The sequence below is a fragment of the Biomphalaria glabrata genome, chromosome 11, assembly GCF_947242115.1.
Source record: "Biomphalaria glabrata chromosome 11, xgBioGlab47.1, whole genome shotgun sequence".
In the NCBI taxonomy this organism is placed as follows: domain Eukaryota; kingdom Metazoa; phylum Mollusca; class Gastropoda; family Planorbidae; genus Biomphalaria; species Biomphalaria glabrata.
In genome coordinates, this window is record NC_074721.1 from 38813520 (window position 1) to 39056201 (window position 242682).

The 242682-nt window shown below is 38.2% G+C and overlaps 4 protein-coding genes and 1 long non-coding RNA gene across 11 annotated transcripts; 3 read left to right on the forward strand and 2 right to left on the reverse strand.

Moving 5' to 3' along the window:
• The first annotated feature begins 50443 nt into the window (after positions 1–50443).
• LOC106054975 (uncharacterized) lies at positions 50444–168399 on the forward strand. 6 transcript variants are annotated; one of them, XM_056004265.1, is made up of 23 exons: positions 50444–50625; positions 98799–105001; positions 142436–142594; positions 143487–143651; positions 147345–147557; positions 148205–148438; positions 149048–149215; positions 149878–149976; positions 150091–150354; positions 151415–151629; positions 152167–153047; positions 153477–153497; positions 155596–155827; positions 156909–157145; positions 157951–158127; positions 158971–159043; positions 160001–160258; positions 161160–161335; positions 161428–161560; positions 162277–162368; positions 163433–163579; positions 163712–163812; positions 165355–168399. In XM_056004265.1, exons 2-23 carry the CDS (start codon positions 99130–99132, stop codon positions 165581–165583), a joined length of 10146 nt encoding a protein of 3381 aa, XP_055860240.1. In that variant the 5' UTR covers positions 50444–50625; positions 98799–99129; the 3' UTR covers positions 165584–168399. The 6 variants fall into 6 exon arrangements, with proteins under 6 accessions (XP_055860240.1, XP_013066522.2, XP_055860239.1 ...); XM_013211068.2 differs by lacking the exon at positions 50444–50625 and adding an exon at positions 72230–72869; XM_056004264.1 differs by lacking the exon at positions 50444–50625 and adding an exon at positions 72230–72741.
• Positions 168400–170616: 2217 nt separating this feature from the next.
• Positions 170617–198366, reverse strand: LOC106054988 (probable methyltransferase-like protein 24). 2 transcript variants are annotated; one of them, XM_056004268.1, is made up of 10 exons: positions 198182–198366; positions 195627–195801; positions 193300–193387; positions 192821–192834; positions 192473–192570; positions 180666–180794; positions 179981–180055; positions 178934–179072; positions 178316–178465; positions 170617–176650 (listed from the first exon to the last, which is right to left on the reverse strand). In XM_056004268.1, exons 2-10 carry the CDS (start codon positions 195735–195737, stop codon positions 176465–176467), a joined length of 990 nt encoding a protein of 329 aa, XP_055860243.1. In that variant the 5' UTR covers positions 195738–195801; positions 198182–198366; the 3' UTR covers positions 170617–176464. The 2 variants fall into 2 exon arrangements, with proteins under 2 accessions (XP_055860243.1, XP_055860242.1); XM_056004267.1 differs by having other exon boundaries at positions 195627–195805.
• An 8510-nt stretch (positions 198367–206876) lies between these two features.
• Positions 206877–212227, forward strand: LOC106054986 (uncharacterized). The gene is made up of 3 exons (XR_001215488.2): positions 206877–207065; positions 210436–210548; positions 211670–212227. It is a non-coding gene; the product is annotated as an uncharacterized LOC106054986 (long non-coding RNA).
• Positions 212228–213828: 1601 nt separating this feature from the next.
• LOC106054985 (lactosylceramide 1,3-N-acetyl-beta-D-glucosaminyltransferase-like) lies at positions 213829–224610 on the reverse strand. The gene is made up of 2 exons (XM_056004687.1): positions 224190–224610; positions 213829–220577 (listed from the first exon to the last, which is right to left on the reverse strand). Exon 2 carries the CDS (start codon positions 220547–220549, stop codon positions 219443–219445), a length of 1107 nt encoding a protein of 368 aa, XP_055860662.1. The 5' UTR covers positions 220550–220577; positions 224190–224610; the 3' UTR covers positions 213829–219442.
• A 13713-nt stretch (positions 224611–238323) lies between these two features.
• LOC106054968 (G-protein coupled receptor 39-like) lies at positions 238324–239370 on the forward strand. The gene has a single exon (XM_013211056.2). It carries the CDS (start codon positions 238324–238326, stop codon positions 239368–239370), a length of 1047 nt encoding a protein of 348 aa, XP_013066510.2.
• Positions 239371–242682: the final 3312 nt, after the last annotated feature.

Genomic DNA, 242682 nt, shown 5'->3' on the forward strand with positions numbered 1-242682 from the left:
TGATAAGGCTGATTTAGGGTATATTTTCTTCTATATAATTCCAAAATTTATCTACACCTAAATTATGATTTGATAATATGTCCATTACATTAATTTAGTCCATTTCAATTGAGGTCTCCTGAGTTACCATAAAATTGAGATGTTCTACTTTTTAAAATGCATATTGCTTTAAGCTTTACCTTCTTCCACCACCACCCCCCAAAAAAAAAGATTTGTTAATTTTTCTCTGACATTCTTTCATGTGGACCTTGAAATAACAAACAAGTGGAGAACGCGATTCTGTTCAGTCTGATCATAACGTCTGGGACTGCAGGGTCATCACTGCGCATCACATATGAGCCCATGTGGCCTGGTGAGTCTTAGTTCGATACCAGTCGGCCATTCCTTTGCTGTCTCACGATGCTAACCCTCGAGTGCACCAACGAAATATTACGATCTCGTTCAAAACTTTTTGCTGACCTGGAGACTGTCCAGTCAATCTTTTTTGAAATAAAGATTGCTTTAGTTTTGAGACTTGGAGACTTGGTAAAGCGCTTGGCTTCTGAACCGGGGGTCCCGGGTTCGAATCCTGGTGAAGACTGGGATTTTTTTTAATTTCGAGATCCTTGGGCGCCTCTGAGTCTACCCAGCTCTAATGGGTACCTGACATTTGTTGGGGAAAAGTAAAGGCGGTTGGTCGTTGTGCTGGCCACATAACACCCTCGTTAACCGTAGACCAATGAATCAAGATGACCTATTTGCCCTATAGACCACAAGGTCTGATAAGGGAACTTTACTTTACTAGCTTTGAGACTTCCGAATCCCTTTTACCCCCCCCCCCCCCCTTTTCCCATCGCTCCCTCTTAAGATTCTGAGCACAAACAAAATTTGAAATTATGAAACATGTTTAAGTGCTTTCTTCCAAGCATTATACATTTTTGTTTTTGTCTGAGACTAAAATGTTAATTCGACCTGACACACACACACATACACGCTTGCATTCGAACACAGCACACACCCACTTACCTACACCCACACACAATGGTTCGATCTATTTATGACTGAAATACAGTTCTAATAGAATCGTAGATATTCCTACACACTTTATCTCATTGAGCCGCCATAGCGTGAACGCGTCACTTCCGTTTCGGAAGAGTTTGTCATTCCTGTTGTATTTGTTTACTTTTGACCCAGACACAATAACACCACAGCTTCCTTATCTGCTCACTGGTCCGGCTAGCGACACATCAGTGGTCATAAAGTAACTTATTCGACGTCCCCCCCTTGGAGATACTCACCTTTCGCTGACCTCTCGTCCAATTAGGCCCAAGTATTTTTCTTTCCGCGGTCATCTCTTTATAATAACATAGGATGACCGGATGAAGTCGGGAGAAAAGGGGGAAAAAAAAAGAGAGGAGGAGGATGAATGGACTCTATTGATTGACCCAGTCCGGTCATCCTAGTGGACCCTGCTCAAGTGTTTACATGGAAAAGAGGAGATCGACCCCATTGTTTTCCTGCGAAAAGATTATTACTCGAAAAGTCCGAAGACTCTCGACCTGTAGTTAGTTGAGGAAGGGGAGAGAAGACGTGGGTCACGAGATTTCGGTACACCGACCAGACCAGCAGTGATTTACTATGACGGCAGGAGGCTCGCAATTCATGCAATCATACTCATTGCTTGCAAGGTCTTCAAACACTCGCGAATTCCTCGCGTTTTGTTCTCACGATAAAGTGAATATATATTTAGGAAGTCATTTACTGAATCTAATGTTTAATTGTCATATCTTGCTTGAATTGGTCAAATTGGACGAGCAATCAAGAACAATGACCATGATATTAGTATGTTTGTTTTTCAACATTTTTCTTTTTGAGTCTCATAGATTATTTGTCTCTTGACTTTCGTCGTAGAGGTGATGTGACATTTCGAATAGCCAAATCCCGCCACCTTTAACGGTCAGCAGTTGTTCTTAGCAGGATATCAAGAGAGAGGCCAGTCCATTCTTTTACGTTGTCCAGCCATCTTTTCTTTGGACGACCTTTTCTTTGTACTCCCTCCACTGTTGTTGAAGAATGACTTTTGATAGTTAACTCTTTCTCTCCTAACTGACGATACCAGCGTTGACTCCACCAGAATGTGGTAAATAATTGCGGAGAGAAAGAGTTAAGTCATGTCTTACAATATGACCGAACAAGTTCAGCTTTCGTCTTTGGTTGTTTTGTTTTGATTTATAAGTTTCGGACTTTACTTTGGAAATGAAGAGCCTAGTCCTAGCGCAGGACTGCGGGGGATGGAAGCGGGTATGGTTCGAACCCTGGACCATCGAGGCGACAGTTCAGAGCAAATACCACACGACCGGTTAAATCCACGTGAAAGGTATATTTAAATGTTGTGCGGACAACTATTCTTGGACTGTTAACCACAGGAGCAGGTATTACTAAAATCAACTGACCCTTAAGTTTTGAAAGGAACACCTGTTACTTCCAATCTGTTTTCAATTACTAGTGACCGCTGACACCAATAAACATAAAGCCCGTAACTTTTGCCCCATTTACAGCTCAATAGTGAAAACCTAGGCTGTGGCTTAATAAAAAATATCACTGTCTGCAGAGGCGACCTGGCCCCTCTCAGGTTATTGTTGCATAACATCTGACACCATTTGCACGCAAAGAATACTGTGGTCACCTTCATTAATAAACTTTTATTAAACGCCACATTGTACCTTCTAGATTGAGAACCACTCAAAGACAAATCTTCAATATATATAATTATCTTCGTCGCCCAACCATGTGGGGCACCACGCAAGCACGCCGAGTCCCTAACCCTCGATGAAAAAGTCATGGAAAGATAACTATTTTATTTCTGAAAGTCTGACTAGAGTTACCCCACGTAACTTTCGCGGTGACAGAGAGTGAGGCTCAGAAAAAAAAAAGAGGGGGGGAGGTGTATGCTACGCCGCGGGTCGGCTTGTAGTGTATAATAAGTGTTTTAGTGTTCGTGTTGACTAATGTAATGCATGCAGGCCTTCTTCGACTAATGAGATATTGTATTTGCCCAATATAGAAGAGGGGAACCGCTGATGAATGGGAGACGGAGACCAAGACACAGGAGATTGATATGACGTTTTTGTGTTGTTTTTTTTCAATCAACATTATGTTTTTTTTCTCATCAACATTTAGCACTCGGAAGATCATGCTTCCTTGTCCATCTCATATAGGTCAGTGGTTTTCATACCAAAGCTTACCCCCCCCCCCCCTTCCCCCAATGTAGGCGTATGTCATGGAGCGTGAGTGACGAGTTACGAAAGCAACCAACGTTGACGCGTATGTATCTGTAAGTCTGCTAAGATGGACACTGCGTTGACCTCGTTCGAAATCTTGCGTTTGGGCCGGGTCGTTAGTCGCTAAGAAATGAGACAAGGGAGGTTACTGAGAACTTGTTCTGGTGAGAGAAATATATTTTTTTTGATGAACAATTATGTCACTGGGATTTCAGAATGAGATTATCAATACAGCTGACCAGTTACCTTCACTGGCCATTTGATCGTTTTGTTTTCCCGACCATAGATATTATTTATAAAAAGTTCTTTATAAAAAATATTAAAAATTACTAGTAAATTTATAAAATATGCGTAATTTTCCCCACCTCTGATCTTGTTAGTATGTTCCACTACGTGACCCATTTAGTTAACCTATATATATATTTCACATATCACTATGCGCTACACATTCTGAGATTCTTGCCTCTATTTGCCATGCACAACCAGCATATTGTTCACCTTTAGTTTTATCTGCAATAAGTAGCTATGCTGAAAATACTGGGGGCGCGAGCAGTGGCTAAGTGGTTAAGCGCTTGGCTTTCGAACCTGGTGTCCTGGGTTCGAATCTCGGTGAAGACTGGGATCTTTAAATTCGGGATTTTGTGGGCGCCCCTGAGTCCAGCCAGCTCTAATGGGTGCCTGACTTCAGTTGGGGAAAGTAAAGGCGGTTGGTCGTTGACAAAAGAAACGGATGACCTGAACATCATCTGCCCCATAGATCGCAAGGTCTGAAAGGGAAACTAGCCACTTAATGCCTAGAATAAACAAATATTTCAGAATGCTAAATTTAAGGATATATTAGGATTTTTTTTTTTGGGGGGGGGAAGGGTTTGGGGAGAGGTTATTAAGTTAAGCTTTTTGAGCGCAATGAATATTCATGGGATAACGCCACGTTGGGTTGAATCAAAAGGGGGGTGGACTAACGCAGTTTTAACGGCTAATTGTATTTTACCCGTTTGATTGAGATTGCTTGTTGGCTTAACTAACTGTGAATTCGTAACAATGAAAACTCGCCATTTCTCATCCAGTCACCTGGTCACATGACTCGTATTTTAACATCTCCAGTGACGTGCGCCGTATCAGAATGTCCAAATTTACTTTTTTAAAAAAAAAAAACGTCAGTTTACATTGTGAGAGTCTAATCTAGTAAACTTTGACGAGAATCACGAGTTCTGAGTCACTGATCCTCTCGGAACAACGCATTGGTTTCCAACTGAACGAATCATCATTAGCCGAGAACATGGCCGAGAACTATGTCCAAGAAAGGAGACATTCCCTTTGACTCACTGGTTGAACATGCACTAAGGAAGTGAGTGGCAGATGATACAATCTTAAGTAGGTCGCACATGCATTATATAAGAAGGAAACGTTGGCTTAAAGAACAATGAGAAGAAATAAATTATCAATCAGCAGAACATATTTTATTGTTAAAAAAAACAACACAAATTTAAAACATATTTTTTCCCTTTATTTTACACCGTTGTCTGTTACCATGGTATCAGACCAGCTTCTTTGGTGTCAACTTCTTCTCTCTTGAATTCTGACGTAATCTATTTAGTGAATCCGAATCTAAATCTATTTTGTCTACATCTAGATCTATTGAATCTACATCTGAATCTATTGAATCTCTAGATTTATTGCATAAACATCTAAATCTATTGAATCTACATCCAGATCTATTGAATCAACATCTAGTTTTAGTATAGTTTCATGGTCTAGATCTATTGAATTTACATCTAGATCTATTGAATCTACAGCTAAATATATTGAATCTACATCTAGATTTATTGAATCAACATCTAGTTTTAGTATTGTTCCATGGTCTAGATCTATTGAGTCTACAACTAGAATTTACATCCAGAAATATTAATGTAACATCCAACTCTTGAGTATATATCAAAATCTTTTTAATCAGCATCTCGATCTATTGAATCTACATCTAGATTTATTGAATCCATATCTAGATCCTTTGAATAAACATCTAGAGCTATTGAATCTACATCTTGATCTAGGTGCTTGACTACAGTGATACTCGTGTGAATGCTTGGAAGCCAGCGGTTCTCAACCTTTTAAGCTCTGCGACCACTTTTTAGAATCCCCCACTCTGCCGCTACCCCCAACTCGCCCCACGCACAGCAATAGAAGAATAGACAAAAACAGTCCATATTTTCGATGGTCTTAGGCGACCCCTGGCAAATCGTCAATCGACCCCCAAGGGGGGTCGCGACACACAGGCTGAGAACCCCTGCCCTAAACCATTTGTAAGTTCAAAGTTCACCCACGAAAACAAGAAAGACAGAGGAAGTGTTCCTCTCGAATATATGGTGAATGTGTGTGTGTGTGTGTGTTCGAGTAATAGCGATGGTGTGTATGTCTAGGTGAGTAACTGTGTGAACAAGACAGACACATGTGTACTCTCACCTTAGAGACCTGTTCATTGTTTACATTAGAAGGACTCATCAATGGGAGACCACTGACAAGCTAGGGATGACTAACACACCACGAGTCCTGCTACCTGGAGTGAGAGAAGATAGAGGGTAGCTTCCGCGAGTGAATGTATCATGCTAGACTTTTTCCCTGCCTTGAATAGAAAGAAAGGGAAAAACAAAACAATTTCGTAAATGGACAAATTAAAGTATGCCTAGATCTTTACACCGATTTTTCTCACGAAAAATGAAACATTTCAACAAAAAAAGTTGCATGATACATACTCCGTATATCCCACGCTTCCATAGGAAACAAGGACAGATCATTCCGAAAGAATCCAAATATCTTCGTTCGTCTACAACACAGGACAATGGACAACCCAGTGGTCGTCAAGTTTGGACACTTCATGAACAATGTTAACGTGAATTATTGTGTAAACCGTGAGCTTACCTATGCGGTCGCAGTGGGCCCCGCACTTTCATAGGCCCCGCTCTAATTCTAGGTGTAAATTATTAAATTAAACCATAATAACTTATAGATAATAACAGGGTTTCCTCGGCATCCTAATTTTCTCGGAAATCTACTGAACTTGCAAAATATACGAAAATACTGGAAATCTCCTGATATTATAAAAATCTCCAGAAAACTCATAAAATTCTCCTGAAAAATCATCAAAATCTCCTGAAAAATAGACAGAATTGTCATTCTGTGTGTCAATTCTACACGGGATTAAAAAAAAACCGGCGTTGTCCTCAATATTTTGTAAAAATTTATTGCAAAACGAATGTATTTTCTAATACAAAAATATTAATTTTCACATTATTCTTATCAGACTAGGCCCCTTGCAATCCATTTCGCATAGGGCCTCGCATTGGGTAGGGGCACTAAAAATTTGGACCTATTTTGTTTTTGTTTACATAATTGTAGTAAGATGATTTGCCAAAACACCGCCTTAGGATGCAGAAAGTTCTAAATTATGTTCACGTGACCTGCTGATTGCTGCACACGTCATCCATTGTCTCCACACCTGACGAAAGTAGCTATATTTTATAATAGTTTATTTGCGTTCCCTCCAGCCAACATGCGGCCCGCTGGCTGACATTTGTGCCCTCCTCTGAAGCTCAGATCCTATAAGGTCTATTAGTCACCATCAGCAAAGCACATATATCACTGGATAGTAAGCCGCCCCTCCACTGTAGCTGGTTCAAAAACGATGAGCTAATTGAGATTCCTGGCTAGCTTTCGAGAGAGATTGAGCTCCTGCACAGGGTTTTTAAAAACTTGACGAGATCGACACGTGGAAAACGGCTGCAAATGTTTATTACATCATTTTGTTCAGAAACAAAAAAAAAAGGGGGGGGGGGAGGGAAATCTCTTTTTTTCGTTCTATTTCTTTCACTCTCGGATTGTTTGTTGAAAGAAGGGGAGGTAAAGCCTAGAAGGGGGAAGTAATTGTGTGCTCCTATTAAATGTATTAAAAAAATGTGCAGATTTTAAAAAAGGCATTGACACAAAAGCTCCACAAGTTTCTCATTTTTTTTTTACCCCGTCAACTTTTTTCTTCTTCTCCTCTTCCATTTCCCCCATTGTCAGCAGCTTTCAAGCCCTCGTCCACAAGCTCGTAACATATTGTCCTGAGACTGCTGTTGTGTTTTTTCTTCTTCTTGGTATTGATTCTATTATACATCTTATGGGAAAGAGGAAAAAAAAATAGATACAGAAGAATACTGTTCTATCTTCTATATATAAATAAAACACGTATAGATGTAATTTTATATTCAAATAGTTTCTGACCTGAGATAGAAAAGGAAAAAAATATTTTTTTTTCAGAAATCAATCAATTTTTTTTTCGCCCCAAAAATGCATTAATTGGATTTCTTTCTTTGGTTTGGAAATAGCGCAAATTCTGAGGTTTCCTTTTAAAAAAAAAAAAAAAGAAATTAGGAATTCTTTTTTTTTAAAATATTATTACGAGAGAATGGAATTCTAATCTAATTATATTCTGCCATTGTCGACCACGTTCAGTCGAAAAAAAAAAAAACAACAAACTTGGACGCATCACGTAGAGCGATGGCTAGAAACTGTCATAATGAGACTAGGCTAACCCGCTAAAGGTCATAGCGATTGTTCTGCAGAGTTTTTAAGAGTCCAAAATAAGGCGGTGTCTTAAACCGTGGCTTAGGAGAGGTCACGCTTTGAGCCAGGGCCGGTCTTAGGCCATTGCAACCTATGCGGCCGCAGTGGGACCCGCACTTTCATAGGCACCGCGTTAATTCTAATTGTAAATTATTAAATTAAACCATTTTCACCTATATATAATAACAGGGTTTTCGCGCCCCTCCCCCCTTTCCAATTTTTCAGGACCTCCTGGAAATCTCCTGAAATTGCAAAATATACGAAGTCCTGGGAATCTCCTGACAAAAGGAAAAAAAATCTTATTTTGAGTTATCCCACACGCGATTAAAAAAAAAAAAACGGCATTGTCAGCTTTCCTTAAATAAAATTTTATTGCACAGACGAATGTATTTTCTAATAAAAAATGTTAATTTTGACATTATGCTTTTCCCCGCCCGGATTGGGCCCCGCAAAATCCCATTCGCATAGGGCCCCGCAATACTTAGGACCGGCCCTGCTGTGAGCCACGGTGAAGTGCGATGAGAGGCGTGACGCTGTGACATGATGTCACGTCCAGTGGGAGACAGTACAGTGGTCTCCTACATACGACATTGATGACAAGCTTATTTTCTTTGGGACCCAAGTTATCAATGACCAGTGAGACCGAAATGGCCCAACTCTCCATAATTCTGTCTCAGAAAGTACTAAAAATCGTCCCTGGGAAATCATAATTAATTTTGTTTTTCCAGAATTACGTCATCTACTGTTGTTGTGTTTTTTGTACATAGTGTTGTGGGTTAATCTTGTGGGCTATCTGACTTTACTTCTATATTACTAATTATTACTTCGCATTAGCCACAGAACATTACAAATTAGACATATACTTAAAAACTAATTTCACTTGTATACAATGAAAATTTATTTCTCACTGGGAAATACGTCCAGTCTTCCTAAAACGTCGCTATCTCTAACTACTATTTTAAAAAAGCCTACTTCTAGATCAGCGGTTCTCAACCTTTTAGTCTCGGCGACCCCTTTTTGCAATCCCCCACTCTGCCGCGACCCCCCCCCCCCGGCACACACACGCAGCAATAGAAGAATGGACAAAAACAATCCATTTTTTCGTCTTCGGCGACTCCTGGCAAATCGTCAATCGACCCCCAAAGGGGTCGCGACCCACAGGTTGAGAACCCCTGTTCTAGATAAACGCCATGTTGGTCTCTTGTTCCCCTAAGTCTGCTACGTCATTAGTCTGTCTTACTACGTCACTACTTTTACCGTCGCTAAAAACAGTACACAATATATTTGTCTAACAAAACTAACCTACTCTCTAAACTAGTACACAACAATAGGAAGTAATATTTATTTTGGAAACTGATCCAAGGACATTTCAAAGTCGGAACTTGGGGACGGTATTAAACTAAATAAATTAACGTTTTCTCTAGGCTTATCATTCTGACACATAGAGTACAGAATATATTATAAAGTGTGATAGAGATGGATAAAAAAAAATGGGGGATGGGGAAATAATTGGACATTTTGTACATCAGCCGTCAACAAAACCATTATATCGTTTAGTATTGTTTTAGAGGGCATTCATCTATAACAGATTTTGTTTACAAAGTTTTATTTTAGAAAACAGAAGGGTTCATCTTGTATGGGCTTACCAACAGAAACGCCTTTATTCTTGACAAAGCTTATAGGGCACTCGCTTTCTTTAGGGCTACAGAACCTTCTCGAAAAATTGTATCGCTTCACATATAATCAAGCGCTTGATTAGGGATCCCGGGTTCAAATCCTCGTGAAGACTGGGATTTTTTCTATTTCGTTGGACTCCATATTCTGTTGTAACATAACGGACAATAGGCTGATGTAACATTGTGGGCTATAGGCTGATGTAACAATGTGGGCTATAGGCTGATGTAACAGTGTGGGCTATAGGCTGATGTAACAGTATAAACTATCTATAGGCTGATGTAACAGTGTGGGCTATAGGCTGATGTAACAGTATAAACTATCTATAGGCTGGTGTAACAGTGTGGGCTATAGGCTGATGTAACAGTGTGGGCTATAGGCTGATGTAACAGTGTGGGCTATAGGCTGATGTAACAGTATAAACTATCTAAAGGCTGATGTAACAGTGTGGGCTATAGGCTGATGTAACAGTATAAACTATCTATAGGCTGGTGTAACAGTGTGGGCTATAGGCTGATGTAACAGTGTGGGCTATAGGCTGATGTAACAGTGTGGGCTATAGGCTGATGTAACAGTGTGGGCTATAGGCTGATGTAACAGTATAAACTATCTATAGGCTGATGTAACAGTGTGGGCTATAGGCTGATGTAACAGTATAAACTATCTATAGGCTGGTGTAACAGTGTGGACTATAGGCTGATGTAACAGTATAAACTATCTATAGCAGGGGTTCTCAACCTGTGGGTCGCGACTCCCTTGGGGGTCCATTGACGATTTGCCAGGGGTCGCCTAAGACCATCGAAAAAATGGATTGTTTTTGTCTACTCTTCTATTGCTGTATATGTGTGTGTGATGAGGGGGGGGGTCGCGGCAGAGTGGGGGATTGTAAGAAAGGGTCGCCGAGCTTAAAAGGTTGAGAACCGCTGATCTATAGGCTAAAGTAACAGTGCATGTGCATTATCTATAGGCTGATGTAAATGTATGGACCAAAGGCTGATTTAACAGTATGAACTATTGGTTGATATAAAAGTATGGACTTATGGCTGGTGTAACTGTTTGGACTATAGGCTGATGTAACATTATGGACTGAAGGCTGATGTAATTGTTTAGACTGAGTCGCTAAGATGAAAATCTTTAGAGAATGCTGAATTAATATATTTTTTTAAAAATTAAACAAAACGCGCTGAGTTTCAACAGGTAGAGAAGTCAGGTGAAAGAGGAGGCTCACGTAGTGATAAATGTCAAGGTTATTATTTAATAGTTTTGAGGAGAGCAGCTGGCAGCGGAAGGTCCTCTGGAAGAGACAACTGAAAAGCTCTCACTTAGGTCGCGAGGCACACTTTTGTGACTGAGAGAAGAGGTCGAGCAGAACCCCGAGGACAGGCGCAGAAGGCGAAAAGACAACTTGAGTAGACTCCCCGTAGACAACTGCTTTGTCTACATTAGACGTCGCAAAATATGCAGGTCGCAACTGGGTTTTTACTTGGGGATGAAATACTGCACTCATCCTTAATCTTCCGATCAATATATATATATATATATATACACATTAAGCAATGGACATGCCTGTCTATGGAGGAGACTTACATCCTGACTAAAGACATTGAGAAATGGAGAGAGTCGATTGTCGAGTCATGTGTGACGCCTCAACGCTCCACAGACAAAGGTGGAGGCGAGGCCGACATTTTAAGATTTAAAAAATTCCTTTCTCTGTCTGCTTATTGATCCATTGTTTTGTTTTGCTTCTGTTTTTTTTTTGTTTGTTGTTGTTGTTTTTTGTTTTTTTTTAGATTTTGTTTTTTGTTTTCGATTCAGTGCCGGCTCAACAGAAACGAATGAAAACCTATTTATTATTAAAGGCGCTGAAAGTGTTGGTAGCAATGCCCAGGGAGGGGAGGAAGCAACATCAAATGTTTGAAAACTACTCCAACATTTCAGGCGTGTGTGTGTTTGTGTGTGTGTTTGTGTGTGGTTTATAAATGGAAATGATACTTCAGAGAGTCTCACTCTATCAGGCGTCAATGGGCCATTCTGACTTCTAATGTTAACTTTAAGTTTTTCTGACACCATTTTTAAAGACATTTTCCCCTTTGTTACATAAATCTATGTCTATACTTTATATACATACCTCTTGGACTTTGGTTAATCAGAGAAGTGGCTTTCTCTTTTGGCCAAGTAATTCAGCTTTTACCACCACTTCAGTCAAGTACTAATTCTTTCCCTTGTTTGAGATACCAAACAAAGAAATTTATTACCAATAGAAATTTAACTAATTTGTTACATTTTTAGCTTGATCCGAGATTGGGTGTCGGAGAACTAACGTGTACAAATTGTTGCCAGACAGACAGAGTGAGTTGATAGAAGCTTTGTAAACATTTTTTTTTTTTGTGGCTAAATTCCATTAATTTATGGTTGACAAAAGTAGCCCTAACCCTAACCCTAAACCTTTCAAAAACTGAGCATCACATTGCCAGGGCATTATGGGATTACAAAGAAAGCTAAGGAAAGGACGAAAGTGCCCCCGCCCCCCCTCTCTTAGTTCTAAGCTTATCTAACTGATAATGTGCTTTTCGATGTGCCGGAAGACACACTGTGATTACAAAGTGTGCCACGACCTTGAACTTAGTCCATCTATTTACAGTAACTTTGTGTGTGTGTGTGTTTTCTTCCAAGGATCTTCCCTCTATTTCTTCCCTCCATTTCTTCCCATTTCTTCCCTCCATTTCTTCCCTCTATTTCTTCCCTCCATTTCTTACCTCCATTTTTTCCCTCTAGTTCTTCTCTCCATTTCTTCCCTCTATTTCTTCCCATTTCTTCCCTCCATTTCTTCCCTCCATTTCTTCCCTCCATTTCTTCCCTCTATTTCTTCCCATTTCTTCCCTCCATTTCTTCCCTCCATTTCTTCCCATTTCTTCCCTCCATTTCTTCCCTCCATTTCTTCCCATTTCTTCCCTCCATTTCTTCCCATTTCTTCCCTCCATTTCTTCCCTCCATTTCTTCCCTCCATTTCTTCCCTCCATTTCTTCCCTCCATTTCTTCCCTCCATTTCTTCCCTCCATTTCTTCCCATTTCTTCCCTCCATTTCTTCCCTCCATTTCTTCCCATTTCTTCCCTCCATTTCTTCCCATTTCTTCCCTCCATTTCTTCCCTCCATTTCTTCCCTCCATTTCTTCCCATTTCTTCCCTCCATTTCTTCCCTCCATGTCTTCCCTCCATTTCTTCCCATTTCTTCCCTCCATTTCTTCCCATTTCTTCCCTCCATTTCTTCCCATTTCTTCCCTCTATTTCTTCCCTCCATTTCTTCCCCCCATTTCTTCCCATTTCTTCCTATTTGTCTGCATTATTAAAACTCAACTTCAATTGCTGCTCACCTCTTTTTTTTTCGTTACATGCACACACACACACACACACACACAACTTCTTCGCTTTCCAGACTCCATTTCTATATATATATAAACGTTATGATTTCATAAAAATGTGTTGACATTTAGAAAGGTTTACAGTAAAGTACACTCACTGATGGTGGAAAATCCAAGCCATTTTCTACATTAGTTCTCAATGAGATCTGCACCTACATATCTCTATAATGGATATTATTTTTATGTATACATCTATTGTGAAAGCTTAAAGGCATTGACGTGCTCACTCACTTTGTGTTTTTTTTCTTTCTTCTCTCGGCTGAGCCTCGAGTTTTGATGCAATCTTTCTTCCCCTTCAGTTTTTTTTTCCCTCCTAAATGTTACAGACGTCTATAAATTCTGCAAACAGAACAATCCTTTTACCTTCTTCGCGGGATCTTTTTTTTTTTTTTAACTCCTTTCCGGAAGTGCCTTGTCTTTGTCTGCATCTTTGTGTAAACAATTTACATCTGTCTGCGTTATAGATTATATATTTACATCAGATTATTTTAAATCTCCCAATGTTAAACTTATGATGTTTTTTTTTCCTTTCTTTTCTCTCTCTCTCAGCATATTTGTTAGTGTTAAAATAATATATCAGACCGTTCAGTCTAGTCTCATTTGTGTAGGGGGTAGTGGCGTAGCAAGGTACCCGTTGGCCCGGGCTCCTTGAACCTCTTCGCGCCATGGATGCTACGCCCCGGGTGGGTGGCGGTTTCTTCGCAGCGTCTGTTTAGAGCCTCACACCCTGTCTTCCATCAGACTGGCCAGATTCTGGGTTTCGCTCCTAGAAAGGTCACTTTGAGGGCATATTCTCAGCATCTTGCATTCCAGTTCCACAGAGACTGTAGTTAGTGTTGGTCCGTTCTTGTACAGGCATTCCAAACGCATGCATGGCCTCAAGATAGTATTTTGTTTACATCTATTTCTAAATCCTGCTAGGTATCATTTTCAACCACGTCGTGCCGTATTTTCTAGATCTAAGAGAAACAAAAAAAGGTAAAGTTGCCCCTTCAGCCCTTGCAATCTATACCGCAGATGATGTAAAGGTCACATGTTTCTGTGGCCCATGGTTAACGAGGCCAGCACAACGACCAAACACCTTTACTTTTTCCCAATTTTTGTCAGGTACCCATTAGTGTTGGGTGTACTCAGAGGCGCACAAAGATTCCGAAATTGAAAATTCCAGTCTTCACCAGGATTCGAACCCGGGATCCCCAGCTTCGGAAACCAAGCGCTTTACCATTCAGCCCCCGCGAGTCCTAGATGTAAATTGTTGCGTCTTTTTTAGAAGTTTTTGGTGACACCATTTAGTAACCCTCTCTGACCTATGATAATCTGCTCCACCCCCCATCAGCTTTCTCCAAAAAATTCCCCATAAATACTATCGTGAATTTGTAATTTTTTGTTGAACTACGAACCAATACATTGAGCTGGTTGCCTACTTTAATTAATTGTTGCACTAATTTACAATGGGTGTCATTAACACTAGTTTCGTAATAAAAGTTTAACATTTAAAATTGGAGATGATTGTGGTCTAAGTACAGCGTCCAATTAATTATTTTTGTAACAGAAGGCTAGTACACACGAAAGACATTGTAGTGGTCACCTGTACAACTATTAACTTCATTTCATAGTCATTTTAAACATGCTTCTTTTTTTTTCTGCATTTGACTGCCAGTTAACTTCTACAAAGTTATGTATATAACATCCTCCAAAACTGCTCTCTTTACCAAGAGGCCCGTACAAGACACTGGTCCCGAAACACCTCAATTGAAAGAAAACTATATGGAGAGCTCCCTGATTTGGAAACCACTGCGCAGTTCATTTCGTATATTGGTCTAGTCATTTGAACACTCCAACATAAAAATGAGAAAGAAGAAGAAGAATTTATATAACAAAATTCCTCAGCAGTTACTTAACCAAATAAGAACGAAAGGTCATCTAGTTTATCAATTCACAGCTACATACACAATATCACTACTGACGACTCAAAACATGCAGTCACTCACTATTTGTATGCAATAAGACATTTGACTGAATGTTAGAGTGAAAATGAAAGTGGAATTTATTTCTGCAATGTATCTTTATCTAGTTTCTCTCTCTTTCTCTCTCTCTCTCTCTAACTCTCTTCCCCCCCCCCACCCCTGAAATATAAGTAATCCAACACCTAGATTGCTCCGTTTCTATTGTCTCATTACATCGGCCTTGACCACGAGGAGCAATCCGCTTAGCGCTCGCCAACTTGACTCGTTCTATCTAGTCTTAAAGGAATGCGAGTCTTGTCAACTGGGGCATTCTTGACCTCTCGCGACCTTTGACCCTATTCACTTGAGTGCTACAGCAACAAGATCATGTTGGTTCCTTATTTATGTCATACGAATGGCGGACAGTAGTGGAAACTTAGACGTAATGTGGTGTATACACATGCAGTCACCTCAAAGAACGTCTGTGTATGTTGTGTCCGCTTCTCTTTTGTAGAATGTTGGTGCTTTAAATGCTTGCCCTGGATGTGGCAAATTATGTAGGCCACAGCTGGGGCTGCGTGGCCACGGGAAACACTGCATTCCTCATTAATCTTCGGACTCGAAGACAAGCCTTAGTAATATTATTATATGCAAAATGTGTCCGTGCAATCACAAATTATTTCCAATAAGGATCAATAAAGCAGTCAAAAGTTTTATAGTTCTAAATGTGTCTCGTGTACAGAGGCGGACATAGCCGAGGCCATTCGTTATAGAGGGTCTCAACACTGATCTGCAACGTCACAACCTGTGGGCCGTTTAGACCAATAGCTCGTTGCCACGTCGTACAGACCTGTCACGTGGTAACGATTTATAGGTTTAAACTGCCCACAGGTTGTGACGTTGCAGATCAGTATTGTGGCCTTCTGTGACGAGTGGTCTCGGTGACGTTCATCTGGTCATAACGTAACATTGTCAATAGTTTCTAACGTAAAGTGCAAACCGCCCAATCCACTGCTCTGTACTATTCATGTACTCAATCCTGCCCAATCCACTGCGCTGTACTATTCATGTACTCAATCCTGTCCAATCCACTGCGCTGTACTATTCATGTACTCAATCCTGTCCAATCCACTGCGCTGTACTATTCATGTACTCAATCCTGTCCAATCCACTGCGCTGTACTATTCATGTACTCAATCCTGTCCAATCCACTGCGCTGTACTATTCATGTACTCAATCCTGTCCAATCCACTACTCGTACACGAGTAAAGTATGCATACCATTCAGTTTATTCCCCCTTTGCAACCTAAGTCTATACCGCCAAAGTTATACCCTAAGCCAGCGGTCCTCAACCTTTTAAGCTCGGCGACCCCCTTTTTTAGAATCCCTCACTCTGCCGCGATCCCCTACCCACACATACAGAAGAAGAGTAGACAAAAACAATCCATATTTTCGATGGTCTTAGGCGACCCCTGGCAAATAGTCAATCGACCCCCAAGGGGTCGCGATCCGTATGTTGAGAACCCCTGCCCTATGCTCTCTAAGTTATAAATCTGGCATTTGGTAATCGTCTTCGCGTCCTCTAATTACTATCCCCATCAGAAGTCGGTCGCGCACAGATTGACCTTTCGACCTTACAGTACCGGGTGTTACACAGCGCATGTTTATTGCAACCAGTAGGCGCTAAGTTCAAGACATGCGGACAGTTTACCGATGTCCATCTGGCGCGCGTGCAATAGCTAACCAGGTAGTTTGTTGAAATCCATCTGGTGTTAGCGGGGGTTCTTGACCGATACGATATTTGTTGATGTTAGCTGAGTCCATTAGTGGTGTCCTGGCTTGACCGTTCCACTCTTAAAGTCACTTAGAACTTTTATGGTTCTTGCAATTAGTTGATCACTGCCTGATGTCTTATGACTGCATTCTCGGGTTGTCTCAAGAGTCTTAACGGTAGTAAAAAATAAAAATTATTAAAATTATTAAAAATAAAGTCTTGCTATTACATAAAACAAAATTAATTAATAAGTACTTAATGATTAACTAATTGGTTAATTTTTGGATTCGTGTATTGTCATTGACTAGGAATAATTGTGCGAAATTTCAACTTGATCCGAGAATGGGAAGTGGGGAGGAGGGGGGGGGGGACTTGCCAAATCGTAATAAGGGGACGAAATCCACACACACACATATATACTTATATATAAAGTAGCATTTACCCCCCTTATTCCGAAATCAAACAAAATAATTAATCACCAACAACTAATTAACTAGCTGTTTCATTTTTTTAAATTTATATTGATTCCTGTCATTGATAGGATCCGAGAATGGGAAATGGGAGAAAAACATGTTCAAATTTTTACCAGCTAGACAGACAGACATAGTGAATTGATATAAGCTTTGTAATAAACCTAATACAATAATCAGACACGACGTTAAAGACATATCTCATATCCCATATGCTAGGACAATTTCGTAAAAGTGCTCCTTCTTCCTTAGTGTCATTAGAGCATGGAACGAGAGGCCTGAAATAACCAGGAAAACAATGACTTAACCTAAAGGCTCTAGCATGCACGGCTAAATAAAACTGTTATGCAGGCATAAGTTCTTTCTGTAAAGATGTCCAAAATAATCATTTAAAGTACATTGTAGCAAGAGTGACTTAAAATTGTGTTGTTGTTTTGTGTGTGTGTGTGTGTGTGTGTGTGTGTGTGTGCGCGCAGTGTTAACACGGAGCACCTCGTAGTTGGCTCGGGTGTGATGAGGGACTCGCTTTAACGAGTGTAGTGTTGGGGAGGGGGGGAGTGACAGAGGGATCTAGTCCAAAGCTGTCACAAGTTAGGTCTGTATTGACTTGTCGCAAGTCCAATGGGGAGTTGGGACGATCATAGCCAAGTCATAATATGGCAGAAAGAGAGAGTTGGTGAGAGGGAGGGGAGCAATAGAGAGAGAAATAAAGAGAAAGAACACAATGATGGAGAGACTGATAGAGAGAAACGAGAGATACTGAGAAATAGAAAAAGAGAGAGATACACAGAGAGGGTTGAAATTGAAACGAGAGTCAGATACAGAGACACAGAGAGAGACAGATTGATATTGAAAAGAGTCGGATACACAGAAATAGAGAGAGAGAGAGAGAGAGAGAGAGACAAATAGAGGAGATCAGAACTATTTGGAGAAAAGGGAGTTTAGAAAACAAATCAGTCTATACTTCAAGGAACAGAAACTTAACTCTACCATGTTGAGGACTAAATATACAGACTGAAGCCTTTCGTTTCCTCAGTTGTTCACTTTCTCGGCGCCCTCTCTGAATTCGTTTCCCCAGGCTCCCCATGTCAATTTCCACAGTGTAAAATAATCACCAGAAGAAAAAAAAAATGTCCGGCCGTAACTGCCCTTGTTCCCCAGGGCGCAGCGCCCCCACACTTTATGCTACAGTTTGGTGGTTAGAAAAAAAAAGGAAATTGAACTAATGGAATGAAGAGGGGGGGAGGGAGAGGGGAGGGGTGGTCAGTGAAGAGAAAAGAAGGGTGGGGTTGGCAATTAAAATCATAAAAAGAAGAAGTAGTTGCAAGCGTAGAGCTTTGAAATGTTAGAGAAGAGAGAAAAATGGATAAAAAGAAGGAAAGTAAGATTCAGAGTGGTATATATATTATAGCTTTTATATAGCGCTACTTTCATGCTTAAAGCATGCTCAGAGCGCTTTGGTCCAATCTCATTTGTGGAGGGGGTATCTAGGAGTTGGTTTTCCGAGCTGCCTTTAGGCGCTCAGTAAACGCAACTCCGCCCGAGTCGGGTGTCGAACCTCGAGCCCCCTTCTAGGTAGCCAAGACAAGCCAAGTTCAAGCGCACTTGGCCTCTCGACCACACTTCCCAGACGAAAAGTAAGATTCTGAGTGAAAGAGACGAAGATGGAGAAAGAAAGATTAAGAGTGAAAGGGTGTCAAGAGAGAGAGACAGAGAGAGAGACAGAGAGAGACACACAGAGACAGAGAGACACAGAGAGACAGAGAGAGAGACAGAGAGACACAGAGACACAGAGAGACAGAGAGAGAGACACACACAGAGACAGAGAGACACAGAGACACAGAGAGACAGAGAGAGACAGAGAGACACAGAGAGAGACAGAGAGAGAGAGACAGAGAGAGAGACACAGATAGACACAGAGAGACACTGAGAGAGACAGAGAGACACACACAGAGAGAGAGACACACACACAAACAGAGACACAGAGAGAGAGAGACAGAGAGACACAGAGAGAGAGAGAGAGAGAGACAGAGAAAGAGACACACACACACAGAGAGACACACAGAGAGAGAGAGAGAGAGAGACAGAGAGACACAGAGAGAGAGAGAGAGAGAGATACAGAGAGACACAGAGAGAGAGAGAGTGAGAGAGAGAGACAGAGATAGAGAGACACACAGAGAGACACAGAGAGAGAGACAGAGAGAGAGAGAGAGAGAGAGAGAGAGAGAGAGAGAGAGAGTAAAACTCGTAAAAAAGAAGGAGCGTGAAAACAAGAGACATGTATTTGACTACACACAGAGAAGAGTTAAAGAGGTTGATAAACTTGTTGTTTAGGTTGTTAAAGAGGTTGATAAACTTGTTGTTGAGGTTGTTAATGAGGCTGATAAACTTGTTGTTGAGGTTGTTAAAGAGGTTGATAAACTTGTTGTTGAGGTTGTTAAAGAGGCTGATAAACTTGTTGTTGAGGTTGTTAAAGAGGTTGATAAACTTGTTGTTTAGGTTGTTAAAGAGGTTGGTAAACTTGTTGTTGATGTTGTTAAAGAGGTTGATAAACTTGTTGTTGAGGTTGTTAAAGAGGTTGATAAACTTGTTGTTGAGGTTGTTAAAGAGGTTGATAAACTTGTTGTTGAGGTTGTTAAAGAGGTTGATAAACTTGTTGTTGAGGTTGTTAATGAGGCTGATAAACTTGTTGTTGAGGTTGTTAAAGAGGTTGATAAACTTGTTGTTGAGGTTGTTAAAGAGGTTGATAAACTTGTTGTTGAGGTTGTTAAAGAGGTTGATAAACTTGTTGTTGAGGTTGTTAAAGAGGTTGATAAACTTGTTGTTGAGGTTGTTAAAGAGGTTGATAAACTTGTTGTTGAGGTTGTTAAAGAGGTTGATAAACTTGTTGATGTTGTTAAAGAGGTTGATAAACTTGTTGTTGATGTTGTTAAAGAGGTTGATAAACTTGTTGTTGAGGTTGTTAAAGAAATTGATAAACTTGTTGTTGATGTTGTTAATGAGATGATGTCTTTAAGTTTCGTTGAGACTCCGCTACGATATCTTGCTATATATTAAACACAACTATCTTGCTAAATTAAACACAGGTATCTTGCTATATTTAACACATATTTTTATATATTAAACACATACAACTTTGTATTTTTAACATCGATGTCTTGCTATATTAACCACCGATATCTTTCTGTATTAAACGCCAGTATCATGCTATATTAACCACCGATATCTTTCTGTATTAAACGCCAGTATCATGCTATATTAACCACCGATATCTTTCTGTATTAAACGCCAGTATCATGCTATATTAACCACCGATATCTTTCTGTATTAAACGCCAGTATCATGCTATATTAACCACCGATATCTTTCTGTATTAAACGCCAGTATCATGCTATATTTAACACCGACATCTTACTATATTAAAATCGATATCCCCTGCTATTTTACTTGAACACTTAAACACCGAAATCTATCTAGATTAAACACCAATATCTAAACGTACCACTTGACAATTCAAAACTTACCTCACAGGGTTACCTTTAAATGTTAGTTACCTTACACGAGCACATGAAATGTATACCTTAAAATATTTCAATTTATAATAAGTAAGTTTTATTCAGAGTAACTAACTTGTGTATGTGTAAGTGTGCTTGTGTGAGTGTGTGTGTCGTCTTGTTACGTCTGCCACATGTCTAGAGCAATGTGTGCCTGTCATAATTCAGAAAACGCCAACTCCGCTCGATAATGTTGTCTTTATGTTTTCAGGTTGGGCGTCTTACCTGTCAGGTGCTTCCAGTGCCACGAGAGTGTTATTATGACAAAGGTGAGTGAAATGTTTTGTGACACTGACATGTGACATGATAATATAACCGTAAGCCAGCTTCTATTTTTCAACGCTCTTCTGAGTGCTAGGTTTATAGTATTAACATGATTAGTAATAGATTAGTATTAATCATAATGCAAGAATAGTCCACAGTTATAAACTATAACTCCAATGTCGAAAAAAAAAGCGATTGTAATCTATCACAACAAAATATAAAGCCAAACCTTTGTAATATGTGACATCATCGGAGCCCTGGTTATACGGGGCCTTGGTTATACGAGTCTGCCATTATTAGAAGCCCTGGTTATATGGTATCCTGGTTATACGGGGCCTTGGTTATACGAGTCTGCCATGAATAGGAGCCCTTGTTATATGGTGTCCTGGTTATACGGGGCCTTGGTTATACGAGTCTGCCATTATTAGAAGCCCTGGTTATATGGTGTCCTGGTTATACGGGGCCTTAGTTATACGAGTCTACCATTATTAGAAGCCCTTGTCCTGGTTATACGGGGCCTTGATTATATGAGTCTGCCATTATTAGAAGCCCTGGTTATATGGTGTCCTGGTTATACGGGGCCTTGGTTATACGAGTCTGCCATTTTTTGGAGCCCTGGTTATATGGTGTCCTGGTTATACGGGGCCTTGGTTATACGAGTCTGCCATTTTTTGGAGCCCTGGTTATATGGTGTCCTGGTTATACGCAATTAGAATATGTTACCTGTTAGAGGGCAGTCCTTCTATTTTGTTGTCTGAAATCTACACACATTCTAGATTTTGGCGTGTCGTTTGACTTGTTTGCTCCACACTCGTTGAATAGTCCTGTAATATTTTAAACAAGTCGACCCACGTAGCATACGCCGTTATTTTGCGGGCCGGCCTTAGGCCAATGCAACCTATGCGACCGCAGTGGGCCCCGCACTTTCATAGGACCCGCGCTAATTCTAGGTGTAAATTATTAAATTAAACCGTTTTATAACTTATAACAGATTTCCCGCGGCTGCCTGATTTACGAGGAGCTCCTGGAAATCTCCTGAAATTTCAAAATATACTAAAAAGTCATGGTAATATCCGGAAATTATTATAATCTTTTGAAAACTAATACAAATCTCCTGAAATATATAGACAAAAATTGTCATTTAGGGGCGTCATTCAATATGGAAAACACCAATCCTACGCGCTATAAATAAAAACGGCATTATGCATTACCCGTAATTGTGTAATCTGGTGAAAGGAGCTTCTCGCGCCTCAAACTAATGAAGAATTACTTGAGGTCAACAATTCTCGTAGATAGTTTGAAAATTTGGTAATTCTTGCCATTGAGCGTGATCTATCTAGGAAATAATATTTTTATTACACGCAAGGCTCGTAAAGTAATTCTGTACGTAGTGACTCATTTGGGCGCATCCATTGCCTTTCGAGACAAAAGGAGCCATATATACGTAGTAAAGAATGAATAAAATGCAAAGACGAGTTTATTTTCTAATACAAACTCTTAAATTTCACTTATTGTCCGCTTCCCTACCCAAACTTGGCCCCGCGAAATCCGTTTCGCATACGGTCCCGCAAAAAGGTTGAGTCCGGCCCTGCTATTTAGTGACGGGTGAATACAGAGTAGATAACTTGTTCTTCTCCCCCCTCTCTTTTTTTCGCCGCTAAAACTACGTGGGGTAGAAATAAAAAAAAAGAGTGATCCATGACTTCTTGGTCACAAAGGTTTAAGTCCGACCTTATTTTGTGATGGGTGACTGCTCCTTGTTCTCCCCCACCCCCTTTTTTTTTCGTTGGGTAACTCTAGTCCGTCCACTTGCAGAAATAAAAGCGTGATCTTTCCTTTACTTCTTGTCCAAACACTTGAGCCATGAAGAGAATTAAATATATATAGATATTTTTCTTTCTGTGAGATATCTTGTTTTAATTATTTCAAGTAGTCATATCTCTCTGTGGGCTTCTACGTGCAACAATATCACCAGGTAGTATCAAATCGGTGTATAATGTCTCTTGTACAATGTTTACCAAGGTAAATAGAACAACAACTGCAAATTATACTTCCATAAGTGGTAGCTCAAAAAATTAATTTAAAAAAATACGAAGGTTAACTTGCGGTATCTAGGGCCAGGTGGCTCTTACATCTAAATAATCCGATCAGTCAATGATGCATAGAGTGTACATACAATTAATAACATATCTGGATGCGTTTGTAAAGGGCTGCGCTGAGTTAATGAAATAACTCGAATTCATCGAACGAAATACATTTGGCATACATACGAAGCTAATTACCTCTTGACTCTAGATACTTCGTATGTGTTTGTTTTGAAAGGGAAATAACTGGGGTTAACTTCTAATCGGAATAAAAGTTAATGTTATCCCCCATTAATAAAACGGGAATCATTTTCGGAGAAAGAGTAGTTATTTCTACGATTGCGTCCCTTGGACTTCAAACCATTTTGGGACACAAGAACAGTTAGTTGTTGATCTTCTCGGTTTTAATCATCACATTTTACATAGATTCATGTTTGGAGAAAGACTGATATCTGTATTTGAATTTGTTGTTTTTTTAGCTCTCTAGTCACTAGATAGAACGTCCGGGTCGTTAAGTAATGAAATAGTCAAGCATCACAATGTGTGTGTGGGACTCGGTTAAACAGCTTCGTGTTCAGTTGTATACAAGAAATGAACTTCATAGAAGAATAGTCTCCTGACAAGCTGGACGTGTCCTGATACACCAGCGGTGTCTTGATACATGGGCATGTCTTGATACTTGGCCATTGTCTTGAAACGTGGACAGTGTCTTCGTGGGCTTGGTTGTATCCTGTTACGTTCTTAGTGTCTTGATACGCTCGAAGTGCCTTGATACGTGCGAAATCTCCTTTGATACGTTCGAATTGTCTTGATACGTTCTTAGTGTCTTGATACGTTTGAAGTGTCTTGATATGTGCGAAGTGTATTGATACGTTCGAAGTGTCTTGATACGTTCGAATTGTCTTGATACGTTTTAAGTATTTTAATACGTTCAAAGTGTCTTGATATGTTCGTAGTGTCTTGATACGTTCGAAGTGTCTTGATATATGGGAATTGTCTTGATACGCTGTCTTGATGCTTGGCTATTGTCTTTTTCATCGATAATTAATGTTAAAATGCGTTTTGATCGATTTTTAAAAATAAAAATCATGGTTAAATCTACTATCCCCATTTGATGCTTACAGGACACTAGAACCTATGGGTCGTGACACCACCATGGTGCATAGGTCATTCCCCGTCTCGACGCGCTTAGATAGAGTGTATGCTCCTAATCATTTCTATATAAGTCGGGTGTCACATCTGGAAGAAACACTAGAATACACAGACCACAAAGCGGTGTTAGTTACTTTGGACATAAAAAACAAAGAACTTAAAAGAAAGTCATCCCACTGGAAATTTAACAATTCTCTGTTGGAAATTCCCCTTTTCGTGGAGTTAGTTTCTACTAATCTAAATTCTTACTTACAAGATATACAAGATCCACATTTCGATTTAACACAGACATGGCCTCTCCTAAAAAGTTCTATCAAGCAGCAAAGCCAGTTAATATCTACATTAGCTCAGGGACGTAGGAGGCAAGAATATGAACAACTCAAATACACATTATTACACACAAATGATGAAATCGTTAAAACAGAAACTCTTTTAAAACTAGAGGAATTAAACAAGTATACTTATAGGGGTGCTGAGATTAGGTGTAAAAATTACTTAAGTAATGAAGGTCCTAGTAAACTATTCCTATCGTTTGAACTGAATGTACAATCAAGTAAAATAATAAGCAACATCATAGATAGTGAGGGGAATAAAGTAGATGATTATGAAGATATTAAGAATATTTTTACAAAACACTTCACTACTATATACAGTGAAGAGCCAGTATATACTGATGCTCAAGATAATTTTCTAAAATTTTGCAACCAGCTGGACAAGACAGATGAAGATCTTTTAGGGAGTGCATTTACGCTAGACGAACTCAGGACTGCCCTGGACTCGACTAAGAACAATAAATCACCCGGTCCAGATGGCTTAACATTTGAACTCTATAAAACCTTCTTCCCCCTGCTTGGTCCTCTTTTACTGCGACTATATAGCGACGCCATTAAACTTGGACAATTTCCTCCAAATTTTAACTAAGCATACATCACACTTTTACCTAAGAAATCTGAAAATAACACTTCACCTAGCGACTATAGGCCCATTTCACTTCTCAACACGGACTATAAACTTCTCACAAAAATGATTTTCCTAAGAATGAAACCACTCATAAACCAACTTATCGGACATGACCAGTACTGTTGTATCCCGGACAGAAACATTGACGGCATAACGCATTTTTTACGGGATTTTATCATGTACAGTAAGGATAAAAACCTCAATGTGTCTCTTTTATCTGTAGATCAAGAAAAAGCCTTTGACCGAGTAAGCCATAGCTTCCTGTTCAAGGTGCTTGAGAAATGTAAAATAAGTTCCCTGTTAATCAGATATATAAAGCTTGTCTATACCAATGCAACAAGTAGATTGATAATTAATCATTCTCTCAGTAGGAGTATCCTCATACAAAGGTCTGTCAGACAGGGCTGTCCCTTATCCCCCTTCTTGTATATCCTTTGCTTGGAACCCTTCTTGGAATCTGTAAGATCTGACCCATCCATTATTGGGATAAATATACCGGGTCGTTCCTTCTCAACCATCAAAGTCAAAGCCTATGCGGATGATACAACCTTTTTTCCATCTTCAGAGCAAGATATTGAGAATATACTAAAGAAATTTACACTTTTCGGAGAAGCTAGTGGTTCAAAAATAAATATAAATAAATCCTCTGTAATGGGACTAGGGAAATGGAAATTCAAAGAGAATAGCGCTTTCAGAATTGTTGATAAAATCAAGATTTGTGGTATTGTCTATACCTGTAATCCTTTGTTCTATTGTAAAGACCAGTGGGAGAATATTTTTGTCAAAGCCTCAAACTTAATTAAACGTTATCAGCACACAGGTTCTACAATATTTGGTAGAGCTGTATTGATAAATAGTTTGGTCATTCCAAAGATTGTCTATTTAGCTAACATTACAGAGCCACCTCCTAAATTCATAAACAAGCTGAACAAGTTAATTAGAAGCTTTATATTTAAAAACACTATTAGGAGCATTAAGCACACTACACTCATTCAAAACAAAGAGGATGGGGGGATAAACTTGCAAGATGTTAAAACAAAAATACAGTCGCTAAGGCTAAAATTTGTAGGTCAAGTAGTTAGAAACCCAACAAACTTTCCCTTGACAATTTACTATTATGGTTTAAGATTAAGTAGTCTTCTTCCAATACACAATGATACTCCTCACTATTTTGGTACAGTCACTCATCCATTTTACAGATCTATTTCAAGAGTTTTACCTGGTAATGAACATTTAATACACAACAAAACCAAAGAATCATACACAACACTTAAAAAGCTGTTACAGGAAAGCCTAGTGAATAGGATTAAGTGGGGGAGAGTTCTTGGGGTGACAGAATTCAAGGACACATTCATAAACCTACACAGTAAACATATCCCACCAAAAGCTAGATAGATTAGTTATAGACTTATCTTTGGGATGACCCCTATGGTTAGAAGACGGGAAATGACCGTGAATGTATATTATGCCACCTTGAAAATGCTGATAACGAAAAACACATGTATTTGGAATGTCCATTATTCCTTCAAGTTAGAAGTACTGTAATGGACCTATTGGAAGCAAACTGTGGCAATTATGTAAATGTTAACTTGTCTATTATTTTAAACAAGCTGCCAAAACTAAAAAATAAAATGATACATAACTTTAACTTGATTATTGTTTCCGAATACAGGAATCTTGTTTGGGCTACCTGGCTCAAATGTCTACATAATAATAAGGTGTTTGATCCTAATCACTTGGAATTAACATTTAGAAAAATAATGGACTTTAGGGTAGAGAATTATCTAGTTTGATTTTCATATACCTGTATAATGCTCATGTAGTTTTTCAGAAATAGGGTGTTGGGGGTCAGGGATATCTGATATTGTGTTGATTGTTCTGGAGTAGAGTATACTTGTATCATTTTTCTGTCTTTAGGGGGTTCATTGGTTAGGTAGTATGTCTTTGAGATTAAATAATATTTCTATTACTGTTATTATATTTTTAGGTTAATCACTTTTCAATTTGTGAATTATGGTAACTTACAAAAAAAGCCCACAAAAGAGGCAAGATGGCCCATAAAAGAGGCATAAAGCCCAAGGATTCCTATGATGATAAAGCTAAAACTGAATAGCGCAAATTCTGAGGTTTCCTAAAAAAAAAAAAAAAAGAAAAAAAAAAGATAATCTCCATAAACATTACTTTAACAAAATGTTGTTGTTGTTTTTTTGATACATAAATATTATATGTATTTATGTTGTCTTTAAGGGTCCAGGTGAAAAACGCCTGTTATATGCAGATCAGCATATATGAAGGATTAATATGTCAGCCAAATGCCACATGGGAACGAAATGAATATCAATTAAGTAAATATAAAACCATACGCCAATAATTTTTTTTTTGTGGTCTAACTTTTTTTGCATACCGATATTTTTTGTTTAAAGCATTTATTAAAAAAGTATGTTGGTTGATTTCATATTGTGTAAAAATGAACTAGATCAATTCATTACGTCATTTTTTTGTTCCTTATTATCCAAAACAAAATATTTTAATCGTAAAAATATAAATGAGGATTTATTAAATCACTTAAACTGTCTTAAAGCCCTTTCGATAAATTCAAATTTTGATCCCTAAGCTGGAAACGATCATTATATCAGTAAAGAATTATTGTCTCCAATCACGTGACTTACAAACCTTTATATCTATTTCTTATTTTAAATCCTATGAATGTTGAACTTAATTGGTCTTTTGGTAGAACTTTTATGTTACGAACAGTAGGTGTGTACTTATGATAGCGGGACTTAAGTGACACTGGCTGGAGGCCTGAGCTCTTTATGGGCTCCTAAAACGCCTCTGGGATGGAGGCCAGAGCCCTACATATGCTGGAGTGCCACTGGGATAAAGGCCAGAGCCCTACAAGGGCAACTTGGCAGACTGCAACAACTGAAGGGGCATTACTCTCCTCTCTGTCCCGGGCAAAGTTTTCAGCACTGTTTTGTTGAGACGGCTTCAACAGTCTGTAGATGAAAGGCTCAGAGAAGAACAAGCAGGTTTCCGAAGAGGCAGATCATGTACAGAGCAGATTTCCGTTCTACGAAATATCATAGAACAAAGTCTTGAGTACCAACAACGGCTAATACGGCATACCAGAAAAATTCGTCCAGATCCTACGACACCTTTACAGTCAGTCTAGTTGCTGCATTAAAACAGAAGAGGGAACAACATAGTTTTTTTTACAATCGAGACAGGTGTGAGACAGGGGTGCATCTTATCTCCCTTCCTTTTCCTCCTAGCCATCGACTACATAATGAGGAGAGCAATGAACCAGACTGCCTTTGGTATTCCATGGCATGAACAACTCCGATTGACGGACTTGGACTTTGCTGATGATGTTGCACCACTCGGGGCTACAAATAAATGCATTCAAGAAATGACGGAGAGCCTAGACAGAGAGGCACCCAAAATTGGCCTCCGGATAAACTTGGATAAGACTAAAATTATGCGAGTGGGATATAAGGCAAAGGGTGTCCCCGTCAGACTTGGCGAGTCAAAGCTTGAAGAGCTGGACAAGTTCACGTACCTTGGCAGCATCATAACAAATGATGGAGATGCTTACCATGATGTAGCGTGCCGAATAGGAAAGGCAGGGAGCATTTTCCAAAGGCTGCAGCCTATTTGGACTAACCAAGCCATTGGACTCGAGACAAAAATACACCTTCTCAACACAATCGTCATTCCAACTGCTACATATGCATGTGAGACGTGGAAGTCATCTGTCAAAATTGAGAAAAGACTAAATGTGGCTCAACATAGATGGCTGAGATGGATTTTGGGAGTCAGTTACACAGATTGGGTCTAAAACAAGGAAATCCTATGCCGAACTGGAAGTCGAACACTTAATGAGGTTGTGACTGAGCGTCGCATGAGGTTTGCGGGACATGTTCTACGTCAAAATGAATTACGCACATCAAGAGTTGCGATAACATGGAAGCCAAAACGAGGAAAGCGCAAACAGGGATGTCCTCGTATTACTTGACACACCTTCATGGAGGACCTCAGAACAGTGGACACCAGGTGGGAGGAGGCTTCAGACATTGCCAGTGACAGATCTTTATGGAGACAGCTTGCCGCCCAATGCTCCGAACGGCGCGGGAGGACCTAAGTCTAAGTAAGTCTAAGATACGTTTGAAGTGTCTTGATATGTGCGAAGTGTGTTGCTACATGGGAAGTGTCTTGATTCGTTCTTAGTGTCTTGATACGTTCGAAGTGTCTTGAAACGTTTTAAGTGTCTTGAAACGTTTTAAGTGTCTTGATACGTGGGAAGTGTCTTGATACGTTCGAAGTGTCTTGATATGTGGGAAGTGTCTTGATACGTTGTCTTGATGCTCGGCTATTGTCTTTTTCATCAATAATTAATGTTAAAATGCGTTTTGATATTGATCGATTTTTTAAAAAATGACAATCATGGTTAAATCTGCTATCCCCATTTTGTTCGAAATTGTATCTCGTACTCAGAATTTTTCCGAAATATACATGCTTTAAGCTTCACCCGCCCCCCCTCCCACTTTAAGAACCTGTTGCTATGACAACGTCTGTCAAGTAATTAGATCTAGCCAAAAGATAACTGTACTTGAAAGGTCATCTCAGATGATATCTGGACATGAGAACGAGAGATGGAAACATTGCAACAGTGTTCAACTCTCCCCCCCCCCCCCCCCCCACTTTTCCTTCATTCTTTTCCCGGTAATAAAAAGTGTGACGAGTTAGTCGAGAAATGCAATTACTTCCCCTCGAGAAGCCCTCGTGCTGTCGACACTCTATTAAGTCTACAGTGTGATCTACTTGCTCTGCTCCTGTGACAGACGGACACGAGATGTACGGAACAAGTCAAGGGACACGAGTCAGGTCTTATTACCTTCATAGACTTGATGTTTATGTTGTTGTTGTGTTAGCGTATGTGTAATCAGCTCAGTGGTAAAAGGGTCACTTTGACATAATTCTGAAAACCTGATTATCTTTTTTTTTTTAAAGACTAACCTAACCAGAAAGGGAATGAAATGAACTCAATGACCGCAGAAAGGGAATGGAATTTCATCTCAATGACCACAGAAAGGGAATGAAATTTCATCTCAATAACCACAGAAAGGGAATGGAGTTTCATCTCAATAACCACAGAAAGGGAATGGAATTTCAGCTCAATAACCACATAAAGGGAATGGAAATTCATCTCAATAACCACAGAAAGGGAATGGAATTTCATCTCAATAACCACAGAAAGGGAATGAAATTTCATCTCAATAACCACAGAAAGGGAATGAAATTTCATCTCAATAAACACAGAAAGGGAATGGAATTTCATCTCAAGGACCACAGAAAGGGAATGGAATTTCGTCTCAATAACCACAGAAAGGGAATATATATATATATATATATATATTGGAAACAACACACTCGCGGTGGTGCAGGAATTCACATATTAGGGAACAACAATAACCAGCAACCTACTACCTTTACTATATTAACTGTGAATAGACCTTGATTTTAATGATTTGACTGTATATAATTTGGCCCTTGTTGTGTAGAGAGAGAGTAGTCCTTAAGGGACTGCAGGCACGACATGGCCTAAATTGTGCCTAAAATCAAAATCAAATCAAATCAAATAGCCAGTAACCTAGATTTACACATTGAGCTGACGAAAAGAATAGCAAAGGATTATGCAGCAATGGCTGAACTCTCCAAGCGCATGTGGGAAAATACTAAATTGACTACGGCAACAAAAATCCTAGTCTACAATGCCTGCGTTCTGAGCACACCTCTTTATGGCAGTGAGAGCTGGGCAACTTACATGCGTCTAGAACACAGATTAAATAGCTTCCTCATACGCTGTCTGCGACACAAAATGTGCATCTCCTGGAGAGATCTTGTCACCTACCAGGACGTTCTGAAACGGGCCGATGTGCACGGCATCTATGCTCTCCTTCAACAGAGAAGACTTCGCTGGCTCGTTCGCGTCGCTCGCATACCAGATGGAAGAATCCTTAAAGACAACTTATACGCTGAGCTTGCACAGGGAGTCAGACTCAAAGGCCGCCTAAGACTAACCTACAGGGATGTCTGCAAGCGAGTCATGAGAACCACGGGCGTCGACCAAAGTATGGCCCAAGGCCGGACAGCATGGAAACAGACTGTACGTGCTGGTACGAACTTCGCCGAGTGCAAATGAAACGAAGCTGCATCAGTCAAGAGAAAGAAAAAAGAAAGCTATCCCTAGGAAGGATGCATGCTCTGATATCTTGCGTTATGGGTCATTGTAAAGAAGTTGTTGACTGCTAGTTCCGTCTTCTTCCTTGGATGTGGATCTATTGTCGTAATGAGCCTCATCACAAATATAAGAGACCGACTAGAAATCTGTGCTCATTGAGCCGAACATAAATACACTCAAAAAATCTAACCAAAAACGTGATAATCTCCATAAACATTACTTTAACAAAATGTGTTGTTGTTGTTTTTTTTTATACATAAATATTATATGTATTTATGTTGTCTTAAAGGGTCCAGGTGAAAAAAGTTAAAAAAAACGTCTGTTATATGCAGATCAACATATATGAATTTTTTTATATATATATATATATTTTTTATTTTTTTTTAAAGGAAACCTCAGAATTTGCGCTATTCAGTTTTAGCTTTATCATCATAGGAATCCTTGGGCCTTAGGCCTCTTTTCTTTGCCTCTTTTCTTTGCCTCTTTTTTGGGCTTTCTGTCCCTCTTTTATGGGCCATCTTGCCTCTTTTGTGGGCTTTTTTTTTTTTTTTTTTTTTTTTTTTTAATATGTTTTTATTTGTAAGTTATCATAATTCACAAGTATTAAATCATAAACAATTGAAAAGTGATTAACCTAAAAATATGATAACAGTAATAGAAATATTATTTAATATCAAAGACATACTACCTAACCAATGAGCCCCCTAAAGACAGAAAAATGATACAATGACGAACGAAGTTTTTAGGATTCTTTCGGAAGGATCTGTCAATATTCCCTATGTTGTTGTTTTTTAAATTCAGTACAGAAGAGATTACATTGCTAGCAACGTTTTTGACTAAATAATATATGAAGGATTGATACATTTAGCCGACGGCAACTGGGGTACAAACAAAAAACATTAATCAAGTAAATATAAAACCATACACCAATAGATTCATTTGTGGTCTAATTTTTTTTGCATACCGATAGTTTTTGTTTAAAGCATTTATGAAAAAGTATGTTGGTTGATTTCATATTGTGTAAAAATGAACTAGATCAATTCATTACGTCATTTTTTGTTCCTTATTATCCAAATCAAAATATTTTAATCGTAAAAATATAAATGAGGATTTATTAAATCAGTAAACTCTTTCTCTCCGTAATTATTTACCACATTCTGGTGGAATCAACGCTGGTATCGTTAGTTAGGAGAGAAAGAGTTAAACTGTCTTAAAACCCTTTCGATAAGTTAAAATTCGATCGAGCCGCGTATACTCAGCTGGAAACGATCATTATATCAATAAAAGTTTAATATCAGGTGACCGAGCCTCGCTCGGATGAATAATTTGTTAAGGAAGGATATATACCCGAAGTCATTTTGAGAATATTCTTATAATTACGAAAATGAACGATCGGATAAAGACTACTAATCTGAAGAGTTGTTTTAGTGTTCTGTTAGTTCTAATTGTAGGCCTAATTGAACATGTCGATTAAATTTAAAGTCTTTTAAGTCCTCCTACAGTCTAGACAAACTACAGCTCAAGTCCGTCTTAAAGTTTTGCAATCCATCTTTTGCGTAATTGTATTGTAGGCTTACTATTATTGGCTTGGAAGAAAGTCTTTGCAGTGTAACTTCTCTACGTTATAGGGTAAAACATGCACTTAGTGACAAAGTAAAATGGCTCATTTTTTCTTATTAGACTTAAATCATTGCATTAGTTTTCTAAAGAAACGTTTCCGTAGGGCACCTCTGTTACGCCGAATAATATGCTCGTTACCCATACGGCATATGTGCCCTGCCCAGCCTGACTGTCGGACTATAAGAAGTTCATACCGGCTTCATCCATCCATCCATATCAGTGGTGCTATGACCTGCTTTTACACATCCCTCCATTCAGATCTCTCCTGGGCTTTCCTAACTCCAAGCTTTTTACCGAGGTTTATAGTTAAATCAAAAGAGGCTGCAGCGTACGCAAACTCGTTGACCGCTAGATGGATATCATGTTTAGTGTGAGCAAGTAAGGCGTAGAGAAGCTGTGTTATGACCATTTCCTTTGTTTTGGTACAGGACAGTAGACACCGAAGCATGAACACAAGGTAATAATTCACCAGCAAAATAATAATAATAATAAGGCTTGTCTTAGAGTCCGAAAATTAATGAGGATTGCAGCTGTGACCTACATATCTTGCCACATCCAAGGCAAGCATAACCATTGTCCGCGGTGCTCGATTAAGATTTTCTTTTAGCGTCTGCGTCTGTCCTCGCAGCAAATTTTCTTTTGGTCTCAAATGTGTATCCGCGGCCTCTGTATAGAGGGAATTCTTTAAGTCCGACAGTTACGCTGGACAGAGCAGTATCCTGTATGGGAGACGAATCTCAGACGAACGCATGCCAAAGGCAGTCTTTTTTGGTGAGCTAAAAAGTGGTCGACGTAACACCGAAACGCTTAAAACACCAGCTTATGGCGCAAACTTGACTTAGCTGACATAGAAGAGAGCACATGGTTGCATGCAACCTCAGAACGAGACAGCTGGAGGGCACCAGCTAAATAAACAACAAAGTAAAAGGTATCTACACCGCTCTACACAATTGAAGTGTAAACAACTTATTAAGCACTTAAAACACAATAACTAATCATACATCGGCACATTTAATTTCATTACTTTTCTTTCATAGTTCTATAATAAATCAATCTACAGTAAGATGGTGCGCAAATGTTTAATTAGGTCTATTGATCCTTTAAAACTCGTTCTTGTTTGCAAAGAAATAATTTAGTGTACTGCGGTAAGCCTAGTGACGTAAGCAGCGTTTTTCCCGTTTACGTCATGGGAAATTTTCATTCATAAAACATTCTAGCCAAAATTAATTTTTCGATAATGAGGCATTTTCAAACCGATATAACGGTCGATCTCGAGTTTTCCCAATGTGGCCAATGAGTTGAGAATTTTTTTCTCACTAATATGCACATACCTTGAAATTTTAAAGAAAATCGTTAGAGCCGTTTTTGAAATAAAATTTATATATATATATATAAATATATATACATACATACAAGAATTGCTCGCTTAAGAGTATAGGATTGTCTCCAATCACGTGACTTACAAATCTTTATATCTGTTTCTAGCTATTATTTGTTCATGATCAAATTAATTGGTCTTTTTGGCAGAAATTTTATGTTACGAACAGTAGGTGCGTACTTACGGTAGCGGGACTGAAGCGCCACTGGCTGGAGGCCTGAGCTCTTTATGGGCTCCTATAACGCCTCTGGGATGGAGGCCAGAGCCCTACATGGGCTGGAGTGCCACTGGGATAAAGGCCAGAGCCCTACATGGGCTGGAGTGCCACTGGGATAAAGGCCAGAGCCCTACATGGGCTGGAGTGCCACTGGGATAAAGGCCAGAGCCCTACATGGGCTGGAGTGCCACTGGGATAAAGGCCAGAGCCCTACATGGGCTGGAGTGCCACTGGGATAAAGGCCAAAGCCCTACATGGGCTGGAGTGCCACTGGGATAAAGGCCAGAGCCCTATATGGGCTGGAGTGCCACTGAGATAGATGCCAGTAATGATGGATAATAGGTTCTGATACTCATTCCAAAACCCACATTTTGTTTAAATGTCTTTAAAAATTAAATTATTGAGGACTTGTTTAGCTGTTTATATTGTGGACCCACTTAAATGAAGATTTTTCAAGGAAAAAAAAAAGTGAAACTCGTGTGGCCCTGTGGGCAAGTTTTTCTTGTCTTAGAATCGCGATTCTGGATTTAAAAACTTCTTTCCTATGTGTTTGTATTTTGACGATACACTTGGATGACCTTAAGTATTACCTGGAAAAACGTCATTTATTGGTCGATTAAAGGTGTTTTGTACGTCATATGAAAATGTCAAGACGCCCTATTTGAACTTTTGTTTTTTCTAGGCGCGGGTGGAACCTGGCGCTACAAATTGCTCAACAAAGTCGCGCTATATTCTGGCTGGCTGCGTCCTCGGGGTCAATTGAAAACATGGCGTCTGCTGTATGGGATAGGTAAACACGAGATGTATTTCAGTGGTCCAGCAATGTGATATCTAAGTCAACATCCCGCCTGTGCGTAATGAGCTGCAAGCCAGGGGCTGTACATGTCAGCGTAACCCCCAGCAGATGTACAGTGCTATATGCGTCACCTTTGAACCTCAGCTCGCCACGTTCTGATGCTGAAGAAGCCTGTGATCCCGGGTGCGTCGCTGCTGGGGCGTTAATATTTTTTCATCATCTGTTTGCCATATTACGCTGTCATTAGGGTGCCAATTTTACGCCATCGGCTTTAACACGTCCATAATGCGCCTACGTTGAGTTACTGTTTAAAAAGCCAATATTAAGTAAGGGCGGATCCTGACCATTTTACTTGTGGGGTAAGGAGTGTTCTGTTATGTATCTTCGTTTCGTTGTTTTTATTTTGGGGGGGGGGATGAGGTGATGGTTTTAGGTTTGAATTTATATAAGGTAAGGGAACGTTTGAATATTATACAACGCCAACAAAAAAAAAATCTCCATTTTCAACCCTAACTCTCCCCTTGTAACAAATCGTAACGAAACTATTTACCCCCTCCCCCTCCCCCAGTAGCATAACAAGAAAAGTAAAATTTTCTAAAAGATTTATTTGTCAATTATCATTTTCCCAAAATTACATTTTTCATCATGGTATCGATAGAAATGATGCAAAAGGTATCGACTTCCTTCGGCGCTTCGATCTCATTATAATATTTTTTTGAGAACTCGTTCTATAGCCCGTCCGCGAAAGTCGGACCCTCGAAAATCAAGGGACCATTGTATCGGTTATAACATCTGAATATTTTTTTCCGTTTTGTTACGTAACAAATCTTCAGACACCCTCTTCCCCCCGTGTAACAAACCGTAACAAATTACCCTCTCCTCTCCCCTGACGTTACGTAATATACAAATGTTCCCTAAGACTTCGCCAGCAATCTTGAACCCCCTTTCCTTTTGGAGACACTCAACATACGTGTCACGTGACGCGTCCCCGTTAAGGAGATCTTCAGTCCAAAAGAAATAAGCAGCTTCATGAAGTTCTCTGAGCAGAAGTTTTCGAGGTGCCAGATAGGACTGCTGCACGGGCCGGAAATGGCCCGCGTTCTGTAATTTGGTAATCTGTGTAACAGAGGATGTGTAAAGGTGTAGATTTAGGGCCGAATGACCCATCAGCCTTGTCATATATCAGTTTATATAAATTATCCGTATGTATGTTTTAAGTAGCGCATCCTATGAGCACATCAATCTGATTTTCGCGTTGAGTGCCATGCCTTTGTCTTTTTTTTTTTATAAGTGCTGCTATGAATGTACAATTATTGCCAGTAGTTTAGGTATATATAGATCTATATAAATGGTCAGAATTGCACATTCACAGCACCACTTTATATCAAAGAATAAAAAAAAAAGATTTAAAAATCACTGTATATTGCTGTTGATTTATAAAAGTGAAACAATTCTTTGCTTGAAAAACAGCTTTTTTTTTTTTTCGGTAAAAAAAAAATGGAATATTTTTTTTTTGTTTTCATTGGCGGACTGGTATTTAAACCTAGTTAGTTTTTTTTTTCAGTTGGATGCAGGCGTCAATGAGGTTGTATCGGGAATCTCCGATCTGGTAAGTCTTTTATTTCTATGTCTTACACTTCCATACACACGGCATTGAAGAGCTCGCAGACAGTGTATCACGTGACTGCTCTCTTTGATTGCGTCATTTCTGTCTTGGCGCTATAAAGTCTTTGTAGTTTTATGATTAACCAAGGCGTAGCCTCCAAACGGACGGACTAGCAGGTTTGGTCCTATTGTAAGACATGACTGTCTTTAAGTCCTCCTTAAAGATACAGTGAAGGGAGCACGAAGAAAGGGTCGTCCAAATAAAAAAAAAAGCTGGCTGGACAATGTATTAGAATGTAGCTTCCTCTCTCTTGATATCCTGCTAAGAACAGCGACTGACCGGGGGAAAATTTAGTGATTTTGGTTACGCGAACTGTCACACCCCTACGACAAAAGTCAAGGGACAGATGATGATAATAATAATTATTTTAACGTTAAATGTATTTAAAATATTTAAATCTATAAACGATTGTCATTGTTTTGAAATTTTTACTTCCGGTGGAAGTACGTAGCTCTTTAAGGTCTGTTTAGCATTATACAGGCTTCTTCTAACAGTAATATAAGACAGCAGTCCCATGATGCATTGTCTTTGAGTGCACTTAATAAAACATTAAACAAAACTAAATTTACTACAAATAGCTAGCCTATATAACAAACACTTTCACAGCAAGTGTCTAGTGTAAACGTAAGATAACCTATTTATGTTCAAGAACACATTACTTTTTTTTTTCATTTACGCCATCTTTACATACTCATAATACATCAACATTTCACTCCACTATTAGTACACATTTTCATTAACATTTAATCTATCAGAAAATGCATGTTTATTGCACCGCCATTAATGCAGTTGTCATTGCTACGCATTATACTTATGTCATAACAGTACATCCCCTTGAAAGAGACATGACTGGTACACACTTACTGTTCGTAATAGAAAATTTTGCATACACTGATGTCATACTAAATCAGCAAATGTCATACTACATCAGTACAATCAACTATATATTGACACTCACCATACCCTCGTTTTTTTTTTTTACAACGTCCCTCTCGTTTCCTTCTCTGCCTATCGTTCCTTTATCTAGTTCCACGTGTATTTTTTTATATGCTAACTCCTTTTTTATTTCGGTACCGATTTCTTTGTTGATCTCGTATGGAAGTTAGGAAACCTGGGTGCTTTGATTGCATGCATTTTAAATAACATTTTGGTAAATAGGAGCTAGGCGACGTAAGCTGTAGGTCTTCGGGGCTTGCAAAGACCTTCCTTCAGGGAACAGTACCAGGAAAAAGAAGAAGAGGCAGACGCGGAAAGCGATGGGAAGACAACATGAAAGAATGGACGGGCCTGTCATTGAAAAAGGTTCTTTCCAAGGCAAAAGAGAGGAATGGAGAAAGACGGTCGACAAATCTTGTGTGGTGCCTCAACGGTCCAACAGATTAAAAGATAGGTGAAGGTGACACATAAGCTAAGGCTTAGGGCTCCAACTTTGTTGCAGCAACCCCCCCCCCCCTTTATGGTCCCATGGATATGTTCAATCATTTTGAAGACAAAGCTAGGGAAACATTGTTTTATGTTGATTACAAGGGACCCGTATCTCTGAACCCTATAACGTTATCAAATCTAAATACGGCCATGAATGGACGCTGTATAGTGAGTCACAAAATTGAGTTAGATTAACTCTTTCTGTCCGTAATTATTTACCACATTCTTGGTGGAATCAACGTTGGTATCGTCAGTCAGGAGAGAAAGAGTTAAGTACACGTGAGACAATTGAGAAAATTGAGTTAGATTAACTCTTTCTGTCCGTAATTATTTACCACATTCTTGGTGGAATCAACGTTGGTATCGTCAGTCAGGAGAGAAAGAGTTAAGTACACGTGAGACAATATATTGTTCAAAACTAAATAATGGTATAAATTGACATTAAGATTTCGTTATTATTATTATTATTAACATTCGTGTCATCCAATGCCATTGACATTTCAACGTGACGTATATGTATTTAGGGCCGGCCTTAGATAATTGGAGGCCCTAGGCGAGCTAAATTTGGTGCCCCCCCCCCACATAAAACAGAAAGCAAAATGAACAGCGAAAAAATAAAATGACGCAATTTATTTGTCACCTTTTGACTCCAACAATAACACTGAGCACAAGTCTCGATATTTCATCTCTACAAAAATTGTTCAGAGTCCTGTGCGAGGCCCCCATCAATCGGAGGCCCGAGGCGCCATGATTTGCCTATGCCTAAGGCCGGCCCTGGTGTATGAAACGGTAAATAATTTGAACCCGTGTGTGTCACATTTGTTTGTAAAGTTTACTAAGATGTGTGTGTGTGTGTGTTTTTTTATCACATTGCTCTACAAAATATACTGTAGTGTCTGTGAGTGTGTGTGTGTGTGCGCCATATGTTGTAGTAGAAGATGGGTCTGGTTAATTTCTCTCTCTCTCCTCTCTCTCTCTCAGCTACTCAGTGTTTATATTTGTCTAGGTAGACCCTGACTTCAGCTTCTGTTGTCCCCCCGAAGAGATGGATCTAATTGCAGTATTTGCAGTGTCCACTCTCTCTCTCTCTCTCTCTCTCTCTCTTCTCTCTCATGTAATCTGCTGTGGGTTACAAGGAAATAGAAGAAAATACATTCGCTTTGATCTTCTCTTCTATTATACTTAGCAGTATCTAAACAACATCTACACACTACATTTATCTATATCTGATATCACTACACTGTACAAACAATGTATTTAGAAATACTTGACGCCTATATTATCTGAAATAGCTTTGACCTAAATACATAATATCGATTTATTTATGAGGACGTATTTGTGACTAGTTTGACATACATCTAAATTTGTTTGGAAAAAAAAAAAGTAATTGACGCAAAAGAAAAGCCGCTGAAAATATGGATGGGATGACCCATGAGAAACGAGGACACTGCGAGGGTTGTTTGTTGGTGGCGGCAGATACCCCAGTGAACCCCCCCCCCCCCAAAAAAAAAAAAAAAAAAAAAAAAAGATTAACTGATGAAGTTAAATCCAAGATACAAGAAACAAACTAGAACTCACACCGAGCACTAGACTGTCAGTTACGTCTTCCCGCAAAAACCTTCCCGATTAAATCAGAACAGCGTTTCCCAAGCTGTATACCGCCGCGGAACCTTAGTGTTCCGCCAACTACTGGAATCATTAACTAGTAGGCCACCACGTGAATTAATCTCTCTAAAAAAAAAAAAGAGAGAAAAATGTTCCGCTAATTACTCAGAATATGCGAAGTGTTCCGTTAAGAACTAAGTTTGAGAAACACTGAGCTAGAGAGTAAATCAAAGTCTAAAAAAGTGCTAGACTGTTCTCTCAATTCTCTGCTACAACTATACATATTACATATATTAAGAAAGCCCTAGAGACCACGTTGAATGAAATATAACGCAATAATGGACTTCTCTGGCCAGGGCACGAACCATTGACCCTCCTATACGACAATTCCGTCTAGCAGCAAGACAATGTTAACTGAACTAACTGCAACAAGTAGTGGGTATATTATAATAAAAATCGTGCATTGAAATAAATGACTGTGTACACGTATAATAATAATTTTAAAAATTGAAAATATGTGACCAAACGACGTTTGGGCCACAAGGCCTCCATCAGCTACGAAACAAACAAACAAAAAAGACAAACAATAGATACAAAATAGGCTTAAGTGAACGTATCTGTCTGATGTTGTTCTCTGTCGAGGCAGAAAAGAAATGAGCATTTTGCATGTTTATTGTATTTTCTATACAGTCGTTCACCCCTGGAGCAGTCGATCTTTATTCTCGAGTTGTGTACACGTGTACGTAGCTCGTCTCTGGCTTTCTGAATCAACGGAACAAGCCCAAGTTTGAGAATCACTGTAAAAAGGGGAGAAATAAAAATAGGGGTAGGTAGCCAGCAAACAATGCCCGCTACAGTTTATGTTGGCTTGCATGTTTAGACTTCGTGGCTGGAGGCGTGACTTGGTTGTGAGATGCCGGGGCGGCCGGGTATAATGGTAGAGATATATCTAACAGGTGGAAGCCATTCATCATGCTGTTTAAAAATATCTCGTGCTTTCTTTGTGAATAGCGATTAGCGACGTGTCGCCTCGAGGTGTCCAGGGCCGTGTCTCGTGTCGCTGTGCGAGGTCACACTGTGAACGTGCATGTGGGGGAGACAGGGTGGGGACGTAAGGAGCCCTCATTCCAACCTGTTGCCGGGCTCAGTGTCTAGCCTGGAAAATGAGCAGGTTCAGAAAGTGAACTTGAAAAACAAAATCTGCCGACAGTGTAAACTGAGGAGCGTTTAAAATGGTGGCCACTACATTGTGTCTTTGAAACGAAAAAAACAAACAACAAAAGACTCTCTTTCTAAGAAACAAAATGTTGAAAGACCATTCCAGCTTATTGAAGAGTGAGCTCCCCTGTTGTCTAGCCAGCGTTTTAAAGTTATGTAAGTCAGTTAGTAAGTCTTAACTATCAACCAGATACGCTTATGAAACCCAGCGAACGGACCGACTGAACGCCTTATTTGAACTCTTGACAATCGAATGACATCGAAGTGTTCAGTTATAAACCAGACATCGACATATCTAATATATAAAGCAGAATGTAAAGCGTATGTAGGTATGTATGCATGTATGTCTGTCCAGCATAGTAATTAAAACTGTTTAACCAATCTTGATAAAACTTGGCATAAATGTTCCTTAGATCATGGCGGAGGCCGTAGTGTATGTTAAATGCCCCCCACCTCCTCTTAACCGGGGGGGGGGGAGGGGGAGCTAAAAAATAAAAGAAAATACCTAAATTTATCTCTATTCAAGAACTAAACTCTTTTACAAATCAGGTAAACCTGCAGGGCGCAGGTCATATTCGGCTAGTTCAGATATAAATCAGACATCCGGCATGTTCATCTTTTTTCTATAAAAATGATTTTAAAATGTTGAAAATGTGTTCTAATGTCTCAAGTGTTTGTTGGAACGTAAAACAATGAATCCTCCTGGTTTCCCTGTCAGTGTTTCCGTTCCTTTAAGTGATGTGATTAACGTTTGGAGGTAAAACATCTTCAATTTTGTAGAACGACTTTTGGTGTTAGAAACCTCGCTCTGTTGCTCGTTTTCTGAAGAAACCTCGCTCTGTTGCTCGTTTTCTGAAGGCAAAGTGACTCTCGAGATATCAAATGAATGGACGAGACATTGGCGAGCAATGCGTATGTAAAAAAAAAAAAATGAATTCAAGAATTGAAAATAGTTCCTACTGGTTCCGTCTCTATGCTGCAGACGTCTGTTTGTTGTGTGATGTGGACCCGAGGACAGGAGCTGTGTTGTCTTGTGCTTGTTGGGGGCATGTCAATAAGGAAGTCACTTTGTCTCCAGGTTTAAGATGGAGTTCTTTTTGTGACAAAACTATCAAAACTTTTTGAATCCACAGAGAGAGATAGAGAGAGAGAGAGAGAGAGAGAAACTTAAAAAGACAATAGAGAGAGAAAAAAGAGAGAAAAACACAGATAGAAAGGAAACAAAATAGAAAGACAGAGAGAAAGAGAAATAGAAACATATATAGAAAAAAGGCAGATAGAAAGAAACAGAGAGAGAGAGAGAGAGAGAGACATATAAAGAAACATATAGAAAGAGGCAGATGGAAAAAAAACAGAGAGAGAGAGAGAGAGATACAAAGAAACATATATAGAAAGAGGCACATAGAAAGAAACAGAGAGAGAGAGAGAGAGAAAGAGTCATACAAAGAAACATATATAGAAAGAGGCACATAGAAAGAAACAGAGAGAGAGAGAGAGAAAGAGAGAGAGAAAGAGACATATAAAGAAACATATATAGAAAAAGGCATATAAAAAGAAGCAGAGAGATAGAAAGAGAGAAAGAGACATATAAAAAAACATATATAGAAAAAGGCAGAGAGAGAGAGAGAGAGAAAGAGAGAGAGAGAGAAAGAGAGAGATACACATAAAGAAAGAAACAGAGAGAGAAAAAAACAGTGAGCGAAATAGACACAGAAAAAGAGACAACGAGAGAAAGAAACAGAGAAAGAAATACAGATAGAGAGAGAAAGAGAGAATAAAGAGAAAGGGCTAAGAAAGAATGCATCAAAAGAGCTCTAGATCTAGTTTCCTCACATATCGTATTCTGTTTCTTGTTGGACTAAAAGAATATTGAACAATTGATTATAATATTTCTATCCTTCTTTAATTGTACACTACTGACCAAGGCGTACCCCACTTTGGGAAACACTGATCTACATCAGGATTCCAACTCGAGCCTCCCCCCCCCCCCCCCCGGCCATTAAGGTAGCTATACTAATGTCAATGTTGTATTTGCAATGATTTGTCAGATCTTTGTCTAGTGACCTCACGCCATAGATTTAATAAAGGTGTGGGGCGAATTCGTGAATTTGAGCTTAATCTCAATTAAAATTGAGCTAAACATTGAGCTAAACTTATTGAAGTCAAACTTTTGAAAAACCAGCTGGCACGTGGAACAAGGAAAGATAACTCTTGCCATCTACCTTTTTTTTTTTTTCTCTCCCGCTGGTCGCTACCTAAAACAGCAAGCTAGTTGTTTCCCTTCGCTCCATCCCAGGGGGTCACGGTCGGGACGCTTTCTAGAATGACATGACCAGATGCTGGAGTTTGTTCTAAACTGTAAGGAGTAGGTGCTCTCGAGAATTCCCACAAGGCCACAACCTACTTATGTATTTCTCCGCGCCAGACTCTTGATTTATGTTGGTAAAAGAAGAAAAAAAAAAAAGTCCCGTCACTTCCCGTTATTATGACGTCACGTTACACTCCCCCCCCCCCCCTATTTTTTTTTCTTCCATTTTCCCAAAGGCCCTCCTTCCCGCCTCCTGTTTTAATCGTAGATAGACGAGTAAAGTTTCAAGTCTGCAGGGTGTGGGAGGGAGGGGGGGGGACGTGCGTTTCGGGAAATGAGTTGTGAATGAGGGCTCACCAATATGAAACAGTTTTTCAAACCTGAATCTAGTAGACAGGGAGGGAGAGGGAGGGGGAAAGCTAGAGGAGGGGGATGAAGAAAGAGGGGGGTTGTGATCCATAGTTGAGTGTGAAAAAAAGCTGAAAAAGGGGGGGGGGGCGATGTGGTAGCTTGGTATTGTGGGTAAAAAAAAAAAAAAGGTGAGATTATTTCAAATTCGTACAGGACAGCGAACAAGTTCGTAACATATGGCTACTTGAACGATGTGGCCTTGACTTTTGACCTTGAGAAACATCTAGATTTTAATGTACTATTTTTCCACGCGTTGTGTATGCATGAAGTACCAAATACATCAAACTTATGTCGTGGGAGAAACGCCTTTATTTTTTTGTTTTTTAATTCACAATTTCATTTTACATTATTAGTGACTTTTGTAGTCTCTGTTCTAAATACATATACACACACGCACACGCACGCACGCACGCACACACACACACACAATAAAAATAAAATACTTTAAAAAAAAAAGCGTATATTAATGTGTATCAATTAGTTTGAATCAGTCATGTGATTAAATTTGTAATAGACCTAGACTAACAATAATACATCTGTTCTCACCAATGGACCTCATTCACCAATCGTAAACAAAAAACATTTAGCCACGTGGTGCTTTATCTCTTCTATATAATTTACGATCTCATGTTCAATTCATGATGGTTGTCACGTGACAGTTTTTTTTCCATTGTTTTATCAATAAGATCACGTGAATAAATGTTGTTTGTTTACGATTGGTGAATGAGGTCCATTATATGCTTTGCATCCAACTTTAGTATTCAAATGGCAGGTACGATAGTTACTGTCCCTGACCGGACGAAGCCTCCAGAATTGTCGGTATCCTTTTCTTTGTTTGTGTTGCTTATACTTTATTTTCTTATAGACTTCTTCAAGGTGACGAAAGAAATAGATACAACAGACACGGTGCCTGCCCGGACGAAGCCCTCAGATGTCAGGGGTTCAAATTATTGTTTCGACTTGACTTGTCTTGGGTTGTTGTGTTTCTTGACTTGGCTCCTGTGGCTCACTAGGGGGGGGGGGGGGGTTCACTTATACGAACAAATATTACTTGATTCTTAAATTCTTCAATTCTTAAATATTACAACTAAGAACAATTATAGTTTGCCACATCCAACGAAAACATAATCATTGTATGCCGGTGGTCGATTTAGATCAGCGGTTCTCAACCTTTTAAGCTCGGCGACCCCTTTTTACTATCCCCCACTCTGCCGCGACCCCCCCCCCCCACCTCCCACACACAGCAATAGAAGAATACACAAAATACAATCCATATTTTCGATGGTCTTAGGCGACCCATGACAAATCGTCAATCGACCCCACAGGCTGAGAACCCCTGATTTAGATTATCTTTTCGCCGTCTACAGCTGTCCTTGACATTGGAACTTCTTTTGTGTATTCCGCGGCCTTTGTTTAAAAAAATCTCCAGCTATCTCGTTCTGAAGCCGTCTGCATTCAGATGCCCTCTTCTGTGTCAGTTAAAGCAAGTTGGTGCCTAAGCTGGTCTTTAAAGCGTTTCTATGGGGCATGTCTGCTACGTCTACCACCTTTCAGCTCACAAAAAAGACTGCCTTTTGCAAACCATCGTCCCCCAATAAGAGATAGTGCTCCGTCCAGCGTAACTGTCGGACCATAAGAAGTCCCTTTATACCAGGGGTTCTCAACCTGTGGGTCCCAACCTCCTTGGGGGTCGATTGACGATTTGCCATGGGTCGCCAAAGATAATGGAAAAAATGGATTGTTTTTGTCTATTCTCCTATTGCTGTGTTTGTGAGCGGGGAGGGGGGGGGGGGTTGCGGCAGAGTGGGGGTTGTAAAAAGGGGTCGCTGAGCTTAAAAGGTTGAGAACCACTGCTATATACTGTCCATACCGGCGTGTTCTGTATGCGGACTTAAGAGTATTGCTTTTCTAATCGCCATGCACATTGACATTTAGAACTAAAACAACACGAAAGCAACTTTTCGAATTAAAAGTTTTTATCCGATCCAAAATAAGTCAATATATTTCCTCAACAACTTATTCAAACGAGCGAGGCTCAGTCACCTAGTACTGTTGGGATAAATCTCATATACCAGGTTTCGCGCAAAACCGCTTCCAAGTCATATTTAACACTGTCGCTTCGCTTTTGTGAAACTTTGTAAATGTCGAATGTTGGACTTTACTAGTAAATAAAGACACTGACCTTCAAAACTCCGAAGATCATGCATTTCGTTTGAGATGAAAGCCCATATGGCTTGTATGTCTAGGGCTGGAAAAGGGACAAGCAAAGTAAACCGAGAACTATGAACAATTCTGAACAAAGTTCTTACATTTGTTGTTGTGATACCATAAAATTAGTTTTTTTTTATGCAATATATCTTTTGGAAAGTGAATCCAAAAAAAAAAAAAGGACAGATCCTTTGCGAAAGAATCCAAATAACTTCGTTCTTCTACAACACAGGACAATGGACAACCCAGTGGTCGTCAAGTCTGGACAGTTTATGAACAATTTTAACGTGAACTGTTGTGTAAACCTTGGACTTATGTTAGTGTCTTATGTGTTGTTGGCAATGTCATCTCTCCAGTACTGAATACAAAAAAATGATTAGAACTTCACCCCCGATGAAGTTTCAACAGATACACAGAAGAAAAGACCATCGACTGTATTATCAATACATTTGGTTGAACTAATAGCCTTAGACGTTATCTCCCGTTGTCCACGGGATGTATTCTCCAGCTCGGTAAAGCCATGTCCGGCGAGAACTTGACCCGTTTTTTTATGTTTCCCCCTTTCTCTGTTCGGATCTCCGCCTTATCTGTGGGAACCCGCGGCTCAAATTGGCGAATTAAAAAACGACTTACTCTTCTCCTATGTTGGTCACCCCCCCCCCCCCCCTGTCAGTCAACATCTGTGGAAATACAACTGACGTTCCCCCCCCCCTTTTATATTTTTTCCCACGGCATATACTCCTCTCAGACGTTTGTGTACAAACCAAACATGTTTGTGATTGTTTTCTCTCCGCCCTTGTATTAGATCTTGTCCCACTACGTTCAACGTAAAGTAAGATACGCCGATGAGTTTGCCTTTCTCTCGGCTTCCTCCGATTCTTTGTTTAAATGTCAGCGGAATTACCCGATCCCGTCATTGGGGGCGAGATGCTTGTGTTTACGTATGAGTGTGTGTGTGTGTGTGTGTCTGTGTATGTAGCGACACTATGTCATTGCGGTGTGAACTTCCAAACAAGTGTTCTTAATAATTAAAATCATCAACTTAGAGATGGTCATTTGTTAGGAGAGATGGTCATTGGTTAGCAGTGATGGTCATTGGTTAGGAGAGATGGTCATTGATTAGGAGTGATGGTCATTGGTTAGGAGTCAGACACACTTTATTATTTCAAAATGAGACGAACCGTGGAGTTGGGCGGTTAAGCCAAAGCCGCAATTTAGAGGGGTGGGTGTTGTGTACGGCTGTTGACTTGTAGCACCAAACTGCTGGTAGACAACTAAATCGCTGTAGGCGCATTATACTTTAATTTGTAAAACTATTAATAACTTGAAGAACACGTCACTTAAATCAGACGTTCTGGAGTCGTCTGACCTAGCTAAGACCGCTGACGACAATGCCGCTTATCTTTGCAGCATTCACAACAAACTACTAACATGTTCCCACTGTCACAATAGAAACACACACACACTCCATTACAGTGGAAAGAGATTCCATTATACTGACCAATTCCTGAACCACCCCCCCCCTCTTTTTTTTCTAAAATAATAATTCATGTACGCTTTCTCTTCAAATGTTTATTTCCTTGAAATTGTGATTTAAAAAAAAAAAAAAAAAAAGGGGGACACTACAACTACTGTTGGAAGTATAAGTTCTGCTATGTCAAACACAAATACAAGATCCCATCCCTATCCTATATGAAACTAAAGAGATCTTTTGTAAAAAACAACAACAAAAAAAAACAATAAACTAAGGGTTGCCATATGTCATGACTCTAGTAAAACGCGTGGAAGTTTGGGGGTTAATCGGGAATTTCCTTAGTGACGAGACGGAACATTACAAACTGAAAACGGAAATGGAGACAGACTAACTGACGAGAGAGGCCTCTTGTAGTGACGTATTTCTCTATTGCTGAAGACATTGAATGTGCCCTTATTTTTAAATAAACTATTGTGTTATTAAAAGGTCAGATTAACGTATTCTATTTATTATATTGCTGGAGTGCTTTTTTTATAGAAGTAGATTTCGCGATTACAAGAACAATATTTCAAGTCAATAGACTCACAACCTTAAGAAAAGCAACACCAAGGCCTCAACAAAGACTATATCAAACTTACATACAAGTTGACCTCCTTAAGACATATGGGCCTATATGGCATCTTATGGTTAAGGGAAAACTATTACTACTAAATATCAAATCAAAATATGAACCTCCTACCGAATCAAGATGAAATATAAGGTCCTCCAAAAGACTAAAATTTGAGATCCACTGCTCAACAATTATTATTTTTTGGTTAAAGTTTCCTAAATGATGGAGCCATGCAGACTTTATTTTTCTGCTGTTGTTATTTAAATCGGTCTCATGAGATTTTCATCTCTTCCATCGCCTTGGTCCCGTCTAGGGCATCTACCAACCAGCTTCTTCCAGGCGTCTCGTTTCTGGGCGAGTCTCTCCGACCGTAACCTCCGAAGATGCCGCTCCAACCAAGGCCGCCTCAGTCACGAGGTCACCCATCCAACTGTCTCCACGTCCAGCTACTCCGCATGCGCCTAATTGTGCCAAAGGTGGTGATGGTCCTGGTGGAAACTATGGTCGTCGGTCTGTCAGCTTCCATGCGTCAGCTTCATCGACATGCGTCGTACGCTTTCCAACTGGAGGTCCATCTTCTCCCAGATCCGCGACATCTGTTGATTTGCTGCTTGGTGCTTCCGGTGGTTTAGTCAACAGGTTAGATGTCCATCTTCTCCCAGATCCGCGACATCTGTTGATTTGCTGTTTGGTGTTTCCGGTGGTTTAATCAACAGGTTATAGTGGCTGGCCCAACGCATAACCTTCCTCCTTTTTCAACCGGGCTTGGGGCTGTCCATAGCGGGGCTATTTAAATCTATATACAATAAATATCCATTTTTGTGGCAAGTCTGTATTTGTATTGTCACATATGTAGATCTAGATCTTCGATGGATACGACTTAATACGAGACTACTAATGTCAAGTTAGCATCGTTGACATCTGTATGACAACACTTGAAAGGATTCCGCTACTCTTGTATACACTTGACATCTACATTGAACTAGTCTGTATTTGTAGTGCTCCTATCTCGTAGTGGTGTAACTCTAAACGTGACGCTCATCGTCAACTTCCGCTCTCGCTCTCCCTTTCCTACAAGCTCGTTCTTCTCCCTGACCGCGTTTTGAAATTCCCTCGTTTTTGAACAGTCACGTGATTCGACTCATTAATGCTTGGCTTACAAACTTTGTCCTTAATCAAGAATGGCTTGATGTTTACAAAAAAAAAAAAACGGCGTGCGGTTTTTTTTTTTTGGGGGGGGGGGGGGTTAGGGGGGGGGAGATTTTTTAGAGATAGTTGGCAAAAAAAAGGGGGGCGGGGGTTCGTTGCTCTAAATATTATCCCTGTAATCCTAGAATAATTACTTGGGCTAAAAAATGTCTGCCCTCGTTCCCGCCTCGCGTAGTGCGCGTGGCACATGTTTGGCCTGATTTGACTTAACAAGACAAAATAATATGATTCCTTCTTTTTCTCTCTTGTCCGACCTTGTTCTAGATCAGTGCAGTGCTTCCCAAACCTTTTCCTTAACGGAACACTTCCCACATTTGGAGAATTAAACGGAACACTGCTTTTTTTTTTCTTTATAGAGAGAGAGATTAATTCAAGTGGTGGCCTACTAGTTTATTATTCCAGTAGTTCATTTAACACCTAATCAGGCCTCACAGGACACTAGGGTTCAGCGAAACACAGTTTGGGAAACATTGGTCTAGTTGTATGCGTTTGTTTTTTTTTTGAACGGATAGGAACAGTTCTGTTACAGCAGCGTGTATAAGCCAATGGTTCTCGTGTGATTTCTCATAGACAAACTGTTCAATTCATGTAGAGGTATTTTATCTTTAATAAATCATATTTGGCCTATTACATTTGTTTATTTGTTTGTACGTGCTTGCAAATTTGTTTTTTTTTTTTTATTTTGAGGAGCATCGTCACGTGGCCAGGCCTGCAGATGATGTACCCTCCATGCATTACTTTTGAGACGCCTCGCTGTACAGCAATTACCCAACACACTTAGTACAGGCCCCGACTTGACAACAGCTTTCTCCTTGTGCGCCTCGGCGTGAGCGTGTAACGGGCGGGGCGATGGGTGGAGCAGTGTGTGTGTGTGTAGCAGTGTGTGTGCGTGCGTGTGTGTGTGAAGCAGAACGATGGTGACACAAATTCAAAATGTGAGCGCTTTCTCTTTAACGTCTGCTCACTTTCAAACGAGTTAAAAAAAACAAAAACTTAGTTGTATTCTTTGTGTGTATTGGTGATGAGTTTATCTCTTGTGTTCTAGCGGCTTTGAGGATTAAACAACGAGGCGCCGCTCGAGTGAGTAAAATAAGCTTTGTGCATTAGAGCGCCTGTGTAGCAAACAAAACAGTATAGATTGAACTTAGATGTAGTTAGTAGATGTGATCGTGATATACAAGTCTAGTCTGTGGTCGGTGCCCGCGAGTAGCGTGCAATGTGCACCAAGTCGTGGGTGTTAAAATACCCGCGCGTGGTGTGCAATGTGCACCAAGTCGTGCGTGTTAAAGTACCCGCGAGTGGCGTGCAATGTGCACCAAGTCTTGCGTGTTAAAGTACCCGCGAGTGGCGTGCAATGTGCACCAAGTCGTGCTTGTTAAAGTACCCGCGCGTGGCGTGCAATGTGCACCAAGTCGTGCTTGTCAAATTCGTACAACTGTGCACCGACTTTAAGAAAGCTTTGAGTCTCCATTTCCCCTTACTCTCTCTCTCTCTCTCTCTCTCTCTCTTACTTTCTCTCTCACACACACACGCACACATGTGCAATATGAACTAACAACTCTTTCCTATCATATTATCGAGGAAGGCGACTTCCCAGACAGCGGCTCCTTTCAACGTCGGATCCACGGTTTAGTGTTCAGGTATCCATTTTATCTGCATATTTTCTCAGATAGCACATGATGTTTATAAGTTTATATACAATAAACATATTTGTCAAAACAAACACTATTTGTATGCAAATAGGAAATACCTTTTTTTGTACTTGAATTGTTGAAAAGGCATTGAGGATTACAACGATTTTCATTAATCCCAGGTAGCGCATACATTGATTATTAAAATACCAAACAACCTAAGTTGCTTTAGTCATTGACCTAATGCTCCTTGGTTTTAAACACCAATTTGCAGATAGAAACCTTTATTTTTTTTTATTTGGGTTTATACTTGCTATAATTTGACGGTTCAAATCCTATCTCATTTACAGTAGACAAGTAGCCGTGTGTTAATCTGACAGATGTTGTCAATGGATCGATGTATATAAGCGTTGCCCTTCTGACTTGCGATTCACCGAAGCGTACCACGAGATACAAACCATGCAGAAATAATGAAAGTGTAAGAAACAAAGTGTGGGGAAGGGGTTGGCGTAGGGATTCTTTTTTTTTTTTTTTTCAATGCTTATCATTATTATTACTATTATTATTATTATTATTTTGTATTTTTTCTTTGAAGAGGGAAGAAATGTGTTTAGTCATTTTATGTTGGCAGTGACTTGTGGGGGGCTGTATATAATGAGATGGGGGGGGGCTGTACTTAAGAGATTGGGTAGAACTTGACAGCCTGGCCAGGTAAGGGGTAAAAAGTACGCTGTGAACTTGGGGAAAAATCGATATTGGCCTCGCGTGATCAATGTGTGGTGACGTAATATCAACACGTGTTGAAGGGAATATGACATGAAACAGTTCTTGCGATATAAGTGTTTGTTAATTCACACACACACACACACATTCCCACACACTTATGTTTTTCTACTTAAATCTCATAGAATTATGTTTTCTGTTGTTTGCTGAGTTCTCTATTTTTCTTTGTGTGTCTCTCTCTCTCTCTCTCTCTCTCTCTCTCTTATCATTTTACCAAAGCCCTAAAAGTGACCGTTGCGTCCAGTGTTTTTCCTAATTGCATTGGAATTCTCCATTTAGCCTCGCCTGTCGCTATATCGTTTACTTATGTATTGTTTATAGCGCCAGTGTCCCCCACCAGGGCTAGTTAGAACCGTTGGTTAATTATTAAAACACTTGAAGCACTTCCGGTGTTTCATACTTTTTTTTTTTAATTAAGGATAATTATTATAAGTCACGTGATTTTTTTTCTTCTACCAAACAAAGTTTTTGTAACTTGTTGACGGCCGTTGACTTGTAGCACCAAGCTGCTGGTAGACAACTAAACCACTGTAGGCGGTATTATATCTTAACTTATAAAACTTTTAACAACTTGAATATCTTCTTTGTGAATAATGTTATATATATATATATATATATATATATATATATATATATATATATATATATATATATATATATATATATATATAACTTTTATAACTTTAATTACACCAAAGACAGAATCTAATTCACTATTTAAAAAAAAAACACGTCTTTTCAGTCTGGCGTTCTGGAGTTCTGTCCTACCTGAGACCGCTGGAGACAGTGCCGCATATCTTGCATCATTCTTACTGCTTAGCTAACCTCTTCCCGTCGTCACCATAGAAACACACACACACTCCATAACAGTCAGTTAGATTTTGAACACAAAAAAATAATAAAGAATTCAAGATGAACATTGTTTAGACCCAGTGGCCTAGCTAGGAATTGAACCTCTTTGGGGGGCCGCTGCATTTTGCGTAATATTCAATATTTAATGTAAAAAAAAAACAAAAACACTCATTTGGGGCCCTCCCTCGCCCACCTTAGCTACGCCTCTGTTTATACCAGTGGTTCTCAACCTTATTTAACCTTGGGGTCTTCATTTCCCACATGCATATCACGACCCACATCACGGACAATGGATCCAACTGTCTGCGGCTTCATTATAGCAATGTAGGTGGACGTTACGAGTGGGTTATGTAGCTACGCATTATGGGCCTGGAATGACCCGTAGGCCGTTGTTTGGGCATCACTTGTTTAGCTTAAAGAACTGCACCAACCTATCCCCTTCCTACCATCACCGTGAATAGATATTTGTTACGCATTTACGTCTAAGATATTCTGAGCTTTAAATGGCATCTTCACCCTAGATAAATAAAAGGGTATTAGTTTACGTGACTAGAAACGCTAAATCAGTTTCTCTTATATTTTAAGAATATGCAGAAAAAAATGCAGATTACAAATATGTAATTTGATTTCCTCGGAGAATATTTTTTAAAATATATATTTTTAAGTTTTATTTCTTATTACCATATATTGTCATTGGAAATATGCCATTTTGGTTTTAAGTCCTAATACTAGACTATCTCCCTTGAATTACCTGCCAACATTTTTCTGTTGCTGTTTTGTCTTTCTTTCTAGCAGCTATAAGATCTAATATTAAAATTCATTTAAAATGATTGCATAAGAACAAAAAACTCTCTTTAAAAAAAAGTTATTGAAAAAAAGAAGAAACAACTTCAATTTATTATTAACATTTTTTTAGACCTTCATTTCAGTAAATACACTTAAAAATTCATAAGTTGACAGCATAAGAACAAAAATCTCTTTCAAAAATAGTTTAATATAAATAAGGGAGATAAATATGCTTAAAAACAACATGGTGGTCAGTAAAGGTATCTGGGTATCTAAACTATTACCAATAAAAGGTCGGTTGGTTCAAACTATCATCTAAACTGGCCGACATTGAAACAACGAAACAAAATTCAATGAATAACTTCCTCTCTATTCCGCCTCGTGTCTGAGCTTTATTTCCTGACCTCGCCCCACAGCCTCGTTTCCTAACTCTTACGTACACTCGTTATCTGATCAAGTCCTCTGCCCAATGACTCTTCCTATTAAGAAAAAAAAAAAAAAGAGGCCATTGCGTGATTTCAGATCTCGTCACTGACTCTTGTCATCATCTGACGCAAGCGCTGAGTGGTTTTCTAGCCCACACTACAAGCACCGTCTGTCCTCTCTACCACGTCGACTTCAAATCAATCTAGATTGGAGGGCACACTATCTCGAGGTTTTGGGGGCGAGTCTTTCCGAGGAAACAGTCGAGAACTAGAAATTGTTTTCAAGTGCTTCATCTACCAGCGGTCCTCTGTTTTGTTACGTCGTTAGTTTCAGGAGAACTAATATGGTGGGTTGGGGGGGGGGTTGTTTTGACTTACGCTTAAAAAGTAACATCACTTTCGCTTTGAATACAATTTTCAGGAGTTTCAGGAGAACTAATATGGTGGGTTGGGGGAGGGGGTGTTTTGACTTACGCTTAGAAAGTAACATCACTTTCGCTTTGAATAAATTTTTCAGGAGTTTCAGGAGAACTAATATGGTGGGTTGGGGAGGCTGTTTTGACTTACGCTTAAAAAGTAACATCACTTTCGCTTTGAATAAAATTTTCAGGAGTTTCAGGAGAACTAATATGGTGGATAGGGGAGGGTGTTTTGACTTACGCTTAAAAAGTAACATCACTTTCGCTTTGAATAAAATTTTCAGGAGTTTCAGGAGAACTAATATGGTGGATAGGGGGGGGGGTGTTTTGACTTACGCTTAAAAAGTAACATCACTTTCGCTTTGAATAAAATTTTCAGGAGTTTCAGGAGAACTAATATGGTGGATAGGGGGGGGGGTGTTTTGACTTACGCTTAAAAAAGTAACATCGCTTTCGCTTTGAATAAAATTTTCAGGAGTTTCAGGAGAACTAATATGGTGGGTTGGGGAGGGTGTTTTGACTTACGCATAAAAAGTAACATCACTTTCGCTTTGAATAAAATTTTCAGGAGTTTCAGGAGAACTAATATGGTGGGTTGGGGAGGGTGTTTTGACTTACGCATAAAAAGTAACATCACTTTCGCTTTGAATAAAATTTTCAGGAGTTTCAGGAGAACTAATATGGTGGGTTGGGGGAGGGGGTGTTTTGACTTACGCTTAAAAAGTAACATCACTTTCGCTTTGAATAAATTTTTACAACGCTTATATCAACTCACTCTGTCTGTCATGTTCAAAGTGTGTACACGTTATTTCTCCCACACCAAAACTTCGCAGAATTATTTATTGGCAAAGACATAAATCAATTAAAAAAAAAAAGGAACAATTAGAAAAGTATTTACTGGTAATTAATTATTTTGTTTAATACCAACAAGTGAAACAAGTACTTCAGTATTCACATTTATGGCTAAATTTGTCGGGTTTAGTCCCCTTAAATAACTGTTAACGCTTTTTCTCCCTCAAATATTCTCCGATCAAGTTGATACTTTAAAAATGTAAAGAATTATTTATTATACCTAACAAAACATGAATAAAAAATTACCAATTTGTCAATTATTTATTGGTAATTAATTATTGTTTGTAAAGTTGTTTTTTTTTAAAGGAAACCTCAGAATTTGTGCTATTCAATTTTAGCTTTATCATCATAGGAAGCCTCTTTTCTGTGCCTCTTTTGTGGGCTTTTTTAAAAGAATCTTTTGTGTTTACACTTTGAATATGCATATATTATCGAAAACAATGTATATAACAGTAAACTAAAAGTGAACTAATATTGGCAATCAATATATGCATACATTGCTTCAAATAGTAACGGTTTCTGCTGTGTGTTCAAAAATAATTAATGTATATATAATGATGATTAGGATTTGTACATCGCTTGATTTTGGTTTTGATTCGCTTGTCATCCTATAAAGGTTCTAATTATTTCTGGCTGATAACATTCATAAACTCATTGTAAAATGTGTACAGTAGTGTTGCTTACCACTCCGCTTCCTAAGTGAAAGTATTCTTCTGGGTCATATTGTGTCTGGAGGCGCGGTGGCTGAGCGGTAAAGCCCTTGGCTTCCGATCCCGGGACCCGAGTTCGAATCCTGGAGAAGATTTTTAATTTCGGGATATTCGGGCGCCTCTGAGTCCACCCAGCTCTAATGTGTACCTGACATTAGTTAGGGAAAAGTAAAGGCGGTTGGTCGTTGTGCTGGCTACATGACACCCTAGTTAACCGTAGGCCACAGAAACAGATGACCTCTACATCATCTGCCCTATAGACCACAAGGTCTGAAAGGGGAACTTTACTTTTTTTTTATATATTGTGTCTGGACTGTAGAGCCATAATACCCCCTTCCCGCGAACACAGACACACTTTTTCGTCCTGTTTTCTCGACACCACCCCCCCCCCCCTAACTCCAACTAAACCACTGCGGGTTGAAACGGGTTTTAAACACAGCGGTGTAAATGAATGCCTTGATGAAACTCATTTGAATAACGATCGGTTTCAGGGAGTGTGTGTGATCATTGGCTAAATACACCACACATGACTTAATTGGTTTATGATCAATGCTTTGTAGACACGGCCGATATTTCTATATTCGATATAATTACAGATAGGCATGGCAAAAAAAAAAAAAAAAAAAAGTCTGTAGAGCTAGTTTAATAGAACATTTTCTCACTAGCAACTCGCTTTGATAGCCATAATTAAAATATTCCTGTAATTACATTCATACTATACCCGCTAATAGCACTGTAATTATAAAGCTTAGATCAGCTCACTCCGTCTGTCTGGTACACATTGTGTACACGTTATTTCTCCCACTTCCCATTCTAGGATCAAGCTGAAACTTTGTACACTTATTCTTTGTCCCTATCAAAACACGATTCAGTCAAAAAAAAAAAAAAAAAAAAAAAGTATTTAATTAGTTAGTGGTAATTTTGTTTTTCTTATATAGAAAATGGAAAAAAATCGTAAAGTGCTAAGAGATATGACTGTAAATGTGTAGATCTTTCACTTATTATCATAATACTTCACATACACTTTTTTTTTTCCCTGAACTTTATTGCAATTCGTACCATTTAGGTTTTTGCATAATTTTGTTTCTTGTATAATATATATATTATATATATATATATACATTTATAAAAGAAGCATTTATCCAATGTGTGTTACATAGCTATGGTTTCAAATAATTTCATGCACTTGTGGCCCAATAATGCAGTGAATTGAATAAGCAGGAATTTAGAAGCAATTGGACTTTAATACTATTTCCGTTTAATCTATTTTTCTTTATTTATTTATTAAGTGAGTGTGATACATTGTCCGTTCCTTTTTACAAAGGTCATATCAACTCACCCTGTCTGTCTTGTCTGGTAAAAAGTTAGCACACGTTATTTCTCCCACAACCCAATCTCGAATCAAGCTGAAATTTGGGTCAATTATTTCTTTTACATAACAACATAAGAATCAATAAAAACAATTAAACAATTAGTTAATTAACTATTGGCAATTAATTTTTTTGTTGTTGTTTGGCTTCAAACAAGGGAAATAAATCGTACTTAACCGAAGTTGTAGTATAAGTTGAATTTATCACCTTTACGCTATGTAGAAAGACCTTTTAATTTCTTAAGCACTTCCCTAGCAACGTGGTTAGTATATTGACTTGAGTGGGCTTAAATAGGCTTGAGCCGTCGAATTCGAATTCAGGAGGTTCCAATTTTTTTGTATATAAATGCATCTAAAAAAACTTTATCCAAATATCTCATTCTTCCCCCTCCCCTCTAACCCCTTACCCAACTGGTCCAGACAAGTGTTGAGACCATGGCGTATTGAGAAAGTTAAAAGCATGAAATAGCGCTAAACAAAAACAATTAGTAATGAAAATAATAATTATAATCGCGCAAATGTATTATTGTTAGCCTAACTCTGTTACACATCTAGTTACATGACTGATCCAAACTTTTTGATACATTTATTATCAGCTTTGTTGTTTGTTTGTTTTTTAATTATTTTTTTGTATTTTGTTTGTTGTATGTCGCTACTGCTTTTTAACATAAGGGTGAAAAATTTTTAATAGCCCAGCCCCCTCCCGTTACATGAGCTGAATTAAACTTGGCAGCACCACGGGGAGCGATGTCCCCTCATCTTCGCCCAAGAAAACCTTCCTCCCGTGCGCCCATCACGCCACCCAGTCCGCTCACATTGTCCGACACCACGCACGGCACAATATTTGTAAACCTCGCCCGGCGCTCGGTGCCTGTCATGATTCCCGTCATAACCTGTCAGCAATCTGAGGAGGGATGTCCTGCGCCCGCGCACCTGGATCAACTCTGCGGTACCCAGACACCCCGTAGGCCCACACACCTCTAATGTATATTAAATGTCATAATTGTGTGGTGTCTGCTGTCGGAAAAAAAAAAGCTAAGCTTGAAATCTGACGTAAACAACTGAGCATCCATTTTGTTTTCACCTTGACCTCAATAATTTTCTACGTTTTTAATTAGGTCACTACTTAATTAAGTTTAACGAGTTCATATGGTAAAACCTCAAAGGCGACAACTTTTAAATTGTATCTTTTATTGATAAGATAGTCATCTATTTTTTTTTTCTACTTTTGGCAAAGTCGTGTAATAAGATTTTTAGCGGCCTTGCTTGGCCATATGCGCTTCGAACTGTCGGTACAATGGTCACGAGTTCGAGACCCCTGCCCGCTGTAGTTCGAGGCCATTCGTTATAGAAGGCCTTAACACTGACTTGCAACGTCACAATCTGTGGGCTGTTTAGAGTTTAGACCCATAGCTCGTTGCCACGTTTTACAGACCTGTGACTAGGCAACGAGATATTGGTCTAATCTGCCCACAGATTGTGACGTTGCAGGATTAAGTTCAGCCTTCTGTAACTATTGGTCTCGTGTCGTCCCGCTGCCGCTCTGAACGAGGCTCATGGGAGGACGTAATGATGAATAAAATAAATTGCACATACATATTTTAGACGCGTCTATTTACTTTATAATAACTCTGTCTGTCTGGTAAAAAGTTTAAACACGTTATTTCGTCCCGTTTCCCATTCTCGGCTCATGTTGAAACCTTACACAATTATTTACTGTACCTGACAAAACATGAATCAATGTAAATTAACAATTTGTCTATTAAATACTCTTAACTAATTTGTATACCAACAAGGGAAATTATTCCTCAGTATTAAGCGATATAGCTGAATATGTGGGATTTTGTCCCCTTAGTTGTATACGGATGTATGCAAACGTGACATGAAGCTCTTCAAAATCGACACTAGCAGCTGGGAAAAAGTAGCATTGGATAGATCCACATGGAGAGAGAGCATAAAGGAAGGGTCTCGGATTGCAGATGCCATACACTACAGAAGCAGAAAGAAGGGTGATAATGCAACGGCGCCTGGTGATCACATATGCCCAACCTGCGATCGCAGCTGTGTATCAAGGATTGGCCTCTTTGGTCACACAAGAAGTTGCAAAGGGAAAAGATCGTCTCTCGAGATGTAAAATGCCACAGAGTTGTATATGGTATTTCTCCAAAACCTACTCTCGGATCAAGTTAAATTGTTTAATGTACCTAACTAAACATCAATCAATTGAATTTCATCGCCAATTAATCAATCAATTATTGGTAATTAGTTATTCTGTTTGACATAGAGAAGAGGAAGTAAACTTTATATATTTGATATACATAGTTGTATGTGTAGAGTAGTTCTTAGAAGTATTATTCTTTTTTCTTTTTTTAAGTATTTTGTATTTTTTTTTTACCTTCCCATAGTCCCATTTTGTTGCCCTGAATATCATTCTGTCGTTTGCAGCGTGATGCCCATAAAACCAACACAAGAATGTTCCTACACCATTTAAGGATGTAGCTTATATTTGCACTACATTTACGCGTGCGTTGTTCAATGAAATCGGAAATTCCCGTTTGACGTTGCATAAATTGGGTGACGGGGCTGGCGTCACTTGGGATGACTTCCTCGTGAACTTTCAAACACATCGAAGACGTGGCGAGATGCCCCATGTACAGAAAGTGGCCGGGTGATAAGTGGGGGTGAACCTGTGTTTCTGTCAATAGGAAAGTTCGATAGGTTATATTGACACAAGTGGCAGTTCTGTTTCTGTACGGGAAAAGTTAGGGCGGGGGGAGTTGATTTTAGCGTCTTGAACTTTCTCATGTGTAGGTCATTTAGTGCGATACACACAATGCTAAGTATAATCCTCTTGATTCAGGGAACAACACTACGGATAAATGTCTTAGTTGTTACAAAGCTTAACTCTTTCTCTGCGTAATTATTTACCACATTCTGGTGGAATCAACGTTGGTATCGTCAGTTAGGAGAGAAAGAGTTAAATCAACTCACTCTGTCTTGTACTTTTTATTTTAACGTTATTTCTCCCACACACGATCTTGGATATAGTTGAAATTTTGGCCAAATATTTTTTTTTTATCCTGACCAAACAAGAATCAATAAGAACATTAACCATTTAGTTTATTTATTATTGGTAATTAATTATCTTATTTGGCCTCGAACAAGATTGTTTAGCTAATCGTGAAAATGTCCAATGCAGCGCAGGCAATTCACGCCCTCTCTGTAGGACCTCTGGACCAAAACTTACAAAAACAAAACAAACAAAAAATCAAATACTTAGAAAGACACAAAGTCACGTTTCTTAATTCTTATGCTAGAACGAACTCCTACTATTGCTCCTTTTCCCCTTTGCCATAAGAGTATGAAACCCAGTGGCGTAGCTAGGATGAGGGGAGGAGGGGGGGTGAGCATTTGAAAATCCCCCGGGCCCCACTTGAGGGGTGGGGGGCAAAATGAATGGTTTTTTTTTACATTAAAAATGAAATATTATTCATAATGCAGGGGCCCCCAAAGCGGTCAAGCCCCCCTCGGCCCCTAAACGATAAAAAAATTCCTAGCTACGCCCCTGGTGGAACGAGTTGCATGAATCAGCCAGGATAATTTTTAAAAAAATCTCTAATTAACATGCACGACTAGATTAACGTAATAGATACGCTTAGGACGTAATTATAATCTCATTTGTAGGAACGTCTGTAATTTATAAGATAAGTAGGCTCATTTCATCTTTCATCTTATCCCCAAAACTCAGCGTAGCAGATTTAGGTGAGAAAATAAAAAAAGGGGAACCTCTGCAACCCCCCCCCCCCCCCATACACACAGGGGCCTTTCACACACCGGTAGCCCTCGACCCTCCTTGGTGATGACGTAGGCTCCACCTGAATAAAACGTGATAAAAACATTGTGCTCGGGGTGACAAGGGAGGGGAGGGGGGGGGTGTTTCAGACCGGAAGCAGCAGGTAGTTCAAATTTGGTAACCTTTTGAATTTCAACGAAGTTTTCATAGTTGTTTGGGAAAACCGTCGCGTGTGTGTGTGTGACACACACACTCTCACTCACTCACTCACTCACTCACTCACTTAGATCTATATCCAGAACAACACACTTACTCTCAATACGCAAAGGATTGCTTTATTAATTAAATGGCTTTACTAATTTACAATTCATAGGTACCATCGCCGTTATTCATGATGGAATACGGTTGATCTAACAATAGATTCGGGAAACGAAATACATTACAGTATAATTAAAACTGTGTACCTAAAATATTTTTTTTTTGTTATTATTCAAATATAAGTAGATTGTCATATTCTCCCTTTTAATATATGACCGTTCATCGTTTTATTCGACCATCCTTGAAATACATTCATAAACTATGAAAGACCGAAGATAGCATTGTCTCCCTTCTGGTTCTACATTCTATTAATAATAACCTCTTTCTTACGTAACCCATAGAGAAATAAAAAAAGGGGGGGGGGAGGACACAATGTGTCGCTCATGTTTTCTGTTAAGTTCATTTTCTATCTTCCTAAAGCAAATATTGCCTCTGGCTGATCAGAGAGACATTCTCACATGAAACAACAAATGTCTGTTTAGAGACGGGACAAATGTATTTCGGCACGTGGCTGCAGACACCTTACTTTGGTGAAGCAGCTTTAACTAAGGTAGCTCTTTGTTAATGAAACGCTAAAAAAAAATGTTCTTTGTTATCATTAATTAGCCTGGCAATTTCCAATCAACGCAGATCTCTCCCTTACAAAAAAATTATTATGTTTCATAAATTCTTCTAGACAGCAGAATTTCGACCACAGTTCGCAGAGTCGTAGAATTCATGGACGTTATTTGTAGAATTAAAATAAATTCGACTTTTTGACAAATATTATTACGTGACATCGTGATGTACTGCAATACACATCAATACATCAATAGTTCGTATAGTTTGGCACACCGGGAATCCCTTAACGATACTTAATCAGCAGGGGCGTAGCTAGGGTGGGAGGCAGGGAAAGAAGTAGAAAATCTCCCCGGGCCTCCGCTTGAGGGGGGGGGGGCAAATGGTTTTTTTTTACATCAAATATTAAATATTGCGCAAACTGCAGGGGCCCCCAAATAGGTCAAGCCCCCCCCCCCGGGGCCCCCAAATGATGGCAAATTCCTAGCAACGCCACTGTTTATCAGTAGTGTCATAGATCCCGATTGTAATACAATGTTACTTATAGTAGAGATCTCCTGCTTGCCCGGTCCTGATGTGTAGAAGAGATGGGGGGGGGGGGGCAAAAGAACGCGTAGCTGTATGTTAACTACTTGGATGGAATGATGGTAGTTGAGCACCAAGTGGCGTTGCTGAAGACAGATGTTCGAGTGGACGACCAGCAGGTCATGTTACATTTCAGCCCTCTGACAAGGGCTCCCAAGCTGATCGTGTTGGACTCCCGCTGTGCGGAACTTACTTTACTTTCCAGCAGGCTTTACGGTATCATAATGCCAACAGCAAGATATGTGAGGATTAATTGGAATCATTGCCGTAATCTGTTTCTCAATATTTGAACTTCCAACGTGACATTTCAACATTCTTGGAATTTCTTATTTTGTGCCCCATATCTACTCTTAGCAATTGATAATATAAATTCATCTTTTTTATAGTTCACCGTAGACTATATTTATAATACAACAATTTCAATCGGTGATTATTTTACATAAAAAAACACATGTTTCTATTAGGTCATAAGGTATTTGCATAATTTGGGTAGGTTATGTAATTCTTTCTTTATGGTTTCAATGAAAAAAAAAGATAATACCCTACAAGCTTTCATTTGAGTCCTAGTGTCCTCTATAACAAAGCATGCAATGGCATTGTGTAACCAATATGCGAATAAATTATACTTTTAAGAAATCTTTACATTAATTGAGTTTTAATCCCAGAAAATGTGGTGAAGGTCATAGGAGGTCACATTTCTGGTTAACACCCCCCACCCCCGAACTGCTTTATGTTAATTAGAAAGGGGGGAGGGGGGGAGTCATACCAATGAACAATGAAGACAAAAACGGGGCGGAGTGCAGCCTTGACATGGACCCTCCTTTCCCTCTCTATCTCTCTCTCTCTCTCTCTCTCTTCTGCATTCATCCACTTTTCAGGCCCAGTGGCACGACTGGTAACGGTTTTAAAGATTTTTTTTTCTGTAAGACGTTTGACCGATCACTTCACCTGTTGCTGACGAGAGAGGAGAAAGAGAATGCCTGGACCAACTTGTTAGTCTCGTCATTGTTTAAAACACTCAGATACAATCTCACTCACACACACGCACAGAGACAAACCAGACGGGGGCTATTTCTCATTGTTTGGGTCAATTCTTTCCACCCTCGCGCGCGCTCTCTCTCTCTATCCTCGGCCTGGATAGCAAATAAAAAATCGCTTGTTCTCGTAATTATTAAATGCGAGCTCCTGCCTGGCACGCAGAGGTGGGATTTAACAAGAGGTGGGTAGGGAGGAGATGACCTTTTATGGCGTGAGGTCAGACTTTGACCGTCTTTGTTGTGCCTAGAAAGATTGGACGCTAGGGACATCATGAATCAAAACTCCTGTTGCTTGTACGTAAAGTTATAGAACGAGACTGTATATACAATACAACTTATTATTGGAAACAAAAAAAAAAGCATCGAAGATTAGCGCATATATAATATTACTGTATACTGAAGTGTGGACACAGGAGACCTCAAAGGGCTAGTGTAAACAATGTAATATCAAATGCACCTGTCATTTAGTTGACAAAGTGGCGCCCCCAGGGTGCTGGGACATCGCCATTGTGGTTTGTTTTAATGATTTTCAGTGGGGTGGTACTTTTTGCTCCTTGTCAAAATTTGCTGAACAATACATGAATTACTTAAAAAAGAACTATTAGTCAATATTAATTACTGTTAATTAATTATTTTATTAGATACCAACAATGGAAATAAATTCTTCAGTATTCCGATATGTGACTTAATATTTAGGGTTTAGATCATTGTAGAAGTTATTTCTCCCACACCCATTCTCTGATCATGTTTGAGCTTTCCGGAATGACGTAGTTAAAACTTAACTAAACATGCATCCATTTAAAAACTAACTAATTAAATCTAAATCATTGTCAATTAAATATTTTGTTTGTTTGTTTGATATTGATAAAGGGAAATAACTTCTTCATCATTGAGAATCAATTTTTAAAAAATTAACCAATTAATTGGCAATTAATTTATTTAGTTCGATACTGATTAATTTACATAAATGCTATTGTATTGACAGATATGACTACAAATGTACAGTTGTTTCCATTTTATAAAAGCTTTTTTTTTCTTTTTAAAAGAATTTTTAAAACTATTTTGTTTAATGTATCTCTTTCGTCCTATTCTCTAGCCCCGTGAGTGACGTGCACCGACCTATACATTATAACAGCGTGAATGTAGCCTGTTGTCACACAATAGTTGTCACGTCTGTCTGCGGCTCGTTCACGGCCGTCATCGCAATGTTGTCTTGTTTCTCTGGGGAAATAAACTGAGAAAACTTGGGAAGTGCGCCGGGGTAGTAAAACAAATTGTCTATTTCTAAATTTAACGAGGCAGTCAGGTGACCTAGACGTTGACGTAGGATGGATCTCAAATTTTTAGACTGGGTATCATCAGTTGTTTTTTGTTTTTTTTTAAGGCTTTTCTCAGCTCACTTTGTGTCTGTCTGGTATCACTTTTGATAACACGATTTCTCCCACACCCATTCTTGGATCAAGTTGAAACTTTGCATCATTATTCATGTGAAAAGACAATACATTAATCAACAAGAAAAGAATAATCAATCAATTAAGTACTGGTATGTGCCTAAACTCAAAACTCAAACTCATTCATTACTGGCAATTATTATCTTGTTTGATATCGACAATGGAAATTAATTATTCAATATTACGAATTATGGATAGTATTTGGGGTTTTGTCCCCTTAGATTATTGTACACGTTATTTCTCCCACACCCATGCTCGGATCAATTTGAAACTTAAGACAATTAATTAGTGAATTTTAAAACATGGACCAATTTAAAAAAAATTTAACCAATAATTTGAAATTATTGCCAATTAAATATCTTGTTGGTTTGTTTGATATCATTAAATGGAATTTCCACATCATTGAGAGGTGTATTTGTAAATGTGGAGTTCTTCTCCTCTGTTTTAATAAGCTTTTTTTTTGTTTTTAAACTTTAAAAAAAAATTTTTTTTTATATTTGTTTGTCTGATAAGATGGAACATACTTTATATGAACATATTGAGGGGGAGGGGCGAGACTGAGTGGCTTGGCTAACCTAGCTGAGAGGTACCGAGTTCGAATCTGGCCGTTTGAGTAGCTTTTAAAGTGAGTCGTTGCTCGAGCTGAATTGTTGTTTTCTGAACTCTTAAAGGTAGAACCAACACCTCTCAGATACTAGCCTATCGCTCTATCCACGTGGCCACTAAAGAGAATAGGAGAATGGCATACTGATTATTAGAAACGTCAACCTTTATTTCAAATATGTGGACTAGTGTTTCTGTTTTGTTTGTGATGTTGTTCCGGGAGACCGCTAACTTTACATTCAAACAAAAATTTGCTAACAGGGCTTAGAGCAGCGGTTCTCAACCTTTTAAGCTCGGCGATCCCCTTTTTACAATCCACCACTCTGCTGCGACCCCCCCCCCTCCTCACCCACACACACACATACAGAAATAGAAGAGTAGGCTATAAAAATCCATATTTTCGATGGTCTTAGGCGACCCCTGGCAAATCGTCAATCGACCCCCAAGCGGGTCGCGATCCACAGGTTGAGAACCCCTGGCTTAGAGAGAGAGAAAAGAAGTTTTAGAAAGGCTTTTTAAAAGTAAATTTGTTTCCGTTTTTTTTATATTTTTTTTTTTTAACTTTAATAACTCCCCCCCCCCCCCCCTAAGTTTAAGAAAAAATAAATAAAAAGAAATGTATAATTAAAACAACAATAAACTTACAACAATGTGTGTGAGTGTGTAATGTGTGTGACTCTTTGGCGGTTGTCAGTTGAGCTACCTTCCCAGTCATAGAACCACATACCTGACATGTTACAAGTATAGAATTGGACCCGTATCGATCTGACTCATGTGTAGAGAAGCTTTAGCCTATTCAGCTGGCTACCTGTAGTCACCGTACAGGTAAACCTTCATAAAAGCTCCTTCTCCTGTCATAAATAGCATGGCACTGCCTACAGTGATATTTTAATATGATTGCTGCTGGTTCAACTGCTCGACAGGTCACGACAGTAGCACCCTCGTTCACGTCTCGGGCAATACAGGCGTCAACCTATCGAGGTGTGTCTGGGTGAGAGATGTGAGAGGGCCCCGGCGGCGTGAATGTGTGTGTGTGTGTGGGGGGGGGGGTCACAGTTCATCTGACGATTTCTCGTGTCTTAATGAGTTATAAAATCCCAGAATGCAATGAAATTATTTGCACCAGAGATCTAAAAGTAAAGTTCCCCTTTCAGACCTTGTGGTCTATGGAGCAGATGATGTAAATGTCATCTGTATATGTGGCCAACGGTTTACGAGGGTGTCATGTCGCCAGCACAACGACCAAGCGCTTTTATTTTTCCCCTACTAATGTCAGGTACCCATTAAAGCTGGGTGAACTCAGAGGCGCCCGAAAATCCCGAAATTAAAAATCCCAGTCTTCACCAAGATTCGAACACGGAACTCCCCGGTTCGGAAGCCAAGCGCTTTAACACTCAGCCACCGCGACTCCATAATCATCATTGTCATCATCAAACTCCATTTGGGATTCAGAGGTTCAAATTCTCTCTTGCTAAAATCCTGGACGGAAACCCTGCTGTAGGAATAATACAAGGACTCTCATACTTTACCCACTTTCTCTTCTCGGTGTGTAGAGGAGGTAAGTTCACTTAAGAAAATTAATTTCAGACAACGTTTTAGAACGACACAAATATTTCTTATTCCAAATGCTGGGATAAATTCTTATAAGTACTCTTTCGTCAATAGTGCAATTAGAACCAGGGAAACCGATTCGCTCGAAGAGTTAACTCGTGATTAGCATTTTATTTGAAGGAACGTCTTTAGTTTATAAGATAAGAGTTAAGAGGGTGAGATGTTTCTATGGGGGGCCTGTCATCTATACTCTAAACCACTTGGCTTTCGAACCGAGAGGTCCTGGGTTTGAAACTCGGTGACGAATGGGATTAAAATTTAATTTCGGGACCTTTAGGACGCCCCTGGGCTACCCAACTCTAATAGGTACCAATTTGACCACCCCTAAAATGGAATTTAGAACGCCTTTGTTAAACATCTGTCCTTTGACCTTTTGGTCCAGAGTTCAAACATGAACGCATTTCCCCAAAAGCCAAAGATACACTCACGCATAAAAATGGCAGGTATTAATTATCTGGGGGAAAAAAATCCAACACCTTATTACTGTGTCGTGACCAGCAGACTTATGGGTATTGAACGAGGCTTAGTCGAGTCTCATTGTATCAAGTAGTTTGTATTGAAACTATTGACAGCTTCATTGTATCACGTGACTTAATCCCCGATGACTCACACCTTCCATAGAAGTTATTGTTTGTTATTTTTATAAATTAAAAAAAAACAAAAACAACAACATCAGTAGTGTGAATAACTCGTATATTAGCAGGTCTCAATTTAGCTGGAACGAGACCAGTCGATATAAAAGGCCTGAACACTGACCTGTGACGTCGCAACATGTGGGCAGTTTAGAGCAATAGCTGGTAGCCGCGTCACAGGTAGTGACGTCATATATGCTTTATGCTTAAACTGCCCACATTTGCGGGACACTATGGGAAATGGATTGCGCCGGACCCAGTCAGGGTCGGGATAAGGATAATAAGTGAAAATTAAGGTTTTCTATTAGAAAAATAAATTCGTTTTGGCATTACATTTTATTACATGAAAGCTGACAATGTCGTTTTTTTTTTAATTAAATCGCGTTTAGTATTGACGTTTACTATATTAAATGACACCACAAAAAGACAACTTTGTCTATTTTTAAGATTTTTGTGAGCTTTCATGAGATTTTTTATAATTTCAGATATCCAGGACTTTTTCGTATATTTTGCTACTTCATGAAATTTCCAAGATCTGGAAAGTCAGGAGACCGCTGGAACACTTATTTGCGGCCGCATAGGTTGTAGTGGTCTGAAGCCGGCCCTGCTCTCAGTTAGACATTAAAAATAGACAAAAGATGGCCTCTAAATCACCTGCCCTGTAGAAAACAGGTTCTGAAAGCGGCACTCGACTTATCTCTGCAACGAAATCCTGCATTACCTTTCAGATCATTAAGTCAAAGATCATGCTACTTAGACACTGACCTCAGATCAGTAACGGCCTCTCGAAACCCCTCGAACCTAACTGTCACCTTCTCTAAACTCTAAACCAATCAAATCACAAAAACTTAAAATTCCTTCTATATTTAGCCCTGATTCTACATAACTAATGCATTCATGATCACGTGAATCATCCATATAGGCCTATATCAATGTTCCATAGTGTAGTATTTTAACGATGTACTGTTCAACGGACGGACTAGTACAAAACTATATAGGATTTTAAAGAATATAGAAAATTAGGGGGGAGGCCAAAACTAAATAAGATTTTAAAGAATATAGCAAATTAGGGGGGAGGCCAAAACTATATATGATTTTAAAGAATATAGAAAATTAGGGGGGAGGCCATGAACTAATGACATTGACCTCCGGAACACATTCATGCTGCGAACATCGTAGATGGACATACTAAACTACGGATAGCTATTGATTTTCTGTGTAGTTTCAGTTCTGAAAGAGACATTTTTGGGGACATGAACTAGACAAAGATAAATCATTCAGTGAACCCAAAAGGTGAGGGCATTTTCACGAACGAGTCCCAGACAATCGGGTGAGGTTCCGGACGAATGGAAGAGAATGGCATTAAATTTCAACGAGATCTGAGGATTGAAGGTTAGACTGGCTGTGGGGGGGGGGGGGGGAGTAAGAACTCGAAAGTGTGTGTGTGTGTGATTGCATCTAAACAGTTGAAACAAATTTTGATTTCTCGAACAAAAAAAAAAAAAAGTTTTTCAAGCAATCCGTTGATCCACAAGAAATAAATTATTTATGTCCTAACCCGGGGGAGGGGGGGGGAGGGAATGATACAATACAACAGGAAACGGAAAGCTCCCCCCCCCCTACCTTCCCCAATATCTTACATACCATTCTAGTTGCGTCCTGGTGTTTATTTCGAAATGTCATGGGCGTATACTTTGGTCTAGATGTTGTTTTAACTTAACTTTGGCTATATTTGATTGACAGTTGATACGCAGATATTTTTTTTTTTATAAACAAAGATATTTTAAAACAAAAAAAAAATACACGCGTTGAAATACGAGATATAAAGTGGGTACCACTTTCTAGGATTGTGTAAGTATGTCCTCTCTACGACCCCCATTAGAATTTATGATAGTCTCCTCTATGATTGTATGACGTCTCTTCTAAATGAGTATCAGCGTGTTTTTTTTTTTTATGAATGTATGACGTCTCTTCTATGATTGTGTATCAACGTTTCCTCTATGATTGTAGAAGTCTCTTCTATGATTGTGTATTGAAATCGCTTCTATGATTGTGTATTGAAATCGCTTCTATGATTGTGTATTGAAATCGCTTCTATGATTGTGTATTGAAATCGCCTCTATGATTGTGTATTGAAATCGCTTCTATGATTGTGTATTGAAATCGCTTCTATGATTGTGTATTGAAATCGCTTCTATGATTGTGTATTGAAATCGCTTCTATGATTGTGTATTGAAATCGCTTCTATGATTGTGTATCAACGTCTCATGTATGAGTGTGTATCACAGTCTCTTCTATGATTGTGCAACGTCTCTTCTATGATTGTGTGACGTCTCTTCTATGGTTGTGTGACGTCCGTTCTATGATTGTCTGACGTCTATTCTATGATCGTATGACGTCTTTTATATGAGTGTGCAACGTTTCTTCTATGATTGTGTGACGTCTCTTATATTATTGTGTGACGTCTCTTCTATGATTGTGTGACGTCTCTTCTATGATTGTGTGACGACTCTTATATTATTGTGTGACGTCTCTTCTATGATTGTGTGACGTCTCTTCTATGATTGTGTGACGTCTCTTATATTATTGTGTGACGTCTCTTCTATGATTGTGTGGCGTCTCTTCTATGATTGTGTGACATCTCTTCTGTGTATAGTCTGACAACGCTACGTTCGTTTGACTACATTCACTTTATGATTGTATGATTTCGAACCATTTATGATTGTGTGACTATGTTGTATAAATGAGAGCGCGTGCGTGTGTGTGAAGTGACTACGTTCCTTACCTACTTACGTGGCTACGTTCTATTTATAATTATGGGACTACGTTCCCTATGAAGTTATGTGACTAGGTTTTCTCTGTGATTGTGCAGCTGCATACCATCAACGCTTGTTTGACTGCGGCGAATCTTCCATGATTGTGTTATCACATAAACTCAGAGGTGGCCGCTACCTGATATGCCCATGGTCAAGGCACAATTAAGCCAAGGGCTTGTTTTAATTGTCTAACGTAATAAAATGTCAAAGAATCATATGGCGCTGTCTTTCACTTGAAAACAAACCGAACAATCTACTGTTGATTATGAGATTTATGAGTTATAATTTTAAAAAAAATTCCCAAAAAGGAAAAATAAGATTTTCAATATCCTTCTTGGTTTTTCGATCTAACGTGACAGACCGACAGACAGATGTCACAAATTTAATAACGTCTTTTCGTATTTATGCGGCCGATAAAAACAGCACAGATTACCGGTACTTTAGATATTTGGGGAACTAACCTAACTTCATATGTACACCAAGGACACACTACTACAGGACCTTAAATAATGAATATATCCATTTCTACTAGATCCAGTGTTACAATGAATAACTTTTGGTGCTTTTAGATTTGTTTCAAATGCTTTTGTTAATTTATGCTTATAGCAATGCTCCATTTAAAAAAAAATAATTGTGTTTGGACCAGTGGGGTGAGGCGATATAATGGAGAAGGTTGAAGAAAAAAAATATTTCTGCTAATGTTAGGATTTGAACATAAAGCCCATTGACTATTATAAACAAAAATCTTCCCTGAAGTTTTTTTTTCATTTAAAACGTGTTTATGAAAAAAAAATGCATATTTAATACTTTCAGAAACAAAAACAAAACAAAAGAGTAGCACTTGTACTAGAACTTTGCAAGATTTGAAATATCATGATAACGGGTATTCAGTATCTTTGTCTACTTTCTGCTATTTAAACGGGACAGACGGAAGGACGGACAGACCACACAAAAACTAATAGCGGCTTTTCTTCTTTCGGGGAACCGCTAAAAGGGGGCAGGCGAGCAGAAGGATAGTGCCCCCCCCCTCTCATTCGTTTCTCCGACGCTGAGTTATATAGTCCACAGGATAATGATCAATAATTATGGCTTACATTAGCACAAGAAGGGGGGGGGAAACTTCTGTAAAGCTGGTAGGCTTTCCAGATCTTTCTCTCTCCCTACGCTAGAGATAAGAAATCAAGTCTCTATTGATATGCGGACGACTCGTGAGAGAACAGAACAACGTTGCAGGTGTCTACCTCCCCCTCCCCCCCCTTTTTTTTTTTCTTTCTTTCTTTTCGGTAGCAGTCTTGTTGTGGACTGAGTCGGACTGACCTTACCTGGGGGGGCTGCCTGTTCATTGTCCAGTTCGAGGTCGACGGTCGTGCACCGACGAATGCACTCTATTTGATCGTAAGGGGGGGGGGTGACAGAAAGGGAAGAGGGGAAAAAAAATGGGGGAGGGTAGGTGGACCTGTTTGGTGAGACGCGATGAGGACAAGTTGTTTATAGCTTTGGGAATACCCAAAAGCGACACTCTCTTAGTGTGTTGTGCCTGTCAATAGAGAGGGCCAGGCTAGTATAGAGTCTTAGTTTACCTTTCCTTCAGGTGTTGGACTAAATATCTGGACGCGATCTGCCTTCATGGTGACGTGCCGTTAGTAACTCGTATGATCGTTTTAATTGAGGCTGTCTTTCCAAAAGCAGCCCTCGGCTTGCGTGTTCGTGTTTTGGAGAGTTGAAGAAAAAAAAAAATTTTTTTTTTTAAACCTGTAGTTAGGCCAAGGCGTGTTCTACTGTCTCGTGTTGGACTTCGAGCTATTCCGTGTGTTGGACGCGTTCTGTGCTGCCGCGTGGTTCTTTTGTGTATACACCAGCTGTGTCTCAAGGCGAGAGCAGGCTGATGTTGACAAGTCCTGTGCTAGTTTGATATAGGTATTGTGTTTATATCACGTGGATACTAAGTGAATGTGTCGTCTTAAGGTAGAGCTAGATCTTTAAAAAAAAACTTTTTGTGTGTGTGTTCGGTTGTTTACTTACGCGATATTCTGTCATTTTGTGGATTATATGTGGATTTCATAAGTTTTGACCGTGTTATGGTCAAGTGGAAGGTCAGTTCCTCGTTTTGTATTCTTCCATTTAATTCAAAGATCTATTCACCAAACATGAGATTGCCTCGGCGATATTGAACATAGCATAATTACTTCCCTTTCAATATTAGTAAACAATATAACAACCAGTTGCTCTTGAAGGTACTTAGCACGCTAATAACCCAAACCATAACCGTCTCAAGAGAAACTTTGAACAAAATAATAAACTGGATAAAAACAGCGTAAGCAGCTTTAAAATAACACACAAAAAAAAATCCCCTACATTAGCACGTAATCATTAATCCCCTCGCTATTTCCTCGTTATTCGGTTGTTTGGTAGGTTGAGTCATGTTGTGAACAGAGTGGCGGTGTTGTGAAATCCTCTACGGGTTGCGCTATACATTCAATGCGTTACAATTTCCTTGCTGGCGACATGTGGCTTTGATAGATTTGAAAAGCCGTTGGCAAAAATGTGTGGGTAATGTATACGAATGTGTTTCTCTTTCTGTGTGAGGCCCGAATCATTTCGAATAATATAACAATGCGTATTGGATTATTTCCGTGGTAAAGGTAATTTGTGTAAACTATACCGTGTGCTGATGAGGAAATTGGCGTTATTTGTTGTCATTAAAGATTGGTTTCGAAAGGGCATCTAGAACGGGCATTTTTTTAATTTGACATTTAGTGAGTTCATTAAAGCCATGAGATTAAAGAGGCATCCCTTCCAGCCCTTGCCATCTGTGGGGGGCAGATGATGTGATATTTCTATGGCCGACGGTTAACCAGGGTGTCACGTGGCCAGCACAACTAACAAACGTTTTATTTTAGATATCTAAATGGCTAATTGATTGACTTGTCAAACTGTCGTGGGGAAATCTTTCTCTTAATCTGTCGTGTGTGGTAGGTCCAAGGTATAGTATACAATAAAAAAGCGTGTAGCCCAGTGGGTACAGGTGTTAGAATAAGGTGTGTATATCTGATCAGTGTGTTTGTATTGACTTTGTTGACAAGGAAGACCTCGTTCCGGATGGATGAACTATGCAAAGCGTTGGTAAACGTTGTACATGTAAATAGACTCCCACTGAACCAGGGCGAATGTGACATGACAATTGTTTTCATTTGACAGTTGTATTTTTAACGCTCTGTATAGGGAGCTCCAAGTTTAGGTTATGTAAAAGTACGCCTATAGTATAGGGACAGACTGAAAAGAAAAAAGGCTATCACGTTATATATGAATTATTCTTTTTTAGATGATTTCCAATAAGTTGTCAAGGATAAATGCATTTCCTGATCTCTCTGACACTAAAACAATCTAGGGTTGTTGTGTGCCCCCCACTTTAATAAACCTCATCCTGTTTGCGGGAACACTCTCTACCGCTCTCGGTGTGAGCGTTTCTCATTAACGAGTGAATTATAAGTTCGAATGTCCAGAGCCACAAATGTGCACTCGCATCCGGCTCGGTTGACGATGCGGATGAATTTGCTGGTCATCTAATTAGTACTGTTACTTTGGACACTGAAGGATGTTGTCTAGATGGGCTGGGAGAAGGGGGGGGGGATTTCTAATAATGAAGTGTTGACATTAATGTCAAATTTTAATGTCATTTGAAACGTGGCGATCGGTGTTTCTGTTTATATTCTTGTTTTTCATTTTAACCCACCAAAGCGAGGAAGGCTCACCATCTTTAGGTTTCTGAAATTGTTGGTGGATAAGAGGCGATCTATTCACTGAGTGGTGGGAACATACTTTAAACCCAGCATGGTCTGCCTGGTAAGATTGTTAAAATATCAATGTGCTCGTGCGTAATTTACTCGTCATTATAAGGAAAAGACACTTGGACTCGGCATTGCTCTGGACACACGCTTCCCTTGTACCCAGCCACAACAGAATGGGATTCTCAATTTCATCGTATAAATTAAGAGTTTCAAAATTGTTCAGAAGCAGCTTCCTTAGCAACGGTTACAGTTTTTCAATTCTTAGAAACACTTTTTTTTTTTATCTTCTTGGAAAAACTGTTTAAAATAAATATCCTCTAAAGTTTACTCTAAACCAACTGGGAAGTCTAATTAAACCACAGCAGTACCGCCGAGGATTGAACGAGATGGTGAAACATTTTATATGCTAGTTTCTGTTATACGTTGCTATAGAGTTTCACAGATTCGTGCCCAGTTGATTTAAGGACTCCTCGTTCAATTTATGAAAACATCGAAACATCACCCCCCCCCCCCCCCCCGGACCTAACCCATAACATCCATCATCCATTGATGCAGACATCAACACTATCCTGTTTCCATTCAAATCTAACTCCTCTATTAATAGCCTGATGGGGGAAACATAAAGGATGAATAGACACCGCTTGTCTTCTAATAGTACGTCTCGCTTACTCGGCGTCTTTAGAATGAGATGACTGTCAGAGGATCAGCGTAATACGAGGAAGTTTTGAGGGTAAACTGGGCGTGGGCTGAGCTTTGTTTCAAAGAGGTTTACTTTTCTTCTTCAGCTATTGGACATAATAGGTCTTATAAGTTGTTTGCTTTTTTTTTTTTTGGGGGGGGGGCGCTACGATGAAGGAAACAAATTTGAATGTCCCCAAGTTCTCACAATTCTGCCTGGCATTTGCTAAGGTCTTTGTTGTTGCTACACGATACCTTGGCGTCAGAAATGCGATATTTGTATCACCTACCCCAAAGACCACGAATGACGAATAAAAAAAAGTGTTGCTTTGGTTGAAATTGAAATATTACTATTGATATCAATAATAATAATAATAATAATAATAAGGCTTGTCTTCAAGTCCGAAGATATATGAGGAATGCAGTATTTCTCGTGGCTAGGCAGCCCCAGCTGTGACTTACACTACTGATATTATTTAATATAATTAAAAAGACAAACTGGGTAGTTAATATCTATTTCTAGATTAGATGAAGTCGGAGATTTTTATTTTTTAACTTTGAAAACTGCAAATCTGCTAGTTCCAAATAACAATGTCCTCGACAAACTTTGTTACTGGCACGTGGATTCGAGTGCTGTTGTTGTTTTTTTCTGCCACTCAGTATGAGCACTTAAGTCTTTGGAAGTGAGTTAGTGCTTTGGTTATTGTAACCACTTGACTTTGAATAAGTATGGCTTTAACAATTTGCTCTATATTTCATGTCATAAGAAACTCCCTTGCGTTTACATGAGACAAGAACATCGCCAGTCCTTTTTTTTTTTTTAAACGACCCCTATTAAAGCATGCATCCGCGTTTACACTTACCGGATGTGGTATCCGGACATATTATCCCGACTGTGAGTTTGAATGATAAACATAATCACCTTAACGCGTCATCCTCTCTTAGTATCTTTGGGTGCATCCAAGTTTTGTTGACTTTAGTCGTATCAGTCATCTCATCAGTACTCTTTCACCTTTCTCGTTCAATTGTTCTGATGTGTTCCCCCCCCCCCCCCTCCCTCCTGTATCCTGCGGTCAGGGTTTAAATCGATAAGAAGGAAGGTGGATTAACTTTCGGGGATTACACAACAGCTTTTAAGATGCTCTTTAATCCCTCCAACAAGGGGCTACCCACTATGAAGTGGCCCGAAGCCGTGATGAACGTTGGAGAATTGCAGTGTTTGGTGTAACGACACTAGCGAGTTTGTTTTTTGTTGACAGCCTAACACATTGGGTCACGAGGAAGTTTTTCCCCTCGACCTAAACCTCGCTTCATGCCCATGCATTTGAAACGTTATTTTGTAGCCGCCTCATTTTAAAGGGTCTTCATAGACATGTGCATTCAATGTACATTTCAGTTGGTTTCATTGCATAGCTTGACTTGCACGAGTATACTATTAAACGACTTTGCGAATAAGTGAAGCGCACGCTTTCATAGAATTTAATATTTTAAAAAAAATGGGGTTTGATTTGCATTTAAGCGAACTATGTATTTAAGAGGTCCATGTTTAAATTATGCTTTAGGCAAACAACTTTTTGGGAACAGCTTTTCTTCCCTATTCGGCCTCCTTCATTCCGGAAGCGACTATGGACCAATTAGTGGCTCCTAATAACGTATTCAGGATGCATGCGCCCGACGTGGCCTGCAAGGTTTGCCCTCGTATCTCCTTAATATCTTATAAAAGTATATATTTTTAAAAATGAAAGTTCCACTTTCGGACCTGCAATCTATATAACAGACGATGTTTCTGTTTTTTGTGGAACGCTGTTAACGAGGGTGTTATGTTGCCAAAATAACGGCCGACCGACTTCACTTTTCCCCAACTAAAGTCAGGTACCCATTAAAAGCTGTGTGGGCTCAGAGGCGCCCTAAAGATCCCGAAATTAAAAGTCACAGTCTTCACCAGAATTCGAACCAGGGACCACCGGTTCGGAAGTCAGGCGCTTTACCATTCAGCCACATCGCCTCCCAATTTCACAATAATGTTATAAGAGCAGCCACGAGTGAACAATACAAAACTTAGATATAATATAAACGAAGTTAATAAACAGAAATAGATGACATTTTACGTAGCATTACAATAACTATAATGATTTCCATAATCCCATAAAAGTTATTCTCGTCGCTCGCTTCATGAAAAAAAAAAAAAAAAAGTGATCATCTTTCAAATTTCCTAGCGCATAATTTGATCAGACATGTTTCTCCATCATGCAGTGTGTGTCCAGTCGCCATTATCGTTATGTCGCCCCCCCCCCCCCACTCTAAACCATATAATCAAACGGAGAGAGTGATATCACGTCCGTATTATTCTTGAAAAAAAAAATCATATAACTTTGTGACATGCGCAACAACCAACTTGTTTCTAATGGATCATATCTCTATTTCCTTCTCGTGCGACTGGCTTAGGGCCTACACTAAAACTTAGCATCTTTTTATTTTCGTTAAGCCTGAAATTTCAATTCCATATTTAGGATGATAACATAAACTGATATATAAGAGGATGCAAAGAAGATGTCTACTTCTTTTTAGAGTTGAGATCAATTCTTAGATTCACGGAGTATCGCCTCTCGCGTCAGCCTCGCGTTCTGTCAATTCTAATAAATAGCATAATTAGTGTATTCGCTAGTCTATAGCAGATATATGTATTCCTGGCGATTGTTTATAAGTAACCTAACAGGTACCAACAAGCCTACTTAAAAAAAAAAAAAGTTTCTCAACCTACTAGAGTCAAACGTCACTCCATTTGTTCTCTCCGAATCTGCCATTTATTGTTAAACAACTGTTGGCCTTGATAAATGCTTTTTTTTTTTTGTTTTGTTTTTGGGTCAAGGTTATTACCTCTTTTCTGCCAAATTTAATCCTCTCTTTAAACCGTCTACGGTTAATTAAACTTTCAACACAATGGATAATATCCCTTGAGTTTTTTTTTCCCCAGTTAAATGTTTTATTCAAACTCATTTGTTTTATGCAAAATGATAATCACCTGTTATATATCATAAGTTAAGTTTGGAACATTTAATAAAATGTAAAAAAATAACCGAACATTTTTTGCAAAAAAATAATAGTTTGTATCTTAACTAGGCTAAGTAACCTACACCGAGCCAACATTCGAGGGCACCAAGCTGGTGTGAAGGGGAAAAGAGATGTGTTGTTTGTGTGTGCTTGCTTTTTAATTGACATGTTGATATAGACCAAGTTTAGTCTTTCAATTTGAATTGCATGGCTCTGATGTTGCATGCCGCTAGCCTTGATCTTTGGCTTGTTTTCTTTTTATGGTTGGGGGGGGGGGGTGCGTTTTATTTTTTTAAATATGACTTTGAAAGTTATCAAAAAGTTAACTTCAATATTTGTTCTTGTCGTTTCTATTTCCCTCCAAAATTTTGAAAGCCATCTGAGAACTAGATCTACTAGATCTAAGCGTCAGAGAAATAAAAGCAAGGTCTATGACACTAGCTCCAGCTGGAATAACCTGCCCAGTGTGCAGCCGAACATTCCGGGCTAACATAGGTCTCACCAGCCACATGAGGCGGTACGAAAACCCAGTGCAAAGCCCCTCAGCCCCCTGGATGACAAAAGTGGTTATCATCGAACCACGATGGAAGAACTATAATATAGATCTTTTAGAAATGAGCATTCCACTCAATTTTGGTAATACCGAGTCTGCATTTCTTCCGTCAACAAAGCATTTTTAAACCTAGTATATGTGGTAAACGTGTAGTTGAGTGGTAAAGTGTTTAACGATTTTTAACTTAGGGATTTTTTCTGAACCCCCCCCCCCCCAACTATGACGTATGCCTGACATAAGTTTGGGTAAAGTAAAGACTCATTTAGTAATGCCAGCACGAGCTATAAAATGTGCCTTCTCACGCTATCACGTGTGTAGAGCATGACCTATATATATTATAATACGCGGACATCTATTTACTTTGCAACGTATCAAGTCTTAAACGTCGACCCCCATTTTGGGGAACATTTGAAATATTTGATTTTCATTTTTTATGATACTATCCTTCCGTACACTTCATAACCTCCCGCCCCTTTTTTTCCCCCACCACACACAGAGCAGACTTTGGCTAGTGGCGCTCCCTCTGCCCAAACGCCAGCTATTGGCGCCCTCTTCTTTTCCAGACATTGTATGCCAACTCTAGTTCTACATCTTTGCCCGATGTAAATGTAGGGATCTAATGACAGAATACAAACAGGGAGGGTTACTCAAATTGGGCGCCAGGACTCAGCCAGAAAATACTGATTTCAAACAGGGGGCGCCGCAAGATTGTTGAATATTGACTTAGGTCTTAACTGACACGTGTATTGAATCTGGAAGAGCTCTATTACTACCCTAGTAATGAAATAACATATTATCGAAGTCGATTATATTGACCACGATAATATTGATTATATTGACCATAAAAAAATAAAGCTCCTCTTTCAGACCTTGCGATCTATAGGGCAGATGATATTAAGGTCATCTGTTTATTAGGGCAACAGTTAACCAGCAGGGTGTCATGTGGTCAGCACAACGACTTTCCCCAATTTAAGTCAGGTACCCATATGGGTTGTGTGAACCCAGGGGCGCCCTGAAAATCCCAAAATTCATAGTCTCAGTCTTCACCGAGATTCGAACCCAGGATCCCAGGCTTGCAGGTACAGCGCTGAACAGCTTAGCCACCCCCCCCCCCCTTTTATATTGACCATAATTTGGGTAAAAATGTTCAGTTTTTTCTTGACTGAGAAATGGACTCCATAAATTCTTTTCTTCGTGTGCTCCATTAAGTCTAACAAATGAATGTCTTCTAGTGGTGTCGCCCTCTGTCAAACCAGAGCACCATTCATCACCTCAGCACTCTCCGTAAGCCAAGAAGAACATTTCACATTTATTTGAGATTCCTTTAGTCTTACATCCCCCTTTTCTCTGTAAAGGAAAAACAAATGTGCAGATAGATGTCCGCCATCTTGCCTCACACGTGACACAATTATGTATCTTTCATGAAATTTTATTTCTTGACCGTTTCGTGAAAAGACTCAAAGCAAAGTGATTCGTCATTTAAAATGGCTATTTATAACATTGATTTTAAGGTTCTTTATTTCATTTTACGACAAAAATCATATTTATAAAATATTCAATATTATTCAAAATGTGTTAATTAGAAACATATCAAACTTAAGGATTATTCATTGCCTCGTCTGTTTATTTGCGACTCCCGAAAGGGGAAAAATACGCTATTGGTTTTGTGTGGTCTGTCTGTCCGTCTGTCTGTCACGTTTAGATCGCAGAAAGATATTGAAAATTTAGTATGATATTTGATATTACAAAGTTCTGATGCAACAGCTAATTTTTATTTTTAACTTTAACCTAACCGTTTAGTTTTTAAAATGAAAATATGCAAGCAGTTTTTTTTATATTTTTATCATGCAAATTATCTAAACTATTCTAAACACAATGAAAATATTAAATTAAAACTCATGGAATAGAACTTTGATGTTTTGCAATCAAAGGTTTGACTTGATATTTGAAGTAAAAACGGTTCCTGTAGATCTAGTTCTGGAAAACATTAAGAAACTGGAACAGACACAAAATAGAGCAGTGAGATTCATAACAAACGAATATTCACATTTGACTAGAGTAACACCTTTAGTAAAATCACTAAATTTAGAAAGCTTTCAGGACAGAAGACTCAAAAGTAAAGTAGCAATCATACATAAAATACTGAACCATAATCTTCAAATACAAAAAACAAAATTTAATAAAATACTCTGAAAGACACAAAGATAAAGGCACATTCCTCGTCCCATATGCTAGGACAAATTTGTACAAATACTCCTTCTTCCCTAGAGCATGGAATGGGTTGCCTGAGCTAGCCAGGAAAACCAGTGACTTGGCAGAATTTAAGTCATTGGTTAATATGCATGACTAAATGCATGACGCGTAGGACGTAATCATCTTCTTTTTTGAAGTAACGTCTGTATTATATAAGATAAGAAGATCAATCTTTTGTCATGGATTGTTACTGTGTGTCTCAATTTTTAGAATTGCAGAATGTCAATCCCTCTGTATCAGTAAACTCAAATAGCGGCGATTTTCAGCTTTTCATATCCAGTCTGATTTGTACTTTGCTGACAAAAGTGTGTTAATTATAACACTGACAGCGAATTGCTATATCAATGCCTATTGGGGATTTTCGTCTTTTCTTTGACCAGATTCTACAAGGAAATACAATCTGCTAAGGAAAGATTAGAAATGGTTGTGCCTTTCTTCAGGACGCATGAAACAACAGACTTTTAGAATGTTTCAATGTTGTTTATTCTCAAAAATTAAACGCTACACTTCAAGACTTTATTGCCCACTCTGATCGCTTAGATTTGATGATGTTGAACTATTAAAGTCGACCTTTAACCTTGCGTGAAGCTATAATCTTTCGGCCTTTTTGTTTGTTGAGATCTTCTTGCAACATTAAAGGAAGCTTTTTTTTTTCCCCCTTAAGTTCCTTATTACTGGGTCAACAATCCAACCTCCCCGAAACAAACCTCTCTACCCAGCCCTCACTACCCAGCCCTCGCTAGTGTTCTCTGTCTCTGCATTTTTTTATATATTTTTTTTTGGCGCATGAGATTTAGATTTCAATGCGCAGTGTTTCAAATAGTGTACCCGTCACTCCTACGTTAATCAGCCGACTTTCTTTTCATCTTCTTATCGTCACTGTAAGCCGCCCCCCCCTCCTTTTTTTTTTCAAAGAGTAACAGATCTGGGATAAATCCTTCCTCCTCTCTCTTGCTAATGACACTAGAAGTCCAGCCCTCCCTCCCTCTCGCCCCTTTAAACCTATGCCCTCAGTTCTGGAAGCCATTACGTGAACTTGATCTCATTTCCTATTTAGTTCGCGGGGCTCCGTCCTTGACCCGTTAGCGTTTGATTGATTTCATTAGCGAGACGACGTTTAGATTAGCAGCCTTGACGAGAGTTTTGTGTGGACATGTCGAGACGTGGGACGTGTTGCTGGTGTTCATCAGGTGTGTGCATCCCCCCCCCACACACACACACATCTCTAGTTTTTGTTTTGTCTTTAATGCATTCACTAGAAATATATAACGTCTTCAGCATTAGCTAACTTTTAGCTTATCTATGAGGTCTTACAAAAAAAAAATACGGAAGTATGCCAGGAATACAAATTTAGAAAATTATAGATTATTATTTTGGGTTTTAAAACATAATGCTTGCTTTTAACGCACTCAGAACAAATCATTTACAATGCCGAATTAATGTACAAAGCTGATATCAAGTGACTCTGGTACAATTTGTGTACACGTTCTTTCTCCCACACCCATTCTCGGATCGACTTGAAATTTTGCCCAGGTATTGTTTATTCCTAACTTCACACGAATAAATTAAAAATAAAATTAATGGTAAAATAACCCTATCCCTGCAGTATTGAGATAGTGGCAGTGATTTTTCGGTTCTTCCTATTATAAAAGTTTTTGTTTTTAAAGCAATTTTTTTTTTGCTTGTTTAATTAAATCATTTAGCAATAGCATGTTAACCTGTATTTAAGCCGTGTTGTATCAATGTCGAGAAGAAGGCGAGTGCGGGGTTATCACGTGGGTCAGCAGTCTCAACAATTTGGGAACCTCTAGATCTAGATAGTATGTCTCGGTATAAGTTTAAATCATTTCTTTATGAGGTTTAATATTTTTTTAAACGGTGACCTCCAGACAGCCATTTCAACCATTAGTGCACATTAGCCAGGTATTTCTCTGTCCGCCGTTAATCTGTTGCTTTCATAAAATATGCATGTGTTCGCATTTTTAAAACATATACTTTTAGAGAATACGCCTGTAATAGTTCAGATGTTTTAATAAAATTTATATGTATCTGATGTTGCTGCTGACGGGGTCATGATGATGAGATTTAGTGTCCTGTCATTGGGCCTGAACTCTCGGGTTGGAGGGGAGACTTTTGACTTTTTTTTTTAGCTTATGTAGGAATAAATGATTGTTGCGGTTACCTCTCTTTGATGTCTTCTGTTCGTGAGTAGATTTATAGGTAAAGAAGTCTGAATAATTTTTTTTTTTTTTTTTTTTTTTTTTTTTTACAAAAAACAAACAAACAACGCGCTTACAAGATAAGACGAGATAGGATCAGACAGACGTCCTTGGAGATTTACATACCCACTCTTTTTCTCTCATTCTATTTATTTCTCTCTTTCTCATTCACTTACACTGCGCTTTTTAATTTGTGGTAAAATTGTTTCGTCTCATTTTATCTTCGTTCATTCTCTGTTTACATTTTTAACTATTTCAGTGTCACCTTTTTTTCTCTTTCTTCTCTTTGTCCTTCTCGCTCCCCATTCCTCGTCTCTTTTTCTGTTGTCTAACTTTCTCTGTCACTTTCTTTCTCTCTGTCTCTCTTTTCTGCCCCTGTCTCTTTTCCCTCTTTCTTTTGTTTTTAATTCATTGGTCTCTCTATTTCTCTTCCCCCCTTCTTTCTCTTTCTGTGTATCAGTCTGTCTGTCTGTTTCTCCTGTCTGTCTCACTTTCTGTGTATCGGTCTGTCTGTCTGTTTCTCCTGTCTGTCTCACTTTCTGTGTATCGGTCTGTCTGTCTGTTTCTTCTGTCTGTCTCTCTTTCTGTGTATCGGTCTGTCTGTCTGTTTCTTCTGTCTGTCTCTCTTTCTGTGTATCGGTCTGTCTGTCTGTTTCTTCTGTCTGTCTCTCTTTCTGTGTATCGGTCTGTCTGTCTGTTTCTTCTGTCTGTCTCTCTTACTGTGTAAAATCAGTCTGTCTGTCTGCTTCTCCTGTCTGTCGCTCTCTTTTTCTGTGTATCGGTCTGTCTGTCTTTTCTCTTGTCTGTCTGTCTCTCTTTTTTCTGTGTATCTGTCTGTCTGTCTGTTTCTCCCGTCTGTCTCTCTCTTTCTGTGTATCGGTCTGTCTGTCTGTTTCTCCCGTCTGTCTCTCTCTTTCTGTGTATCGGTCTGTCTGTCTCTCTCTCTATCTTTCTGTGTATCGGTCTGTCTCTCTCTCTCTCTCTCTGTGTATCGGTCTGTCTTTCCGTCCGTCTGTTTCTCTCCATTTATAACGAGTGATTGCTAATGTAAATATATTTGGATGTTGATGTACACACATGTATTTCACCAGACAACAGATGGCGAGCGTGTGTTTGTGTACACTCAGTGTACAGTGTATAGCTACGGGTCTGTTTAACACTCTAATGTTAATGTGTGTTTGTGTACAGTGTATAGCTACGGGTCTGTTTAACACTCTAATGTTAATGTGTGTTTGTGTACAGTGTATAGCTACGGGTCTGTTTAACACTCTAATGTTAATGTGTGTTTGTGTACAGTGTATAGCTACGGATCTGTTTAACACTCTAATGTTAATGTGTGTGTGTCTACCTTCCAGTTTGAGTCTTCAAGAAGTGGGCGTCTATAAATACCTACCATCGTTTTAAAAGTTAAAAAAAAAAAAAGTAAAAGTAACCCTTTCAGTTCTTGCGATCTATTAAGTCATCTCTTTCTGTGGCAGACGTCGAAGGTCTGGTGTGGCCACCACAACAAACAACCGCCTTTACGTTCTCCAACTCATTTCAGCTATCTATTAGAGATAGGCGAGTGAGGGCTGTCCTTAAGATACCGAAGTTCAAAATCCCGGATTTCACCAAGATTCGAACCAGAGACCCCTTCAGTCGAAAGCCAAGCGTTTAACCTCTAGCCACCACGGCCCCACAGTTAACTTTAAATGTAAGGACTATTAATATTTTGCTAACTACTGTAACACTCATTGTAATCAGATGTCTCCCTCTCGCTTTGTCTTCTTTATCATTTATATATGTTAACAGGGCGAGATTTATTCACTTTGAATGTTTCTATTCAGTAACATTACGTCACATGTACATCTAGATCTACACGTCGGCATTCAATTCAGCCAGTCCTAAAGCATGTATTATACAGCAACACTAATTGTGCTGTACCTAAGGGACTTTGTAACTGACAACTATAATTAGACCCATCACCATGTCTGACATAAATTCTTCAATCGTCACATCGGTAGACTCAGTTACACACTGCAGTGACGTGGTGACCTAGATACATTTCCTCACTGGTACAATGTGTTGCCCTGTAATAGTAAGCCAATATACACACGATAAATGTATGTGGGTTGTGGAGATGTAATAAGACCTAGCTACGGTGTCTCAGTGTTAGAGGTGATTTAAAGAAAATTATAATTGAGTCTGTAAAACACTTAAGGTTAATCCGTTGTGCGTGTTCCAGCCCTCGATCTAATGCTCCTGTTATATAAGGCTGTCTCTAGAAAGCTGTAATTTAACTCTGTTATCTCCCTTTGACAACTGACTGAAAGAAGAGTTGATACTAGACATTGCATCATTCTGTCTGGATGTCCTGCGCGTCAGATAAAACAGACCTACAGTGCACAAAAGGGTTGAGACATCTTATTTTTAGTATTTCTGGCGCGTAGATATTGGACCTTCATCTGTTTCAGAATATTGTGCTTTCGAATGTGACATGCAGATAAAAGTATTGTTTCTTTTTATTTATATCATTATGAATCATGGGCTAATACTTACATAGTTATTCTCTGACAATGGCTGGGTAGTTATTACTATATTGTATATTTCTCTGTAATCTCCCCTTGACAGTGTCTCCTTAAAAAAAAAGTTCAAATGAGGTGGTGGGTTAGAAGCATTACCTCCCTTAAAATAGTTTTAATAATATTTTTCTTGTCTTTTTTTCCCCCATTGAATGTGAAACGTCTCCAGAGGAAGGGGGGGGGAGAGAATGCACTTGCGGTTTGTGCACGGGCTAAGTGGTTTTCTATCCCTCCATCTCGTTGTCTTTCTTCCCTCGGCCCCTCCTCGTTGACTTCGACTAGTCAAGCTGTGACATCTTATTCAATAGTCCCCGCACAGCTACCCTACACTTGGCGAAACTAAAGCATCTATAGCCGTAGCCGTCCAGCTGTGCCAAACGATTCTATTGTATCGGTTGGTCTACAGATTTCACTATTTAAAATAGTCCTACTAAACGCTTGGAAATGTTTCTATCTAAAGACGTGATTTTTTTCCCCTCCATCTAGCTAGCTCAGTGTATCTCCAACTGGATTGAGCGTACCCCACAAGGGTGCTCGCCAGTCCTGTTGAGGTGATTGCAAGAATTTTGGGAATGGCGGAAATGAAAACTTGGCGGGTTTTTTTTTTTAAACGGGAGGAGGGACATTCAGGAATGTAAGAGGGGGGGGGGGAGTTTCAAAGTGAGATTGAGAGCGATGTTAGAAGGGGAGGGGGTGGGTGAAGAGGTGTGTCAGACAGGAGTGTTTGGGGTGTAAAAGTTAGATGCTCTGAGGTGTCACATTGACAGAGAGGCAGAGCGCTATTAAAAGAGTTGCATAGGTCAGAGAGCTATAAGAGTGAGGATTCGAAAATGAGAGAGAGAGAGAGAGAGTCACAGAAGGGGAGGGGTGCATGGAAAATAAGCGCCTTGGATTTAGGTTGAACTTTAAAAAAAACAATGTCTGTGAAATTTAATTTTATTTCTTCGTATTAGTAGTACCTTATATAAATATAAGTAATCTATTATCTATCTATCTATCTATCTATCTATCTATCTATCTATCTATCTATCTATCTATCTATCTATCTATCTATCTATCTACTATCTGTCTATCTATCTATCTGTCTGTCTGTCTCTCTGTCTGTCTGTCCGTCCGTCCGTCCGTCCGTCTGTCTGTCTGTCTGTCTGTCTATATATATTTATATTTATATATGCATATATTTATTTATTAATTTATATATACTTGGTTTGCGTGTAGTCATGTGAGTGCAGTAAGTTGTGACCTGCATCTCGTGCATACAAAGCTGTTGTCCTCCGGCAGTTCTCTGTTCGTCGTCTGCGCCTGTCTTTCAACACATACCAAGGAGTTTTGAAAAATTCCGATCCTTATATTGTAATGTCTAGTTTTGTCTTCAATTTATTTATTTTTTTTAAATTCTCTACATATTCTCTTACTAGATCTATTTACTTTTCCCTGCGAGAAGCCCCCCCCCTCCTCCCAGTCATCGGGCACGACATGACCTAAATTGTGCCGATATGCCTAAACTCAAAACTCAAACTCCCCCCCCCCCCCCAGCCAGTCCTTAAATATAGTAGTCGCTATTTCCTAAACCAAATGTTGCGATCGGAAGACAGATATATTTATTTTAACAATGACGCCTTTACATATGTAAACAAATATTTTGTGAATCAAGACCGTAAATACTATTAAGTGCATAGACCTCTTATCTCTCTCATCTATCCCTTGACTTTTGTCGTAGGGGGGGGGGCAACTTTCCGGTCAGCAACTTTTTCGTTACATAATATCAAGAGAGTGGCTAGTAAGTATTTTCGCGTCGTCCAGGCCTCTTTTTTTTATCGACCCTCTCTTAGTCCTCGTTCCACTGGACCTTGAAGAATGACTTATGACAGTGAGCCATGTCTTACAATATGACCACACCAACTCAGCTTTCGTCTCGGCACAGTATTATGATTTTTTTTTCATTTTTGCCCCCCAGAGTGTTGACTTCTTACAGTACAAACTCATTTGTCTTTTTTTCCCTGGTATCTGAAGGTCAGCATTTTTCTGTAGCATTTAATCTTGTAGGTTTGATTTTTTTTTCCCGCCTCTACATTCAGTATCAAACTATCACAAAGGTGACACTATCGAAGTATATAATTTTTAATATGGCTCTAGTATCCATAAAATACAATCTATGACCAATGTATATGTAGCCCAATATTTCTATATTTAATAAAATAAAACTGCCCTCAAAAGTGAATTGTAAATGTTCACGAGTATTGAAGTTTGTTTTTTTTTAAAAGACCACGTCTCTCGCCGAGTCATTAAATTAAGCAACTCCCATTCATTGTGATAACTTCCATCTTGAACGTGGGTGTGTAGGCTTGTCTCTTGAGGCGGCGATAAAGCCAAGTAGTTTGACCTTTCCCAGGTGCCCCGGCAGGCCATAATGTCATAGAGATAGTGTCCATCCTCCTCCTTCCTGCCTGCCGCTTCCCAAGGACGTTCCTGATAGCCACGTCATCTGCATGCAATAATCTGGCCGCAGCATTGCGTGTTTTGAGATTTATACACAGTCAATGTACATGAGAATATACGGCCGGAACGTGTATACGATCATATCAGCCTGTTAATGTCAAGAATATATTGTGGATTTAGTTTCACACTCCTGTACTGTATACTCAAGGAAACGTCTTTACTACTTCACTATTGATAAGCATAATAAACTCGTGCATAAATGATATTCATAGCTTGATAATGTTAATAGTTTTGAAAGCTGTTTTAAAAATTATGTAATATGAATATGAAATTACATATTTTCTTAGATTTATATAGACGCACATCGGGATTGCTTAATTTAATCTTTATTTATGAAGTTGCTTTTTTTTTTTTTAAATGATATTATCTTTAAAAATAAATGGTGTTTCAAAAACATGTTTGCTGTGGTACACTTTATTTGAAGTAGCAATTCTATGGGGAATTCCCCATTTTTGTTTATATCCAAGTAGCCATTTGGACCAATCAGAATATAGACCACATTAGAATTGACTGTCTTGTAGTTATAATGGTTTAACATTACATTTAAAGTAGCGGTAAGAAACAGTGGCGGCTAAATAGAGAGAGAAAGAAAAAAGGGGGCACTGAATTCCCTTCATTATGATGGTTATCAAAAAGTTATGACCAGTTGAGGTCAATTTTTTACACGGAAAAGACATGTACAAATACAGAAGCCCTAACTTTCGTTACACTATCAGTGGCGTAGCTAGGGTGGGGAAGAGTGGGGAGAATTCGAAAATCCCCCCGGGCTCCCACTTTAGGGGTCCTCCAAATGGTTTTATTTTATATTAAATATTACGCAAAATGCAGGGGCCCCCAAATAGGTCAAGTCCCCCCGGCCCCCAAAATGATTTAAAATTCCTAGATACGCCCCTGTGCACTATTGATTGTATCAGTAATAGTATTTTTCATTATTTCTTTTTGATATTTCCCCCCTCTGCCCTGCCTCGCCATTTGTTTTATCATGTCTTGTTAATGAAATGCATATTTTGAATCTCGCTGTAGGCATAGAGAGAAGGTTTATTGATTGATTTCAGTCTGCGGAGGGGTTTAGGTTTTGATTTAATAGGCTTGTTAGAAAGTCGGGAGTATTGTGGACCTTGAGACCATGACCTCCATGGTGTGACTTAAGGCGACTTTCAATGTCAGGCCTATTCCCAGGTTATTGAATAACTTACTGTACGTCAGTGAGCAAAGCTACAGGAAACAGTGAAATCGCCTTAATGCATTTATTGGGTTTACGGTGTCAGGTTTAGTTTAACCACTCTGTCTTTGAAACTGTTGTTTTTTTAGAAGTATGTGTAGGTGAGAGAGAAGGATAGAGTGTGTGTGTGGGGGGGGGGGGGGGCGGAGCACTGGCCTGGGTGTTCGGTCAGTCTAGATCAAACACTTAATAGTCTGAAGGAGTTAGTCCTCGTCTGAAAAGTCGATCAGTTCTGTCCCTTATCATTCGATTCACGTTTTCTCTCCCTTGGATCTTTTTTTTCTATGTATATGTCTTGCTCTCTTTTCTCTCTACATCTCACTTCTCTCTCTTTCTCTCTTTTCTCTCTCTTTCTCTCTCTCTCTCTCCTTTTCCCTCTCTTTCTCTGACCTAATTGACCTAATTCAAACCATCTGGGAATTTCTTCCTTTCTGGCTTTCAGTTTCATTCATTCTAGACTCTCTCTCTCTCTCTCGCTTTCTCTTTCTCTCTCTCTCTCTATTTCTCTCTCTCTCTCTCTCTCTATATATATATATATATATATATATATATATCCTCTCTCTTTATCTCTCTCTCTTCTCTCTTTCTCTTTCATTTTCTTCTTTTCTCATTCCGCTCTTTCTCGCTACCTCTCTTTCATTTCTTTTCCACATTTCTATAGTCTCTTTTTTTTTTGTTTGTTCTCTATTTCTACCTCTTTCTCTCTCTCCTCTGTCCTTCTGTCTCTCCAGCTTTTCTCACATACTCTAGTAAAGTATATATATATACATGAAGTGAACACATCATATCTATCTTTAAACAGTGAGCGCTACTTTCCAATAGAGCCAACAGGAACATTACACAAGATGGTATTATCTACAACTCCATCTCTGAGTTAAGCAAATATTATATTGAAGATAGCACTATCTATTTGTTTAAACATACTCGTTACTCCAGGAAATCAGAGTTAACTCCCTTGAACTATTCTTAGCTTACCTCCTCAGACGAAATAATCCTATGTCGGAATAGAAGACATTCGATCAATAAATAGCATATGATTAGCTGGAATCCCTGTCACACAGAGTGGACAGCCAGGATTTAAAAAAAAAAAGCATAATTGATTAGTCTGAAATGCCTTATGAAAAGGAACAGATTCTGTTAATAATGTTCTTACAATCCAGTGCGAATTATTGACCGTGAATATTGAAACTGGCGTTGAATTATCAGATTTATTCTAGTCCTTACATTTGTTTCTTTTTTTTTTTACATTAAATTTTAAATTATTTTCCATGATCCGACGGAATTTTTAATTTCGTTCATTTGTAGTTCACTTTCGTGTTATGATTAAACTTCTATAACTTTAATCAGAAAATATTTTAGTTGGTATAGAATTACTGTTTATAAAAAACAACAACATTTATTTGGGTAAAATCAACGATGTATCAAATAGGAGAGAATGAGTTAAAGTAGAAAGATTCGATGCAGTGACTGATTTGATCTACTTGTCCCCCTCTCGGCTGTCAGTAAGTATAGTTGAAACCCCTCGGTCAGTAGTCTCGGTAGATGATGAATGGTCTCGCTGTTAGTGGAGAAAGCTGTTGGACTGAAATAAGATAATAGGGAAACACAAGACTCAAGGTAAAAGTACATACTTCACGAGTGTTTGTTTAGACGCGTGAGTTCCAATTAGTATATGTGTGTGTGAATGTCTGGGGCAGGAATGGAAATGGTTGAAGACGTGTTCAGACTTCCGTTGTACCAAGTGGACGGCTAGACTTAGCAAGGTGTGTGTGAGTATATATGTGGGGGAGATAGCTCGTGCGTCACCTTGTTAACGAAATGACATTTTTTGCAAATGGGAAGGCGTCCGACTTGACATCATCAAAGCCGGCCATAGGCATATGTCAACTAGGCAGCCACCTAGGGCCTCCGATATTCATGGGGGCCTCGCATAGGGACTCAAAACTATTTTTTTAGAGAAGAAATAGCGAAATCTGTGCCCATTGTTATTGTTGGAATACTGTAGGTTTTATATAAATCGCATTTTTTTTATATTTTCGCTGTTTATTTATTTTTTTTTTTTTATTTCTTTGGGGCAACCAAACTCACTTTGCATAGGGCCTACAATTATTTAAGGCCGGCCCCTGACATCATGACACTTTCACACAAGTTCATCAGTACATGCACTTTGTTCAATAGAAACATTGATTCTAACATTGTTCAGGAGTTAGAGATCGTGATGTAAAGCGCCTTCTAATAGTTTGCCCAGTTAGTCCTGGGCACATGAATGTGTCCTGGGCACATAAATGTGTCAGTCCACTGCTCCTGGCTTAACTACACAGAATTACTGACCACCATGACTTGATGCACATACTAGCGGACACAAGAATAAGAACTATAGACTTGAAAAACTAATAATACTTTGATAACAGCTATGAAAATTTCAAATGATGATTATTCATGAAATGGGGATGATTGTCATGCCTGTAAATCCGTCGATTTTAACGAGCAGTTTCTTCACAATGCTTCTTGCTTCAAGCACTAGCCATCTTCTTCTATCAGATTCTGCAACGTCATTGGTCTTTCTGACTACGTCACTACTTTTACCGTCGCTAAAAACAATGCACAATATATTTATTTACAAACTAGCATACTCTCTAAACTAAACTAGGTCACTACGCTATACTCTCTTTCAATAATTATAATTTAACATTCAGTCTAGAGTCTAGACCCCCCTCTCTGGGTCCACCCCCAATACAATTTATTTTGCAACTTAGCTAAATCTGTCTATGACGAATAATCATAAGATCCTGACCAGCCTCGTGTACACAACTTTAAAATCATTTTTTTTTCCATTTAAAAGAAAAGCTTAAATGACATAAATGATAGTTTGAGAACCGTTGCATTAAGATGAAACAAAACGTCACATTATCTCAAAGCAGCAGGAACGTCTTTGCCCCTGGACATCAACAGGACATTACGGCTGACATTCCAATGAGTTGAAAAGCTGGGTTTTAATGAGACACTCTCCAATAATCAATGTGAAAGTATTCAGTTGAAAAAGAAAAGTGTTTTGTTTTTTTTTTTCTTTAAAAAAAATGTTTTGAAGTTACATTTTGAAAACGTTTTGGGAGAAGGCCTGGACAAAAACAAAGGGGTGGGGGGGGATATAGTGTGTACTTAACAAAGTAAGAATTAGATCATAAGCTTTAACATAATTTGATTATTATAGTTGTCTAAGTGTCGCATACAAAGACCGCATCGCAAACGAAGAGATCAGAGACAGGATATATACAGCAACTGGACCCCACGATGACCTGCTTACTACTGTAAACAAAAAAAAATGCAAACTAAAACTCTATATCACAAAGTCCTCAGGGCTCGCAAAGAGCTTCCTTCAGGGAACAGTGCCAGGAGAAAAAGAGGAAGACAGAGAAAGAAACGGGAACATAAAAGAATGGATGGACCTGTCATTGATTGAGACTTTAAGCAAATCAGAATAGAGGAATCAGAGGAACGGAGAAAGATGGTCAACAGATCATGTCCAGCAGGCAAAGGGATAGCTGAAGGTGATGAGTCTCAAGGATCCTATTGTAAGAATTATTTTGTAGACATGTGTGGTGTCAGAAGTGGAACTTCATCTGCTTTCCTTTTGGCGTTCACTAAGTTCGAGAGTTCAATGAATCAAATGTAACACAACGAGTCCCCATAGAGAGTCGAGCTCGTTCCGTAATCTTGTTTCTCACCCCTTATCCCATTAAACATTTTACAATTCGCTTCTGGACCCCCCACCCTCCCCCTTTTAACCCAACATCATCATGCACATTTTTTTCTTTTTTTTTTTTCAACACCAATATTATAGAAATGTTTAGATAATTTGTATGTTGCTTTTTTTTTTCTTTGAACTAGCTTAACAACCCGGCTTTGTAATGGGAATATTTTGTATGTATTTAATATTAATGAGATTAGGAACTATACTTTAAGGGAGAAAAAAAATGGTTGATAAAATAATAGCTTTTTTTAAATTTTTGTTTTAAAAAGGAAGGATGTTATTGGTTTATATTTGACTGAAATTAAGAAAGATAATAAAGAAATCGATGTGAAGTCGTTGAGACTAGGTGTCAGTTTTAAGACTAACTTTTACGACATTTGGTTAGTCGTTTAGTTTGTGAGACTGTTCACTTTAAATCTAATTTTAAAGCTTTGAACTTTTTTTTTTAGGACCCCCACCCCACGAAATAGCATAAAAAATTGCCTACGCTATTCCTAATTCATTCGGTCTAAAGCCAATCCTGCGGCCAGCCATCGATCCGTTATTGTCTTAAGTCTAAAATCCTATCAAATACTGTAACGTCTGCCTCTAGTTGACAGAATCGATCACTCAGTTTTAACTCGCCTCCGTCTCTCTCTGTCTCTCTGTCTCTCTCTCTCTCTGTCTATCTGTCTGTCTGTCTGTCTCTGTCTCTCTCTCTCTGTCTCTCTCTCTGAAATGAATTCGTTCAATAATGAAACCTAATCCTGTTTACTAATGCCATAAATTCTCCGTCCGTATCAATTAGTAAGTACTTATGTCCAACAATATTTTCCGTAAGAGAGTAAGTCTTTTTGTACTTTTAAAGATCATGACCTATACAAGGCATTCGCAAGAACGAGTTTGTTATTGCAACAAAGTCTGGGATATATAAGCAGAACTAGATCTATAGAGTTTAATCCAGTGACCACAGACTCCTGATACTGGACATACGTGTCTTGTACCCAGTTAATGAAAACAAAACTAATTTTGTCTCTGTTTGATGTCTGCCATGTAGTGTGGTTTGCCAGCCCACCTTGTCATGTACGAGTTTGAACTTAGACGTAATATTTTTCATTTCCAAAGGGACTTCTAAAACTTTACAAGTCACTAAAAAAAAATTTTTTAAAAGCCAAAACCATCATCTAAGCGAAAAATAAAATGTGTTCGTGCTATGGAGTGAGTATGTGTGTGTGTTTCCTAGGTGATTATAGAAAGGGAGTGTTTATTGTAAGTTGTAGAGAGCATTAATTTAATGTTAGTCTTGTAGAATGATGCAAGATAAGCGGCGCTGTCGTAAGCTGTGTTATTTTTTTTATTTTTTTTTTTTGAAAGGAAACCTCAGAATTTGCGCTATTCAATTTTAGCTTTATCATCATAGGAATCCTTGGGCCTTAGGCCTCTTTTCTTCGCCTCTTTTTTGGGGCTTTATGTGCCTCTTTTATGGGCCATCTTGCTTCTTTTGTTTTTATTGTTAAGTACGCAAGATAATTCCAGAAGGGCGGAGAGTAAAAACGTGTTTTATTTGTGAGTTAAATTTGTTTAAATATCAGTTTTATTTCAGCTCGAGATGAGTTTGTTTAAATACTGTAAAAGAAAAAGTTATATTAAGTTTTGTTCGCAAAGAAGGTATTCAAGTTATCCCACTTTGTTTAAAAATTTGAAATATAATACGCCTACATCGGTTTAGCTGTCTACCAGCAATTTGGTACTTCAAGTCAACAATTGAACCTATCAGAGGTCAGTTTTGTCCCTACTGATGTTCCCAACGTAAACACTTGTTGCTAGGGACCAAAAGGTCATTCAACTTTTCTTAGGAATAATAGTAACTACTGTCCTCGTTACAGAGTAGATAACATACGATTAGTTAACATCGAGTCGTGTATTAATTCAGGGCCGGTCTTAGACCTGTTGGCCTCGCGCTTTCATAGGCCCCGCGCTATTAAATTAAACCATTATAACTTATATATAATAACAGGGTTTCCACGGCCTCCTGATTTTTCAGGAAATTTCCCGAAATTATTAAAGTCTCCTGAAAAATGGACAATAATGTCATATTTTGGGGTGCCAATAAATAAAAACAGCATTAGAGAGCTTTCATTTCATATAAATGTATTGCAAAGACGATTTTTTTTTCTAACTAAAATAATCTTAATTCTGACATTATGCTTATCCCTACCCAGACTAGGCCCCGCGCAATCCGTTTCACATAGGGCCCCGCAATAGCTAGGGCCGACCCTGATTACTGTTGACTCTTTATACATTTTTTCTTTGAACCAGCGTTCTTTTTGAATGGGAATGTGGGGCAACGGCGAAGGGGCGTGGGATGTTAACAAACAATGCTCAAGCAATTATCTCTGACTAATTGAGATTGTCTGGATCATTAGCCGTCTGTCTTCTGTGGGAGCTGTCCATTCTAATTACTCGATTAACTTAGTGACCTACCTATTGTTGAGATTTCGACGAGTGAATGCAGTAGTCCAGTGGTTCCCAAACTTTTTTGTCTCATAGACCCCTTGCCATGTTTTCCAGTTTTCGGTAGACCCCCTGAATTTAAAAAAAAAATTCATTAATATCAAATGTGTTTTTCTTGCAGATATGTATGTACATTGATGATATTCAAATTAAAATGAAGCAAAAAAAAATTAATATGCATGACATGAATTGACTAATAAAAAAAAAAATAAAAAAACTATTGGTAGAAAAGTTTGATAATAAAATTTTCATATTGAGCTTCAATTTAGGTTTAACGTTATACCTTCTCGATTAGATAATGTTTGACTAAGTTAAATTTGGAAAATAAAAAAAAAAAATTCATGCTGTTCAATGCACGCTACATTCCTTTAATCCTCCCAAGAAACACTGAGATTATGACTTCGTTTTGACAAAATTTAGGCAATCACCTTGGTACAGCAAATAAACTACATTAAATTATGAAACAAATCTGTTAAAGTCACACATAAGCCTTTTGACAACGATCATACTTCAGTGTGATGGAGCCATTGATCAAAAAGTAGATCTTTATGATTTCTTGATTCATAACAAAACGAAAAATACGATAGTAATAACACACTATATTATCACTATATTGTAGCAACGAGGAATTTTTGAATATGATATCAGATATAGGCAGGGCTTTTTTTTTGTGATGGTACACACCGCTATGGCATACCGGCACCTTTTTTGAAAAAAATATTATTTTTGTCGTATTTTAACGTATATTATTAATTTTTAGTAGTTAAAAGTTAGGCAATCAACTACTGAGTACCGGCACCTACTTTTTTTTTTTTTTTTACAAAAAAAGCACTGGATATAGGATTGTGTAAAACAGGTTGCAAAACCTCTTCAATGGCTTGCAAAGTCTATTTTTTACCTACAGTGTGCAGTTTTCTGGAGTTTGATAAAGTAAAGTATTGTAAAATGTTCACAAACCTCTTCTCTTTTGTGATATTCAATCAAACATTTCAAATCTTAATCTATTATATCATGTTGGCGTTGCCTCAAATGATGTTCAAGATTTAATGGTTTCATAGCGACATAAGTTTAAACTTTATTGCATAAAAAGCACACATGCATTTGCTTGTTTCACAAGGACAAAATGAATAACCAATGGACTTTCTACAATTCTTTTCAGACTCGGTCATGTACAAGATTAGGTACTTTCATACAGACAAAATTAAGCTAATTAAAATAAGATGTTAAAATTGTAAAAATAAAATCATTAGACAAACAAGGTTAAAATTCAAAGGATTAACTAAGTTACAAATCATTAATAGAAAATGAAATTTCAAGTTTAGACATGCTTAAATGAGATCCACTATCGTAGACCCCCATTTACAGATCATAGACCCCCAATTAATTTTTTCACCTCCGTAGACCCCTTGGAAGTCCTCGTAGACCCCTGGGGGTCTATATGGACCACTTTGGGAATCACTGCAGTAGTCGATTACTTTAATCGCCTAGTTTTATCGTGTGTCCTTGTGCCGATGGGAGCTGTTTTTAAAGTCAACTACGCAATAATAGTTATAATAATGATTATAATATAAGATTTTATACGAACGCATGTTTTGCATTTACAACCATCTCCCCACTTTTTTTAAACGATACTTTTTAAACGATACTCTTTAAACGATACTCTTTAAACGATACTTTTTAAACGATACTTTTTTTTATACAATACTTTTTTTTTAAACGATACTTTTTTTTTAAACGATACTTTTTTTTTAAAATCAATTTGGCCTATCTGTCCGTCATTTTTCACGTCCACCGCGTTGTGTATGCTACTAGTTTTATGTTTATCGCATTGTCAAACTACTAGATAGTTTAAATTTTCATGTTAGGTGATAAGCTTCTTTTTTCTCTGTGGCATCACGTTAAAGGCATTTCATTTTGTTTCGCTATCTGGAATGACATTTTTTTCTGCAGATGATTGTATACTGCTGACACTTAATTATTATTTTTGTGTGTGTGTCTGTGTCATCTCATAACTTGACATTTCCTGGCTGTGTGCTGACATCCCATGACATTGCCCCCAGTCGCTTGTCTGTGTCATCTCGTAACTTGACATTTCCTGGCTGTGTGCTGACATCCCATGACATTGCCCCCAGTCGCTTGTCTGTGTCATCTCGTAACTTGACATTTCCTGGCTGTGTGCTGACATCCCATGACATTGCCCCAGTCGCTTGTCTGTGTCATCTCGTAACTTGACATTTCCTGGCTGTGTGCTGACATCCCATGACATTCCCCCCCCCCCCAGTCGCTTGTCTGTGTCACCGGCGGAAACTTTGATCGGGTAAGAAGAGGGTCTCCAACCCTGGGGTCTGCAGGGTAGGGTGGCAGCATAAGGGCTGGGGGCTCCAACCTGGCGACGGAGGAGAGGAATAGGGAGAAGTGGGGCGCAGGGTGCATCTTTCTGTCACATCGGCACATCGTTACGTAGGTTTAACCGCTTTCCCTCAGATGGAATGTTGCATGACCTCATAGTTTTTAAGACTTAGGGTCTTTCTACTTCGCTACTACCATGAAACGGGGACGTGAATCAGGTAGAGTGTCTCTTATGTACACATAGAGGCCCTCGTCACAGGGCTCGAGTTACGATGTCTGGGCCACCACACGACGTCAGACCCCCCCCCCCCTCCCCCAGTTTAGCTGACTTGACGTTTCGTCTCAACACTCATGTTTGAATAGCTCGGGCGTGTTAAGTATTAAATCTATAACGAACTGTTGCTGTGTGTTAAACGGTATATTATAAAAATAATAACTTCAATGTGTTTCTCCTCTCGAATGAGCTCGTCACAGCGCACTAGCTTTTACTTGTGTTTGATTGCATTCTTGTGGAAACTTACGCGGTTCTTAGATTAAGTTTAACTGTAAACTTTTCAAGTTTTATTCGTGTGATTAATGTGTTTTCAAATCTCTTGTTGATACAGTTGCCGGATACAGGGGGATATGAAATGGTCATCGTGACATGAAACTGTTTTTTTTTTTTTGCTTTGATCTCGATTGGATAGGCGTTTTCGGTACACAGCGCATTGACATGGTGTGCATACAGTGTAAACACGAATGTCACGTGACTGATATAAATATAGAACATTTGGTTGAAAAGAACAGATTATAGGCAGAGACGATGGCTGGATAAATGCCATTCTGTTTGACATTTGACCTCTCCTCGCTACGAAGTCCAGCAACGCTTGTCAAGAACATGAATGTCCAGACGTAAACGGGGAACGAGGGAGGGCCGTTCTTGTCCACCACACGTAAATGGGGAATAAACAGGGCACAGCGGGCTACGGGTCTCATGGCATTGACACCCGGGCCAGAAGCTGGTCATTCCACGGCGTCAGCAGCAGGAAGAAGAACGCTTTCGGCGCCGGGGGCGTCAGTCCGGGGTCAGGGAGCAAGAGCTCCTCGCTTGACGACGGAAAACGAGGCAGGAGCTCCTCTGTTCACGAGGGCAGACACCGGCGACACAACGCAGGGGTCGTCGCTAATATCGCGGCGCTCAGGAAAGGCGACGCCACCGGTGAGGACGACGACGACCCGCAGCATGAGAAAATAATCAGCCGGTGTTCCAGCTTGGATGACGTCATTTCGAACTTTGACTACGCCTCTGGGAAAGAAGGAGTAGGGTCTCCTGGGTCAAGGAGTGTGCTCTCTGACATGGTGGAATACAGTGGTAAAAAGCTACACGTGGACAAAGCTGAAACGGCCCCAGTTAAGTGTGACACCAGCGGGGATCCGTGGGTTCCACGATCTGAGAAACCTCATCGATCCTCGTTACGTGAGAAAAGGGGACCATCGTGTAGAAAAGAACTATTTCGAGATTACGTAATAAAGCCTAGTCATTGCGACATGGTCGAGGGCAATAACCCCTCGTTAGAAACAGCCAGCTTGCATTCCTTAAAATCATCCCCACAGAGGCTTGGCAACAGGCATAAAATTCTCGTGAACGCTAATAAAAGCGAGGATGAGATCGAGGCTCAGATGGTGACCTCCCAAAGTGATCACATGGCAGGTCAAACGGACATTCCTACGTCAGCAAAAATCTCCGGTGAAATCATCACGGCTCTCCATGCCGATGTAAATATCGAGTCTACAGAGAAAGACAATGTTGAAAACAAAATATTTCCCGCCATTTCGAGACATTCCACGAGGTCAAGCAACGGCGCGTGGTCCTCGCCCTCAAACACGTCCTCCAAAGGAACTCTTCCATCACGAGCGCCTGTCACCACTGGAGAGATAGTCAACGTTTCTGAGTGCATCACTAGCACATCCGCTCTGCAGCCTAACGTAGTGGACAAACAAAGGAGGCTACAGCGAGGGGCGCAGTTGCCGAAACAGCATTCGTTGGACGAGAAGGTGGACAGAGACATTGTAGATGATGTAAGATTAGGCCAGGGTGTGAGCGCGTCACCTTTATTTCAATCTCGTCCAGAGAAAGACGTCCAGTTTCAAAGCAACATTTTGCAAGGTAGTGCTGTAACAAACACTGTGACTTTGTCTTCGAGTTATAACTCTATCAGTCTCTCAAACCTCGCCACACGCTCGTCTTCCTCGTCGTTTTCGTCACATCAAAGCAATACGAACCGTTCTTCGTCGCGTGAATTGCAGTGTCACCAGAGGGACAACTTGAGTGGTCAAGACGCTGACCAGACGTCCGCGAAGGACACCACAGCGCTGGTGACCAGAAGCTGTGTTCAGCTGGAGGTGGGCAAAAAGTTGACCGTTCGTGATAAGCGTTTCAGTCTTGACCTCAGCAAACTGAGAGGTCAGCGCAGCAGCAGCTCTGATGATTACAACAGGGCTCTGGCCACATTGAGCGAGACCACATCACTTAGCCACAGCGTGGACGAGATGACCAAAGGCGTCTCCCAGACAGATAAACAGGGGGCTCAACCGAGCAGTTTCTCTGACCACTACATTGACACACTTGGAAGGAGGAGAAAACGCCCCCAGAGTCAAAACCTAACTGAAGTAGGGAGTGACTTCCCCCAAAGTGGCGCCTTAGTGGGAACAGCTTTAAACGTTTCACTTCTGGAACAGCAGCAAACATTGGCAACACCTTTTTCTGAACATCATAGTGATACACAGAGGGTGTCCACTGCTGTCCAAAATTTTGCCACCACAGTGACCACCACAGACTCTGGCTACAACACAGGTAGGCGTCACCTTCACAGCGACCAGACGGCAACTAGTCCAACCTTTGCCATACCCTCCAGCCAGCATTCTCACTGTTACTATAGCGACATCGACGCCCGCACTCCCTCTCGACACCCCGGCACCCCGGTGAGCTGCACAGTAAGTCAGACAAGAAGTGACAGCTGTGAATCTGACTATAGCAGTGCCAACAAAGCTGCATTCATTTCAACAGCGCCATGGATTGTTTCAACCGCTGCAAGTTTTCACCACGAGCCGGCAGCCAGCAATCAAAAGCGCGAGCCACACGCCGAGGTCTTCAAAGAAGCCTCACAGTCAGGGGATGATAGGCTCGCTGCTGGGGACCACAAAGCTGCACCAACGGACAAAACGAACTACTGTAGATCAGAAGTGGTTTACTTTGGAGGTCAGTCGAGTTCACCAGATGAAGATAAGTTTGCTAAAGGTCTGTTGATGATTGATGACGAAGGAGATGAGCCTGTAAGTTACACCATCGATCATACAGTGGTCGTGAATCAAAGAGATACCAACCACGTGAACTTACAACCAGGGGACGTAACTCATTTCGTGACTCATTCCTCACGGAAATACAACTCTACATCTGGCCTAGACTCCTGTAAGTTGGACACTGGTCAAGTGGGTGAAATTGGAGAAAGCACTTGTAGTAGACTCGGGGAAAACGAGGTCATTAGCCAGAAACTCGTCGGGGAGTGTGTTTCGGTTGTGTCCCCTGAATTCGGTGATAACATTGCAAGTTGTGACTCCGGTGTTACACAGCAGCTCGCGGGCACCGTGACAAATAGTACTCCAGGATTACAGACAGCATCCACTGCACTCGCGCCTCACTGGGACGTTGGTGGTAAGGAGAGAGACAGATGTGAAGCCACTGCAGGTGAAATATCGCTCACGAGCGCCGAGCGAGGGGGAGAACAAAGGCTTGAATGTTACAGACACCGCTCTACGGAGGAGGATTCGGAGGTCGCTGTTGATAACGAAGAATTCGCCCCGACCGCAAATAGACTTCAGCTTAAAAATAACACGCCTGACGTCACGGCTGAAGACGAAATACGGGGAGAGAGTGAAAATAAAAGTCGGTGCAGTCTATTTCAGTCACAGCTTCAGGATGGCAAGACGGAATCAGTTATGAGCCAGTCGGACCGTAAAGACTTTACAAAGGGGACGTCAGCCAATAATTTAACAGGATATCAGCTGTCTTCTGGTGGTAGTCTCCCCTTGTCAACTGCCGCTTCATTAACCCAGGCCTCGACGGGGGCGTTCAATGACGCAGTTGTCCAAACTGGCAGAGCGGACAAAACGACATGTCTAAATTTGTCCGGACAGGCGGTCGGGCACGGACCGGGAGAAAACGAATTAGCTCCTAGTCGGGCAGGTAGAGAGACGGCATGCGCTGTCGACAATAACAGTTCTGACCTCGGCCAATGTCACCAACCTGTTGATGGGGACTCCAAGAACAATAACCACACCAACACGGATTACGAAAGCGTGGCCGAGTTTCGATGGGTACCACAGCGGGCCTCGCGTGGCAGTGTTTCGCGAAACTGTGACAGCAGGGAGGCTACCACGCCCACTTCACCGCTGGGTATCCGCAGCCGGTCGCCCGCCCCTCTGCACGCTCGAGACTCGGAATGTTTACAAAACGTTTCCACTGCCACGACACACACACAACAGTTGGATTGTGCTGGCGATTTGATTCATTGTGAAGTGGTGTCAGCGGGACGGGAAGTAACCGATTCAACAACTACGCAACAATTAGCTGATGGGATTACCCTCGCCAAGTCCTCGGTGTCATTGACAAGTGTTTCTAACTTTGGATTAACGAGTGCTTATAATGTAAGTGATAGTAATCTTGTCTCAGCTAACGATAGAAAGCCGAGAGCTATATTTAAACACACCATTGATAATGCTCGTGAAAACATCCAATCAGATTACTTGTCGACGTTGGTTAGTAGCAACGAGAAAGCCACACCTGAGGATTCTAAAAATAATTCCTCGCGCCTTTGCATGGAAGTGACCAACCCGGGCTATGAAACGGACAGTCTTGAAAGGCACGCTGCCTCGGCCGCATCGAAACTGAGAGAGGTTTCTCAGATTCTGTATGCAGACAAACTGTCTGGTCACTGGAATCTGTCAAACCGTCTAGCCGAGTCGGGCAGCCAGGGGAAGACAGCCAGCACGAAGTTGTCCCCACTCTCTCGTGAGTTAAGCACCTCGGAGAACTTTATCGGACAGCTGAGTAAACGTCGAGGCACTGCCGTGTTGCTGCGAGACTTGTCCCTCTCTGAGAATAGCATGCTGGACTCGTTAGAGAATGAATGGCCTTACACTGGGGATTCGAACTTTAAAAATTGCTTTGAGCCGTCGGAAGAATTCGCTGAAAATGTTAAATCTATCTACTCCCAAGGAGAGAAGAGTTTGAATCTTTCTGACTGCTCATATCCTCTGGACGTGGTCAAGTCTTACACGGCAGGAGGTTTTCAGGAGTCCACTCCACCTGACCAGAACCTTCCTTCTCCGGACACGTCCAGAAATATCTTGGACATCAGCGCTAGTCTTGAGATGTTGGACTCTGGTAATAATACTGGCGGTGATGGTCTTGATGACGACTTCCTGTTCGAAATGAGACCACGCACTAACTCGGCCACGTCCGTTGAGCTTGGCGCCAAGGCTAGAGGGAGAATCGCCATGGGGATGGCGAGTGCAAGAATCAGAAGGTCTTATGCAAGTCCTGTAAAAGAGAAGTATTCGCCCCTGGCTTTACAGGATGTGTATTCTAGAGTATTAAAGAGTCAGATGGTGTCCTCACCAGGGTTTGTGACTCCCCCAATGTCACACGCTTCTTCCCTAAGCGGGACGTGTTCTCCTGTACACCAGATGTACCAACCACGAATGCACTCATCCAGCCCCATTCGAAACCAACCCGGGGCGCCGTGTCAGGGGGAGCGTGTGACAAGCCCTCTGTGTTCGCTTCCGCCAACGAGCTATGATGAAGAGGAAGAAATCGAAAACATGGAACCAAGTGCCCAATATCAGCAGCCTTCCAGCGACGGCCCCATACAATCTTTAAAGCATTCTAACAGCATTGACGTTCCAAACAGAGCTTCGCACCATTCTGGAATGGGGCACTCACACAGCATCGACATGCCTTACGTTGCTCACTCGGTCAACTTTAACGTGCCACGCCAACGCCACTCTCTGGACAGTGGTCAGAGGTACCTATCTCAATCGGCGGACTTCTCTCACGGAGGCTTCCACCATTACTATCACTACCAGCACGCTCTCTATCCCGCTCCTCCTCGCGACTTCCTCGGCCAGACCTCGCCATCTTTCGAATGCCTCGCTTCCAACAAGGAGAACGTCATGCAACTGTCCTCGTCTTTTCCAGCGCAGCCTAGTCACTACCACGCCCTGCACAGCCCCATGTCTAGGGCGAGCATTAACCTGGCTCCTTTACCTGAGGAGCACCCTGCACCGAACAGCGGATCGCCGCTTGGCTCTGGGGTTCAGGGATCGCCTGGCTTTCACCACCGGTATCACGTGGTTCCCAACTATCGTGACCCTCCCTACCCTGTCCACTACGGCGCTCGTTACTCGCCACACCCGATGTACAGCTCACAGCTTCCGAAGCAGAGAAGCAGCTCAGTTCACAACATTCCTTCCCATGAGGCTTTCTTGAGTGACCACCACGGCGGACACCCGTGCCCAGATTTGGGCTATGCCACTGGGAGGGTGGCGCTGGGAGACTCTAGCAACAGGCATTTTTACCTGCAGGAAACTAGGAGTGCCAGCCCCTCCACCAAGTTCCAACCCATCTACCTGTCCGGCAACGCCGACATGACGGCCAGGCTCAGAGGATTTAACCCAGGCCGTCCATTAGAACTGGCCGATCGCGCGTGGAGCTATAGCGTGACGTCACTAGTGGACGGCTCTGCTGGAAATTCTGGATTATTCTATAATGGTGAGTAGCTTACTGACCATCAACTGACCATTACCATTCTATTATACCTCATCATATAATTGTGTTTTTTTCCCTCGCCAACCTCCTCGAACACCAAAGCATTGTCATGTATAACCCAATCCTTATACCACACGATTCCTCAGCAAGCTTTACCTTTTTTTGTCTATTCTGATGACATTCTATCGATACTACTGACTTTCACAATAGACTCGAGTTTTATTATACATTTACAAATAGATCCATACTTTGTAACCATATATAGTCCTTTCTCTCATTATTCCAAGAATGATACTGAATCAATGTAAATGAACTCTTCTCTAGCAAAATGATCCGCTATTCAACTTTTGACTAATTAAAATGATTGGATTCGATTCCAAAATGTTTAAAAATTGCCCATCACTACACGACACTAGTCTCAATATTATACTAACTTGATAACATTATTTTCACTTGCTTACTTCAAATTTATAAAAGGTAATCATGTAATCATTAACACTTATCTCCCCTTTACCTTTTTCCTCCACTTTTACTTTTTACCTCCCCCTTTCATGTCAAGTAGCATTAGATTAGTTACAAGTGCGGTCTTTCTTAATTCAGGTGGATTAATTTTTATTTATAATCCGGAATAAACATAGTTATAAAACGATTCCTATCAGTCAGTAAAGTTCACGAAAGGAATAAATGAGTATGAGGCTTTCATCTTAGATCGAAACCTTGATCGAGGTTCTATAGTCTCGCTCATCTTAGATCGAAACCTTGATTGAGGTTCTATAGTCTCACTCATCTTAGATCGAAATCTTGATCGAGGTTATATAGTCTCACTCAGATCGAAAACTTGATCGAGGTTATATAGTCTCACTCATCTAAGATCGAAACCTTGATCGAGGTTCTATAGTCTCACTCATCTTAGATCGAAACCTTGAACGAGGTTCTATAGTCTCACTCATCTTAGATCGAAACCTTGAACGAGGTTATATAGTCTCACTCATCTAAGATCGAAACCTTGATCGAGGTTCTATAGTCTCACTCATCTAAGATCGAAACCTTGATCGAGGTTCTATAGTCTCACTCATCTAAGATCGAAACCTTGATCGAGGTTCTATAGTCTCACTCATCTTAGATCGAAACCTTGAACGAGTTCCTATAGTCGGACTCATCTTAGAGAACTTCAAACTTCAGTTTCATCAGCGAGGGCATTGTCAATATCTGCCTTGAGTCTTTGATGTTTTGTTGATAGCTTAAGGTTTTGTTGTTGTTTTTTTAATCCTCACCATTAGCCTAGATTTTGTCCATAGGAAACTAGATACAGATTTATATCAGTCATTAATATTTTCCCATGGAGTTCGTCTTCTACTGATTCAAAGGTCAGGCGTCTAATATTGGGAATTTCACATTTTAAACAGAGTTATCTCATGTTTACTTCCATTTTGATTTTTATAAATCCTGTTTCTAAGCAATAAAATACAGTAACAGAAAAGAAGGGCTGCCGTAAAGCGCTCGGCTTCTGTACGAGGGTCCTGGGTTCGAATCCTGGTGAAGGCTGGAATTTTAGCTTTAGGGCGGTTGGTCGTTGTGCTGGCCACATGACACCCTCGTTAACCGTGTGCCACAGAAACGACAATTTCATCATCTACCCTATAGATCGCAAGATCTAAAAGGGAAATAAATATTTTCAAAAAAAAAAACATAAGAAAAGAAGACAAATAGATGTGAAGAAATATAGTGGCTATACAAGGTGACGCCAAAGAAAACAGTAAGAAAATAAAAAGTTGGATTATTAGTTGAGATTCTGAAATAGACAATTAAACAAATGTAATGGACGCCATATTTCGCCAACTAAATAATACAAATGACTTTGGGCTCCATGTGATAAATCTTAGAAATGTGAATTTCCAGTGGTAAAAAGTCAACAAAATTTAAAGAATGATGAAACTCTCCAATATTTTCAGCATCAAATATTGACCCGAGTCTTGTATTAAAATTGTCCATCGTAACATAACAAATGTTTCAGTTCAACTTCGGCCATTGAAAGAATATGACTATTTGTAGGTTTTGAGCCCTCCGAGAGCCTCGAGGTTTATATCTTACCTGTGCTATCTATCGACTCGGGCATTCACATTACGCATGGTATTCCCCCCTCCCTCCATCGGCCTCGTTTGATGTGGAGAGAAAAAAAAATTATAAAAGTTAATTACGCTATTGAGTGTATCGCCTTGCTGGATCTGCTAGCCTCGTTCTGGTCGTGATTGACTGCCTGGTGCACACAGCCATGCATCTTGGTTGGAAGTCTGTTGGATGGCTTCTTTTTGTAATACATTTGTTGTTTGTCCCCTTTGACGTGTCCTACTATATCATCCATGTCTCAGTATTTGTATTACAAAATAGTTTATATCTCTCTCTCTCATATTCTCTCTCTCATTCTCTCTTTTTCGCTTTCTCTCTCTCTCTCTCTCTCTCATATTCTCTCTCTCTTTTTCGCTTTCTCTCTCTTTCTCTCTTTCTTTCTCTCTCATTTTCTCTCTCTTTCTCTATTTCTTTCTCTCTCATTTTCTCTCTCTCTTTCTCTCTTTCTCTCTCATTTTCTCTCTCTCTTTCTCTCTCTCTTTCTCTCTTTCTTTCTCTCTCATTTTCTCTCTCTCTTTTTCGCTTTCTCTCTCTTTCTCGTTTTTTCACTTCTTTCGTTTTCTCTCTGTATCATTCTCTTTCTTTGTAGTTTCCGCCCTCCCCTCTCTCTTTTCATCTTCTCGCTCTATAGTTTTCTTTCTCTCCTTTTTTTTTCTCTATTTCTCTTTTTCTCATACTTTCTATAATTCTCTTCCTCAGATTTATCTCTCTTTCTCTCTCTCCTGTCCCCCCCCCCTTGTCTCTCTAGCCCCCCTTTTTGTATAGTTATTTATAATCTAATGATAAAATTATTTTAACATCCCCTCCCCAATCATATTAATTTCTTTACGCAACCCCTCATCCCACCACACACACACACACACAAGAACACGCACTTGTACATCGCTTTTTATGTGTTAATTTGTTTCTATTTTCTTTGCGCATTTTTTTTCTCCCTTTTTAATATTCTCTCTTGGCTGTCTTTGATGCCAACTCTCTCCCTCTCTGTCTCTCTCTCTCCCTCCCTCTTGCTCTCCCTCTCCCTCCCACCAGTCGCCTTGTAGCGCCCCCCCTCCTTCTTCCATAAGTTGAGTTAAACATTTTGGTTTTTTTTTTTTTACGTCAGCGTTAAGTTATTTTCGCGATGTTAGGAAAAGCCGCGAACTGATTAGATCAAACCTAGGCACATTCTTGTTTCGATGGAACCCTGCATCTGTCTGTGTGTATATGTGTGTGTGTGTGTGTGTGTGTGTGATAGAGAGAGAGAGAGAGGGGGGATACGCAAGGAGGAGGGGGAGTTATGTATATAAAATGTTCTATTAAGAGATGCTTGCCAAGACACGGATGTAGGACATAAACACATTTTGCGTGAACGCACGTTTGAATCCTACGTTTTACGTGAGTACTCACGGCCCAGTTCCATCTTGTTTATGTATCAACATAGTGAGTTAACATGACTCGTAATCGGACGATTTCGTCGATAAAAAAAACAGAAACAGGCAGGAAAAAAAAAGATTATTCTCAAAGGGAAGAGTTCCATATTTACAGCCATATATCTCAATACTGAATGATGTATTTCCCTTTATGATATCAAACAAAATAATTAATTACCAATAATTAATTTTCTTATATTATATAATACAGACGTTACTTCAAAAATAATAAGATGATTACGTTCTACAGCTTGTCACATTTAGCGCATGCGCCATGAAGTTGTGCTTATAAAAAAAAAGAAGCTTTATGAAAGTCATCACCTGGTAACAATCCCCCCCCCCTTTCTTACCTCTCCCCCAGACTTTGAAACATACCTGCTAGCAATCTCGTCTTTTAAATCTCTCAGTGAAAAAAAGAAACTTTAATATAACAACGCTTCGTTGAAACATAGGGCCGCCCCAATTTTCACACGTTCTGATGACGTAATAACAACAGTACAATGTCAACTCTCCTGCCAAGGGCAACAACTTTAACTAGCGACATTATATATATATACTGCTTAATATCCTAGGCGTTTTTTTTATATCTGTCTCTGTCTCACTTTCTCTCTGTGTGTCTGTCTGTCTCTTTCTCTCCCTCTCGTTTACCTGCCATTGTGCTCTGCATGATTTTTTTTTTTTAGAAAGACCTGTAAGTCTTGCAACAAGCCCATACCATCTGTGTCTTTAGAAATGTCTTAATTTATTAAGAATGAGTGATGCAATCCGAGTTCCGGATCGGTATTGAGAACCATCTGCAGCAAAACCATATCAAACAAAGATCGAATATTGACAACCTTTAGATCTAACATCATGTCAGCCAAAAAAAATAAGCTGTTGTAATGATCATACATACAAGATGGCGACTTCTGCGTCATGTACTCACGATGAGGTCTGACAGATGGACTACGACTAATCTCCAGTGGAACACCATAGGGCACTAGAAAGAGAGGGCGTCCGTACACCATAGGGTACTGGGAAGAGAGGGCGGACAAGGGAAAACGCGGAGAAAATCAATTGATCTTTAAATGGATGAAGATTGGAAAGACACTGGTCGAGCCTTTCAAGAGGGCAGACGTTCAATCCCGGGGACGAAGTGAATCGGCTCTGACATTTCTCGTGTCCAGGGGAAGTGGAGAGATAACGATTATGTCATAGCTTCTGGCTGACCTGTGCACGGACAGAGGGAGTGGGAATGGTCAATATTAGACTTTAACTAGAGGTTAAAACTATCAAAGTAAAAAAAAATGGATTTCATTAAGTTTCGGAGTTTCTTTCACAAGGAAGATTACTTACGTCATAGCGTATTGTGGTACTGACAGTATAGTGAGACACTGACAGTATAGTATGGCACTGACATTATAGTATGACACTGACTGACAGTATAGTGTGACACTGACATAGTATGGCACTGACTGACAGTATAGTGTAACACTGACACTTAAGTGTGGAACCGACAGTATATTGAGGCACTAACAATATGTTATTGAAATGAGATTATAGTGTGGCAATAACACTATTGTTTCTCCCTCAAAAGCTACGGTCTGCGGGCTATTTCAGTGCACGGACCAAAGCTTTGGAAACTCACTCCCCATTGATCTCAGACAGACAACATGCTACACCACTTTCAAGAAGAACATTAAGACCTATCTGTTTAAAACCTTTTTAGATTAGTTTGTCATTTTAGCTCTCATGTTTATGTTTGTAATGTTGTTACAGCGCCTCGAGCCTACATTTTGTTTGTTAACAGCGCTTTAATAAAAAAAAAATTATTATTGTTGAACGTAACATAACTCAGACGCGTTGCATACTTCTTCATAGAGTGTCCAGAAATAGCCGGGCCATAGGTCCTTTCGACCCTTGATTAAAGGATTTGGACCTATTGCATCATCCTCTCTTCGTCGACAACTCCCCCCCCCCCGCGTCCCCTACAAAAACCATAACAAATACCAGTGTCGCATACAATATCTAATACTTAATTCTACGTCTCCTGGCCGTATGTTGTTTATTTCAAAATACTCTCCTTTCCCCCCCCCCCTTTTTTTTTTAGCCCTGGGGGGTCGGCTCGACCTAAATACCCCAGTGACAGTGCCCCACTAATTTCCACGGTGTGACACAAGAAGTCCTCTCATTACCACAGGTGTATGACAACCTGTCACTCTCCACCTGGATGACGTGTCCGTTAAAATAGAACGCTGGAATGTTAGCTCCTACCTGTGTCGTCTGCTCAATCAAAACATTGGTTTACACATTTCAACCGAGCAGCTTTTAAGTTGATCTTTGATCTAAGACGAAAGGGAATGCCACTGACATCAGTCACTTGAACTAGATTTAGTATCGTAATAAAACTACTTCCGTTTGCAAAGCTTATTGGAAATTTTCAAGTTCAACTAGATGTCAAGGACGCTAAATTGAGTTTTTACTGTTGCCAGCTCAATCGCCAACAACTTTTAACCCAATGCGTGGCAGTTGATTTTCAATCAATTATTTTTGTTTTATAACCGCTAGTTATCTTTTTGTTTTTAACGAACGAAGTTGGAAGTCTTAGAGTAAAAGTATAATGCCTCCTTCTTGTTGAAAGTATTTTGTGTTGCAAAGAGAAGAAATGAGACAATCTGATTCTACAGTGCTAAAAAAGTGCATAAAAATATACCTATACAATTTTACAAAGTACATAGCTTATAGTCACGTAGCATCAAGCAGCTATTGCATTACTTTTATTTTTAGATTCGCAGCGCAAGGTCATGGTTGTAAGTTGTTGACACTTGATCGAAAGTTTATTTAAAGCGATGACGTACTTTTCGTAAGCAATAAAAATAGTTTGGACATTGCCAGAAAGGGGGCAGGAGGGAGTATTTAAAAGACTTACATATTGAGTTTCCAGAGAAAGCTGCGGATAGAGTAAATGAATTTAAATTGAATTGTATTGTACATTTATGTAGTGTGTATATTATTAAAGCAATTCGTAGTTCCAGAATAAAAGCTTTGTATTTATTTAAAGAAGATTTCTATTTTGAGTTCAAACCTAGAAGTATCACGATATTTTTTAAGAATTCAGAAATTACCTAATAAAGAAATTTAGAACATCAAAACACAAGATTCGCATTGTCTGATTAACGCAATCACATTGTAACATCAACCAACACGTCGTGACAATCAGCACCAAAAAGTATCTTGTCATCTGGCACTCAAAATATATCTTGACACCTATCATTAGAAAATTATAAATAATATAATTGATCTATACATTCCTTTACCCAGAATTCCTTCTCGGCATTGTCTTTTTAATCTAGCTTTCATTAGTCATTAAGAGAAAAACAATCGCTCAACAATTTATATAAAAGAGGTCTTAAAAAAAGTATTTTAAATCTTTTTCTTGTTGTTTTAAGTGTACCTTTTTAAGTATAGCTGTAGTTCTCACGCGTTGTCAAAGTTGAATAACTATTTGCTGACTCGTTTTTTTTTGCTCTCGAGAGCAGGCTTCGTGAAAGATAAAAGCATGTGCGCCCTGGAATAAATCTTCAGATTACTCTAGACCTAAGTAGAAAATAAAGTAATTCTAGTGTGTGGTTAACTTGTTGTAAATACACATTTGTCTTGAGAGCGCTGTATTTAAAGCCTTCCTGTAGATCTATCTCTCTTCTAAAGATGCTTTTGTTTCACGAGCGCCGTCTGCGAGAGCGCTCCGCCGTCTCCCCCTCAATTAAAGCATCCATGCCAGGAGGATTAGCGAGTGCAAGAGACATGGTGTTTTATCTTTGACCGCCATCTTGCCACACAAGGAGCAGCGAACGGCGCACATTTTATTTTGTTGTTTTTATTCCCTCTCAGTGATAATGTTTTCAAATAACTGTCCGCCATGTAAGCACAAGTCCGTCATCCTTCCCTTTTCATGGCATTTTAAACGTAGTTCAAAAGGGTTTCCAGATGGAAATTCCCGATGTGTAAAGATAGTCTAAGATTAGACCAGTCGCTGCGCCTGAGAAATGTGCATAAATGATGGCGTTGAAAGCGAATGGAAATAGTTGGGAGGTCAACAAGGTGTTGGGGATCTGACCAATTGTAATAGTAACAACAGTTTAAGAAGAGCATGTATTTTTTTTTTTTTTACCAATGAAAATATTCATGAAAATATCCACCTTTTTATTCACATATATTAATTATTTTATTTGAATAAATGACATATTCTAATACGAAATGAATCAGAAACCATACATGTATAAAACAAAAGTTATTATTGTGTATTCCTATTCTAGGTAAAAAAAAAATATAGTGATATCTAACTACCCTCAAATTATTTTGTGAAACTTTTAAGAAAGAGGCAATCAGCGACATGCATAATTTTGTACATAATTAAACTTTCCCTTTGTTCTCTTGGTCTGTATAATTGTATATTTGTCATGTGCCAATTAACTCTGGCTTTATACGCTGATCGGTTAAAAACCATGTTGTTAACACCCAATTATTTGAAAGCGCCTCTCGTGATTTTTTTTCCCTCTCGTCTGTGGCCTCGGGCTAAGCTGGAAATGTTCACAAGAGGACAGACCGATTAGCAGAGCGATGGAGAGACAGTGTTCGTTGGCGATTGAGAAATAAACTAAATAAACATCCTTTTCTTAAAAATTATCTCCCCCTTATAAGACATGTTTTTTTTAAAATTAAAATAAAATGCCATGCGTTTGTGCGTGCTCGTGTTGTGTGAGAGCAGGAATGTAGAGCTACACCTTTATTGAGCGTCCTGAAATTTTATCTAGCAGTCGTCTGCGACATTTTAATGACATTTATAGTGCAGCCATAGTGTTCAGCGTAAGCGCGAGACACCTGGTAGACAACTAAACCGCTTTAGGCGTATTATATTTGTAACTAATACAGCTTGCAAAAACTTGAATAAACATCGGTAATAGGGATTTAAAAACTTACCCTGTCAGAAGTTTGTTCAGACAGTCAGAGGGAGGCAAGCTTCCACAGGTCTAGAGTTCGATGAGTCTTAGACTCGGCTCTTAGGACAATTGCGAAGAGAAGAAAAAGAATTCGGTAATTTTAAAAATATTTTTGCTTCGGCTTTATACGTTTCTTTTCTGTATTCATTTTAATTTACATTATCTATTTATTATTATTATTATTATTATTTGCGTTTTTTTACCCAAGAAACTTTAACTTTACAAAAGCTCAATGTGGGATCGTTGAAGTTTGAGAACCACTGTGCAAGATAAATAGCAAACGGCAGCGTTAAGCTCACTTTGATGAGCCTGTTTTGTTAGTCGCAGAGAACATTGTAGACTACTCACGCTAACAATCCGTTTCATTGCCTGGCATTTCATTTTACGATCTTGATAATGTCTCTAATCCTCTCAGGTAGGCAGCTCCTCTCTGAAGATTACCTGCCAACTATAAAACTGGCTCTTGACTACTCCGGGCAGTTAGCTAATAGCCGCGCTGACAAAGGCTACAGATGTAGACTCGAGTTAAATGCCCTCCCCAACCCCCTCGTTGTTCAAGGCACATTTTTTCAGGGCGTAAGAAACAAAAAAAAGTTGTTTCTGATAGCGAGCAAGGTGCACGAGGACAAACTGAGGGCGTTATCTGTTTGTGTATCTATAAAGCATTGTGCAAGTCTGCAGATTTATTTTATTGTATTTATTTTTTCCTTTGAGAAGGAAACAGACCAAGTTGTCCACCGTGATGTACTGATATCTCTTTCCTTGCATGCAGTTCTTTGCCAGCAAGATATCTTGAGTAACAACATGACCTATTAGTACATTACTTTGATATCTTACGATCAATGTCAGGTAAAAGTAACGTACTCTGTCATTGCCACATTTGAGACTTGCAACCAAAATTGAAAGAATCAATAGATAATTAAAAAAACAAACAAACTCGGCGCCCATGTAAGGGCAAAGTATCACATTTTGGAATCAACTGATCCAATTGAGATTCTTACGTTTAGCTGTTCAAAAGCAATGTTATGGGCGTGTGTGATGGAATGGGAGCATTGTAATACCTAGAAAGTTTCCCCTTTCAGACTTTACGATCAATAGGGCAGATGATGTAAAGGTCATCTGTTTCTGTGGCCCACGGTTAACAAGGATGTCACGTGGACAACACAACGACCAACCGCTTTTACTTTTCTCCCACTAATTTTCAGGTACCCATTAGAGCTGGGTGGATCCCTAAATTAAAAATCTCAGTCTTTGCCAGGATTCGAACCCAGGACACTCAGTTTGGAAGCCAAGCTCTAAACCGCTCAGCCACCTACTAAATAAAAAGTTAGCACGTGCGCCCTCGCTTCTATATTGAGATATTTCTAAAACATAACACTTGTTTATCGTTTCTAGTCACGTGGCTCACTCTGATCACGTGGTCATCGCGCTTATTTAAAAGAAATTGAAATCGATGGATAGCAATAACTACCAGGACTCTGTAGGACTTCTCTAGATCTAGTCCAGGGACATTTAGCAGGACATAGAACAGACCACCTCGTGGTCACAACGGCTAGTATATCACTCCCAGCTGTCCAGGGGTCAGTAAATTGTAATATCCTAAGCTCGGGTCACTCGCTTGCATTGAGCGACTCAGTAAAACTTATTGTGCTTCAGTTGAAACCACTGACCTAAAGACAGTGTTGTGTACGAAAAGCAAGCGTCTTTTGGGTTGATCTTATTACCCCATTTTTAATAAAATTTATATCTGTCTGTCTGTGTGTCTGTCTGGGCAAAAGTGTAATACACGATATTTCTTCCACAACCAATCTCGGATCTAGCTGAAATTATACACTATTATTTCTTTTACCTGACTACACAATAATGAATTTTAAAAATTAACAAATAGGTTAATTAACTATTGGTAATAAATTATTTTGTTTGGTATCTCTAACAAGGGAAACAATATGTACTTAACTGAAGTGGTGCTATAAGCCAAATTAGCCCCCTTTACAGATTGTCGTCTGAGGCTTAGTGAACACAAACAAGATATAGAAACAAGAGATAACTATGAGATCTTGCATGTTCAGACAAAAATAATTGGTAGAAAAATATTTCTAATCACACAGATTTGTTATTGTTTGTCCAGATCTATTACGAATTTAAATACATGACTGATCCAAACTAATTGATACATTTATTTTAAGCTTTTTATTTATTTATTTATTTTTTGTTTTTCTTGTCCTGTGATCTCCCCCCCCCCTCACTCCCCCTCTCCCCTCAACCTACTTGGCGCGCAGCAGACGTCCTATATTTAAAAGTAAGTTCTTAACTCGCTCGGGATTTCCCGAAAGCTAATCTGAGAGCATCCCAAAAACAAGCAACAAATACCGAGGCTAAATACGAGCCAAAAAAACAAAAAGACTTGGCAACGTGAATACTTTACAAATGGTAGTAAATGAGAACCTGTTCTGTGCATTGACGCGTCATATTGCGGTGTAATGATGTCATTATATCCTCCTCATTTCTGTCTCCCTCCCCCGTCCCCCCCCCTCCTTCCGTCTTAATGATAATCCACTAACTAGTTTAAGACTTGTTTAGTCTGCATGCATCTGTTTATCCAGGCTCATGGCGGACATGTGCCGTCTGACTTGCAGTAGTTCAGTGTTAGAAAAAAAAATGTGTGTTATATTGTCATAGTGTCTTAGCATCGACTCCAACGATACATTCATAAAACTAGCTCACAGTTAAATGTGTTCTGGTTAATAATTTATTTCCTTCTCGAGTGTATTCTTACTTGGGGGTCACGGAGGTCACGATTCATGGCCTCAGATTTTTCCCTTTTCCTATCTGGTGCTATCAATTAGATATTTCTTCAATCAAAATAAAATTTCAAAGAAAAAATGTATAATACTAAAGAAATTCGGTAGGGATTTCCTGCTATAATTAGTTGCTCAAATTTCTTTTCTCTTTCTACTGATGTTGTTATTTTTATTATTATTTATTATTATTATTATTAATTACCCCCTACGCTTCTTTTATTTCCCTCCTTTCCCCATTTCCCCCCATATTTTTGCACTGAATTTTGTTGTCATCTCGACTTCAGACTGTCAATTATGACATAATGTAGTAAGTCTACTGAGACGATATGTTCACTTTGTAACTTCTTGTGTGACTTGGTTGGGGGCATCTGTAATCACCAGACGCTGTAACACTTTTACCATTCTTTCTATTTCTGATGTACAGAATCTCCACTGTTGTTGTGTTGTGTTGGGGTTGAGTGAAAAATTACATTCGGATCCAAAACTGGTTTTGCTTATTTGCATATTTATAATGTGCCTGCGCTTTTTCTTCTATTCTTTTTAGTTGAAGCCACAGGCAAATTTAAAATACAATATTAAAAGGAAACGAAACTCCGAATAAAGCGTTTTTTTTTTTTTTGTTGGTTGACGTAAATGTCACGAGCTTTTAACGAGATTAAAAATAAAAAAGAGTGCAAGTGAAATTCAGCGTCAATTTGTTCAATGTGATTTGCATTCACCAGAAGGTCTCAAACTTGGCCCGACCTCTTGAGCTTTGAGTTGTCGTGTCAAGATCTTTGATAGCAGCGTGGGAAATAATTATAACAAACATTGGAGTCGATGACAGCGTGGGCGGTACGAACCATCACTTGAGAACCGCTGGTATGCAGGAATGCATTTTAAATAACCCGAGATTTTTTAGTGTGGCTAAAATTTCACTCGTCACGCTGCTTGTCACGCCTCATTAGTTCTCCATTGTTTTTTATTTATCTATTTTCTCTTTCTTTCTCCACGTTTCCTCACTTTCTTCCTCTCTCTTATTCGCTCTTCCTCTTTCTCTCTTATTTTACTTTTTTTTTTCTTTCTTTATTCTTGTATGTTTTCTATTCCCTCCTCTCTCTGTTTCTTCTCTCTCACTCTTTCTCTCTCTCTCTCTCTCTCTGTCTCTCTCTCTGTCTCTCTCTCTCTCATTCATTCTCTCTTTCTCTTTCATCCTCTCTCTCTTTTCATTCTCTTTTCATATCTCTTGTCTTTCGTTCTCTTTATCACTCTCTTTTGCACTCTTTTTTTCGTTCTCTCTTTCGTTCTCCCCCTTTCTCTCTCTCTCTCTCTCTTTTCATCTCTCTCGTTCTGTCTTTCTCAATTCTGTATTATAATTTGTTACGGTTTTTTGTAACAGATTCGTGCAATGCGCCCCGTTTATGACGTCGGTTCTGGTTTTTTTTTCCTTGCTAAACTGATATCAGGTGGCGAGGTCACAACAACCGAAGCGCGTGTAGAAGAGGGGGGTGTATGGAAGAAAGAAAATCCAGAAATCATAGAGCTACGAAAACAAACAAGCAATATAATTTTAAAAAAAAATCCTTAATTAAAAAAAAAAAAAAGCTCATATAAGGAAAGAATAGCCCTGTGTCTCAATATTGTAAAATGTATTTCCTTTTTTTTTCTAAATCAAAGATAATTGATTTTTATTTTTTTTTTATTATTGATTTCTGGTTTGTTAGGGGATAATGAATAAATGAGCAAAATTTCAACTTCATCCTATAAAAGGAAATGGCATAAATAACGCGTAAAAAATATTTACCTGATAGACAGACGGAGTGAGTTGATAAAAGCTTTTTTTTTTTTTTTTTGCCATTGTCAGTTTTTAGTATTTATCTTCAAAGTTGTTGTTTTTTTAAATTGTTTTAAGTTTATAGCAATGCTCAGTGCGCTATGTTTCAATCTTTTTGTGACTAGTGACGGGAGGGGGGGGGGAGCTTGGATGGTCGAATAGTTATGAGGATGGCGCTCTGGACTGTCGTTCCATGGTCTCGATAGGGGGTGGTTTCCTAACCGCTGCCATTCCCGTCTTCCTGCGGGAGGTTTGGGTGACGTGGTAGTCGTCTTCAAATCTGAATTAAACTGAAGGAACATCCGAAACATGCCAATATTTTTTTCTACTAAACAAACATTTTACAATCAGGGAGAAGGTTTCCGTGCTGCCTTTATGCCCTTAGCAATCACAGCTCGAGTCTGGTATCGAACTCGACCCCCCTTGGTAGGTAGCCAGGCGGTTCAAGCCTCTGGGCCACACTTCCCAAATATCCCATTCGAAGCTTCATTTACGTTGTTCGTGTTATAATTCTTGTTGTAAAGTGCCCCGGCAAATAGAGACGTGTCTTAATGTGTTGACTTTCTGGTTGTGTCCCCAACACTCGACCACACGCTCGGGTTCTGATTCTGGCCACGCCTCTGTCTGTTGTTCAGCTGAAGGACATTACCTCTTGTCGTTGGCAAGTAATGCAGAGGCGATCGATCTTCACTCTGCCTAGGAGCCGAGGTTTCTAATCTCCCCCCCAGGGCTGGAACGTGGGCTCTACAATTACCCGTTTGTCTAAACTTTGAAAGTGATCTCGTGAACCACTCCATGTCTGGGTGTGTGTGTGTGTAGATATGTGCTTGTTAGACCAGGGCCAACTATCAGGGACCTCGTGTGTGTGTGTGTAGATATATAGGTGTGTACGTATATGTGTTTGTTAAACTAGAGCCAACTACCAGCGACCTCGTGTGTATGTGTTTACATATATAGATGTACGTGTGTTTACATATATGTATATGTGTACGTGTTCTTGTTAAACTTGAGCCAACAAACAGTGAGCTGGTGACGAGGGCGTGCGTGTGTGCGTTTCTTGTTTTTATGCTTCAAGCAAATGTTGCCTTATTATCAACCTGACATCTCCCCGGCAAGTCGTTATTTCGATGTAAAAAAAAAAAAAAGATCTAACGTGTGTAAGCGGTTCTTGAACCTATGCAGACATTGCACCCTTGCGTGCGATTTTCTGTTCCTTCTTTGAAACTTGCGACTCAACAGGCTTATGTTTTAATTAGGGTAAAACTTAACTCGCAATTTTATCAGGGACTCAAAAAAAAAAAAATGCTTCAGAAGTTGGGTTCTCTTACGGAGAATCTGAGAACCTTAAATTAAAATTACAGACTTCGGGAGAAATGTTTCTTTTTGTTTTCAAACTTTTCTTGTTTTTTTTTTTTTTTTTAAATTTTAATTGCAAGGACGGCAACCCAACTAGCATCTTTTCCGTAATTACCATAAACGTAATTAAAAAGTGACCTTATAATTTGTTACGTTTATGTGTATTTATGTTTATGCATAGTGTGTGTGTGTGTTTGTTTGTTTACTTGTCTCCCTTGTCCTACTGTTCAGTATGTTCACGTGCTTTTCTCAAGTATGTTATCAGTGTGTATTACAGCCTGTTAGTTTTTTCACTTTCTTGTCATGTCAATAGAATGGAGTTGTAACTTAAACAGCAGTGTTGTGTTTACATTCTTATTGATAATATAACATAATATACAACTTTTTTTGTGTTTACATTCTTATTAATAATATAACATAATATAAAACTTTTTTTTTTTTTTGTTAATAGAATTATCTTTTGTTCCGCAAAGGTTATCCTCATAAAATTTCAATAATAACTCAATTGACATTTATCACTAATTATTAGTTACGAATAACCAATTCGTGGACATATGTGAAGTAATTGTGTAACTACAACTTATATAACTATTGATAACAGACAACCGGTTGACAAACAAAGGGCTATATAGTCTAATTTGTTACATTTTTTTTTGGTCTTCACCATTTTGCATAATTTGTAGAGTCATTTATTGATTCTGTTTCAGATGAAACAGAGTAACATTATGACTTAGTATGGAGTGCGGAAAGACGTGAAATAATTGGTGTATTTAACTGTTGTCCCGGTGGGCACGTACTATTTGTACTTTAGTTCTTGTGTTTGACGATGTCTAGGACAACATCATTAAGATGCCGACCAGACGACCTCTATCGATAGTCCCGCCAACTTTTTTTTTTTTTTTCCACTGCCTGCCCATCAATCGTTCCGCGCTAGTGAAATTGATGTGATCTATCCCGTAGTTTTTTTTTTGTTTTTTTTTAGGCCAGCTGACCACTCACTGACCATAGGGGACTGGTCAGCAGGAGATAGTGGGGAAAACGTAATGAACTGGCTTCTCGGTCACTCTTTCTATCAGCAAAGTCCCGTGGGGCAGTCTTGTTTATCGGCACCTTAGCTTGAGCTGTTACATAATGTCTTTCTGTGGCAATGGAAATTTGTTGATAAAGAAACAGTACAATATTTAAACAAAGATAAGTTTATTCTGGATAAATGGCTGGAGTGAAGTTCTAATAGTCCAATATTTGTGTATGGGAGAGGAATGGCTGGAGTGAAGGTCTAATAGTCCAATATTTGCGTATGGGAGAGGAATGGCCGGAGTGAAGGTCTAATAGTCCAATATTTGTGTATGGAAGAGGAATGGCTGGAGTGAAGGTCTAATAGTCCAATATTTGTGTATGGGAGAGGAATGTGCTAGCTGAAGACTCAAGAAGAACTGGGTGTCTCTCAAAAATATGAAAACCTGGGCATTAGGTTCGGGAACGATGTCCCCGACATAGCAGTACTCCCCCATCCCCCTTCTCCAGGCAGCTGACGTTTTCAAAGAAAGAAAAGGTGACAATACGTTTGGAACAGAGGAATCGCAGGTTCTTATCTTATCTTATAAAATACAGACGTTACGCCAAAAAAAGATGATTACGTCCTACGGGTGTTCCTAGGTCAATCTACTAATCATGCATGTTAACCAATGACTTAAATTCTGCCGAGTTATTGGTTTTCCTGGCTTAGGCAACCCGTTACATGCTGTAATAGCACTAGGGAAGAAGGAGTATTTGTACAAATTTGTTCTACCAAGGTGTAACAATGTGTGCCGCAAATTGCTTAACAATAGAATATTGAACTAGTATGATTATTTGCTATAATTGTCGTAGCGATCGTTTTATGCTACCACTCTCCCCCACCCACACACACACACACACACACACACAACTTGTATTGAGAAGGAAGCTTAAATGTCACGGGAAATTAAATCTCGTTGTTTTCTCTTAACAAGAACTTTAAATGAAGCCATTGATGAGACCAGTGGTGAAAATGGAACTGTAAGCACAAAATATCTAGGTCAGATTGTTGTCGGCGTCACCATAGCAATGTAGACTATGTTCTTTATATAACTGGGGTCGCGGCGGCTAAGCGGTAAGGTGCTTGGCTTCCGAACCTAGAGTCCCTAGTTCAAATCTCAGTGTGGACTGGAATTTTTAATTACGGGACTTTTAGGGCGCCCTTGAGTCGGCCAAATTCTAATGGGCACCTGACTCTAGTTGTGGAAAGAAAATCGGTTGGTCGTTGTGCTGATCACATGACACCCTTGTTAACCGTCGGCCACGTATACATTTGATCTTTACATCATTTGCCCCAAGATAGCAAAATCTTAAGGGGATACTTATTCCTGTGGACCCTCTGTCCAACATCAATGGTGACATTTCCTACTTTCCCATTATGGAGAAAACTAATAGTGTGTTAATATGCGAAAATTAATATTATAGATGCAGTTCTTAAATCAAGTTACTAATATTTGCATATAGAGAACAGCAATCATTAACAGCAGGCTGAAATGTGTCTAGGTCAGGTTTAAGAAAACAAAACACACCCTCACTATCCTACCACCAGGAGTGATAAACGAATTCCGCCTTCTCAACAATGTCAAATTTCAGCCTACTTTTGAAACCTAAATCTTTATTAATGAGCCTTGAAGATTGATTCGGACTATCCGATTATTGGAAGCGTCGTATCGATGAATGCCATCGATCTTCGTGAAAGATAAACCCTGCAGCGCACCTTCTTCTGTTACCTTGAGTCTGTGCGCAACGTGGGTGTTGGGGGGGGGGGGGTTAAGAAGAGATTATATGTACTGTTACAGGAGTTACATTATAGTTCGGGTTTAGTGGATTGGATATTCAATCCTATAGAAACTAATTATATAGTTGGATCGAGAGCCGAGCTTTTCTGTCTTTTAAAAAAGTTTAACATCTATACTATTGGTCTTTCTCTGTCCCCCCCCCCTTTTTTTTTCTCCACCGTTTCTCTTTCTCTCTCTCGCTATTTCTCTCTCTTTCTCTCTCACACACACACAGACACACACTTATGTATGTGTATTTATGTATCTGTATTAAGTTTTGTGTATCTCCCTATCGTTCGAGTGTCTGCGTATCTGTTACGTGTGTCCGTGTATCTGTTACGTGTGTCCGTGTATCTGTTACGTGTGTCCGTGTATCTGTTACGTGTGTCCGTTTATCTGTTACGTGTCTCAGTGTATCTGTTACGTATGTCCGTGTATCTGTTACGTGTGTCCGCGCATCTGTTACGTGTGTCCGCGCATCTGTTACGGTGCAGAAATAGATAACGGTCAATACAAAATAAACAAATAACCGCTCTCGAGTTTTCTTGTGACGTCATACGCGAGGGAGTCTTCGGTAAAAAAAAGGAGCACAAACACACAGAAAAAAAACTTGCGAGCTTTTCGAGGGTTCACGCCGTGCACGTATTGACATTTTGGGACGAAAACAACGCAGTAGGGCCCCGTTCACTTTTGTTAGGTCCCCAATAGACTAGTGTTTACCTGCTGTGTCCAGGTGTGCAGTATGCTGATCTAATGCCGCCTCCCATCCCTCTCCACCCTTACTCCCTTGTGGTCACCTGGTTAGAGCCCACAGTTACATAACCTTATTGTACCAAGGGGGAGCATGTGGCTTGTACAGAGCTGCAGAGTACTACACCTTTGATGAAGGTCAATCAGGCTGACAAACGTGGGTACTTCTAGTTGAGGAATGTGCTCTACCTAAAGGCTGAATCACGCAGCTACACGTTGGCCGGTTTCATATTAGACTTAGAGGAAAACTTCTTGACTTTAAGTCGCCAATGAAATGAACGAGCTACAGAATAATAAAACCCAGAAAAACATAGACAAAACTATCTTTGAAAAAGACAATACCTCATTTATACAACTCACAGGGTGGTTATTTTTCTTAATAACTATTGAATGTTTGAATAAAAAAGAAAACATTTTGTGTATCCCGCCCCCCCCCCTTCCCCAGAGAAAGAATCCTAATTACGTGAATGAACAGATCTACTACGCTTTATAAAATTCCAATGATAGGCCCTTTTTAAACAATCACATCTTTACTAAGACTGTATCTGTGATACGCAAGTGAAGACCCGCGGGACGCAGATAATATCTGACTAGTATATATCTATATATATACATCTATAATAGCCAAATATTACCCGCGGCCTGCGGGTAATTACTGATATAGTGGATTGGATTTAGATTTATGTTGAAGAATGTTCCCTTCAAATTTTATTTTGCTGTGAAAATAAAAGTAGAGAATGAAAATAGGATTACCGTTTAGCCCACGTATTCATGAGATCAAATATAAGTACTGTTTAAATGTTTCGCTCTTTAATATAGATAAATTTAGGTATTTTCTTTTATTTTTAGCCCCCCCCTCCTTTTTTTTTCTCTCTGTCGTGGGGGGGGGGGGACAGTACACACACGCACTACGGTCTCCGCCATGATCTAAGAAACATTTATGCCAAATTTGATTAAGATTGGTCAAACGGTTATGATTTCTATGCGGGACATACATACATACATACATATATACATACATACATACATACGCCTTACAATCTGCTTATATATATATCAGATATGTCATCCCGTGTACATGTAATTCATTTTAAAACATTCCACATTTCCTTTTTTCTCTCTCTCTCTTTGAACCGTCCATCACTGTGAGTGCAAAGATTAAATTAAAAAAAAAAGTTTTTAATATTTATAACACTCCACTCGCTCCCAGTAGATCATGCTCATTTCATTCGGTGCACTTGTGGTTCGTGAGTACCATCTAAATATAGCGCGAGTCACGTGGGTGCGTTTTTTAATCATCTCATGAATATGAAGTAGTCAGACCATATAGGCCTATCTATGTAATAATAATTTTTTTTTTTAAAGCTACAATCGTAATGTAATGTGTCGTTTTATTATAAAAATGTATTATTTGCACTGAATACTGACTACGTAACATATAATAATAACATACCATCTCTCAGATATTGCAAACTGCTTTTAACAAAATTAAAGGGAGAAAATGCAAGTTGTCGTCTGCGAACTTTGATAGAGAGGGAAGAGCACTCTTTGACCGCATAATATTTAAATTTAAAATTGATGACTTTTTTAAAATAAAATTTATGTTATACTCAAACACCCCCCCCCACACACACACACACTAAATCTTCAGGGACGTTCTTGTGTGGATATAGCGTGTGTTAGTAGATGTTCAGTTTTCTTTAACCCATCGAGGTCGGCGTGCTACACATCACTAACGCGGTGTTAATGGGTTAATCCTATTGGACTGTATTCTACTTGGTGTGTGTAATGTAAGCAGCTTGTAGAAAATGACATACTTGGAATGTTTGTGTGTTTGTTTTATGAGGGAAACTGTTTTGCTCTCGTGCTGACCTCATAGTTTTGGCTTTCAGAAACTTTCTTCCAGATGCGTAACATTTTTGCAAAGCTTGTATCAACTCACTCTGTCTGTCTGTCTGTCAGGTACTAATGTTTACACGTGATTTCTCCGACTTCCCATTCAAGGACCGAGTTGAAAATTTGCACGATTAGTCCTTGTCTTTAACAAAACACGTATCAATAAAAACAAATACCAAATTAATTAATTACTGGTACATAATTAATTTTGTTTGATATAAAAAGACGGAAATATATCTTACAGTATTGAAAGATGTGACTACCGATATAATGTTTGTATTTTTGTCTTACATTTTGCTTGTTTTGTCCTATCCCAATGACGCGATGAAACGTTAACAGAGTTAGCTTGACGTCTGCGTGGTGACCTAGTTGTTTTTTTTTTGTTGGCCAGACCTACTCACCCCCCCCCCCACCTCGTCTCTCTCTCTCTCTCTCTCTCTTGACTTTCTCTTTTTTTTTTAATCCTCTCTGTGCCTCCTCGTGATTTAGATTTGTTTTGTTTTTGTTTGTTGACTTTTTTACACTTTTAACGTGCGCGAGACGTTTTTAAATATAGACATTTATTTTATGGGTAGTAGTTTAAAAAAATATATTGTCACATAGTGTATCGCTAATTTATTCTGTCCATTACAATTACCCGCTATTTCTCATTAATTATTCACTATATGTTAGTTTTAGCTTAGAATAAAAATTAGAAAATTAAAAAAAAATAAAAGAAACAGTCTGGTCTTGTGGTATGCACTCTGGACTGTCGTTTAATGATCCCGGGATAAACCTACATGCACCTTCACCCACCAACCTTTTTGAGGTTCGGACTACGTTGTAATGATTAAGAGTCTTAAATTCGCACCTGAAAAAAGTAAAGATAATATGAACACGTTTATGGATTAATTTCATTTCCATTGGAGCATTGTATTTTGTGCTCAATTAACAGTAGTAGATTAATACAATCTTGTTATAAAAGAGGTTTATATATTACTGCATAATGAATGCGTTTATAATTTTGAAAAAATAAACGTCATTATATTTATATATTTTTAATTACTTTTATATCACTTCCTTTATGATAGTTTCTCTTTGATTACTTTTCAATATTATGGGAACAAAAAAAGAGTTCGCATATTTAATTAGAAAACAAATTTTATTTGCTTTCTGAAAAAAAATGAGCGTTTCAATTGCATCCAACTTAAGCAAGATAAATTGCGATGACGAAACCCGAACTTTTAATAGCATTTTTACTTTTCTAGATCAAAAAGACAGACAGACCGACAGACAGCTTAAAATCCTAATCACTGTGTTTTGGACGAAATCAGTTGTTAAGTTGTATCGCATCCTACAGCTCAGCGGTTCTCAAACTGACTTGACTTCACTAGTTCAAGTATTTTAGCTTCACTTGGTCAGTGGTCTTGCAATCAAGAGTCATGGGATATAAAATATAACGAACAATGTCTCATATCAATGTCGTACTCGTGGTGCTACCAGTTTGAGAATCAAAAAACCAAATAGCTTAACAAGCTTCCCACATCGAACGGGGGACTCTGAGAACAGTGGTCTTTAGCTTAGCAACGCATCATTCCGTGAAACTTGAAACTCTTTTGAACTCCAGGCCTGGGTCATCTGAGTCCACGATGTGTTGGGTTGCAAAGCTTATGGCTGCTCATTCATTTTCATACATCACTGGTGAGTTTTTATTGTGCACGTATTATTTTACGTTGGTTTGGTTTTATTGTTTCTTCAATGTTGCCACATCTGGATGCCTTCACTAGTGCGTTCTAGAAAAGCTCTTGCCATTCCCAGATTTTTTGTGTGTGGATTTTAAATGATTTCTTTTTTGGATTGGATATGGGGGAAGGTTTTTTTTAAATTTCAGCTTTCTAAGCTGTTCTCTACGGCTTCAGAGGTGCGTTGGCTGAGTGGTAAAGCACTTGACTTCCGAACCCGGGGACCAGGGTTCGAATCCTAGTAAAGACTGCCATTTTTAATTTCTGGATTTTTAAGGCGCCTCCCGAGACCGATTGTTATAGAAGGCCTTGAACACTGACCTGCAACGTAACAGCCTGTGGGCACAGGTATGTACGACGTGGCAGCGAGCTATTGGTCTAAACCGCCCACTGGTTGTAATGTTGAAGGTCAGTGTTCAGGCCTTCTATATTGAATTGTCTCGGTTCACCCAACTCTAATGGGTGCCTGACCATTAGTTGGTGAAAAGTAAAGATGGTTTGTCGTTGTGTTGGCTACATGACACCCTCTGTAACCACAGAAAAGGTGACCTTTACATATTCTTATATTCCCATAGATCGCAAGGTATAAAAAGGGAACTGTGCTTTGTTATATTATTATATAAGCACAAATCCAAAATGAAGATATGTCTTGAAGCAGGATTGACTTGAATTGGAGGGAGGCCGGGTGGCCGGGGGGGGGGGTTTCTGGTGGTGGAATTAGAACATAAGATTAAAGAAATGAAACACGGTGTATATTGAACGGCTAACGTGACATGGGGGTCAATATTATAATTACAACCACTAGTTTTTCCAATACTGACCAGTGCCACACCTTCATTGAGTGTGACCTAGAGATCCGACACTGACTCGACGTTATCCCATTTCCCACGTCACTTCCTGGCCGTTCAAGGGCCAGCACTCTAAAGAAGTAGGTCACAGAAGTGTACGTACACTCTAGCAGCTGTGTACATTGACTTGGCGTTACTTTAAGTAGTCAAACTGTTGTCTGGTGGCAGAGTGCGCTAGCACCAATCACCCAAACAAAACGAGGGGAATGGATTCGAATTTGATGTTGACGTCTGTAGCATGAAACGAATTAAACACACATAACAGTAACCTAGGAAACGAAGTCACTTTGTGATTTTAAAAGTTAAGCCTCAAACATTTATATGTATGACATCCTTTAAAATCCGGTCTTAAACTGTCCGCAAACGTAACCGCTTTTGTGTCTGTGTTGTCTGTCTTGAAAATTCGACGTAAGGTCACATTTTTTAAAAGAAAAACAACTTTTTCTTCTTTTTTTAGTGAAGTATAAATTATTTTTAGATTAAAAAAAAAATGGATTTCTAGGGGAGGTAATAGGAAACTTTGAATGTTAGATAATTTGAATATATTTTTAAAAATTGTTTTAATAATTTTGTGATGACTAAACGAAGTGAAAATAAAATGCTGATCACCCGGTGACACTGTATGTGAAGTCATATTGACCACATCTATTATTTTTTCCAAAAAAAAAAAAAAACAATATTCTTTTTTTTTAATTCAATTAATATTTATCACTTTAAAAATGCAACATCAACTCTCATTTTGGACACAAAGTCATATACACTATTGTTCACACTACTAGAGCAAGACACATTCATATCATCACAAGTGGCAACAATCCTACAATACAATCCTTACAATAACTACTTTAATTCTGAAACTCGTTCAAAACGAGACAATGTCGAATCACGTGTATGAATACTCTGATTAATTAGTCAAATACCATAGGATCACATTAGTACCTGGATTAAGTCTCGACTTGTTCAACCACTCATCCATTCTCATGGTCTATGGCATTGCATTGGTCACGAAATCCTCTAGTTGGCAACCACCTTGATACGTTGTGGCTGAGTGGTAAACACGCTTGGCCTACGAACCCAAGGGTTCTAGGGCTCGAATCCATGGAGTCAGGAATTTTGTACTTCTAGTTTCCTAGTACGCTCCTGAGTCCACTCAACTCTTATGGGCATCTGACATTAGCTGGGGAAAGTAAAGACGGTTGGTTGTTGTGCTGGCCTCATAACACCCTCGTTATCAGTTGGCCATAGAAACAGATGACCTTTACATCATCTACCCTATTACTGTAGAAATGAGGTAATATCATTCTATGGCATTGACAGGGGTCGATCTTTATAAAAGGGAAACAAAATTCATTGTACTCCCCTTAAGTAGTGTCCACTGAGGAATTTTCTGATGATGTTACAAGTCTGTACCGGTACTGCCACATGACAGGCAACAAGGATCTTCTTAGTAATGCTTAGGGCTTTGAATGGGTCATCGATGTCAGTTGTCACTATCCCCTAAATTGATATAACAACAGGGTATATTGCTATGTTAGACAGTTTCCTTAGTCGCTTAATCTCTAAACTAAGGTTTCGTTCTTTTGTTCTCTTTTTTTCTCTTTCAGTTGTTCTTACATTGTAAGATAGTAATACTGTGATATCAAGGCTCATTACATATTTTTTCTCAATAAAGACTAAAGCTGGTCGGTTAAAATATACCGTCTGGTCAGTCAAAATAGGTCTATCCCAGAATAGTAGTTAAGTGGGTTGATTAAAGAACTTCTTGTGGCGAGTATTTAAATGAGGGGGGTCGTAGTTTTTCCAACACTCGTAAGTGGGATTTTCGTCGACTCAATTGTAGATAGATTGAATTTCATGGCATCTTAAAAACTGCTTGACAAACTCGAATTGAAATTGCCGGGAACATGAACTCCGATGGAAAGGATTGAGAAGCATCGAATAGAACAAGGGAACATGTTCCGTCTGTTACGGTAACTCTACTGAAAAGAATCCCAAAGTGGACTCTCTTGTAAAAGTGCGATCATTCACTTAACTCGAGACTGCTGCCGAGGGCTGGAGGAAACTTTAATTCACATTGTTTATCTTCACACGTATTGTTTCAATTTCTTTTTCCTGAGTTTTTTTTTTAAATCAACTTTTTTTTTTTTTTAGCTTCTGGTTCTATGTTGTGTTGAATTACATGATGTCATTTCAGCTGGCTCTGACATTTGTGTACAGCCCCCCCCCCCACTCCACACGTTCGGTGACGTCATTGCCCCGACTGATTACTCCTTACCGTTTTGAATGCTGACAAGTTGACTTGAGAGACTTAGGTTTTTTATTTTGTTTTTGTGGGGTTTTTTTATATCCCTAGTCAGACATGATGAAAACAAAGTTAGATTGACGGCGACACATTCGAGGAATAGGTGTAGAGAGCTTTTGTTGGGATTGGAATTTTTTTAAAGATTTTTTTTTTAAAGATTTTTTTTTTCGTACATTTAATTTCAACAATTTTTATATTTTTTTAAAGGGTTTTGGGATGGGGGGGGGGGAGGGGGGTCCTCACATGAGACATGGAATGAATGATATCAAGATAGAGATTGATCGTATGTGTGTGTGTGAAAGAGAGACAGAGAGTGGAGGGCACAATGGAGGAAGTAGCATGAGAGAAGATATAGATTGAATGAAGAGAGCACGAGACGAGATATTTATAGGAGCCAAAGCAATAAGAACTTTGTATTTCCACATGGTGTGCTAACATGACTCGCACTCTGACGATTTTGAGTGGAGAAACAAGAATTTGGGTTTAGGGGGGGGGGGGGGGGGAATGGAAACTTTTTTTTCAAAGTTCAAACCAACTCACTCTGTCTGTCTGTCTGTCTGGTCAAAATCTTGTACACGTTATTTCTCCCACTTCCCATTCTCGGATCAAGTTGAAACTTTGCACAATTATTCTTTGTCGAAGACAATACACGAATCAGTCTCAAAATTAACTAATTGTATTATCTATTAATGGTATGCAATTAATTTTGGTTTGTATAGCAAAATGGAAACAAATCTTGCAGTATTGAGACACATAACTTCAAGTGTGCGGTCTTTTTACTTATTCAAACTTTTTGTTGCGTTTTTAATTCTTAAAAAAAATAGTTAATTCAGGTGTATGACTTTATAAACTACAGTTAATCTATTAGTCGCAGGGTTTCAATGGATCCCAATAAAATTTTGACCAATGCTTTCAGGGCCGGTCCTACAGTTTGCGGGGCCCTTTGCGAAACGGATTGCGCGGGGCCTAATTTGGGTTTTGATAAGGATAATAAGTGAAAATTAAGATTTTGTATTAGAAAATAAATTCGTCTTAGCATTTTATTTACACTTTACTATGTACAAAATCACTGTCAAATTAGCTTTACTAGCCATCTACAGTGGATTGTAGTATTCCAACAAAAAGCTGATAAACATTCAGATCTGCCTTTTAGATTTAAAATCGACTATTAAAATATCGCTTTTTTTTTTTTGTTTTTTTTTCTAAGAGGTCGAGATAAATTTAGATCTATATTTGTATGCCAGTGACTACTGAAGTAAATAAGTATTTGAACTACTTTTTTTGGATAAAATTCGGCTTTTTATTACAGTTTTATGAAATGAAAGCTGACAATGCCGTTTTTTTTTTTAATCGCGAGTAGGGTTGGCGTTTTCCATATTGAATGAAACCCCGAAATGACAATTTTGTCTGTTTTAAGGAGATTTGCATCAGTTTTCATACGATTGTAATAATTTAAGGAGATTTTCATGACATTTTCTTATATTTTTTTAATTTTATGAGAATTCCAGGAACCCTTTAATGACTACTTAAAATGGTTTAATTTAATAATTTACAACTAGAATTCGCATCGCTCGGGGCCTATAAAAGTGCGGGGCCCACTGCGGCCGCTTAGGCTGCGGTGGCCTAAGACCGGCCCTGAATGCTTTAGCCCTTTAGTTTGTGTGTGAGTGAACGAGAGTGCGTGTATGTGTTTTTGTCTTTCATGTTGTTGTTTTTTTTCTTTCTATTTAAATTCCTTCCTGTCTTTCCTCGTGCCTGCTGTTAAAAGTGAAGCCACTTGAAAAAGTCTGGGACCAAATGAAATCTCTTTCCACATTGCCTGGGTATCGAGGTCACAGAAAGTCTGGGAGCTTGGACAAAAAAAAAGAAAGTCATATGTCCACTGGGGATTCCCGTTTGTGTTGGCGGCTGAAAAGATGAACTGACACAACCCGCTAAATTGTTGATCGAACTGTTTGTCACGAATGGTGGAAGGCGAAATCAATACAATAGTCCGACATTTTCGTTTCTGACTTGTATCGCTTACATATACTCTTTCTTTCTTATTCTTTCTCTCTTTCTCTTTCTTACTCTCTCTCTCTCTCTCTCTTTCACTCTCTTATTCTCTCTTTCAATCCTACTCTTACTTTCTCATTCTCTTTAATTTTTTTGTCTGTCACTCTTTCTTACTCTCTCTTTCTCTCTCTCTCTCTTTCTCTCTCTCTCTCTTTCTCCCTCTCTTTCTCTCATTCTCTCTCTCTCAATTTCTCTCATTCTCTATTATCTCACTTTCTCTCTTTTTCTCTTTCTTGCTTTCATTCTTTCTTTCTCACCCTCTTTTATTTCAAACCCTCACTCTCTCTCTCTCTCTCTCTCTCTCACCCTCTCTCTCCCCCGTCTCGTCTTTATGAAGATAGTTTCCACTAATTTGTCACAATTCTCTAGCTCCCCCCCCCTCACCTCTCACTGTCTCTCCAGACCTGTCCCTAACCAGTCAAGCTAATCATAAAATCAATTGATATTTCGAAGATAGAATTTAATTTGATTTTACACCCTCGGGACGTCCTCGTTGGACTTGAACCTTTTTTTTTTGTTGTCTTTTTTTGACATTCGGACATCTATTCTGTCTTTCTGTCCATCCGCCCATTACATTCTCTGCTGGTTTGTTTTGAGGCCTTTACGTTAGAGGCTTTGTGTGTGCGAGGCAGTGAGACTGTGCCAAGTCATATTTGTGTGTTACGTATGTGGACTTTATAAAGTGTCCGTGAGGGTCTGTTACTTGCTAATTAAGGTCTGTGGTGGTCAGCGTCTTGACAGCTCGCCAGGTCAACGGGCAGCGCTTATATAGACTGGTTGTTGACGGCCGTTGACTTGTAGCACCAAAACTGCTGGTAGACAACTAAACCGCTGTAGGCGTTTTATATTTTCACTTTTAAACATTGAAATAACTTGAATAGCTTCCTTGTGGATATAACTAAAACATAGCTTTTATTGCCATATAGACAAAGATGAAATGAAAAAAAAAAAAATTGTAAATAAATGTAATAATAAAAGCACGTCATTACACCCTGGCTTCCTGGGGTCTTCTCCCCTTTTACAGTTGCATTGCTTGAGACCCTATTGTAATGTCATCTTCCACAATGCATAGCCACTAACCAATCGCTAGCTCCTTCTGACTGTCACCATAGAAACGCACATCAAGCGTGTGTTACTAACGCCGAGTAGTTAAGCGCTTAGCTTCCGAACCTGGTGTCATGGGTTCGAATCTCGTTGAAGACTAAGATTTTGAATTTCGGGATTCTTAGGGCTCCAGCCACTTAACTCTTTTAGGCATCTGACTTTAGTTGGGGGAAAGTAAAGGCTATTGATCGTCGTGCTGGCCACATGGTACCCTGCTCGTTAACTGTTGGCCAAAAAAAAAAAAAAAAGATGACCTTGACCTTTACGTTATCTTCCAAATAGATGGCAAGGTTTAAATAAAGAACTTTGCTTTCTCTTTTTTTTTTCTAAGTGTCACTAACAGCCGAGTTCCAAGAAAATGATTTGGACCCTAAATTAGCGCGTTTCAACTTTTGTTAGCACGGCACTGATGTTATATCCGTGTGTCTCCGTGCATTATTTTTAAAAAAAAATCTCATTTTTAGCGCAATTTCTCAGTGACCTTTAAGGTGTGAATTAAACATTTGGGTGTTTCTAGTCAATCAGAAGCGTGACAAACAAATGCCTCATTTATGAGCCACTTTCGTAACGGCTCTGTCAACGAAATGCATCATTAAATCGTGCCATATTAAAACAATCCTGTTTACGATATTCTGTTTGACCTTTTGCCGCTGACCTTGTCAAACCCATTAGTTACGGAGCTAAAGGGGTTTCTTAACGAGTGAGTGAACAATGATTTGTTGTGTTGCGTCACCCCGTGGCGTGCGGATGGTCGGGCGAGGGCGTTCACTCATTAGCTTAATTGGTGTGCATAATTTGTTGATTTAGAATCATAGCACCGAGGCGTACCGTACAAATAATTCCGCTTTTATAAGTGGTCAAGACGTCGCAGCATACTGCCGAATTTTCTATTGCTGAATGTCACCATGACATTGTAATGATGATAATTTAATTTATAGAGCGCTGTTATTAAACACAAATGTAGGCTCAAGGCGCTGTGATAACATTACAAACATAAACAGGAGAGCTAAAATGACACAAACTAATCTAAAAAAAAAGTTTCGAACAGATAGGTTTTGATGTTCTTCTTGAATGTAGTGTACCATGTCTGTCTTGTGTTATATTATAATGCATTCACTGACTCAGTCACACAGGCTCACTCTGCTAAGCCACACACCACATAGCCACACTGCTCTCAACTTATTCCGCTAAGTCATACACAACAAAACCACATACCACACAACCACATACCACACAGGTGCACACCAAACAGGCACATACCACACAGGTGCACACCAAACAGGCACATACCACACAACCACATACCACACCGGCACATTTACTGTATCTGTAACAACGCCATCTATTAGATATACAACGAACTATAAAACTGCCTTCTTCTACACTTGTAGTTAAGAAGCTCAGGCGTCTGTCAACGCGAGACCATTCGGTTATACAAAGCCTCAACACTGACCTGTGACATCGCAACCTGTGTGCAGTGGAGACCAATATCTCGTTTCCACGTTGTAACCACGTAGACTAGTAGGTCATAGACATATAAAACAGTACTAAGGGGCGAGTTGATTATTATTTAAATTATCCCATCAGATAAAGTGGCTTTCATCGAAGTTGTTTCAATTTTTCATCTTTCTGCGAGCCCCTTACGATATTCACGCGGACCCCTGGGAAACGCTTACCACACTTTGAGAACCACTGTTCTAATATACTCATCACATATACACATTACATTAGTTTTCTTGGTTGTCTTTGTCCAAAAATAACTACGGCATAACTTTCTAGCACACACAAAACATCGATACAAATGAAAGTGATCTCCTGAGATAACATTTAATGTCAAATATTTTATCAAATAGAATAATGATGTTTGAAGTGAACTATAATAAAGCCCATAAAGAAAGGAAAGAAATATAAAGAATAGGTTGTAATGAAAGATTTATTGATATGTAACGACCTCTATTGCTATTAATTGCTAACATTTAATCAAGAGACAATTCTATTCATATTTTTAACGCGTTAGTGTCGTTTCTTGTCTTTTTTTTTTCTTCTTTAGATTGTTTTATTATATTTAAATGATAATTTTTTTTTTCAATTTATGCACATTTAGGCTTATTTTAATACAATATTTAAAGTCTACGAATCACGTCAATTAATACGCCCTGGACACCAATCTCAATTAATAATCCATCTTCCACTTCACATTGACCTCCAGAAAATCTATAGATATATGTGTTAATTGAAGAAAAAAAATGGGCGGAGTTTGAAGTCGAAAGTAGAAAAACCTAGACTTCATTTTTTTTTTGTTTTTTTTTTTACAAGCCTGACCAAAAAAAAAAAAAACTCAATGAGAATACGATTACGAATCTAGTAATCGATTACATCGTTTCCAATAAACAAACTATAAACTCAGCAAATATTTGTTTTTTAATTCGATCAGACAAAACAAAAAAAAAATAAAGGCAAGTATTTTGTTTCCTTTTTGTCAAGGCATTTGGTTCAGATCCACCCCACCCCCCAAAATCCAACGCACGCACACACACACACACTTTTTTCTTCCCTCGTTTACAGTCTGAGACATTCATTGGATCGTTGTAGAGTCTACTCACGCTTGGGAATATCTCATACGTTTCAAAACCGATTTCAGACTCATTCGCCCCCCCCCCTCCACGCCTCAACGAATGCACGTGTAATATTTACAGAGATGTGACTTGTGTACTCACCAATAATCACACATTTATTTCAAATTTCTCGCATTGCGAACCCGAACATTGCGAGTCTGGATTGACAGGTTTAATAAGTTCTTTATGCTAAACAATTCACTTCCGGTGTTGACCCATTTAGAAAACAGCGCAAGCTGTCTTGCTATGCAATCAAAACATAAAGTGTGGTAATAGCTGGCTTTTAAAAGCATTGATACACTTCATCAGAACCTTGTTTATAGGACGCTTTGTACGTAGAAGAAACATTTTTTAGACATCATCGTAGCTAGGGATTTAAGGGCCCGGTGGGCTTGACCTCTTTATGGGCCCCTGCTGCATTTTGTCATTCGACATCATGACATGAGATAATGGGGTAATATTTAATGTAAAAACACTCATTTGGGGGCCCGGGAGCTTTAAGATTTGGACCGCACCTTTCCCTACCCTAGATACGCCACTGGAAACGCCCTTTCCTTGCTTATAGAAAGACTTTCGGACGTGTCCAGTTGGAAAAGTCTGCTACTTACCTTCAAAAACTTCGCCATTGTCAGTGCAATGACACACCTTAGCAATCGTAATTCATTTGAAATTTTGTTTTTTTTAACGATACTCTGTGTTTTTCAAAATGTACATTAAGATGGAAAGTTAAGATATGTCAACAAGTCTATGTCTAAGTATATGTCACTTAGTCTATTTAGGTCAAAGGTCCTTACGTAGTCACAAGTCTATGTAGGTCACTGAGTGTGTGTCTCAACGTCTATTTAGGTCAAAGGTCAAAGACATAGTCACTTCACGTTCAACCGTTAATGTGTCGTGTTTGACATTTTCCCTTCTTTTTAACTCTTAGATCGGAGCGCCCCCCGCGCACACTTATCTCTTTAAGAATAAGAAAAAAATAAATAGGTTCACATCGTCAGGAGACAAAATAAGCAAGTCTCTGTTGATGTCAGGCTAAGAATATGTTTCTAAAATGGGAGCGAACTGTATCAAATTATTCCGCCCCCATGCCACGAGAGATTGATTTAGAGAGATTTTGTGTAATTAGAAAAAAGTATATCGGGAAAGTAAGGGATTAAGAGAGAGAGAGAGAGAGAGTTAGAGAGAGAGAGAGAGAGAAAAGTTAAATATTTGTTGATAGCTCAAGCAAACAAAAGAACAGTGTCTAGATCTCGAGTCTGAATGAAGAAAGTAATGTTTAGACGTATTGCGCTCTCACAACACGGCTCGGCCAGTTTGGAAACAAAGCCTGAAAGTTGAGCCAGTTCTATTGCCCTCCCCAGAGTCATGACTGCGCATAGATCTGAAACCGAGGGCAGGGTCGAGGCTTAGAGCCTCGCTTCTCCGTGTCACGTGCCACTCGCCTGCTTCTTTATCTTCTGCATTGGTGCCTGAACTATGTTGCCTTGACACCTGGGAACTTTGACTACAAACTTTATATAGACTCTCGCATTTTTTTGGTTGAACTCAAGGGAAAGAATTGAAAGTTACGTATGGAAGAAAATTGAATACTAACACAGCTATATGTTCATTTTGGGATTTAAAATCTTCAGCGGAATAAAAAAAAAAACAACAACTAACAGGTTCTCTTTCTGTTTTTTTTTCGTTGGGGGGGGGGGGGGGCTGGATAAAAAAAAAATCCAATAGATATTTTCAAAGTACTCTTTAGATTTAAGAGATATTTCTTTAAAAAAAGAAAAAAAGAATTCGCTTATAAGAGATTAGCTTTTGATGTTGCTTGGGGTTAGGGAGAGAAAGGCGGATCCTTATTCATCTACCATTTTTATGAGCTCTTCCCACCTTGCTTTATGGCTTGAGTCAATAGCATTAAATGAAGTCACACTTTGAGTGAAGAGTTTGAAACATCTCATGTGAACGAGGACATACACTTTCTCTATGGACATTCTCTATGGACCTTCTCTATGGACAATCTCTATGGACAATCTCTATGGACCTTCTCTATGGGCAATCTCTATGGACCTTCTCTATGGACAATCTCTATGGACCTTCTCTATGGACAATCTCTATGGACCTTCTCTATGGACAATCTCTATGGACCTTCTCTATGGACAATCTCTATGGACCTTCTCTATGGACCTTATCTATATGCTAGTCTTTGATAGAATTTTTGTATCGGTTAATACTACAATAATTAAACACAAAGTCGTCAGGGCCCTCGAGTTGTGAGGGCAGTGTTTCCCAAACTGTGATCCGCGGTACCCTCTTGTTCCGCGAGTCCTAGATAGGTGCTCCACGAACTACTGGAATAATTAATCAGTGGGCCACCACGTGAATCATCCTCTCTAAGAAATTAAGCGAAAGTGTTCCGCTAAATACTCAGAATGTAAGAAGTGTTCCGTTTAAGGAACACTGTGTTAGGTTATACTGAAAACCACGATTTACCCTAGGTTAGCTGTTCTTTAAAGAGTTTAACTGTAGTCTGTATTGGCCGCAAGATATGAAAAGGGGACTTAATTTACTGTTTTTGTTTATATGTCAAGAAATGTCTGTGTATTTTTTAGTAACAAATGTCTCTTAGACATTCAAGTGCATACAATAAATAATAGACAAAAAAAGAAAAATGTATTGATCTTAAATAAACTAAAAATATTATTTCAGCTTCACATACTAAAAGCCCACCTACATTCTAAACATACGTTTAGTACAGTATGCATTTATTTACGTCGGGGCCGCGTCGGATTACTGAGTGTGTCGGATTACTGAGTGTGTCGGATTACTGAGTGTGTCGGATTACTGAGTGTGTCGGATTACTGAGTGTGTCTGATTACTGAGTGTGTCGGATTACTGAGTGTGTCGGACTATCAAGAGTCAATGGAATGTTCTCTTCAAACCGGAACAGGACAAAATTTTGAAATTTAAATAATATACGGGCCCAAATACTGCCTGCAGTCCTTAGTTGGGGTATTACTGATATAGTGGATTGGAATTAGACCTATGTCTCAACATGGCGAATGTTCCCTTGAGACATTTATTTTGCCACGAAAAGAAGAGTAGAGTATGTAAATAGGTTTAGCCGACATTTTCGCATGAGCATTTAAATATTTTGGAAAACGGGTTTATCTGATTTGTTAAAAGTTCCGCATTAATTGAGATAAATTTAGGTATTTATTTTATTTTTAGGTCCCCCCCACCCCCCACCCCCACCCACGGATGTGGAGGGACAATAAAGATGCACAATTGTGATCTGAGGAACATTTGTGCCAAACTTTGTCAAGATTGGTCAGATGGTTTTGATTTCTATGCGGGGCGTACATACATACATACATACGTCTTACATTCTGCGTTATATATAAGATATACACACCAAGAGATTCCCAAATGTGTTTATTCATGTTGCTGTTTTGTCTTTTCGCTCTTATTTATAGCTAATATAGTGTATCGGTCCATCGTACACCAAAGCATTACCTAACCTTACTCACTAACTGGGCGTGTCACAACTGGGTCACGTGCTCAACTGCCATGTCGCGCCCAAGCTGTTATCTAGTTGAATATACCGGAAGGGCTTGATGTCACGGGCGCCGGTAACCCCATCACTGGCCTTCGTCTCTTTTCCTCTTGTTCTGGAAATAGGTTTACCACACGAGTGCATTAGGTCCCACGGCGCCATAGAGTCAGGGTCCTAATTGGTCCATTATATCCTGGGTTGTGTTAGCCCGCGTTCTGCCACAAATTCTCCGCCCCCCCCCCACACACACACAAAACCAGAAAGAAAATAGTAATAGTACATAGCTAGGACCCTCAGGTTAGTCTATATTTGTGTAAAATGACAAACAGTTTATTAAATAGTCATATTTCTGACACCAAATTTAAATACATATCTCGTAGCATTTTTTTCCAGTATCAGTAAAATATAATAAGTGATACACGAGTATGTTTTATTAATATGGATGCATTCCAGAATATGTAAATTTCATTGACGATACCATTGAAATATTATTTGGCTTTGTTGGTTACCAATTTAGTCCATTTTATAATTTACTTTTCAAGGCTCTATTTGACATTTTAAAGAATCTTGAAACACATTAATAAACATAGCTTCTGTCAAGAAATCTAAAAGACTGTTTTTATTATCTATGTTTTAGTGGGTTTTTTTTTTTAATTAATGCAATTTTCTAGTATAAATTATAGCCATTCTGTCCTTGTTTTACGTAGTAATAACATGTAGCTTGGTTGTTTGATTTAATAAATACTTTAATGGCAATAGATAATAACTCTCAGGTTTTGTTTGTTGATAATCGTATGATGCTTTCATTTACAATTCTATCATGATTGGCACCAACTGAGATACCGTATTTGCAATGCTGAATACGCCATAATAAAGTGTTAAAAAACAGATATCTATGTATTTTATATTGTTGTTTAAATTTTGGTTAATAGAAGTTTTCATAAATATTTCTCACATGATCGCTCCTATTATTCAAAGCGTCAAATGTCAATCATTCGTGACATTATTAGTAACGTTAATCGAACATGCACAATACACTGTCACAAACCCGCTTCAAATGAACTACCAAAATCAATCAAGCGTGCTAGCTCGTCTTTCATTCTTTCAATGAAATCATATCACATCGCGACATGAACACGAGAGCGCTCTGGGTCGCCAAGCAAAGGTCTGAATTAAGGATTCAAGATCCGAGTCGTTTCTAAGGGCTCAGGTGAAGAAGAAAAAAAGCTGTTACAACTGTGCTTAAGGTAGGGCAATGGCTTAAAGCTTAAGAGCCCTGGTTCGTTTCATCCAGAATGCTTGTTAGCCTAAGTAGGTGTCCTAGGGGTCTTGTAATTGAATCAAAATACTTTCTATTAGTAAATCATTTCTGATTATGCCCTTCACATACACGCACACACACTCTTCTGTAAGCACATGTTGGTTTTCTTTTGCATGTCAAAGTTCCACTAATATTTAAGAATAAGATAAGAATATAATTGATATCAAAACTGAGATTAGAGACTTAAACTCTATTTAGTCCTTAATTTTACTGGCTGATTCAAGCAACCCACTCCGCGTTTTAATGGAACTAAGGCAGAAAGACCACTTGTACGAATTGGTCATAGCATAAGGAATGAGAAAATGTGTCTTTATCTTTGTCTAAGTTTAGTGATTTTACTAAAGGTGTTAGTCTAATCATACGTAAACTTTTTATTGGTTATAAACTCCAAGGCTTTATTTTGGCCTGTGTTCTAGTGTCTTGTCTTGAACCCGAATCATGTCTATAGCTTCACATTCAGACTCAAGTGTTTATGTGTGCGATCAGTTCAGGTGAAAACCTATGTTTAGAAAAGCCGACTTCTGTAACTACCATTCTTCCGTGGACGCTTGCCAACTTTAAAGGTGATAGAAAAAAAGCGCAGACGTAACAAAAACACACATAAATACAATACGAAAAAAAACAGACACAATTGGCTGCACTCGACACTGACTTCCCCCGCGTTGAAGATAATTGAATGAAAACTTATCAGCGAGTCTGACAACAAACGAAGATTCCAAAGAACGTCTGGCTTTATACGAGATAGGAAGCAAGAAAAAAAAAGTTTCTAATCTTAATAGAACTCGAAGACGAGCTCAAATTTTGATGGAGAAACTCGGGGAAACATTTTTAACAAAAAAGTATTGAGATAAAGTTGGCACTCAGTTTCTACCAGTTAAAAAATGGATCTATAAATAAATCAAAACCCCTAGAAGCTATCATTAAAAAATAATGTAGAGGCTTAGTTGAAATACGAAGGGAGGAAGGCCAGGTTGGATTGTATCACTGACGTTTTAAAGGGATCAGTTGAGCTAAGACAATGGATTGCGGGTATCTTGTTTCAGACAGAATTCGATGATAGGAAGCTAATCGCTTCTTGACACACGAGTAACACGTCATAAGCCATGTCCACTCAGGACAAAACGCATACATACGACATGACAAGGGAATGTTTTCGTCATAACCCACATTACACTGGCGTCATTACCCACGTTACACTGACGTCATTACCCACATTACACTGACGTCATTATATTGTACTCTCTAACAACTTGCAACAAGCTGTATAAGGACACGTAAAACTTGTATGCGTCCTGTCCCGTTTTTCGAAATGCATCGCAGTGACTCCTGATGGCACAAACTTTTCACTTGACTGACTCTATATTCTGACTCTTTACTGACTCCGTATTGGCTATGCACTAATTCTGAACTGACTATATTATGACTCTTTAGTGACTCCATACTGACGCTGGACTGACTGTTAACTTTCTAGTCTCCACTGACTACACTAGACAAAGAATGGCGTGCTTGTAAAAATGATCTGATTCCTTTCAATTTTTACTTCTAAATATCTCTGCCCCATAAAAGCTTTTAATCCTATCACCCAAGTACGTCTACCGTATATAAGATAAGATAATTTTTATTGGCCCAATTAAATGGAAATTCCATTCGACTATAACTGACCACCTCAGCGTAACTAGTAAAACAATAACAATATAGATGCAAATACGAACAACAGTCACGCACGAAACATATTATAGAATGAATATAACACATTAATCATGATTAGCTGATTATTATTGTTGTCAGCTTATAGAATGGCTATAACCCTTTTTTTGCCAATACCTGGTCACGTGGGCTATCAGCTCGCATCGTGGAAACATATATGGAAATGGTATAAAACCAAATTATTGTTTATTATGTTAAGTCATATAAAATGGCATGAATAACTCAGTCATTGTTTCTGAATCTCTTTCTTAGACCAAGACTCCGCCATGATGGATTCAATGGACGTGTGTCCAGCCTGCCACCGGCCATTTGATGCGGGCAAGAAGAGGAAGCTGATAGACTCGTGCGGCCATGAGCGATGCTACACCTGTATGTTCAACAGTGAGAAGTGCCCAATCTGTGATGCACAAGGTGAGTGGTCAGTCTGTCTGGGCAGTAGTCGGAGTGGACCAAACAAGGAAAACTCAATACTTGTAATGCATCATACATCGCGACATAGGATTTTTAGTACGTCATGCATTGCGACACATTATTAGTATTACTGTCATCCAAGGAGCTTATAACCGAAGCTTGACCAGCAATGCTCAGCCATGTAGACAGGTGTGTCTTGACCTTTAACGAGTGTTGAAGTCCTTTAAAGTTGCAGTCGTAGAGGTCGAAGTGGACCGTGGTCTGTTGCGTCCGAACTATACTTTTAAAAAAGCATTGACTGCGTAATTTGATCGACCTTTTTTTTTATTACAAAGCTTATATCAAGTATCAAGTCACTCCGTCTGTCTGTCTGTCAGGATTCTTTTGTACGTTTTTCCTCCCACTTCCCATTCTCGGATCAAGTTGAAACTTTGCGAAATTATTCATCGTCGATGACAATACATGAGTCATTTAAAAAATTCAAATTAACCAATTAGTTAATTGATTAGTGGTAATGAATTTGTTTTCTTTTAAATAGAAAAATGTAAATACTTCTTGTAGTATTGAGAGAAACAGCAGTAATTGAGCGGTTCTTTTCCTTAAAAAAGATTCATTTTTAGAAAACGTTTTTTTCTATTTTGTTTGTGCCTTTTTTGACTTGACTCTCTTGGACATGTCTCTACTGAAAGCGAATTTTTTTTTTCAAATAAAGAATTGAAATGGTTAGCTATTGGAACATTGCAAACTTTTGTTTGTAAACATAACACACTTGTATCTGTAAACATCCCAAACTTGTGTTTGTAAACGCAGCCAGCTTCGGTTCATAAAGATAACTAATATGTTTGTAAACAACGCTGACTTAGAAGTACATGTGTTCTTCTTGTGTTCACAGCTCGAATGCAGAGAGACGCCCCTCGGCCATTAGTTGACCCCTCAGGCTACACAGCGCATAGGCCAAAGCTGAAAACGAATGGCCACTTGGTGTCTGGCAACATTAAACAGAGGCAGGAAGTGCCAGAGTTACCTCCACGTGCTCGTATGACGCCGTCCCCGTCAGGTTAGACGCTTGTACATTGTAGGAACGTCATTAAGTCGCATTTGCATTAATAGGGTAGCTCCGGGTCTCTTCTCCGTCACGTGGGTGTGTTGTTTACATTAATGACCTCATTGATTTCATTGTAATTTAAACATGAAAATAGTCTAGATCTATACATCTTTAAGTAATAAAAAGTATGTTTCAATAATTCACTAATTTTTATGATTATTTAGTAGATCTACTAGATCTAGGCTAGCACTAACTCTAGATCTACATCTTATCATAGGAAGATATTGCCATGTATAAGAACACAGTCACGTGACTTTTTATAAAGTAGGTCAGAGATTCGGAACTACCTCATTAGGGTTGAATCTCCATTCATTAACCTGTCTATATAGTTGACTTTTAGCCATGTTTAGTCATATAGTAATGTAGAAAGAGACAGACTTAGATCTAGTGACCTAGTAAGTTAGAGAAGAGACAGGCTTGGTAAAAATACCGACAAAAAAGAAACAAAACAAAAAAAAATGCCATGCTCTAGGAAAGTTTGTACAGGAAGTATCTAGTATCAGTGGGTCGTGATCCCAGGGTCGTTTTTGGATGGACTGGTATGTTTGCATAAGTGCAACACTGGTGGTAACATTAGTTTCACTTTTGGTTTATAGTTTGAATATAGACTTCTAGACTGTGTAATAATAGGGTGTTGAATTGAACATTACAGCTCTCGACTTAGGGCTCCAACTCTAAAGATTTCATGCACATGTGGGGGAGGGGGTATGGAGGAAGAAAGATAATCAGAATAAATGCCAGGAAACTAAATAAAGTATCAAGCAATGGGACATAAGTCTAATGTGGAAATTGATTTAATGGTAAGAACTAAATGAATGAAATAAAGCCAAATGATTTTAAACAATGAAAATAATAAAAAAAAATATAGGTTTACAAGACTCTATACACTACATAATGAGGACACTCACTTTTTCCCATAGCGTAGGAGTTTAATCTAAACAATGAGTGCAGTTGTTACTGTTATGTGAATGTCTTAATAGCTCGTGATGTACAGTTGATACATATGTACACATAAAAGTATGTCTGTCTGTCTGTCTGTCACATGTACACGTTATTTCTCACTCACTTCCCATTCTCGTATCAAATTGAAACAATTTTTCATTGTCAATGAAAACACCTGAATTAGTAAAAAAAAAAAATAATTAATTAATTACTTTATTAATTAGGGGTTTTTAATTATTATTCATATAGAAAAAGAGAGATAAATGCTGCAGTATTGATAGCCATAGCACTAATTATGCGGTTCTTTCAGTTGCATAAACTCTCTCTCTTTTTTTTTTAAAGTATATATTTTTTTTATTTTGCTTATTCGTCTGTAATTGAGAGAGTCTTGAACCCAAATTGTTACCTTTACAATCCAGAGCTCTGTTCAGTGATCCGCTTCACCACTAAGTCGACCAACATAAAAGAATCATCCATAACTGAACTACATTTGTTTCAATATTATAGAGTTATGTTTAAGCAACCCTTATTGGTGCACATTGTTTCACGGCCTTGACCTATACAATTATAGTGAGCAGTTGTCCCCGCCCCCTCTGCCAGCTCATACACACACACGCGCGCGCGCACATAAACACAGTGTCTTCTTAGGGCATTAATCTTTATGGCCTGGTTATAAAGTAAACCACCAAGCCCCAGACATTGGTCAAGGTAAGGGGAGAGAACTCATTATCTGCACGTGATGGTGACCTTGACATTCACGCGCCCAGCCTTGTTATATCATGGCAGTAAATCACCGTCACCCCCCCCCCCATCCTGACTTTGGTGACATAAGGACCCACGCAGCCACAGGTCAACTTTTATTGTAGTGTTGACTGCATCTCGAGTGCATATTACGTAGTGTCTATTATGTGTGTCCATTATGGTGTGTCTATTAAGTGTGTCCATTATGGTGTGTCTATTAAGTGTGTCCATTATGATGTGTCTATTATGGTGTGTATATTAAGTGTGTCCATTATGATGTGTCTAGTATGGTGTGTCCATTATGATGTGTCCATTATGATGTGTCTATTTACTGTTATGATGTGTCTATTATGATGTGTCCACTATGATGTGTCTATTATGGTGTGTCCATTATGATGTGTCCATTATGGTGTGTCCATTATGTGTTCATTATGGTGTGTCCATTATGGTGTGTCCATTATGGTGTGTCCATTATGATGTGTCTATTATGGTGTGTCCATTATGGTGTGTCTATTATGGTGTGTCTAACACGTTGTGTTTATTACGCTGTGTCCATTATCGTGTGCGCTTTATGATGTGTCTATTATGTAGTGTCCATTACGTAGTGTCCATTTCGTAGTGTCCATTATGATGTGTTCATTATGTAAACAGACGAACAGAAAGTATCATGTGTGGGTCAGTTTAATAAAAACCAAAAAAGAACAAACCTGGACATTACGACACTTCCTAATGTACAGCTCAAGTCGAGTGACATAGATCTAAAGCTAGCTAGATCTATCTTGTTTCCTAAAGCTGCTCTTTGTTGGGGGTCGGGGGGGGGAGATCCAAACGAGGTGAAGGCAGTTCACTTTCTTGTACTGATGTTGCATATATTCCTCATAAGTATGAGTTGGCAGTGTCACGCCTTGTGTGGCATGTCTGAAGGGCAGAGGTCATTTCCTGCCGCGAACGTTATTATGTGGTTTGTGTGCTTGATATGAGATGTGCAGAGTCTGGCTCAAAGGTTCTCAAAATTTCAATGGCTTTTATGAGTGGTTTAAAAATGTTAGTAGTATTTTAAAAAAATGAATGTATATTTGTTTCTTTATAACAGGTTTTGGTTTTGTAAAATTTCTTCCATTTTCTTCTTTACAAAACTACTCGTCATTTTCACCTCTCTTTCGGAATCTCTCTCACCTCTCTCTCTCTTTCTTTTTTTTTCTATCATTCTCTTCTCATTTTTTTCTTTCTCTCTCTCTCTCTCTCTCAGCTCTATCTCTCCACTCTCGCCTCTATTTTATTTGCTCTCTCTCCCTCTGCTCTAACCTTCCTCTTTCCTTCCTCTTCCTACTCTCGCCCTCTCCCTCTCTACTCCCTCCCCCTAATGTTCCTACAACTCAACCACCCCTAGCTTCTACTCTTTTCCTTGTTGTTCCCTCTTTGTTCCTTTTCCCACCCTCTTTTTCCCTCCTCTCTCATTCTTTCATTCTCCTCTACTCTCTCTTTCTCCTTCTCTTGTCCCCCTACATGTTTTACCAACCTACTGAACATTTCACGGACTACGAAACATAACCCCCCCCACCCCCCGTCCTTTCTCCCTTCCAGGGATTTATGTCTAGTGGTGGACCAAGGCGACCCATTTTTTCTACACCACACCTGTCTTACCATCACAGCTACATGTGCGTCGCTGTTATTGGCTGGTGTCGCTGTTTCCTGTCCCGTTACAAGCTCCTCATTAATGCCCTCGATACAAGCTCGTCCTGTTTCTTGGCGCTTCTCTTGTTAAGGGATAAGCTGATACTTGTTCAGAGCTGCCATGGCCACCTTAACTACGTTACGTTTGGTCGTGACATAATGCAGTCTGTATCTGATATCCTGATACATTCGAAACTGCACTTCCTGCCAGAGAACACTAAGTGACTGTCGTACAGCAGTTAAGTCGTGCATCATGTGATGTCTCTCGTCTCATTGTCTCATCCACAGGTGGCGTGACGAAGATGGGCCCACCTGTCCCAGCCAAGCCCCCGTATCACTTTCCGCCCAGCTCCGCCGCCGCCCTGGGGCCGCCCACCCACATCGTCGGGTACCGGTACGACAGCCGCAGCCCCAACCACTACAGCAGCGACTCGGCCCTGGGCTCGCCAGACGGATACACAAAGTCTACGGTTTCCATGGCAACGGCAGAGGGCGAAAATGGTAGGTGCCTTTTTGTACGGGGCTTATTGAAGGTGAGAAAGAAAGGAAATATTTGCAGGGCAGATGTTGAGACAAGTTGAGCTCACTTAACTGTATGCAAAATAAATATCACTGATCTATATAGAAATATATATCACTGAACAATATAAAAATATCACTCAGCTAAATAAACATAAAGGTTTGAAAGTGATTTGAACAATTTTTGAATTGAGCTCCTTGGTATCAAGTTCATATACCACTTAGACTAAATTATTTAACTTTTTATCATCAATTTCTGTTGATTATTACTTTCTAAATAATTTCAGCATTGGTAAAAAAACAACAACATTGTTTTGTTATATTCTATTGATAAAATTAATTTATTTAAAATAAAAGCTGAACTATTTCAGTGATTCACAAACTTTTATCTTTTCAACTTACCCTATGTATCCCCCCTCCACCCCAACGGCAAACAACATATTTTTTTTTAAAGTATACATGTTCATCAGTTTGAGAATCACTGGAAAGGTGTACTAGCCAAATGTTGCTGTAAAATGTTATATGTCTTGATAAACTTTTCAAACCTTACATTGCCATGTTATTGATAAGGTGTCACAACTGTAAAATGTTTTCCACATTAGTGACAGACGTGCCTCCATTTTCCACAGGTAACAACAGTCCACCTCCACCACCTCCAGATGTAGCCCAGAACGATCTTATGATGAGGCTGGGTCTACTCTTAGGGGATCGAGTCCCCCCGCCACCTGGGCCTGTGGTCAACCACAGCGCTGGCCAACAGCCAGGAGGGGACCCAGGGTTCAACACCATTTCCTCCTTGTCCAGCAGCGAACACACACCAGAGAGGGGCCTGTCTGACACCAGCCCAATGTCCACTCTGACAGGTGAGAAGCACTTTTTTTTTGTCACTCATGGACATTAAAACTGTAGTAAAACTGAAAACACAATTTAAAATAATTCAAAGGGAAGATAGGGAAAGAATAAAAGCATTAAACAAATGAATCTCAATATTATCAATTATATTGTGAAGAGTTGTAAAAACCAAGTGAGGTAACCAAAATAATAGTGTCTGTGCTAAAAGGGAAACAACTAAAAAAAATAATAATTCAAAGACAAGATATGGAAAGAATAGAAGTTCTAAACAAATGAATCTCTTTAATGTTATCAATTATATTGTAAGTGGGTCTAAAAACCAAGGGAGGCAACCAAAAATAATATTGTCTGTGCCAAAAGGGAAAGAACTAAAAAATAAACAACTTTTTGTTTATTATGATCAAAGCTACAGGGTAATTGCCCCTTAAACCAACACTTTCATTTTGTGAGCACTTTATTATTTGAAGATAGTATTGAAACCTATTCAACAAATTTCCATAACGATCAATATAATATTCTTAGTCTTATCAGGAATCAAGGAGGATGTATTGTATTATTTACAAATTTTTCACATTAAATTTAACTTGTGTAACTTGTGTATGTATTTTACTTCACTGCAGTCTCATCTGGAAGTGAGCTGGGTACACCAGCACATACCACAAGGAGCCACCCCACCTCCTTGTACCCAGCAGGATCCCGAGACTTCAGCGCTGACAGTGTGACGTCACTGATGTCAACAAGCAGTGTCAGCCCACAGACTACAACTCAGAGGCCACATTCAATAACTAGTGAGTCTTCTGGTAGAGCTTTGATTCCATAGTACAAGATTTAGGGCATACCACAATTTTATAACTTTTTGCTTAAGGATGGGGGGAGGGGTGGTTGCTAAGTGGCTTTTGAACTTACAGTTTGAATCTCGGTGAAGACCGGAATTTTCAATTTTGGGAAATTTAGGGTGCCCCTTGAGTCCACTTAACCTTAATGGGTATCTGACACTAAGTTGGGGAAGTAAAGGTGGTTGGTCATTGTGCTGGCCGCATGACACCCTGCTCGTTAACCGTCGGTCCAAGAAACAGATGACCTTAACATTATCTGCCCCATAGGTCACAAGGTCTGAAAGGGGAACTTTACTTTTTACTTAAGAAACAAAAAGTTAAAAAAAAAAACAGCTAAAAATTTTAGCATTCAGGTATTTACAAGGTGAAATACATAGGTGGATTTCATGTAACCACCTGGATCTATTAAATGCAATTATGAGTTGTAATGAACAACTAACAAACTATTTTTAATAGAAATTATCTTCATAATCCTCAATATTTATTGTTTTTATTCTTTAAAAAGATCTAAAACTTTTTAATAATGGGACACTACAGGACTGATTTCATGTTGACATTTTTGTATTACAAAGGATTATACATGTTTAATTGCATTTTTGTGTGTTTTTTTTTAGCTTCGACTCCTGGTGCTATTGAAGAGCTTCCCATGTTTGGTGGGAGACGGAGATCCTCTTTGAACAGATCTGTCAGGGGAACTGTATCTGATGGGAAAGGTAAGATTTTTTAATCAAACTAGCAAGACTATTTACAGGTAGTATTAGCTTTTGATAAAGTGGGCGTAAAGCATACTATATGTGTTCTAGTGACTGAATATTTCTTGTCTCTAGGTCGCTTCACTCCAATCAGGCCTCCACAACTTCAAATCAAACCAATTCACTTTGAAGTGCCGCACCCTGAGGGCAAGCCTGTCTTTGTTGGCAGAGCCTGGCTCTTCAGTGAGTTGGAGTCCGTCCTGTGTGGTGACGGCGGAGGGAGGCCTGGTGGCGTGGTCATCATTGGTGGACTGGGCAGCGGCAAGACAGCTATTGTGGAGCAGCTGGTGGAGCACAGCAGCTTTGGGGAGAGTGGTACCTCCAGTGCCATGAGTCAGAGTAAGTAGCTGCCAGGAATCTAATCTGGAGAAATTCATTTAACCATTGCACCTGCCGTATTCAGTTTTATAAATTTGTTTCAACTATCAAGAAAAAGGTGGTAATTTTAGACAAAAAAAAAATCTTTAAAAAAATTATCATAATAATAGAGAAAAAGAATAAATTACAAAGTCTAATTTTTCTAAAATGAGAACAAAAAGAAAATCTTTAATAAATGGAATTCTTGGGTAGGCCTTTTACTCTGTAGCATTTGTAGTTTCCTTTCCAAAAAAAAATATTTATACACATATGGATTTCACTATTAGTCAAACTTTGCCAGAGCAAGATATGGCTATCTCTTCTTTTACCAAAGTTTAAAAACTGCTAAACACCTTTCATCACATGATACTTCATCAGTAGGCTGCTGAAAACACTGCTGTCTATCCTAATATCAACTCACCCTTTTATAATAAGAATAATGGTACCAAAAGTCCAGCTATTTGACAGATAACAAGCTAACTTTAGTTGTTAATGTTGGTTTTGGTGTTAATAAAAAAAAATATCAAGGTCTCAAATGAGAGCAAATATGTCCTTACATATATACTTATTTATAAACATCCAATTGAGTGTTAAAGTGTTGGTCTGCTCTTGGGAAAGGGTTAGCACGGTTCCGGATTTCCAGTCGGAAGGTGCAGGTTAGAGCTCTAAAAAAGGGCAAGGATTTTTTCTTTAAGACTTGAGATTTGTAATGAAATGAGTTCACACACTTGTAAACTGGCTTATCTGACCTCATCTTGGGAAGGTTAGGTTGGTTGTCAATATGCTTGCCGCCCAGCACCCTAATATACAGTCAACTTTTTTAAAAACTTGAACTATACATACTAAACTAAACGTTGCTGTGTAGCAATATAAACATTTAATTATCTGGTCTTCTGATCAATTGGTCTTAAATAGCACTTTTTATTTTAGTGTACTGTGGTTTTATAACAATATTATTGTGAACTTTAATAAATGTCATCACATAAATAAATTAAATAAAATATGTGTTAAAAATTATATATTTTACCTCCCTTCTGAACAGAGTTGTCTGCCCCTGGTCAACAGCCTCGCAGTTCCTCCAGCTCCCAGCTGACTGACTACGCCGCCCTCAACGGGTTGGGCTTCCAGGTGGTGGCGTACCACTTGTGCCAGGCTGACAACAACACCACCTGCATGGTGGCAGACATGGTGTCCAGCATTGGGGCTCAGCTGGCCAGGGCTCCTCAGCTCACAGCCTACCGGGATTTATTGCTACAGGTAAAACAAAATTATTATCTTATAATGGCAATAAGATTTTTTCTGTCTGAACACATTTTTATGCAAACAAGTGAAAGCGAAAAATAGTTTTAACTTCTCAGTTATTAAAACGTGATATGGAATATTTAACCTATCTACAAAATACAATACACTTCAATTTTGATGACATTAATAAGAGAACTCATAGTAACAGAGAATAAGGATAGAGCAAAGAAAATCCTGGTAGTGTATGAATAACTACTCAAATGCTGTTGCCTCATGATGTTAAGTCCCATTAATGGCTTGGATATAAATATAGCAATGACTGGATCTCTGAGGATTATGCCTTGGTCTTAATTAAAAATAAACTTAGGCTGACTCTTGTGAAAGCAAAATGATTTGAAGGGGAGAGAATTTATTTAATACTATTGTCATTCAAAGAAATTCAAGCTCAGAAATGTTTTAAAATTTAATTTTTTTAAGAAAAATTTTTATTGTTTTGACCTAAAAATTATTTGTATTGATAGATTTCTTACAATATCTCACTTGCTATTCCAGGAACCACAGCTTCAGAGTCTTCTAAGTCTTCGTGACTGCATCCAGAATCCATCTTTATCTTTTCTGAAAGGCATTCTGGAGCCACTTAGGATGCTGAAGAATGCTGGGAAGATTTTCTCAGACAGCTGCATGATACTTGTGGATTCCTTGAATGAGGCAGAGTTTCACAAACCTGACTATGGCGACACAATCGCAACCTTCCTGTGCCGTCACGCCAACAAGTTTCCGTCATGGCTGAAACTGGTTCTCACTGTCCAGACAGCCCTACAGGAGATCACATCCTCCTTGCCCTTCCACCGCATCTACCTGGACAGACATGGCGACCAGTCTGAGAATGTGTCCAAAGACATTGTGGATTATGTGGATTACAGAGTGTCCAAGAGTTCGGCCATCCGAAACAACATAGCCATCAACAGCCGCCTGGACAAAGAGATTCAGTCCAAGTTCTCAGCCCACATCCAGAGCATGAGCAAAGGAAGCTTCCTCTATGCAAAGCTCATCCTTGACCTCATTGAACGAGGTCAGCTCGTCCCAAAATCGTCCAACTACAAAGTCCTCCCAGTGAACTTATCGGAAATATTTCTTCTCCATTTTAATTTGAAGTTTTCCAGTGTGCGTGCTTTTGAAAGAGTTTCGACAATCCTGGGAGTTTGTTTAGCCGCTCTGTACCCTTTGACCTTGGAAGACATTTTCCTGACTGTCAATTCGGGATTTACCCAGAAGTACATTAGTTGGGAAGACTTTGTTCAGAGGATAAATATTATTTCAGGATTTCTTTACCGTCGTCATGACAACACCTACATGTTCTTCCACCCTGCTTTCAGGGAGTGGCTCATAAGAAGAGACGAAACTGATTCTCCGAAATTTCTCTGTGATCTTCGGTAAGTTTATAATAGTGTGTTTTGTTTGTCTTTCAATGTGTAAACGGCTATATAGTGAATTCTGATTTCATGTATTTTTTGTATTGTTTTGTTTCGGCTTCTTCTGAAGTTTTTCTTTGTGATTTTTTAAATAACTTTCTTTCTTCTTTAAGTTTTATTTCATATTAAATTATTCAGACATTGCGCAAGTGCCTAACATTTAATTCCATTTTAAATCTAATTTTTATAGAAATATAAAAAAGTATTTGAGTCTGTCGAAAAAAAATCTGTATGAAATTCTTGCCTTGTTTTCATATTTTTCTTTAGTGCAAATGTATTTAAAATGGATAGTAAATATAAAGCATTGGAAGATGAATTTTAGAAACTATAAAACTGATTTAATTCAAATATCTTGTTATTTTATTTCGTAAAATTGTTTCATTTATGCAGCAGTGCTGATTTTGATTATCGGTGAGTTCTGTATGACAATCCTTCTCCCCTTTTTTTTTTTTCTTAAATAGCATTTCATTTAGGTTAGGAAAAAGCTGGACACTTATTTGATTATATTTCTTTTGCAAAACAACCAGTCTGTGTAGCTTTTTTTTTTAGTATGAAAACAAAGAATTTTGTTGATATTTAATCGCTTGATGGATTTCTGAGTTGCTTTTTCAGGTCTTATTGTTTTGTTTTTTGATTTTTTTTGTTGATTTGAAATTCCCACATTGCATAGTTTGGGTTTTTTAAAGAAATTCTTTTGCTAATGTGTTTGTGAATGGCTGGTTGTCTTAGCCCTGAGTGTGTATGGGCCACACTTCTGACTATCAGTTGACACATTTAGTTTAACACCTGATATAACTGATCTATAGTGAACACCTCACATCACTGATATTTGTTTTTTCTGTCAGCTGTGTATAATCAAGTATATTTGAATTCAAAATTTCACATATTTGTGGCCAAAATTAATCTTCTCTACAAACTTTTGTGCACACTGACATACACACACGCACTCTCTTTCTCAGTACAAATATTAGTACCACTTTCTGCATGGTTATAAAAAAAAATATAATTTGAATGCATCTTTAAAATAAAAATATTAAAATTGAAAGTGAATGTTGAAATCATATTAATAACTTTTTTTTTAATCATATAGTTTAAAACCAAACAATCATTTGTGATTTTTTGTTGATTTTTTGACTAAAATATTAATCAACTAAATACTATCTTCGATTTTCCTAATTTTTCTAAAATGTGCATCCTCTGTGGTTATGATTTTCAAAAACTGAAAACTTATGTAATGAAACCAACAAAAAAATTATCACACATTTACGTCTAAAGGGTATCAAGAATTTTTTTTTTCATTTGTTGGTTTTTGTTTTTAGTGACTACAAAAATATGTAAATCATTTAGAAAATGCAGGCTGAAGTTTATTGTATCTGGATTAAAATTTTTTTTTATATGGACTTATAATTAGATAAATTGCTTGTAACTTTAGATTTTTAGAAACTTGACCAGAACAACTGGTCATTTAGTATTTTTTTAAAATCTTAGATCATTTTATCTTTTAGAATAGACCTTAATTGTACTATAGAATAAGTTGGTAGTTATTAATTTTATTATCTTTTTGTCTAATTTTATGTAAACACTTGACCTCATTCAGTTACTGACCAAATGACCTGAATAAATCCCATGTTTTAAAATTCAACATGGATGTTGTTTTATGTTTAATGACCAGTAGGTACACTCAGCCCTCTAGCCTCATTAATAAATAAAAATTAAAAACAAAAAAAATACTAAAATCATAATATTTAAAAAAACCACAAAAATTGACCATTCTAGGACACATTTCCAAAAGTACTTTATCCAAGGTGGTTCTCTATGGGATTTTAAATCATGTATTTATTTGAAATAAAAGGTAAAAAAAAATAAAGAAAATTTTATTTTTTTTCCCATCCTATTTTTTCTTTTAACAATGCAATGAAACATAAATACTATATATTTTTTAATGAATGAACAACTGGTCAAAATGTATGTTGTGAGTTAAAAGAAATAAATCTTTAAATGTTTTTTTTTTAATTTGCTTGTATTTTTTTTTATGCTTGGTCAATTTTGTAATGGTTTCTTTCAATTCACTGTGACTCTTTCCCTTTTTGAACTGGGTTGTTGACCTATTTACTGAATAATTAGACTTTGTGTACAAAAATAATTTGTGTATTAATTAAAGCAAAATCAACAGTTTTGCTCTAAGTCAGTGTTTCCCAAACTGTGTTCTGCGGAACCCTAGTATTCAGAGACCTGATTAGTTATTCCACAAGCTACTGGAATAATTAACTAGTAGGCCACCACATGAATTAATCATTCTAAAAAAATAAGCTAATTGTTCTACTCAGAATGTGCAAAGTGTTCCACTAAGAACAATTTTGGGAAACACTGGTCTAAGTTATCAAAAAACTTTTTTCTGGTTTGTTTTGTATAAGTCATGAAAATAATGTGTCTTTGACAGGCATTAAATTATTATTATTATTTTCAACTCATGGCTCAATGTTGATGCAATTCTTAAATTATATTGTAGAAATGGGCACGCACTTATGGCCTTTCGACTGTCCAGAGTCTCAGCTCCTCTGACCCCTGACAAGACCATAGAGCTGGGACACCACATCCTGAAGGCCCACATCTACAAGTCCATCAGCCGCCAGCTGGGCTACTCTTCCCGTGACATGCAGGCCTACTGGATGTGTTTGAGTTCCTACAGTCTGAACACTGCCTTAGTGTCTCAGAGGAACATTTTCTCTCCCAATGTCAAGGTGAGTCCATATGACAGGTAGTCTGAACACTTCCTTAGTGTCTCAGAGGAACATTTTCTCTCCCAATGTCAAGGTGAGTGCATATGACAGGTAGTCTGAACACAGCCTCTGCCACCTATCGAGAGTGGCAGGATCGGTGAGAGGCTGAAACCCACAACAAACTCAGACTGATTGTGGTGGATGTCAGGTGACGGCCCACATCTAAGGGTCTGATAAGGCGTGAAAGCACAACCATGTCTCACTGTGGAACATATCCTCATTGATTGCCCCAGATACCAGGATATTAGGGGGAAATATTTTGGAGCACACAGCTTAAAAACACTGTTCGATAATGTCGACCCTGAGAAGGTACTGGGCTTTGTCCGGGAGGTTGGGTTGTCTGCAAATGTTTGATTTGTGATAGGGCAAAGAAATTGTGAACATATAATGTTTACAACAGATTTTTATTAAATTAACAAATTTTGACTATTTTAACTGTGAATAGAACATGCTTTTAATGATCTAACTGTATAAAATTTAGCTCTTGTGATATGAAGGGAGAGTAACCTTGAAGGATTACGGGCACAACATGGCCTAAATTGTGCCAGTGTGCCAGAAACTCAAACTCAGTCTGAACACAGCCTTAGTGTCTCAGGGAACATTCTCTTACCCAATGTCAAGATGAGTTTGTCTGACAGCTAATCTGAACACAGCCTTAGTGTCTAAGGGTAAAACCACAAGGCAATGAGTGTGTGAATTCCCCTAGGAGGTAGCCAGCCAGTTTAGGCACCAGGTGCTTGCTTTTGCAAGTTCTTTCTTCCCTACCCCTTCCCAACGGGTCCAGACAAGGGATAGGATCAGAGCCTATAGAGAAAACTAAAGCAAGAAATTGTGCTAAACAAAAACAATAGGTAAAAAATATTTCTAATCGGACGGATTTTTTACTGCTAGTCTAGATCTATTACAAATTTAATTACTTGATTGATCCAAACTAATTGATACACTTAGTGTAATTTGCTTGTTGACACTTAGTTTTAACTTAGGATATTTTCTTATTTATGTGAAATGTTTCTTCATAAATATCTGGTGCTGTCCTCAACAGGTCAGTCGACTGATCCTACTGTCCGGTGCTAACCCCAATACCAAGACTGAATATTTGAACAACTCCCCCATCCTGTGTGTGGCAGCCAGGGAAGGATTTGTGGACATGGTTTCACTGCTGATTGAATTTGGAGCTGATCCCAACGCAGCCTCAGACACGTCCATGACTGCCCTCTGCCACGCTGCAGCCGCTGGTCAGCTGGAGGTCATGAGGATATTGTGTAGGAAAAATGCCAGAGTAAGTTATACCACAGGATAAAGTCATCGAGAACTTTAAAATCAAGGAATCCATTGTTAGCTCTATCCTACATTACTCCTTACATCTGTTTCTTTCATTATTTCCTTAGGCATTTAGATTTTCTTGGCTCTGTCTCTATCATTTGAACTGGAAATGTTATTCCTGATATAATTCTGATTCCTAAAAAAAACCTCAGATATTGGCCAATTTACTTTTAGTTTGCTCTATTCATCATCACTGTACATGTTCACAATTTTTGTTTTTAAATCACAACATTTTAAAGCTTATGGAGGCAGATATTTGAAAATGAATCTCCATGATATTTAAGTATGATTGGTTGGTTATTTTTACATTCTATCTCATTTTTATAAAGTTTATATTAATGAACTTTTCTGTCTGTTTTTTTTTCTTTCCACTTCCCATTTATGGATCAAGTTGAAACTTTTCACAAATACGAATCAATTATATATATGAATTAGTCAAAAAATTATTCAATTAGTTGCAATTAATTTTGTTTTTTAAAGAAAAATGGAAAATTTTACAGTAGTAAGAAATCAGGCAGTGATTGTGTGGTGCTTTTCCTTATACAAGTTTTTGTTTTAAAGTATTTTTATATAATGCTTGTTATTTAGTCTCGGCCAACTAGGCAAATACCCCAAAATTGGTGGAGCCTGCCAAGCAGCCTTTATGAATGAGTGAAATGTGATATAAGTGTCTGATAGTCTTTAACCAACTCGTTTAACTCTTTCATATTATAAAATTATAATTTTTAAATATCTTTTGTTTAACTTGTCTAATGTTGTAGCTATCAGCCCAGGACAATCAAGGTCAGTGTGCTGCAATACATGCAGTCATTCATGGCCAGAGAGATGCTCTCATCTTCCTGCTCCAGAGCAAGTGGCCAGTGGTCACTGGTGAGCCCACCAAAGATGAAGCCATCACTCAGTCGTTTGTGGCTGCTGGAGCCACAGGCAACAGACAGGTAACTCAAAGAGGAAATAATTTAATTTTGTTTCAGTGGCTTTAGTGGTTAAAGGGTATCTAGTAACCAGCTTATCAAAAAAGTGACCTTTACAGGGGCACACTAAATTTTCTTGAATTACAAGTTCCCAAGTTGCTTGGATTAGAGGTTATGCCAAGTCCTCTGTATTCCTTCTCTTTACAGCATCAGCCATGCAGATTTAAAAAATATACCCCTTTGAGGAGCTATTTGTGGATAGTGACATGTTTCTTGGGGCTTTCTTTTATCCCTGCCAGTGAAATGGGCTTTCTGTAATAATATCTTTGTCCTACACTCTGCCCTTATCAGTTGCACAGTCCAGCCTGACACCTAAAGAGATGCAATCTTGGTTAGGCAGCATAAGTTAAAACAAGGGACCATACTCACTTAAATAAAAGAGATAACTCTGGTAACAAGTGGCTTATACTTTCTTATTATCCAATATTTTGTTTTTGTTGCACATGGATGGATGTACATGTCTGGAATGTTCCTTCAGAGTTGAAGATAATCTACTTCCTAGTCCAAACCTCCCGCAGGACAACGGGGGACGGCAGCAGGCAGAGTATGAACCCAGGAACATCAAGACAACTGAAAGACAGTCTAGTGCACATGACCAGGCAGCCATTCAATGTTTGCTATAAGATTATGCATTGATGAAAATATACTTGACGTAGTGGAGGCGCAACATACATACTGGGGAGATGAAGACTGATTCACTCAAGTCTTCCATTTATAAAGAGCTCAACACATTTTGTGTCCATTGTTTTAAATTAATTGTTGTTAGTTCATTAACTTCATTTTTTTTATTTCTATTTGTGTTCACAGATCTTGGAATACCTACACCAAAACTACAGTGGTTCTAGACTTAACTTGATGGACACCTTGTTGCAAGAAACTGGTAAATATACACTGGTGGGAGATTTGTTAGACAAAATGAGATTTTACATGTAGGCCTATGGATCTAGCACATTCCAAAGTATTGCTCATTATTACACATAATGCAGGCAATACTGAAATGCATAGCTTTCAATGCAATTGTAAATTGGCTTAGACACCATTCTGGTAAAAGTTTTTATAGCAATTGATATATTTTAAGGGACAGAGAGTCTAAATCTATTACTAAATTTCTTAACTTGCATTAGTAATGTCATGAAACTCTGTACATCAGTACTGGCAATGATAACAACAATACTATCAATGGTAACACCACTACCAACAAAGTAAACACAACACTGAAATGGGTAACTCCAACACTGAAATGGGTAACTCCAACACTCAAACCTTATAGAAATAAACAACAAGACTCTAACGTCTGATCCAGAACTATAAATATAAACAAATCTGCATAAAATATAACATTACAGAATAAAACTCCCCATAAACAGGGGTCAAAGATTCCTACCCAGAATAGATCCAAGGCGATATGGCTAAGGTTGTCCAATAGCTAAAAACCCAGAAGTTTTCAGGACCAATAGAAAGCTTGTCTCTCAAGCACAAGATGGCGAAATGCGACCTTAAGTAATAGTTGACATTTGATGTCACACCAACTCATGACAAAGTGACAAGTGAAACAATATACTAAATTACAAAAATAAGTCATTGACTTAGAAGAGAAGTGGAACACATTCAACATCTACATAGAATGAAGTTACACTACCTATTTGTGTACATTTTTTTTCATTTAGAATTAAACTCTTCACCACAAACTAATTGCAGCAAGCAGTAGTCTCCCCTAGCTTCCATAATGAAAATGAAGAGAAATTCACTATTTGACTTTTTTTTTTTTTTGCTTCGTAGATATTTTTAATGTTATTTCTATAAACTCTTCAAACTCAAAATGTGCCTTTGCTTTCAGCTTTGACTGCCGCTTGTCTTCATGGTAGAAGAGAAACTGCTCACTTCCTGTTAGACTGCGGTGCAGATGTGTCACTTCCGAACAGCAAGTCCTTCACCCCACTGTTGTGTGCCGCCAAGTCTGGCAAGTGGGAGATCTGTGATATGCTGATGGCTGCAGGTGCTGACATTTCCACCCCTGACAAGTATGGGCGAACGCCTCTTATGATAGCCGCTAGCGAGGGTCACATCCGAGTGGTCAACTTGTTGCTAGAGAAAGGTCAGTGCCTTTTATCATTACTTTTAGATTTCATATAAGATCCTGAGGCTATGCACTTCTGTAGTTTCAAACTATATGGGCTTGACTTTAACTGAAGTAAATGCCTGGTACATCCAATATTTTAAATAATTGTACTACGGCCATTGAGTTTGCACAATAGGTAATCTTGAAATCTCGTTTCATTTTGTTTGCACAATAGGTAATCTTGAAATCTCGTTTCATTATTTTATGGAACTATTTAAAGCTTAGCAAGGTTCTGAAATATAACATGAAATTATGGTTAAGATGCTGGTTGCTCGTGATTAATTTATTAAATATATGTCTCTTATCATAGACATACCTCTATTACTGACTAATGCCAAATTGCACTCATTGAAAAGCTGTGCATTTCGATTTCTTCTGTGCAAATCTTTCATCACAGAATTGGTCTAAACATTTTAAATTGTGATGTATGATGCATGGTTTATCAAATTAAATTAAATCTTATAACTATTAAAACTGAATCTTCTTATTAGTGAAGCACATTTTTAAAAATACTCAAATTATTATTGTTACAATTTATAAGTAAATAAATATAAACATTTATTAATGTAATTTTTATAACAAACACATTGCTTACTTCCCTTCGTAACATTTTTAAGTTTTGCTCAAAATATTAGTCTTATAGTTAGGTTACCCAAACTTGCAAAAAGTAGAATGGAAAGTTTATTTCTACTGAATCTGTCATCAGGTACATTGGATTAAATGAACAAATCAATTTTGAAAAATTTGAAGTAAAATTTTATCTGACAAAAAAGGGTAAGGTCTTGAGGTCTTGAAATGTAAACAACTCAGATTTGTTTCATATTGTAATCAAGAAATTATCATTCTTATATTATAAAACTGAAATCTACTACTCCAGGAGCAAAACAGAACAGTACAGACAAAGAAGGCCTGACTGCCCTCTGCTGGGCTTGTCTTCGTGGTCACATGTTTGTGGTAGAAGCTTTGGTGAAACAGGGCTCTGATGTCCATCACACGGATAACAGTGGACGCAGTCCTCTCCATCTGGCTGCCTTCTTCGGAGATGCCAATATTGTAAGATTTCTCTAAAACATTTTGAAAGCACTTGTCCATCTCAGAATCAATGGAGATTACATGTTGACCTCAAAATTCACTTTCTTCTCTAGGTCCAGTATTTAGTTGACCACGGGGCATCCATTGAGCACACAGATCTGAGTGGCATGAGAGCACTGGACAGAGCAATAGCCTCAAGGAACACAGCGGTCATTGTTTGTTTTCTTAGGAAAGGAGCAAAACTTGGTAAAAATAACCACACTGTGTGTGTCTCTTTTATAAGGAGGCTGTGGGTGGGGGGGTTCTGTTATTTTCATTGTTTAGATTTAGTTTTGTATAAATAGTACAAACAGGGGCTGGAGTAGCTGAACTGTTAAATGGGAAAATATGCATATGCAGTTATGAGCTATACGGAGCACAGTGGCTGAGTGGTTTAGAGCTTGGCTTCCGAACCTGGGGTCCTAGGTTTGTATTTCAGTGAAGACAGGGATTTTGAAATTTGGGATTTTTAGTGTGCCCTGAATCCACCCAATGGGTTAGTAAGGGAAAGTATAGGCAGTTGGTAGTTATGCTGGCCACATTACAAATTACATTGCTTGTTAACTGTTGGCTAAAGAAACAGATGACAATAACATCATCTGCCCTATAGATTGCAAGGTCTGAAAGGGAAGTTACTTAACTTCTTTGAAATAGGAGCAATAAAATGTGTTTGAAATTTTATCTTTGGATCTTATTATTGATGTGTTTCTGAACAAAAAAATTCTAGCGATTTAAAAGGGATCAAATATTTTATTTAGTTTTGTGTGTATTGTAAGCCAAGCAGGGTCTATTAATTACAATTATGTGTAGCATTTACTTTTTTAGATTATATCCACTGCGCATTGAAGTTGTAAATTATGTTTCTGAAACTTGATACTTGTCCCATGTTGAACATTTTACACTGACGTATTGCATATCCACAGGTCCAGACACTTGGGCCATGGCCGCAGGCAAAACTGACGTCCTACTACTTCTGTTGAACAAGCTTATGGAGGATGGTAACATGCTGTATAAGGTAGTGGTCACTTGATACTGGTCACTTTGTGTTTTAAGCCATATACCTGATTATTTTACAAGTTCTAGAATGTTATATTGTTGATCAAGGTTGTGTTTCCAATGTGAATGGACACAAAAAAAAAGTTCCTGGCCTCACTTTTAAAAATCTGCAGCTTCCTTGCATCCATCCATTCCTGTGGCTCTACAGCACAAGGAGGGCTCTGTCCTGCCTCAACACATCCCTCCATTCAGATGTCTCCTGAGCCTTTTGTTTCCATGCCCAAAGTTGTAGATCTGTCTCTACATCATCAATCCATCTTTTTTGTGGTCTGCCTTTGGCCTGCTTCAACACATCCCTCCATTCAGATGTCTCCTGAGCCTTTTGTTTCCATGCCCAAAGTTGTTGTAGATCTGTCTCTACATCATCAATCCATCTTTTTTGTGGTCTGCCTTTGGGTTGCCTGCCTTTTGTTTTTTTTGTTGGTGTGCTGTTTTTGTCCCTCTGTTCTCTGACATTCTTTCAAAGGAACCTGCCCAGTGAAGTCTGTTCTTTTTTATTTTGGTAGATCCTGCAGCCTCCTTAAAGGGAATAATTCTTTCACTTCGTGGTCCAAGTTGAGAACATTTTCTTTCCTATGAAGACAAAGATGGCTGTAGAGTGCAATCTTTGCTTTGAAAAGTTAATTATGTTAATTGAAAGAGCTTGGTCTATCTTTGTCTACATTTTTTTTTAATGTTTTTATTTAAACTACTTTGATATCAGCTATCCTCTTTACTACATTGCCATAGAAGCCATTATTGACTTTTCTATGCCATGAATCCTGGTTTTTTTTTATTTCTGGATCTTTAGGGCACCTTTGATTCCAACCTTTAATGGGTACCTGACATTAGTTGGGGAAAAGTAAAGGTTATTGGTCATTGTGTTGGCCACATGACACCTTCATTACCCATGGCCCACAGAAACAGATGATATTTACATCATCTGCCCTATGGACCACATCATCTTAAATGGGAACTATATTAAATTACGTAGGCCTAATCTATATATTTTTATTATCTACTTAATGTATCCTCCATTTTCAGAAAAATCGTATGAAGGAAGCCAGTCAGAGATACCAATATGCATTGAAAAAATTCCCCAAAGAGAACAGTCCTGAAGAAGCTCAGACATTTAGAGACCTGAGACTTACCTTCCTATTGAGTTTATCTAGGTGTAAAAGAAAACTAAATGTAAGTTATTTTTTAAAACTGTAAATAATTTTAAGTTTTATTTTTTTTATTAGAAGTGTAAAACAGATTTAGATTTAAAATGTATACAGTTGAGTTTTTTTGTATGTTAAGTTGTCAAAAAATTTTCTCCAGGATCTACAATCAGCTGCTGACCTAGCGACCAAAGCTCTGGAGATCAAACCAAATTGTTATGAAGCTTACTATGTTCGGGCCAGGGCCAAAAGAGATGAAAGGTTGGAATGGACTTTTTTATTTTTCAAATTGAACATTTTTGTTTTCTTTTTTCAGGTCTTTGGTAATCGTTGATCTAGCCATTTTTAAGTCATTTGAATTCTCTAAACAAAAAAATACAAATTAAAAAAAAAAGAATTTTTACTTTAATTGATGAAATGGAGACATTTTTTTTTTAGATTAAAACTTCAATTTTATTATCATCATCATCATCAAACTCCATTAGAGTGAGGGCTTGAGAGGCCCAAATCCTCTCAATCCTCTCTTGCAAATTTTATTATCAGAAGTAAAAGATCAATTTGTAAGCAAGGAAACATCCTCATCTTTCCTTTGCATTCCTCATGGAACATAGGGCCTTTATGGAACATAAGGCCTCAGTAAAAACATGTTACTCATGGAACATAGGGCCTCAAGTAAAACACATTCCTCATGGAACATAGGGCCTTAGTAAAAACACCTTCCTCACAGACCATAGGGCCTCATTTAAAACACATTCCTCATGGAACATAGGGCACCAGTAAAAACATGTTCCTAATGGAACATAGGGCCTCAGTAAAAACATGTTCCTAATGGTAACTCAGTAAAACACACCTCTCCAGGGTCTCTTTCTTGTTTTTTTATGGCTTCCCAGCTCTTTCCTGTCCTCTCTGCTTCATCTAGTCCATGTAGCTCTTTTGTTGGTACATTTTCCACTTTCTAAGATCTGCACCTCTATATTTGTCTGTCCACCTATATTCCACAGTTTGGCGTTTCTTTTTTTATCCTATACCCCTGTATTTTCAAGCTATTTATCAGACATCAGTTGATGAATGTCTGTATTTTGTTTGCTGCTTCAGTTGTTTTCCATGCAAGAAAAATATTCTTTTTTAAACTTGGTCATGTGATATGCACTCTGGAATGTCATTCAGTGATCTTGATAGTCCAAGAGTTCAAACTCTGCCTGCTGGTTATCATTATCTTTAAATCTTAAGAAATATTTAAAGCAAGCAAAACATTTTATAAACAAAGAATTTGCAAATATGGGGGTAGAGTGTCTTTATTTTAGCTTTTTTTATGCTGTTTCTCTATATCATCAGATGTTTTGTGGCTTAGTGGTAAACTGCTTTGCTACCAAACCAGGGGTCCCCAATTCAAATCCTGGTGAAGACTGGGATATTAAATTTTGGGATCTTTGGGTGCCTATAAGCCCACCCAGCTCTAATGAGTACCTCACATTGGTTGGAGAAAAGTAAGGGCAGATGACCATTGTGCTGGCCACCTGACACTCTCATAAACCATGGGCCACAGAAACAGATGAACTTTACATCATCTGCCCTATAGGCCGCTAGGTCTTAAAGGGGAACTTTACTTTTATTTACTTTGCAAATCAATGTATTTATTATAAGTCTAAAAAAACAATTGTTTTGAAAAAATAGGAAACAAGGTGGTGGACAGATTGATAACCTCTTGATTAAGGTGTAAAAAAACACTTGAAATAGTCTTTTCTAGTTGTATACTTTACAATATGTTTTTATCAAACCTTTAATTTTTCGTATCACCATCAGACATTACTCAGCCGCTCAGCAGGACCTTATGGAAGCTTTGCGGCTAGCCCCTAAGAACAAAGAACTCCATCGGCTGCTGACCAAAATGAAGGAGGAGTGCCTTGAGCAGCAGGCTCGCTATGAAAGCAATATGTCAGCCGGAGGTGCCAGATTGGACATGGACAGAATCTCCGAGGACGAGGACTCTCTAGCCATTGATGGACAATACGTGGACGAGACAGCGTTATGACATGAGGCTGAGGGCAGGTGGGGCAAGGACAAAGTGTAGGTCAGTGCTGGCCGACTTGTTTCAGCCTGTTAGGGGGGCGCCACTTAGATTTGGCCAGCAGGCTGTAGGTTGAAAATCACTGGTTTAAAATAAAGACCCAAGCTCTTTCATACAAATGTTGTTTAAGTTTGAGGAAAAAAAAAAAAAAGATTGATAATAGCTCAAAGAAAAAATAAACAGAAATAATCACCAGATATTTTTTTCTAACTTTAGCCATTACTTTGAATAATGACTTTTCTTAAAAACGAAAATAAATATTTTTGGATCACTTTGATTTTGTTGCATTTAAGTGTATTGTTTAAAGAACTTATTTAAACAGTCATCTAACTGTTTTTTTTGTTTTTTTTCATAATGTAGATTTAGAAATTAAACCAGCGTTTTGTCTAATCACATTTATTTAATCATGTTTGTAGACTCTTCAACCATCACCAATTGTTTTGTCATGGTTCTAAATACACCCAGAGTTGTGTCCCCTTACTGCCTTCCCTCATAAAGATATTTATATAGGTTTGTTGTGACCTTTGACACCACTTCCTGGAGTGCAGGAAATGTTTTCCCCCCATATGTTTGTTGATAAAGTATAAATAGAATGTATTTATATTTCAGCATTCTTAGTTCGACTCAAGTGAACTAGTTTGTGATCTGGAATTGTTTCCCTTTGTGCTGCTGTTTTCTTTATGTACATTAACACCTGAGCACAGCTGTTCCTAAGAACACAGCTGTTTCTAAGAACACAGCTGTTTCTAAGAACACAGCTGTTTTACGACTCACAGCTATAGGTGTGTTACGACATGGCTCATTCAGCCAATCAACTAACTAATCTACTAAGTAGCCTGAGTTACAGTAGTAAGTTATTCGTCGAAATGGCTTATTCCGACCTTGTTAAAATGAAGTTTGTTGTTTTATTTTGTAGATAAACCAAATCTTTCATTGTGCGAGTCCAGAATTTAAACATTTTTTTTTTGTACTGAGATGATACCTGATACTTTTGGTAGTGTTAAATCTTGTGATTTATTTGTTATGGGACAAGTAAACTTTATTTATATTCATGGGAGGTGCCACCTGGATAAAGATGTTTCCTGAAGAGTTTACATTGCAGGCCCTTTAGTGTTCCTGTAGTGTAAGCACATAGATAAAAACAAAATTCTGGATTCTTTCTAGAACTGGGACTGTAAGGAAAATGTAGAAGCAGCTCGTGTGTTTGCAGGTGCTTAGGACTCAATTTTTGTAATAAAATAATGCTATGTTCAAAGACCTGACAATTTGTTTTCATTTTATAAATTTTGTTTGAATGTTTATACAATATCTCCAACAAATTTCTTGTTCTTTTAGGATCATGTGAATTTTATTTGTAATTTTTTTAATCTTCTTTTTCTTAGCATATTTAATTAATTTTAAATGTGAAAATATGCCAACTCATGAAACCTGTCTGGGAACTCAGATTAATTTTATGAAACTGCAGAGGTATTATTTAAACTGTAACGAGCCACACTTATATACATTGTTTGAAAATATCTCAATGGTCCTAGGTTTGGACTCTTTCCACCACCATTCCCTGCAATCCTGTGTCTAAGAAGCTCTAAAGGAAAATCCAAAACGCATATAGCAAACAAATAAACAAAGCTTGTAAAGATCAAGTCAATGAACTATAATATTTAGTCCTGAATGTCTGTTAGTAGTTTTCTGAATGTTTGTTAGTAGTAATTACAGTTAAATCCTTTAAACATAAAAACACTTCATTGCTAAAAATAAACCCAGAAAAACTCTAGTGAATAAAAAAACTTTAATCTTAAACACATCCTTTTTGTTACACAAGATTTTATTTTTGTCGTGTTTTGTTTTTATGAGTTCATTTTATCCCAGCTGATTGAAAATTGATATTCAAGTCTGAATTTCAAATAGGTCTTTACAGAATTATTTTTCCCCCCACTAAACTCAAAGTTGGCAATTGATCTGGCCTTTTCTCTCTTTGTGATTATATTAAACCTAGAACTTTGATGTTTTACCCTGTAGCTGTTTCCTCTTTGACTGTAAATACAACTTCTTATTACTTAAAGGCTAAAATTTGTCTAAGGCGCAATTGTTGAACTTATAAATTCCATTGCTGATGTTTGTTTTTTTTTATAACAGACTCATTTGATATGTAAGGTCATAGTGCATGCTTGAAATGTTGTCAATTTGTACAATTTTATGCCAAGCACCCATGTGATTGTTGTTGGGTCTTCATGGCTATGTACAGAGAGGCACATTAATGTTGCCCTGTGATGTCCACTATGACAATGTGATGTCCAGCTTGTCTTAAAGGACAAAGTTTCTTCGAAAAAGAATATGATTTTATATGTACTACTACTGCAATGCTATAGTTACATTTTTTTATATCTGATTTTGTTTTGTCTGGCTTTGTTTTAATATCTTTATAATGTAATATTTATAATGTACTTGAAGTTAAATTGTTTCTTGTATTTATAATCTTGCAAGTTATTTTTTTTTTCTGAATTACTTGTGAACTTGTTGACTTCTGCGGATGAATACATTATGGACGAATATGGTGGTACACTTCTTTCATGTTGTAGAAATATAGTGGTCAGTGCTATGCATACTGTCACCTGACTATCCACTATCTAATGGCTTGTAGCTCTGTCTTGAACATAGAGAGATAGGTCATAGAACTTTTTTTTTTGTATTTATTTTGTGCCATTATGTAATGTCAATGAATTTTTTAAGCTTTTTTTTTTTCCACTTGTGTTTCAAACAAAATAACATATGAAAATCTACAAGGTTTTTTGTTGTTTTTTTTATATGCAACTGTCACCATCAGTATTTGTTGTGTTTGCTGTTGACTGAATGATAGTTATTGAGAATTTGACTTCAGCAAATAAGACTGCTCTATAAGCCTACATGAACAAAAAAAAATAAAGTACAATCAAAATATGGCTCCACAGATCAATCCACTTAAAGATTGGGAATGAATTTTCACAAAGTTTATCTGAAAGAAAGCCTTTCTTTTTAAACCTGCTTTTGTATTGCACAATATTTCAGCTACTGTTTGTAAAAAATGTTTTACATGTTTCGGTTGTTCCTTCAGAGTTGAAGATAATTACTTCCTAGTCCAAACCTCCCGCAGGACGACGGGGGATGGGAGCGGGCAGGGTTTGAACCCTGGACCATCGATAAATCTGAACAACAGTTCAGTGCACAAACCTCACAACCAGGCAGCGGCCATGCTCAATGCGCTATTATTCATTCTCTTTTGTGGACATGTGGGGGCAGGGGGGTTCATGGGAGGTTTTTGTTCTACCTGTAGTCGTCAGCTTACACAAATCAGTTTGAGAAGGAATTTGAATTCAGCCCCCCCCCCCCTCTCATTAAGGAGTCTTGCATTTTTTCCTTTCTTCCATGCATCTCACTATTGACATTTTATACATTTAAATGGAAAGTCAATTTCTTCAGAATACAAATAAAGATATCTGTGAGCTGGTAAGTTTATTTTCAACAGACAGAGACACATTGCAGTTTAGCAGAAACCTTGTTATACATCACTGATGGACACAAATATGAACAGAAACAGAAATACAAATTTTGTACTGTTAAACTGCTTAAAGTTGTAGGAGTTCAAACTTGTTCAAAGTACATTACGAGCCACTTAATAATTAAAATGTAAATGATTGTCTTCCCCCCTCTAAAAGAAGTACCCCCTTTTCAGGCCTTATTATGTAAAGGTCACTTGTTTTTATGGACAATGGTTAACAAGAGTGTCATGGCAAGAGAGAATGTGCAATACTGAGATCCTGCGCTGGCTTAGAGGACAATCACATGCCGAAAATCATTATTTACCCACAACTCTCATCTGGCTCAAGAAAAACAGGTCGCCCCCCCCCACTTCCGTTACTTGGATGTTAAAAAAATGGGACCCAAAAGGCAGTGAACATTGATACTGATCACTGGGAAGACATAGCCCTGGACCACACTAGACAGAGAGAGACAGTGACCAAGAAAGTTATGGAAAGTAAAAAAAACTTGGACCTCAGCTCTAATAGTAAAGCGTGCCATACAAAAACTGGCTGGCTCCTCAACCACCAAAGTGAAAGCCACCTTAACCTGCAATAGATGTGGACAGGAATGTCTCTCCAAAATAGGGCTCCACAATCACACGAAAAAGTGTTTGAGATGAACCATGATGAGATGAACCATGGTTGTTCTACAGCTGAAGCTGGCCAGCACATTGACAATTGCCTTTACTTTCCTCAACAAATTTCAGGTACCCATTAGAGTTGGGTGGACTCAGACTTAAAACCCTGAGATTGAAAATCACAGCCTTCAATGAGATTTGAACAAGTGACCTCTTGGTTCAGAAGCTTTACTACTTAGCATTTACAAAATGGCGTCATGTCATGTTCTAATTCTGCCCCAGAAATTATATTTACGGTGTGCATCAGTGCACTATTCAACACAGGACATGGATACACTGTTTAGATAGAAAAGCTGCATCCATCAAAAACAATAATAATTAATTATAGATTCTGGCATTCTAAAATAGAAGGAAACAAATGTACTTTGTACTTAAAAACTAGACTGTTTGTGCAACATAAAGGTAAAACTAGACATAATTCCCATTGGGGTGCCTAAGGATCATTGCACTGGCGAGGATGGAAGAAAGCCACAACAAACATGTCACTATCCACACACCGTTCCTCAAAGGACCGTTTTTATGACGGACACCTGCACAGCTGATGTGGTTACAGAGAAAGGGGGGGATCCTTGGTGTGCTTAGCCTCTGGCCTCACTTTTTATCCAAGCATCCTGGATAAAAAGTCATCAGTAATAGGAATGTAATAATTTACATCTGCTAGGAGCTTTCCCAGACAAAAGTTTGTTCAGACAGTCAGTTGGAAACAAGCTTCCATATACCTGGAGTTCCATAAGTCTCACAAAGATTCAATTCAATACAATTAAATATAGAACCATGACAAAATGAAAACAGAATTTGTTTTAACCAACACAATGAAGTCTTTCTTTCTATTGAACTTAAACCATTTTTATTTCATTATTTATAATCATGAACATACAGTTTCAATATACATACAAAACATACAACTCAAAATTTGGCTTCGTAACATAGCAGATCAAACATTGTTCTGACAAACAGAAAAGAAAAAAATACTTTCATCTATTTAAATAACATTAAATGTAATAAACATGTTCAAACAATCTCTTTATAATAAGAAGAAAAATAATATGGTACAATTTTAATAATCTCTTTATAATCAGAAAAATAATATGGTACAATCTTAAAACAATATTCAACCAACAATAGTTCTGGCTCTGTCACACCCACTGGTCTGTAAACAGATTGGCAAGTCTATGTCCACTGGCCTAAGTTACATAATGCTGCGATATTGAGACTGAATATAAATATATTAATATAGGTAATAATTACTTCACATAACAAACATAACTTCCAATATGGCAAAGCTACAATCTGGATTAGAACCTTATTGATTTTGTTCTACCAAATAGACTTTTTGTTTTTTGAACGCTTTTTGAAAACTACTGCCCCAGTTTCTGTTCTCTGTGTAACCAGTATCTCACAATTCCAGCACAACCTGGAGTATGCACCAAAAGTAAATATTTGTCAACAGGGACACAAGCAAGTGAGGATATTGAGAATCACGTTATGGGAACCACTACACTGAATCTATTTAAGCGGCCTTTGAGAATCCAACTAGTGGAGCCACCGTGTCTTGCCCTCCTTCATGTGGTTAATCTTGTAGAAACGAGATGAAAGCCTGATCATTATTTATGGAACCACTAAACAAGTGGCCCTTGAGAATCAAACTTTGAGAACCACTACACTAAGTATAAAAGTCCTGGACACAAAGGGGAAATGGTTCAAGCCCTGAAATACTGTCTCTGTTACTTCCTAAATAAAAATCCGTCCGTGTCCTAAGCTAGAGTAAAAACAAACACACTATTAAAAATCTATTCAGGATAAAACAACTCCTACCAATTCTCTTTAAAATTAATTCCACATAGTTTTTAAAACTACAACAGCATATTTTGTCAATATTCACTAAAAACAATGTCACGTATGTATTCAATAAATATATTCCAAAACACATGAATAATTTAATTTCAAACCATTACATATTCACCAAGGGATGTAATTCATTCATGACATGTACACTTGCAGCCGCAGACATAAAGATCCTGTACAAGTTCCATGACACTTTTATCAATATGTACATAGTTTCTGAATAGCCACAAATGTAAGTAGCGAGTGGAGAGAATCTAGAGAGAAATGTTGGTACATCTGGAGTTTTTCTTCTTTTAGTTATGAGCATTTCGTATTCTGATTTTCAAATAATTTGTACAGACAATATGACCTTGACCTAGAGGTAAGAACTATTTATTTAATAACCCAGATGTACCAGCAGGGGCATAGCTAGGAATTTTCCATTAGTTGGGGGCACGCGGGGGTTGAACTCTTTGGGGGCCTCTGCGTTTTGCTTAATATTTAACTTTAATGTAAAAAATACTCAATTGGGGCCCCCTCAAGTGGAAGCCTGGGGGGATTTTCAAATTCTCCCCCCTCCTCCACCCACCCTAGCTATGCCACTGTGTACCTGTGCTAAAAGCACAGCCATAATACAAGACATTTTAAAATCTACTATATGAAGGAAATCGAAGACCCATATATTGTTTGATGGATCTTCTATTACCAATACAAGCAATTAAAAGTTCTCTATGTTTACAAAGCAATATAATTTATCATTAAAATATGTAATACGGGTATCTAAAGCAGAACTATGAAACATGAAAGAAACAATATTAAAGTGTTTATATAAATTTTTTCTTTTTTTTTTAAATTTCCTTGTGCAATAAGTGAAATTTTTTTAGTGTGCGTGCATGCAAATTGATGGAGGTGCTGTGGGTAAGTGGTCAAGTGTTTGCTTCTGAATCAGAGGTTCCCGGGTTCAAATCCTGGTGAAGACCAGGATTTTTACTTTCAGGATCTTAAAGGGCGTCTCCGAGTCCACCCAGCTCTAATGGGTACCTGACATTAGTTTGGGGAAAGTATAGCCGGTTGGTCATTGTGCTGGCCACACGACAGCCTCATTAACCATGGGCCACGCAAAGAGAAGATCTTTACATGATCTTGTCATGTAGATCACAAGGTCTGAAATTGGCACTTCTTTTTCTTTTTCTATGCAAGTTGATAGTTTAGCTTAACAATTACAGACTTGAGTTCAAAATATAGTTTTGGTTCCATTGAGCTTGTTGTATTTTTTCATTTTGCTTTTATGTGGCCTGTGAATAAAGGACATAGTGAATTCTTTTTTTTTTGGGCCGGGGGGGGGGGGGGGGGGGGGGGACTGTGAAGAATTAAAATCAACTGCCATAGCTTACTGTTATATCCAATCAGACCTACCCTATTGAAAGTTAATAATACAAAGCTGGTTGCTCTGTTGCTTGCATGAGACATCAACTAGTCACTCTGAGCAAAAATTTCATGTGTGTGTGTATGCGCCAGTGTGAGTATGATGAGCTTAACCAACAAATATAGTCTCCCCCCCCCCCCCCCCCCCCCCGTTTCTATGACAATGAACAACTGCAAAGTAAAAAAATCAAAAAGAAACGAAACAATTGATTCACTCATTCACTCAGCTTGTGTCAGTTACAGTCCAACAACAAAAATTTGTTTAAAGATCTTCACTTCCAGAGAAAATTCACACAAAAAAAAACAAAAAAAAAAGCAGAAATATTTTAGGATAAAAAAAAATTAAATAAAAACCCAGAACGATAAGATAAAATATATCAAGACACCTTGAAGATAAAAAAAATAAATTTCAATATATTATCAAAAAGCAAATGACAAAATGCTGAGGCTGAATAAAAACATTTTAGGTTCCTGTAATAAGTATACTAGATACTGGTTGATCTAAAAAGATGTGTACTATAAGGTATGATGAGTGGTCAAGAGGCAAAGTATGATTGAAATTGGCTTGGCTCGAGGTTCGACACCTGACTTGAGCAGAGCTGTGTTTACTGAGCACCTAAAGGCAACACAGAAAAAACCTTCTCCCAGATACCCCCTCCAGCCCCTGGTCCACAAACGAGACCATATTGCTCTGAGCAGGCTATAAGCATGAAAGTAGAACTATAAAAGCTAAATTTATGAGAATGAAGGTCATATTTCTAGTCAGTGAAACATTTCCCATGTTGACTTCTGGTCAGTACTGCTGTAGGAAACAAAAGAGGGCCACCTCAAACAATATTCTTTTACATTTGCTATAGGACATCGAGAAAGCACAAAAAGGCTGCCCCTATCTGACACCAGTTTGGGAATCACTTAGCATACAGTGGGAGACAACTGGAGTAAATCAGCTTTTTTTTGTCTATGGTGTACATTTTGCCCATGGCAGCGTACATTTTGCCCATGGCGTACATTTTGCCCATGGCAGCGTACATTTTGCCCATGGCAGCGTACATTTTGTCCATGGTGCTTTTATTTTGATAGTAGCAGAACTACTACATTGATGCTGCACATGTTCCCATTGTGTACACTTCCTGCACTTTTCCATTTCATTTCTCCTCTAAACAACAAGGCTCAATTGAATCTCAAGTCCACAAGCATGTGAATGTACTTTTTTTTTTTAAAGCATGAAAGTAGGTAAGGGCTTAGTGTCATTTTTAAGAATGCTAACAGTTTTGGAGACTTGTATAGAAGTCTTTTAAAAATGCTTTGAATATAGCTGTTTTACAATAGAAACAAATGGAGAATCTTCACAAATTTTTACCTATATTTCAGAAGTAATTTGGAAATATTAGTAAAATATTACTATTAGCTTATTGCACTAACATAGATTTCTATATTAATTTAAATATTTGTTACTCTTTTTCTTATGTATCAATGCTTTAGACATAATTCTAGATCTATTTTGGAAGCACATTTAAAGTAAAAATAGCATTAAAATCTTGATGTGAACATCTTTACTTATACATTTATTTTCTAGCCAAGATCTACCTATGGATCACCTAGATCTACCTATGGATCACCTAGATCTACCTACGGATCACCTACATCTACCTATGGATCACCTAGATCTACCTACAGATCACCTACATCTACCTATGGATCACCCAGATCTAGAATGGTACTAGCTTGCTGATTCACAGGGTCTTCAAAGTTCAGTGGATAGGTCACCAAGAGTATGGTGTGCAATAAGACTGTTCAAATAAATCTAAAAATAACTGTCATCTTCTAAAAAATTACCTAATTTTTATGTTTTGTCACGTTTTCAATTTTTCAATATTGATCTGTTGCTCTGGAGCTTAACTTCATTCATGTCCTACGCTAAGGCATTCAATAAATAGGTCTCCCCTCCCCTTCTACATAAACAGCATGTAAGACAATGTTAATATGTTTATGGTACACAATAATGCTAAAGTTTTGACACCAAATGTGGGAATGTGAACTTTACATTGAGGTATTACATATGTATTACATAGGTCAGTGGATCAAATCAATCTTTTAAAAGCAATAAGGAGTTGTGATACACAGATGAGTGACATCAGTATCTGAACATTTCGGAAAGTCTGTCACTAGAAACTGTTGGTAGATTTCTGGAAGTATAGTCAAGTGATTTAGTTTCTACCTAATTTAGTTGTCACACTATTAAGTCTTGTATTGAAAAACTTCTTAACTTATAGATTACAGACGCTACTTCAGAAGAGAAGATAATTACATCCCACGCATTTCGTGTGTCAATCTAGTCATGCATGTTAATCAATTATTTAAACTCTGCTAAGTCATTGGTTTTCCTGGCTGATTCAGGCAACCCATTCCATGCTTTGATAGCACTAAAGAAGAAGAAGTATTTGTATGAAATTTCCCTAGAATATGGAACACAAAATGAGCCCCTATCTTTGTGTCTTTCTGAGTTTTTCATTAGTTGTTTTTATATTTGTGCGATGTAAGGCCAAGAGGCTACCTATCCAGGGGGCTCAAGGTTCAATACCCGACTCAAGCAGAGTTGTTTACTGAACATCTAAAGGCAACACGGAAAACCTTCTTCCAGATACCCTTCCCCCACTGATCTACAAAAGAGATCAGACAATAACTCTCTGAGCTACAAGCATGAAAGTTGAGCTACGTAAAAGCTATTAAAAAAAAAATGCTGGTTCAGTGTTGTATGTAGTATTGCTACTTGACTATTTAGTCTTATGTCTTGAAGAGTGAAGGTGAATGTACTAATATAACATTGCAGTCACAGATAGAATAATATTAACACAAATGAATATAACTGGATTAAAACCTCATATCATCAGTTGCTAATAAGACAACCAATGACAAGCTATTTATTACAGCACATGGGAAATGGATAAATATTTTTAAAGTTGGCAACACTATACATAGCCAAGTGAGTGCTGCCAAAATAGTTGTTTCCTACTTTTACACAATTATTTTTTTTTATTTTTAAAATTAATTTTTTTTTTTAATATTTATGGTACAATAATTTATAAATTGTAAGCAAAGAAACATTACTATTAATTCCTGCTATGTAAAACAATTGAACTTCCTGTTCTGTTATGCAACAAAACTAATGATTGAAAATAAATTTGTGTTGATTAGTACATGACTAGCATAAACATGATTCAGTGAGAGTCTAGAAAAAAAACTCTTTATAAATAAAAATCTAATTCTGTTATGTTTTTTTTTTTCAATCTGGCTAGTGTCTTTGGTTTGAAATATAAACAATAGTTTCAATTTTAAAGATGCAGTCGCACAGTTAACACGCAATCTGAAGACATTCATAGCACAATTGCACCTCATTCACAGAGTTACGTCTCAGAGACTCTGATAAAGCCGATCTCCTTGCAGGCAGTCATTTCCATCAGGGTGAACTTGGATAGGTACCTGCAGGCCTTGTTGTCATGGTGATGGAAGATGCGGAAGTTCTGCTCATAGAGCTGGCGTAGAAGTTGCAGCATGTGTATGTAGCGCTCCTTTGATGGCTCTTTGTCAGGCTATAAGGGCAAAAAAAAAAGAAAGGTCATTTTCATAACTGCTTGAGGCATAGTTAAGAAAATCTTACTGTATTCCAATAGAAACATCGATTTAAAACCAGTGGAGTAGCAACCCAAGAAAGACACGGCTCACAAAAGTCTAGGATTTTGGTCAAAAATGGCCCATTAAAAAAAGACCCATATATGAACACTAAATTTGTTATTGTTACTTCGAACCTATAAAAATAATTAATTTTGAACCTAGGCTCATGTAACTTTGCCCATTAAAAAATTTGTTATTGTTACTTCGAACCTATAAAAATAATTAATTTTTGAACCTAGGCTCATGTCACTTTGTCGTGTCACTCTTTTAAACCTATTCGTAATTAAGTTTATTCATTTTTGTAGGCAGTAGGTGTGTGAAAAGATCAAACAGAAACCATTAGTGACTGACTTCAAGTTGCCATCAGCTCGGCCCAACAAAATATTTCACTTAGCTCCACTTAACCTCTTTCTCTCCATAATTATTTTCCTCATTTCAACTGAATTCTTCCACATTTCAATGGAATTCTTCCACATTTCAACGGAATTCTTTCATTTTGCTCTTTACTATTTCACTCCCTTGTTATGATTCAGCTTGAATAACTTTTTGTTTGTTATCAGAAAACATGTATTTGGTCTAGAGTTAAAGGGGAATGCATGCTCTTTTTATATAAGACAAGTTAAAGTTTATTAAATCGAAATTTATTTTTTTTAATGAGGTCAAATCAACAATGGTATCGTCAATTAAGAGAGAAAGAGTTAAAAGATTATCAATAGTTCAAATGTTCATGATTAAAAAAAGTGGGGCATAAACTGCCAACCCTTAGGAAAAAGTATAAACACTATCTTTCTAATGCTGCATCACAAATAAGTTTGAGGATAATAGGCCAGGAAACATCTCCGCCTCACCCCAAAAACTCACCTCTGGAGGAAACAGACGAAAGCGTGGGAAGCATGGTCGAGAGGCCAAGTGCGCTTGAATTTGGCTTGGCTTGGCTACCTTGAAGGGGGCTCAAGGTTCAACACCCGACTCGAGCAGAGTTGCGTTTACTGAGTGCCTAAAGGCAGCACGGAAAACCAACTCCTAGATACCCCCCCTCCCCCCCCCCCCCCACTGGTCCACAGATGAGATTGGACCAAAAGCGCTATGAGCATGCTAAATAATCATGAAAGTAGCGCTATATAAAAGCTATAATATTTTTTAGAAAAAGACAGAATTTTTATTTTTTTAAAATCTGTGTGAGGAATATAGAATTGCAGACAATATCTAGGGAATTACGTTATGGACAACATTAAGACAATTAAATCTAAGTATTGGACACGCTCAAGACTTTGACTCTAATGAAATTAAAAGCATATTGAAGCTGCAGCAGGTTTATATGAAAGACAGGAGAAGATAAATCCTCAATTAACAAAGATGTAATCAATAGTTAAAGTGCATTTTTAAAATAATGACAGGAAAATATTCAAGTTGTCAAGTTTTAATCTAAGTAACAAATTTTAAAAAATATTTCTCTCTCACATAAATTTGTTTTTAGACCATTCAAAGAGAAGCATTAAGATGAACCTCTTTCATTACATTTTTTTTACTTTTATGCTAGTGACCTTTAACCTCTACTTGCTCACAGTAAAAATAAAACTAACCTGCTCTGGGTTATACTTGGAGCAGCCGTCACACTGGTGGAGCTCTATTAACAACTGGCCAGTGGTCTTCAACTGGTCACTGGTCAGCAGGTCAGGTAATACTTCCCACTCCCATTCCTCAACATCCATCTTGAGAATGTCCAAAACTTTCTGGAACAAAAACAAGTTCTACAGGTCAAAGAGAATCATACATGATGGATTGAACAAACCTGGATTCATTCCAGATGACCAAAGATATGTAGAGGGTTTTTATAATTGATTGAAAAAACCTGGACATCATACCAGATGACCAAAGGTATGTAGAGGGTCTAATATAATTGACTGAACAAACCTGGACATCATACCAGATGACCAAAGGTATGTAGAGGGTCTTGTATAATTGACTGAACAAACCTGGACATCATACCAGATGACCAAAGGTATGTAGAGGGTCTTTTATAATTGATTGAACAAACCTGGACATCATACCAGATGACCAAAGGTATGTAGAGGGTCTTGTATAATTGATTGAACAAACCTGGACATCATACCAGATGACCAAAGGTATGAAGAAGTATAAATTAGAACGTCTGACTACAACTTGCCAATTCTAAGACTCAATGAAAGATCTTTACTCACCTTAGTATGTTTTAAACTAGCCCGAATAGTCTCAAGCCTGGACATTGACCAGCCATTGGACAAAGTTCTGTCTGAGTCGGCTAGGCCCATCTTGTAAAAATATTTCTTATCTCCCCTTTGTTTAGTATCCATGTTGATACTGAAAACAAAAGATGAATAATGGACAAGAAGAGCAATAGATCTACTAAATACAGCACTAAATATACAGTACTAAATACAGTACTTAATAGATCTACTAAATACAGCACTAAATATACAGTACTAAATACAGTACTTAATAGATCTACTAAATACAGCAGTAAATATACAGTACTAAATACAGTACTTAATAGATCTACTAAATACAGTACTAAATACAGTGGTATAGTATTCAAATGACTTTAAACTTAAATAATTTAAATAATACCCTGGGCAACAGAGGTTATGTGTGCGTGCTGATTTATATCACACTGTCAGTTTCATTCAGCCTACCAGTAGAGGAAGTCTCAAACCTTGTATACTGCGCTTATCTTTGATATTTTAATCCTTACTATTTAAATTTTATTCTTTAATCACAGGACCATAGGAACAGGAGGAGAAAAAAACCCAGTGAGAATGATTACTGAACTTGAAATAGAAAATATGAGGACCTGTTTCAGTACAGCAAAATGATCATCTTATGGAACTTTCAAAATGACTGAGGGAGGTATAATAAGAATAATAATAATAATAATATAAATATACAATGATTTGTTACGAGGGTGGAAAGGGGGGTCTGAAGATTTTTTATATAACAAAACAAAAAATATTCAAATGAAATAACAGGTACAGTGGTTCCTTAACTTTTGGCCAAGGTGCTTTACGAGTTTTAAAAAAAAAAAATTAACGGAAAAAATACCCAGCAGTGTTTTTTTAACCCCACAGGTTTTCTGACGGTTGCCATATGTAAATGTACAGTATTGGGAAAAAAACTTAACACATCACTGCTGAACATTCCGGATGATGATTGGCTGATATGCTGATATGCCACATTCTTGTCAAAACATGTCAATTTAATTAACTAATTACCTGGGGTCAAAGGAATAGACAGTACATCCTAATTGATCTACCACAGCATTGTCAAAACTGAAATCATCTGCTATCCTGTTGAAAACATTGATGTAACAAGAAATATTAAACCTTGAGTTTCCAGACTAAGTTTTCTATACATCTAAAAGCGAACACCAAACATTTCACCTACATTCCAGAAACAAAGTAACAATTTCTTATTTTAAATAGACTGTGACATTATGCATAAGCTGTTTTAAAAAAAAAGTCTAAAATATTTATAATCAGTCATTAAAAAAAATCAAGCTTATTGTGAATATAATGTGTATATATATATGAAATAACACATACTTTAAAATAAAATTATTCTTAAAACTGTAGACCTATCTTACATAATAAATATTTATAAATGAAGTAAACTTCAGCTATTATGATAAGGGGGAAGGAACTCTCTGCTCTTTAAATATAATGAGGACAAAGACAGGAACATAAGAATTAAACAGATATGGTACAGGAAGGGGGAGACTTGAAACTCTTTATACAAGAGCGAAATATCCTAATTCCCCAGATCAATTTATAACCCTGGATACAAGGAAACTGCATTGGACCAGTAACCAAAACTTAATAGAAATAGCAGACACACAAATATTGGATGTCAAAATTGAAAAAGTATGAACAAAAATATCTCCATCGCTGTATGACTGACCCGAAGGAGTAGACAATGCAAGGTGAGGTAGGCTTGTAAGGGCTGTCACTGCACATGTCCCAGCCCCCATCTGTGACCCGCCCAAGTCTAGTGACCTCCTTACACTCCACCTGATTCCTTCCAAGGTACCTGAGGAGGAAAAAGACAGAATGATAAGTAGTTTCAGTTATAAATTTACCAGGGAGTCTGAGGACACAGAGATCTATTGTTTGCTTTCTAAAACAAGAAGTGACAATTTTAAAGCTATAAAATGAGATATGAATATCATGATTTTTGGAGAGTCCCAGAATCCAGTCAACTTTGTTCCTGTTGGGTACCCGACACTTGTTATTTATGGCGTTCTTTGTATCTGGTGTATTAATTGTACCTGCCACTTGGTAGGCACCTAAAAGTTATTAGGTACCAGTACCTGACATTCGTTGTATCTGACATTTGTGGGGTATCTGACATTTGTTGTACCTGACATTCGCTGGGAATCTTACTTAAGCCTAAACAGGCTTGAGTACTGCTGAGTATTTATTGTCTTCAATGATAAAAGTAATTAATGTGTGGAAAGTGTGGCCAAGAGGTTAAGTACACTTGAACTTAGCTTAGCTACCTATGAAGGGGGCTCGATGTTCGGCACCTGACTCGAGCAGCGTTGTGTTTACTGAGCGTCTACAGGCAGCATGGAAAACCTTCTTCCAGATCACCCCTTTCCAGCACTGGTACAAATATGACCTTAATGCTCTGAGCATGAAAGTAGTGCTATATAAAAGCTATAATTATTATTACTAGGCTACAGTACAAATCAAAGGAATGCATGAAGGATCTAAATCTTTATTTTGACAATGACCACAAATATACTGCTAGTCTTCCCTTTAAAATTACTTTTGGCCTTTTAGAAATAGCAAAAAACAGTTTAACACTACACCTTATACTAATCAACAGAGAGTAAGATACAGATCTTAGAACAACACTAAGAAAGAATGTCCATGTCTGATACATGCTACAACACTAAGAAAGAATGTCCATGTCTGATACATGCTACTACACTAAGAAAGAATGTCCATGTCTGATACATGCTACAACACTAAGAAAGAATGTCCATGTCTGATACATGCTACAACACTAAGAGAGAATGTCCATGTCTGATACATGCAACAACACTATGAGAGAATGTCCATGTCTAATACATGCTACAACACTAAGAAAGAATGTCCATGTCTGTTACATGCTACAACAATAAGAAAGAATGTCCATGTCTGATACATGCTACAACACTAAGAAAGAATGTCCATGTCTGATACATGCTACAACACTAAGAGAGAATGTCCATGTCTGATACATGCAACAACACTATGAGAGAATGTCCATGTCTGATACATGCTACAACACTAAGAAAGAATGTCCATGTCTGATACATGCGACAACACTAAGAGAGAATGTCCATATCTGATACATGCTACAACACTAAGAAAGAATGTCCATGTCTGATACATGCGACAACAGAGAGAATGTCCATGTCTGATACATGCAACAACACTAAGAGAGAATGTCCATGTCTGATACAGATCCCTGCAGCCACATCACGAGAGGATGTAAAATGATAGATAGTAAGGGTAGATAAATCTTAATATCTCTAAATTTATTTTTTTTTACATGATTTCAACATTGATTTAAATAGATCAGTATTTTTAATTAATAAAGGCAGTTTGGATTCAACTTTGGATAGACATTCCACAACTGGGTCCACACCATTCTACAAATGAAATTTACTACATTTTATCAATGTGACCAACTACAATGTCTCACTGCGCTACATCAATGTGACCAACTACAATGTCTCACTGCGCTACATCAATGTGACCAGCAACAATGTATCACTGCGCTACATCAATGTGACCAGCTACAATGTATCACTGCACTACATCAATGTGACCAGCAAAAATGTCTCATTGTGCTACATCAATGTGACCAGCAACAATGTATCACTGCGCTACATCAATGTGACCAGCAACAATGTATCACTGCGCTACATCAATGTGACCAGCAACAATGTCTCACTGCGCTACATCAATGTGACCAACAACAATGTATCACTGCGCTACATCAATGTGACCAGCAACAATGTATCACTGCGCTACATCAATGTGACCAGCAACAATGTCTCACTGCGCTACATCAATGTGACCAGCAACAATGTACCACTGCGCTACATCAATGTGACCAGCAACAATGTACCACTGCTCTACATCAATGTGACCAACGACAATGTATCACTGCGCTACATCAATGTGACCAGCAACAATGTATCACTGCGCTACATCAATGTGACCAACAACAATGTATCAATGCTCTACATCAATGTGACCAACCACAATGTATCACTGCGCTACATCAATGTGACCAACAACAATGTATCACTGCGCTACATCAATGTGACCAACAACAATGTATCACTGCGCTACATCAATGTGACCAGCAACAATGTATCACTGCGCTACATCAATGTGACCAACAACAATGTATCAATGCTCTACATCAATGTGACCAACCACAATGTATCACTGCGCTACATCAATGTGACCAACAACAATGTATCACTGCGCTACATCAATGTGACCAACAACAATGTATCACTGCGCTACATCAATGTGACCAGTAACAATGTATCACTGCGCAATATCAATGTGGTTCTACAAGGCTGCAGGAACCACTTTGAACATTTCGAAATGTAACATTGACACTAGAAATATTCCATGAATCGATGAGACTTCTTTTCTGTAGAACCTTCCAGTGAAACATGAATAATATGTCGAATGACGACTAAGTCAACGACAGGTGCAGATACAGCGTGCGCCGTGACACCCATCATGATTGCCAATGTCTCCCATGACATGTAATGACACAACACACGCGAGCTGCCTGGTCGTCTGGTATGCGCTTCTAGCAGTACGTATCAGTTTCCGACACTAAAAATAATCTTAATCTCTGAAGGGACTTGAAACTTCCAAGTGGTAGAGAAAAATGTGTCATTCAACTGAACGTTTACTGAGCATGTTGCACGATTGAATACATTGGCATAGTTAAGAGCGAGGGATTCAATGAACAGTTTAATAAACCCCAATTTTGTTTTGTTTGACATGTTTAGGATGTGTCCTTAAGAGTTGAAGACTATATACTTCATAGTCCAAACCTCCCGCAGGACGATGGAGGATGACAGCGGGCTGGGCATGAACCCGGGAGCATCGAGACTATAGAACGACAGTCCTGCGCGTATACCGCACGACCAGGCAGACAACCATGGAACAAGTGGGAGTGGCAGTGGAAATGCTTGTTTGGGTTACTGCCTGTGTAGATACCAGAAGACACTTGACAACACGTGCAGTTCCAGACAGAAAAAAAAAAACATGATCAGCACGCTCCAGTAAGGACAACAGAGGTCAGAGGTCGAAGTGTAATGTTATCATTGTTACGTGTATGACACTATGTCTCCACCCATACTGTCGCATTACTGTGAAATGACTGGACATGACTTAGTGAACAGTTTATTTGTACACATGTTTGGGATGTTCCTTCGGAGTTAATAATCTACATCCTGGTCCAAGCCTCCCGCAGGACGACGAGGGAAGGCAGCAAGCAGGGTGTGAACCCGGGAAACATTGAGACGACCAAACGTCCAGCGCGACCAGGCAGCCATCCATCCATAAGTTTCTTTTTCCTGCGACGGCAAAACGAGAGACGACCAAACGTCCACGTCAGTAGTCTTCGTCAGTGTCAGTAGCCTTCGTCAGTATCAGTAGCCTTCGTCAGTGTCAGTTGTCTTCGTCAGTGTCACTAGTCCTCGTCAGTGTCAGAAGCTTTCGTCAGTATCAGTAGCCTTCGTCAGTGTCAGTAGTCCTCGTCGGTGTCAGTAGCCTTCGTCAGTGTCAGTAGTCCTCGTCGTTGTCAGTAGTCTTCGTCAGTGTCAGTAGTCCTCGTCGTTGTCAGTGGTCCTCGTCGTTGTCAGTGGTCCTCGTCAGTGTCAGTAGTCCTCGTCGTTGTCAGTGGTCCTCGTCGTTGTCAGTAGTCCTCGTCAGTGTCAGTAGTCCTCGTCGGTGTCAGTAGTCCTCGTCAGTGTCAGTAGTCCTCGTCAGTGTCAGTAGCCTTCGTCGGTGTCAGTAGTCCTCGTCAGTGTCAGTAGCCCTCGTCAGTGTCAGTAGCCTTCGTCAGTGTCAGTAGCCCTCGTCAGTGTCAGTAGCCTTCGTCAGTGTCACTAGCCTTCGTCAGTGTCACTAGCCTTCGTCAGTGTCAGTAGCCTTTGTCAGTGTCAGTAGCCTTCGTCAGTGTCAGTAGCCTCCGTCAGTGTCAGTAGTCCTCGTCAGTGTGTGTGTGCGCCAAAGTCAATAGCCTACGTAAATGTAAACACGGTGTCAGTAGCCTACGTTAGTGTCACCCAGTTGCAGTAGCCTAGATCAGTAGAATTAAGCCGGCATCGTAAACTACGCCAGTGTCAGTAAGCCAGTCTCTGTATTTCCGTCTTGAGTACCGTACTACAGTGTCTTTACGCCAGTCATTGCACGTTAGTATTGGTACACAAGGATGCCGTCCACTGTAATGGCTGTCAGTACTCCCCTTGACAAAAGATTTACCAAGGACTCGATGAGAACGGAAACGTATCAATAGATGGAATAGACAGGAAACGAGCTTCCATTTGCAATTTAAATAAAAAAAAAAAACAAGGTTACAAAAAGAGTTTGTGTGAAAACACAAACTCAAAATCGGGCTCCGAAGTGGTCCACGCAGGCAGTAAAAAAAAGGCAGGTTTCAATATTTTCAGAAAGAATGTCATAGTGAAATTCTATCAAAGGCGAATGACAGAGAAGAATGGAGAAAGAAGGTTGACAGATCCTGTGTGGTGCCCCAAAGGTCCAGCATACCAAAGGATAGGTGAAAGTGAATGTGAAGTTAGATGTGAACCTGGCCTAACTGATGTCTTATAATGAATATCTAATTGATCTAATTGTTTCGTAAAGGGTCAATCTCTTATTCAAGCCTCAAGAAAAAAACATTTCCGTAAAAAAAAAATTCCTTTCGTTTTGTATTCCATGGTAGTATGGATGCTCTGCAGTTCACGCGATGATATGAAAAATTACTTATTGATTGTTGTTTTAAATTATGTCCAACTTATTTGCATAATAAAAAGATTTTTTTTAACGTTTTTTTTTGTGTGTAAATATAGTATTAAGTATGGCAGAACTTACATAACTTAGCAATACAATTGTAAAAAAAAAAATTTTTTTTTGATCAAAAATCTAAAACCATTTGCATAAATGTGCTATGACAATGGTGTATATATGATTCCCCTTTACTAATAAGCCTCCAGTGTTTGTTCCTATTAATAGTGAATAGTTGTAAAAATGGTGTATTTTTATAAAAAAATCTGCTTGCATAAATGATTTTAAAAAATTAGATTTTTCGCTTTCAGAAAAGAAAAAAGTAGCCGTTGCATCAGAACTTTGAATGATCTAAAATATCATGATGTCCGATTTTCATTTTCTCTTCTAGTTTATGAGATCTAAACGGGACGGACAGACAGGCCACACAAAAATAATACTGTCTTTTCCCCTTTCGGGGGCCGCTAAAAATGAGAACTTTTTATTTCGCTAATCATTTTGTTACACAATTTAAAATCTGTATAAATGTTTATGTGTAATTAAACGTTTAGCATTAAAAATTGTTCTTCATTCCTCATCAGGGCCAGATTTAAGTATGTGGAAGCCCTGGGGCAGATTTTTTTTTTTTTTGTAACGACCCCTACACTTTTTCTAAAGCTTTCATAAAAAGTCCAGTTATAAATGATAATACTAATATCTAAAAGCAAGACACGGGAGTACTTGTAAATTGAAACTAATTTTCCTTCTTTAAAAAAAAAAGTATTTAATATTCATATTTTTGTTTTAAAAAAAAATGTATATTTTTACTTTGTGGAGGGTTAGGCCATGGAAAGATGTAATGTCGTAACTCCTTAGATGTTTTTCATATACTTTGAGCATGCCACAAGCGGATGCTTCATAACAAGGATCTAAGATTTTAAGTGTTGTCACTTCAATGTTAAAGTGTATAGTGCATACTGTAGTGTACCCATGAGTTGAACGTAAGTGTACTTCAAAAGTTTCTGACCTATCGAAATTAGGGTTAGTAGCCCCACTTGCCCCCCCCCCCCCGTAAAATCCGGCCCTGTTCCCCATGTTTCTACTCGCTAAGGGAGTATGTCATAGTTGGATGACCTTATAGACCACACCTCCGTCACGACGCAAGATGTAACCAGGAGTGACTGTATTTATTGATTGATAAGTTCAGCGCAAGTTGCCTTAAGAAATGAACTTGGATTTATAAAACCCTCCTTTCTAATCCGTCAGATGTTAGGAATGATTTTTGTTAAAAGAGTTGCCTTGATTTCATTGTAACCAAGAGTGGGTGTTGCTGTGAATTAATGATAATGAAATAATAATAATGATAATAAAGCTTTGTAGAAATGGGCAGAAGGGAGATTGGTATAATATTTTATTTGGCTTGACCTTATTTTGGTAATGGCCAACAGAAGGTAAACCCCTTCAAGGGATCGCAATAAGCAAGATTTGAGAAACACTGGATTAAAATCGTGTGAGACAAAAATAGATTTTTAACCTCAAAAAAAAATTCACAGGGAGTGATAAATCAAACGAGCACTATTGGACAAGACACAAAGGGAGGCAACTGATGTTACACAGTCATCTATCAAGAGTCTGGTTCAACGCAAGGGAACACTACAGCACACGGTATCAAGGGGATTAAAAATGGCTCTGCTTTCGTCATATACCACTGAATTGCATTAAAAAAATTCCATTCATAGCCAATAGGTCACACTCATACTGGCAACGTGGTCGATTAAGGAGTAGGGTGACCACTGACTATCATGGAAGGCTCAAGGAAGACAGCAATAGGCACTGTACACGACACATATCGGTATTGTGAGATAGATGTCGCAAAGCTTATATCAGCTCACTCTTGTCTTTGCTGAAGCTCTACTATGTTTCACTACGTCCTTAGACTAGAATTGATTGCTAGATTTCACACAAAAAGTGAAATTTTGTTTTGTTTTAATACCCCCTCTTTCCCGCAAATACACACACATGCATACAAACGAGTGGGGGCGCGGTGGTCGAATGGTTAAGCGCTAGGCTTACGAACCTGATGTCCTGGGTTCGGATCACGTTGAAGACCGGGATTTTAAATTTCAGGATCTTTAGAGTCCACCCAACTCTAATGGGCACCTGACTTTAGTTGGGGAAAGTAAAGGCGGTTGGTCGTTGTGCTGGCCACATAACACCCTGCTTGTTAACCGATGGCCAAAAGAAACAGATGACCATAACATCACCTGCCCCATAGATCGCAAGGTCTGAAAGGGGAAACTTTACGTTGTTGTTTTTTTTTAATACAAACGAGTATGCACTATGTCTAGTCCATGTGTGAGAGTTTTGTAAACAGCCCAGTATTGACTCGACACAGCTGTACACTGGCACTGTACCCCCCCCCCCCAAATCAAAACGTGTCAGTGGGCGAGGCCATGCAAGCACACACCAAGGATCAAGGTGTCCCCCCCCCCTTTACAGACACTGGTAAACAGGTCAAACAGAAAGTCAATGTGTTTGACACGCAACTGTTCACGTGAGAAAGTGTGAGAGGGCGACAGAAGAACAACCCAAACACAAGACTTGCAGAGACTAAATGCAGAGGCGGCCGTAGCAGTGCGCAAGGCCCTGGGCGAGTGCCATACCACCTTCAGATATACCTTTGTTGGACAAGATCTATTGACCGTATTTCTCCATTCCGCTCTGTCTTTTTTTTTTTTTTTGTATTGGATAGAATCTCTTTTAATGTCAGGGCCGTCCATTCTTTTGTCTTCGCTTTCTCTGTCTCTTCGTTTTTTTTTCTTCTGGTACTGTTCCCTGTAGGAAGGTCTCTGCAAGCCTTGAAGACCTTGTGATATGGAGTTTTAGTTTGCGTTTTTTTTTACAGTAGTTAGCAGGTCATCGTGGGGTCCAATCGCTGAACTAATCCTGACTAATCTCTTCCTTTGTGATGTGGTCTTTGTATGGAACACTTAGGATCTTTCTGTAGCATCTCCATTCCATTGCTAGGATCCTCCACTCTAGCTCTGCAGTCAGCCTCCAATATTCGCGAGCATGTATGAACGTGACCATGACCAAGGGAGTGCATCAGTCTGACTTTAGTGTCGAGGCCCACGAATCGATGGGCTGACGGTGACAAACTTTCCAACACCGAAGATAAAATTATTATTCTTTATGAGCCACTCTTATCTTATAAACTACAGACGTTCCTTCAACACAGAAAATAATTACGTCCTACGCATATCTGTGCTCATCTAGTCGTACTTGTTGATTGGAGACTTACACACTCTGCTACGTTATTGGATTTCATGGGTGATTCAGATTGAAATCCAGAAACAGAACCCACGATCCAGGTAAAGAAAGTCCTATGATCATGTTTTGGGTTTTCTTCTTATCTCTTTATACCATCGAGCAGAGCCGGATCTAAGTAGGTGGGAGGCCCCGGAGCAGGATTTTTGTGGAGGCCCCTTCACTTTTCCACAAGCGTTACTAAAATTGGTCTCGGTTGACGCACTCCCGTAAATCTTACGAGCACGCTATCAACGGACACTTCTTAACCACCGTAGTATTTCAATTGTCGGTACGAAAAAAAAAAGTTTCTGACCACTCTAAAATCGGATTTAATTTTTAAAAAATTCTATATTTTGAGTGTCTTGTGGAGTCCCCGAGGCAGTAGGCATACCCACCCTTAAATCCGGCACTGCCACCCAGTCTGTTCTTTTGACACAACACAGTTCTGAAACCACGAAGGATGATTTTTATAAAATGGCTGAGTAGATTGGAAAGTACCGCTCCCCAATTCCTGTGTGTGCCCCTTGCACCAGTAAATCAAACGCTTGATAATCGTCATGCGTTGGTGTATACACAGCGGTTCTCAACCTTTTAGTCTCGGCGACCCCTTTTTGCAATCCCCCACTCTGCCGCGACCTCCCCCCCCCCGCACACACACACACAGCAATATAAGAATGGACAAAAACAATCCATTTTTTCGTTGGTCTTAGGCGACCCCTGGCAAATCTTCAATCGACCCACAGGTTGAGAACCCCCTGGTGTATGGGTTAGTGGCAGTCCCTTCCTTTACACAGATCACTAAACATGTGAACTTCACACCCAGTACAACAGATGGCGGTGTCAAAATACGATCAACTTCTACCGCAGCAATCAACTGCGCGCTGTCCTGAACTCTTTGTTGTTGAAACCAATAAACAATGCTGAACTAAATGCAAACCGAAACGAAGCCCTCTATTGTCTTCGTGTGCTGTTTTGTTTAATCTCAAATGGTTGAAGTACTTGTGAAATTCAGATCTCATTGTCACTATTGTGCTCAAGATAGGGGAAACAGCTCATTTTGGGTTTCTCAAAGTAAATTCTTTAGTTTTAAAAATTAAATATGCAAACTGTTTTTATATACAAGAGGGGGCCCTGGTGGCTGAGAGTTAAAGCGCTTGGCTTCTCAACCTGGGGAGGGGGGTTGAATCTCAATTAAGTATTGGAATTTTATTTCTTAAATTTTTAGGTCCACCCCACTTAAATGGTCCACCTGAGATTTGTTGAGAAAAATAAATGAGCTAGGCCATAGAGCTGGCCACAGGACACCCTCATGAACTGTCTGCCAAAGAAGCAGATGGCCTTTACATCAATCGCCCAATAGATGGCAAGGTCTTAAGAAAGAGGTACAATTCAACATTTTTAAAACAAGCTTAAAGAGTCTTTTACTATCTGGCCCATGATGCAGTGCTGTCCAGTCCCTTTAGACCATTGCATAAAGTGCAGGTTAGATCAGAAAAGTAAAAGAAGGTGTTGAATCAGTCTGTGACTCCTGTGTTGGAAATGTGAATAGCCCCCAGGCCATTCAAAGGTTGGGTATTTTGTTTCTGCCGAAATTTAAAATGATGTTGACTCTTGATAGCCTGATGCAGTGGCGTAGCTAGGGTGGGGGTGGGGGGGGAGCGGGTACGAATTTGAAAGACTGCGCCCCCAAATGAATGTTCTAAATTTAAATTAAATATTACGCTGCAGCCGTGTAATCTTGCTATTCTTGCTATTCGTGTGGAGTCAAAAATACTAGACATTGATCTAGATGTTATAGATGCCTTTGCTGCACAGAAAGCACAATGCGAGGGAATTTGAATTGAAATTTATCAATTGTATTATCTCGTCAATAAATAACGGTACTATTCATTGAAAGAGTCTAATGATTATTTTTTGTTAATTTTATTGATATACAGTAGCAATTGGAATTTAGACATATATTTGTTAAGTACATTATCTTTTGCCATGGTGTCAAATGTCAAAATGCAGGGGCCCCTAAAAGGTCAAGCCCCTCCCCAGGGCCCCCAAATCCCTAGCTATGCCACTGGTCCAATGGTTATGGAATTGAGAAGAGGATTGATGGATTACCAAAAGTTAGCTGTACTTCAAAGAATTTAACCCCCAAAAAAATCTAGATTTATTTATGATGTAATTAGATATTCTCTTAGATTTTTGAGGGTATAAAATAAAAAACAAACAAAAAAGAAATGATTTATTTCTCTAAAAAATACAAAACAAGATTTCAGCCTTTACATACTGTACTAAATTACTATTCATTCTAAAACTGAATATACTACAGTATACATTTATTACATGAATTTACGCTTGTGTATTTAAAAAATCTGTAATCTTTTGTTTCTTTTTATGCAAAAAAACAAACTATAATGACTTTTTTTGAATGTCTATTAACATTAAAAAATGCATGTGCTGATGATATAGGTGTCCTCGCTGCATTGGGATTGCTGAGTGTATTAGATTGAAAAGAGTAGGATGTTTAAGATTGTCATGAAGTGTGTGTGTGTGTGTATTTGTGTGTTTCTATGGTGATGGTGGGTCAAGATTATTATTATAGCTTTTTATATAGCGCTACTTTCATGCTTATAGCATGCTCAGAGCGCTTTTGGTCCAATCTCATTTGTGGACCAGTGGGGGGGGGGGGGGTAGATGGGGTATCAAGGAGTTGGTTTTCGGTGCTGCCTTTCTCAGTAAACACAACTCTGCCCAGTCGGGTGTCGAACCTCGAGCCCCATTCTAGGTAGCCAAGCCAACTCAAGTTCAAGCGCACTTGGCCTCTCGACCACGATTAGTGATTGGTTGTGAAGGATACAAGATAGGTGGCATTGTGGTCATTGGTCTTAGTTAAGAGAGACAACCCAAGAACCAATATGTTGTTGCCGGTCATTGACTTGCAGCACCAAACTGCTGGTAGACAACTAAACCGCTGTGGGCATATTATATCTTAACTAATAACACTTGAAAGTAACATCTTTGTGAACTATACTAAATAGAACTTTATGTATAATATAAACAAAAATCAACTTGTGATCAAATGAAATAACTGTAGTAGACTTTAGTAATAATATTTTTTAACAAAATCTCACTTAAATAACACAACCTTTCAGTCTGGAGTCGTCTCTCCTAACTTATACCAATGATGACATGGCCACCTAACTCGCATCATTCAGAACCAATTGCTAACTTTTTCCTACCGTCACCATAGTAACACACACACATTCCATAACAAAGAGTCAACTCTATTTGAGTATGATTTTTCATAGTCCTTCCATACTTTTTTTTTCTGAAGTAAAATTCAGTGTAAAAACAAAAACAAATTTGACATTAAACTGTTGGAGAACTCACCTATGATACAGTTCAGCTAACTCACTCCAAGACATATCTCTCAACACATCAAAATCGGGAATATGGATTTCCCCTGACCCATATGTAATGCTGTTTACCTGTCAAATTGAAAGGAGCATTATTTAGCTTATTACATTAACAATTAACCTAAATGAATCTGAAGTTCGATAACTTAAAAGTTACAATTTTGTTTATTAATTACAACCTAGATTTTTTTTTTCTAGTTCATCAATAGTTTAAATTCTTGCTTCAAATATTTGAAATTATTAAGTCATGATAGATGTAGATGTTTAAAACTGTATTATTAAGCAAGTTAACATATAGAGTTATTAATCATCAACAACTTACCTTGCTTTTTTTCTCTTGAAACATTCAGTTGAGGAAGAGAAGTTGTAAATAAATTTATTTAATTAAAATTGTATTCGAATAGTAAGTCTTTAAATAAGTTATGATAAAAAAAAATATTTCAATGCTAATACATGATGTTTAAAAAAACAGAGTTTTAAAAATTCTTTTCATGGCATTATGACTGAGATTTTCTAGATCTAAACATTAAGAATAATAATAATAATAATTATAAAAATAATAATTTAATTTATAGAGTAAGCTCAAGGCACTGTGATAGCATTACTCTAATTACAAACATAACATGAGAGCTAAAAAACAACAACTCTTAAGTAAAATATTTGGTGCTGCTAATAGCAATGTCATCAACATGCTGCCCCCATTCAAAGAAAAACTTCTATACTATTTTATCATAATGAAAACAAAACAAAAAATTATATATCAGTTTTATTATGCTACATTGAAATTAATGTAACATTTACCTTTCAATTCAATATGATCTTTAGTAGGATGGCTGTCATGTGGGAAATTATAGCTATCCTCAGCTGTAAGCTCAATTTTTCCATAGGGCTACAATAAATAAAGTATTAAAATGCATATTTCATTTATTATATTTACGGTACGCAAATCATAGACAAAAAAAACCCACAAATTATGATCAATAGCCAACAGGACTTAGGACATCAGTATTGGTGGTGAAAATCTGGCATGTGTCTGACAGTCAGTAGCTTTAAATAACTCAGTGCTATAGTTTCAGATGAAAGCATTAAACTTAGACTACTGTCCAGAATTGCACAGTCCACAGCAACACTTGCAAAACTCAGAACAATCTGGACAGACAAATGCATAGCCCTTGACACTAAAAACAAACTGATGTAGATTCTTGTATTGTATACTAACTACAGAACTGTGTAGGAGGATCCTAGTAATGAAATTGAGATGCCACACAAGGAACATAGTATAGAAGTATGTACATATTTGCAGTATATAGTATTGTCAAATGTGACAAAATCTGAAGAAAACAAAAAAAGGTCAAGTTACAGTTACAGGTAGCGTCTGACGCAACAGGGGTAATTGAACCTACTCCAAGGATGTTAAGCTGACACTCATAATGACCAACCAATGTTCTCAAAGTGTTTTTTTTCTGCACTTGAAAGCTGAGCAGCGGCCCTTCTTTCTCAGTTTTGATCTCATTAATGTATGTGTACTTCAGTAACAGGAGGCCCGGTGGCTGAGTGGTAAAGCAATTCACTTCTGAACCGGGGGTCCCGTGTTCAAATTCTGGGATTTTTTATTTCAGGTGCCTCTGAGTCCAACCATCTCTAATATAACCTGACATTAGTTGGGTAAAAATAAAGGCGACTGGTTGTTGTGCTGGCCTCATGACACCTTCGTTAACCGTAGGCCACAGAAACAGATGACCTTTACATCATCTGTCCTATAGGCCACATGGTTTGAAATGGGAACTTTCTTTTTTTTTTTACAACAATAAATGAAATTTATCAAACGTTATGGCTGATCATATGAAAATAAACAAACGTACACATGTGATCACAATCTAAATGCCGAATATCAAACAGTAGAAATATTTATAAGCCAAAACTACATGGTATGAATACTCGAAACTAAAGGGTGAAAAAAAAAAAAAAAAAACAGGATTGAAAAAAAAGAATTCGAAAAGTATTGACTAAACATTTAGGTGGACTGTACTTGAGCTGCACTGACTAATATATACATAACAGTAGAGACATATAACGTATCAATGAGGCTTGCCAGTCTCACGTACAGACATATTAAAGTCACCAGAGGCTGTCAATAACACAAGAAAACAAAAAAGTCTATAAATGTTAAGATTTTTCCTATCTCACATACTTGAAGAGTGATAAATTCATAAACAACCTTGGTATAGAATCAAATGACCTGAAGATTGGTCCTGTCTTCAGCATTTCCAGAAAATAGGCTCTTCAGCATTGGAAACAATGAAATATAACTCAAATCCTGCCCATTCTCTTCCCCCATCATCCTGCTGGAGGTTTGGACTAGGAAGTAAATTATTTTCAACTCTAAATAGTCATACATTTTTTTACATCTTCACAAAGATCAGGAATGAGGAAAGTACACAGTCATTAAATTATAGCTCCAAACAGTCTAACTAAACCATTGTAGGTATATAAATTTAATCTCTCAATAACGACTTCAATAAAACTTCCAGAAGCTTCTTTTTAAACAAAAATGAGCATAACTTTTATTGACAATGCCAGATTTTTACTTCACTGTAGATGTACGAAGAAACACAAGTGAAATATTATCTTGAACAATTCAAAGGAAACATAATTCACTTTTAACAACACGTCTTTCTGTTATCTCTAGCGTGTATTACGTGACTTCGACATTTCTCCCCTATTTATAACCTCAACTACAACAGACTTCCCCATAGTTACATCAGAATCTATTAAGCCTATACAAACAAATTATCCACAATAATTTTTTACTCATCAGAAACATGCAAACAAACTCCATAGCACTAAGTTATGAGAATCAATGAGGATCTGATTGAAATCAACACTAAACACACTGAGATTCACATCAGCCCAGACCTACAAAATGCTTCAATAACTTTTTTAGATATATATTAAAAAAAAAACATTAAATGCAAGTTATGATTGTCGTTGGTTTGTATTTCTAATTGCTAGTACAACTACGTAACCAAAGCCACCACCCACTTCCCATTTCTCGCACACACACACAATCCATAACATAGAGCTGATGTAGGCCTACAGATGTAGAGACAGAAATGCATCCTACTTACGGCGATGGTCTGTTCAGAAGCTAAAAATAGCAATGCCCAGATGACTAAACACGAGAAGCTTAGTGAGAGAATGTAGGCAAGTAGCGCCCTTCTCCTCAGACGTACTGGCATACTTCCTGCCAGCGGTGGATGACATTCACCTTAACGGACTCAGTTTTTCATCAGCAGTTAACCACTGTCTGGAGAGAGAGAGAGAAAAAAATTAATACAAGTTATAGTGTGACACTGGAGTTGCGTGGTTTTCTAAACACTAGGTTTAAATAATTAACATCCAAGCCCTGCAGGGGATATTTGAATTGGTAAGGAACCAACTGAAATCCTCATAAAAGAATTAAAAATTTTAATAATCCAAATTGATATCATAGAATTAATAAACAAGCCAAAAAAGTTTCAATACAAATTTCAATTTCAAAAATAGATCTACACAAATAAAATCAACATCAGCCTTAAACTTATTGACCCTTATATATTAGACGTACGAAATATTAATTTGTTTAATCCGTCATGATAAATGATACTGATAGTACTTAGACTCTAGTAAGACTTAGTAAGATAGTAATAGATTATAGATCTAGTCCTAGTGCCTATAGCCCATAGAAGATCTACTAGCACAGAGTATAGGCATTGAAATGTAGATCTATATCTATATACTTAATACTATTATTAGGTACTTTGACATCCTTACTCTACTGACCTTTAAACTGCTAGACAATTTTGAAACAGCATGCCTAGACTTCCAAACCCATGGTATTAGTTTGTTGATGTTTTTACATTTGCTTAATTTTTTAAAAACCCTTGTGATAATCTTAAAGTAGGATTCCTAAGCTTTTGAACGATACCCCATTGTCAACAATTAAAGTTGTGCTTATTTCTAAAATTTACAGTAAATTCATAGGTAAGAATGATTTTGCATTTAAATTACTATCATTTTTAAGCAAGCTTGGTATTTTTTTTATATTGTATTTAGACCTAGATTTATGTTTAAAGTTTGTTATTTCATTATTTTTTAATGAAAATAGTCCTCCAAAAATAAAAAAAACTTGTAAACCCTAACATGCTGTTATCAGTTATAAATGATGCCAAATTAGGCATTTTTTCTAAATGGGTAAGAGGACATATTGTAACTACCATAACAATCTATGACTACAGTATTAAAATCAATATTTCTATTATAGAGTAGTGTTAGAAATCTTTAAAAAAAAAAATTTTCTATACTTAAGTACACAAAAGATAAAAGGAAATCAGCTTATTAAAGCAAGTTTGGGCTCATCCTGATGATATTAAATGAAGTCACCTCATGATGTAGCGATGCGTGGCGCCAGACATTAACAATTCTCGTTGATAATATGAAGTATAAATGATTTAAATGCATTGTTTAATGGCTTATCTTTGATCAACCTAGTGGAGAGAATGCTATCAAGGTGTTATTTTACATTATATTTATAAATATTATAAAGCTGAGGAAGTTTCTACCAAACAGCATTCTAGAAAAAGGATCGAAGTCAATTTACAAACAATTGGATTTGCTGTGAATGAATGTTAGCTGTATGTGAGATGAACAATCAAATTAAAAATCATATAGTGGGGTAGCTGTGTTCCAAATTTCAAGCTTCTATCTATTATGATTATAAAGTTATGATGAGATAAAGATGAAAATTCATTTTTTCGATCACAGTTTTTTGGACATTTTTATAGTCCATTTTTCTACACATAAAACGGCATAATATAACGTTGCTCCTATATAGCACAGAAAGATAAATTTGGTATCATTGTAAACTTTTCAGCAAGCTCTACATAACTAGATAGTTTCTGTTGTTATATGTTTATTTATAATTTTTTGTCAAAGTACCTACAGTATTATATATATCCATATAATATATGCTATATTAGTATTAAGTATAGATTCTATATCTAGATTCTAGATCTAGAGACTAGGTCACTGATCAGCTGAGCAAGTGCAAGATCTTTTTAGATCTAGACTCTAGACTTAGACTAGGTCCTAGGTCTACTAGGTCTAGGGCTATCTACTAACTAGAATTAGTGGAAATCTAGATCAGCTAAGACTAAGATTAAAGATCTAGATTCTAGATCTAGATTAATTATTCGATCTAGACTCTAGACAGTCTAGATTCTAAATCTAATTATTTTATTATTAACTATTTTATATTTTATTAAATAAATATTTTATAAATATAGACTATAGATATTATTATTTATTATATAGTTTATAGAGTGAGTTATTAATATTAATATTATAGAGTAGTCTAGAAGTCTAGATTCTAGAATAGATTACTCTAGTCAAGATCTAATTTCTAAATTTAAACTGTCTAATAGATCTAGATCTAGTTTAGATCTCATAATTTAATTATATTTACACACACACTACAGTCAACATTTTTTACATTGACAACATTATTTCATTATTGAACATACTCAGTCAGGACTGTAGATCTAACACTACTAACAGTAATCTAGATCTAACTGTAAATAGTTAACTTAATAGATCTAATAGTTTAAAATAGTGCTCTAACTCTAGATCTAGATTAGTTCCTTACACAATGATTCGACAATGGTAATATCCACAAATGAAGATTGAAAATAATGGGCTAGCTAGACTCTAGATTAGATCCCTAACTTCACTAAACTAAGAAGTCTAATCTAGTCAAGAGTTTATGTAGAATCTAATCTATAGATCTAGATCTAGTCAAAGATTTTCATCTGTTTTCACAATGTTGTTGACTTATGAATCTCCGATATGTAAGAGTGGGGAAAAAAAAACAAAAAAAACACCTTAAATTCCAAGTCACGTGATAGATCCTCTATTTGGGAGTTCTCATTTCTTTATATATATTATTGTGGATAAATTCAATTTCCACTTAGCCTGTAGACATTTAGAATTTAAGTTCTTATACATATAAACTCATACATTCTTTTAAAATATAAAAAAAATATTAATGCAGACGAGTTTAATAATGTAAACCTATAATCTAATTATTTTTAATGTCTTATCTCGACCCTGGCAATGCTGGCTTTTTTCATCGTATTCGGTCCTTCTATCTAAACAAATGTAGCCTAACTAGTCGACCCACAGAGTAGCATACGCCGTTATTTTGTAGGGCCGGACTTAGGCCAATGCAACCTATGCGACCGCAGTGGACCCGCGCTAATTCTAGGTGTAAATTAATCCATTTTATAACTTATAACAGAATTCCCGCAGCCTCCGGATTTATCAGGAGCTCCTTGAAATCTCCTGAAATTGCAAAATATACTAAAAAGTCATGGAAATCTTCGGAAATTATTAAATCTTTTGAAAACACACAAATCTCATGAAATATATAGACAAAAATTGTCATTTTGGGGTGTCATTCAATATGAAAAATGCCTTAATCGTACGTGCGATAAATAAAAACGGCATTTTGGATGCATTATCCGTAATTGTGTAATCTGGTGAAAGAAGCTACTCGTGCCTCAAACTAATGAAGAATTACTTGAGGTCAACAATTCTCGTAGATATAGATTGAAACATTTGGTAATTCTTGCTATTGAGCGTGATCTATGTGGGAAATATTTTTTTTATGATATACTGTATGACTTTGCTACACGTAAGGCTCGTAAAGTATTTCTGTACGTAGTAAAGAGTGAATAAAATGCAAAGACGAATATATTTTCTAATACAAACTATTAAATTTCACTTATTATCCGCTTCCCTACCCAAACTTGGCCCCGCGAAATCCGTTTCGCATTGGCTCCACAGTGATCTTTCCTCTACTTCTTGCGTGTCCAAACTCTTGAGCCATGAAGAGAATTTTATAGAAAGATTATGTAAATATTACATTTGTATTTCATCTATTTAAAAATTTGAGATGAGGTTTAACTCTTTCTCTCCTAACTGACGATAACAACGTTGATTCCACCAGAATGTGGTAAATAATTACGGAGAGAAAGAGTTAAAACAACTCTGAATCCAGATTATACCCAATAAAAAGACTGGAAACAGTCAAGAACTTATATACAAAAACCCCAAAAGTAGGTCGTATACTGTTTAAACATAGGTTTTTGTTTTTCATTGGTGGATATTTTAACTCTTTCTCTCCTAATTGACGATGCCATCGCTGATTTGACCTCATTAAATTTAATTAATGGTTAATTTTATAAACTTGACTTACATAAAAAGAGAGCATGCATTCCCCTTGAAGTCTAGACGAAACAAATAATTTTCTGATAACAAACGACAAAGTTATTGAAGCCTAATGTTGACACGGGAGTGAACTAGTAATGAGTAAAAGGAAGAATTCTCTCTAAACGTGGAAAAATAATTACGGAGAGAAAGAGTTAATAAGCTGCTTCTGTATTTGTATGGACTCATTTGTGATTGGAATCTGAGTTTGTTCTCGCTCAAAAGGGTTCAATACCCAGTTAGGAATATCCAAGTGAAAAATATCTTCAAATCTTTGGTTTAGGTCGTCATAGAATAGTACTTAATAGTAGTTGTGCACCGAATAGCATTATTACAATATTTCACCAGAGCCGGATATGGCCGGATAGTATAATAAGATATTTAACCGGAAACGGAAACCGAACCTTCATGTCTATAAAATAGGTTTATTGAACATTTTGCAAAACTTCTTATATGACATTTCTATGTTATACTTCTTTTCTTTTTTTTTTCTTCACCTTATTGTTTTCATTGATGAATTAAAGTCGATCAGCATTTATTAATAGATCTTATCTTATCTTATATAATACAAACGTTACTTCAAAAAAGAAGATGATTACGTCCTACGCGTCATGCATTTAGTCATGCATATTAACCAATGACTTAAATTCTGCCAATTCACTGGTTTTACTGGCTAGCTCAGGCAACCCATTCCATGCTCTAATAGCACTAGGGAAGAAGGAGTATTTGTACACATTTGTCCTAGCTTATGGGATGAGGAATGTGCCTTTATCTTTGTGTCTTTCAGATACTGCAAACTAGTCCGAGTAGCCTGTTTGTCGATGTACATGATACATGTATATTGTACACTTTTTTAAGCTCTTACAGGTAACGTGCAGTCTGGGTTGTATAGTGGGTATCTAGGTGTATAGTTGTATAGTAGGTGTTCATGTATTTCAGACCATCAACTGGTCGTCAATCACAAACCGCTTCCTGCCCTGGTATTTAGGGCCTGGTACATAATGGCTAAATACATATCGCAAGTCGTTTCATTAATAACGAGGAGTCGCGTGCACGGGCGAACTGGGTTCAAAACATGGCATTACCATACGAATCGGCCCACAATTTGATTGCATATGATATGCAATAAATCGGAACGCAAATATGCAAACGTGGGTCTTTGAACTTGCTGGATATAAATAGACTTAGGTGCTATAGGAAATCTTAGTTTGTAGTTAAAAAAAAATCTACAGTGCAGTCGTAATCTTAATAGTTATTTTATACATTATTTTGGTATAATTAAAAGAGTAAAGGATAACTCTAGTTGGCTGCACGTTTACATGTTATGCTCTCTGGAGTATCTTCTCAATGGTCTTAGGTTCAAACTCTGCCTGCCGCCAACTCCTCTTCCGCCCCCCCCCCCCCACCCTTCCGTCTGACCTGTGGGATGTGTAGTCTATTTCAAAGTAACAACCAAATCGTATAAAAATAAAACAACCCAAAAATTTGGAACAGTAGTCACGTGACACGTTCTTGCAAACAGAGAAATGTCTTCAGCATCGACTCTTGCTTTGAAGTTTTTACTTTACATGCAGAAACGGGTAGAAAACGTATTTCACAAGTCACTTACGTATATTACTAGTTGATGATTTCAAAATAATTGTACCCACAATTCATGAATAGCCCTGGGACATTTATGACAGGATCATAAAACCATCTCCACAATAGACATCGTTCTTAAATTCCAAGCGTCCTAGTTCAATTCATCAGTTCGTTACCTCGATTTTTAATGCTTCTCGGGTAAGTCAACGTCAAATAATATCATTGTTTCAAGACACTACATTACTGTTTGTTGATCATATTTAGAGACACAAAATTGTTAAAAGACATCTGAAGTTGAAGGCGCACATGTGTATCCATCAATTAAAGCAGATGCCCAAAATACGACCCGCGGGCCAGATCCGGCCCGCGATGTGGTTTTATTCGGCCCTCCGAAACGTCTGCACAAAGTGTAGAATAGGTTGAAAAATTTATCTTTATCCACGTTAGGGCCTTGACTTTTTCTCTGATGAATCGGTGCCATGCCATTTACAATGTGTAGGTTTATGAAATGAGAGAGCCGAAGAAACTACATGTTAACTCTGAATTTAGAATCATACCAGGAAAATTGAACGGACCTTTAATTATTATTTTTTTTTTTGGAACATGATAATAAACCATCATATTTCTTTTGTAAATTGTAGCTGTTTTAAAAACAACAGATATACGGCTTTATAAAACAAATAGGACGGTATTCTTGGTTTGAGCCGCGAATAAAAGGTTGTTAAACTAAGCCTAGAAATTGGAGGATCGATGGGAATATTTACCAAAAAGAGACAAGAAACTGAGTCGTTGGTAAAGTTAGCTACAATTTTGCTCACATTTTAAGATAGAAATGAAGCCAGTTAATACCCCATTAATTAATGCAAGTATTAGATCCGCTGGTTTCTAATAAAATTCTTTTAAGTCAATTTCATTTCGTTTATTTACATTGTCGGTCATGTGGCCCGCGACACGAGTGCCGGAAATAAAAATGGCCCGCAGGTCGAATTATGCTGAGCATCACTGATTAAAGCGTTTAAGTTTCGCATCTTTGTGAATATGAGTTAGTATGTCTACGTAAATGGAGTTGTGGTTGTTCCTGCGTGAAAGTTATCATGAGATTCAGCGACATTCCTGAATTGTTTGAGCCATACTGGCGAGAAAATTAATAATATGACTGCATCTCTTGGCAGAGGACTCCAGCAATTTTTTTTTTTTTTCTAAATTTTTTTCTTTACCTTTTCCTTTCGATTTTTATTTAGTTACATGTTTAACTGTTTAAATAATAATTGTGGTTTTGTCAATGGCTCCATAGCTGTGAAATCCTGGGATCTTGCGACGAACCGACCACTCCAATTATATAATGCACATTAGAGAGGAGAATCCATCACTGAGTCAATTTTAGTAACAGTGGGTCTACAGACTGCTGTAAACATAACTACATCATAACATGAGGGAATACTTCCTAATTTTAAGTTCATGGTGCCGGTTTAGATTCACGCGAGTATGTTAACACTAGTTCGACTTCTATAGGACTATGAAAAAAAAAGCATAGGCCTAAGTCTAATGATTACTTGTTAATCTCTAAGAGTGTAAAGAGGATTATCACAGAAGCACGGTAAACTGATATAAGCCAATCCATTATTTCGGATTATGTGGTTTTTTAATACACAGTTAAGTATGTCAAGATCTTTATGATAGGCAAGGCGAGACCAATCAAGTTTACCGGACTTATTGACATTTAATTTAATGTGGCTGCCTCACCGCCCATTTATGCACCGGTCCACCGGGCATTTGCCCATTGCCCATATAGCCAGTCCGCCCCTGGTTGCGTGCCCTCCCAAATTATTTATAATATCGTTATGAACTCAAGACACACAACGCAGTAGTACGATTGGAAGTTAGCAAGTAAGGGCAAGTAATTCAATAGTAATTTTTTTTCCAGTGTCAGTCTGATGTCTTAGTATGTTGCGTTTATCCATTCTGGCTTTAAAATGGTCAATGTCTATCAATAAATTTAGTGTCAAGGACTAAACAAAAAGGAGTACGAGGTGTTTAGCTCTCCTTTTAAATATAGCCCAGGTCACTGTCTTTTACGCTAATATACACACATCTGAGCCTTGTACTTTTATCTAACACAGTTTGAAAGCTACTGACATATGCAAAAAAAAAAAGGCGTTGGCAGATGTTTCTTTAAGAGTATTGCGGTAGGATTAGAGCCACATTATTAGATAGAAAAGAACAATGGATTTTTGAGCACTACAAATGTAATGCTTCAAGAAATTTCCGCGGCAGATTCTCTACGTAGTCTTCTCAACGTAGTCTTCTCAACGTAGTCTTCTCAACGTAGTCTTCTCAACGTAGTCAAGTTATTCAGCATTGTTTTAATGGGCATCATCGTTTCGCTGAAGTTCTGACAGGAGATGCTTTCAATGGCCTCCTTCAGTCGCGAAGCGACAATGGATCTACTCATGGAAATGAGATGAATGCCTGGGCATTAGCTGTGGTCGGAACGATGTAGCACACACATCAGTTACCCCCTCTCCACGCAGCTGACGTATCCAAAGAAACGGCAGTGCCGATACAGTCTAGGGTCAGCTGCGTCGCAGGTTCTGTCAGAGTGTAGCACTTTGTGCTGCATACTGCCATAGGATCGCCAGCTCCTTTTATTTTTCTCAGGGTTGACTCCCGAAACCTTTCCCGTAATTGGGTCTAGCTGCAAGGCAACAGAGGTTTGAATTCAGAGTTTTCCTTCTCCTAGGTGTGTAGCCAGCCATGGATAACGAGCCCCTCCTGTCCGAAGCTTACTGGTTTAGGCGCCAGTTACTCGCCTTTGTCCCTTCTTCTGTTAGTGAGAACAATTCCGCCTGACTAAATATCTGAGCCACACGTGAAGGTCAGGAGTTGGACTGGTTGTCAGAGGCTAATTGAGACGCGTGCCATTAGGAAACATTTTATAGGTAGTGGAGTTTGCTTTAGTAGTAGATATACCACAAAGATTTCAATTCAGATCATTTTTGGACAGACCGGAAACAATGACCGAAACAAACTTTTTTTAAAGGAGAATAAGAAGCCAGCATGTAAAAAAATTGTGTTTATACAAATAACAAACTAGTGTTTAAGAGGGAAGACCATAGACATAAATAAATATAGACTGGAAGTAGGAAGTTATTTTTATTTGGGGGAGTCAATATGTTTTATGTACTATATCTATGTGAAAAAAAAAATGGCGGCGATTGAGCTATAAATTCTAGGACTAACATTTCAGCCAATATATACCTTTGATCTTTAGTTTTGAAAAGTGCAAAACTGCCATATTCCCAATATTTTGTCTTTGTTTAACAATCATAGACTTAGGCAAATATATATAGGTTTGTGATGTGGATCTACAAACTTATCTTTTCCCAAATATTTCCGATAATAATTTGTTCTTTATCGTCCAGTCTATATATATATGTCTATGGGGAAGACCTCTTAGGAACTCCATTTATTACGTAAACACAAGCGGTGTTGCACTGACGCGCTAGTGTGCAAATGTACATATAATACCATTATGTTACACAGCAGAAGGGGCAAAGACGAGTAACTGGCGCCTTAACCAGTAAGCTTCGGACAGGAGGGACTCGTTAGCCATGGCTGGCTACCCACCTAGGAGATGGAAAACTCTGAATTCAAACCTCTGTTGCCTTGCAGCTATACCCAATCATGGGAAAGGCTTTTCATGAGATGATCCATAGTCGCTTCGTGACTGAAGGAGGCTATAGAAACACAGCAGAACAGAACAACAGAAGTGGCAATGGCTATGGAGAAAACTTCAGAGAGGTGCCTCCTTTATGCGTCATGCATACATCTTTAGTCCAAGCACGGGTCGCAATGATATCCCCGAAAGAAGAACATCTCACCGAAGCTCACAGAAAAGCGTTTTATTCGAGTCATCAAGAAAAGTAAGTTTCCCTTTCAGAAATTATGGTCTATAGTGTATATGATCGGTCATCTGTTTCTAAAAAAAATTGCTATATTTTGACAATCAGGTGAATCAGTAAAAAAACATTCGATATTGATGAATTTACAATAGCTGGAGGTCTATCGTCAACCGTAAAACATGACAAAGATATATGAGATAAACAAGTTTGGAAACCACTGGTATACAGAATGTTAAACTCAATATACAGAAGAGAATTTACGCCTGTAGGACCAAAAAATATTTTTTAATGAATTAAAACAGCGGTTCTCAACCTTTTAAGCTCGGCGACCCCTTTTTACTACTCTGCCGCGACCCCCCCCCCCCCCCATAGACACACAGCAATTGAAGAATAGACAATAACAATCTTTATTTTTGATGGTCTTAGGCGACCCCTGGCAAATCGTCAATCGAACCCCAAGGGGGTCACCACCCACAGGTTGAGAACCCCTGAATTAAAAAAAAAAAAAAAGGGGGGGTTATATTGCAAGCCTCTTCCCTGTGTATTATAGATTAAGATTTACTGCTGCAGGGGGGAACAACTAGAATGTGGATTTTCATTATAAATTTAAACACAGTTATCTCCTCTATTTTATGCTAAACAGATATTCTTTCATCTACTTCTGAAGAAGTGGGCTTCGAGGACACACCACCTCCCTCCCTTCGCCCTACAACAGAGTCAAGGAAATGTTTCGCACTTAATTAGACTTAATCGGATATTTCCGATAAATTTACACCACAAATATATTTTGATGTACACAAATGATTTCTCAATAACAAACATCAATTTCCTATTCAGCAGTGATGCCCAACCTAATTCGACCTGCGGGCCATTTTAATTTCGGACACTCGTGTAGCGGGCCACATGACCGAAAAGGTGCAAAAAATGAAATGAAATCGGCCTGAAACTATTGGATTAAAAACTTACATTAATTAATGAAATATTAAGAGTTTATCTTTTTTGACGCGTGGGAAAGTAGTTTCATTTCTCTACTTAAAATGTGAGAAGCATTGTAGCTAGATTTACTTATTTTCTTGTCGCTTTTTAGTAAATATTCCCATCAATCCTCCAATCTCTAGGCGTAGTTAAAGAATCTTTTATTCGCGGCTCAAATCAAGAATGCCGTCTTGTTTCATGATACCTTAATTTGTGTTGTTTTTTTTTAAATAGCCACACTTTCTTAACAAAACCAATATGGTGGTTTATTATCATGTTCCACAAGAAAGAAAAGATCCGTTCACTTTTCCTCGTAGATTCTACATTCATCGCACCATTTCATAAACGCACAAATGTTATAAGTTAATAGTGAAGGCACTAACGTAGGAAAAGATGCATTTTTCAAACTTTTTTTTTTTTATATGAAGGGGGGATTTTCAGCACTTTGTGCCGACGTTTCTGCGGGCCGGATAGAAACCACGTCGTGGACCGGATATGGCCCGTGGACCGTACTTCGGGTATCACTGTTCTATTGAAACCTAAATCTAAAATTACACTTGATCGGGTATTTCTGATAAATTTACACCATACAGACCCCTCGATGTACACAAAAGATTTCTCACTAATAAACATCAAAGAAAGATCTAATTCTTTGTTTACATCTAGATATATTAATTTTGTTGCTGTTTTATATTCCCTTTTCATTTAAAGCTTTAGATCTACTAGAATTCTAATGTTGGCTTGTAATGAACAATTTGGGAACTCAGGACATTTTATCATCTTAGCCACTGACTGATGAAAAAGGTATGAGAATTGAATAAGCAAATTAAAAATTATAATGAGAATAGAAACTAACTTGAAGTCTATGGAGCAAATGTTTCTTATAGTAACAAAAAATACACACGAAATGCATTAAAGACACTTAATTTGAGTACATTTAAAAATGGAAAATAAAATGTTTAAATTACTATCCCTAAATGTTAATTCCGAGATAGATAGATAGATTAGATAGATATATTAGATAGATAGATTAGATAGATAGATAGATATATAGATCATGGGCGTAGCCAGGGGGGGGTTCTTGGGGTTCAAACCCCCCCCGAAATGAAATCCCCCCCCCCGCAGGGGGGGGAGGGCGGAATTAAGTGACTGATTTTTGCTTTCATTTTGTTTATTTTAGGTGAGATTTTAATACTAAATCATCACTTACCACAGCACAGCCGAGGCAGTTTTGAGTTGAAAACCCTCTACCAGGGGGTTTTGAGTTTAAATCCCCCTACCAGGGGGTTTTGAGATTTAAAAAACCCCTATCAGGGGGTTTTGAGATACAAATCCCTCTACCAGGGCGCTTTGAGTTTAAAACCCCCTATAGGGGGTTTTGAATTTTAAACCCCCTACCAGAGGTTTTTGCAGTTAAATCCCCCTCTTCTATAAAACAAAACAAAAAAAAAATGCAAACAACAATCCCCAAATTCCAACAACACAGTTGAGGAAGATTTTGATTTTAAAACCCCATCCAAAATTTACGATAAACTCCATCTTCAATATAAAAAAGCAAATTACACACTCAAAATTCTATGAGCGTAGCCAAAGGGGTTTTGAGTTTAACCCCCCCCCCCCTTTCCAGTTGGGGTTTGAAGCTAAAAATTATCTCTTCAATATAAAAAAAAAGCAAATTACACACTATAAAATCTATGAGCGTAGCCAAAGGGGTTTTGAGTTTAAATCCCCCTCCTCCAGATGGCTTTTTCTTTAAAGTTTAAAACCCCTCCAGATGGTTTTGAGTTTAAAATTCCCCTACAGAGCGTTTAGAGTTGAAAACCTCTCTCTTCAATATTATTTTAAAGCAAACTACAGTCACCGAATTCTATGATCGTAGCTAAATGGGGTTTTGAATTAAAAACAAAACAAACAAAAAAAAACAGAGATTTTTTAGTTTAAAACCCCTCAACAGATGATTTGACGAAAAAACTTTCCTATTCGATATAAAATCTAAAGCGAAATACAGGCATGTAATTCCAAGAGCGTAGTCAAGAAAGGTTACAAATTTCTACCAGTGGCTTGGGCTCCATTAATTAAGTGTGAATAGTCTTCTGCCGAAATTGAAAATCATTAAATGTGTCTCAACAAAGATGGCTAAGACAGATTTTAGGAGTCAGTCATAGAGATCGGGTCTAAATCAAAGAAATCATATGCCGAACTTTGAGTCGAATCCTTAGTAAGGTTGTGACAGAGCGTCGCATGAGGTTTTGAGGGACATGTTTTCCGACAAAATGAATTACGCAAAATAAGAGTTGCGGAAACAGCTTGCCGGAAAATGCGCCGAACGGCGCAAGAGGGTCTAAGTCAGTAAGAATAGCACATTAGGTTTTTGAAATAAAACTTTTTAATAGCAAGATAATGCACTGTAGATACCTCAGACTATGCATTTTGTTGGCTTTCAATACCAGAAATAGTGCTCGGCGGCGGGGCTTCGCCCCGCGCTGGGGGAGCGCTGTGAACTCCCCCAGACCCCTTGCTAGCAAGGGCGGGGAGTCTACAATAAACAATAAACGTCTTCCGAAAGGGTCAGAATGTAATAAAGATTAATTATGTACACACACACACATATTTTTTTTTCCGCCGGGGGGGGGGGGAGATCGGGGGGGGGGGATCCCCCCCCCAAAACCCTCCCCGAAAAAAAATCCTGGCTACGCCCATGATATAGATAGATAGATACATAGATAGATAGTTGAGATAGATAGATAGATAAATAAATAAATAGATAGATATATAGATAGATAAATAGATAGATAGATAGATAGATAGATAGATAGATAGATAGATAGATAGATAGATAGTTGAGATAGATAGATAGATAAGAAGCTAGGATAAAGATATTTTTTTATCTTTTAGTGCATTCATCCAGATGTATTTATGTAAAAAATATTGTAGATCTATATATACATGGAATTTACAATAATATTAAAGCATTTATATTTATGAATCTGTGTGTGACAGTGTGTAAAGAGGGTTTTATAAAGTTTTTTTTTATAGTAGCTATGTTGTATTTTTTTGTACTTTTAATCATATATCATTGATAAAATAACCTGGTTCTGGGCCATTTTTATACATCTTATATCAACTCACTCCGTCTGTCTGTCTGTCTGGTACAAATTTTGAACACGTTATTTCTTCCACTTCACATTCTTGGATGATCCAGTGACGTAGCTAGGGTGGGGGGATTAGGGGGGGAGGAGAATTTGAAAATCCCCCCGGACCCCCACTTCTGAGGGGCCCCAAATGAGTGTTTTTTACATTAAAAATTAAATATTACGCAAAATGCAGGTCAAGCCCCCTCCCCGGGCCCCCAAACGATGGAAAAATCCTAGCTACGCCCCTGTTTGGATCAAGTCGAAACTTTGCGCAAGTATTCATTGTTCCTAACAAAACCTGAGTCAAGCAGCAAAGATTAACCAAATCAATTATTCTTCTTCTTCGTTCTCATTTTACATGTTGGAGGGACAATGGTTTACAAACCAGGCTGTTCTCCTTATAGTTTTTTTTTTCTATAGGAGGGTTTTGGGGCCAGAGTTGTGTTCGGGCGAAAAAATTAATAAGTGGTAATTATTTTTTTTATTAAAAAGGGAAACAATATTACAGTATTGAGATATATGATTGTAATTGTGGAGTTCTTCTCCTTAGACAAGCTCTTTTTTTAAATAACGTTTTTATTTATTTTGCGTGTTAATAAATGGTTTAAGCCTAGGAAAAAAAAACAGGCCTTGACCCTAACCCACTGTATACCAAACTGTAACACTAACGATTTTCATTATAATTTTATTTTTGTAAATATGTTCAACTTCCTGTTGCAGGTCATGAAATACAAAAATGATCAAAACCTTTAAAAAAAGTCAGTTATTTTCATGTTTTTCTAGCCTTAAACACGATGTTTCTCGTGTTTATTTAGAATGGCAAAAGCGCCATTTTATTTTTAAAGTTCGCCCAAGTGATTGTATGTGTGGGGTTCAGGGAGGGATAATACTTAGGGGGTTGAAAAAAAAGGTGAAGGTTCTAACACAATATGTGTCCCACACATTGATGTAAAGAAAATTCATGCCGAATTCCATCATCGTAGATCCAGATCTAACAGTACCAGACAAACGGTCACCTAACAGTTTACTTTATATATTAGATTTCCAGAACTCATGTGGCACTGATGCAGACGCGTGACCTTTGTGAGCTTTGCGCCCAAGATGATATGGCTTTGTATGTTTGCATTGATGAATATTGACCTTTGTACAAGTGGTAAGTAGTCCCCCCCCCCATTAACGTTTTATTCCGCTGAATTCATTGACCTATCTACCTACTGACCTATCTAACATTTCTTCTTCTTTTTTTCTAATTGTCCTAAGAGTCGAGTCTATGACTCTTAAGACCCAAGGCCTACGAAAGCTTGTCTCCATCTGCCTGTCTGAACAAACTTCTGTCTGGGAAAGATCCAAACAGATTCCTATAAATAAGGCTAGTCTTCGAGTCCGAAGGTTAGTGAGGAATGCAGTATTTCCCGTGGCTGCGCAGTCCCAGCTGTGACCTACATATTTTGCCACATCCAGGGCAAGCTTAACCATTGTCCGCAGGTGGTCGATTTAGATTTTCTTTTCGCCGTCTGCGTTTGTCCTCGACAGCAGATTTTCTTTTGGTCTCAAATGTGTATCCCGCGGCCTTCGTGAGTGACCTCCAGCTGTCTCGTTCCCATAACGGATGGCTCATATCACAAGGCGCTGAGGTTGTCAGCTGTAGTCAAACTGAATTTCCATTTGATTGGATCAATAAAAATTATCTTATCTCTTATCTTATCTTAATTAGAAGCGAGGCCTATGTCCGAGCACTCCGTGGGAAACTCCCCCATATTCCTTCTCAGTACCACAATCAGCCGTAGGTCATAAAAACGGCCCCTTGAGTAACGGTGTGTGGATAGTGCCATGTTTGTTGAGGCTTTCTTCCATCCCCGCCAGGTGCAATGGACTCGGTCCTTAGGCAGCACAACGAGAGTTCTGTTCTACTTCCATATTGGCTTATCGTCTCCGCTAACGTCCATTTAAAGCTTAGCGCCACGTTGAGGCTGAGAAGCATTGCCTAAGATAAGATAAGATAAGATAATTATATTGGTCCAAACAAATAGAATTTAAGTTTGACTACATTACTACTATAACAAATAAGAATAGGCCTATATATGAAAGCACGAATAACATTACCTAACTGCATATGTGTTTATCTATAGGGCCTATATTTACCACCTACTTTCTTACACGATCAATACAAGACAATGGCTTAAAATTTTCCTGGTCCATGGATGGATTTGACGGGGGCCTCCTCCATCACACAAACTCTCTTTGTAATGTTTTGTTTTGTTTTTTTTTGTTCAGTTTCAGTGTTAGCCAACGAAGCGATCAAAGCTAAATACTTTGACTGTTTGGACCTTCACTTCTCTTCTCTGAGTGACGCAGTATGTACGGATGTCGCTAAAATCATCCGCATCTGCGCCCAGATCTCGTTCTCGCATGTGAGGCCGTCCGACATCATCGTGAAGACAATTGACGACGACACCAAGTCCTTTCTGTCCAGGTTTTACCTGCAGTGCAATGTCACCATCGTTGCGTTTCTTCCAGAGAGAGAGAGCCAAGCTGGCAGGTCTTCCACTCTGTCTTCGTGGAGGTGGCTGTTAGACCTCATTGCCAGTTTTCTCGTACTGGGGACTTTTTCTCTTGTGAAGTGATGTTTTTTTTTTTTGCCGGTTTATGCGCGTCGTAATATGGCCAGTGAATGCGCGTCGTAATATAGTTCAGTAAATTATTTCGTGATAAATGAACTTCACCTTATGTTGACTGATTAGTTAATGTATAGGTCTGATATCAAGAAATTAGAGAAAAATTATATATGTGTATAAGTTTTAAATAAGCTATAAATAAAACATCAACAACATATTTGTGATTGAATCAAAAAAGTATGTGTTAATAAGATTGTAAAGTAACAGATTTGTCACTATCGATATTTCACAAAAGAACTCTTTATGAATCACAAACAACTCTTTTTGAATCACAATCAACTCTTTAATAATCACAATCAAAACTTTATTCATCACAATCAACTCTTTATGTATCACAAACAACTCTTTATAAATCACAAACAACTCTTTATGAATAAAAAACAACTCTTTTTGAATTACTATCTACTATTTATGTATCACAATCAACTCTTTATGTATAACAATCAACTCTTTATGAATCAAAATCAACTCTTTAGACTATGTATCACAATCAACTATTTATGTGTCACAATCAACTCTTTATGTATCTCAAACAACTCTTTATGAATCACAAACAAATCTTTATGTATCACAAACAACTCTTTATGAATCACATATAATCACAAACAACTCTTTATGAATCACAAATAAAACTTTATGTATCACAAACAACTCTTTACGAATCACATATCAACCACAAACAACCAACTCTTTATGAATCACAAACAACTCTTTATGAATCACAAACAACTCTTTATGAATCACAAACAACTCTTTATGAATTACAAACAACTCTTTATGAATCACAAACGACTCTTTATGAATCACAAATAAAACTTTATGCATCAGAAACAACTCTTTATGAATCACATATCAACCACAAACAACCAACTCTTTATGAATCACAAACAGCTCTTTATGAATCACAAACAACTCTTTATGAATTATAACCTTTATCTACTTCCCAATCAACACGTCGACCTAGATCTCTAGGTTATTACTGAAAGACGTTCCGTCAAAAATAAAAGAGGTTAAATCCGTTCTACATTTATTTCTGTGCTAATCTTGTTGCGCATGTCAACTAGAGACATCAACTTTGCTAAGCCTTTGTTTTTTTCCTTAGCCGATTTCGCGTTCGAATAGCACTAATTAGCACTTGTAAGAATTCGTCCTAACACGGGAAATAAGAACTGTGTCCTTAGCCTTGTTATCTTTGAAAGTATTTTATTAAAATGTGTTACAATTCACACTTCCTACGTTACAATTAACCCTCTATGGTACATATGATGTAGAGATACAAGGTAAAAAAAAAAGGGGGGGGGGAAGGAATTCAAACATCAGGTGTTAAGAAAGCCCGGGTACGCTGTTCTGCCTCAACGTGGCACCCGGGTGGAAACGGTTACTTGAGGGGGTAACTAGGCTAAATGAATGGCGAAACGAAACTCCCGTGGGAGTGTCCAAGAGTACGCGAGAGTGGACCAATTGCACGGACGGAGTTGAAAGAGAGCTCTCACGGCCCTGTCGATAATCCATGCGCCGTTCCTCAAGGGACCGTTACATTAATGGCGAGTTCCCCCACGGTTAGCTTTGTATAACATAGGAAGATGGCGGAGCGTCCAGGTAAAGTCGGTCCTTTGGCCATGTCCAGCCCATGTGTCCAGAGGCCAGTTTTGTCGGAAATAGCAATGCTTTACATAGGCATGGACTTGGGGCTCTTCCAGACAGAACTGAGATTCACGCAGGTTGTTGTTTTTTTTTTACTGTTTGACGCTCAAACAGTTGTTTTTTTTTTTTTTTTCAAACTTAGAGCTCGAAGACGATCAAACGGTGTATGAAATAAAAAAAGGTCATAATAAAATACAGAAGCACATGCTAATAAACCAGGGGTTCTCAATCAATGGGTCGGGACCCCTTTTGGGGTCGAATGACAATTTGCCGGGGGTCGCCGAAGACCATCGAAATTATGATTTTTTTGGTTAGTCTATCTCAGTGGTCTTCAACGGGGGCGATATCAAAATGGGGCGGTAAGGGGGCGCTGGACATAAAGGCGGAAAGAAGAAACTAAAGGTGCTCTCAAACAAAACAAATTTTAAAATTCTTCAACATTAAACTAAATATAGACAAATTATAGTTAACTTGCTTCTAATTTAAGAATAGGAACAGCGTTAGAAATTGAGTTCGGGAATCCCATTTTCTATTTTTAAAATTCTTACTGTTTTGCTATGATTGGAGAGTATTTATTGTCCATTGGTCCATGGATCTCGCGCATATAAACGTTTAAGATTTGATAAACAAAGTAGGTAATACGCCTTTTAGATTATAGTTTATTTTATCTACATATGTTAATATATTAATATGTAAATGTTAATTGCAAAAAACATTACAGGTAACATTTAATAGAATAATTTAGCTTTTCAAAAACAAAAAAACATTGATAAAATGTTACGAAAACTTACTGGTATGTCATGTAATATTTCCTTGAGATTTAGGGAATTGCCACTAGAAAAATAGTAAGTTCTACTTTGATGGCATTTTCAGATGAGGTTATGAAACCAAGTTGGTTTCACGAACATATAGCGATATCCAAAAATAATTTAAGAATACTCATGAACAATTATAAAAATCTACAATTAAAACAATATTAAAAACAAAAAACAGCAAAGCAGGATATGTTTTAGTGGCTTCTTAGAAAAATGCATAGCTTTTTAAAAATTCTTATGATATTGTTGAAAAATTGATTAAAACTAAATTTATTTTAAAACATGTGTAACACAAAAAGACTTTTTTTCTGTTAGAGATGAAATATTATTTCAAAATTGTCTTGTTATGTAGCTTATGGGGACATATAGGAAACCATCAGTGGTTGGACGCTACAATGACTTCATAAGTAATATAGAATAAAGAACACATCTATTCACTATTCACATTGTGAGTCATGATACACAAGAAAAGTTTAGTCCGCAATTTCATTTCTACTTGAATCTAATTATAAAACTGTAAATAAAATACAAACCCATGCCGAAAATAAGCGCATCTTTCAACAGTTTGGTGAAACAAATGATGAAAAAGATGTTAGACTCTTGTTGTAAACTGAAGTTCGCTGGATTTCGAAAGGTGTTTGTTAATGGTTATGGCTCGTTTTTTTAAGCTCTTAAATAATTTTTATTTTGAGAAACGGGAAGATTCAACAGTTGGCGATGACTTAAAGCAGGCTAAAAAAAAGTTTTCCATGCTAGGCATCTAACACAAATGAATGAAACGAACCTCCGTCTGCTAGGAAAGAAATTGACTTTTATTGATCATTTTCTTCTTTTATCGAGGAATTAAATCTATTTTAAAGAGTTTTATAATCTCACATTAACTTGTTTGTGGACAAATGAATTACTGCCCAAGGACACCGATATCTATGCAATTCACATAACAATGCTCTATGAAGAAATTATGATTCGCTTCTAAAATTTAAAAAAAATAAATATATAAATGACAATTATTAAACATCTGTTACTGACGTTCAAATTGAGTTGCATGAAAAAATAAGTTTACAAAATCATGTCTTCAGTAAAAAGAATGTAAACATAGGAGGCACACAGTGGCGTAGCTAGGGTGGGGGGAAGGGGGAAATTGAAAAATCCCCCAGGCACCCATTTAAGGGGGGGACCAAATTATTGCTTTTTTAATTAATTAAATTAAATATTACGCTAAATGCATCGGCCTCCTAAGATGTCAAGCCCCCTGGCCCCCAAACGATGGAAATTCCTAGCTACGCCCCTAGAGGCACAACAGAGATGTGGCTGCATTTAAATGTTTCAGTAAATTCCAAACTTTGGTCGAAAATGGAAGTATGTTTTAGCTATTCCATCAACATAAATGGTTAACCTAGATTTAGTGCGTAACAAAGTTAATGAATAAGCAAAGAAATAGACTGGATGTAGCAACTAGAGGAGACCTTCGCCTTGCCTTGGCTAATTTAAAGCTTAAAATTTCTAATATTGTCCGACTACAGGAGGCACAAGGTTCCCATTAGCTTAATTTCATTTTGTAGTGAATTCTGCAATAATAATATTTATATTAAAAATTAAAACTAAATTTACAATTAAACCTAAAAACAGTAGGCCCTAATATTCAAAACTTCAAACGGAGACTATTCTTAGGATTTGAAAGAAAGTCATTACAATTAATTTTTGTGTGTAATCACTGCAAATTATTTGACATAATTTTTGCATAATGATAATATTGGCTGTTTTTGCCTTTAATTCCGAAGATTACGGCTGAGTCCAGTGTTTCACATAACTACGCAAACCCAACTGCGACCGATAGGTCTATATTTTTCCGAATTTTATGCAGACAAAGCCGTTGTATGCTGGCTTTTCTTTGAGTATCAAATGTTTGTCCCGCAGTTTTTGTAAGAGCTCTCGAACTGTTTCTCTCAGAGGCTATCTGCTGCCAGAGAATGCTGCCAGGTACTTTCCTCTATGCCAGTGAGAGCGAAATGGCGCCTGAATAAATCTTTATAGCGCTCACGCGGGAGAGGGGCACCTCAAAGCTCGTCAGTCATAGGCCAAGGAGTTCACAACAATCGCCTTTGGCATGCGGTCGTCTCTCAAGCGGGATAAGTGTTATTGATAGCATAAAAATTAATAGAAAGAGCTTTGCCGACATGGAGACCAAGTTATGTAGGTCTATGTTTAGGTATAGAGTAGACATCTGAGCTTTGCAGACATGGAGACCAAGTTATGTAGGTCTATGTTTAGGTATAGAGTAGACATCTGAGCTTGCCGACATGGAGACCAAGTTATGTAGGTCTATGTTTAGGTATAGAGTAGACATCTGAGCTTTGCCGACATGGAGACCAAGTTATGTAGGTCTATGTTTAGGTAGAGTAGACATCTAAGCTTTGCAGACATGGAGACCAAGCTATGTAGGTCTATGTTTAGGTATAGAGTAGACATCTGAGCTTTGCAGACATGGAGACCAAGTTATGTAGGTCTATGTTTAGGTATAGAGTAGACATCTGAGCTTGCCGACATGGAGACCAAGTTATGTATGTCTATGTTTAGGTATAGAGTAGACATTTGAGCTTTGCCGACATGGAGACCAAGTTATGTAGGTCTATGTTTAGGTATAGAGTAGACATCTGAGCTTTGCAGACATGGAGACCAAGTTATGTAGGTCTATGTTTAGGTATAGAGTAGACATCTGAACTTTGCAGACATAGAGACCAAGTTATGTATGTCTATATTTAGGTATAGACTTGATGATGATTTCAAAGACGAGTTTATCTTATGCAGGCTACTTGAAACGACTACAACTCAAGATGTATATCAGAAAGTTGATTCATTTTTTTTTATTATGGAGTGCATTTATTAACGTTTTCAATTTGGTATCTACCAAAACAACCGCTGCGACAGTTTAAAAAGCCTGATAGTTATCAATTATAGCTAAATACAGAAAAAGACTTGATGCTGCACAAGACGGCATTCTTTATCATCCTGCAAAGACCGCCTTGAAAATCCCTGATCTGGTGAAACAGAAACAATGCCAAACTGTCCCAACAATCGTAGTGCTGCATTTTACTCTTACCCTGGTCCCTATCAATTCTTTTGACATTTTCACATAAGTTTTGAACATGGATAGGGTGGATACCAAATAGAAAAGTTAATGAATGCACAACATAAACTTAAATCTATTTGGAATTTAATTCTTTGAAGAATCATACTTTAAGACTATACGGCAGCGGTTCTCAACCTTTTATGCTCGGCCACCCCTTTTTACAATCACCCACTCTGTCGCGACCCCCCCCCACACACACACACAGATACAGCAACAGAAGAATAAACAATAACAATCCATATTTTCGATGGTCTTAGGCGACCCCTGGCAAATCGTCATTCGCGACTCACAGGTTGAGAACCCCTGCTATACGGCAATCACATATTGTTTTGTAATTAAAATACAATTTTGGCAATACCTTCACATTTATACTATCATATAATTTTATATAACATAAGCAAAAGCAGTTACTTAGGCATATAAAAGAAAATAATTTGACTGCTGGGGGGTCGCCACATAGTTGGGAACAGTAAAAAGGGTCGCCGAGCTAAAAAGGTTGAGAACCGCTGTTAAATAAAATATTTACAGGAATAAGACGAATGTGTTGGATTCTGAAGACTGACGAAGAGTGCAGCATTTCAAGTGGCCACGCAGCCCCTGGAGTGACCTAGATAATTTGTCACAGCGAACGCAATCAATGTCGGGTCGATTTATTTAAATATCTTCTTAGTTCCCCTTCCAGACCTTTGCGATCTTTAGGGCAGATGATGTAAAGGTCATCTGTTTCTGTGGACCACGGTTAACGAGGGTGTCACGTGGCCAGCAAAACGACCACCGCCTTTACTTTCCCCCAACTAATGTCAGGTACCCGTCAGAGCCGAGTGGACTCAGAGGCGCTTAAAGGTCCCGAAACTATAAATGCCAGTCCTCACCAGGATTCGAGCCCGGGACCTCCGGTTCGGAAGCCAAGCTCTTCACCGCTCATATATTATACTCTGTCCATGACATTAATTAGATGACTAATTGCAGAAAATATGTAAAATAAAGAAAAAAGGTTTTGCACATATTTTCTTTCACAATAATAAATAGTAATACTAATAAGGACTGTTCGCCTCGCAGACCGATTCGTAGCCCTAAGCGTTCCAGAGAGGAGCCTTAGAACCAGTCATATACCAGTCATAGGGCAGCACTGCCACAGACCTGCAACACCATTAGACGATGTCTCAGTGGACACTGTTAAAGGGACTGTAGTGAATTATGTTTCACCTACATTAAGCACGACCCTGGCAGTTCCAGAGAACGAAAATTAATTTCCATAATATTAATAATAATAGTTTAGTAAAGTAAAGTCCCTGCGATCTAAAGGGCCATAGAAAAAGATGAGCTTGTCATCATCTTTATCTTGGACCGCAAGATCTGGAAGGCTACTCACTACTTCTTATACACACACACACATATATATGGATGGCTGCCTGGTCGTGCGGTTTGCACGCTGGACTGTCGTTCGGACTCATCGATGGTCCCGGGTTCAAACCCTGCCCGCTCCCATCCCCCGTCGTCCTGCGGGAGGTTTGGACTAGGAAGTAATTATCTTCAACTCTGAAGGAACATCCGAAATAAGTAAAACATTTTACAAACAAACATATATTTCCTTACAATACGCTTTTATACTTAGATACTTATGTTCTATACGCACACACACACACACCTTCAGTACAGTAATACATTCTCATAAAAAACGCTGCCTTAATTAAACATAATTAAAAATAGTAGGGAATTAAAAACTATCAACAGTGTTAACGAAAAAAAAAAATACATTGAAACGCCTCTCAAAAGGAATGGACTATTCCTCAGGATGCTCAAACTCAAAGTCAGGGTCGTCCACCAGAGGCACGCCCACCCTGGGGGCACATATCCCCGTGATGAAGACGTCGTCGAGCCAGAGAGTCTTCAGGCGAAGAGCCGCCTGGTACAGCAGCGATACCGTACTCATGGGGTAGGCCAGGAGGCCGCCAAAGGCGAAAGGCGGATAGACCTCCTGGTCGAACTCCTTGGGGGAGACATAGTACTTGCTGCTCTTATTCCTCACCACGTTGAATTTCACGTCGGTCTTGCCGAGGATGAAATTCTCGTGAAGCTCCCTCTTGCGTCGGATCGCCTGGACGACCTTCTGGATGTCAACCAGGACATCGTCGTCCGTCCGTAACACGTATCTGGCTTTGGGGCAGTGGGTCAAGGACCAGTGCAGCATGGATACTGCTTTGAGCAAGATGTTACGGTACACGTCGACAAAGTTGACCTGCACGATGTCACCATGGACGTAGGATTCTATGGTCAGTCTCTGCTGAAGCAATGTGTTGTTTTCTGGTCTCCCCACAAAGAAAACCAGATTAACGTTACTATCAGGGCGAGAGGCGTAAACCCCTCTCTCACTTTTCCTGACCAGCTCCCTCCGTTCAAAGTTTTCTGGAGCGGACGGAATAACCAGGAGCACTTCCGGGTTTCTTTCCCAGCATCCATTCTGGATGACGTTGGTGTATGTAAATGAGAACCTGTTTCTGATTGGCTGAGACAGGAAGGAGATGACGTAATTCTTCGTGGCTATCTGCGACTCCAAGTGGGCAATTAACAGCTGGGTAGTTCTGGGCACGGGGTAAGCCAGCATAGAAAAACAGCTCAGTGCTTTGCTAGGGATATCCTTCGTATCCTGATCCAAGCTGCAAGTAAGTAATGCTTCTTTGCCAGGCCTGATGGAGAACAGGCCCACGTCGTCTGCTAATTTGAGAACCACCTCTTTTGACCGCAGACGAGTTTCGTCATCCTCGTCCATGACAGACACCGCCATGGTCCTGCCTTGACCTTTGAACCACAAGACGACGTTGACTAGTAGAGACACGCACATCACGCACATCACAGTGGTTAGGAGTCGCCTAACTTTGGAGGGCGCCATCCGCCCTTCGGTCACCGTCAGGGTAGAACTGTAAAGTGAAAATATTAATAACAAGTTAAAAGCAAGCAAAATAAAAAAAATCCATTAAAAAAACAAACAAAGCTTAACTAAAGGGGAAGAACTCCGTCCTTAAAATTATATCTTTCAATAATGTACAAGCTATTTCCCTTATTTGATATCAAGCGAAATAATTAATTACCAATAATTAATTGAGAAGGCGTGGTGGCTGATCGGTAGAGCCTTACATAGTTGTAACTAGCTGTATGCAGAAATCTAGCAATGCCACAACATAGTTGTAACTAGCTGTATGCAGAAATCTAGCAATGCCACAACATAGTTGTAACTAGCTGTATGCAGAAATCTAGCAATGCCACAACATAGTTGTAACTATCTGTATGCAGAAATCTAGCAATGCCACAACATAGTTGTAACTATCTGTATGCTGAAATCTAGCAATGCCACAACATAGTTGTAACTATCTGTATGCTGAAATCTAGCAATGCCACAACATAGTTGTAACTAGCTGTATGCTGAAATCTAGCAATGCCACAACATAGTTGTAACTAGCTGTATGCTGAAATCTAGCAATGCCACAACATAGTTGTAACTAGCTGTATGCAGAAATCTAGCAATGCCACAACATAGTTGTAACTATCTGTATGCAGAAATCTAGCAATGCCACAACATAGTTGTAACTATCTGTATGCTGAAATCTAGCAATGCCACAACATAGTTGTAACTAGCTGTATGCAGAAATCTAGTTATTAGCCTAACAGTGTGCATGTTTTCTGGTTTTCCTGGCGACATGCTCAATCGCATATTTTAAAATGAATACCCCATTCAAAACACAAGCCTTTTTATGTTGAGGCTGGCTTTTTTTTTTCTTTCGACTCCACCATTTTGGCGTAATTAGCAGAGTAATGTCAGACCCCCTTCCTGTCGCCTTCCGAATGGAACAACTTCCCCAGTAGTGCTAATCCTCCCTAAATCATTTCAGCCCCCCCTCCCCGCCTTTTCCACCCTTCGTGTAGTTCAAACGGAGTGTAGTTTTAATGGTAAGTGGCACGCACCTTTCTCTTTTAACTGTTCAACCCATCGACCCACTTTATCCCTATTCTAGCTACCATGGCTTTATTATAAGTTGCTAATAACTAGAATCTAGTATGTTTGTATGCAACGATTCGAAGGTACTTTCTTACTTTTTTGTTTGTTTTGTTTTTATTCTCTTGTTCAGTGACACATATGGTTTATTAAATTAATATACATTAATAATTATGTTCAGGAGTACCGTTTGTAATGACACATCTAATAAGATCCAGAATCCAGAGTGGAGCTATATAGATTAGGCCTACATCTTGATAACAATGAAAAAAAAAAGTAAGGTTCCCTTTCAGACCTTGTGGCCTAACAGCAGATGATGTAAAGGTCATCTGTTCCTGTTCCCTAGGGTTATGAGGGTCATGTGGCCAACTCAACGACCAACAGCCTTTACTTTTCCCCAACTGATGTCAGGTACCCATTAGAGCTGGATGGACTCAGAGGCGCCCAAAGTTAACGAAATTAAAAATTCCAGTCTTTACCAGGATTCGAACCCGGGCTTTATCGCTCAGCTACCGCGCCTCCTTGATAACAATATTGTCCGCAATAGTACAAACTATAACTAAGGCTTGTCTTCGAGTCCGAAGAAGATTAATGAGGAATGCAGCATTTCCCGTGGCTACGCAGCCTAAGCGCATAGCCATTGTCCGCAAGTGGTCGATTTAGATTTTCTTTTCGCCGTCTAAATCTGTACTCGGCAGTGGATTTTCTTTTGGTCTCAAATGTGTATCCCGCGGCCTTTGTGACCTCCAGCTGTCTCGTTCTGAAGCCGCAGGCAACCACGTGCTCTCTAATATTGTTGATTTGAATTTAAACCCCTGTCTGTAGTTTGTCTGTCTGTCCGTCTGTCTGTCCGTCTGTCTGTCTGTCTGTCTGTCTGTCTGTTTGTCCGTCTGTCTGTCTGTCTGTCCGTCCGTCCGTCTGTCTGTCTGTCTGTCTGTCTGTCCGTCTGTCTGTCTGTCTGTCCGTCTGTCTGTATGTCTGTCTGTCTGTCCGTCTGTCTGTCTGTTTGTATGTATGTATGTATGTATATGTATCCATGTGTGTATGTCTATCATCTGGACCAGTTGGGAGAAAGGGGGTGGATAGAAGGGGGGTATCTGAATAAATGTTACAGTGATCGCTTTTTAAATGTATTTAATGAAAAACAAATTTGTATGACTTGAGTTCGAAACTGGAGGCCTCAAGCCTCCTCAAGCGAATACACCAACCATTGTCCCTCGAAGTACTTATGGAAATAGAAGGTTTCACATATATCTATGTTAGTTTCAAACTTTTTAAGCTAACCTAATTAGCCTAATTATCTACACAAAATATAAAGGGGACTAATTTAGGTTATATCTCCATCTGTCAAGTACAATTTCTTTCCCTTGTTCGATACCACATCTGTCAAGCATTAATTTCAGACTGACTCAATAGATATTACCATAGAGCATTGAGAAAGTTGTACACATGAAATAGTGCTAAACAAAAACAATTACTGAAAATATTTCTAATCGCGCAGATTTATTATTGTAGGCATAGATCTATTTTTATCTATTGACTGATCCAAAGTAATAGATATAATTAAACTTTTTAGCTTTGTATTTATTAAAAAAGTATTTATATATTATTCTTGTTTGTTTTTATTTAATATTTTTTGGATGGCAACCATCATTCAAAAACTTTCTTTTTTAGCATTATTTATTTTAGAATATCATTATATGTTACCATAACAAATTTCAAAGGCCTAGCTTTAGAAATAACAAAAATAAGATTTTCAGGGATACCTCCCCTTTAAGAATTGAACCCCAAAACATTCCGCAGTCAATCAAGATGACATAGCGCATACCACACAACCAGGCAATCATCCTTTAGTTTTATTTTGTGATTTATATTAGTGAGTTTGTTTCTTATATTTCAAATAGTAAAGTTCTAAGTTATATTTAGTTATTTAGTATATACAGGCAGGGCACGTATACCGTATGGGGGACGAACCTATGCCAAAAGCATTTTTTTTTCTTTTTTTGGTGAGCTGAAAGGTGGTCGACGTAACAGAGGTGCCCCACGAAAATGTTTTAAAGACCCGCATAGGCGCCAACTTGCTTTAACTAACCTAGAAGAGAGCACCTGGTTGCTGAGCTGAAGCAGCTGAGGGTCACTTACAATGCCCCTCTGGGTGACCGAGGTGGTCATCATCGAATCACGATGGACGAACTATATAAGTTGAATGATGCAAAAGAAATATAGGGCTGTTTTTTCGACGTCAAAAGTATAGAAACATCTTACAATTTTTCGGAACGGCTTCTGTTTTGTCATATTTCTATGGCTGTTAACTTGTCGTCTAATGACTCTAACCGTGCTTGAGTCTATCCAGTCTTTTTGGACTCATGTGAATTATAGACTTACATTTTAGTTTTTCACAACTATAAACGTAAGTGAAATGATACGGATTTACAAAACTAAAAGTATATATGAATTTCCTTTATTTATAACTAAAATATTTACATTTCAATTAGTTTGAATATAATAATATTATTGTTTATAAGTTAGCTGTAATTACCTTCTCGTGAATAGTTAATCCACTTGGATTTAAACCTAAACATAATACTAGTATAAACAGCTCCACACTCAAGAAATGCCGATTCCAATTTATTTTCAGAGAGTTGAATTTGGCAATTCCTTTTTTACCCCAGCGAGTTATCTTTCTTCTATTATTGATCAATAGTGTATTAGAGCACGAATTGTTGATGTGTCAATGGTAGAGGAAACCATGGCTGCGTTCTTCCGGTGGTTATTGAATGACATTATTCGCTACTTAGTGTAAATCAAGGGCTATAATTAAAGTGAAGCATGCCGCTTAAAATTGTGAAATGTTTTTATTTAGCCAGTGCAAGTTCATTCAGGCGTTAAAAGAAGTGGGTACCATAATACTGTTTGTTGTAGAAATAATATTGTTTGCTGTGTTATCACTACGGTGATAGAGTTTATCGACTACCCCGGTAAATAAAATGTAAATTAATAATTACTCAATTAGATATACTGATCCTATATTTAACACTCGGCTTTATGTAAACGCAATGGGGTGGCAGCACTCTAGGCCCCAGAAATGGGGCGTCTCTGGATTGACTCCTGGTGAAAACTGTGATTTTAAAGTTCGGTATCTTTATGGCACGCCTGAGTCCATCCAGCCCAAATGGGTACCTGACATTAGTTGAGGAAAAGCAATGGCGGTTGGTAGTTGCGTTGGCCACATGACACCCTCGCGTACCGTGGGCCACAGAAACAGATGACCTTAAATTATCTTCCCCATAAATCGCAAGGTCTGAAAACTTAATACCGTTTTTAAAATTAGTTTTTTGTCCACATAGAATTGGGGTGAAAAGCAATTTAGCTTTATCATATGTATAAATATAAAACAATAGTTATCTAAAAAAAACATTAATAAAATGCAAAAGGTAGACTAGTACTTGTAGTTTTATCTTTGGCGAACAAAATATATAAGCTAGCGTTTTGGTGAATCTGGTGGGCAGAAAAAATAAATTATGTTTTTTTTTTTAATTATTCGTTAATCATATTAAGATATTTCAGAACTGAGAGCAAAAAAAAACAAAAAAAAAAAACAAACAAAACAAACAACAAAGCGTAAGTAAGGAAAAGAACCGCTAATCACTGCCATTAATTTCAATATGGCAGGGTTTAGCTACCCTTCTGCTATATGAAACAAAATTAATTAAAAGTAACACTAATTGATTATTTAAATGGTTATTTTTTTATTTATTCGTAAATTACAAACGATAATGAATAATTATAAAAAAAAATTCAACTGCAATAATTATGAAAATTTTCAACTTGATCCGAGAATAGGAAGTGGGAGAAAAAACATGGCACAACGTAATAATGGGCATACATGCATATATACATCTGTCATTAAGAAGCACTTATTCCCCTTATTTATGTATTTGAAACATAATAATTATCACTAATAATTACCTTATTAATTAATTGTTTTAACTGATTCAAGTTTTATTGGGTACACGGAATAATAGTTTAAAGTTTCAACTTGATCCGAGAATAGGAAGTGGGAGAAAAAACATGGCACAACGTAATAATGGGCATACATGCATATATACATCTCTCATTAAGAAGCACTTTTTTCCCCTTATTTTTTTTATATATTAAACATAATAATTATCACTAATAATTACCTTATTAATTAATTGTTTTAACTGATTCAAGTTTTATTGGGTACAAGGAATAATAGTTTAAAGTTTCAACTTGATCCGAGAAAGGCAAGTGGTAGAAAAACTCGTGTTTAAACATTTTACCAGACAGACAGACAGACAGACAGACGGAGTAAATATAAGCCTTATAGTAAGTAAAAAAAAAAAAAAAGGATTTGGTGGATGAAAAGTAAATGAATAAAAACATCCAAAGGTAAAGATGATAATCGCTGGAACTTTAAAAACGTTTGGTTAAATACTTAACCCTTAAAGTGCTGAGCTGTTTTACAATGAAGACATACAAAAAGGAAAATGACTATATTCATGTTTAGAGGCTATGCTACCACACGCATCTTAAGGGTTAAAGTAATAAAAAAGAAGCGCGGTCGAGAGGCTAAGTACGCTTAGTTTGGCTACCTATGAAAGGGGCTCGAGGTTCGACAGCCGACTTGTGATTACTGAGCGCCTAAAAGCAGCACAAACCTTATCCCAGATACCCCCCCCCCCTTTCTCTAACTGGTCAACAAACGAGATTGGACCATAGCGCACTGGGCATGCTACAAATATAAGCATCAAAGAAGTGCTATATAAAAGCTATAATTAATGTATTTATTATCAAAATTTTCGCAAATAGTTACGGAGCAAAACAGGGGCGTAGCTAGGAAATTTTCCATCATTTAGGGGCCCGGGGACTTCACCTCTTTGGGTGCCCCTGCATTTTGCGTAATATTTATTATTTAATGTAACAAACACTCATTTGGAGACCCCCCACAGCATTACTTCTTCGATAATCTCGGATCAAGCTAAATTTACGCACAAATATTTCTTTTACCTGACAACACAAAATCAATTTTAAAAAAAATAGCCAATTAGTTAATTAACAATTTCTAATTAATTATTTTACTTGGTGTTGATGTGTGTTTTATATAGGTTGCACCAATCGGTGTTTGGGAGTAACATCCCTTGTAACTGTTGTTGTCAACCAATATGGCGTTAGATTAAACAGCTGATTTCATGTCTTATAAGTTATATATTCGTTCATAATAATCAACACTTGGTATCTCGAACAAGAGAAAGGAACTGTTCTTGACTGAATTGATGGTATAAGCTGTATTAGTCCCCTATATAGGTCGCCGCTTGAAAGTAAGTTTGTAACAAACAATAGATACAATCTTCAATTTCAATAGGCACTTAACTAGCAGAGTGGTCAGTATGTTGGCATGAGGAAGCTCGATTCATGAGTTTAAATTCACTTCCCCCCCCCCCTCTTTTTTTTTTTTTTATAAATTACATTTGAAAAAGCGAATATGGTAAAGGTTCACCTTTATATACCTTTCTTTCTTCACCCCACCCCCCTGCCCCCCTAGTCTCAACTGGTCCAGATAAGTGACAGGATTATAGCGCATTTAGAAGTCTAAAGCATTTCCCCATATCGCGTTAGTGTATTTTATTTCTTGAATAGTCTAAGCCGGATCTTGAATATTAAACGTGAAACTAAAGAAATGATCCCTGGCATGTTGTAACGAGCACACAATACTTTCCAATGCCCATATCGTAAACGATTAACTGTTCACACCATGCTGTAAATGCCAAAGGGTATACAATACACTATACATGATTTATGCGTGCGTTTATACTCGCAATTTCCCCCATAATGCCTCCATGCATGACGTCTATTATAACGCCGTTGGGGGGGGGGGGAGTCGATGGATCGTAAATACAGGGTGCCAGCCTTTTTCTTTGCGATATTGATTGATTAATGATTTATAGATTTTTGTAAAGCATGTTTCAGACCTGCATCACATGCGGAACTTTAGATGGGGGAGGGGGGTTGTTACTCGGTTGGTGGTTTGTGTCTCCAATATGATTAGCCGATGTAGTCAAATTAAATTGTTAATAAATAAAACTTAAAGTTCATAGAATATGCTTATATGAAGTATGTAACTTTTATTTATAAACATACACAGCTTCAACTTGCATGTAAAAAAAATACAAATGAAATTTTAATTTTAACAAACTCAAACTCACTACAAATACATGTCTTTATTCTTCAACTTTTACACCAGTCCATTAAGATTTAATCATGCAAGACCACCTCGTGGTTTCATCAGATTCCAGTTCATACGACCATACAACCATAACACCCGCCCTACTTTCCTTGTGGTTACTTCAGAGCACATACACTCCAATAAAATTCTCCTGCAATGTTCTAATGCATTTCGACTCTAACCTCCCTGATATTAACTGGATAAATTTATATATATTTATATCAGGGGAGTAGGTGTCCAAACAAAACGGTATGAGGTTGGAATAACCACAAAAAAAAAAAAATAAGCCCAAGAAAGAGGCATAAGTATAAAAAAAAAAAACACACTCCATAACGAGAGGGGGTGGGGAAGAGGGGCACACACTGTACGAAGAATTAACAACAGATCTGAATACAACAAATGTCAATAATTCATCAACTAATTATTGAAACAAACTGTGTAGCGATCCCCAAATGTATGTCCGCCCTGCAGGGGACCAATAACCACTACAGCCCCCCCCCCCCGAAAGGCCTCCTCATCTAAACCCCCCCCCCCCCAAGCGTTGTCGTTAAAAGTTCAACCTAAGTCTCCGCCCTTCATCTTCTACCTTGCCATATGAAAAAAACCACCAACAACAACATTCTTATAGAAATATTTTAATGAAGACACATTTCAGAAAATTAATGTGTCACGTGTCATTGATCATCAAAAAGCTAGTCATTTTTAAAAAAAAAAAAAACTTACAGTGTGCACTTAACCAGCGTGGTACGTGGCCTATTCATGCATATCAAAGGGACACCACTAGAGTTAATAACTATAGTAGCAGACGGTGGAAGTAACTTTTTTTGATTTCAACATACAGGACTTTACGCTGTCTCAAACTTCCAACGTATGGAGAAATAATGATTATTAAAGATACTAGTAGCAGAGAAACAGTTCGATGTAAGGCCCATACTAACAAGTTTTTTTTCCTCACACACACACACACGCACACTTACATACGCAAAGATTTAGCCGCGCTAGCCGAACATCTAAGAGTAAAAGTTGTAATGGACCTCATTCAGCAATCGTAAACAAACAACATTTAGCCACATGGTGCTCTATCTCTTCTATATAATTTACGATCTAATGTTTAATTCATGATAGTTGTCACGTGACCGTTTTTTTTTTCGTTGTTTTATCAATAAGATCACGTGACTAAATGTTCTTTGTTTACGATTGGTGAATGAGGTCCATTGGCGTCATGCCCTGCAAAAGTCAATGAACCTGAACGATGAGCAAATACGTAAGCTGAGTTTGTGTATGTGTGTATTCGTCCGAGTGTGTGTGTTCGCGCCCGCGTGTGCATGTGTGTGTGCGTGTGTGTGTATGCGTGTGTGCACTAGAGCTGCTTAAAATCAATGTATCGTTATAAAAACTGAAAATCTGAAAGATTGCTGCTCCTAATTCTGTTGTAATCGATACCAAATACTCGGTGCGGAATTTCCGCCGTTATCTGTTAACTTTGCAGACGTGAATTTTCACACTACATTTTAAACACAGTGATCTGCTCTTTATTTAGTATTCGATTTTTTTTTTATAGATCCGGTTTACATTGTTGAAGCAATAAATTACAACGAGACAGAAAAAAAAAAAAGAGAAAACAATGTGAAGAAATGTGGTGGCGGTTAATTTGAATTTTTAAAAATTTAATAAAGTGAAGAGACAATGACTGGAAGACATTTTGAAATAAAAAAAAGACATAATTAGCAATGTCAAGGACACCATTCTAAAGATCATTGTTGCCAACTAAATTATAAAAGTCCTGAAAAGGGCATTATATGGCTTACTATAATATTTCGCTTATCTATTTTTCTATTTTCTGTACACCGGTTACACCGAATATCTTTCTATTTATGGATTGGCCTCCATTTATGAAAATCTCCAATAAAACTTGAAAGTGAAACATTGCATTAATCATCGGTTACAGCGCTCTTGACATTTGTTTAATTCGCTTATTTCAAACTCTTTCACTCCGCCATGCACTGTCCCAAACCAGGCTGAGAAAAAAAAAAAGAGAAGGGTTAGGCCTAGGATGAGTTAACCTACTCTGTAGACTAAATGACCAGCTACAGAAGCGAATAGCAGCAAATCAACAGATGTCACGGACCAGGGAAAAAAGATTGACCTCCATCTGGAATGTGCATGACACCGGTTGGAGTCATGTGACAGGCCGAAGACCATCGTATTCTCCAGGAGCATCACCACCATTTGTTTATGGAACTCCGGATTATGTATGAGACTGGGAAGATGGGGACAGTTGGAGCGTGATCTTCGAGACCCGGGACTGAGGCGGCATTGGTTGGAAAGACTCGCCCAGGACCGAGACGCTTGTAGGAAGCTGTTTGGTGGCCCTAACAGGACCATAGGCAGAGATGAGATGAGATTTTAAAATCTTTCTCGATTTCATATTTTTCTTTATATTGTCTCTGGACGTCTCCATATCGCTTGCTCTTCTTTTTCTCGGAACCTTTATGTTCCAAGTAGTAATATACTTGTCGAATCTTGAATATCTTATCATTAAAAGAAATTCATCATCATCATCGTCAATATCATCATTATAATCATCGTTATTATTTATCCATTCACCTCTATACTAGGGAAACAGTGGGAGAGGTCTTTTTTTTAATATCATGTTAGCACTCTAAATCAACAGTCTAATTAAACATATAGTGTTAATATTAATGATGATGGAAATGAAATAGTAATGTTTTAAAGTTAACCCTTTTTAAAAATTATTTGTTAACATTTTTATGTAACATTTTTTTTAAATCTATATGAACGTTTTCGCCACCAGGAGGCGCTATAAAGATCAAAGCAGGATCCATTTTGCCCTCACTTGCATAGAAGAAGACACTGAAAACACATACAACACTAAACCATAATTTCAAATACGAAAACATAACCTAATAAAATACTCAGAAAGACACAAAAGTAAAGGCACATTCCACGTTCCATATGCTGGACAAATTTGTACAAATACTCCTTCTTCCCTAGTGCTTTTAGAGCATGGAATGGGGTTGCCTGATCTAGCCAGGAAAAACCAGTGACTTGGCAGAATTTAAGTCATTGGTTAACATGCATGACTAGATGCATGACGCTTAGGACGTAATCATCTTCTATTTTTGAAGTAACGTCTGTATTTTATAAGATAAGACAAATAAACACAAAATATTTTTACAAAGAGAAAAGCATGTTAAATCTGAAAGAGTACCCCCCCCCCTCTTTTGTGTTTCTCTACATATTTATTCATTGGTAATATTTTGGCCTTTTCTCAGCTTCAGTGGAGTGCATGACAGTTGTCTGAGCAAGCTAAAATACATTAGGTAATGATTTTGTATTTATTCTAAAACATGATTAGGGAATGTTTAAGCACGTTTCTTTTTTAAAGCTGAAAAATAAAATGCTTTCTTAGAAAGTACTGGATTCAGGTTCTTTGAGTCAAACACTATTCCTGGAATTGGCAATATCATACTCGATGCACACTTAGTATCGCAATATAAAACTCGCGACACACTTAGTTTCGAAATATCAAACTCGAAACTCCATACACACTTAGTAACGCAATATCAAACTTAATACAAAACCGGTATCGCAAAATCAAGTTCCATACACATCTGGTCAAGCAATATTAAGCTCCAAACGCACCTTATATCAAGATAATAGGCTCTTTTACACACTTGGTATTGCAATATAAAACTCGATGGACGCCTGGTATCGCAATATAAAACTCGATGGACACCTGGTATCGCAATTTCAAGCTTGATACAGGCGTAGTTTTTCAAAAATTCGATACACACATAGAATAGGTCAGATCACTTGAACTCTATTTATACAGGTGAAAACAGGCGCTACAATGGAATACAGGTACAACTGTCCAGACATGAAGACGTGAACTAGTTTCTGGAGAGATTTCATTCTTGTTAGCGCTTCTCTGCCGCCAGCTGCCTGGTCGTGCGGTTTGCGCGCTGAACTGTCGTTCGGATTAATCGACGGTCGAGGGTTCAGACCCTGCCCGCTCCCATCCCCCGTCGTCCTGCGGGCGGTTTGGACTAGGAAGTAAACTATCTTCAACTCTGAAGGAACATCCAAAACATGTCGAAGAAAGAAAAGAGTTTAGTGGGTACAGGAGCCAACTGAACAGGGCACGCAATGGAATGTAACAGGGCACGCAATGGAATGTAACAGGGCACGCAATGGAATGTAACAGGGCACGCAATGGAATGTAACAGGGAACGCTGTGGAGTGTAAACAGGAAACGCTACGGGGTGTAACAGGGAACACTACGGGGTGTAACAGGGAACGATGTGGAGTGTAACAGGAAACGCTGTGGAGTGTAACAGGGAACACTACGGAGTGTAACAGAGAACGCTGTGGAGTGTAACGGGGTACGCTGTGAAGTGTAACAGAGCAAGCACTTTAGTGTGCCACAAGGAGGCGAGATCATAAAGTTTCAGGACAAACCTCAGACCTAAAAGCAGTAGTGTGTGGGGCGAAGTGTGTGCATGTGATGTGTACTCTGTATGTTTTATGTATGTTTATTATTCGGCACAAAGTAAAAAAAAGAAGTTAACAGTTGAATTAAAAGATCTATGAACTCTTTAGAACGTGATTAGTCAACTTTGATCGTCATCTTAGTTAATTCATAATTTTTTTTGGTCAGTGACATCTGTATATAGGCCTATTTATTGTCCGAGAACCTAAGTTAACATGTTTTATTCAATTACATTAACACTTTTTTAATGTTCATAACGCAAAAGATAAAAAAAAAAAAAAAAAAGTGATAAAAAAAACAATATAATCACACTAATAACAAAATGTTTCTATAATATCTACATTACTGGAGATAAAAGACACATATGACCAGAAAATGTGGGTTAAAACATACTGATATTTATTTTTCAAGAATATTTACTTAAACGTAACATTAATCTGCATTAAAATGAAAATCACCTTTCCAATTACTTTTATTCTACTAATTCTCCCTAAGAAAAAAACGACGAACAAAAAAAAATTATAAAAAAAGTTGGTGTTATGCACGAACTCGTAGGCGGCCATCGCTGGTTAGTTTTGATCACATATTACGTATAAATACAAACTGTTTATTAAAACTTGTGTCAAACTATTGATATATCGAGGATGCAATAAGCATGTTTGGTATTTGAGACCACAAAGAGATGTTGCATCAAATAAAAAAAATATGTACATTTTATTTATAATTGTTATAAAGAGGCGTCGTGGCTGAGTAGGATAGCGCTTGGCTTCCTTGGTTCGAATTTCGCTGAAGACTGGGATTTTGAATTTGGGGATTCTATAAAGTGCCTGAGTTCATCCAACTTTAACAAACAAATTAATAGTAACATGGCACAATGCTACCACACACTCTATACAGTAGTAACGAGACGTGGAATGTGGGACTGATCGTCGTAAGCCGCTTGGCTACCTATCAAAAGGGCTCGAGTTCGAATCGTGACTCGGACTGATTTGTAGTTGCTGAGGGCATCAATGCAGCACGAAAACTCTCTCCCCAGAATCCCCCCTCCCCCCATGGACCCACTAAAGAGAATGAAACATATCGCACTGAGGATGCCATAGCTTGAAAGGTGTACAATACAAAGACATTTTGGTAACAAATTAAGTGTATAGGTTAAAAAAAACAGCAAAAAGGGGGTTCTTTTAAAAAAATCATACTACATGACACTAGCCGTGGCACATATCTTGGTCATAAACGTGGCGTTTGATTTTCAATAGCGAGTTTAGTTCGTGAGATATACAATATACAAAACAATCTTACAGACAATAAAAAATTAACATCTTTTTATCTTAGGGGCCCTCTAAAATATCACAAGTTTAGATTGACACAGTTGAGTTAATTTATGTTGACAACAAACACAAATGTCAGACGACATGTGGGCCGTGGTGTATCAAACTATTACTACCTATTTATCAGTACATTGATGATTGAAATATAAAAGCTGTTTCAAAGATGAATAAATAAAACAAAAGATGTATTTATATATAACAAAGGAGTGAAGTATATGAACGTAGTACATGCTATTCCATTAACAATGATGAAATATTTTTTTACTTCATGCAAATAAGTTCTACCATATTTTTCACAAAAATCCCAGCGCTCCATGGACTCGTTTCTGCTAGATGTCTTCTGCCAAGTATGACTCTTCATAAATAAAAAGAGTACCGTCTTAGAATGCCGAAAGAATGCATCTCTCTCTCTCTCTTGAAGGATCTGCCTCACTAAATCAAATAAAAAAGAACATTGAGACCCGATTTAAAATAAATCCAAATGTTTTAGTTACTCTTGTTACATAGCTTACATCAACTAACACAGTCTGTCTGTCTGTCTGGTAAAAAGCTTGAACATGTTTTTTTCTTCCACTTCCCATTCCCGATCAAATTGAAATTTTGCATAATTATTCATAGTCGATGACTATACAGGAATCAAACCAAAAATTAACCAATTAATTACTCATTTAGTACTAATAAATTAATTTTATTTTATATATCAGAAAGGGAGCTTTACCCTGTAATTTTAAGATAAATGGCAGTAATTAAGTGGTTCTTTCCCTTTAGATAAGCTTTTTTTCTAAATTTAACTTCTTTTTTTTTCTATTGCTTGTTTTACTATATGTACATTTGTTTTGGTTTACGATTTATGTTCCATGGTATTATGTCAAACTATTACTACCAATTTATCAGTACATTGATGATTGAAATATAAAAGCTGTTTCAAAGATGAATAAATAAAACAGAAAACGTATTTATATATAACGTTGCATCTACCCATTGTCAGACATAATGTTAGTCATATTTTATATCATTTTTTTGGCGTCATGTTATGTAGTAAATATATATAATACATCAAGCCTGTCATCATGCATTCCATTATTATTATGTTTGCTCTAATCATGTATATTTTTTTTTGTAATGCACAATTGTAAAACAAATTTCCTCACGGATAATAAAGATTATAACTATTATTATTTTATTATTAGTATGCTTGCCCTGGATGTAGCAAAATATGTAGGTCACAGCTGGGGCTGCGCAGCCACGGGAAATACTGCATTCATCACTAATCTTCGGACTCGAAGACCAGCCTTATTATTATTAGTATTATTACTAATCCAGGTAGGAATTCCAAACAGACCTGTTCATTTATCCCACAAATATATGATACAAGTGAATTGGACTGTAGCATACAGGCATGCATCCATATAGATTTTATCATATACCTCACCTGCTAATGAATTAAAAGGTAGTAGAAACACTATTTAATATATAGACAGAGATGTAGATAATTAAACAACAGAATAAAAAAAAAAGATTATATCTACACATTGGACTACGTCTAAATTTGAAATTATTTCATCCCATAATTATTACGTTCCATGTTAGATAACTGCTTCGTTTTCCTTTGCGTTTCTCATTTAATAACAATTTAATTGTCGCCCCTGCTTTCCTGAAACAGACATTAATTCAATTAGTTACGTAGTATTGACTCAAAACAAATCAAGGAGCTTCTTAGCGTTTAAATTTAAGGACTGTTAAAATTGCTATTATTATCAATGTGAATTTCGCAGTTAATAATAAGTCTTAATATTTTTCTATCTATTCTGCGTCAATTAGAATTCTGGGGCAGAAAAGGGGCACAATTCTTTGAATTATTATTTCTCGGTTTTTTCCCTTTTTCGACTTCCAATTTCATTTCGATTAGAACCACACTCAAACATAATGATACATTTTTTTTTAGTAGGGGCTCAGAGATTTGAAGTCTTACAGTGTTCAAGTTATTACATCAAAAGTCAATAGATTTGAAGTCTTACAGTGTTCAAGTTATTACATCAAAAGTCAATATATTTAAGTCTATTTACAGACGAACAAAGCAAAGAGAATTATATGCAACGAGTGACAGTGCATTATGTCCTGTTATTACATCAGTAGACAAAGACCAAAGTTCTGTAAAACTTTACATGTCAAAGTAAAAATACATTTAAATACTTTTTACTTTACTGTTTACATCGTGTACACAGACCTATATATATATTATATCTAGACTGTCGTGAAAAACTTTTTTAAAAAAGCTGAAACAAGGCAATGTTTTGTAAAGTAGCTATAAGAAGTATTTTTTTTTCAACCCTAACCTATGTAACATGTAAGTTAATGTTTAGATCTAGGTCTAGTCATTGAACATCCAAAATAAGAGCACTCTCTTCTCATAATTATTATTTTGCCATTTTTAGATACATAATCTAAAAAGATCTAAGTAATCAATCTACATAAATATACATAAGATGATTAAAATCAACAGACATGAATTATTTCGATCCAGGATTTTCGAAACATTATCTCAATGGAAACTAACATGAAATGGCTTTATTTCATATATTTGAGTGACTATACAATTCTGTTATTAGTAGCCCATTCTATTGAAAATCCGCATTAAAGGTATTGCATTAATTCTTAACTTTGAAAACTAAAGATCTTTAATTTTCAAGGATAGAAAAGATCAATTTTTCCTAGATTTGAAGCGACTTCCCGTACAGCTTTTAGAAGAGTTACGTACATAACAATCTCTCTCTATAGGTCTGCGGTCTGTTTCCGTTTTCCAGTCTAGGTATAATATATATAGGTCTATGTACTTTTTATTTACTATTTTCTTTACCGGAATTTGAACTTGCGACTTTTGGTTCAGATCAAGCGATTTACAACTCGGCCAATGCACTTACGTAGACCTAAATACTTTACCCTATTAATCGTTTTTTTAAAAGTGTTTTGCTTAATCTATAATTTTAACTTTTAAATTATTTAATAATGATGATGATAAAAATGATGGTTATGATAATAATACTAAAAAAATGATTATATTGGTGATATTGATAATAATAATATTAATAATAGTAATAAGTCTAGACTAGTCTAGAGATTAAGCGACTATGGAAGCCATCTAAAATAACCATATCAACAACCATGGAGATGATGACAACTGACCCCACAGACACATTCGAAGCACTAAACATTCCTAAGAGGATCATCATGACGTCTCAGAGGGCGGCACTGCTGCAGACCTGACCACATCATCAGAAAATTCCTGAGTGGACACTGTTAAGGGACTACAATGAAATTTGTTTCCCTTTAACGATGCTCGAACCTGGCACTGCCAGAGAGTGCAAATTCATAATATTAATCTTTGTTTTACCATTTCTATTAAATATGAAATATATACACCAGGACGTAAGGAACGTCTGCACTATATAAGATAAGATAAGATACACTGGAAGTAAAAGGTTATATTGAAAGAATTAAACTTCATTATTTCCAGTGTTGTATTGAAGATATTTATTTGATTTTCAATTTCATCTTAAAAGAAAAGATAACTTTAACTTGTATTTTAAATCAAAGTTTAGGTCTAAAGTTTGATTTAGGTCCAAAGTTTGTTTTTGTGTGTTAAAAATGTTCATAATTCGAAAGTATTATTTTGTTTTAAAGATTTATCTATCGTCTTCTTACTCCTTGGAAAAATGAGAATGTGTTTGTTTGTTTGTGTGTTTGTTTGGGGTAGTTTGTGTGTTGTTTCCCATTTCACGTGGTCTGCCCCTACCCACCTCTGCTTGTTATTCCATACGCTAGAACAAATTCGTACAAGTGCTTCTTCTTCCCTAGTGCCATTAGAGAATGAAATGGGTTGCCTGAATCAGCCAGGAAAACCAACGACTTAGCAGAGTTTAAGTCATTGATTAACATACATGACTAGAGTGACACATGAAATGCGTAGGACGTAATAATCTTCTTTTTTTTAAAGTAAATAATATGCAAGATAAGATAAGATAAGATAAGATAAGACTGGTCATCAACTCTTCTTTTGACTTATCGCCTTAAGTTTTTGTTATTATGCTTGTTATTGTATTTGCATATCTGTCTATCTATCGATCTGTCTATCTATCTATCTATCTATCTATCTATCTATCTATCTATCTATCTATCTATCTATCTATCTATCTATCGTTCTTTCTATCTATCTATCTATCTGTCTGTCTGTCTGTCTGTTTGTCTGTCTGTCTATCTATCTATCTATCTATCTATCTATCTATCTATCTATCTATCTATCTATCTATCTATCTATCTATCTATCTATCTATCTATCTATCTATCTATCTATCTATCTATCTATATCTATCTATCTATCTATCTATCTATCTATCTATCTATCTATCTATCTATCTATCTATCTATCTATTTATCTATCTATCTATCTATCTATCTATCTATCTATCTATCTATCTATATCTATATATATATATATATATATATATATATATATATATATATATATATATATATCTAAATTAAATTTTTTGAAACAATGTTCTTTCAGAAAACCAATAAGATCACCATGAACTCTACAAACGAGGTCAAGGTCGTGCTGACGACCCAACCAGAGAATCTTCTCGACGTCAGCGATGAAGTGTTTGAAGCCCTGGACATAGCCATCAACTGCATCGTGGTCCACCTGCTCTCCTCGTTAGGCCTCATCGGAAACAGTCTGAACATCGCGGTCCTGTCCCAGCACAGCATGAGAGACACCACCAATTTGATTCTGCTCTGTCTCTCGGTGTCCGACCTGTGCTTCTCCTGCTTCATGGAGATCTACTACATCAACAAGATCGTTTACTACTTTGACCAGTACCTGTCCATGACGATGTGGACGTATATATCTGTCTTGACCGTCCCGGTGCAGACCCTGCTCTTTTTCACGAGCACGTCCCTGGTGATGATATTGTCCGTCGAGCGCATGGTAGCCGTCTGCTTCCCGTTTCACGTCTCGAGGATTGTCACGAGGTTTAGGATCAAGTTTCTGATTGGTGTTTTTATTTTCGGCTTGGCTGGTGTGGTGTCCCCACTCTACGGCGCGAGAACCCTTGAAACGGTCACCTTTAACAATGTAACTATTGTGTCTGGAGTCAGCACAGAGTTCTTCACAAACGCTTACTTCTCTGCTTTTTATATGTTTCTAACTATTTATCTTCTGGTATTCATAACCTCCGTTGTGATCGTATGTACTATAATAACGCTCGCATCGCTGACCGTTTCCTCCAGTAAAATTCAGCACCTGTCCGCGGAGGTCATGCTGAAAAGAGCCCGTGAGGTGAGGTCTGCAAGGACCAGCTTGTGCCTGTCTTCCTCTTTGATCTTTCTGGTGCTAGTCCCTTCCGGTCTGTTCGATATAATCTTCGCCTCCAATAACTCGTTGTTCCGCTTCACCAACAAGGCCCTGATGGTGCTGAACACTTTCAAGCAGATCTTGTACCTCTTCAACTCCTCTTTCAACCTCGTGCTTTACGTCATCACGAGTCCGAAATTCGCTCAGACGTTCAGAAATATTTTCAGAGTCAGGACTGGCTTAAGATATTCGAACATACAAAAATATCTGAGAAAATAATTAGATCCGTGTAGGTGTAGACTATAAGAGCACTGATCAGGACCTGACTTGATTTACGTAAGACTCTGGGCGGTCACACAATCTACAGGGGCATACGTTTGGTCCTGGTACTTGTACTGATGTAATGTGTTGTTGTTTTTTGGTAGTTAAAGTGACTCGGATTCGTAAGAATACATTAAAGCCCAGTATATTAGTGATACCATTCAGATCTCATATTAACTACTATTATATACAAAAGGTTAGCGCATAAGTTATTTTTTTAGCCTATTAGTAAAAACAATAATGGATAAGGCATGCGCAAGTCATATACATTTTTTAAATTTAGATTTAACAGGCAGTGTTTAATAGTAGTTACCACCGTAAGCAGGGCCGGTCCTACAGTTTGCAGGCCCCTATGCGAAACGGATTGCGCGGGGATGGGGATAAGGATAATAAGTGAAAATTAAGATTTTTTTGTTAGAAAATAAATTAATCTTTCTACTTTATTCAAACTTTACTAAGTGCAAAATCACGATCAAATTTACTTTACGAACCATCTACAATAGAAGGTAGTTTTCCACAAAAAGTCGCTAAACATTCCAATCTGCCTTTTAGATTTACTATCGACTAGCAAAATATCGCTTTTGCTTTTGATTTTAAGAGATCAAGATAGATTTAGATCTATATTTGTATGCCAGTGACTATTAAAGTAAATGAAATACTGAAACTTCCTGTTTTGGTTAAATTCGCCCTACTATTACATTTTTATAAAATAAAAGCTGGCAATGCCTTATTTTTAATCGCGAGTAGCATTGGCGTTTTCCATATTGAATGACACCCCGAAATGAAGATTTTGTCTATTTTTTCAGGATATTTTAATAAGTTCAGAATATTTTTATGACTTTCCTCGTATACTTTGCATTTTTAGGAGATTTCCAGGCGCTCCTGGAAAATCAGGACGCCGCGAGCCATTTTTAAAATGGTATTATTTAATAATTTACAACTAGAGTTTGCGCGGGGCATACGAAAGTGCGCCGCCATTATTTCGTCTACACTTTTGCCATATCCAGACAGGCGACAAGGGAGGCACCCTACTTTGTTTCGAAATGTATATATATGATAAGTTGCCGGTACTCAGTGATGGATTGCCTAACTTTTGACTACTAATATGTTAATAATAAACGTTAAAATACAAGAAAAGTAATAATTTGTCCACACATTGAAAAAAGCTATATATATATATATATATATATATATATATATATATATATATATATATATACTTCAAAAGAGAAAATAATTAGCAATATAATGCTTGGATGTTGAAGTGTACACTTCCGTTGATGTCCTTACACTGACTAAATATGTAAATGTGTAGGAATATTGAAAGACAATTTGATAAACTGGACCCTCCCCTCCTGCATTAATATAATAATAATAATAATAATAATAATCTTTATTATCCGTAAGGAAATTTGTCTTACAATTTGTGCATTATACCAAACAAAAAACATTATAACTATAAGAAACCAAAGTGTACATTTACACCAGACTCACTCATAATTTACATGTGACAAAGTTTATACCAGATGGTTCTTATTTAATGATTTGATTGCCAGGGAAACAAAAGAGTGTTTGTGTCTGTTTGTCTTTGCTATCGGTGTCTTGTATCTCTTTTGTGATGGTAAAATCAAATTAAACAAGAAAATCCCAAAATATATATATAAAAAAACGAAGTGTAATTGTATCAGTTAGAATCAGTAACGTAATAAATTTTTTTAATAGGTCTAGACTTAAGACCAACAACAATAAATCAATGCGATTAATAATAATTTTACCATTTCTTTTGGTTTAGCGATTCTGGTTTTTTCAATACGCTATAATCCTATCACTTGTCTGGACAAGTTGGGAAAATGGAGGGGGGGTGAGAAAGGGGTATCTGGGTGAATTTTTAGCAGCATTTACAATTTTAAAATTTTTTTTTTTGGGGGGAAGACACAAATAGCGTGGATTTGAACTCGTGTCTTACGGCTCCTCGGGCCGGCGTGTTAACCCCTCTGCTAGTGAGGTACGTCTGACTAGAGAAGATTTAGTTATTATCTGTTTTTTTTTTTGACAGTTTAGAGCTACGACCTATAAAGGGAACTAATTCAGCTTTGGTCAAGTAAAATTTCTTTTCCTTGTTCAAAACAAATTAATTAATTACCAATAGAATTAATTTTTTGTTGTCAGGTGGAAGAAATAATTGTGCAAAATTTCAGCTTGATCCGTGACTGGGTGTCGGAGAAATAAATTATTACCAGACAGAGTGAGTTGACATAAGGGGTTAGTTTTGCTAAAAAAAAAAGATTTGTACACAATTTTCCTAATATTAAAATAATATGCAAAAACATACTAACTATATTTTTATCAAAACAAAAAAGCTTATATAAACATGAAAAAAAAAAAAAGTACCCATGGGCACAATAGAAACACACGTGTTTTATGTAACGTATTGGAACGAAATTAATCTAAAAAAAAAAAAAAAGACATTATTGCAACGAGCTATTGGTCTAAACTGCCCACAGTTTTGACGTTGTAGGTCAGTGTTGAGGCCTTCTAGAACGAATAGACTCGATTCGCCGCAGCTTAGCGACTTCGTCCTCTGGTATACATTGCAGTAGTCTTACAAACCATTTATTACAACAAGACACGGTCTTTGATTCCAAAGATTACTGTTGAGTGCAGCATTTCACGGACGTGGCCACGCAAATCCAGTTGCAGCTGATTCTTGTGTTGTCAGGTAAATGAAATAATTGATCAAAATTTCAGCTGGATCCAAGATGTGGGAGAAATAACGAGTACAAGCTTTTTAACAGACAGACAGACAGACAGACAGAGTTGATATAAGATTTGTTTTAAAAGTCAATAAATTCTCATGAAAAAAATGTCTACGTACTTTGCATTGTTGTTGTACATTTTTTTTAAAGCTGTATAATACGGTTCGTGTTGGTATTTAATTCAGGTCAGGCCGTTCACCTTTTTTCTAAAAATGCATTTAAAAAAAAAAAGAGCATCCAGATTACCCCCCCTTCTTTCTCCCACCACCCCTTTCCGACTGGTCCAAATCAAGTGATGGGATCGTAGCGTATTGAGAAAGCCAAATGCTTGGAATTGCGCTAAAAACAAAAACAATTATTAAAATGCTTGTAATCGCACAGATTTATTATTGTTGGTCTAGATCTATTACAAATTTAATTACATGACTGATCCAAACTAATTAATACATGGCTGCCTGGTCGTGCGGTTTGCGCGCTGGACTGTCGTTCGGATTTATCGATGTTCGAGGGTTCA

Bases quoted from the DNA above. Each gene is read 5' to 3' on its own strand.
- LOC106054975 (XM_056004265.1), top strand. From the start codon at position 99,130: ATGGGGAATAAACAGGGCACAGCGGGCTACGGGTCTCATGGCATTGAC. The intron at 155,828-156,908 runs GTGAGTCCATAT...TGTCCTCAACAG, and splicing joins TTTTCTCTCCCAATGTCAAG to GTCAGTCGACTGATCCTACT. The intron at 160,259-161,159 runs GTCAGTGCCTTT...CTACTACTCCAG, and splicing joins CAACTTGTTGCTAGAGAAAG to GAGCAAAACAGAACAGTACA.
- LOC106054988 (XM_056004268.1), bottom strand. From the start codon at position 195,737: ATGCCAGTACGTCTGAGGAGAAGGGCGCTACTTGCCTACATTCTCTCA. The intron at 180,795-192,472 runs GTGAGTTCTCCA...TTTCCTCCTCAG, and splicing joins TTAGCTGAACTGTATCATAG to GTACCTTGGAAGGAATCAGG. The intron at 180,056-180,665 runs GTCAGTCATACA...TGTTTTCAACAG, and splicing joins TGCATTGTCTACTCCTTCGG to GATAGCAGATGATTTCAGTT.
- LOC106054985 (XM_056004687.1), bottom strand. From the start codon at position 220,549: ATGGCGCCCTCCAAAGTTAGGCGACTCCTAACCACTGTGATGTGCGTG.
- LOC106054968 (XM_013211056.2), top strand. From the start codon at position 238,324: ATGAACTCTACAAACGAGGTCAAGGTCGTGCTGACGACCCAACCAGAG.